Below are 258,812 nucleotides of genomic sequence, written 5' to 3'. Positions count from 1 at the left end.
TCAGGGGCTCTTATGAAGAAAGGCGAGTGATCTGGGAAACTATTGAAACTATATGACCTAAGAAGTTATTGCTAGGAGGAGAAAAGCCTTTTTCAGGGAGTTAATGGTTTACTGAAAACAAGTACTTGATAAGTCATTGAGTTTGTATTGTTTACCACTCCAGGTGTTCAGCAGAACTGGGAGCCAGAACATCAAACATCACATTTTCTGTTGAAAGCTAGCTCACTGATTAGTTTCGCAAACGCAGAAATAATTTCTATACGCTTGCTATATAATTTCCTGTTAGAAAGTTTACATTGGTGCATGAAAAACACCCTTTTATAGAGGAGAAATTAATGGCCACAATTAAGACATTTCTGGTTGAAGATGTTGAGAACATGCATAACAAGGCATAAAATGTTTATGCTCACTATTGGTGTGATATTTCACTTGCTGGCTGTGACAGAGCTTTTGTAGCTAGAAAGAGCATTGGCATTTTAATATTCCAATGTCTTCTTTTTCCTATTTCCCTTTTGTAATACAGTTATGAAGGCACCAAAGATAACACATTTCTCCTGCTTCAAAATAATGTTAATGAAATTTTCAGGGTAATTTTTGCCCAGGTTGATAAGCCAGTATGTCCAGGGAGGGCATCAAATACATTTTTCAGAGTGATTTTTCACGTAAAAAAATGAATTCTTTGGGAAGGTGAGGTGGTGGCAAAAAGAGAAAATCAAATCTCTGTATTGCTAGGATTGCATAAGCGTGTAGAATTTGACCAAGGCTGTCTCCAACAGGGAAGAGGACGTGGCCATTTAAGCAAAAAATGGGGGAAATTAGCCTCAAATCCAGCCATAAAATAGGGCTAAAATTGTACAAATACACCCTCTATTTAATCTAGCAGCCTGGTTGCTCTTTGAACTATATTGAAAGAACAAGGTGCCTTGGTTCCCCAGAAAATTTGTTAGGAAGATGTTACAGAGTGATGCTAAATCGTACCAGCCAAGGACACGACTTTGTGCCACTGTGGGATGTCTCTGCTGTGGCAGTCAGTTCCTTGCTCGTAGTGCCCACCCCAGTCGCTTCCTAACTCAGTTACGTCATGTGTAATCCTAAACAAGTTGTGTTTTATTTATTCATCTTCAGTCAGTCCTTCCTTCGCACGTTGCTGGAGAAGGGTAGGGACTGTAATTCAGTAAAACATTTAAGCACATCCTTAGATGTCTGTGGCAATCCTGAGGCTCTAGCCAGAGATGTTTTAAGATCTGTGTCACTGGTTGATGTTTGGGGAGGAAGATTTCCCAGAAAGATCCTGCTTCAGTTTTGCCAAAGAGGTAATTAAAGTATCCCGGGAAAGGAGTAAGACGTCCTTTTGGTGCTAGTGCCCAGCGTTGCACAGGGAATCCCTTACACCACACAGCCACACACACACACACAGAGTCTTACACATATGTTCTTAATGAGGAGAAAAAGGAGAAAATAGGCCCACAAGCCTTTTGGTTATGTAAGTTTTCCAAGAATTATGCCTTTTTGACCAAAACCAGGAAGAGAATGTTTCTGAGGTTCCTTAATTTCCTCCTCTCCTTGATCTGTCTTCAGCTACTGCTGCCCTTTCCACTGTCATTTCACCTTGAGAAATCCAATGTCTCAGTGGGGTCTTTAAATATAAGCCAGACTATAAAATCGGGTTCCCTGAGAACAGAAAGAGCTCTGTGTGACCAGTTACAAGTCATCGACGCAGCTTTCGGTATCGTGTATTTGCAGTAAACTCTTCATGATCGGAATAAAACAACTCTGTCTCTGCAAACACTTTCCTGAGAAAAAAATAAAGTAGGTCTGGATTCAGCAAATTATTTAACTGTGTACATATATTCAAGCATGTGAATAGTCTCAATGGGACTGCTTGCATGATCAAAGTTATGCATGTGCTTAAGTACTTTGTTGAATTTGGTCCATAGCGAATAAATCTGAACTGATACTCAACAAGCAGAAAAACAAGCTAATTTGGAGTGGGGTTAATTTATGTCCTGCAGTGTATTTGCTTAGCTGTAAAATGAACATTTCAAGAGCCTGGTTTTTGGTTTTTTTTTAAATAGAGCTGCTGTCTGAAATTCAGGGGAAGCAAACAAACATCAGATTAGAATTTAAGTTAAGTGCATTCTTCAGGCTCTTTCTTCTTAGTTCTGTTATTCTCTCCAGTTAATATTTATTTCTTGGAGCCTGAAGAGCAATAATTCCTGGTTGTTTCTCCTCCGAGTTTTCTAGATCTCACCTCATTATTTGCTGTTTATTGAGTATGAGGGACATGCTGTGTTAGAGATATAGAAAAATGCAATCTCTGTCTTAAAACAGTTGAAATCCAAACGACTGATATTCCAAGATGTGAAATATGTTCGATTTTCATTTCTCACAGCGGATTCTGGATGCTCCCAGAGACTTACAGGTTTCAAGACTCAGTTCCATGGAAGAAATACAAATTAGCTCAAACAAACGAATCCCAACCAAATTTCTCCCCATTCTTCCTGACCAGGCCACATATGTTAACTCATTTTAATTGGGGATCTAGCCTGGAATAAGTAACCAGGGCGATCCTATGCTCTTCTCTTTGTTGTCAGCGCCAGAAGTAATAGCTGGTATCTCTCCCAGTTCGTGGTTCCTGCCTAAGCACAGTATGAAAATATTCAGGAATAGTTACAGTTCTGGCAGGCAGGATATTCATCACTCATGACTGAGGCTCTTCTGTTTAACGCACAGGAATGGGAACCGGGTAAGCCTGGTTCTACCTGTTAATCAATAAATGGCTTTTCTTCTGTTTTTGCTTGATTAATAGAAAGTCATCTCCTGCCTTCAGAGAGAGCTCAGTTCACTCAAGTTAGAGGAATACCTTGAAATCTAGGCTGGGGAGTGTTTTCAGAGGAGTGAAGACATTACTAATGGATCTAACCCCTGTGCCTTAGCCATAAGATTATAAGATCTGGATGAATACTTATAAACCAGGTTTTAAGTTTTCACTGGCCTGTTTAAATCAATAGTTATCTGGCATGGTCAGTTGTAAAACATAATTTTTGAAGTGTTTTTCTTAAAAGTTCTGTCTTCTGTAGATCATTGCACTAGAGTCCAGACTTTCATTAGGAAAAAAAGTAAGTTTGTAGTTGCTGTGGTTACAAAGAAACGCGAGAAAGGTGTGAACCTTGACAGTTTCAAAACCGAACAGGTGTACTCTTCGCTGGGTAAAAAACTGGCTGGATGGCCGTGCCCAGAGAGTGGTGGTAAATGGAGTTAAATCCAGTTGGTGTCCAGTCACAAGTGGTGTCCCCCAGGGCTCGGTGCTGGGGCCAGTTCTCTTTAATATCTTTATCAATGATCTGGATGAAGGGATCGAATGCACCCTCAGTAAGTTCGCAGATGACACTAAGCTGGGCGGGCGTGTTGATCTGCTTGAGGGTAGGTTGGCTCTGCAGAGGGATCTGGACAGGCTGGACCAATGGGCTGAGGCCAATGGTATGAGGTTCAACAAGGCCAAGTGCTGGGTCCTGCACTTGGGTCACAACCCCATGCAGCGCTACAGGATTGGGGCGGAGTGGCTTGAAAGCAGCCCGGCAGAAAAGGACCTGGGGGTGTTGGTGGACAGCCGGCTGAATATGAGCCAGCAGTGTGCCCAGGTGGCCAAGAAGGCCAACAGCATCCTAGCCTGTATCAGGAATAGTGTGGTGAGCTGGACTAGGGAAGTGATCATCCCCCTGTACTCGGCACTGGTGAGGCCCCACCTCGAGTACTGCGTTCAGTTTTGGGCCCCTCGCTACAAGAGGGACATTGAGGTGTTGGAGCGTGTCCAGAGAAGGCCTACAAAGCTGGTGAGGTGTCTGGAGGACAAACCTTATGAAGAACGACTGAGGGAGCTGGGGTTGTTTAGCCTGGAGAAGAGGAGGCTGAGGGGAGACCTTATCACCCTCTACAACTACCTGAAAGGAGGTTGTAGAGAGATGGGGGCTGACCTCTTCTCCCTGGTGACAAGTGATAGGACAAGAGGAAATGGGTTCAAGTTACGTCAGGGGAGGTTTAGATTGGATATTAGGAAACATTTTTTCACTGAAAGGGTTATTAAACATTGGAATAGGCTGCCCAGGGAGGTGGTGGATTCACCATCCCTGGAGGTGTTTAAAAAAAGGGTAGATGGGGCACTTAGGGACATGGTTTAGAAGTGGCTCTTGTCAGGGTAGGCTAAAGGTTGGACTCGATGATCTTAAAGGTCCCTTCCAACCTCAGCAATTCTATGATTCTATGAAATGCAAATAAGAGGAAATCTAAATGACATATGATATTGGGGGAGAAGTTACTGATATTAGTCTTTAGACATTTAATTTTAATGTGAATGACAGCAAAATGCTTTGCCTATTAAGTTTTACGCAAATACTTCGCATCATCTTTTTGACAAATCCTGACAAGAGGTATCAGTATAAATCTCAAGCAACTTAGAAGAGAGAAAATTATTTACTATAGCTCTGATAAAAGTATGGGCAAACATCAGCTAAAACAAACAAACATCCCTATAGGAACTTGCATCCGTCTTCCCTAGAGAAGCTAAATGGTGACAGTACCACTACGCTAACCAAGGACTGAGAAACCATCTGAAGATCAAGCTACCTAAAAATGAGTCTTCTGTTGAAGAGTTGGTTTAGTATAGAAAAAATCTCACACCTTAAAAAAAAAATCCAATGACAGGGACAAAAGTAGCTAGCTAGGAGTGAATGACAAGAAAAAGATTTTCATTTGGAAACCTGGAAATGTGCACTTGAAACAGGTGTGATATTTAATATAGGAGTTAATTTGCCTCATACCTGGAAATCTCTGATCAAGGACATTTAGACAACAATATTCTTTTGTAATGCACAGAAAGGCTGTAAAATCTTCATGATTTGAATGTTTGTTTGTTTGTTTTTCCTGTAAAACATAGAGGGATCCTCTCTCTCTCCAGGTGCGATACAAAGCTTTACGATACTAGGATGTCCCTCTATGAAACTCACAAATCAGCAATATTTGAAGGGCCTATCATGGTAATATTGCTTATGACCATGCTTATTACCAATACAATTAGCACAATTATAATTTCCAGTGTAAGATTTGGCTCTATGAGCAATATATTTAAATACATTTAAATAAATTTATAGCTATATTCACTTTCAGTTTATAAATCACGGTTTTGTTATTCTTCCATAAAGCTGGCAAACGTATGCCAAAAGACATGCCTACTTTTTATTATGCACAGATTTCTATCATGCACATAAAAAGAAATACTAAACCCCTTTCATATTTTGCCCTTGTCAATAAATTCTAAACCCCCTATTTTTCCTACTGCACAGTACTTCATCTCCATCGAAAATGATGGGAATTACCTGTCCCCTGAAGCAGCAAAATCAAGTCTAATATACTTTAAAATACAAAGAGTGCAAAATTTCAAAAACACTTCAGTAATTCCCGAGCTTAAGCCCCAGTTTCATAAGTAAGTTAGGGCCAGATTTCCAAGGCTTTTGGAAAATGCAAATAGATGCCTAGAGGGCTTTCAAAAGCACACATCAAAATGGAGAAGGAAAAAAAACAGAACAAAGTATTGCTGCTGAGGTTTCCATATTAAGAAGTTTGCACGGGAAAAAAAAAGAAGAGTTTTTTACTTCTCACGGATTTGTGGAAAAGCTTGGGAATAAACACTAAAATGATCACTGCACAACGGATCTTCAAAGCTTTGTAATAGATGTTTTAGGTCATCCTAGCAAATCTGTTGCAGCAAAAATTGGTGCTTTGCTTTGCAAGGTCTGTATTTAACATGAATTCGGCAGATTAATTTCATTGTTGAGAACAGTTTCCCTGTTGTTTTGTAAAGCCTTTTTCTCAGTCTCATTCCTTGCTTTTGTGGTCCGTCAGTTGGGAAACATGAGAGGGCAAGATACGTGCTTTCAACAAAGAACTAATTTCCTGATCCCTCTGACCTGAGCGTGCCAAGCTTCCCCACAGAGAAACAAATTGGATGAGTATTTTAGGATAATTGGGTAGTTCGATGCCTTACAAGTAAGTTATTGGAAATCAGAGCTGTGAAAAGCTCTTTCCTGGCTTTACCTGTAGTCGCCTCTCATCAAGCACTTTGTTTTTGAGAGGTTTCATTTTGTGTCTACTTCAGACACAACTGAAAAAGAGCAAAGGGAATAGCAAAGGCAGGCTTGTGAGAAGGTTTCAGATACGTACATTATAAAGCGGTTGTTATTGGGATTAAAGTTTCCTTCCTGCGGCTTTTCTTGTCCCTTCTCCTTTTACATGGTGTCTTTTTTGAAGGCAAAAATGTTCAAAAGTCTTTTGTGCCTGTGTGAGTCTCCATCCACAATCACACATGTATTTACAGATCTATGCACATCCTCACAGGATTAGGGCTTTCTGGATTAAATTTTTAAGGACACGTATCTTGGCTTCTTGCATCTATTGGAAGTGCCTAGTGTACTGGTGAATCAACGTGGGAGATTCTCACTACTGGTTCGTGCCTTCTGTTTTTCTCCCAACTCACAGATCTTGCAAATTTGTTGTGCAACATCCTAATTCCTTGTCCTTGGGGTACCCCGTGCTGGGAGCACTGATGGATCTGATCAGTCACTCAGTAGCATATGGAGTCACAACCTGGGAGAGGCTGTGCTGGGACAGGGTGCTGCCCTGCAGGCTCCCCAAGGTGCTCCACAGGGAGGTTTCCAGTGGGACCCTCCCTCCTAATGCCACAGGCAGGCTGGCCAGGTGGCCCGACACAGCTGCCTGGTTGTACCTTCACATAACCCACATCTGGACTGAGGTTTCCTGGCCCAGGAGAGTGTAGAGAGCTCTGTTGATAGGGATCAAATGGGCTGCTGGGCATAACAAAGCGTAAATCCGTTTCAGCAACTGTCACTTGAGCAGACCCCATCATCTTGGAGGCTATAAATGAAATAAAGCCTTCACGCTGCTTTGGGCTTCATGGTAGTTTTACGGATGGGTGGGAACTATACCCAGGAGTTGAGCGGGTCGGTTGTAAGAAGAGGGCACAGGTCTGGGTTTCTCTTGGATTCAGTGTTTGAAAATACCATTGGCGTGGTTAAAAGTCACTCAGCTAGCCAGTAGCAGAGTTTGTCATCTGAGCTTCAGGCTCTGAAATCATGTGCTCTCAGCGCTAGGCAGCACTGGGCTGCTCCATCACCAGAGTAACTCCACAGCCAGAGTTACAGCTCTAGACACGAGCGAAGGCCAATGCCCAACGAAGCTCGACTGCACAGAGATATCTCTGAAGAAGCAGATCGGCACTTCTTCCCACAGGCCGTTTTCTGCACAGCCAACACTCGGTCTCACGGGAGCATAAGAAAGGTGCGTTTTCCAGCATCCCGATATAAGGGAGAATGCCTCACCCAGGCTAGCTGAAGACTGGGATATGGATATGCTCACGGGAGTGACTGAAGCACAGTAGAGAGATATCCAAACCATTAACAGAATAGTTGTAACAGTGGTCTGATAAGGTCAGGTCTGACCTGAGATCACGGCAAGCTAATTTACCCTTCTGGGAAATAAACTGAACACAATGTACCTTTTTCTATACTAAGGAAGTATTTTAGACCAGTTATTTAAAACTGCAGCTCTATTGCTGAATAGCAAGCCCATTCCGGCCCAGCCAGTTCCCTTTTTGCGGCTCCGCAAAGCCACATCATTTTGTAACTGGGAAGGACTGGTGAGCTGCACAGAGCTATCAGAAGGCGTGCTGTTGCTCCTTATATTCTGTCATGGCAGGGGTTATCTAAACACCCACCTAGGGTCCCTTTGCGGTAAGAACCGTACACCTCTGTTGGAAAGAGGTAGAGCTTCATAGACTCTGCAGGTCCTCTGGGGCATTTCCTAGGAGAAGGAAGAGCAGAGTCTTGGCAGGAGGGAACTCAGCCGGTCTGCTGGTGGTTAAAGGCAAGCGGCACCTTCTCCTGACTATAAATCTACCACAGAGCAAGGGAGCTCAGATCTACAATAATTTATTTTTTTTTCCAAGCGAAAAGTATCGTGCTCGCATGTGAAAATATAACTACAAAAAATGTTTCTGCACCTAACTATAATGCCTGGAGGAGGCTTAATTTAATTTTGTGTCTAGGGCCATATTCTCAGCATTGCTTCAAAAAGACCTGTAGTAATTCATATTAAATGAGGATCTGGTCTGTGATTTTCTATACCAAGTGAAAATGAGCACTGGTTTCAATTGTTTTTCCCCACCGCTCCTTATAGCCTGAAGAACAACCCTCCAGTGAACAGAATGATGAATACTCCAATGTCCTGAACATGATGGATTTTAATTTCCTATTAGAGGAAGAAGAGGAAGAGAAAAAGTAATGGCTTTAGAGAGAATGGCTCTGTTTGTTTGTTTTTTTAAGTATCTACATTTGCCTGGTAGTCTGCTATATAAGTGAATTTCCTTGAAATCTGATTATTGATGTACCTTTTTTTTTTATTATATCTTTTATGTCAGACAGCCCACTAGCACAGTTCCTCAGGGGAGAACGGAAGGGGTGTAAACGCAGAAAAAAGACCCGTAATGCTAAACGGCAGGAAAAAAAATAGTACAAAGTGTAGGTGGTCAAACCCCAGCAAAATAGTTTTGTTAAATTCCTGATGTTTTTCTAAAGAACTCAGCTGTAAAAGGAACCTGTTATGTGACACGGCAGAAATTCAGAGTAGAACTTTCTAACATAAAGACATCATTTTATTTGTGCACTAAAACTTCCTATTGAAATGTAAGTGTTTAAGTAGTGCAAGCGCAGCCTTCTGACACTAGCTGGATCAAGACTGGCTGTATTCTTCTCCACTGCTGTAGTAAAATCACAGCTCCAAGCTGCTTTCAAGGGTCCGGTCAGTAAGTAACGGCAAACAATGTGCCAAGCAGGAAAGCAGTAAACACACACTAAATTGATTTAGGCCAGTTTTTATTCTTTCAAGCAATAGCAAGTAACCTCTTAACTCTGTTTTTCTGACCTGTCCATGACTTTTTCTGCTGTTTGTTTGCTTTTTCATGTCACTCAGTTTGTGTCATGCCTAAATAAAAAGATGGAATGATCTTTTGTTCTTGGTCACTTTTAATTTGTTTTGTTTTGTTTTGTTTTGTTTGGGTTTTTTTTTATGAGCTGTACTCACAGACCGCAGAGTTATAAGGATTGTAATATTAAGGAAGGTTGAAAACCAGAAGGTCTTGAATAACATTGACTTTTTTTTTTAGGTAATGTAGCAAAAAAGGGTTTCTCAACTAATTAGCTGGCCTTTCAACCAAAGACAGAAACAAAGGAAGAGTCGAGCTGCTATAAAATAATCATTCTGTTTATCTGTGCTGTACAAACACTGCTTGTAAAGTAATGATAAGCCCTTTGCACTTAGATAAAACAGCTGATGCAGGCATCTCTCTGAGACGCCCTGCAGATCTCCCTATTCAAAAGAGGCTCTTGCCTAGATGCAGGTGGGAAACAGTTTTCCAGGCGGTCCAGTGAGTATTTTAGAAATGTCAACAAATTTCTTCTCCTACAGTCTAGTGAAACGTGTAACCTGTGAATACTGGGGCGAGCATCCCCATTCCTCTGGAAAGGACACGAGGAAGGCAGATTAAAACTCCTTGCTCTTTTTGTTTCAGAGCAGGAATGCCAGCCGGGGTCTTTCTGACCCTGCCTCTCGTCTGTCCGCAGGGATGCAGTTAGTTCCCTCTCACCTACCTACATCTCCCTGCCCAAGCAAGCGGGCTGGCTCTCAGCACTGAGAGGGGCATCAAGAGGCCGATGCCCTATTTTGCTTCTGCGCTTTGAGCGAGGACAGCTCAACCTTGCTCCGAATCCCCACCGTTCGCCTTCTCACTCTCTGGGGGGTTCTCTGACTTTAAGCGTGCCACGCCTGAGGAGCACTGACAGAACTTGTGTTGAAACATACATTTTTAGATTGACTAATAGATATTTTCTGACAAACACCCCCGAAGTCTTCCCCGTTAATCAATACCTTCTTAGCTGCTTCTGTGTATAGGCAGCTGGGGGTCTGCTCCGTCTCAGCTTCCCTTACAAAGGCTGGCGTTGAAATCAGAGGCACTTTGGGCAAGAAAGAATAGTTCCTGTAGGCTGTAAAGTGAGAGAAAGCAATAATAGCAATAATAGGGCCTCGTTACTTGAAACACACAGAGAGAGGCAGGCCGACTGTAAGGAAATTTGGCTTAGACTGAGTTTTGTTTCTTAATAGTGAGAGGGTTATGGAGATGATCCTATTTGTTATTTGCCAGTTATGCCCTGCTGTGAAACTGCTTTTGTCTTCTGAGGGCTTTTTTTTTCTTTTCTTTTTTTTCATCCAAAGGCACTCTTTCTAAAACAATGTTCCCATCCCTGTTTCACACCAAACTTTTGGGGAAAATTTGGCAAAGTCATACACCTATTTAGGCCTAGCACTATGTGAATATTTCATCTTTCACAAGCCGTGCCAAAGAGGCTCAACATGAAAACAAGGTTCTAAATGATTTTGGGACAAATGAGGGGTGTTTTTCTCTCTTCCAGTATTAAGTGTTTGCAAACTTCAAAGGAATAATAACCTTGAAAAAAATTACAAAACCAAATATTGCTTTGAAAAATCAATGCTTTATTTCAGAAATGTTACAATGAAACATCTGGGATGGTTTTGATTTTTTTTGTTCTTTTGGGGTTTATATTAGGTTTTTTCCCCTCTGCACAAGCAATTTGTAGACACCCACAAGACCCAGCATCCTCAGGATTAGCGTGGCACGTCTTCCATGGAAAAGAATGGAGTGTAAAGAGCTCTCAGAAGAGCCTCGTTTTATGGTGTGGCACTGTGGGCCTCCATCGACAAAGAGGGCAGGTTGCATATCTGAGCCCATATTCCTTTTTAATTTGTTTTCTCACAGTCAGTGTTTGCTTTCCAAGTGGGTGAAAGAGTGCTGCTATTGATCATTCCCTGGGAGATGCCTGCACAGATAGACTACAGCCAAGGAGAAGCACGCCTCGGAGCAGGGCTGTTGCCCCTGTGAAGCCTTGGTAGGTGTCCTGCAGTTCATTGCCCCAGGTATTCCCCTGATTCCTGGCCCCTTGGACCAGGTACAGCCTGCCAGGGGATCATACATCAGGACAAACAGCTATGCCTGGCATGGTCCCAAAGAAGAAAAGAGGCCAGGGACCTATGGTGTAAATGCGTGCGAGAGAGAAGCCAAGGGGCTGAGGAATGTGAAGTAGTGGCCTGTTCTGCGAGTCCCATGTTCAACGTGTGACACTTGAGAGACCTTGTTATCTGAGGGCTAAGACAGTGTGTTGTGGTCTTCAGGAAATGAGGGGGCCAATTTCACCTTCTCTGCTCTTTCTTTGAGGTTTGGCAGGAGAAACTCTGAAACAGAGCTCAAACATGCGATGTTATGTTTGGTTACATGGCAGGCTAATAGAAGGCGTCATCTGGGATGTCAAGGAAATGTTTTTCACTCAGCATCACGAAAATTCCTAGAGTGTCAGCAAAAGCCCATGCTTTCTGCTGAGTGGATTTATATGTTTCCATCTTCCTAATTTGTGTAGACACAGAAATCCCCCAGACCAGCATTAGCTTTCAAAGCTGTTCTGAGAAAATACCTGTTTTCCTCTGATACTGGCAAAGTCTGCTGGTACAACCAGGTACCCTTCGTATCTGCCTTGTGCCTTTGTGACCTTACCTCCACGTAACAGAGACTTCCCTCTGTGTAACAGCTATGACACAGGAAACCAGTGCGAGCGTCAGACAGCTCCGGCCAAATGATTTCTGACTAGAGTCCCCAAAGAAAACTCCACACATCTGTAATATATTTATGGTTCTGCTTACTCATGACTTCTCCTCCCTGCGGTCCCTTTTATTGGAGGGTATGGAAAATTAAACTCCTTCATAGACTCCAGCAAACTAAACAGAACTAACAAATGAATGGTATCTTCCTCAAACACCATTATACCAGTTACTGGCTGACAAGTTTACATTGGTACACGGCATGGGATCTGATAGGAGTTTCTTGCAACCCGTAACACACTCAGGGCCAAATGGTACCAGAAGCGGGACTCACATCGTCTCGTGCTGTGGCTGAGGGCACTTTTATGGCCCTTAAATGGGCAGCGCTGTTCGTACAGCAGTAAGAATTGCTAAGTGAATTTACAATGCATAACTCCAAAATCACCTTTTTTAACTATGTAGTAGCAAAATAGCCCAGAGAGGGGATGTAAACCCAGACGCTCCTTACAGTGTATGAAGCAATGAAAGGGGAAGGTTGGAACTGTTGTTCTCTATGCTGTATCTTTAAAAAACTTAAATCTCCTATAAGCTGGAGGCAGACCGTTCAGTCATTTCAAGGTGGCTATAACTATAATACACTGTGCGATTTACATAAGACATATATTTGGTTAAATTCTTTTAAAAGGATATCATCAATTCAAAGATTACATTTTCCTGGGTCATTAAAGTTAGGCACATGCTAATTTATTAAAAGGTAATGTATTATATCTAGGAAGAGATAATATCTGCCAGAAATTCCAGGGAGGCTTTAGAGGTCTTGCTGTGATGAGTCGAGCCGATAACGGCATACGGTGAGACAGCTGCATTAATGGAGCTGCCTGTTCCAAGGAAAAGAGGTGCAGTGCGGCGGCAGTAATCGTTTGGGAAGGTAGCATGGAGAGACACGCAGCAGTGGAGCCTACGCAGAAAAAAGGAAAAGCACCAAACCTCATTTACTGGGTAGCATTGTAGCACATCACAGAAGCGGCCGCTAACTTCACTTAGCATGCACCAAATACTGTCCAGCCATGTGCAAACAAAAAGCTCCTGTACCAAAGAGCTTTCACAATGACAAGGTGCAAAAAGCCAGTGTGGATGCCCCATCAAGTAACTAGCCTGTCAGAAAATCTGAAGGAGGCTTGCAAAGTGAACAACCCTTTGCTAAATTATCTCTTGGTAGATGTTTGCTGTTAAAATGACCCCATGGGAATATGGAGGTGCCCAGATCACGGTGGCTGTGGTGGAGGGAGGGTGGCTGTGTTTCTAGCCCGTGTGACATCAGCAAAGAAAACGTCAGAAGTCAAACCTGAAGGCTACACACAGTCCATCAGTGAGAGGACGAGCCACTGAGGTTAATAACTTGCTTCAGTGTAAGAAGCACTGGAGGAACAACATGCCGGAAAGCAGCAGTGTCAGCAAAAAGGCAAGGTGACAGATGTGAGCTGGAGGAAAGCTGGTCCTTCAGCCTCACTCAGTGCACTGGGATCATCCCTGCAGGTCCACTGCTTTGGCTGAGAAACTCTCAAAGTAGAGCTGTTAAGCAGAAAGGGGAGGGGGGAAAAAAAATCTCTGTTGGAATCAATGCCGAGCTGCAGAGGTTGCTGCAGCAATGTGGGAAAGACCTGGATAGAGGCAACCATGGTGGAAAACCTACGGCTGGGAGTGAGGAGGAAAGAGCAAAGGCTGGTGATATGAGACAGCAGTGTGAGAGGCCCTGGAAGCTGGTCTCGGCTTGAACCTGGCCTCTGTGTCAGCAAGATTGTGTAAGGGGGGAAGCTCCTGCCAGTGTCTTGCTCTGGGGCTGGGGCTGGGAGCCGGAGCCTGGGGGGGAGGGTATCACTGCGAAGGCTGAATCTCTCTTACGTCTGGGTGAGCCGTACAATGATTTCCCATACGTGAATGCCAAATTAGGCTAGAAGGAGAGAGCTGAGATAAAGAATATGAAGAAAACATGCTTTATGCTGAAGTGATTTTGTTAATTATTGCAATTCTAAGTCAGTCCTAAGAATTTAAAAGCAACACCCTCAAAGTTCAGCAGTAAGTGCCCTACCTGATGTCCACTGTTTCTGAGACCACAAATCATTTCCAGATCTTTGGCTCCTAACAGCCACCTTTTCCCCAAACGTTCTCTGTTTTTAACCCCTCCGAGGGCCTGGGAAGCTCCGACGTTACCTGCATTTCCCTAACTCACAGGGCGCCATTGCTGAGAGCTGGAATGCCATGGAGCGGGAAAGGCACATCCCAGACGCCAGAGCAAAGATACTTTGCCGCAAGACGTTACTCTAGGTTCCATCATCCCATACCATGAGTAACACACAGCCTCCTCCTGCCCTGCCCAGGAGCGGGAGGAGCAGGATTCGGGCAGCTAGCCAGCAGCAACCCAGCGACAGACCCTGACTCAGAGCATGAGCAACCTTGCCCTTCCTGTGGATGTTTCCTTGAAAGGAGTGATTTGGCCTCAGGCAGAGGAGATGAAAAAGAACACCAAGAAATCATTTATATTCAGGAATTGCTTGCTTTCCTTTTGCACAGGTTTGTTTTTTAAGGATGAGCCTAATTGTTTCCCATGCTCACCTTCTGGTAGTTAGCAACTTTTAATGTGAGAAAGACACACGGGAAAATTAATACTCATAGTTTCTGAATTGTAAGATAGCTTTCAGAGGAACTGAATGGGTTTTTTTCAGTGTTACTGTCAAGAAATCTTCGGGGCTTTGAAACTAAAATCTCTTCTCCTAATTTCTAAAAAAAAAATTGCCTTCATTGTGAAGTTTTGATCTGAGCAGAGAATCCGAATTGTGTTTTGGGCTCCGACTGGAAATGGATTCGTGGCTTAAAAAAGGAACTTCAACTTCACCTCTTCCCTAGTTTTCCCATCTGTGAATTATTGTTTTTCTTCCAGCAGAGCTTTATAAACATCCAAGCAAAAAAGGCCTTGGAGAAGTATACTGTTATACAACTGCTAATCATTACTATTCTTCTATTGTATTTGGTGACGTAAGAAAGTCCTAGCCAGATGCCTTAAAATCTGAGGAAATGTCTGCAAGGCATCTTTGTGGTAACACATGGGTGCAGATGCCATTCATCATTTTGTTGACAGTTTAACTAACTACTCCCAAGCCAAAAAAGATCACTGAAATCCCTTCCAGAAATATTAGCTGAAGGACAGGAGCAAGTCACTAAAAGCTCAGGCAGTCTGTATAATTGGAAATGCTGAGGCTCGTGAACTATCAGGAAGGGGTCTGCAGAAGGTAATCAAAAAATGCTAGCTTGCTATGCATACGCTTAAATTCCATATGCAGGAATTTACACCTTCCCTGGAACAAAAAAAAAAACAAACCACGTTTAGAAGTTTAGAGCTCTGCACATTGTACGCAGTTGGAACCACTCATCCAGAAACTCTGGTTTGAACTTTCCGAAGTACCTGTGGGATTTAGAACAAATCCTGGTTAACTTCAGTAGAACTGGGGCCCTCACATCACTTAAATAATTGAAAGCTCGAGTTAGAATTGCCAGAAACAAGTTTTTCAACCTTTTATTATTTGCAGCACCTTAAAACTTTCCCTCCCCCCGCAGTGGAAGTGTCAGTTCCTGTATTGTGATTTAATACTGCAGAAAATAGGTTTGCTTTTCTTAGTTACCCTCTGCAGACCCCTTAAATACACTCTTTGAGCACATAGATTGCAGGTTAAAAACTCTAATTTGGATATATCTCAAAATATTTACCATTTTCTCTAGAGCCTTTGGTCCCGGCATCATTCAAACATTACACAAAAGGCAGGATGTAGTCCTTGTGTTCAGAAAAAGATGAAAACCATCAACTTTAACTGTTTAGTATTTAAAATTTTTATTTGAAGGCCAATTTCACAATTTTTGACCTCTAGCTTGCATTTTTTGAATGTTTGATGTTGGTAATGATGTATTCCTGACTTTTTCCTGATATTACATGCCTTATGTTGGTCCTCTATGCATTATAAGCCCAATATTAAAAACATATTTTCATATAGAAATATGGGTGGGGTGGGGTGGTTGGCCCACTCCCCCCACTTGTTTCCTGCTGAGTACCTTAGAAAACCTGGGGAAGCGGTCTGGCCCGGACCATCAAAATGTAACTTTATACAATTATATAGCGACATAGGCAAACTTCAGATCCAGATCCATGCTTGCTTCTGCGACAAACTCTGTTCTAGCAAATTTGAACTCATCTCTACTCCCTGTTAAAGCCTGCAAGAATGACAACCTGAGGAGACCAAGACAGAACCAGGAACAGGCCATCAAACACAGCTTTAAAGGTTGTATTACTCTTGGTACCAGGAAGAACAATGGCCACAAGCGATTTGCTTTGTGTTTATAGCTTTTACCTTTGTATGCTGTTTGTCTTCTAATAAACTTCTCGACTCACTAATCAGCCATTCAGAGGAGCTTTCTGAGCCGTGACTGGGGAAAAGATGAATGCGTCCAGTGTTGAAATTATGCAGTGAAATGCTACTTTGCATATTATAGCTACAGCATGATATATTAGCTAATAAAGCGCAACACAAAAAAGGCTTCGGATGGCGCACTGAGCAGTCAGTGGGCTGCTGCGAAAAATGCGAAGGAAGGATTCAGTGAGCTGTGTGATGAAGGGAGGCAGTCCAGGCGTTAGCCTTGGTGAGGCCTGACAGGTAATGGGAGCCAACAACTGAGGGGCTTTGGAGTGAAAAATCTGTGCTTGGTATGGTTGTAAGAGAAATAGTCTTCATAGAACTGTAAAGATCAGCGTATGAAAGTGATGATGATCTGTTTGATGCAAAGACACAGAACGCCACAAAAATCTCTTCAAAATTGCAATATATCCCAAGTGGATACAACGGGAACTGAAGATCACAGGTCAAGAGTTGTCACTCCATCGTGGACAGCTTGACCACATCAGGGCTACTGTCACCAACCCTACACACAGCAGTTAACACCTGATACTTGGACAGTAACAGGGTTTTAGGGACTTGGAAAAGCAGCAAGGCCCTCTCTGGAACAGAGTGGCACACAGGGGTTGGGAAACAAGTGAGGGGTATTGTTTAGGTGTTTAATTTAACTGCATCCAGCCTGAAGGGAGTGCTCAAAAGTACTCAAGTTCTTCTGCGTATTGGGTCAGCTTTCTCTCTCAGCCCCAAAATCACCAAAGATTGGTAGTGCCTGACCTAAAGAGCCTGACCTGGCTGTCTGTCTAATGGTTTGGGTTGCTCTGTTTTGTTTGGTTCAGTTCCTCTAAATAAAGCCTTAACTGAGGGCATTATTGATTGGAGAGGCTGCAGTGTTCATTGTCTGCTTTGGTGGGCAGAAAGACAAGCCTACATATTGGCATTGGAAAGAAATTGTTACTTGTTGCAGTTTGGAAAAACAGACTTCTCCAAGGCTAAATATCTGAGAACGTTAATAATATGAAGCATAGACTTTCAATTCTGAATTGCAGATTAAAACCAACTTCAAATGAGGAAGAATTCAAAGTTGCTACTTCTTAGAAAATGCTTGGTAGCTTAACTTCCTCAGATGAGGTCTGCCCTTTGATTTGTACCAATTTGGTCAGTTTTTAAAGCGATTGAATTAACCTAGTCTACAGCCAGGCTGAGGTGTTCACAGCTGAAATGTAGCAATGTAAGCAGAACTGCTGGAACGGGTCGTATGAGCACTTACTTCATCTGTTCATTTGTTTCAGTGGTTAGTCCCATGGCTTAGTTCAAATAGCCTTTCATGGCCGGTAAATTAAGGAAAATCTTGAGAACTTGCAGCCAACATGGCAGTTTCGAGGTCAAATTTGCTTTTAAACCTTTGGGAATTGGTTATGTGGCAGTATGGAATAATAGTGTGACTGAGCATAAACATTAAGCAAACCATTAAAAGATCATTTTTACTCTGAGAAGACAATTTCTTAAGTGCTAGGAAAGGCCAAAGCTACACGGTCACTGAAACTTTTATCTGGTCCCTTGTTCACAGCCACCCTGAACACGTCTTTACTTCCATGACCTTGTACTTTTTTTTTTTCTGTAGAAAAGCAATGGCCTCATTAAATAAACCTGACCAAACTGGTCCCTATTGCACACCCATTCTCTGTGTACTAAGGGTCACAAGGACAGAAATAAAAAGCTATTACTCTACCGAACCTTGTGATATGCATAAAGAACATGAAGTAGGATTATATATATTGAGAACTGGAGCTTTCTGAATTTCAAGTACCTGTTTTTACACTGGATTAGCATTTCCCCTGACCCTCCAAGCCTTGTTAACAGAGTGTCATGTGGCTGTCCACAGTGACCAGCAGAAGGAGGGGGACCCTCTCTTCAGCTCAAGCTTTTCTTCTATTTGGGCTTTATGGAATGCCATGAATGGCTATGAACTTGCCACTGGAGAGGCATGACACACTGTGGAGCTAGATTTTTCAGGTATTTGCTGGCAACAGAAAACCAGTGGACTCCTGATGTCCTCTCCAGGCTCCAGACAGGGATATGCTGCAGTGGGCACAGTCTTCTGCCTGTCTCTTTGAAGCATGGTCTTTCCTGCCTCTCCTTTTCATTCTTGGGATGCTACTCAGAAAAGTGCTGCCTATGCATTCACCCACCATCTTGGGTGGGTTTTGCAAACCATGCTGAGTTCCCAGGGGCCACAGCTACAATTAGCAGTTAAATTTAAGGTAGGTTTGGTACGCCTGCAGGAATGGCAATGGAAATAGTGTGTGCAGTACATGCATACACTAGTCCTGTCTCTTCCCCACTGCAGTTCTCGTCACTCAGCTAGCCATCTTTCTCCTCCGCATAGTCAGTGCTGGCACAGCCCCCCCTCCCCAGGACAACAACATTCATCCCTATTGACCTTTTCTTGAGTTCTCATCTGGTCTCAGCATCTTTTTTTCTCCCCAACTCTCGGTCTCTTTGACAGCCAGATGCCGGTCCCATGTCTTGACCGCTGTGTCATGCCCCGGTCCCCTCTTGCTACTCCAGGCACCCAGTCCAACCTCTGTAAACCTCAAGTCTCTGGCCTCAGGTATTGTCTCATAGCCTAATCTCCTTCTCTGGTTGTCCATCTTGCTTCTCACACGTACAGTTCTGGTAGCTTTCTTCTTCATGGCGTATGTTCAGGAGGAGGGAAATTCTGGGAGAGCAGGAGGGAAGGAGTGCCTGCTTTTTGCTTTGGTACCTCAATCCACAGGCTAGAGGAGACAGAACTGCAACTAAAGCAAAAGTTCTGCTTGCCCCTAGGATGCCAAGTGTGTAATGCAGATGGGTTTTACCAAATTTTTAGAAAATCAAGCTGTGAAGCTTTATTGAGGCTCAATTTTACAAGCACAGGTGTGCTGATCTAACAGCTCACTGCCAGCAAGTGTGAGGTCTCCCTGCCTCCTCTTGTGGAGGGCCTGCTGCCACCTTTTATTTTTCACTGGTGCTTGTATCCCTCAGACCTACCTCTGATCACTGGCAGAAAACTAATCCAGCCACTTTCTGTGGGATTAGTGAGCTGAGTTAGGGGAGCCCACAAAGGGGCCTGATAAGAATGAAAACTGACACATGGAGATACAACCTGGCCAGGAGAAGGAGCCGGGCACGGACCTCCGCATTCTTTTAGCCCACAGCCCCTGGACAAGCTCAGTTGGCCAGAGAGATGCGGTCTCTGGATCTGGTCAGCTGGTGCCTGCAGTTTTTCAAAGCCTCGTAATGTGGTTAAATTGGGGCAGGCTTTCACAAAGGCAAATTTCATGTTCCTTTTTCAAAGGGTAAGGGCATTAATGCCTCTCTGAGAAAGATTACCAGAATATTCTGACACTGCAAAATATCCCTAGCCCTGGTTTTAGAGATAAGAGAAACTTCTGGCTAAGAGTTTTCCATGTAATTCAGGTTTAGGTAAATATTCTGTGTGGAAATTTTGGCTAAAATATCTAATGTTTGGTAAACGTACTTAAGCAATCTTAACAATAGAGCTGCCAGCCCCACCTACAAGAAGTGGTTTGCACCCTTTTGGCAGAAAGATCTAAGATTGAATGGGAGTAAAGAAAAGCTGGGAAAATTATATTGTTCACTATTTCCCAATGAGTCATCAACAGGTTTTTTAAAACTTCGTAATAACAGCATTTTTTTAGAACACATGAGATGCTTTTCTTCAAAAAGTAGCATTATAATGAAGGAGGAGTGGAAACGCATGTGCTTTTCATCTCCACGGAATACAAAGAGACTATGTAATGTAAAGCAGACCTTAAAAGAGACAAATAAGCATGTTAAAGAAAAATGCCGGTAGAATAAATCTGGATAAAAATGATTCAAGTGCACATTGAAATCCTTTCATATCATCTGAAGTGTATGAGCTAGACAGAGAAAACTACGCCAAGAGTCACGGAAGGGCTGATAGATAGGCTCACACGCCTAGGACTGATAAACAAGTTTTGTGCAAGTCTCTTTCATACTGTTTTGCTTTTTTTCTGATAAATATTTAAAAAGAGATTTGTCTTACCAGGGTGCCTTTAGTATGAGAAAGTGAGAAGAGCAGGGGTTTAATATTCATGGATTAGAAAGAGCTTTACAAACTTTTGTTTTGTTTTACTTTATTTTGTACAGAGTGCAACCCATATCACACACAAACTCCCTCATAGAGTCTTTGCCACCCTTGTGCTACTGCAGTTACGAGATTAGGGCACATACCTTTATGGTCTTCCAGTTTCCCTCTTTTTCTCCTACTGCCTCTCCCTGCCTGCAGAGCCCTGGAAACATGATAGCCCAGGCCCCACCCTGCTGGTGGAAAGTTCATGGAAACCATCAATCAGAACTAGTTGCCTTTAGCAACCAACAACAAATCTGCCCGAGTTAACCACAGGGATTGAGAGTACGTGGTTATTGCCATGTTGATGTTCAACTGCGAATTCCTGGCATCAGGAAGACTTAACCTGTAGGAGCTTCCAGAAAGCAAGTAAGTATTAAGTAATGTCTGCAGGGTGTGATAGAGTCTCCCCCACCTTGGCTGCACCCCTGTCACTGTTGCTTAGGGCAGAGAGAGACCCTAAACCAGTTTGGAAACAAATGACCAGGGGGTTCCTCATTTGAGGTGCCTGTCTCAGTTGTGGGGGGGGTGAGGCATGCTAAGAATGCCACTGGACAGCCTGTCTTGCAATCCTCAGCAAGGTTTCTTCTGGTTGAAAATCTACAGGAGTGGAAATGTCACAGTCAGCCTACCTAATAGCCTGAATTGTAGCATATTTTAATGTTATTCTTGTTGAGTTGTTCCATAAAACCTTAAACACCTTGACAGAGGAAGAGATATATATCTATCTATAGTATACGTATAGGTGCAATATATATATATATTTGTATTGAGAAACCGTATCTGATTCGCGATACTTGTACCAGGTGGTCCTTGACGTGCGTGCGGTACCATCTCTGGCCTCACTTAGGACCACCTTCTGCCCCTTCACACAGCGGTAAAATGAGACAGCGTGAGCCGCAAGACTACGAAGCACAGGAATGCACACAGAATTGTGTTCATTCACAAGCCTTATCGGCGGACCAGTTGCTGCCTCCCAAAGAGAGGGTCTGAAATAAGTGCGGTAGTCTCTGAGGCTGGGTGGCGGCAGAGGGATTATGGATTCTGACCCTCCCACCCCAAAATGTTTTCCTAGCTCAAGGCAGTATGATTTTCAGCAGCTGCCCCTGTGCTAACACCTATGCCCTTGGGAACAGGAGGTAGAGAGGAAAAGAAGGGAAAACAGGAACATACACTTCAAAATCAGTGCAGGTTTCAATGGGGAAAACGCTGAAGAAGATGATTTCTCTTCGTTCCTTTCCTCCCCTGAGCACCAGATGTGGGGAAGGAGCCTGTTGTGGTGTTGGAGGGAGGCAGAGCTGTTGTTACTCAGATCCCAGCATCTCTGTTCAGTACAACTCATCCCGCCTTTGGGGAAGCTCAGCAATTTCAACACCATCTTGGGATTTTCCAGAGGGCACAATCTACCCGTTAGTCATTCAGCCTATTCTCCTAGTGCTCTTTTAAAAGCATCACGGCATTTTGAAAGAAGTCAGAGGTCATCACTTGCATGGCTTGACATTTACACTTGTATTTTTTATCAGGAGATAAGGGAATGGCATACAGTACTGGTAAACCTGAAAACGGTGGAATCTTTATTATTTTTTTTTCCCCGAAGAATTTTAGAGCTCACTTTCTCACACTTATTCACAATCTAAAAATAATTCTCTCCTTTCATCAATTCATTAGCAAAACCACATTGCAGCACACTGCACCTTGTTATTGACATTCTTATCAATATAAACACTGCTGCAGAATAACTGCCTGACCACTTCTGCCAGACAGAAAATGCCAGAAGATGTATTCATTCCGTTGATAGAGCAATTAATTTTTGACTTCCCTCCCATCTTTTTACACCCGTCTGAAAGACACAGGAATGCCTGAAGCCAGAGAAACTGTATAGGTTCTGCTACCTGAGCATCTGGGCTATCATTTGGTAGGTCTGGGCATCAACATCCTTCCTGAATGTAGCGGGTGCTGCAGAGCTGAAAGTAGAAAAGCCTAAAATGAAATAACCAGTTTTGCATTCTTTGGATTTCCTGGTGATAGGATGGAGAATTTTTATCTTTATTTAGATTCACTAGATACACTATGAAGTATATATGGTAGATTTTCCAGCAGATAAAGGGAGAAATCTTCAACAACATTATTCTTAATTAACGTTAGGTGAACATTTTGAGGTCTCCATCCTGCTGGGCTAGGTGAGAAAGCATTCCTTCCCTTGAAGAGTTTAAAAACCAAAGAGACCAGAGAGGCATCAAAGTCAGGGACAGCCCATTTTTCACAGGCAGAGAAACTAGACCTGCAGAAGCCCCATGTCATTCTTCACAAGATAACCCCTTTTCCCAGAGATTCTTTTAATAATAAAACAAACTTTCCGTATTAGCAGTATTCTACACGTGATCCGTTCTTTGGCAAGTGCGTTCCTTAATGTGCCAATTAAAATAATTCAGTTACCTTTGGCCCTCTTGGTTTATTTGGAGACCTCAAAGTACATCAGCATACACACAGTAATAACCGATAAGGGAATAAAATTATAAACAATCCTAATTTGTATTATGCTGGATACATCAAAAAGCTACTTTTCCGTAATCCGCTTATTGCCTTTGTAATCCTCACACAAGACCTCTGAAAATCTCCCTAGAGCATAAAGATAGAAAAGAATCAAAGAGGGAGGGGAAAGGGGAAGCACATTTAATAATTGAGGAAAATCTCATTTGAGCAAAAGCTAATTTATGAGCATGTGGAGCTTCATATGGTTCCATGTAAAGGCTCCAAATATGGCTGGAATGGGGAAAAACCAGTTGTGCCTAGCACATCTAGACCATACAGCTAGTATCTAGACCTGGACTGATCAGTATCATGAATTTAGGGAAAACCTGAAGTTGGGATGGAGGGACTTTGTTTTAAAGGGTATACAGGGAAGCAGGCAGAGATAAATCAGCTTTAACTCTGCTATCCAATTCACAAAATACCAGTTTCACATTTGGTTGCCCAAGTATTGAGAACTCATCTGTTTCCAGCACAAGTAAACATGGCTTTATTTCGCATGACGGGGGAACTTTGTCCCTACAATATAAGCTATCCATGGGGGTAGTCCTCTGGCCATGCCATGGCAACTAGGTAAATTCAGTTATTTCACCTCCATTTTTACCATAGTTTTGACCTCAAACTGAAGAGGGACCCACAAATCTCTTTAAATTGAAGCTGCCATGTTTTGGAAAGCCCAGTTTCAGTGCTGGTTTCTCCCATATTTCTGCTTGCAGGGCTTGGGAAAGAGGTGGTGGAGGCCCCATCCCTGGAGACATTCTATAGAGACTAGTAGGTAGGTCCTGTTAGCCCTCCGAGTGCCAATATACTAGACGAATACCCAATGTACAAAAAAATGCTAGACTTAAAGGGAAGTATAGATCTATACCTGTGGCTTACATTCAGGTAGGTTTAAATATATTTTGAATTTATTCTCCTTTATTTTGGCGTTCCCGTATTATTTTCTGGTGTTTTCTGAATAAGTATGCATTAATAACCATTTGTGCCAGGCTGCACACATGTGGAGGGTCCAGCATGCCGTAGACATGCTGAAGGCACTGCACATCCATTGCACAGAGGCTTTGTGCACGCACGGTAGTTCTGATGCAATTGAGATGTGTAGAACCCACTGGGAATATGTTATAGAGCGTATCAGTACATGCATAGTGACCAACTATGCAGCATAGTCAAATGTTAAGACTGTCTGGACAGAAATACTGTTCTGACAGAGTTCCTGGAAAAGAGATCCGAGGGATATGTCTGAACTCCTATTTTAACCTACGAGATAAAATTTCTGGCTAGAAAATCTGGCCACACCCAGGAAATGCAGGCGTATGTATGGTAGTCCTACCCAAACCTGAGTTCCCATGGTGGGAAACCGATGCAAATAAAAGGGGATTGGGCTGACATGCATCTTTGTGCACTGACACACACAATGCAATTAAATACTGGGCTACATTCCTTGCTCAGTACTATTGCTCCTAGTAGTAAATCCACACCCAGCAGGGATGGAAGAAGGAAAACCAGCCACAAGAGACAGACAACAGGCAAAGAACTGTCTAGGGAGAAGCAAGTTTTGGGAAGTGTAATGCTCCCGGGAAGGCTCCGGGGGCCCTACAGACCCCACTGATGTAGCAAATCCTGTAGCAGATCCCTGGGAGCACTGCTGGTGTTGCTTTTGCTTCCCCCTCCTTGCAAGAGTTTGCAAGTCAAGGCCATGTGATGAAGGCAGCTTTTTTTTTTGCCTTCTCTTTTTTTTTTTTTTTGTGGTCTCCCTGAAAGCAGAACACAATTTCTCCAGCTTTGTAATTCAAAAGTATTTTAATTCTGTAATGGCATTTATTCTTCAGGCTGTGAATTGACCATAAATAGTTCTGTGCAAGAATTTGCTATTGGGACCGTGGTATTTACTAGAGTGTCGTGGTTTAGCCTCAGATGGCAACAAAGAACCACGTGCCGCTCGCACGTCCCTTCCTAATACAGGAAGGATCGTAAGAAAAGGCAAGACTCTTGGGTTGGGACAAAGGCAGTTTAACAGGACAGTAAAGGGAACAGGCAAACAACAACAACAACACGGACAGGGGAATATACAAACGCGATTACGGAACCGCCGCTCCCCGCCGCTCGCCGACCAGCCGGACCCGGGACGCCCCAGCCCGCTTTTAAGCAGGAACTTCCTGCCCCCTCCCCCGGCAGCTCAGGGTGGGCGTGGCTCACATGGCATGGAATACCAGGAAAAGTTAACCCTATCCCCACCGGAACCAGGACATTATCCACCCCTTATTCCATACCATCTATGCCATGCCCAGCAGGTTCCAATGAATTGCCACCACTTTCCCCTGTTATATATATATATACACACATATATAATGCCCTTAGTTTATGGGTCATCCCTCCAAGGTGTCCGTTGAGTTCTTTTAATCCACGGCTTTGGGCTCCATTTGTTAGAACAGTCTCTCAGGGCAGGTGAGATGCTGGGTGGTGCTGGTCTGTTGCATGCTGTATTTTTCAGAGCTTGTGACTGGTGCACCTGGTGTGGCTCATGCACGCAGTCCGTGGGCTGAAGATGTAGATCTTGAGGAAACTGCTGGGCGCCAGCTGCTGAGATCAGTTCTTATCCCATCATCCCTGTGCCTTACTTGTAGTACAACTGATATCAATTATAGCAATGAGGACATACAGTGACAGTGTTACTTATCAATTAACAGCACACAATCTGATTCATTGGCTATTCTCGCCCAAAATCAGATCCCCATGAGGTACACATCGGACTTCCCCATCCTGCCGCATCACCCACCAAGTGCACCCAGGTCCTTGGGCAAAAGCAATCCCACGGATGGGTTTGCCTTTGCCTGAGGCAAGACTAACCCAGACTGTCTTCCCTAGCATATTCTTCATGTGCACTACGGGGACTTTATCCCCTTCTACAGTACATGGAAGTTTTGATTGGGCAGGGCCAGCCCGATTGTTAGATCCCCTGGTGTTAACTAGCCAGGTAGCTTTTGCTAAATGTGTATCCCAGTGTTTGAAAGTCCCACCACCCATTGCTCTCAGTGTAGTTTTTAACAGTCCATTGTATCGTTCTATCTTCCCAGAGGCTGGTGCATGATAGGGGATGTGATACACCCACTCGATACCATGCTCTTTGGCCCAGGTGTCTATGAGGCTGTTTCGGAAATGAGTCCCGTTGTCCGACTCAATTCTCTCTGGGGTACCATGTCGCCACAGGACTTGCTTTTCAAGGCCCAGGATAGTGTTCCGGGCAGTGGCATGGGGCACAGGGTATGTTTCCAGCCATCCAGTGGTTGCTTCCACCATTGTGAGCACATAGCGCTTGCCTTGACGGGTTTGTGGCAGTGTGATATAATCAATCTGCCAGGCCTCCCCATATTTGTATTTCAGCCATCGCCCTCCATACCAAAGAGGCTTCAAACGCTTGGCTTGCTTGATCGCAGCGCATGTCTCACATTCATGGATGACCTGTGCAATAGTGTCCATGGTCAAGTCCACCCCTCGGTCACGAGCCCATCTATATGTCGCATCTCTCCCTTGATGGCCTGAGGAGTCATGGGCCCACCGAGCTATGAATAGTTCACCCTTACGTTGCCAGTCCAGATCCACCTGAGCCACTTCAATCCTAGCGGCCCGATCCACCTGCTGGTTGTTCTGATGTTCCTCCGTGGCCCGATTCTTCGGTACATGGGCATCTACATGGCGTACTTTCACAACCAGATTCTCTATCCGGGCAGCAATATCTTTCCACAGTTCAGCAGCCCAGATGGGTTTGCCTCTGCGCTGCCAGTTGCCCTGCTTCCACTGCTGTAACCACCCCCACAGAGCATTTGCCACCATCCATGAGTCAGTGTAGAGATAAAGTACTGGCCATTTTTCTCGCTCAGCAATGTCCAAAGCCAGCTGAATAGCCTTCACCTCTGCAAACTGGCTCGATTCACCCTGTCCCTCACTGGCTTCTGCAACCCGTCGTGTAGGACTCCACACAGCAGCCTTCCACTTTCGATGCTTTCCCACAATACGGCAGGACCCATCAGTGAACAGGGCATATTTCTTCTCATTTTCTGGCAGTTTATTATATGGTGGGGCCTCTTCTGCACGCGTCACCTCCTCCTCTGGTGACATTCCGAAATCCTTGCCTTCTGGCCAGTCCGTGATCACTTCCAGAATTCCTGGGCGACTGGGGTTTCCCATTCGAGTTCGCTGCGTGATCAGTGCAATCCACTTACTCCATGTAGCATCGGTTGCATGATGTGTGGTGGGGACCCTTTCTTTGAACATCCAACCCAGCACCGGCAGTCGAGGTGCTAAGAGGAGCTGTGCTTCTGTACCAACTACTTCCGAAGCAGCTCGAACCCCTTCATATGCTGCCAATATCTCTTTTTCTGTTGGAGTGTAGCGGGCTTCGGATCCTCTGTATCCACGACTCCAAAACCCTAGGGGTCGACCTCGAGTCTCCCCTGGTGCTTTCTGCCAGAGGCTCCAGGTAGGGCCGTTCTCCCCGGCTGCGGTATAGAGCACATTTTTAACATCTTGTCCTGCCCGGACTGGCCCCAGGGCCACTGCATGGACTATTTCCTGTTTGATTTGTTCAAAAGCTTGTCGTTGCTCAGGACCCCATTTAAAATCATTCTTCTTCCGGGTTACTTGATACAGAGGGCTTACAATTTGACTGTAATCTGGGATATGCATTCTCCAAAAACCCACAATACCTAAGAAAGCCTGTGTTTCCTTTTTACTAGTTGGTGGAGACATAGCTGCTATTTTGTTGATCACATCCATTGGAATCTGACGGCGTCCATCTTGCCATTTTATTCCTAAAAACTGGATCTCCTGCGCAGGTCCCTTGACCTTACTTCGCTTTATAGCAAAACCAGCGTTCAGAAGGATTTGGACTATTTTACTCCCTTTCTCAAAAACTTCTTCTGCTGTGTTTCCCCATACAATGATGTCATCAATGTACTGCAGATGTTCTGGAGCTTCACCCTGTTCCAGTGCAGTCTGGATCAGTCCATGGCAAATGGTGGGGCTGTGTTTCCACCCCTGGGGCAGTCGATTCCAGGTGTATTGGACGCCCCTCCAAGTGAAAGCAAACTGTGGCCTGCACTCTGCTGCCAAAGGGATTGAGAAGAATGCATTCGCTATATCAATCGTGGCATACCACTTGGCTGCCTTGGACTCCAGTTCGTACTGGAGTTCTAGCATGTCCGGCACGGCAGCACTCAGCGGTGGCGTGACTTCATTCAGACCACGATAGTCTACAGTTAGCCTCCACTCTCCATTAGATTTTCGCACCGGCCATATGGGACTGTTAAAGGGTGAGCGAGTCTTGCTGATCACTCCTTGAACCTCTAGTTGACGAATCAGCTCATGGATGGGAATCAGAGAGTCTCGGTTAGTGCGATACTGCCGCCGATGCACCGTTGTGGTAGCAATCGGCACCTGTTGTTCTTTGACCCTCAACAACCCCACAACAGAAGAATCCTCCGAGAGACCAGGCAAGGCAGACAACTGTTTAACTTCCTCTGTCTCCAAAGCAGCTATGCCAAAGGCCCAGCGGTACCCTTTTGGGTCCTTAAAATACCCTCTCCTGAGGTAATCTATACCAAGGATGCATGGAGCCTCTGGGCCAGTCACAATGGGATGCTTTTGCCACTCATTCCCAGTTAGGCTCACTTCTGCCTCCAGTACAGTCAACTCTTGGGATCCCCCTGTCACCCCAGAAATACAAATGGGTTCTGCCCCTCTATAGCTTGATGGTATTAAAGTACACTGCGCACCCGTGTCCACTAGAGCCTTATACTCCTGTGGGTCTGATGTGCCAGGCCATCGAATCCACACCGTCCAATAAACCCGGTTGTCCCTTTCCTCCACCTGGCTGGAGGCAGGGCCCCCCTAATACTCGTCATAGTATCCATTACTCACTTCTTGCATAAATGACTTGGAAGTTCCTTCAAGAGGATCAGAAGCAAGATCAGGCCTTCTGCTTTGTCTGGGGAACGGCCCACTGGAAACTGGGGCGGCACTTTTCCTGGAGGGATCCCCTTTTGTGGTTGTCCTTCCTTGCAACTCCTGTACCCGTGTCCGCAGGATTGAAGTAGGTCGTCCATCCCACTTCCTCATGTCCTCTCCGTGGTCCCGCAGGTAGAACCACAGGGTGCCTCGTGGTGTGTACCCTCTGTACTCCCTCTCTTGAGTGGGGAAATGCCTGCTTCTAATAGCTGAGACGCTGGCCCGTGCAGGTGGGGAGTAGAACATATTCTCTTCAAGTTGCTGGACCTTCCGCGACAGTTTCTCCACAGCTGAGACAAGGGGGGAAGAGAGACTTTCTTCATATCGCCGGAGCCGGCCAGCTACCTCATCCACCGTTGGTCCCTCTTCACCTTTCCATTCCATTACTGCCAGGGAGTTGGCATATGACGATGGTGCGCTCCGTACAAACTTCCGCCACATGGGCCTTGTGCATCGCACCTCATCAGGGTCTGTGGGTAAGTCGGCATTGTCCAAGTCATAATAAATCATCTCCCGCACGGCTAATTCTCTCAGGTACTGGATACCTCTTTCCATGGTAGTCCACTTGCTTGGCTGACATACAACATCCTCACTGAAGGGGTACCTCTCCCTCACGCCTAACAGGAGTCGTTTCCAGAGGCTGAGGGCTTGGGTCTTTTTCCCAATTGCCTTGTCAATGCCGCCTTCCCTAGACAGGGATCCCAGCTGCCTGGCCTCCCTACCCTCTAATTCCAGGCTACTGGCCCCATTATCCCAGCACCGGAGCAGCCAGGTGACAATGTGCTCGCCTGAAAGTCGGCTGAAATCTTTTCGCATATCCCGCAGCTCACTCAAGGATAGGGATCGAGTAATTATCTCTGGTTCTGCCTCTTCCTCCTGCTCTCGTGATGGCCCTGGTTCATCATCATCTCTTACTAAGCGAACTGATTTCTTTGTGTACTTCTTCTTCTGTATGGGGGCAACTGATACCGGCACGGGTTGGTTCTCTGGTTCAGTGGTAGTGTCTGCCGCAGGGGCTGCAGCAGCCGCAGGGGCCGCCGCAGGGGCTGCAGCAGCCGCAGGGGCCGCCGCAGGGGCCGCCGCAGGGGCTGCCGCAGCCGCAGGGGCCGCCGGTCTGGTTTCCATCTCTTCCCCTTGAGGGTGCTGCATAATTCTGAGCAGTGCCTGGTAGATACTGGCCAGGGCCCAGCACAGCGCGGTGAGTTGTGCCTCTCTAGAATAGCCACAACATTTTCCCTTCAAATATTCTACCACTTTATCAGGGTCCTGTAATTGTTCAGGGGTGAAGTCCCAGACCATTGGAGGCGAGTAGTTCTCTAGGTACCTGCCCATGCTCTCCCACATGCCATGCCACCCCTGACTATCCAGCCTCGGAGGAGATCTCTGGGTGGTAGTCTTAAATAGTCGCTTAACCCTAAACAAGACCTGGAACGTATTCAGGAGACATAGCACTAGGAACACACTAGTTTGAGTATCCCAAGGATATTCAAGATTCTCAAAAGCTGTCATACCTGACCCGAAGGAGAAAAGGGAGGCAAAAGGGCTGGGGAAACTATTAACAAATTCTGAGAGACGGTGTCCAATGTACGGACAGGACAACAAAACCACATAAACACCCCAAAATAACCATCTGAACAGTGATGTTATCATATCATAAACAGATATCGCACAGGACAGCAGAATGATAATCCTCATCCCTCTTCCAGACATGGTAAACAGCATCGCAGGGAGTACATAAGCCATATAGGAATTTATGTAACACAGCCATGAGAACAAACCAAGCAACATGATGACCAGTTATCTCAACCCTTCGAGCCCCACGTTGGGCGCCAAAAAGGACTGTCGTGGTTTAGCCTCAGATGGCAACAAAGAACCACGTGCCGCTCGCACGTCCCTTCCTAATACAGGAAGGATCGTAAGAAAAGGCAAGACTCTTGGGTTGGGACAAAGGCAGTTTAACAGGACAGTAAAGGGAACAGGCAAACAACAACAACAACACGGACAGGGGAATATACAAACGCGATTACGGAACCGCCGCTCCCCGCCGCTCGCCGACCAGCCGGACCCGGGACGCCCCAGCCCGCTTTTAAGCAGGAACTTCCTGCCCCCTCCCCCGGCAGCTCAGGGTGGGCGTGGCTCACATGGCATGGAATACCAGGAAAAGTTAACCCTATCCCCACCGGAACCAGGACATAGAGACAAGTCAGATAAAGCACCTTAGGCTAGACTGCAGCCCTTTTGGTCTCTGTTCATAGCAGAAAGAAGGCTGGGAGGACCTGAGGGGATCTCCCCACCCGAAAGCACGTCACAGGCTTTCCACATTGCTTCTTCACTGCATCAACAGCATGGGAGGGCTGGGAGAAAGAGAGAGAATGACCCGGGCACGCTACAGGCCAGAAACCTGTGCCCCAGAAAACTGACAGCAGCCGGTCCAGCGTGACATAAATCAGAGCAGCTTCTTGTACTTACAGATAGATCTAGAGGAGCACCTCTACTCTGAAAAGTGGAAGAGACATCAATACTGCCCTTGCACTTTCCGAAGCTGTGCCTCCTGTGGTCCCTGTATTGAGGAGCATCGTGTGGAGTATTGCTCACTGCATTGTGTGCTCTCCTTTCCACAGCATCAAAATGCCCCAGCATAGAACTGCCAGGGTAGCGTGGACTGGTGGCACTGCTGCAGTGTCGCTGGGGCAGGAACTGATGGCCCCAGGTTGGGCTGAAATCATAGAATCATAGAATTGCCTAGGTTGGAAGGGACCTTTTAGATCATCTAGTCCAACCAACAACATAACTCTGACAAAAACCATCACTAAACCATATCTCTGTATCTCATATCTCCATGTCTAAACGGTGTGCTGGGCTGTGGGCAGAGTGATGGGAGCCCTGGGGGACGCTGGGCAGGGGCAGTCATGGCTGGCAGTGCTCTCAGGGACCTGACAAAAATTGATTTGGGCAGGCCCTCAGGTTTGCATTCATCATTTATGAATTTATCTACCAAACCAAATATTCTGTGGTAGATATTCATGGATGAGCCTCACTCACTTACTTAGGAGCACGTATGCCAATGGAGCTCAGTATAGCACACAAACCCTGGATAAATGCATAAAGTAATCATGGTCACTGCGTCAAGTAGCCCTTTTTACAGACATCTAAAAATAGCAGTGAGTAAACCAAACTGCCTTGAGTTAACACAATGTCCGGAGTTGTCCTTGCACACACTGTGGTTAAAACAGTTCTCAGCTCTTGGAAGTCAGTGGTCGGACACTTCTTTAAAACATTTTGAAGTTAATAATGTTCTTTATCCTCAAAGAAGGCCTACTTAATTGCAAGTTGACTTTGCTGTACAGTCGTTTTAACACCTACATGTACTATCTCATCTGATCAAATCCTAAGTCACTTTGCAGGCAAGGATTGGCTTAAACACTGATGCAGCAGTCTCCCTGTCTAGAATAATTATTTTGGAGGCAAAGCAGCCCAAGAGTCAACCCATCCACCAATGAGGGTGGGTAACTTTGGGTAATTTTTTGTTACTTGGGGAAAATAGATAATGATTACCAATGTGAGTGTCTGCTGCTTATTAAAAATAAATTCCATTTGTCTTTCTGTCCCATTCAAGAACTGTCTAAAATTCTTGTACTACAAAAGGGTAACTGATGTGGGATGCAGAGTGTTCCTATTTTTAGCTTCGTAGCTATACTTGCCAATCTTTGAAGTGCATTGATACAAACCAGAAACAGCCGGATCTTCAGTCAGCAAAATGGGACAGATAGGTGGCGTGTAGTCATTGAATTAAGAAGCTTCATTGCTGCCCATAATCACTGATTGGGTATTATCTAATGGCAGAAGAAGAGATATTGTTAACATCTGACGGTTTCAATTTCAAGTATTTTTAGGAGATACATCAATTGAAGCAGTGATTAGACAGAAGTGGACCAAAACCATCAGTTGATTGCTTTTAGACATTACAATCTCATTTTAAAATGAATGAAAACAAGTCTATAAATTTATTCAGCTGTAATTTCACTCTGCTCATATGTTACGATCTTGCTCTGTTTTGCAAACATCAAAGGGAATTGGTTTATGATGTCAAATGACCATCATTCTTTTCTCCCCCACATGAATAATTCCTGTAGTTGATTTCTACTGGGAAAGAGAAATACCTTTTATTTCTGTTATGTGCCTAGTCACAGGTCACAGTTTAGAGCAATTAGCTGCATTTAGCATACTTCAGATTATTTTCTATTCTTCTGACAGGTCAAGGGAAGTAGCCCAGCAAGATCGGTTTTGAAAGAGACATTATGAACATGTCCAAAGCGGTGAATACAGCTGGGCTCAAGTGCTTCATTTCCAAGGTCTTTGTTTTGGTAGGAAATGATGATTGAGACTAATGCCCGTACACATTCATCAAGATGGGTATTTTCTTGACTGCCTATTCAAACAATGCCTCTGACACTGTTTCCGGTTAGCATCCCCAAGGCTTACAGCAGATGTTTGTTTGATGGCCTCTCATCTCCACTGTTATTTGGAAAGTCCATTTGGAAGTAATAGCTCTATTACAAACCAGAGTAAGCAGAGGCAACATCATCAGAATCATTTACCCTGGGCAATCCAAATGAAATCCCTGGGGGAAAAGAGCATCTAACCACCACATCCATTAAAACTATTTTGGGAAAGTGCTATGAAATAAATGTGTTCGTGTTCTGAAGATCCCTTTGTCTCTCCTTCCCAACACTACTAATAGGTTTTCAGTGCTGCTGGGTGTCCGAACATGCAAACACTGTATGTTCTTAATGTTGTGTAGTCGTAGCCATTGCTGTGATGTTTCATTCAGTAAGGCTACTTTTCTGTGTTGGAATAGAAAAGCAGTTTAAAACATGATTAGGTTTGTCTGTTTTTACTGGTCTGTTAAGGCAGCCCTGGGTTCCTCACTCTTTTCAGAGCCTCCACTGTGCCTGAAACTGAAGCTAGTAACAACTGTGTTTAAACAAGGATTTAATAAGCAGAGGTCTGGCACGGTTTCCTTGACCAACATGAAAAAGAGATTTTAGGTACCATCAACTCTTCATTTTATTCAATGTCTGAGTCACTGGCTCAAGCAAAATAGTGATTTAACCTTGACATAGCTCAGTTTAATCTTATCTTTGTAAGTGATGGCAAAATGGTTCAGCATGGGACTTTAATGTGCTTTCAACACAACTTGACCTTGTCTCCACCTGTGTGACCAACCTGCCCTGTGAAAGTCAGGATGCTGTCAGCTGGACTACGACTTCAGCGTAACTGTACTACCATGAGAGAGTTGATCTGTAACAGTATTTGGCTCCTATATGCTGCCTTTCAGCCGAAGTGTTTTTCTATGATGAGTAAGAGTCACTAGGGCTAGTCAAAGATTTGCTTTCTTATTGTTACAATTTTTTTCACAGAACTAAAATAAGGTTTTAGGAAGAAACATAGTTTTTATTTTTCCATTGGACTTCATTGAAAAGCTTTAGTTTTCATTGCCAAAAATGAGAAGAAAAAAAATCTGGCTTGTGTGATTTTTTATTGCAAACAGCCAAAACATTTATACAAAAATAGGAATTTTCTTGCAAACAGCATCTGTTCTACCCAAGGCTTCTTTTTGACTTCATAAGCTTTCAGGCAGCTCTAATTTTTATCCCTGCCATATCATTAAGGCATCTGAGGTTCAGACAAATGAGGTGATTTGCCCTGGGTGCCCCAATAGGCTGGTGGCAGAGCCCAGAAGAGTCCTGTTCCCTGACACCCACTCTCATGCCTGAGCCTGTTCTCCATTTCCATCCCTCTGCAGGAACAAAAACATTCATCAGTGCTCCCGAGACAGCTCTAATATTGGGAATAGTCCTTATTCTCAGAATAGAGAACTGGCCTGTTGATATTATATCTGCTGATAAATGCTGACGTTCTTTGGATTTAAGCATCCTCTGGAAAGACTCTGCTGCAGACTGAGGCATTGTGACTGTGAGGAATATTATTTAGGGTCATATGTCTTTCTTCTGCTACTGTCTACTGAACACTTCCTTTAAGAAGGGATACAAAGGAGAGGGAAATGTAAATTGTGTTACTGAAGCCTAAGTATTCCCCTGTCAGATAAATGGCACTTAGCAATCAGAGTCTTTGCTACACTAACAGTCACTGGACATTTTAAACAGTGGTTAGGCTTAATTGGAATACGTCATGCTTCAGTACCTATGTAAACATTAGACCCTATCTGTCTATTGTATAAATTTCTGCTTTGGGAGCACCAGGAAGGGTCTGTTTTCATAAATAGCTGCTGCTTCTTTACCTACTACTCCAGATTTTCCATAGAAGTGTATTTTGTGCTTTGAGATGATTTATTGCTGTGGCTTCCTCGACCTCATTTGAATCAGGATTTAAATAATTGGATTTCCAATCTTTCCTTCTTATTTGTACTGCTGTTATATGCAAGCAGCTTTTGTAGGACATGGGGCTTGTTATAGCCGGAAAAGAACATATTTTGAACGTGATACTCTCCAATTTAGCAAATAGTGTTAATTTACTAGGATTATATTCTTGGATGGTCAGTGATTAGTGAATGCATCTGGGGAAAGGTGAGTGCTTCAGTAAACTGAGACAGTAGTTCTTAACGTGTATGTTTTTAGTGTTACTTGCCAGCAAGCTGTGTCAGCTCCTTCTTGTATATAAACCAATATATACAAGGTAATACATATTTTTAATGCTTTTGCCTCAGGAATATTGACTAAAGACTTTCCTTTCTCTTTGACTGGTAATTTGTATATATATTTTTTCCAGATTACAAGGCTTGTTATTTCCGTCTCTTCTTGGTTTATTGAAGAACTGAGAGAAGCAAAGCTTCAAGTGTCTGTACCATGTTCAAATGTCATGGATTAATTTCATTAACATTTGCAAGGATAACTTTAATCTGATATTGATCAGATCAGTAGGATTCTAGGTACCACAGAAGAAAATGTATTGCAGGGATTAGCATGACTATATGGAAATCATAGAATCATAGAATGGTTAGAGTTGACAGGGACCTTAAACATCATCTAGTTCCAACGCCCCTGCCCTGGGCAGGGACACCAATCACTAGACCAGGTTGCTCAAAGCCTCATCCAGCCTGGCCGTGAACACTTCAAGAAATGGAGCATCCACAGCTTCTCTGGGCAGCCTGTTCCAGTGCCTCACCACCCTCACAGTAAAGAATTTCTTCCTAATATCTAAGATAAACCTACCCTCTTTTAGTTTGAAACCATTACCCCTCATCCTATCACTACACTCCCTAATAAAGAGTCCCTCCCCATCTTTCCTGTAGGCCCCCTTTAGGTACTGGAAGGCTGCTATAATGTCTCCCTGGAGCCTTCTCTTCTCCAGGTCGAACAACCGCAACTCTCGCAGCCCGTTTTCATAGGAGAGGCACTCCAGCCGTCTCATCATCTTTGTGGCCCTCCTCTGGACTCGCTGTGACACGTCCACGTCCTTCTTATGTTGGGGGCTCCGGAGCTGGACACAATATTCCAGGTGGGGTCTCACAAGAGTGGAGTAGAAGAGCAGAATCACCTCCCTCAACCTGCTGGCCATGCTTCTTTTGATGCAGTTGGCTTTCTGGGCTGCAAGTGTCACCAACAGATGTTCTTCTTTGCTCAGATCTGATGCTGTTATTACTTGATGAGGTGGGACCTTAGAAGAAATGTGAGGAACCAGGTTCTACTGCACGTTGTTAGGAACAACAAGGGGGCAAGTGGTCAGCTCCCAGCAAAGGCGGCACAGGTCAATTGTTGCTATCGTCTCCTTTCCGAGAGTGGCTTCTTTAGCTAGCTATAACTTCCTATTTGGTCTAGACTCTTAAAGTTCATGTTTGTTCCCTTTTCTCTTAGGAAATGCCTTTGAAGCTATCCACAAACTCTAAAATTCTTCTGTGCTTTCTCAGCCAATTTAAAGTGATTGGAGAAAGGAAAAAGAAAAGGTAGCAACCTAGTAATCCTGGAGGTGTATTGAGAGACTGTAATCTGGACTGTAGTCATCCATCCTCCCTGCGGTCCCTGACAACATGCTATTGAATTAGCACAATGTATGTACCAAGTGCAATGACAAATAATGAGGTCTCATGCTGAATTCATAAACAATCACAGAGAAGCCTCCAGGTTGTTCCCAGTACCAATATACATTATGCAAGCTAATATTCTGTAGTGTAATTGCACATCATAGACCTTCCCTGTAGACCATATTGCCTAGATCTGCTTGGTTTTTCTTTAAAAATACATACTATGGATTTAGGTTCTTGTAGCATAACAGATACTCCTCCTCAGGCCTTGTAAATGCAAGAGCTGGAAATGAACGCTGGTTTGAGACATACAACCTTCAACAATATTTTTCCTGTCCCCTTGGCTCTCCTCGTCCTAATGGTCGGATCTTAGGCTTTGTTTGGACATCTTTGCAGCATCTTTTCCTGGGGACCCATGAGCCTGCAGTAAGGGAGCACCTGGATAGCACAGAAAATCTCAGGAGCTTGTGTGTCCTCTCAGCCCCGGGACTGATCTTCGCAGCTGGTTCTGGGAGGAGAGGCTGGGCAAGAGCAGGGGATGTGGTCTGTGATCTTCAGGCAAGACCTGCTGTATTCTGAAGCTAAATGCAGTGGTCAATACACTGGTAATTACACCGACACATAGACATGGGATCAAAGTGAAGTTTGAGGAAAATAAAGATACACATGGATTTATACTATCTATCTTGCTAATCAGCTAGCCCGAATAAAGTATAGCTTAAAAAATGCCTTTAGCTCGGTCAGGGCCTAACATGGTGACAAGCTCTTTCAGGTGAGAATAACCAGGAGAACTTGGTAAGAATATGCTATGCTGGACTGGGTTGGGTGAAGTTGTTTTTTTTTTTTCTTTTTTTGCTTTATTTTTAATGATGATAGATTGTCTAGTCAATATCATCACCTCTTTTGGAAGGCATTTATAATGGTCAATGTCAATATTTATGACGAAATAAAGCACTCTAAAATTTATTCATAGTCACTGAGACTATTTTTCACTCAGCATTAATGCACTGAGTGCAGAATACAGTCAGATATGTTAGCCAAGAATAAGCTCAGGCCCCAGTGTAGAGCAAAGGATGTTTAATGTATCTTGACAGTCATTAAGTAGTTGGTAAAGGACTGGCAATGAATCCATTATTCTCCTTATGAATCAATTCCTATTTATAGCAAACTATCAAAAATTCCACATTATAATATGGAGATTGAGATCTTACATAATGGTTCTTTCACCAGAGGCAGCCATGAAAGGACCGGTGAGACTAGAACAAATTACAGTTAATGATAGACTCTTTCTCAGAGAATTAAACACTTTAATTGGTCAATCAGGTTGGGCATTTGAGAAAGAGAGACTTGCAATTATGTGAAAGCCTGCCTACTGTACTTTGGCAGCTTTATGGGCCTCTGGCAATTTTTCATCAGGATTTAGATTTGTCATCATGTTCTAATGCTCATAGCTACACCTAGCCAAGAATAAGAGCTGTTTCTTGACCTCTTGGGTTTTGGGGTTCCTTTGGAGGAATGAAGTTCTTGGATCAAGATTTTCGTACTGATACACTGCTGTGTTGGGGTGCAATTCACACGTGACATCTATGTATCAGCTAAAGTGTCTTTTGCAGGCTTAAGTGAGATGTGATACCCAGACCTTTCCGCTTAAGGGTGAATTTCACCCCCTTAAACATCACAATAACTCCATATAATGCCTGCCTTACATGTTTGGTTTGTAATTTGTTCAGAGAAGAGTTTATCTCTTAATGAGTGTTTTACCAGCCTGCTCACTGCACCGCCTGGTTCCTGGTAGAAGCTTTGAGGTGCTAATGTTTTGTCGCAACTGCTTTTAACAGTCTGTCTTACATCATCTGTAACAAAGCACCATTGTACAGGTTTCTGGGTGTCCCACATGAATCAATGAGTTGGAGCAGCTGTTCTACATCAGCAAAAGCTCTGCTTTCTCTCCTCTGGAGAGTCTCATATTAGAAGTGAGGTAGGATTGTGTTCAAAGTGAAACAAGACCCTACCTTGCAGCAGAGAGCTGTTCTTGCTTGATGGTTGTATGGAACATAATGTGCTTTAGGTATGGCTAGTTACTGCTACAAATGATTTCATTACATTACTGCAAGTTCATATTGCAGGCTTTGTGTTGTGCTTATTCAATGAGCTTAATAAATGAACTTTCGAAGTGCTGGAGACAGCTAGCCTTTCCCCACATGGGAAGGAAGAGCAAGAGTGGATCACTTCAGGGATACCACAGAGGTCTCTGAGCTGAGTTAAGCAGTCTCTCATCCTGAGTGTGGGTGACAGACCAGTCTGCAGTCTTGGATCAGGGGGCATAGGACTGTTTTGGGCCAAGCATGTGAAGGCTGCAGCAAGGTGATGCAAATAGAAGATAAAACTGTATAGTTTGGATAGTTTAGACGTCAGGAGAGAAAGGGGAGCTAGTGAAACACTGGAACAGGTTGCCCAGAGAGGTGGTGGAGGCCCCATCCCTGGAAACATTCAAGGTCAGGTTGGATGGGGCTCTGAGCAACCTGATGTAGTTGAAGATGTCCCTGCACATTGCAGGGGGTTTGGACTAGATGACCTTTAAAGGTCCCTTCCAACCCAACACATTCTATGATTCTATGATCCTATGATCTTCTGCCTCATCAGAGAGACTTGCCATTGCAGGACCAGGTCTGAGGCACTGTGAAAGCAACAGCTGATGGCTTAGTAGCTTAGCTTCGCTAAGTTATCCTCTAGGATTGATGAATGGTCACATAACTTCACTTCCCCCAGGCAGATGAATCTTTCATCCAGTGCTCGCCATTTAGAAGATGAGGTGGTTGCCAGTCCTCACAAAAAGCCATTACCTGTCACAAGCGGCAAGAGGAGAGGAGCGATTAGCAGCAACAACAAAACCCCAGAGGAAATCATGTACTGAACCAGGTTTGTTCTCTGCTGCCTTTTACAGAGGAGCCATTTTTCCTAAGGAAAACCTTTCCACCTCCTAAGGAGAAGTCACTTCTCTTAGCTAATCAGAGCAGTGATGAGGGCAGGCCCTTCCTGAACCCGCAGCCCCTCATGGCGAGAGGACACCCTGGGGTGCAGTGGGCTCAGCCGGGGTCCATCCACGGGGCCAGGGCAGGTCCTGGTCGGTGGGCACAGGGACAGGCAGGGGCCGGCCTGTGATGCAGCTGCAGCATGGCGACGGTCAGGCCTGGGGTGGTAGCCCCCGGTAAACAGCACCTCTCAGGGAGCAGGAGGGGCTTTTTGCTAAATGGTGTCCCTAGGCATGAGAAAAATTTCCAGGCCATTACTAGATAAAGCTGGGGTTTTTTTGCATATACAGAGCGGAGGAGCTCAGCACTGGAGCTCTGGCGAGCCATGAAGAGGTGAGGCACCTGCAACTGCTCTCAGTGCAGGAGGAGGGAAACCTGTGTAGGCCGAGGGCACCAAGGGGACCCTCCATGCTGCTGGGTCTTGCCAGGAAAGAGCTTAAGCAGCGCAACAGGCACATCGTGATGCCTCGAAGAAGGTAAGAAATGAAGCTGGGTTTTCAGAAAAAGGCACATGGGTTTCTTATGTCTGGGGTGTTCACAGAAAGCCGCTAACAGGCAAGGCTCCATCAAGTGTGGGACGCTCAGCTTCCTCTCGTGTGTGCTTGGCACCTCCTGGGCTTGATAATAGCCTTGGACATAAATTACTGCTCGCTGTCATCGGGGCGGTGAGGAGGGGTGTCCCCGGCTCTGTGTGAGGGTGGATCCTACGCACCCCATGGCACAGGGAGACATTTTTCTGCAGCTGGTGCTTACAGGAGGTGGCAGCGCCTGTGTCGGGGGCTGGCCAGGGTTCAGGCATCAGCTCGTCAGCGCCAAAACAGAAGAAACACTGGCTAGCTAAAAAGCCCCCTTTCTGCTCTTGCCCCGGACCCTTTGTCAGCCATGCTGCCATGGCATCCATCCGCTGCCCTTAAATACCAGCTGGCTGGCTGGCTGCCAACAGAGCAACCCGAGCAACCAGAGCCTGGGCCTAATGCACTCCTCACCAAGTGTATAGGCTCCATTTTATTTGCATGGCTGTGCAAACAGCACCTATGCCAGTGTGAGGGCATTTGACCTTTAAAGAGACGTCTTCCTGTTTGGCTGCTCAGGTAGCAGTGAATTCTGCTGCCTGGGACGAGAGGCCACGGTCTGGGAGAGGGGCCGACAAAGCTGCCGTGGGGGACAGAGACAGGGGAGGACGCAAAGAGAAGTCTCTGAAAGGCACATTTACTCTTCCTTCTCACCCTGGGAGCGTGAGAGGGTAGCTACCCCTCCTGAAGAAGGAATCCCTCTCCTCTGACTCATCCCAGACAGCAGCTACAGCTGCCCAATACACGTGGAGCCCTCTCTGGCTGTGGGCAGCAGCAGGCATCAGCCTGGCATGGCAAACAGTGGGCAGTAGGACCATGCCGTTGCCCCCAGCAGTCTGCTGCGTCACGTAAACGTCTGCTTTGCTTGTGCCTTTAACTCGAGTCAGCAGCTCCTTTGGGAGCCCAGGTTTGCTTAGGTATAAAAGAGTTTGTTGAAATTCACTGCAGCTTATTCACTGAATGTATTATAAATATTATTAAATTAAATGTAAATGCCTTTGAAGTGCAAATACGGTCCAGGGTTTTTCTCTCTTTTGCTCTGCTTAGGTGTACAAGATAGGGGAGCTGACTCACGGTAGGGTTCTCAGGACTCTCCAGGCTTTTACTGTTCTGGCATTTACTACCCATAACTACACTTCTCATATTCAGATGACAAATTGACCCTGCACCAGGGGAGCTCATGTTTATTCAAAATATCCTAGCCTTGCTTACCATTGTGACAAATCTATACCTAAGGCTTGCTGCCAGCTTGAAAGTCTGGATCCTGATCAGCAACCTTTGATGAGAATCAGTTCAATATAACTTGCTATATTAGCAGATGAAGTGGGAATGAGCCCCAGGGAGATGAAAAGCCAGCAGAGCTTCTGTTAAGTTAGACAAAACTGCTGCCTTCATGTATGCATTTGCACGAGCAATAGCTTTTTGGTGCACTGGGCCTTCACCTTCTGTCCTTCCTCTATAGAGAGGCGTATGTGACCCAACAACTGACCTTTTGGCTTTGCCTATTAGAAAGACATATTACTACTGTCCCTTAGGATAAGTTTGAGAAGAACTTATTTTTCCCTGTAAAACATGAGTACTTCTGTGGACTTTAAAAAATATTCTTTGTTGAATGGTTCTGTCTTCAGAAAGTACAGGGACACCCACAAAATCGTGCTGGTCTCAGCTTCATACTGTGTTAGAAAATGAAGGGGTGTCCAGGTGAATTGTTTTCAGAGGTCCCACATGTTTTGAACTTGTCCTCCTCACTGTACTTGTCTCTTCTCATCCCTTTTTGCTATTTATTCACTGTTCTTCCTGCCCAGCTGGGAGCCAGTTCCCCACAGATGTCCTGTGCCATGCAATGGCCCTGCTAAAGAAAATGTTTATTGTCTTCTCCTTCCCCACTGTGGCAAGCAGGAAGTTTGGCAGATGACGTTTCCTGTCAGGAAGGCGACGTGGGGCATAAGAATCTCTGCTATCTCAAAAAACTCACCAAGCAATGCAATTCAACATGAAACTACTTTGGTGTGAGCGACTACAATTGTTATTCGTAGCTTAGTCTCACATTTGCGTTGTTATCTAGGAACCAAATAGTCACATATCTGTCCCATGTAAGATATGTGATTGCCTTGCAAGCTGGAAAGTCAATTTAAATTGAAGGCCCCAGTTAATAATGTACAAGATAATCAGTTTCACATAGCTGTTCTCAAAGATATTAAGGAAAGTATCAAAGAAATACAAATACCATGTGACATGATTAGCATCATACAGAAGCATTTAGGATCAACATAGTGTCTTTTGTATCTCCCTGGTAATTATTACCATGTTTCCCTGGTTTAATTACATTTATACCTGTAAGATTACAAGATAATTATGCTTGAATTTATTACAGGAAACTAGAAATTGCATGGTTTGTTAACAACAGACAAGCAGAGTATAATTGGCCAACACGACATGGTTATTTGTGCAACATCTGAACACATGTATTATTACTTCAAAGACCCAAGATTGCTGTGTGAGAGGCAAGCGTGAAGCCTAGCCAGTTTAGCACCTGGTAATAGGAAAGCAAAACACCAAGGAAAACACTGCATTGTAAAGCAAACTGGCAGTTCTCCAGGGCTGGAAGCAAAATCTTAAAAATTAGGTTTTAGCAATGTAGCAATTTACTACACCCTATTTCCCCTTCTGTTTGTGACTTTTTGTCTTTCCTGTGCTGGAACACCAGGAAGCATTTTTACCTATTGCATGTGTTGTAGGAGCAGCTTGACTAAAAATTGTCTTCTGTGATTGTAGCAGACTGGACTTTGATGACCTTAGCAGTTTCTATGTTAAGCAGAGGGAGGAAGAACACCTTGGTTTTTGGTTTCAGTTCAGGGAAGATAAGGCATCCTGATGGATAGAGCTCAGGGCAGAAAGTGAGAGGACTTGCATATTATTCTTTTCCCTGCTCCTACAGGTATTGCTCTTTGACTCCTGGAGACAGATGCTATCTCTTTACTGAGACCCTGCCTAGCACATTGTATCTCCAAACTCAGTTAAGCCTTCTAAGCACTGGCAAAACATGTAAACATTAATAATGATATAGTGGAAATGGTTCCAGTCAGTGATGGAGATGGTATTCTCAATTAATTTGCAGTAACAGCGAACTGTATACTTCAGGGCTGCATCCTTCAGGCATTGATCAGGCAGGTTTTGCTCTGGAGTCAAGGGGCATTTAGTCTGAGTGACATGTGGAGAATTCAGCTTAGTTCCTGTTGAGTCAACAGCGCTGGTGTGACACAAAATGTCACTCATCCAAGACTCCGGCCATCACCTGAGATGGAACAGCAGCAGCCTTGGCTTGGAGTTGCCTTGTAACTATTCTGCATTTCTAGGTAAATATAAAATTATCTCAGCTTGGCTTTTTTGTTCCTTGCATACTTTTTTTAAAAAAAAAAAAAAAGGAACGAAAAGAACAGAGAAAAAGCTTCATGAAGCTCATAAGCCTTCTCCTTGCCAACAAGCCATCAGGAGTTGCCTCCAGGTATCACTGTTTGCTGAATGTCCTGGGACTTCAAGAACATTGAGCAGGGTGTTGAAGTATCCAGTGTCAGCATAACCCCAGGCATTTCTACACATCCTCAACTCTCTACAGACATCAGATGTCAATATACCCTGGTGTTTTGTGTGTAACAACAGCAATTTGAGTGCGTGATGGCACTGCAGCAGTTATAAATAATTATTTTCACACTGACAATGTTTCATTTCATCAAGAAACCTTAAAAGAATGTAAAGTATACTTAAGCTCTGTGACAAGCCAACTAGTAGATAAGCGGTGTTACTCCTACCACGAGACAGTTAAGAGTGAGGTAACATGAAAATGAAGAATTTAGTTTGGTATGAATAGAGTGTAATGAATAACAGAAATCAAGAATTCTGAATTCTTTGCTGTAACCTCTCGAGGTGACCAGCCCTTCTGCTAAGTATTCTGCCTTAATATTACCAGTGAAAAACCTACTGCACAACTGTGTAACATCTCGGCCATACAATAAACAAGCAACAGCATGAAAACTCCTTGACCAAGAAAAGGGCAAAGTAGTGAGCTGAATAGCATCAGGGAGCTGCCCACGGGACCTGCTCCATGCAGGGAGGGCAAGCAGAGGGACAAGGGTGACCCCAGGACCACGCGCTCCCCATGCCACAGGGCACAGACCCACTGAATCTGAGCTTTGTGAGCAGAGCAGGGGCAGTGATAGCAACAGGTCCTGTCCTGTGGGTTCAGTGAACCCCAGGGAAAAGCAAGGTCATGTCTGAGGCCAATTGAAACAGCAATTCAAGAACAGGGCTAGAAACAAGTTCTCCTACAACATAGCTCTGTGGAAGAAAAATTATGATTATATATTACAAAGCAGAGATTTTTTTCCAAATGTGTTTGAAGAAACCAGATGCCTTCTGAGAATAACGTTTCCTTATTTGAAAACACTTTTCCCCCTTCAGAAAAAGAAGCATAATAGGGATTTAAGCAAGCCCGACCTAGTGAACTTTATTTACATTTGTAGTGCCTTCAGTATCTGGATCATTCCTTTAGTTAGATATTCTATATAGTAATGCCCTACAATATATGACACAATTGTCTTTTTGCAGTGTGTATTTAACCATGCGAGTGAAATTTTGAAAGATCTTGGGCCAGATTCTGTGATCCTCAGGCTAATGTTTTACATAGCTTTTTTAAAAAAAGTTTCCACTCATTAAAATTAAAAATAAACAAGCAGCAGTTTTTAATCTTCAGTGACAATGTGTGACTTGCTTATACTCTGTCTCTCTCCTACTCAAAGAAAGAAGAGCTTGAGTCTGGTAAGGGAGGACTCTTTTAAGTTCTTGCTGAATCGGGGTTCGGTGTAATTATATTTCTTATCTACACAAAGTTAACACGGGTATCTACCTGGGGCCACCACCCTGCAGCAAGTAGTTTGCTTGCCAGAAGTTGAGCCAGGAAGTCAAAAGCCTCCTCCACAATCAGTCACTTTAGCAAAATTGGGCCCCAGCAGTAGTTTGAAAGACAGGAGGAAAACAATGGCTCATGATCTATTTAGAGTGAAGAAGCGGTTACTAAGAGGGTCCTAAAACAAATAACTATTTTCCTCGCAGCCAAGTGAGTGCTTCCAACAGTCTTGTTAAGAAACAAAGAAGGGAGGATCTAAGTCTGTTTGCGCCCACTTGGTTTGTCTTTGTCTCTTGGAAAGGTCAACTTGGTGCATTTTGAAAGAACAACAAAAACTGCTGCTTTTCTGTCACATCTGTTCTATAAATAATCAAAACTAACCTACAGGCTAGCAGACATGTATTGGGTATGTAGACCCACTAAAGGTTCATAGAAGTCTATGTTGGAGAGCCTTGCTGAGTGAAATCCTGCTTTCACCGAGATCAGTGGCACATGCTGCAAAAGGCACTAGGAGAAGTAGGGAGGCAGGAGTGTGACCAGAGAACGTGTTTGTGCTGATGAATCTGCCCCCTCGCCACTATGGCTGCTACTCAACAGACACCAACTGAGGTAGCAGAGAGACAAAGCAACACTGGCCACACAAAATTGCAGTACCTTCTCTACCCCCACCTCTCGATGCTAGCAATCAGTGACTTCACAACAGTACTCACTGGAACTGATTCACTGTGAAAAAAAGAAAAAAACAACCACACAAAACCAAACAAAGCCAATATCAGTTTATTTCTTCTTATCACCCCAAACAATAGGCACAAGAAAGAGTTTTCACAGCGACTGAAATTACAGGACCAAGTACTGCAACTCCAACACCAGCTGGAAGTTCAAAGACAAAGTTGTTTACAGGTGAGAAAAATAACCTTATCTTTAAAACACGCATCTTCGGTGCCTCTTCATTATGCTATTATTGCCATGGAGCTGACTTTCCTTCAAAAGCAGATTAGCACAGATTTAATGCAACTGAACTGAATAGCCTCTAATGCAACTGAGCTGCAGCAGTGGTGCAAGTGAGCACTTAAATGGCCACACACTTAAATGCTAAGGTACAAGAAACTCCCTACAGTGCACAATTTTGCACTAGCTCTAGGCTTTCCCACCATTTTTGCCTGCTGGACTTTTGTGTTACTGGGACTCAATAAGCTATCTTTGGTGCTGACTGGCTCAAATTAAGCCTTTGTGCCTCATTGCTGTATCAATCACAGCTGCTGATGCTTCCTGGTAGCAATTTTTTTTCCCTCCCTTGTATTTGGCCAGACAATGTTGTCTTTTAGGTAGAGTGGGAAAGCTGAGATCCTGGGTCTGGTCTGGTAGTCTACTTGTGATGTGAAGCTGGCTTCTTTTGAGGTTTTCTCTGTTTGGCCTTAGGTAACTCTTGTGATTTAAGATACTGAATGATTTTTGCCTGGATGTAAAGTTGCTCTTCCTTTGTACTCCATGCAGTTATCTGCAGAGGTATATTTGTCTAGTGAATAGTGTGAGATTGCATGTGCTAACTCTACTCCATTTCACTTCTTAATTTTGTTTGTTGGTGACTTGTTTCAGGTCCTCTAGAAGAGGAATAAATAGCCTTTTAGTAGGTGTGACTCAAAACTTCTTAGCATTATATGTAGAATTCAAATTTGCTTGGGGTACAGGTGCTCTTATTGCAGGAAGGAGGGAAAACTGTCAGGGCTGGAGGAGGTGTTACTCTGTAGATCTAGGCCCTTTCCTCCAAGGGCATTCCTCTAGCTGGCTCTCTGGAGCTCTCAAAGTGCTAAGAAAGCCATGGCTCCATTGGCTGCTGGCTGCCCTAGGCAACCAGCTCTGCCTCTGTGTGAATTTAAGCAAGCTTTTTTACTCTGCAAATTGCTGTGTGAAAGGAAGAAACTGAAACCTCCACTCCTGATGCTTTGACTTTCCTGCCCTAATAAGATGTGAATTTAAAGAGCCTCAGCATGCGCTTCTTCTCAGGAGTAGGTTGTTTTTGGCTGTATCTCTATTAATAAATTGCGTGTCCCAATAGGAACTGACTTAGAGCACAAAATAGCTGTTGCTTAGGACCTGGTATCTACAGCGCATGCATTTTGGGCTACTCTTAGTTTCATCTATCAGACTGAACGTCCATTAGCAAATGGAGCTGATCATTCTGTTTAGTTTCACTTGAAAGAAGTCTGCCATATGGGCTCTCAGCCTCTCTGTCTTATCAACCAAATCACAGGGGGTGGCGGTGATGGGAAGCCTGCTTTTCTGGAATGTATCTTCTGTTCTAACAACATCTAATATAGATCGACCTCCATAGCCAGCATGCAGTATTACTTCCCTGGAGCCCACCTGCTGATGATGGGGAAAATAATGCTGGACTTTGCAATGACTGAGCTTGTAAAAGGTGAAAATCCCTTTTTAACCCATTGATTCAAAATGTCTGTGTGCCTCTGCATCTATAATGGGTTCAAATGCATTGGTTGCTAAGGGAAGAGTGGGTGTTGCATCTGAGGAGAATGATGAGAAAGCAAATTGTTTGAATAACCTGAAGCACAGGCAGGAAAAGCCAATATGTTATCATGGTCATTTCAGTCACTTGCTTTGGAAGGTGTTGTGACTCTTAATTCATTAGTGTTTGCTAAGTGTTTTTAAAATTCTGTGAACAAGTTACTTGAGAGCTGTAGAGATTACTAATGGTCTTATGGTGTAAGCTTTCAGGGATAGATTATTATTTAACTTGCTATAAACTGAGTGCTAGAGCTGTTTCATTAAAGGGTCTGTCAGCACTTAGATTATTAAAATGTGTTTTAATATTAAATCTTGTTCCTGGTGAGCATCATGGGAACACTTCCACCTGGACTGATGGCTTCCCACCCCACCAGGACTGAGGGATGTTTAAGCTCTTGTTAGTTCTGGAACTGCCTCTATCAGTCATAAATGAGCACAACTTCTTCCCTGCTGAGATGATGAGTTTGGGATGTGGTCATTTAACTTACTACAGCTGAGGCACAGGAGCTGGCAGGGTAGGAAGAATGAAAGGGGATGGAGAAGAGAGCTGAGATCACTTGGGATCGCTTTTCTTTCCTTTTTGAAATAAAATATACCCAAGAATGAAAACCTGAGGTCATAAGGAAGTGGAAGAGAGGTCCTTAAAACTTCAGTAAGTCAAGCTGCAGATACTATACCAAAAATAGTGTTCCTGAAAGTATGTTAATTGTGATTGGTATTGCCAGGTTCAGGTTTTCCACGTTTCCTCCTGAAACCTCAGGGTTAATTTTTCTGTTTAGTCTGCTTTTGTTTCTGATGAAACCACTAAAATAACAATTTGGCAACAGAAATCTTTCCTGTGCATGAATTTAAAAAGAACAAGCAAAGCATGAATTAGCATTTGTATTTGAGAGACAGACACTTGAGAGAATGGAGTTAAAGTCACAAGACAAAAAGCCCTTTGTGTGTTTTGGTAGTCACCTTGCTGATCCATAATGACACTCTCGGCACTGACAATGAAAGCCCATCAAAAGGAAAAGGAGTGGTTCTATGTTTAGGTTCCTGGCTTTGTACTCTAGAGACCTGAGTGAGTATTTCTCTCCATCTCTTTAAGCTTATGCAAGCAAGAACAGCTTTGGAGCACAGCTGGGTGAGGAAAAGCCAACTGTGAGGCCATGAGGTCTCATTAATAGGTGAACATTGGTTGCTTCTGCAAGAAATGAAGCTCACGGAAGGCCATGTAGGCCTGAATCCTCACATGAGGCTTTTGTGAGCTGTTTTCAAACACTATTGACATCTCCAGAACAGCTATTAAACTATGGCTCTGCTCTCCCCTTGTGCCTAGATGTTTAGCACAGACTGACTTACGCTGTCGGGACAGGTAGGTTGTGAATGCTTGTGTCCTCTATTTAGTATATCTGTGTTTTCTGTCTAAAAGTGAGATACTCCTTGCCTTAGATGGTTGCTGCTAAGGTGCTTGAATTCTCTGATAATGGTTGTCACTTAGCCTCTTGTCCATCTACACAAGGAACCTGCTGGAGTTGCGCAGCCTTTTGGAAAGTGGGAAGAAAATGCGAGAGTATTTCTTAGGATCATCTTGCCCCAGGGGAAGCCTTTTGTTTTTAAAATAACTTCACTTGCCTTTTTAGCTTACTCTGTCAGAATCTACACACTCTTTCCTTTTATTTATTTTCATTTTTACAGCCATTCACTTTGAGAAGAGACTCTCTATGGGAACAGTGTAAGAGTCATGCCAGTAAGTGCTCAGGGGTTTTTTTGAGGCTTTTTGTGTGTGGTTTGTTTTGTGTGGGATCACTCTATGCACTACAACACTTAAAAATGCACAAGGGGAGATGAGAGCTAAATTTGTTGATTAGGGAACATGTTGCTTTCTAGCATTGGCCGGAAAGGAATCCCTGTTCTGTATGCACATGGCAAAAGAGCTAATGCACAGTAAGAAGTCTTCAACCTTCCCTCAGAGGCATAGGGTATGTGCTAGTGCCAAAAGCAGGACCATTGACTTTAGGTTAATGATCTGAATGGGAACAGCAAAGGCAATGATTAGCATTTGCTGGTTTTAAACCTTGAACAAACACCAGTGATATTAAAAGTACACAGAATGAAGATATCAACAGAAGACTACTGGAGTCTTCCTTCAGACGCGGGAAAGAAGATGAGTCTCTTCTATTCCTCAGTCTTGACTTGTACGTAACTTTGAATAGCCCTGCGTACCTTCTGGGAAATCACTGCTTGTCTGAATGCAGTATGCCTTCATTCTTCTCTTCCATATGTTCTATGGTAAAACTCAGTGCTCCCCAGTAACTGACTTGAGTCCAGGTACATTCAGGAGTAGAAATGGCAACAAGAACATGACTTCAGCCTGTGTGCGGAGTGAAAAAGAAAAAGCTGATTCTTAACAATCTAGTGTTGCAAGTGGGTAGATAAAATGCGACTAGTCTCTTGCAACGCACTGTGTATGGCTGGCTGCTTCCAGAGGAAAGTGGAACACAGAAAAGCATGGGAGTTCTTGGGTGCAATGTCTTTTGTTTGTGCGTGTGTTTCTTCTCCCCTCCTCCTCCCTTCTCTTGTGGATCTGACTCGTAAGAGCTGGCTACAGCACAGGTATGTAACTACTGGCTATGGTACAGGTAAAAGGTTTCCTGTATCATTAGTATAGACCTTTTCCCATAAAGTGTTCCACCTCTCTGTGCCCCTTTCCCCTCTCTCTGCGTCCCTGTTGGCATTTCTATAATACAACACAAAAGCAGAAGCAAAGCTTTCATCCCTGGAGTCTCTACATCATTCTGTTTGGAGACAGAGGTTTAGCTATGAGCGGACAAAGTCTGCTGCTTTATGACCTGTTCGGATGTTTTAGCCTTTCATGGTGAAAGTATGCAAGGTAGTGAGGCTGGGGACTGCCTGTGGGAGACCTCAAAGCTTGGATGGATGTGAAGTGGTTTGGGTAGTGGGGTCAGCTCAAATGAGTTGATGGCAATTGGGGATTTGCTTTAGCTCAGTCAGAATCAGTTCCTGGGTCTATTTGTAAAGCTGTCACCAGCTGTGGACTACTCGCTACTAGAAAGCTGTTGTGGAAAGTTGTTGCCACCACCCTTGAATGGCTGTCAACATGTAGATGCTATGCAGTTGCCTTGTGACGGTATCTTCTAATGTAGGACACTCCAAATCCATGTGCTTACTCTACATAGAGTATGATGAAGTAGAAAGGAGCAATGAGAAATGGAAGTTTCTCAGTGGCAGAAACAAAATCACTTTAGAGGAACGTTATTTAGGGACAGGCTGTGAGTCGGCTGCACCTTCCATGAGGCTTAGTGCAGCACTTGGATTGCATGCGTGCTCGCAGGCGTGAGGGAGGTATGAGCTTGCTGTTATGTCCTTCTGTGGCTGAGGCAGGACAGCCTGATTGCTGGCAATCACAGCCTTTTTTTTTTTTTGCACTGCATGCTCTGCCTCCTGCTCGTCCCATCACAGCAAGAGCAGCCTTGTGCACTCAGACTGCTTCCTATCTGGCAGTTGTTAGTAGCAAGCCCAGTGGACCACAAGCAAAGCAAATAGCAGGGCATGGCTATTTTAACCACCCATGCTATTCTACTGCCCAAGAGAACTGCCTGCTTTCCCTCTGCCTGGGGGGAGCAAAAACCCCTGGCTGCCTGGATGTCTGCCAGTAGGAAGTTTTGGCACCCTCACCAGGTTGACACAATGTCCTGGCTGGTTTGCAGCTGGAGGTGGGGGGTGAGTAGGGCAGGGTGGGATTTGCTTATTTTCTGTCTTTTCATTAGTTGGTTTTCTTGGCTGTTCCTGCACCTATGTAAGCATTTCCTCCCAGTGTTCCCCTGCCTTTTTTGTTTCCCCTGGTGAATTGATGTTGCTCTTATTGAATGATGATGGTTTTTTTTCCCCCTCTTCTTATTTTCGAGCATGAAGTGAGGTGAATTAATGTGTGTGGGAAAAGTGCCAAAGGCAAGAAGTGTTTCCTCTGGCATGAAGGGGACGGTCTCTGCCTATCCTCCTGAAGCCTTCTGTTGCTGGCTGGACTGTTCTTGTGCCAAGGACAAATGAACACAGATGAAAGCACATTAGGCTTTATGTGTGAGGGAGATAGTCACAGCTGAAGATGCATTATTTTTTTTTTAATTATTATTTATTTATTGCCCCTGTTGGCCCCTCATTCTGTAATGGCAGTAATTGAGGCTCTAGATCTGGATGCTGAGAGGAGGTGTTCTGGATCCAAACCTCACAGACTTGGCTGTGGCATTAATTGAGGTCACTCAGATGAGAAGTTTGCTCACTCTTCTGCCTCCTTTCCCCCACAGCAGCTCTTGATGCATTAAGCAGACTGCTGGAACCAGAACGATGCATATGATGTAACTGCCTAACATGTGTTAAAGAGCTCTGTGAATCTCATCAGCCAGGGAGCTTGAACATGCCCCCTCTCTGACGCTGACTGATATTTCTCCCTTGCACCTTCCTTGCAGAGATGGGATTAGCTTCTGACACTGTACACAGAGCACTTAGGTCATCTGTCTGAATTTCTGCTTGTGTTTACTGTTGCTCTAGAAGAGTCATTCCATCTGAAGCATAAACTATTACCTGCAGTTAGACCCAACTAAAGCTTTGAGACAGCTAGAAAGAGCAATGATTCACATGACCTAGCTACTCAATATAATTCATATCCCATATATTTGTGTGTAATAATAAATAAAATTGCTTTTTACTGGAGTAGAATTTCATCTCTTCATCAACATCATGCACCAAGTGTCGCATAGGGTTTTTCACTGTAAAACAAATAGCTGGAGCTTGTTGTTAAAATATAATTCCCGGAATATTAATATCTGGTATTGTTGCATAAACAAAGATGCCTTTGCATGAATGAAAGGTTATCCAAGAACTCCCAGTTTTTTCCCCTGCTTGTTTGCTGTTCAATTTAATCCCAAATCTCCTTTTTTTTGGTGGTTGTTTTTTTCCTCAGATATATTGTGAGGAAATGTATATATTTTCACAAGTATTGTGAGGAAATGTATATATTTCCACACTGTATTGTGGAAAGGAGACTATGGGCTTGTCCTGTAATTTGCAGCTCTGCACTGAGATGATGGTGTGATATGATCTTCCATTATTTTTAAAAGCATCAAGTTATTAAGGCTAATATGGCCTGGTGCGTGTGGTGACAAGCTATCTCTTACTCTGAAAAGCAAGAGATGCTGCACACAACAGGGCTATGGGGAAGCTTGCCGTGATGATGATAAAAGCATTTTTAAGGCATGCTTTCATTACTTTGGGTTAAAGCCTACCCTTGACTCTTATAGGTGGTAGCTGACAGGTATGGTCTGAACAGTTTTACATTACTTTTAATGTATGTATTTATTCCTTGGGATGCAGTAGGCTGCAACTGAAACATTTTTCTTCTGTTGACTTGAAAAGTATAGTAAATCCTACGTTTGCTGCTGGATTGTTTGTTCGGTTTCTCCTGCTTTATGCCCTTTTGCCCACAGCAGTTTGTAATTGAGTCTGAGGAGCATAGGCATATTATAGGTTACTCTCTTAAAACTGGGGTTAGCAATCAGATAATTGGTTTCTTTCAGCAGATGCATGGCTACAGAACCTGAGTTTCTCTTTCTTTTTCCCTTTTTTTTTTTTTTTTGTGGTAATAAATGCTATGTGGTTATGTTTGACTATTTTTTTACAGCCTGTCTGTAAGACTGTCTCAATTCATCCCTCATCTCGTAAAATACTAGAGATCCCAGCAGATGAGTGGGACTTGTGTGGTCAGAAGCTCTTTCGCTCCACCTAAAAGGAAACCTTCAGAAACTGAGTGATACAAACACAGATTTAATGGCTAAAGTTCAGAAAACTTGAGAAGGCAATGAAGCAGGGGTGAAATGAATTCAAGAGTAGGCTACAGCAGCCTACCATCAAAATTTGAACCTCTAATGTATAACATGTGTTCCTGCTTTCATTTGTCTACTTTACAAGAACTAATACACAGTATTTTCAGGGTTCACAAGGGGACTTTTCTCCCTCTAGGCTATTAGCTACAGTAACAGCTTATTAAGAAAGTTAGACTTTCTCCCAGCTGGGGGAAAAACGGGCCCTAAAAGAGAGGGGGAGGAAGAGGAGAAAACTGAACATTTTGTTTAAACAACTTAACAATACAATGCCAGAGGAAATGAATCAGATGAGAGTGATTTCTGCAAGCATGTATGTTTTGCTCTGGGAAAACAAAGAGGTTTAAATCCTGGCCTCCCAAGAGTCAATAAGGCCCATGTTTAACTTAGAATGGTAATATGGGGTCCTGGTTTGGTTGCTAAGGGTGGAGGAAGGTATTTCAAGAAGAACAAAGGGTAGTTAGGTTTCTATCTAGTGTAACCTCCTCAGGACATTTATTTCCTAGGATTATTTCTGGGTTTTATTTTCTTCCCCCGAAAGTAGCCTTCTTCCTTACCCCAACCCTGGAAAAAAAAACCCCACAGCCCTGTTCTTAATGTCATCTTCTACAGAAAATGAGGTCATCTGCACCTGATACGGTGTGGTGTCATCTTGTCATTGGCACTTGGTACAAATCCCCAGTTCCTTCTTGCTGTAGGGTCAGCCCAGCTCTGGGAAGAATTAAGCTGTGCCACACTAAGGAGGCCCAAAGGACCGTCTGGCAGGCAGGGACGTTAGAAGACTGTAAATAAACATCTGCTTTTCTTGGACTTGCCTTTTGTGATGAAATATGAGGTTTCCTTCCTCTCCATTTCCTACGTTAGTGAGATACTCAGTTGCTCATTTGAAGAAGTCAGAATAGGAGGATATGCCCCCCTGCCCCACAACCAGTGTGGCTTGGAGCAGTCTGCTTGTGAATGTATATTCTCTAGTTATTAACAACTATTTGTGGGCAGATTGTTCATGTGGTTTTGTCTGTATGTATTTCCAAGCCATCTTGGCCCTTCTTAAAGGCATTTTCCAGGAATAAGCCCTCTGGGAGCTTTGAATGACTGGTTCGTGATTGCTATCCTTAGACTAAGACTGCTGGGTGAGAGGGGTATTTAATCTTGGCCTTTCACAATATGACTGACAGCTGTTTCACACCTCTGGTGGTTTTTCGCAGCCCCTTAAGTATGTGCTGATGCTGAACTGGAAATACTGCTATTCGCCCTCTCCATTAGTGCATATGAATAATTGACTATCTTAAGATATTTTGAGACATCAGCTCCTCTTTTTTTCCTCCTCTCTAAAATCCTTCCTGTTCCCTTAGTTCCAAGTACGCTGGTACTTCCCAGTGAGCTTTCTGTGTTATCTCGGGTTGACCAGTTCATTTATCTGTAGTAGCAGTGACAGCAGTCAGTGGGTGAAATTCTGGTCTGAACTTCCATAGCCTGTGTCCTACCTGCCTCTCTGCATGCAGTATTTCCTGTTTCCTGACTGTAAGCCTTTGAAAGCAGCAGTTAAGCATTTTGAAGCAAGTCTTTGATCTCTTCTCTTCTGTACTTGGAATGGGCAGTGTTTGCCTTGCTACAGCACTGTGACTAGCTGTGCTGAGGCAGAATGGGCTGTTCATACGTAGCATGCACGTAGATCAAGGGGAAAGATGTTTCCCTTTGGATTTCCAACATGATCTTGTTATTCAGGTCAGAACACATATTCTCGTGTTTTTGTCTCAACCTAATGTAATGGAGCAGCCCGATAGGGGCTACCCTACACAGAGGTGATGAGCTGTGACCAAGAGTGATGCTGGCACAGGCTATGCAAGACCCTCTTTCCCCAGAGCCCAAGGTTATGCTACCTGGTGACAATGGCAGACTCCATTGACAAACCTAAAGAAGGTGAGATGCTGAATCAGGTCTGGGATATGTCCAGGACAGTCCAGTCAAGGACAGCAGGAGACCAGACTGGAGATGGAGCTGCCTAAGAGTGTCGGTACAAGAACTATCTGGCATAGAGGGTCAGAAACAAGGCTGGAAATAAGTCTGGCTACAGAATAGGTCTGGGGCTTTTTGGGAAGCCCAGTCAGCGAGCTAGGATGGGGCTGGGCATAGGCATGAAGCCCTAGGTCTGAGCTGCAATGGGGCCCATGGGCAGGGCCGTGAGTGTGTGGAGTCCTGGGTGAGGCTGGCCAGGGTCATTAAGGCCCCAGGTGCCCTCAGGGCTCTGAGAGCCAGAACCTTGTTAATACAGTGCGGAGTTGATGGACTTTTTGTTTTGATAAAAAAGCAGTACCTAGTCAACATGCTGTCATAAAGCACAGTTTGTAGTCCCTTTTTCAAGAGAAAGCATAATTACATTTTTCTTCCTAATCAACAGCCTGCTTTCTGAAAAATGACACCAAAAATGTATTAGTCAAAAACCAGTGACAAGAATATGCCAATGAAGTGTGTGTGTGTATGAGAAACAAAACAGAAGGATAATATGAGTAATTGGCTAATCTTTTTATAGGAGGACTGAAAAATATGTTCCTTCTGATAAGTTTTATGGACCAGTAAGAATGAGCCAGTCATACTAACTGAAATGCTGAATGTGTCTTGCTCTTCCCAAATACGCAAATTTGAGGAAGTCTGAGAAGGCCCAAGAAAGGTGTTGTATTATTCTAAGCCATGTGTCTCTTGTCCTATTCTTGGCATGCTCTCGTGGATTTCTCTTCAATTCCCTGTGCTAACAGCTGATTAGTGAAGCATCAATTCTGCTATCAAATAAGTAATACCTCTGAAAGTTAATAGATGCGTCTTCATTTGAAATGTTATTTCTCTTCGAAAGAACCTTAATAAGAAAATCTAAGTGAGAGCATCTGATAAACAAATAGCAATGTTAAGTCTATAGAAAGGTTGCCCCAAAGAATCTGTATCTTCCTCTGGTTTTAGCTTAGCGAAAAAAAAAAAGGAATCAAAGTAGGACTTCCACCTTTTTAAGGAGCAACTCCCATTAGGGCTGCCTGTGTATGAAGGGGCGTGCTACTACATAGAGTTGGGACACAATATGAAGTCTTAAGCCCAGGCTTACCAAACCTTTTTGGGATAGGGAGTAGGGGAAGAGGTTGCTGTAACGTATTCCACAACAAAGCACTAAGAGATGTCTGGGCAAGATATAGGAAAGGGCTTTCATTTAAAATATCTGTTAAATAGTGGTCTTGAGTCTTCTTTGAAAAATCATGCTGGATTTGAATCAAAGCTAAAGTTACTTCCTGCCCTTGGTTTTATTGTTTCGTCCATGATCAGAAATGCTGAAACACTATTAAAGAGGTTGCTTTAGTATTAGGTTGTATCTCTAGTTCATGTCTCTACGTTTCAATCTCAAGCCGTATTTCTAGGTCAACCAGAGTTAGGAAATACTGCAAATCTCCTTGGGTTTTCCTGAAACTTCTAGCCCCAAATTGCGGATACAAAAAGCTTGCATGAGATGAGTTATTTTACAACTTGTGGTACATCAGTCTTGGAGGATCCATGGACTCCTTCTGAGATGCCATGAAAGATAATTATCAACAGGCCTAAGCAGATTTGCACTTCCCCTGGAAAAAGTACAAGGATCCACAAGCGCAAAAAAAGTCTCAAATGAGTGCTTTAAATAACTCTGGGCTTGTCTATAAGGAACCCATCGTGTCTCGAGTTTATCCTCAGACATAACTTACATATGGGAGACAGCAGTAGAACTTACAAAGTCTTTCTTGTCACGCGCCCCTGAGCTGATTTGCTGGTGACTAATAATTGTAGCCTTTCCCTCAGTCAGGCGCTAATTTTTCTTTTTTTCTCTCCTGTTTGGGCACTGAGCTTAATTTCTGCTGCTCTATGAAACCTGTTTGAAATTAGCCAGTAAATTCAAAAGCTATTGGTGGTGAGGGGGACTCTGTGTGTGTGCATACCCATCAACACGTGTGTTAATAAGCTGCTTAAGCTTAATTTCCTTAAGAAACAAACCTAACAACCCAAGAAAATCAGTCTAAAACTTAATTTCTTTTTTTGAACAGCTGTAGAAACAGGTATTGAATGATAAATTAAGCAGCCTGTGATGCCACCCATGCAGTTGCCATGTATTGGCAACCTACATGCCATAAATGCATAATGGTATACGACCTTTTCACAGATGAATGAATCCTTGTGATTTGAAGGATTGTTTATTAGAGGATGGATGGATGGGAGGGAACAGATCAGAACCCTCTTCTGCTAATAGCACTGAAACTCTTATTTGCCACATCAGGTTATGATTTGTGTGCCTGCTCAAAGCTTTCATTCAGTTGTGCTTTGCTTTGAGTTTTTTTGGCTATGTATTGTCCTAACTTACATGCCTCGGTGCAATGTGTGTGCAAGACTAACAACTGCAATAATCATAACTACCCACACATTGCAGCCTTGATTTTAATGACCAAACTTAACATCATGTGGAGTAATGTTGTTTGTAAACAACTTATGTGTGTGTTGCCAACTGATCCATAGAACTGGGATCATTTCAACAAACTTTTTTTTTTGTTTATTTTTTTCATGAATGAATGTGTATATAGATGAAAATAATGTTTGACTCACTTATATAAAGTCTTCTGTTAAAGTAGAAGTAGTTTAATAATTATTCATTTTTTTCCAAGAGGGAGATCAGTGCTTCTGTTTTTAGTAACATGTTACTGATGGGTCAATAGCTTCTATAATGCTTTTTTTTTTTCTACTGAAGATGTAAACCTTTACTGCTTTTATGAAATTTTCAATGGAAAGCTCTTGAGTCCAGAGGATGTGCTGTGGCCTGAACTGCAAAAATCAACCAATCTGTCAATAAATGGCTAGTTCACATATTTTTATGTAACAATTTATCTAAAGCTCTTGTTTTGTTTCCAATATGAAGCTGTAATGGATACCAAAACCTCAAAAGCCATGGTCAATGGGACTCTTACTCTCTATCTAGCTCTACAAGTTGTGTATAATTGAGACATGCATATATTGTCTATTAATTATTGCTTTAGTGCATCTCCAAGCTAGTTATAGATCTATCTTTAGTATAAAACATGGCAAAGGACTGCATTTTACTTTGGGCCACTGCAGCTATGTGAAATTCACAGTGAACTGTCTAGTGACAACTTTAGTTTGTACAAACAAGCTCTAGTCCAGTTTCTTTTCCCACTATAATCTGTTACTATTTGAACAGCAATTTCAAAGGTGTTGCAAGGTGAAATTAATCTGATCTGCTGTCACGTATATTCAGGTGAGATGAACTGCATACTACAGGACTTAATTCTCTCTCTTAACAGTGAAGGGGGAGCCCAGAGTGCGAAGCTCTGGCATGGGTAAAATGAATTTGACCCTGGGTGGATAGTCTGCAAGGCTTATGCTCCCAAGTTGGTTAGCTTTCTCGAATAAAACCCGCTTTGCTATTTGATTCAGGGGAAGCAGCCTTGGTTCTCTTTGCAGGGGCTCTGATGTTGTGCGTCAGTGGGGAAATTTGAGGAGGTAAATGACCACAGTTCATCAACAACTCTTCTTTTACATCATGTTTCTGATCAGCGGGTGTGCTCCTCCTGATGAGCTGCAAATGTGTACTTAACGTTATATTAGCTATTAACTTCCAAAGTCAACAGTTTCCCTGGTAAGATCAGAACACTTCAAATATTACTCTGTATTTAAAAAAAAAAAAGTAATATTTTTTCAGTGTAGAAGAACCCTTATTAAAATATTTACAGATACTTTTATGATGTTATACTGCTTTCCTAAAACACTGATCAACCATGACGAATACGTTTGTATGGGTGTTATCATTCTCTCTCCTCTAGCCCCCAATTCTTCTTCTTCGAGGAGAAAGTGTTTCTACTTTTCTAGGATCCAGAGGAGGTCCAGGCTTTTAATGCTCTGCTATAAGCATGAATTGGAGACCTAAAACGTGTGCAGGCTGGTGGGGCACTGTCATCTCTTTGCAGCGGGGAGAAAGACAGCCTCTTTTGAATGTCCCCTCTCCTGCCTATGGCACACGGAGAGAAGAGACCCCTCGGTGCTCCCTGGAGCTGTCAGTCTGCTCATCTGCTTGGGAGGAGAAAATGAGAACCTCCTTTTGTGTGTCACTCTTTTCCTCAGTCCCTCTTTGACAGCATAGATGATTTACAATAGCAACTCTGGTAGGGCTGTTGACCGTTATTTTTGTAACACCCAAATTCCTGTTTCTCTGGATTTATACTTTTATGGTTATGAAGTTCAGCAGGCTAGATACAGTTTAACTCTCAAGCCTAGTAAATGACACTGGCATCTCTGCGGCAGTAACAAGAGCTTGCTGTGGAAATGACAGCACGTTTACGGGAGGGAGCAAGGGGCCTGATCCAAAGCCCACTTTAACTCACAGAAGCTTCTCTGTTGACCTCACTGAATTAGGCTTCCAAGTAAACAGCAGCTCCCCTGAAGCAGCAGTCAGCTGTTTTAATGCTGCAGGAGAGATTAGTTACGAGCAAATGGTGTTTCACCACATTCCAGGCCAGCAGCAAATTCTTATATTCCTACAGGAACAGAGTGTGTGCTTACCGAATGTGCGTCATGAGCAACTGCAGAGATGACAAGTTGTCAAATGGATGTTTGCTGCCTAAATAGGAGGAAAATGGTGAGCATGAGAAAAATGGGATGTGTATGTATACGTCTTGGGAATGTGCAAGCACTCAGTGAGCGGTCGTGGTGTTTTGAGCATCCCAGAGCACTGCAGTGCACTGTTTGGCTTGATATGGTGTGTAACGTAAGTGGTAGGTTGTGACCCCTCAGGCAGATGTTTGGAGGTCTGTCATAAACTTGTCAGGATCTTGGATGCTTTAATGGCGGGAGGAGAGAGAAAGGACAGCAGCCCTGATAGCACTGTTAAACCGAAGCCACATGTCCCAAATGGCGGGTCTTGACCTCTGCTGGGTTCTGCAACGATTCAACGAGGTCCCAGGGTGTTTGGACACAGGTACAGCAGTAGCTGCAGCGCGTGTGTGGTGTTACTGGCCCTATGTGGCATGTCACTGACATCTTGTTATTTTACAGTGCAACAGTTTGATACGATACTGTAAAAGAGATTTTTGAGGAGTCTTGGGCTTCTTTTTGACCTGGGTTATTTGTCAGTTTTGGAAGCAGTAAGCAGTAAGCGGAGGGGAAAGGATCAGTAGCTGAAACTGTATGTGTTTGTGAGGAGGGAGAAGGGAAAAAGCACATACTACTTCAGCCAGCTTTGTGCCACTGAATCATGTGGCTGATCTTCCACGATCTGCAGTAGTTTATTTCTTTCAGGGTAAAAGGCGTGAGAACAGGCTTTAATTACCGACTGCAAATGTTTAAACTGGCCTGAGAATTGCTAAGTGCGTGGATGGTAGGAGCTCAGCACCTATGGGGTTGGGAGAGGGTCAACTTTTGTATTTGGTGCTTGCAGCTGGTTCTTCTTTCTTCCATCCCAGCCAGAGCCAGGCTGCTGCCCAGGTGGGTCGTGTGAAGGCTGCTGAGCCCGAGGTGGATTGCCATGTCTAAAAGACTGAAATGATGGTCAACGCTACTTGTTCATTTGGCATCGCAGGCAAGAACAGACTCTCGGTTTTTTTTGGAAACAGACCTGTTGAGAAACAGATAGTGTATGGAAAGATCATCTAGCTAGATAAAGTGGGAAATTATAAAGCATATCAAGTAGTGTAAGAAGATAAGAATGCTTCCCAGAACACTTTTGTGTTTGAGTGAAAGGAAATCACAGAATGATTACAACTGTCTCGAAAGAAAAGGGAGATATTTCTAAGAACTTAGTGATCTAATGCACTAATTACATCTGTAAAGTAGCATAGGAATGCTGTGTCTTAAGGTCTTTAAAATATTATGTAATTCAGAGATATTTATAAGGGTTTTACTGATAAACTAGTTTAACTACTGACCCATTAGATTTTCTAATAAATACTCATTAATATTTCTATAAATCAGTTAATCAGTGGTTAAGACTAAGTAAGACACTAGAAAGTATATGTTATTTCTAAATGTAATATAGGTCGAAAGGAAAAAGGATCCTACTCCCGTCTGCAATTACTTTACATTGGAGTTACTCCTCCTCATTACAAATAAAATTACTCTTGACATGTTAATGTGAAGGGAGTCAGGCTGTAGATTTATGCCTGTAGTATCTCTGTGGCTAAGATATTTATAGTAAAGAGTGCAGAATGGCAAATGCTGCTTTGTAATGGAGTGCATGAAGGTGCAGCCCATAACTAACTCTTCACTAAACTGAGAGGGAGAGATATTTAAGCAATAAGTGATGCTTTCTCTCTATGATGACATTCTTTTCTGGCACACTTGTAATGTATTTTGAAACCTACAGGATAGCAAAGTGAGACTTGTCTGTGATCAAATGGTAAATACCATGCAGCTGCTGAGGCCTGCATTGAAAACCTCCTTCCACTTGCGCATTTTAATTCACCTCTGTGAGAGTCTCCCAAAATAGGCCTGAGTAAAAGGAGCAATGGGAGAAGGTGAATCCAAACAAGAATATGCTCGCACTGTTTGCGGGTGTGATAACTTCTGCAGTTTAAAGCAGCACTGAATGGGCTCTTCGTGACAAGGATTTTTCAGATCAGTTTCCAGCCCACCCTAGAAATGCTGTCGGTTGGGGATTGCCCCTAGAGTCCTTACTCACCTTCTTGCTGCATGCTCCCAACTGTTGCACTAAACTAGCATATCTGCGGGTTTAGCGCTGATGAAAGGTGGTCTGCTGACAGCTCTGAAGACATGTGTTAAATCTACAACCCAGCATGAGTACTAAAGGCCTCCTCTCTGCTCCGGCTCAGTGCTGACCTGCAGGGTGGCCTCCCATGGGACCAGACTGCTGCTGATTCTTGTTTGATCCTTGGCCTTGCTGGGGCCGCTAGCAACACCACTAATGGGTACCACTTGTAAAGGCTTATTCTGATATGTATCAACAATTCTGGCTACCGTCTCCTCCGCAGCAGCTCCAGTGCAGCAGCTGCTGGCGGTAAGGACTTGCTGTTGCTACTAGAGTTGAGCTGGGTTTGTGTCTGTGGTTCAGTGTGGAAGCTGGCAGTGCAAATTCCCGGAGCATCCAGGCCCCCCGAGGGACAGTTGGGCCACAGTCACAGAACCAAATAACTAATACAGAAAGGCAAGAAAACACTGAATTCTCTGCAGTTCCCTAAAGAGACTTGCCCAGAGAAGAAGAGAAGCTCTGCTACTACCTGTCTTCTGCTGAGATGACTTTGAGGCAGCCTTCAGGCCATCTCTCTCAGGTCTCAAAAGAAAGATGCTCTGCACGGAGGACAGTAGCACCAGAAAAGGGTTTGTGGGAGGGATATATACGAAGTGTCGCAGCTAGGTGTCTGAAGTAAGGAAAGCATTTGAAGTAGAAGAGGGGTAAGGGTAGGAGAGTAAGAAACTGTGAAACAAATTGAGATTAAAGAAATCCACCCTTAAAATTGTGTTTTAAACAGCCTTGTGTCTCCTTCTTTGATTCAAGGATCATGAAGTAACCATGAGTCCAGCCGCAATTATCTTCTGGGATTTTCCCCAATTTCCCAGGTGGATTTATTTTTTTTTTTTTTTTTTCTATCCTAGCAGTGTCACTGGCAACAAGAAATAATGCACAGGGCTGTTTCCAAAGGTGACGCAGCTCCTGAAGCCCATAGATTTCTGTATCCTGTGCTAGTAGCAATAAGCGCACCAGACTGGTCTTATATATAAAAATGTGGGGATTTGTTTTGTGTTTGTTTGGGGTGGGGTCTTTTTGCACAGGATGTAGTTGCTGTTTTAAAACCTCCACTGTGCTTTGGTATTATGGAGGCAAAATTAGGTTTTCTGCAGTCTGAAGGGGAAAGTACCTGTGTGTCAGATACCCATGGGAGACACAGGGGACGGATAGAAATTTCAAGAAAAATACCCAATTGGGGCTTTGAATGGAGTAAACTTAGAGGGTACAGGGGGAAGAAAATTAAACTTGCATTTGACTTATACTTCCATAATATTATTTTCTGGAGGACTTAAGAGCAAATGAAAAGGCCTTAACACGCAAGCAGTTCTCTTTTCTGTAGTCAATTTGCTCCATTCAACAATATTATTTTTTTGCATCCACCTCCCTTTACAGAGGTCAAGTAAAGAAAGAAGCCCAGAAATAACTGAAAAGCACTCCACTGAGGAATAACAAGTAATTATTTTTTTTTTTTGCCTTATAGTCAAGACAGAGCTAAGTAATTATTTGTTAGAGCTAGGAATCAACATCTAAGCATTAAGGAAAGAAATCACATGTTTTCTTTGAGTCGCCCAACTGCTATGCTTCTACTATCTCTAGGCAATAGCAAAGAGAAGAAAAAGTAGCAAAGTCATATTCTTGTGCTCCACCATCCAAGCACACGGCTGAAGGCTGGATTTTGGCAGCAGCCGACAGCCTTTCTCCTTTGCTTCTACTTTGTACCCGCTAGTCACAAAATGTAAAAATGAAGCTGTTGCTTGTCTTTATTACCCGCTGATTACTATTAGTTCGCCTCTGTTGTAATCGTGATGAGGTACCCACCACCATTTGTTCAGGGGTGACTGAGGTAAGATGAGCTGCAATTTTTTGCTTTCTCTTCCAGAGCAAGTCAGCACACGTTCAGCAGGTTGTCTTGTTGGAAAATACTTGTTTGCTGAAATAACAAATTCTTTGTGTTTAATGGTGTTTTTGTAAGACTTTCTGATCATGGAGAGATGGAGAGAGAGAGTGCGTGGACTATAAATTTCTCTAGAGATGCTAGAGAAATGCTTAATGATTCAGATGAAATTAAATGTCAGAACTCTCTCCTGGTGTTGCCAAGCAGCAGATGCTCAGCAAAGGCTAAAGCAAGAGGGCATGCCAGCCTTTCCCTTGAATACCTTCCTTCTTTCAGGCAAGCTGTTGCTTTTGGCCTTCCTGAGGCAGAAGTTGTTTCTGGGTCATTGTGTTCAAAAACCACTGATGGACTGATTCTTTCTCAACTCGTCCAAATTTTCTTTAAGATCAGCTACAGGAAATATTTTGTATATCTTTTCTGTTTATGAAGCTATAGAAATAGCAGTGCTGGTTTGGAGAGGTGTTGAAGCCCAATGTTATTTAGAGCTAGGGGATAATTTTGTTAAAGTCAGCTGGGATTATCTGCATGCTCAATATTTTGGAAGATAACTAAATAATTTGCTGAGTCAGAAGCACTGTTTTGTTTTTATCCACCCTACTTGAGACAAATGAAGGATATGTTTATAGGAACGCGTTACCCCCAAACACTACTAATAGGGATCTCTTTAAGAAAAGTCTTTAATGCTGTGCATTTGCACTTTTGTATTCCCAAATATAGCATAAGTGGTAGTCTAGGTAAGACTCAGATTACTTGTTCTAAATACTAACATCCAGCACCTGTATCAGTGATTCGTAGCTCTGCTATCCAGAAGACAATGTATTTCAATGCTTTTCTTTACAAGTATTATTCAGGGGAGATTACGGTCATCTTCTTCATCTTGTCCAATTATTCCTTCTGCGATGATACTGTATAAGGAAAAAAGTAATTTTTTCCTGCCTCTCTACTTATCAGCTATGTAGAGCTTTTGACTTCCTCTGGGAATCCGTTTTGCACTCCAATGGTTTTGTTGTTGCAAGTCAGTAATTTCCCTTTTTTTTTCCCTTGTTACCCTCGACTACAGCATCTCATTTTGATTCTGTGTTAGGCTTGCCCAAATGTCAAGCTAGAGGATTTACAATAGTGTTTCCTATACCTGTGTAAGCCAAGAGAGAAAGGAATTTGGCTCATGCTGTCTTAAGTGGGGGGACTTTTCTTGAGGAAATAAATACAACATTTCCATGACCAGCATGTTTCAGTTGTGATAGAGTTTTCTGTAATTGGCTGGAGCAATGGTCTGTGGGCCTTGGACCATTACCAACTGCTGTGGTAATGGCCATGTTAGTGGCCATTACCAACCGCTTCAGTCGGAAATGGCAGAGACACTATGGGTGGCACTGACTGAATAAACAGTCAAAAAGAAATGAGATTTCCATTCTCCTACCATGTCAATATCTTCCTTTGTGAAGTCAAAGGCTAAGATGCAATATCGGCATTACTTTCCAAGCATCTTGTGTATCCCTGCTGTAAAGATCTAGGTACTAAGCTCATCTCCGAGTATTTTAAGTACATTAATAGATGTAAATCCACTTGATGGTCACTGTCCAGACCACAATAAGCCATTAATTGAATTTTCTTTTTCTAAGTAGCATACATATGAGGCGATTTCCTAAAAATCGTGAGAGCTTGCATCATATCCTGTAGGTCATTAAACATTCTCAAACTTAAAATTAATACCTGGAGGGGCAAAAAAAGGAGTTTGCTCTGGAGCTCCTTCTTGGGAAGTGAACAAATCTGTGGCTTTTTTTTAATGCTTACTGGAGAGATCTATGTTCCTATTCCTACAGGAGAGAAGAAATTTCTTAGTTATCCCAAACATTAAAATCTTCGCAAGTTGAAAGTAGCCACCTCTGACTAGGCACCTTCAGTAGGTTTTTCAGAGCCTGGTCATATTGCTCTTCCTTCTCCTGCTCCTCTTTTATGTCATTCTCTCAACTTTTACTGCTTTTCAGTCTGAGCCAAATTCATCATCCTACTACAGTTTGAACCAATTTCCTGTAGGCAAAAGGTACACCAAGACAGTAACAGTAAAATACAGCCATCGCAAGGCATGTCTTTGGGTAGGTGAACTTTTCTCCAGGCTCTTCCCACTTTTTTGGTGGCCCCATGGGCCCTAAGCACATTGGCTCTGTATATATGTGGCATACTTGTATGTAGTTAATAAGTTATTGGGACCCACCTATGTCCAAGGAATATTCTCGTAACTTTAGATATTGTATGTAGGAGAAAAGGCCCTTGATACTGTTTTGATCTGCAAACAGTGACATAAATAAGAACACAGAGTGCCAGCTCTTCACACTGAAGAATTCTTGCCTTAGTTTTTTTTTTGAACTTTTTTTTTTTTAAAACTGCTCCTCTGTCTGTGCACGTGATAGTGTGTGCATAGTTTGTGGTGTGTGGTGGTATTTTTCTTGTTTGTTTCAATATTTATGGAACTTGTTTAAAATTCCTGGTCATAGTTTAAAAAAAAAAGGCAACAAACAAGTGAAAAAAACCAACCCCCCAACTAAACAAAAACCTCACCAAACTCTCCACCGTGCAGCCTCCAAATTTAAGTGTGCCTTGTCTCATGACCGGGAGGTTGTCTGCATTGCATAGTGCAGGACTAGGCAGTTGCGTTCAAGCTAGGGCTAAGTGACCCCACTTGGACACCAGAAGCAAGCAAGTTGTGTCACTGGATGCTCTGGCTGTGCTGATGAAGCACCTGTGCTGTGGTTCGCTCCCTGCTATAACCGCTTTCAGGATTCAAGTAAGATGTTCTGCCTGGTACCACTGTGGGCAGTCAGGTGAAACGGATCTTGTGGAGTGGCTCAGGGCCCTCTGCCTGCTGCTGCGTTATGCAGTGCACACGTGCCTGGAGGGAACCAATTTTCATGGGGAATATGTTTTCTTATCTTCTGTATGCTGGCAAAGGGTCAAAAATGCTGTGCAAGCAGAACTATACATGTATTTGTGGACCTCCTAGAACTGGGAAGAAAATAGAGGTGCTTGTATATGTATGAGAAATAGTTCTTTGTTGGTTTTTAAAAATAGGTATTTTATTTCTTTGATTAATTCTAAGGGAAGCTTGCTGTATTTCTGTCCCTGCTCACCCTGCCCTGAAATATACCCCATATGTAATAGTTTTGTTTAATACCCTTTCTTTAATGAGTGTTTCCCTACTAATCCTGGACCTAAGAAAACCCAAACGTAGAGCTTTATGTGAAACGGATCTAAAGTAAAGGATATAAAGTAACTGTTCAGCAAAAAGTACAGCAATTCAAATTCCTGTAGCGTAACTAACGCACTTAGTGTCAACATGACCGATGCAAATAACATACAGCAAGAAGACAGACACAGCGCTGAGAGATGCTGGTGGTTAAAAGCTGTGCTCCTGATGAGGAACACATGAGCGGCAAGCTGGTTAACTGCTGGTGCCTCTCTGAAGCCTTCCTCTGTTCCTGGCTCTTCCTTTAGAGCTTGTGAGTCACTTCCCCTCTTCCCTGAAGAGAAGCTCTTTAGAAAATGGCATCCCAGGGTGCCGTGTTTATTGACTTTCAGGGACCTTCAGAACAAAATCGTTCCACGTACCTGCAGAGATGTTTTTCCGTAACTGCTGACTCCATAGATTCTCCCTGGGCGTTGAAAGTCAAACTGTTTTTCTTCTGATTTAGGTCTTGTTGAGGTTTCAAACCCTCAGGCCAAACTTTACTGTTGGAGATGCCGTGAATGCCTTTAGAGAGTGGCTCCCCTCTCTGCTGCCGGTGCGCCTGGACTGCACAGCAGCAATATCTCCCCCCAGTGCAGTTGTTGACAGGAGCAAAGGGAGGGTTTGCAGCCACCTCTTGCAACAGGGTGGAGTTTGACTTGACTGCTGGGAGGAGGGGATCAGGCCTGACGATGGGCAAACAGATACGAAGGGTGGTGTCACTCCCTCCCTAGCTTTTCAGCTTGCTTTGCCCATGCCCTGTAAAACAGGGACTTACCCAGGAGGCAGTTTGTGGGGTTGAAAGGCTACACGCCAAGTATTCTCCCGTGACTGGATACTCCTGACGTCAGTTCAAGTCCTCTCACAATTGTGGTAAGTTATTCGTAGGGTTAGATGTGTTTTAGTATTCTTCCCATCCCCCCCCCCCCCCCAGCAGTGGAAAAAAGGGCCCCCAGGGGCATGCTCCCTTCAGTCCATAAACCCTTAGTAAGGATCTCTGTAAAGTGGTTGATGCTCACTGCATACCATCAGTTGTGAAGTTGTGTTGCTTCCATAGCAACCAGTGATGTTATCAACACAAGACTGACTTCACTTTAGGAACAAGCAAGTGTAGAAACTGCTGTGTGGTCTCTCTAACCCAAGACTGGGCCAATAGTTTTGCCATCCCTCACCTAGTTCCCATGCTATAACAGGACTGGATTGAACCTTAGCACTACGCTCTTGGCCAGCTTGTAGCTTATCTGCAGACCTTGCTGATATATAGACTAGCAGTCTGTTAGTTGTTTGTGTTTTATTTCCTTTATACTTGTTTCAAATACTGACAGCGCTCAGGAGGTTTTTGTGTAATAACCACCAAGAGAGTATCCGTCTGTGAGTGGGGAAAATAGAGAATTTGAGAGCATGTTTCCCTGGGAAAAGATAACTTGTGTGTGCTTTCCAGTACTCTCTGCAGTTAAATAGCTTCTCGGTCTGATTCACCAGTATATTAAAGCTGTTCTTTAGCACTCTGAAAGTACAAAATGGCTTTACAGTAGATCAAGTAATCACTGGAGAATATCTCCTGGTGTTTGAGGATCTTATGCCTGGTAAGGTTGCTATGGTAGCTCCCATGCCATTCACTTCTGTAGGCTGTCAGCATCAGGAATGCACCCAATGAAAGATCCAGCATCAGTTTACCACCTCCTTGGGATTTTCAGCACCTTCAGAGTTGTTCTGGACCTGTCAGTTGCTCTGACATTTAGTAGATATAGAACTCAGCTAGACTCTATAAGCTTAAAAGATACAGATCCAGAAGACGTGAATGATTTTTTTTTTTTTTTTTTTTATTGCTGAGTGTTCCTTGACTGAATTGGAGAATTAGGCTAACTTCTTCAAATTAAATCTATAGGTTTCCATTTTAAATTGCAGTAACTAATCATTAAAAGTGAACTATCACCTGAGGTTTGAAAGCAATTTAGTTGTATGTATATTTTCACTTCTCAAAGTGTGTGTGTATTTATATATAGAAGTATTAATCTTCATAATGACTGTACTAAGTCTGAATGCAATTCTGGTGAGGAGGATTAAATTTGATTTGCTGGATTGAGCTCAGTACTGTATGGAAACAGAACCCAGGTGTTCCTCTTCATTTTGCTCTGTTCTAACATCATTGCTGCTTTTAACTATAAATTATTAAACACACGGTATAGTTAATGTGAGTAACAGTCCTCATACACAATGAGCTTACATCATCCAAAGCAACTAAAGGTAACACGTAACAGGTTATGGCATGGCTGGGACCATTATAATATTGGAAGACTAAAGAGTCTTTATGTTAATGGCACTGTGCATTTTGCATACAGTAAAAGGTCCTCCTGCTGTGGGAGGAATCTTTTTTTCTTTTAAGCATCAGTATAAAACAATGCTATTCCTACAACTTAGCATTTTTCCCCCAGACTACAACACCCCCACACTCCACCTTCCACGATATATCCAGGAGACTATCACTTAGAGTGCTGTTTTATTAGTTTCTAGAATCAGTCAGTAACAGCATTCTTCTGCTCATAAAGATCAGTAAATGACTCCTTTTAGACAGGAAGGATCTTAAATTTTGACCAGGATGCATGACTGGAAGAGGCTTTAGTAAATTAAAATTTGTGAGTAGCAGCAATGTTTTATTTTTAACAGAGAGAAAATTGTTCTGTAGATGCTTTTCTTCATGCCTTTAATTTTGGGCTTTGCAATACTTTATTGGATGTGACATTGAAGAATAATCATACCTTTCACTTTCCCCATGTTTTTAAATCAAAGGATGAAGGTGGTGCATAAGCACCATAGGCATTATGGCCAGCTTCTCTGGGAGAGGTAGTGACGAATGGTCCCGTTGTTCAAATTGTTAATCCAAGGCACAGCCTGTTGCATGCTCTGCAGCGATGGCGTGGCACTTCTGGACATGCAGCCAGGAATGGTTTCAACTAGCAGGATTTATATACGCTTTGGGACAACAGGATCAGCAGTTTGAGAGGGCTTTGGGTAAGGATGTTCGTTTGCTGCTGGAACCCCCAGGTCACTTACCTTCCCTTAAACACCCACGGCATTCGATTTGGTGTTTTTCTTTTATGTCTGTTTATTTTTTCTTCTGTGCAAGACTGCAGACAAAAAAGTCTCAATATTTTTGTTCATTGTAATATTAATATGTATAGTTCTTATTTTATCTTAGGCTGGTGGTATTATAGTACCCAGACCAGTAAAATGTCCAGCGAAAATATTTCTAACCTTTAGAAAACAACATTCAAAGAACACACAAGCTTTTCTGTTTCCAGGAAGAAGCTGGCCTTCATGAAGAGTACTGATGTTATTTCTCCCCACACCCCTGCAAAGTAGGTCCTGAGCAAACGCTGTTCTGACTGGATGCTAAATTCCTTACTATATTTTAACTCTCTTAAACGTTCATTTATTGGTTTAATGCAAGTCTAGATCTTAACTCGGACCAACAGTTCCTTGGTATTTGGCAATTTTTAGTGTGCTTGCCACTCATAAAAGGACTGGCCTTTTCTTTCCTTTTGAAGGCCCCCATCTCGGCTGTTCCTCTCCCACACACAGAGCAGGAAGTGAGAGTTGACAGGACAAAAGATGGTCTTCTGGGGTCCCTGTATCTGGGGAAAGCCAGGAGCTTGCATGGCTCATAGTACATCAAAAAGCAATTTCAAAGCTGGTTGCTGTTCTGCTTTCTATGTGCCTGTGAGTGTTTGGAAGCACATAAATCATAGCATAATATATTCAGCCACAGTCCTCTGCTTGTCACCTTGGCGCCCCTTTTCAACATCTTATCTGTTTCCTGGTGGATAGAGAGGAGAAAAGCATTGTGGTGGGACTGTGGGAGAGTTGAGAATAGGGACCAGTGTTTACCTATGTCTCCAAAAGAGCAGCAGAGGGAAGATGGATATAATTTGATCCTGGATTTGTTTCTGGAGCTGCTGGACTGGTGTTCCTCAGACCTTTAATGGTACTCAGCAGCTCCAGCTATGGCTCTAGCTCTGTGATGGACACGTTTGTTGCTTTTCAGGCAGAGAGTTTTTTCCTCCTGGTTGGAGCAAACCCCAAGTTTTTAGAGTTCACAATGGCAGTGTTGGTTGTTTGAAACTTCAGATTTGAGCACTGTTAAATCTGAAGATTTCAACATCTGGGGATTACTGCCTCTTGGTTTTGTCAGCTCATGCTCTGATTTTTTTTTCAAGTGTTTTTGTATGTAGACAAAGCCAAGATTTGTAGTTTTACAGATTATGTTAAAACTTAGTCTACCATGTCTTGGGACAGTATCCAATTACAGTAAGTAGCACAGGGACAAAACTGGCTGATTCAACCAGGCAGATATGTTACCTTAAAATGGGCTAATGGGCTAGCGTTCACCTCATCTGCCTCTTGGTGGTGAAATTATTCCAAAAGTTAACCAAAGCGGGGAATCCTGTAAAATGAACTGAGGAAGGTTAGGGCAGCTAGTGGCTTATCAGAGCATCTCTGTCACAACAAAAAGCTTTTACCATGAAAAAGTTTTATTGCGGGGTAGCTGGAACTGTTCAAACACTCTTTGAACGTGTTCTGTGTTTTCATGTCTCCATTTTGAGTGCCTCTCTTTTTGGGTGCCAACAGGGTGATATCCTGCATATCACTGAGTGAGGAGTGGTTTGCAGGTCCTGCTTGCTTCCAGGTGGGGGTTCAAGACTTCCCATTGCATTGGGTCTGTGTCACCTCAGACTGGTGTCCTGGTTCCAGCAGGGATAGGGTTAATTTTCCACGGGCTCCGGCAGGGACACAGGTATTCCATCCCATGTGAGCCATGCCCACTCTAAACTGACAGGAGAGGGGGCAGGAAGTCAGCTTGGAGCAGGCTGGGGCGCCTGGGATCCATGAGCGGTGGTACCATAATCGCGTTTGTACATTCCTTTTTCCGTGTTATTGCTGTCGTTTTTCTTGTTCCCTTTGCTGTTCTGTTAAACTGCTTTTGTCTCAGCCCACAAGTTTTGCCTTTTTCTTCTGATTCTTTCCCGTATTGGGGAAGCCCGAGAGAGCGGCATGTGGTTCTTTATTGCCATCCGAGGCCAAACCGTGACAACTGGTTACCCAAGAAATGAGACGCTCAGTCTGATGCTTGGATATGCTGGCAGAAATACAAAGAAGGATTTGAAACTTGTGCCAGGACGGAGGCCCAGTGCGATATCTATGTGCTTCTCAGCTGTGTCTTAAACTCAGGTTTTCAAGGTTTGGGTGTTTTATAGGGCTGAAAGTAGCATAAGAACCTGCTCAGACCTAAAGATTTCTGAGGTGTAATCTCTAATCAGTTAGGAGGGATAGTTAAAGGCTGGCTTACTGAGTTCCCTTAATACACTGTTCTTAAGCCCTAAATTGACTTAATTCATCAGCATTGCACAGTTTGAATAATAAATTTCAATTTATTAACTAGCAGCATGTTAATAAGGAAATGATTTATTTGTTTATATAAGAAAGAAAAACTAGCAGTCCTGGGTGGTTTTTTTTGTTTGTTTGTTTTTTTTATTGAATGGCACATGGATGGGATATTATAGTTTTGGTTAGTCCTACTAAAAGTAATTTTCCAGTTATCTATGTATCCATACACATATAGTTGGGGAAAAAGGCCTTAAAACTAATAATTACCATCTCAAATATAGGTAGCAGGCAAACAACCTAGACTATTCCTCCAGCAGTGCTGCTGACTTGAATTGAAAAATGCATTCCTCTTATGTTCCCATTTACCTCCCAAGGATTTGCTTGGGACTGTTCCTCCTTCACTTGTGTTTCCAATCTACCTCCGTGTCCTTTCTTTGGGTGGCTTTTGTACCTATGTAACAAATCCCTTAGCTGATATGAAGCATATCTTGCTTACTTTATTCTTGCCTGCTATATTTGCCTTTATTTCCTTTGATGTTGTCTTTAACCTAGAATAAATCTTAGTTGCTCTTTGTATGCAGAGGAAAATGAAGAAGTTCATCATAATGAATACCCAGGGTGTTGCTTTACTAATAGTACAGCTCACTTAATCTGATCAAATTTTGTGTTGATGGGGAAACATTGGAAGAAAAAGAAATGAAAGTGAAATAAATGTTACATGTATAAAAGCTTCATGTATTTTAAGGGAAACATAGTAATAATATTGTTTAATTAGAAGCGGTATTAGGAGAATTAAATGGCTGAAAGAAAGCATTTCTGATAAAATGAACTGCAGTGCTAAGGGAAGTCCAAACAAACGTCTGCGCACGTGTTAGTCCCTAAATGGCTTATTTTTAACGAGACTTTTGTCTCCCACAGTCACTGCTAATACAGAGAAATTTGGAGCCACTTCTTCCCTCCCATCATGCTGTGTGTTTGAAATTTGCCAGCTGAGGTGTGGCTCATCGTATAGTCAATGTTGGCATTTGATTTCCACTCTGATAATTATACAACTTGCTTTGCTTGGCAAGTCCCTCATGTATGTATGTTTGTTTGTTTATTGCAGTTTCACAAGCTACAAATGAGATTACACGCTGACCAAGTCATGCTGGAACAAGTACAAGAGGAGAACCAGCGCTTGAATCAGCAAGTTGCTAGTCTGACAGCTGCGTTTATGGCACTGCAGAAAATGGTGAGATCAATGTAAGAATAATAGAGGCTGTTTGAATGTTTAAGCCTTGGAAGCAGGTTAAACCACTACTTGATTTTTGTACCATTGAGGTTTTGTATGGGCATGTTTTCTTCTGTGTGCTTGAGAACATAATTCATTGTGTGACTAACATCGTAATACTATTTACCTGAATATATAATGAAAAGATAACCTGGTGTTCTCAGTCATGCATATTTTTGGAAGGCTTCCAAATGCAACATTGCCGTAACTGTCTTGCATTACTGTACTTAGAATAATAGGGGGAGTTGGGCAACTGCTGTGGATCTGGTTTTGTTCTTTTAAAAGGAGTTGAAGTCTGATATACTTTGATTCTTTAAAGGGAGATTATTTAGCAGTTATTTAAAATGGGAGAGGCACTCTCAACTTTTCATGGCTGGAGGAGGGGAAAGGCTTTTGTTGTAGTCAATAAAATATCCTCTGCTCTTTATGAGTATTGCTTCAATAAATTGCATTCTGGTAGATTTCACACAGTAATAGTATAACACATTTGTTTGGTACAATATAAACCTATGCAAACAGTGTAGCTAAATTCTCAGTAATTGCTTACGGATGCTTATAGTTTTTATACCTTTTGACATAAATGTGAGCTACAAAATGCATGAAACCTGGTTGTGTTGCATTAAGTGGCAGTAGTTGTCCCCCATCCTCCAAAAAAAGACTCGTTTTGGTCAGATCAGTGCATGGGTAGGATGTGTTGTGTATGGATTCCTTTATTAATAGAATGGTCAGTAAGGATAAAGTACTGCCAAGTTTACATGTGCTTCAGTTTTCTTGTAGCCCTGTGCTTGAGGAATCATCATTAAGTGCAAGTGAATGATGGGCCTCAGCTCCAAGTGCTGGACCTGGGATCAGGGTGCATGGTGAGAGGCTATGGGCAAGCAGCAGCCCTCAAGCCTTCTGCTCTCTGTGGCTGGCTATTTTGCATGTGCCCACCCTTCGGTGTCCTCCTTGATGGCCTCCGTGCTTCTGGAGGGATTTGTCTGCCTTGGTATCTGATCAAAGCCACAGCACAGCTGTGTGGAGGACTGTAAGGTGGCAGAAGGATGCCTTTCAGTGTGACTCAAAACTAATGATGTCGTCTCCTGTGATCAGTAACACCATTTATCTCTATAGCGGGTTGACACTTAAAAATACCAGACCATAGGATAATTTGCCACAAACTGCAGTTTGGTTGTCCTCAAACTGTTTGTGACTTTGCTCAGTAGCGTCAGCCGGAAAAAGAAATGCAGCTTCAAGGCTATGTTCGTGAAATACTGAGAGGAGGAAAAGGAAGCAGTGCTGTTCCCTCTCTTACCCGTGAGCTCTGCAGTTGCAGCATTCATGTAGCAAGTGTGGATGAAATTCCGCTAATCTCAGTGAGGGGGATTTGAATTCTGCCTCCAAATCCTGAGAGAGTTTTCTAACTGGCAAGCTGCTATTAGGCATTTTGGGATGAGCTGTTCTATGCTTTTTGCTTAAAATGTAGGTGCCCTGATTCTGGATGAGGATATGTAGCGAGAGGTTATGGATTCTGTCTTGCTAAGTGTCTGGAGGCAGAGTACTCTATAGGCAGTTCATGTTAAGTGCTTTAATATTAAGTTTTCCGGGTACAGCAGAAGAGACGAAGGCTGTTCTTCATCTGTTCAGCAATCTAGCCTTTTGATACTCTGGCAGCTTGTTTGGCTTGTGTCAAATATCCATGTAGACTCCAAAACAAATGGCTGTATTTTCAAGATTTTTGGAAAAGCAACACTCGTGTGTTGCAACGGAAGATAGAGGTGCCAGTGGGAAATCTGATTGCATGTGATCAAGTGCAGCCCTTGGTTACTGTGTCTAGCTTACAAAGCTGAGCCCCGAAACTGGAGCGCTGGGTCCCATTCCTACTTCTCCCATCTCCACACTTATCTCTTATCCAAGGTATAGCTTAATGTGTGGAAAGTGCATAGACCAAGCATTGGCAGCAGGAGGGGAGTCAACTTTGGTCAAATAGGTAAGTGCCTGTATTAAAAGGACAGGGCTGGTGTAATCTTCCCTAAATTTACTTGCCCAAAAGTTAAAAATCAAGTGGTTCTTAGGTGGACATCTGTCCTCCCTCTGTAGTCAATGCAGTGGGCTTAATATCTCTTAATTTAAAATTCCTGGAGCTTTCTCTGTCCTATCACTAGTCATTGGAAGGGTAGATGTGGCAAGTCATTTCACAGATACCTGTTGTAATGTAAGAGGAATCATCCTCTGGAGGAGCTTCCCCTTTGACTGTAGAGGGTGCTTAAATGACCAGAGGGTTCAAGTTAAGCAAGGAGATGCTCATCCCCAGTCCAGTGAGGATAGCTTCTGGAGGAGGCAGCTAAGGATGTTGTCCTCTTAATTTATGCGTGTACCTTAAATGCTTAAAGCTAGACTGTGCAACAACTGCCTTTTGTTTAAAAGTGGGCTAAAATACTTTAATGAGTATAATTTAAAGGATACCTTTTATCTTGGTCTGGACAAGATCAAAGACATCCAGAAATTACATTAGTATCTGTGGAACAAATGAAGTGCTGTTTGTCTCTTTGGAAGCAATAATGCAACTGAAAACAGTTTTTGAGCCTACTGGACTAAAGTTTTCTCCCTTTGTTACCAGTAAAGTAATACTCAGGGAGTTGAATCCCACATGAATACTGCTGTGCTGTGTGTACTAGATTTTTGTAGGGCAAGGTAGAAACAAAGAGGCCGATCTTTAAACATCTTTATTTTAAACGAAGATATGTCTGGCAACCCAGAAAAAATGTAGCCATGTAAATGGAAAAAGAACTGTAACAATCTCAAATTTGGTACAAGCTTATTGCATCTGTGTTTGTTAAACAACAAAAAAATCCTCCCTCATTAAAAATGCCTTAAGCACTCCCAGCACCTAAAAATGTTTGTTTGTTGTTTTGTTTTTTTTTTAAAAGACGCTTTTCAGTATAAATACGTTTGCAAAATCAGAGGTTTTTGACTGGATCTGTTTACAAGCATAGTCCAATGGCAGTGTCAGCTGTTGTATCTCCAGGTTGCATTCACAGTTCATTAGAAGTTGAACCCTGGATGCCCATCAAGTCTGATGTAACTATGCTTGTTGCATGGCTAGGAAATGAGACATCTGATACTATGCTTGGCTCTTTACTGATAAAACACTTAAATGTTCCAACTAGAGTAGACCAGAGCGCAGAAGAACAAGCTGAGCTCCTTCCATCCTGTGGACGTGTCCCAGGCATGCATACCTACTTCCTGAGTTTCTACTAGCAATTGCAAGAAATAAAAGGCAAATATTGGGGTCTGGATGGTGTAGTAGCTTTTAAAAAGATTGATTTGTTTATCAAAGGCTGATGCAGAGGCCATTGGAAAAACATCAAGGCAAAATACTAATTTCCACTAGTTTTCTGTGTTGGGCCTTCAACTAAAGGAATGATTATTAAAGGAACTGTGACACCAGTAGCCTTTGCAAATGCGTGTGCATGGTGTCTTCAAAGATAGCTCTTCTCCTCCTTCACTAGAGAATATCTTATTTCCCTGCAGGCAGAGCAGTACTTTGTTTGACTCGGGAGCTGGCCAGTACTTGATGGAGAAGAGCAATCCTATGCTCACTGCATAGTGAAGCACTCCTCGCTTCTGCGAGGTATCGGTCACTAGTTGCTGTTGCAGAACCAGGACCTGCGCAGACAGCCTGAAGCAGGAAGGGAGGGCTGCTCCCAGCACTGAAGATCTCTCGATGCTGCTCATGCAGAAGCATGAGACTCTCCTTCCAGCTTTGGTTGGCTGAAATGCAGCAGGCTGGCTACAGAACCTTCTTCCCTTTCTTGCCAAAGCCCCTGAGAGTAGCACTGTGGTCTGTACACAGCTCTCCTCTGCGATGCTGCAAAGCGAGTCTTTTGTGAGTCTGCGTGGTTTGTACGAAGAATAGATGCAGAAGCAGTTTCATGTGGAAAGAGAGTAAAATATTCCTTTCAAAGATCTCAGATCCTTAAAAATACCTACCCAACAAACATTGCACCACTATTGGAAAAATCCCTCAGACTGAGGGCTTATAGTAAGAAAATGGCACCCCTATCATCATCTTATTTGGAGGAGAGATTACAGGGAGCCCTGTCCTTGCCATGAAAGTCTGCAAATCCCTGCTCCTGGGGGGATCAGCAGCAAGGCAGAGGGACAGGTACTGAGAAATCCATCTCAGCCTTTATTTGGACCCTGTGATTCTGTGATGAGTTTTGGGTTAGGCTCGTGAGAAGCACTTCCTTGGTGTATGTTTGCTAACACTGCAAAACATGAGTGTTGACAAACAGCTGGAAAAAGGACTCATCGGTGCACATGGAGAAGGGCTTTAGGGGCACTGACTCAGGTAATGTCTGTCTAAGGCAAAATAAAGGAGCCTTGTAGGAAGCTTGATAAACTGCATTGACAAGTTTTCTGGTGATTTGAGGGGTTTTAACTAAATGGCATTGTGAAGAGTAAGCTCATAGAAAGATGAAGGCGAGATTTGTCCAGGTACTCTCAAAAGTTAACTTTAAGTCTTTTGGTTGCATCTTAAAATGTGATTCAGTGGATAGTCTAGCCTCGTGGTTCAGATTACCTTAAAATAACGTTTTCAACTCTGAAAAGTAATGGAGATGACTAAATTATTTTAATCTAAAATATATTTGAATTTGTTTTAATGAATATATAATTGAATCTAGGAGAATAGTTTTATGAAGCAGTGTTTAGAGCGGACTTGTCCAAACAGTCCAGTAATGACTTAAAAATCAAGGGGAAGTACATTTTAAGTCAACATATCAAAAGTTAGGTTATTTTTCAGATATAATAAAAACTAATCTCTTACAGGTAGAGGACTGTGCCAGGTTAGGACATTGTAGAGCACGTGGTAAAACAAGCTGTGTTGGCAAAGGTGTTACCATGCCCTGATGTCACAGTGAGTGTGACGTCATGGTATGTGAAATCACTTGGGTCGGTTCTCTGCTAAAAGCATGGTGTAGACATCACAGCAAGTCACTTACTGCATACACCTTGACATACGGCAAGAAAACACATCAGGTCTCCAGAATGGGTTTCTCCCATCCTCAAGGTGGAGTCTCTGGAGAAGTTGATACAGTAAGAGGCAAATCTTATACAATCCTGGCAAAAACACAAGGCTTTCTAAAGCAGTATACAGTTTGTATGGGTTAGTGTAGGTATTGAAATAATAATTTGTGTGTTTGTAGCTGGGAAAAGATTTTTTTTTTTTTTTTAACTGGAGTTTCATCTTTTCACTTGGGGAAGGAGCATGAAATATCAGTAAAACTGATAGGATTCTGATTTGCTGAAGTACATGTAAACAGTCTTTCTCAGGGGATGCTGTTACTCTAATCGGCCGGAAAAGGACTGGCTGTTTCATGAGTAAAAGTGGGTTTTGAGACTTAAAGCTCCAAAACCAGCCTGGGGTGTGTTTCTACTGTAGCTGAGCTAGTTTGCCTTTACTAAATGCTACCCTAATGTAGGTACTGCTAAAACTTCTCTGGATGTATTTGAGACATGTTAAGGTTTATTTGCATTTAAATTTGTATTTTGAAGTCAAACAGTCCTTACAACTGTCATAAACTTTCTTTTGGAATACGGATGCTTGGTAGGTTTTCACTGCACTTGTCTGGTGGGCTTGGTGTGTGCGTGTGTGAGATGCATGCTTCTCTGTATTTGCCAGCTAGGACCAAATCTGGGGTGTGGAAACAGTCACAAATGTGTAATGCACTAACAGTTTTATGTACGTAAGGAACTGATGTTTGATATGAACCTTCAGTAACCGTTCTGTAAATTACCTGTGTATGCTTTCCTTTTACTATTCTTTTGTGCTATGCGTTTGTGAGTGTCTGAGTCCTCTTGTACAGCTCTTGTACGCTCCGTGTGGCAGCAGAGTCACTCTAAAGAGAGCAAAGTTGCTGGCAGCCCCTGGGAGGCTCTGCCTGAGGGCATGTTCAGCCTCCAACTTTGCATTTCAGGTGAATAGACACCCACACCAGGAGAGGGGCTCAGGAGCAAGGCTTGGTCCTTGGCAATGCCGAGGGTCACAGCAGTAGATGGCAAAAGTGTTAGCACCCTTAAAGAAGCTGCTCTTCTAGAGTGCCCAAGACTTTCCCAAGGGGGAGACCTGAATGGCTGAACAAATCCTTTTCTGCTTTGAGGACAATCCTGGAGACATCAGTCGGACTAGCTGCTCCCAGCTGGTTAAGTCAACATGGGGTTGGTTTTTGAGCAGTGGGACTCTGTGAAATGCATAGATGAGCCAGCTGGCACGAATGGGACAGACCATAGTCATTGCTGATGTTTTTGTGATGATAGCCTGGATGGCGGTTAGGTTATTAAGAGGTGATTTGCAAATGTTTTGTTCCATTTAGCACACTGTAACTTAGCTGTCACCACTTTGCACTCCTTTGCTCGGTGCTTCTACCCCATCTTATCTGACTTTTTGTAAATGCTAAACTGTCTCCAAAAATCAACACTAGTATTCCATAAGTACATCTGCTTCTTAATTATTGTTATAAGCAAGATTTACCTGCCCTATCAAACACACTTGCGCGGATGCTATTGCTTTCTTCCTTCCCAAGGATGTGGTATTATATATTCATAATGACAAAGCAGAAGCAAGTCTCAGATGCAGACGCTCTCCTGTACCTTAACGGGACTGCATCCTGTTTCTGCCACACCAAATAGAGCATCATTTAAGACTAGCCTTTAAGAACTAGACATGCACAGCAGTAATGAAACCTGCAACATAAAACTAAGTAGCTGGCAGAGCGAGTGAAATGCAGCGCACACGTCCTATGTGTCATGACATGACAAATGCAGTCATCTTTAGGACTAAACGAGAGGAACCGTGTCATGGAGAAATGCAATGACTGCATTTTGTTGTGGATTTTTTTTTCGCAGCAGCAAAATCTACTAAAATATTCCAGGAATGTAGCGCCATTTCTAAATGAGATAAGGTACAAATATTGTAACAAATGCATACTGGTTACTAAAATTTTTATTTTGTTATTTTCTTCCAAATTGTGGTTAGAAATTGAATTCTTCGGCTGCAATTGCAGTGAGTAGTAGAAACGAGTAGTAGAAATGAGGCTGTGAAATACTACAATGTGCTGTATGATGCAGGATAGATCTCACGCTACCATTTGGGTTGCAGTGAAAGACAATACATCCATCTTATGATATATAAATCCTACTGGTGAGGAACTAAATATTCTAGGGGCCTAACTTTACCCTGTGAAAATTCAACAGCCCACCCTCTCTTCGTGGCTTGTATGCCCTACTGGCAGACTCAAACACTTGGATGCAAAATTGGAGCCTATCATTGGAGCCTGTCTGAACTAACAAAAACCCTTTCAGGGAGAAATTAGACTACAGTCTCAGGAATACTTTTTTTTTTTTTTTGTCCCTCCTCAACAGAGGCTGTAGGTATAGCCTTGACTTCCTTCATCTGCTACAGTACTGAGCTGAGCTAATTTTTTGGAGGTCAAGACCATTAAGTCTCTCTCTTTCTCTGCTCTTCTCTGTTGACAAGAGATGGGAGGACAGCTCAGGGGTAGCTTGGTTACACCCTGCTTCTTGCTCAGGGCATACGGTAAAATTCCCTCTAGCCCTTTAAGAAGGGAAGTAACACTATTTCTTTTGGAGGTGGACGGGGGGGAAAAAGAGGAACAGCAAATCACTTTGATAATGTGTAAGCCACAAGCAAGGCAATGGGGACAAGGTACGAGTTTTCATTTGTCTTTTTGAGCAATGCTACGAATAAACCAAGAAGCCAGTAACTTCCATGATGCTCTGCCCTCCCACCTCGCAATGTGATATCGCCTGTATTTCCCATACTTTTACTTTGAGTGATGTCTTGATGACCTCTTCAACGCTAGAGTGCTTAATTTTCAAATGAAGGACAGCTCCATGGGTGTTCCTCTTGTCTGGCTCTGTTGACAACCAGAATATGTGACAGCTATTGTTGCAGCTGTGGCGTGGGGGTTTTTTGGTGGATTTTTTTGGTTGGTGTTTTTTTTTTTTTGGTTTTTCTTTAGTGGACCAGTGTCATTGTATTCATACTTCTGCCTGACTAACGGTTTTGAATTTCAAAACAATCTCATCAGAGACATCTCAGTTAACCAAACACAGTCAATGAAATGTATTTGGCTATCTGAGACTAGATCTACGGTGACAAATTTGCCACAGAGGTTGCTCTTGGGTAACTGGAGACCATGAGAGAGTGCTGTATGCAGGCTCCCAGTACTTTCTGCTCATTTTGCATATTGGAAGGCTAATTTTAGGGAAGGTGAAAAGAGTGATGAGAGCTGCTAGGAATTTTTTAATAAAGTTTTTTGGCAAAATGCAGGGTTCTGTCAAGAAACATTTTTGTTCACAGCACGTTACTTTCATGTTGCTGACAGCATTTCCACTTCCAGAATTGGATTACTAAAGATGGAGAATGTTCAATTTACTGAAAAAAGCTTCTAACTTCCTCTTTAATTGGAGCGTGTGCATGCATGTACATGCACATACATGCATGTGTGCATGAAAGCTGCGGTTCCTAGCTAGCTGTAATGAATGCAGTGCTTGTCTGTTTTGATGTGTGTAATGCCTCTTAGTTGACTCTTCCTTTTCTATAAAGAAATCTGCAGCCCTGAGGAGGATGTATGAAGAAATACAGGGTTAAGCCTCTAGCATAGTGGTCAAAATGCTCCTTACCACATTTCTCACTTTAATGGCAAGCTGATTCTTGCAGTCTGACTTTTTGTCATCCAGTGGTACTGCTTATTGCTGAGAAAGAGGACTTAAAATAAGAGAGGGGAGATCAACATTAGTTGAAAACTAATATTTGAGATCCTGATGTTTTTTTTTTTCATACCATTTCTGAATGCAGTGGTTGTCAAATGTTTTAAAGTAGCTTTCACTCGTTCATAAAGAAGCACCTTACTCTCTAAAGCACTGACCAAGTAGGATCTAAGGAACTTCAAATCAGAGACATCTGTGTGTAAGGAAAATATTTACCTAGAGTTGGAATGAGGGCGACCGCTACAGTCCTTTCCCTGGGGCTTGGTTTTGTTAACTACACAGTGCTCTAGCCCTTCTGGAACATGCTGTTCTCACCTTTACTCATGCTGAGTAAGGGGAAGGTGTCTCAATCTGAACTAGGTTTGCTACTGCAAGTCTTACATGGTAATTACAGAATGAAACTCTCTCTAGCATGCATATTCTGTTTTGGGGGTGAATAATTGCTCCCTTTAAATGGTATATATGCATTTGTGCATGTGTGTATACATATGCGTGAGGAAGAATAGGGAGGCAAAATATGTAATTATCCAACAGAAGCCTTAGTCTTTCATTATAAATATGGATCTTGACTTAGGAAGCCTGAGGACATAAGATATTCATCTTCTGCTTGAATATCTAGTTTTAATCATAGACTTGCCTGAAAGTCCTTACGATAGATGAGCACTGACATTTAAAGTACTTCTGACGTATACATTGTCTATGTACAGATACAGTGGGCTCTTGCAGCAAAGGGGCTGAGGACAAGAGGATGCTGAATTGAAACAAAGCCAGCCAGTCTTTTCCAAATAGGAAAACTTATCTTCATGCATTAGCAAATGCCTATAGGTAAGGCAAGGATATGTTTTGCATAAATGTCAAATCATTCAATCGAAAGGATAATATTTCTTGAAGCATCAGTGTGGGCACTGGGGAGTAGGCTGGCAGCAAACATGGATTGCGTTTGCAGCACTGGTGCCGGCTTTGGGTGAACTGCTTCATCTCTTCCTGCCCAGCTCCTCTTCTGCTTGTATCTGTTCAGCCTGGTGAGCTTTCCCAAAGAGCGAGCACGCAGTTGTGTAACTGCAAAAGGGAGTCACGAGGCAGTTCTGCCCAGCCTGCTGCCTTCATCTTGGTAGAGAAATGTATGAAGTTTAGCAGCCATGCGCGTTATCCTAAACACAGTCATTGTAATCTTAGCTCTGTTAGCTATGGCAGTGAAATCTGCACGTGAAGTACGTGTAAAGAAAAGATGTTCAAAATGGCATCCCGTCCCCATTGCTGGAGAGGCAGAACCAACACAACACAATATATAATTATCCAGGGCCTACCACACTGAGGACTTGATTATGTTATTAGCCTTTAGGCTGTCCTATAATTAAAGATGAATGCTGGGTAAAATTAATCAACTATTTTGCAGGTTATGCACCTTTCTTTCCATTGACTCCTTTGTGACAGATAGCTACAGGAGTCCTACTGTAGTAAAATACCTCATTTTTTTCCCTTGCAGTTTTTAATTTAACGATCGGTCTAATTTTTTTTTGTAAACAAATCCATTCAGAGAGGGTTCTGTAATATAGTGTCTGTGAAATGACAGATGTAACTTGCTGTGATGTCTTATAGACATCAGGCTACATCTTGTAGGTGATCGAGCAATGTTTTATAGACACTTATTCACATCACTCACCTGAACGTGTGAGTCCTTTTACTATTTAACCCATGGTGTTGCATTGAAGCACAGTACCTGAGTGAGTGGCTATTTGTGGAGTCAGGTGAGTGCTTGTGTCTTCATTGTAAGTACTGAGCCATTGACTGAGAGAAGGCTTTGGCATTCCACTGGCAGAGATATGCAATAACTCCAAATTCTCCCTCTTGAGAGAGAAAGAGGAGATTGTGTGGGGTGTACTGGGTTAAACATCTTTTCTCTTTTGCCTTTGGCTGCAGAAAGCCCTGCAAGAGGCTTGACTCTGTAGAGCAGATGAATGCAGATGCTGATGTGTAAGGGAGAAGATGAACTTATAGGGCAAGAGGCCCAATAAATGACATTGACAATTTTATATCCAGAGTCTTTTCTCTGGAAATTATGGATTTTGTTAGCTAATATATCACCTGTACCTTTCCCTGTACTGTGAGAGTTACATCACGTGCTATAGTAGCATGTCATTGTACATGTGTTGTCTTCACAGTCTGCATCTTATGTGTTCAATAGTAAATGATGCATGTGAAGAGTCTCCTCTTATTTGGGTTAATCTTTGAATTTGTTCAGAGCAAACTAGGGACTCTTTCGTGAAGAAGCTCATAAAAGCTATAGCATAACTGCTCAGTAATGTTACTGAAGGAAAAAGCTGAAATTATTGAGGAACAATTAGAAATTTCCTTGAGGGAACAGGCATATTATTAAGGGACGAAATTTGATGAGACAAATGACCTTTACTTGTTCCCAATAAAAGTCTAAGCTTTTTATTTTTTCCCCTATCACTTATGGCGTCAGGAAATGCAAGTATAAATCTGTGTGTGACATATTTAGTAAATGATTGCTTCAGCACTTCAGCGCTCGAAGAAGCAATAACGTAAGGCTGTGTTTGGATAGACAGACCTACACAACTAGACTCCCAAAGGAACTGTCCTTCTGAGGTGCGCTGTGCCGGGATATCCTGTTGCTGACAAACTGCTCACAAGCCTGGAGTGGCGCAATGAGCGCGTTACCCATATTCAGCATCCTGACAAGCTGCGGGGCAGTATGGAAGTGCAATGCCAGGCCAAGCCCACTGCCTTCTAGCAGTGCCTGTAAGTTGTTCTGTCTGCCAACAGAAACTGGGGTACCAACACACCAGGGCATTTTTGGCTTTATTTCAGTGCTCCCTTTTACATGCTGTGCTGAGTCCTGTGAGCTAAGAGAACTGGCATAGCTGCTGTGGAAACACATGCACACAGTTTTCCTCTCCTATAAAAAGAAATTGCGGTTCCAGCAGGAGGGATTTCATAGGTTACTGTGTGCTTTGTGTGTTTGATTTTATTTAAAAGCTCATCCTTTCTATCTTTTTTTTCTAGTTTAGTATATTTACATAAGGAGTGTTAAGACAGTTGAGCTAAAAGGGAAACGAAAGGCCAATGTTGCAGAAACCAGTGGTACAGATTTTTGTCTCCTTGAGTGTTTTAGCACTACACAAATTTCTCTTCCTGCCCTGTAAGGCAGATGTTGAAGCTGTAACTAAAATTCAGACAACTTTCCTCCCACTGTGGACAGAGCCCTGCTTTCCTAGCACACAGTTTCTTCTACAGCTTACAAGTCTTTCCATGTTGTGTATCTTAATAGTTAAAGACTAGTTTGGAGGCAGTTCCTCTATTAGCTTGCTTTTACTGAGCATCTGCAGATCAGAGGTAAGAAAGTGCCATATATAGGCAAAATACAGAGTCAACAAGAAAGTGCCACTTTTTTTTCTTTTTTTTTTTTTCTTTGGCAGAGCCTCTGTACATACTAATAAATATGTTTCTGAGCCTACTTTCATTAAATTAGAGGTGAAGAGGATGATGATGCCTAGTTGTTGGAGGAGTGGTGGGATATCTGAGGTATAATCTCAGTTCTTCCCCTGGCCCATGCCTCAGTAACCATATCTGGGATAGTTTATGAAATGGGAAGAAAGGGTCTCCCTTTGGTGCACTTTGGGATCTACAGATAAGGAGTGCTTCATAACAGGAAAATGGTATTGTTAAATGTTGCTTGAAGTTTGGGCAGATGCCAGCTGAACGACTAATACAATGACTTCTTTCTCCAGACACATTGACAGCTGGGTGCACGTTTGGTATTACAGGTATGCCTTTAATTAAGGGATAGGAAGCTCCTAGACGGAGTTGGTATTAACTATCGATGTGGTGGTTTCGCACCTTGGATCAAAGGAAGATGAAAGATAGCGCACTGCAGAGTGCAAAAAAGACGTAATGAGTGTTTTGGAGGGTTTCTCTTTCAGCCGATAGAGCTCATTAAGCTAGTCTGACTGGACAGTATGCACTAGGACAGGTCATAAAATGTGTTGTGTTTCCAAAGCTGATTACATGTCTGATCATGCCAGGATTTTCCTGTTGTGGCCAGATGCTAGTCTGTGAGGAAGTAAGTCAGCATTATGCTGAAAGCAGTCATCCGCTGTTGGCTTGTGAAATTAAGAGAGTTACTGTCAGAGATTTTATCCAAAATAGGATCAATAGTTTGATATGAAACTGAGCTTGCTTTTATGCTGTGCTATGTTGCGTTAATCCCAGTAATATTTTTTTTATGCTGCTGCTAGCAGTACTGCTTTCTGTTAGTAACTAGGCTACTTTCTGCACAGTTACGTGTTGTTTGTATAGCACCATGGGGATGTCTTTGATAAGGACTGAGCCCAAAGCAGTTCATGGGCTCTAATGTCATGGGGGATTTTCCATAGATGATTTTCGTGGAGATTGCTTTTAAGCTCTCGGTCACTGTTTCTATACCAGTGCTACAGATCTTGCCAGGAGACGATAAAAGAAAACTGCACTTAAGTGAAAAGAGTGGTTTCAGCTGAACTAGAATACTCATAGTCTCTCTCATCTTCCTGTGATGTGCTGTCGTTTGCAGCTCCTGGTCTTTTGTACCTGAGGTCTTCAGTTTTTTGTAAGTGTTTACCTAGCATTTTGTAGTCCAGTGAAGTACTGGGATGGATATTATATAGGCTTTCTGGACTTCTTAATTTCCATTGTGTTGACTAGAAGGCTAAATATATAAGGCGTAAGAAATTATGAGTGCTTTGATATAAATTGCCGAGTGATCTGCTGCCCTTTTTATCTGCCAGTTACGGATGAGATCCCACAAGCACATTCCAGGCTTCTACCCTAGTTCTCAGGAGGTTCTTGCTGATGGTTGCATCACAGTGTTGCTGTCTTCACCTCAGTCTTGTTGGGCCTCAGCATTTATAAAAGCACCCGAGTAAACCCTACTTTACATCAAAAGCTGTTGTGGGAAGGGATGCCCACAAGAGCATGTGATACACTATGATAATATGGCAATGGGCAAAGTTGTTTGCATACCTAGGGCAGATGATCAGATGTATGGAGCTTCATTCCTTTCTCTGTTAAGACTTGATCCACAGGTCTTTGAAATCCTTCTGGATTTACCTTAATGCAACTCCGTCATAGCATAGTGCTTGGGATGAGGGAAAAAAAACACCTTTGGGGATGGGCAGGAGAGGATGATGGTGAAATATCACCCTTCTAGTTTTCCTATAGCTCCTGTTACCACTTGTTCCACTGCAATGAACAACTGCAACTACTAGGTAGGTGACCCTGCTCCCAGCCAGACAATACTGCCAACACTAGTGGAGAAATGTCTCCGCTGTAATTCTTGCAACTTTTCTGAAGTTTTTTGTATGTTTTGTCATTTCTGGGTATTTTATGTATCATTCTTTGGCTCTGAGAGGAACTAAAAATTAAGTGATGCTATTCCTTTTGTGCGCGCGCATGTATTACATGTATGTGTGTTATAATAGCGTGGCTTCCTTGAGAATATATGGCTTGTAAAACTGCCTGCATATCTGCTCACCTCCCTGGCATGTTAATCAATTTCGGTAAAATACAAGACAGCTAGACATTTCAAAGATAGTTGTGTTGCTTTTCCCTTCCACCTATATTGCAGCCTGCTCATTCCCCTCCTTTATTTTCATTGCTTCTATACTTAGCTTACAGATCTATCCCGGGTCATGCTGATTAAACTGATGTAGGAATTGGGACACTTAGGTGACAGTTATACCTATATTTAGAAAATTCTTCTAATAACTTCGATGCCCTATTGAATACCACTTTCCTTACAGTGATGCTTATTTAAAGAGTAGACTATTAATGAGCACCAAGAATTGACGTCCATACTGCAATTAAAACAATTGATTAATTAAGGGTATAATTTAATGCTTACTAACAACATTTGTAACCATGCAATGCAAAATAAGATTTGTTTGCATCTCATTGATATAGGCCTAGATCCAAGCTCTGGACCTGAATAATGTTAAGTATCAAAATAATTTTTTTTAATAAAAATTATAATCCAATAAAGTAAGGGTCACACAAAGTTTGTGAACCATATACCAACTTTCAAGAGTACTTGACTTGGCCATGGTAGTGTATAGCAACTAAGCAAAATCTTCCAGCCCCTGCTAACTTCATATTCTCATTTAAAATGAAAGGAAATGTAATGATGAATGAGCAGTCATCTTCACTAAGACTTTGGAACTGGATCTGTTGCATACTGCTCTCGAAGAATTTAGCAGTGATGCATTTTTTTCATAAATCAGAAAACTTTTGATGCTTTGGCCATTGTGCCATGGATTTTTTTCAACATATAGTATCTGAAATCTTCTTAGCTGCACATTCTCCTTGATATAAATAAACAGAACAGATTGGAATAGGTGCATAGTATCAAAGCAGCACATTGCTCTTCTAAACAAATCTGGATTTAAAATTTTTTTTTTTTGGCTTCTCTGCAGCAGGCTCTTTTCTCTGTGTCATGATATTTTGTGCTGGTAAGTCATATGCTGTCATTTACTTACTGCCATGTATGTGTAAACTATTGTGAGTGGTTGCATTGTGAAAACTGTGATTTGCTTCCTTGCCTGAAACATAAGAATTGACATACATGAGGTCTTTAGCTTGCCAGTACTGAAGAGTGAACATCCTTTCTCTTTCGCTGAGGAAATGTGAAATTCTCTTTCGCATCACAATGTCATTGTCAGTTCCAGTCATTACCTTGGAGGTGACCCTTCCTTTGGTGTCTGCCACTCCTTTCTTGTTAAGCTACTTTCAGCTAGATATCTTTGAGGAACTGTGTAAACATATTAGGGCTTCCCTTTTTATGTAAAGGGTGCTCATGAGGAGGGGCTGCTATAATTTTTTTGCAAGGTTGTATAATTCTATCCTAAAATCACAAGTCCATCACAGATGAAAGATTTTACTGTTGATTTTTGATAACATACTGATTCAAAAAGAGCCCAGAAAAATGAAGCTATCCTCTATTAAAAATAAGTATGCAAGTGACTGTACGTATGTTGGATATATGGTAATCTTTGGGATTGTTTTCAGTTCTCTTCTGTTCTGAGCATTCCCGTGAAGACTGAACGGGAGAGTGATTAAGGAGACATGGTGAAAATACTGAATTGTTTTTCATCATTCAGTAGGTGGCAGCTTTGCCTGAAGCTGGCACTGAACCAAGACCACAGCATGATAGCATATTTTGGCCAAGTTCTGGCTTTTTGAAATTACTTCTGATTGCTTGGATTGACTTTATAGGGATTCAGATGGGTACAGTATTCTTTTACATGGGCCATTTTTAGCTGACCTTCAAGGAACCCCTTCATCAAGTCAGGCCTTATCACACACTTGATTAGCTACACTTAACTGTGAAACTATACAAGTGAACAATCCCATTTTTAAAAGAGAGGAGGGAGGAAATAAAGGGCAAGGAGGAGAAAGGCAGAACCACAGAACTCCCCAAATCTAGCGTTTTCCCCACAGTGCATTTTGGTCCCTGGAGGAAAAACAAGGATTCAGACCCAGTCTGAGGGACTTAACTTTGCAGTGCCTGAAGCAGAGTAGGAGTTGGTGTGAGAATCCTTCTCAGCTAGGCGCTGCGACTCAAGCAGCAGCTGGAAAGGAGCAGTCTAGTCTAGTGCCTGGAGAGTCCATTGAGAGGAGTAATAAGGATGGATATCTGAGGAAAGCTTCCTGGTTTCAGCTTGCCTGAGGAAGTTATCAAAATACTGGCTTATCCCTTTGCCTTTACCTCGTTCCCACCGTGGCTCCCATGTGTCTATGCCTGTCCTTCTTATTGCCTTCTCGGTGATCCCTTAGCTTTCTTTGTAATTTGAATGTCAGGCCTCGGCAACTTTTTCTCCAGCATTCTAAAAATGCTGAGCCAACATGGGCTGTTTTGATATGATATCCCTGTTCCGTTTCGTAACTCTGTGATTTCCAGCTTCAAAAATAGTTTTCCCTCACTGACTTGAGCTAGTAAAATAAATGCAAGCCATTGAGTCATGCTGAAAGGGTATTGTTGGGGGTTTTGTTGGATGAATAATTTTAATTGGTTTCTTTGAAAATTGCAATTTTTGAGCATTAAAAATTAATTAAGGGGGGGGAACACCCTTATGCGCAGTGTGCCTTTATGAGATTATCTGATATTTGAGAAGTAGAATTAAAAATCACGTGGAGCCATGCAAAATGATGTTTTCTTCATAAAAATGTTCTCAAGTGGAGAGTATAAAGAAAACACAGCTGAAACTTCCATAAATTAAAGAATTTATAACATGACACAAAGCCTCTCTAAGTGTATGACTGTCTTCTGGGGTAGAGAAATATGAAAAGTCTGAATCCTGACAGGTATAAACCATCCCATATCTACCGAAGGTAAGAAGCTGTTTTCCATGCTGGAGGGAAGGATCTGTAACACATAGTCTATATCCCTATTTAGTGTTTCTGAGTTTTTCCAAATATGTCACTGTGAACCACATGTAGACCAACTAATTCTAAAAGCTGAACAGAGTGGATGACCTTGGTCTTCAAATTTCCTCAGTGGCCAGAAGCTCCTTCAGTCAAAGGCATGCTTTAAATTTCATACTTGGAGTTTACAATGTTTTCATTGCCTGCATATTTAGAAGAAGTGGATTAAACTAAAACCCTTCCCAAGCATTTGTTGTTATTTGACAGTCTGCTGAGTATTGCTCTTTGCATGTGTTTTTAGTTTGCGGGGCAGCTTTCCCCCACAGCTTTATACACTTACTTTTTTGGACAGAGATTTAATTGTGAGACAGCTGGTCCGATTATAGATCAATTCTTTTAGTTAGTCTGGAAGAGAAGTAAGTTGCACTTTCAGTTATAGAATTACATATGGTTTAGTTCAGTGGGGGGGGAAAATGTGAAGTTTTATGTAACCCTGGCTGGCTAATATTTAACAACGCTGATTATTGAGTGCCTGGAGGCATAGCTGTTTCTGCATTATGTGCCTTGGAGTTGTTGTTCCCTTTGGTGGGAACTATGAAGTTATGTTCTCTAGCAGGTTACCTCTAAAAGATGAACTATGGTTCAAGCTTGCAAGTGGTGAGATTATGACACTGATATTTGTCTAATTTAGTCCAGATAAGTGAGACAGCTTTCGTTTTCTAGGGTTAAATGGTGTGTGTGTGCTGTTATCCCCCCCAAGAAAAATATTTATGGGGGTTTTTAAATACTTTTTTCATTAGAAGCCAGATGGACCATTCAAAAATCAAGTTTCTTCTTCCCTCCACACCTCTAAGTTGGGTATTTTAATCATTTTTCTCTTCCTTTTTCTGCCACTTCATTTTTTTTGGAAATGGAGGAAAAGAGACAGCCTGTACGTAGAGGTAAAAGAACAAACCCAGGATTTATTTCCTCTTTTAAGATGGTAGTTTTTCAAAACGTTATATGAAATTTTATCAAAGAAAGTCTTCACACAGCACTTTGCTTTGGATTGGTTTTAAATATTATCTATGAATACAAATTGTTCTTTGAAAGGTTGTAACAGAAATCTTGTGGTGGCTCTTGTGAAGCAAGTCTGACATTTCCTTGCCTCTGGGAAACAGATACCAAGCGGTGAACGTTTTTTGCCTAGTTTTTTGAGCTCCACATCTTTCTCTTGTCCACCACCTGTTTATCTTTCTGTCCTGTGACCAAAAATGAAGGACTAATTTCAATATAGGTTAAAAGATCACATTTGTCACTGTCAGATGAACTTGGTATAAAAAATGAGAGGAAGGGAAATAGGATGCAGTTTTTAACGCATCCTTTTATTTTCCTGTTTTTTTTCTGGTTACCCAGGGATGATTTGCTCTTTGTTGGAAACTGGAGCAATTCCCCTTAGAAGTCTCTTGATACACGATGCACTGGTGCACAGGCATCGATGCAGTTCTCTGCTTGGGGCATCTCACCTGCCCTGCAGGTGGAAGATGGGCAACTGTCCTAAATGTAAAAAACTTACGCTACCACAGCTAAGGTGGGAAAGGCTCTTGTGGGAGATGCTTGTCCTTGGAAAGTATCCATTCTCACTTGCAGCCACAAAATGCAGCGTGGTTTTGGGTGCAGAGTGTCTGACCGCTCATCAAACAGCTGCTGCTGTGAAACGCTGAAAGCATTGGCTTGTTTTCACGTTCCTCATAGACAGGGCTTGCTTCTTGCCTGTCCCAGTGGCAGAGCCACTGCTGCTGATTGCAGGGGCAGGAGCTTGTTACCCAGTGATGGTGTACAGCTCAGTTCTGGGGGGCAGGAGGGGAGGTCACAGAGCCCAGCTGTGACTTCCTTTTAGAGTTGAAAAAGTTCTGACTCTTTAAGATGCAACTCGAGAAAGGAGCTTTTCAGGTTGAAGATACAGTATTACAATTGCCTGATTGGAGGGGAAAATTTCTAATTCCTAATCCTTGGGTTTTTTTATTGGCATAGCAGAGTAGAATCTGATTTTTTTTTTTTTTTTAAGCAGTCACTTAGGTATAAATTATGCATTGTTATTAAACAGTAATCAAATGATTCGAATGCAATTTAATTTTTAAATTAAATCATTTAAAAGCACGCTTTTTTTAAGTGCACTGCGTTAATAAAATGCTACTTTCTGCTGCTCTTTTATCAAGAACTTTATTCACAATGTTGAATGTTTTATGGTGCCAGGGGCATCATATTATCTCTTCTGATATTGCCAACCTGATAAAATGAAAAAAAAAAAAATCTCTACTGTAATTTCTTCACACAGTAGGATGGGAAACTATCTGGCAATTTGTTAAATAAGAACATATTGCTTTGAAAATGCAAATGAATAAAATAACATCATTAGAAAATACAGTAACATTGTATCAAATAACAGCCAGGGATTTATCTGATGTATTACATAGATTATTTGCATTTAATTCAATTACTTACGAATCTTCTTTCCTTACTGCTGGATTCTGATACTGATCTGTGCTCTGGTGTCTGGATGAGGGCTGTGCTGCTGGAGTCCAGTGCGGCTGATAGCCCTCTAATTTGCCCTGTAATAGCACTGGGTCTTCACTGAGCGGCTGAACCAGTTGAGTTGTTTCTGCTGATGAATGTTGCCCTCGGTTAACTCCTGTATTGTTCTTCATACGCTGTTCAAATATACGATCAATCTCTGTGCGTGTGTAAATATGGATAGTGGAGGTCTATGTAAGGCTTGCCCATATGGACTATACCAGTAGCAGCCAGCTCGTTAAACCAGCCAGAGGTGTCATTGGTGTTGCTTGAGTGGCACTGCCTGCTGACCGAAGGTACATAATTCTTCCGAATTCAAGAAAATACCAGGGGTGGGTTTTCCTCTGCCTTCTGGGGCACTCCTGGGTGAGGTGGCCGCAAAGGATGGGGGCCGTGGCAGAGTGACAGATTCCCACAGAACACGAGTCATTCTGGTTCAGGTAGCGCCCTGCAGGCTGTGGCATGTGGTGGCCAGGATCGTGACAAGTGCCCAAGCAAGGGTGCTGTGTGCCGCTCAGCCATTCTCATGGCTCCTCTTGGTCTCTTTTAGTCCACTACAGCCGTAAGGTAATAAACCAGCACTTCGCTCCTGGGTGAACAGCTTGAATATAAAGGCGTGAATGAGGTTTAAATAGGCAGAAAATTCTGCTTAGGTTGCAGCAGAAGCTTCATTGCTGCAGTACTTCTGAGGTAGCCTTGGGGAAGGTGGGAAGATGTTTGCTTTCTGTCTTTGTTATCCCCAGTGCTTTTCTTTCAGGGGAAGTGTCTTTTGAAAAATGCAAACAGATGGCACGGTCTGTGATCATCTAGTCCTTTTAAAAATCAAGTCCATGGTTGACATCTTTTACGTGGAGATTGTTGTGAAAGGGTTAAACGTTTGCAATGAGCTGCTGCATTGTAACTCCATAAATACTGCCATTGCAGCCTATTTTAAGTGTTAGGAAATAAGGCTGCTATCTCAGATGCTGTGGCTGCCAATTTCCTGATGCTTGCCGTTTCCAGCCCCTCATGTCTTCATCTTGTCATCTGCTTCTGGTTACTTGGATCTTCTTCTTGTAAAATATTACAAAATAAATAGCTATTGTTGCTGCCAGTAGTGCTGGGAGATTTTTGTATAGGTCTTGCTTTAAAAATTTAAGAAAACATGAAAATTTCCCTTACTGTACTATGATGATAGGTCCTGAATTATACTGGGCATAAGGAAAGGCTGTTAACAGTTGGTCTAATGAAAATTTTTGAGTAATTTTCACTTGGTAGTTTATCTCATCCCTACCAGCTCAGTAGTTAACTATGGCAATGATATTTTTTGTATTTCAGACTTATCCCAGGATACTTCTCTTCTAATGACTTTCTTCCTCGTTGAACAAGTTATACTTTCTAGTGAATTCAAGCTATGCATTTCGAAGCTGTTAAAAATATTTATTCATATGGTTCTACCTGGACAATGAAGTTTTTTATTGTGGGATGGAAGAATTGTTTAAAAAGCAAAAATGTTTCACTTAGAAGGATTTTTTTAAAATGCAACACTTTTGTGTGAAAAGAACATTTTTTTTTTTTAATTGAAATTGTGCAAAAAGTTTTGAAGAACACGAAAATTAAGTGCAACTTTTGGTTTCAGACTGAACAAACTATTTCAGTCAACAATGAAGACTTCCCTCCTGCCTTTGATTCTACTAATGAGCCACTTTCTTTCCCGTCCCATGTTTCCCCCCATAGTCTCTTCTTTCAGTCTTATTGAGGACTTTCCATTGCTCTTTTCACATTCCTCAACATATATGTCAGAAACCTAGGGCACTTGGGTTGATCATATTTGTGATATGATCAAATACTTTAATCTTTTTCGTGTCAGTTCTCTTTGGAAGCTACCAGTTCATCTGATTTACAAGGAAGGGAATGCCCATGAAATTTACACTGTAAGTAGTAGCAGCTCTGACTTTAATTCATCTCCTGGCAGTTCAACTTTAGCCTGTGTTTCAATTGTACTACTTTCATGTAGAATAACTTGTCTCTCTTGTGATTCCTGAGCTGACTGATATGTTGAGGATGATAGTAAAATTATGTTTTAAAGAAAGGGATGGGAAAATACGGCTGCGGATCCCAGAGACTATTTAAAGAAATGAGAGCATCATTCCACTGTTAGAAGTGAAAGAACTTAAAGCTGATAAGTGTAATAATAATTAACACGACCTTCATTAAACAAGTTATTGTGAAGGCAACTGGACTTACTTGATATTAAGCGTAATTTGCTTTAAAGAAGTAGCATTAAGCACTATTTTTGCTGCTTATTAGCAGAAGGGAAACCAACAGTTTCAAGTAGTTAATTTTGGGTAACGATCCAATAGACGTGAAACCATTCCAAATGCCTCTTTGGTCTAGAAATGAGGCTGGATCAGATGTTCATAGCCAGGAATGCAGTCCTCTTCCCCTGGAGGAGAGGACACAAGAATAGAAGCCAAGTGGTTCTGAGCACTGATCTGAGCCCTGGCATGGACTTAATTGAGCTTCTGAATAGATTTCAGTTGAGCGGCTCATTCTGGATGTCGTCTCCAAACACATAGAGGAACAGGAAGTTATTGGAAGTGGTCAGCATGGATTTACCAAGGGCAAATCATGCCTGACCAATCTGATAGCTTTCTATGGTGTTATAACGGATTGGCTGGATGAGGGGAGAGCCGTAGATGTCATCTACCTTGACCTTAGCAAGGCTTTTGACGCTGTCTCCCATAACATCCTCATTAGGAAGCTGAGGAAGTATGGGCTAGACGAGGTGACAGTGAGGTGGATCGAGAGCTGGCTGAGTGACAGAACTCAGAGGGTTGTGATCAGCGGCACAGAGTCCAGTTGGAGGCCTGTAACGAGTGGTGTCCCTCAGGGGTCAATACTTGGACCAATTTTGTTCAATATATTCATTAATGACCTAGATGAGGGGACAGAGTGTATCCTCAGCAAGTTTGCTGATGATACCAAGCTGGGAGGGGTGGCCGACACTCCAGAGGGCCGTGCTGCAGGCTGGAGAGCTGGGCAGAGAAGAACCTAATGAGGTTCAACAAAAGCAAGTGTAAGGTCCTGCACCTGGGAAGGAAGAATGCTAAGCACCAGTATATGTTAGGGGCGGACATACTGGGAAGCAGCTCTGAGGAGAAGGACCTGGGGGTCCTGGTAGACAGCAAATTATCCATGAGCCAGCAGTGTGCCCTTGTCGCCAAGAAGGCCAATGGCATCCTGGGCTGCACAGGGAAGACTGTGGCCGGTAGGTCGAGGGAGGTCATTCTTCCCCTCTACTCTACACTGGTGAGGCCACAACTGGAGTATTGTTTTGGGCTCCCCAGTTCAAGAGGGACAGGGAACTACTGGAGCGAGTCCAGCGAAGGGCAGCCAAGATGATTATGGGACTGGAGCACCTCCCTTATGAGGAAAGGCTGAAAGAGCTGGGACTCTTTAGCCTGGAGAAGAGAAGGTTGAGGGGGGACCTGATTAATGTTTACAAGTATCTAAAGGGTGGGTTTAAGGAGGACGGAGCCAGGCTCTTTTCAATGGTTCCCAGTGACAGGACAAGGGGCGATGGGCACAAGCTAGAACACAGGAAGTTCCGTTCAAATACATGGAAAAACTTCTTTACGGTGAGGGTGACAGAGCACTGGAACAGGCTGCCCAGGGAGGCTGTGGAGTCCCCTTCTCTGGAGATTTTCAAGACCCGCCTGGATGCAGCCCTGAGGGATGTGCTTTAGGCAATCCTGCTCTAGCAGGGGAGTTGGACTAGATGATCTCTAGAGGTCCCTTCCAACTCTGAAGATTCTGTGATTCCGTGATTTCACAACAGGTACAGAGCCATTTGTTTTAAAGATGATATCCTTTTGGACTAATACGTGTGTCTCCATTTCCCCTTCCTCCTTGGGGTGGTTGTGGTTTGTTCTTTTTTTTGCTTTTTGTTTCTCTGTTTTTGTTTGTTTCTTTCTCTTTTTGTTTGTTTGTTTGTTTGTTTGTTTCTCTGGTTTTGTTTGGAAATTCAGAGATAAATTTACAGTGATAAACACTCTTGTGCTCTGGATAGTAATGTAATGTGTATTTTGTTGCTAGTAAAGCCAGAGCAGTAACAACCATGGCAAAATTCAGTATTATGTCTCAGTAAGCTGATGCGTAATAAAAGTTTGCCGGAGTTTGAGAAGTTGGTTGTCCCTTTGCCTACCTTGGAGCTTTGCTACCTGAAGGTATCTCTGCAGAGGACCCCTGGCTAACAAGAAGACCTGATCTTGAATTCAGTGTTGCTCAGCACAGGCCTGGCCTTATGTTTCCCATAACGCTGCTGTTGCTTTTGTGACTAACTTCTGAAAACTGTTCATATATATAATGTTGTCTCCAGAGAAACCTTAATTTTTCCTGGGATGATGCACTCACAAGGAAAAGTTAGTCAGTCTTCAGCTCCTTGCTTCCAAGTTTTAATTAGAAGTGCCCAAAGGAGATGGGGGGAAATCACAGCTGTTGTCACATCTGTGTATTGAAAACTCCTCTTCCCCACAGTGAGTTCTCCTTTGGAGGCCTGTTTAAAGCACTTGTAGCCAAGACAATCCATTCCTTGAGTTGTAAAAATTGTGACACTGTAAGAGATAGAAAGGCTGACAGACTGGTAAAAGATGTATGTTTGGCACAGTCTCATGGATTCCAATGAAGACTATTTCCTTAAATAACACCTAGTTTAAATAGCAGCAACACTGCCATCACCATTGCCAGGCTGTTTTAAATCTGCTCTTTATACAGTGGGTCTCTCCATCTATGAAGTTGATTGTTCCCATGACCGCAGTTACCATATTATCTGAGCCCTGCATTGCCCTGAACAAATATAACCCCATCGTGTCCCTCTTGGGTAGGAAGTACAGTTACTGCTATTTTATAGATGAGGCTGAGACCTGGCTATGCTGCAGAATAAAGACGTGATGTGCTACGGTGTTAATTGTACCATGTTCGTAAGGGTAAGAATAGCTCGTGCTGGCAAGCAACATGCAGACCCTCTGTGGGCCCTGGGTAGATGGTGTATATTAAAGGCCGTGCCAGCTGTTTGTGACAGTCTGTGCCAGCTGCCGTCACTACTACATTTACGCAGGGGAGTGTGAGTAAGCAGGCACTGACCTATGCTGTCATTCTCCTGTTCGGGTATAGCCAAAGTGATGTGCCCAAGGTCACAAAAAGAGCCAGCGCCGGGAAGTGTATTGGGCTGGGGAATTGGGAATAATGCATCTGAACCACTCTCAGAAAAACACATTTTTCTCTCTGGGAGAATTATTAAATGTTGTGTTGGCATCAGAAGCTGAATCTGTAGGAAGCCCTCATAGCCAGGAGTAAGTTGCTGAAGCTTGGTGCCACAGAGTTGTTGTGGTGTGTTTGAGTATGAATTTGTATTGATGGTTGGATTTTTGTTCTTGCTAATGCTGTGTCAAAATGGTGTTGCTTCAATAAAACCACAGTGATTAAACTAAGCAGAGTTTAATCCCAGGTACAGTTCATGTGCAGCCAAACAGTCAGGGGTTGTGCTGCTCAGGTGCACCGTTACTGCCTGGGAGGAGCACTTGCTTGTCTGGATGTGGTGAGGATGGGGTCCTCACGTATTCTGAGGGAAGTGATGGCTGCGGAAACCGATGTGCAATAATTCCAGAATGGTGGTTAGGTAATTTGGAGTGAATGAGCCCTTTAAAATTAAGCACAGACAGCGTAAAAGGTGCTTTACAAAATGCTGCTCTGTTTCCGTCTAAGTGCATGGGCATTAGATCTCCCAGAAATACAGCTGAATTTAGCCATTGGGCTAATTTCCAAGGCTTTCGCTGTGATAGTTGGAGTAAGTGATTATCCCGTCTCCTTTACTGTAGAGCATTTTTATCTAGAGTGCGGGACATGTGATTTTCCTGTTCACAGAGCACAAAGCAGACACCTCGCTTGGAGAAGTGTTTAGTCTGGGTGAGAACTACCCTTTGTGTGCACGCACGTGATTTATTTATAATAGATAATTCCTGCTCTCCAGATGATTTCTCCCAGCTTCCTTTCAGCCAGAGCCAGGGCAGTCTCTGTCAGTTATGTAAGGTCTAGTAAGTGTGGCGCATAAGCAGCAGCCTTTAATTTTCATCCCTGTTGGAAAATGAGATGAGCGATTCCACTTACCCCCATGAAATAATAGGGTTGTGTTTGGAAAGGCTGCTGCCCAGCTGGGAGGACAAAGCACTGCACAACCTGCGAAGGTGGCAGCTTGATGGAAATCACGGTGCTTGAGCAGAGCCATTTACCAAAGGCACATGGCTGGGCAGGTCCCAGAAAAAAGGGAGCTGCACTTTCAAATTAACGTTCCTCCCTTTTGCGTTATTCCGCCTTTGTCCTCATCTTCAAAGGGGAAATGGGCAGGCATTTCAGGAGGTCCCTCGGAAAAGGGGCAGTTCCCAGGCTACGGGAGGTAGTTGTGCAGGGGCATAGTCCCGCATGGGTGTTTGCTGGGTGGGTTTAATTTACAGCTTATTATCTATTATATTTCAAGCAGATGTTTATTAAAATTGTGGATTTCTAAGAACCGAGTAGAACTATAAACCTGACTTTAAAGGCCCTCTGATAATTAAGACTGAAAATGAGATTCTAAATTGAGATTATGAAACCATTTCTGCATTCCCTCAGGGATAATATAACTGCATAATATTGTGGCTTTTTTTTTTTTAAAAAGGGGATGTTAAATTTATCTTTAAATTTTAGCTGAGGACTTTTAGCACCCTAGAGTTTATATAGACGTTTGTACTTCCCTCAAAGCAAATCGAAAAGGTAGCATTTTACTCCCTAGTTTTGTTCATCCTGTCCATAGCAATGTAAGTGATAGACTAAACCTGAGAAACAGTTTGGAGTGGGTCAAATTGGAGGGGAGGGGGTGGGGGTGGAGAACTTGCCTAGTATATTCTTTGTCATGGTGGCCCCAAAGTGCTCCATCAATTGTCCAATTGTCCTTCCCCTCAAGCAGGTAATTTGAGCTGAGAGTAAAGGTCTATGTAGCCCTAAACCTGCTTTGCCTTTGCACAGGCATTATGATTTACGTCTACATGGTTGTATCTCATTTCTCAAGTAACTATAGGACTTGTACATTGTACAGTGTATTCTGGACAATAATAAGGAAGCAAAATAGTAATAATGATTCTTATTTTTCATAGCACTTACCATATGTGGTTTGCAAGGGGCTGTAAAAGAAGGGCCTGCATCCCTTTACTAAGGGAAGGTCAGAGATGAGAAGAAGTTAAAGTGATTTGGACTAAGGCTGTTAGTAGGGCCTTCAACTGGCAACCATGGTTACCCTGTTTTTAAACAGTTTATCATCCTTGCCCAGAAAATGCATACAGAAACAGCCTTGTACTGTAACAAATAATGACATTACATTCCCCTCAAATTTCAATAGGCTATTTGTATATGGGCACAATCTGAAAGAAGGCAGATTTTAGGAGACTGTAAAAAAATCTAGTGTGCGGAGCACATCGTATATCCCTGTACTGTTATGACAAAGCAAAGCAAATGTTCACCAAATGGCTCTGAGGCAAGGCCCTTTCTCTGCTCTCCTGAGCTGCATCAAGCTGTTGTTTAGACTTTACCAGAGAGGAGAATGAGTATGGATGGTACAGCTACACTTTTTAATAAGCCTATTCCATGTAAAATCTTGAACTCCACAGTGTGGTTGCTCAGGTTGAGAAGTCTGTCTCTTCTCTCCACCTCCCCGCCCCCCAAGTCAAGGGGAAAGGTTTTATGCAAGAAGAGAGGAGGAAGAAAAGAAGAATATTTAACTATAGTCTGCCTCTGGCAAGCCATGTTCTATCTAAACCTTCGGAGCACCCAAACAGCCAAGCCTGGCAGGCCGTACAGTCTGACAGCAGAACTGGTTCAGCACGTGCATCCCAGGCTGCTCTCTGCAGCTCCATCAGACCCCAGAACCCGCTGCATCTCTCTCCACCTTCCTCTCTCCCACATCAGATTCTCTAGTCTCCATTGCCTCTCCAGAGGCATATTCCCTGATATACACACGAAGCATGTATGTTTTAATACAGTATGCTGATGCCAGACTCTATGTTGCTGCAGTTTAAACATGGATTTGCTGTTAACACTCTCTCGCTGTTATGTTGTTTGCTGCTATCTTGACTCCTTTCCCCTTCCATTCTTTTCCACTTGTTTCAAGCCAAAGGTGATTGCAAAGGTGTTTGTCCTCTGTCTCCTATAACACCTTCTTAATGCTTTATCTCCCAAAGAAGTCATGAGAAAAAGACCCTGACTGATAAGTATGTGGGTTTTGCACTTGATTTTGCCCTGCCGTTGAAGGAGGAATTAGGCAAGGGATAACTCCTCTGTTCCATGAAAGCTGGTATTGAGACATCCTGTCCTTTTTTCCTTTCTTGAGGAGAAGGTGGGGATAGTGAGGAGCAGGATACTCTTTTCTGTTGCATGCCGTTGCAGTAAATCTTAATGAAGACTGGGAAATTGATCTGACTTCAGTCTTCCAGCCCTGCCCCAGAGTCTTCCCCTGCATTGCCAGCCTGGAGCATCCCTGCTTGGCACGTTGGTGGGAGGCAGCAGCTTCCTGTGGAGTCCTGTCCTGTTCAGCCCAAGGAGAGAAAGCAGTATTCCCCCTTCCCTCAGTCCCAAAATTGATCTTTTTTTTGTGCAGATGGAAAACCAATGACAGTAATGGACTTTCCCAGGGATGTTTGTTTTATTTGCAATTATAATTAGAAGCACTAATATGTCTATTCTGTCTGATAATATATGGAAAGACCTCTTTGATTTTGTTTTTTCCTTTGTAAGTCTCTACACTATTTTTCCTTTGTAAGTCTCTACGCTATCAGAACTGTAAAACTCGCACTCTGTGCTGCCTCTTGTTACACTGTAAAATGCGGGTACCCTTTAAAATGCAACTTAATCTATTTCCATTGTCAATAAATACCATTTATCCCTTTTTTTTTTTTGTCCAAAGCTTGTTGTTCTGTTAGTCTAAGTTGTGTTTTTTTTTTTTTTTTTTCAATTATGAAGGGAAGCCGATGGTCAGGATCTCCTTTGTAGATAAATGGAGGTGGATAAAAAAAAAAACATAAGCTGTCTTTTGCTGAAGCAAACAAGAGCCCGTTTCTGCAAAGACAAACCTGGATTTCCAAAGAAAGTACTGGATAATGTCAGAACTGCTGAGAAGCAATACATCTCAGTTTGTAATCCGTGCCAGACCCCTACTGCCCAGCTGAGCCTCTGTGCTGTCGGGCACCCTGTCTCCAGCAGCCCCGCATTGGCCCTGCAGACCTGTGAGTGAAGGAACGAGCTTCCACTGAGCCCATCCCTCGTTGCAGCCACCACCAGCTGCTTAGTTTTAAGGGCACGCTCGGGTAGCTTTCCACCAGTCCATGCCCATATTCTCAGCTACCCGATGTCTGCTTGAGGCTTGGCTGGGCTGGTCTCAGGGTAGCCCTCGAGGAAGCGTAGCTGGCTGCCTGACTCCCCACCAGCAGCCTGGCAGGAGTGGGTGCTCACCCAACTCAAACGCATTTGAGTTTGTGCTGCAGGGAGAGTAAAGGTGCAGTCTTTGTGCTTTAGGAGAAAGCTTACTGGTGGCTGCTGTACACGGGTTGTGTTCTTCTCCTGCTGTCTTTGTACGTCTGCACTTTCCTGGCCCTGTGCATCACACAGCTTGTGCAGTTTTGCACCTCGGGCTTCTTCTAGGTAAGAACTGACCATAATGTGCATAAGGCATTAGGCTAACAGTAGCCTGTTTTGGCATTGAATTCTTCCTCTGAGTCCCACCTCAGACCTTGAGCCTGCCCGAGCGTGCAGCTGCCTCTCACCTGGGCCAGCACACCCCAGAGCTGTGTGTTTGGCAATAACAGGTCCCTTGTTACTGCCTGTCTCACAGCGATAGGAACTCCCCTCCCTTGTGGATATCTGCTAGATGTCCTGCAGCTCAGAGGCTGTTTTGTTTGTTTGTTGGTTTGTTTTGTTTTTTTAAAAACAATTATAAATCTTTGTTCCACTAATAAGTGCATTTGCTTGGAATATGAAGTCTCTCATGGTCTAATTTTCTTTCATTCTGTATCTCAGGAAAAATAAAGCTTGGTGAAGTAAGTATTATGGCCTGACTTAGAATTCAACGTTTTTCTGCAACTGAGGTTTCCACTATAAATAAGTCCATCAGAATACCCCAATTACCTATTGATATGTATCATCGGGGTTTCACCATTTCTCCTTTGAGAATTTTGATTTGGCAAGAACAAGAAATACCATGTGCCAGAAGTATCTGCAACAGTTACTTTTAACAACCTCCCTCAGCTTTTGGCACCCCAGCCACATCCTGTTTGTGTCTTTAATATGCGTAGATATATGCTCAAGTACCAGAGGTATGACTAGGCATGCAAAGCATCCATTATAAGTAGCTTCTGATTTTCTCTGTTCGTGCTAGTCCCTCAGAGTATGCTGTGCGCTACTTAAGCCATCATAGTTCCTACTGCCAGGAAATTTTTCCTTTTATGCTCTTTACATAAATATAGCAATTGCCCACATCTCTTTTGTCTATGCCTACGTTAAAATAAGCTGTTTCTTTTTTTTTTTTCTCCCCCGCAATATCAGTTCTACTGGGCCTGATCCTGGGATATGTCAGAGAGTCTCTAATCTTACATGTGTCTTACTGCAAATTTAGAGTAATTAACCTCTTGAAAAAGCTATTTAGAATATCGGGAGCAATTGAGCTATTAAAATAGGACTATGGATAGGCCTTTTAGATCCTGGACTGGATCCCTAGCTGAGCCTTGCACTAAATGTCATGCTAAATGAATTCAGTATTGCTTCTTGACTTGGTTTTTCTAAAGAGAGGTTTGCAGTCGGGTGGCACTGTTATTTCTTTCCCAAAATACATGCTCAAACTACACCTTCCATTTGTTTGAAAGGTTGGTCTTCTGAATTGTGTGTAGCCTCACCTCTATTATTTAGGAACCGAAATGCTGTATGCTACATCTAGGCTCTGCTAAAAGAACATCCAAATTATGCATTAAAAATGTAGGAAATGGCAGATTTATGGTTAATTCAGCTGCTTTTATACTTAGGTTGAGATGACCTCTCTAATTACTGGATTGCACAATGATTCTTTAAAGCCTTTTCACTACATATAATTATTTTATGATTTGTCTCCTTTTCTCATACAAGACTGTGCATTTACTTGCTGTGAAGTGATGCAGTAGGCAGGTGAAGTTGTGGGAAAAGATCTCTATTAAGCATGATGGTTGGCTGTGTGCTGAGGCACGCGCTCATGCCCAGCCATTGCAGGGTGAGCATTCCCTACCAAAATACACCCTATCCTCAACGAATGTTTCTTTGGTCATCACAGTTATCTGGTGCACACTAGATCAGTAGTCAGTAAGTGTTAACGCTATTGTTGTACTGTTGTAGGCTTTGAAAGGATTTCAAGCAAGATGGCCTCACTTAGTTCTTCATTTTTCATTTCTATTGGCAATTTTAAGAAATACTTACTATATCTCAAGGAACTATGCTAACTGAATGTTAAAGATTCCCACATCAAGCACTCCAAATGTAGGAAATGGCAGAATGATGCCTGTTCATCCTGGCCTTTCCAGGCTGCATATCTCTTTCCAAAGAGCGAGTCAAACCAGAGGTCTGCTCGTAGCCAGTAATCTGTAACCTGAGTACAGTTTAATAACTCCTTTTCCTCCTCTTTGCCACTCGCTCATCCCCTTTCCCTTCCTGTAGGAAGTGGAAAAAAAGTATTTCTCAGGCCTCAGAGCAATGAACAAAGTTAATCCAATAATTGTGCTAATTTATGAGTTGCTGATTGATAGCAGAAGAGGTAGTTATTCTTTTTCAACCTTGGTTAGCTCACTGATCAAACATGATTATGTGTTAAGTTGGGTTATTGTTAAATGAATCGTATGCTGAGAACAATGCACCAATCTGATGGCACGATGGTCCTCGGTGGCATTGCATTAGGAATTAGATCAGCTCATTATCTTGTTTATAAAAGGCCCTAATCCTACAAACACTTGTGAATGTTTTAAAATTTACTGGCAGGATAAATCCCTGTCTGAGTATTGCAGCAACCTGAGATGAGAGGATTTCGGTAGTCTTCAGTCCCCAGAGATATCTGTCTTTGCTGGTTTCATCCTGGGTTTTGTTTATATTTGTCATCTTTGTACTTCTCTTTGGTTTCAGCCCAACCTTTTTTCAACCTAAGCTGCCTTCAGACAAATGATATAACCTTTGCTTGCCAACACAGTAGAGGTTATAAATTAATTCGTAGGCATATTTTTTACATTAGGCTCTGGTCTTGGTACTTTCATAGGGCGTCCTTAACATCAATAGATAATGGAGTTCAGGTTGTAGGAATCCTGTGTGTTCTTGCACAACGCCCACGTATGATCCAGCCTACACACCACTACTGCTTACCCTCAATCACCTTCTTGATGTCAGACCTACTTACTGATTTATATACAGTGTGTATTGGTATATGTGTGCATATTTACATACCTACATGTTTTAATTTCAGATGGCTTCCCCCATTAATCAATATTTGATTCACACTATCAAAGTGAGCCTAGAAAATGTGGTGCCACAGGGAAATAGTTAGGCAGGGAATTTCACTGGGGGTCTAGTTATCTTTTGATGTAAATACAATAAAAACCACAATAGTAGAAGCAGCTCTAATTTGCCTTCATAAAATCTGTCTGAAGAAAGCTGGTGGGAGGAAACCAAACTAAAAGCTGTCTGGGGCATAGGGCTTAAAAAACCTGAAGAGCATCACTCAGCCCCATAAAAAATGGCAAATGCACAAATCCGCCTGAATCCTCCCCACTGCCCTGAGAACAGAAACCACAGTCCTGTAAGGCAGACTGCCAAGCAGAGATGGTCTAGTTTTTTAGACGGAGGTAGAAGAGCAAGAAGAGTGCTGTGGGGAACTCCAGCCATGGGAGTCACCCCTAGAAAGGGGATGTGGGAGGGGATATGGCCTTGGGTGGGAAGAGAGCTGTGTGAAATGCCTACCGATGGCCTGCACAGGTGAGACCCCTAGGAGGAAGGAAAGGAAGAGAGCAACCTGGGAAGCAGGGAAAAGGTGGGGGGTGGTACCTCAAGGACAACCTGAGGGCCTGGGAGACCGGGATTGAGGCAAGAAGGTAACCCACTTCTCCTGTGATCAGCCAGGCTACAGTTTCTGCTCTCAACCTCAAAGCTAATGGCAGCACCCACAGACTCTTCTCTGAAATACCTGGTAGCAGTGGTGTGTCCTGCACAGCTCAGGCACCTCTGATTCAGTGGGTGGCTGGACTGCAAAACATCTCCTGGAGTGGAATAAATAAATTCATGCTGCCTGCACTCAACTATACGTGTTTCCTTGTAGAAAAATAAGTAGGTGCGTTTTGTCAACCAACTCTGTGTTTGGCCTGATTGGCCTGCTTTCCCTTTACCCCATGGAGAGGTTTTGTGTGCATTTGTGTTTAAAAAAGTCCACACTGTAGGTTTACTGTCGACTGGAGTCCCTACTGTGCTTCTAAAGTGCTATTCTAGATGCTATTTTATTTGCTAATGAATTGCTTTGGTTGTGATACATGTTAGTGTGCAAGTCACTCAGAAAGAAGGAAGGGTCAAGCTGTTGTGTTCAAAGGCATTAATGTAATGTCACATTTTCTCATAATCCCATTAAAAACTAATTGCCCAAAGATTTGTATGTAGATTGCTGCAGTATGGAATTCCCCAGAGCAGCCCAGCAATGATGGAAGCATGAGTCCTCTTTTCAGTCTCAGGCTTGTCTGCTCCCAGCCATGTTGTGGTGCATGTGCTTACAGGTGCTGCTAAACCAGCAGTGTCTCAACCCTGCTCCTGATTCAAAAAGAAGCAGTAAATCCTCACACTTTTCCTTCCAGATACCATGCAAAACAAACCCCAGCATGATAACATTGATGTTGTTGCCACAGTGGCGCACAAACACATTGTATGATGTGCCATCTGGTCTCCAGCCTTCCTGCTGCAGGTTGAGGTGCGAGTAATCTCCTTTCACCACGTGGCAGTTTTGGGAAGAGATCAATGAGAAGCAAGAGCTGGAACAATATCCTCAGAATGAGTCTAGATACAATGGCAGGTGAGTTAACTGGTGTCTGAAGAACGAGTTTGTGAAGGCTGCGTGTGACTCAGGCCACCAGCTTTTCCTCCTAAATAACAGTCTGAACTAGGGTGCTCCAGAAAATATGTCATTCCAGCTCGAATTTTTTAAAGACCTGTTCATGAGTGCATAGTGAGCATCAGGAGATGGTAAGCTCTATAGAGGTGGTAGAGGGTAAGCTCTGTTCCCCAGGATGACACTGGGCATCAACATCTTTCGGTAACTTAGTGCCTTAAGAAGGAAGTAAAAGTCCGTTCTTGTCCAGGCATGACTGTATTGTGTCTGAGTAGTGTGAATGCGTGAAAGATAAGCTTGCGCTTGCCCTTAGCAACCTTCTTCAAAGAGTATAAATGTCTGCAGAGCCAGGCCAAAGTTTTGAATGTGTAAATAGTTTTAGTAACACAGCCAGGGTGTTTCCCAACATCTCAGACCCTTATATAGACAGCTCTCTGTATTTGGGCTTCCTGAAAGCTTCTTAAACGCTGTTACAGCAGAAAAGGGTAAGAGCTTGGAATCAGTAGTTTTATTTTGCTTTATGTACACGCGAGTTGCAGCTATAGCATGCGTGCTTGTGCATTAGGACTAAAATACTGCATTTGTCAGTGTGCTTCTCTAAATCCTCTGGTTCCCTTTGTCTCACACCCTGGGAACAGAAGGTGAGCTTGCAGCTTCAGGGCTGATTTTTACATACTCTGTAGAGCAGCTGTAGAGCTGGTGCTGTGAAGCAAACTTACTCTACTCTGTGATGCAAATGGATCTCATTTTTTGTTTGGAAAGAATACTCCCAAGAGTTTCTCAGTTTATGTAAATATTTTACCCTCTGTGCTGGCAGGGGGACACAGTTTGTGGAGCTGAAGAAGCTTTTGATGTTGGCATCCGTACTATAAAAATGGGTGACCAAACTACCTTCTGCTGTGGCTTTTGAGCTGACTCGATCACTGTAACTAATGATGTCTAAATAAAGAACTTGATTTCCTCTAACAACATGCTTCCATTAAGATAGCAGTTTTTCTCTTCCTATTCTTAGCACTTGATCTGTGATAAAAATTTAGGGATCCCATCTACTATATTCTATATGAGGTAATACAAGAAATAACACTCTCTTAAAATGGAAAAGTAAAAAGATATTTTCATCTGAGAATTCTGCTCTACTGCCTTTTCTTTGAGGCAGCAGGGTATGCTACTGTTGCATATGAACTATCTAAAGAAGAAGAACCATGCTGATTATATTGTCATCTATTAACACAACAGACACTTACAAATAAATCTCCTTCCAATGCAAATTGCAGCATTAGGACCTCAGCCAGGAGTCTGTGGGATGAGCTGCAGCTGAATTTCTGTAGGAACCTGTTGTGAGTGTTTTGTTTTCGTTTTTTATTTTATTTTCACAGGTAGTTAAAAGCTGGAAAACGTCCTTTCCATTTATCATTGTTGTTTTTATTACATTATTGAAATAAAATTAACTGTAGTAAGCGTAATAACTTGTACTGTGCTGGCACCTTGGCTAGGCCAGTTACGGACCAATGTGCTTTCATATCAGAGACTGTACAAGAAGCACACAGGAGGAAGTCTGCAAATCTTTGCTTTTTCAAAAGCCTTAGGTCCATATGTCCTGCGCTTCCATTAAAACTGTTGCATCGGAGACCAAAGTTGGCACAACATTTATTTAACTTAATGTATATATAATACAGGTATTTTTTTAAAACACTACTTTCTTTAATTTGTGAGCCCCATGTTGCAGTTTTAATGCATAATCATCAGAAAGTCAAACGACATCATAACTTTTGAGTCTGCAAATGCCGATGCATGTGTCCAGTTGGGTTTTACCAGATTTGTCATGAGTATGGAATACCTTCCCAATGATTTCTTGATTTTGGGGAGTGTTTCTTCAGCTTCTACTGTCCCTGTTCCAGTTTTCATCTTGAACACATAATTGGGTTTAACTGGCTTTTATTCACCACAGACTTGTGTCAGCCAGCCCTTCCATAAGGAGAAAGGGACAATCTGCTGATACAGATAAGCAAAACTAGCTCAGTCTTTACCACATTATGTAAATAGCAGGTTTGTGGAGTTGCCTGAAGGAAGGTTATTTGTATTTAATTTGCTGATCTCTAATGTCTGTATTCCAGAAAGATCTGATCTCAAACATACTAAAGTCGATGGAGGGACTTCGGGGCATTTTTTAAAGTCTGATCCAGTCTCCAGCGATGCTGAACTCAGATTCCCAGCAGCAAACACTGACAGTTTTATGCTTTCATCCTCCCCTGACCCTTTAATGTTTGGTTCACCAACAAATTTAGCCAGTGTAGGGGATCACAAAAAGCAAATATAAAAGCAGGATTTGTGCAGTTTCCACATGTGCTGGCAAAAATGAATTCTAGGTTTGCTTACACGTTTCTGACCACCACCTTTCCCACTTTCCAAACGTTTTGATGTTCTCCAGTCAAGGAACAAAACTCACCCAGTGACAGCTTAAGCAATCGCAATACAAATAAAACCATCCTAGTTCTGCAAAACAAATTCTCATAGCATACAGTTCACAAATATCCATACTCCTGAGTTGAGAACAATTTGATAAATTAATTCAAACAAATACATTAAAACTTCTGGTTTATGTGATTAAAAAGGAAAAAATGCATTTATTGATAAATTTATTTGTTCTTATTGTTCTGGCAACGTTTACAGTCTGTGTGATAATTTGCTGTTTGTTCTATTTATCCTACTGTGCATAAAAGACAACAGCAGTTTGCATTTGTTTACTGTCCTTTGAAGTGAGATACAATGATTAGAAATGTTGTGTGTGTGTATATGAGTGGCTTTTATATACACGTACATACATACACACATAAAATATTTTGTTTTCCTATAAGCTTTGAGAGGAGATACTGCTGCTGTTTTCTTTTTACCCCAAGGGCAGTAGCACTGATATTTTCCCATACTGCTCTACATTGTAGGAAAAAAATAATGATAAAGGGTAAGAGACTATTTAAAAAAAAAAAATTACTCAGGTGAAAACAATAGAGGCTAACAACTTAATATGCACTGCTTGTTGCACATACCACTTTATCAAAGCTATCAATCAGGCCAGCTCAGTCAAGCTTCTGGAAAAAAATCCCTAATTTTTTGTTGTTTCAACTGGATTGACATTTTCAGTTACCAGGAAAAAGATACTTCTTTAGACTGAGGATGAAAAAAAGTGCATAATTAACAAAAAGAGCTGAATATAAGTGGACTAGCATAGGTTGATGGATGCCCTAGATTAGTGGACTTAATTTATTTTATTTTGTTAGACTTTTTCTGTGGTGTATGCTTGGTTATTAGTAGTTAATGGCATACATAGGCTTAAGACAAATAGGTTTGTATGGACCAGTTGGTCTGATTTTGAAATGTGGGCTTTCTCATGCAATATTCATGTTCAACTTACAGATACTTGCATCAACAAATGCGTAAGTAAAAGGGATGTGTAGGAATATGCAGTGGTTACTGTTTTTGCTGATGGTTGTCAAGACATCCTTTCCCAGTTTGTCACCTGTTTGTTCCTGTTGTGAGTGGTAGAAAAGTAGCTGAGGTATCCACGATAGCAGGAGGAAGAGGAAAGCTATCTTTTGAAATAGTAAGCACTGCTAAGTGGCAATTTCAGCAACAAAATATGGGTTTGTCAGGCTCCTGGGGTATTCCTACTTGGTTATTAGGTTGTGTATTGGTACTGATGTTTTTTTAAAACATTCGTCACAGGCTGAAGGATAACACGGGCACACTCATAAACATGCATCCAGATAGTATCATTGTATGCGACTGTTATTTAACGTATCATAGAATCATAGAATGGTTTGGGTTGGAAGGAACCTTAAAGATCATCTAGTGCCAACTTCCTTGCCTTGCTCTAGGACACCTTCCCACTACACCAGGTTACTGTTACTCAAATATGCATCGTGGCAGTTAATACGGGTTGATCGAGAGGTGCTAACACAGGTAGACCAAAGCTGACAGTCCCAGTACTACAGATTGTTTCTTGTAAAGTAGTCTGATCAGAGATACAAAGCCTGGGTAGTGTGTGGTATCAGGTTTAGTGTAGCGTACATCAGTGCCCCTCACATACCCCTCTAACCCTTCTTTGGTTACACAAGAAAACCCAAACCATTGAACTACCCCCTATTTTTAGTCTGATACAATCACTTGGATAACAAGTGTGAATGGCTGTTTGTTAATAATTGTTTTCTGGAAAGGCTTCTTGCCAAGGTAATGCCGTTTCATTGATGTGTTATGAGTTGTTAGTCAGTGGTGACTCACAGTTTTCTAAGCCTGCTCATGCTGATGTACTGTGAAGCACTTCTGGAAATAAAAGTGACTCATACTCAGTTGAGTAGGTCCCAGTGAGGTTATGAAAGGAGGACGAATTTATCTTTTTTTATTTTTTTTTTTTTTAAGTGCTGTGAGTTTCTGAGGAAAAGACCTGTACCCTGTAACACATCCCACGTTCTTCCTAGAAAAGCTTCTTCAGCTTTTATGCAGTTACTTCTAGGGAGGTAGGAATGTCACATCCCAACCTCTCTGCCACTAGACCATCTCTTCTGCATCATGTCAGTATATCGTAGGAGGGATTTATGAAGAAATCCTGTGTTTTGAAACATGTACTTGAGCTGGGCATATAAACTGCTGGAACAGATTTCACTGAATTAGTAATTTTAAGTATTGAAGGAACTGTTGTAGAAAAGAATTCAGCATGAGCAGTGATAAACACCGCAATACTTGTAGCCTTTCATCCAAGGTCCACAGAGTTCAATGGAGGTTGCATTGGTCGCAGTGTATTTTGGCTCGGACCCAGTGTTCATACTTGGGTTAGAGGTTTGCTTCATAGTCCCGTTGGTGGGAAGGATAGCCGTGTCACTGACTGCGCAGAGCATTAGCTCTGTCCCTGCCGGAGCACCCTGGGCATTCAGAGGAGAAGCAAAAGGTTTGTGGCATTTGTCAACTGCTGCGTTACACCCAACAGGTGTCGGCCTTTCATGTGTAAGGTTTCTTTTTGTACAGATATGTGAATCTACAAATATACAATGTGTGTAAAATGCCTGCATATCCCTAAGGGAAAGTATGCTTGCATTCACATCATAAGTGAGAACTGGCTGAGCACTGAGTCCACCATAACGAAATTGCTCATTTTTTGGGCCACCAGTTGTCCTTCCTTCTGTATTTTTATGTACTCAGTTTAGTGGAAGAATGATTTTGGCTGATTGAAAAAAGGAAGAAAAAGGAGAAAATACTCTGATTCATGTGCTTGTATTGTGAGAGTATCTTGGAGCTTGGCTCATTAGCCAAGATCTCAAGCTGGACAATGCCAAAATAAAGTCTAGTCTGTGCCTCAAGGATCTCCTCACTTTAGCAGTACAAATAATAGTATGGATTGAAAAATTCAAATGCAGTGGGAAATAACTCAGTTTGGTGATATGAAAGGAGAGTGACAGTGTAAAAAAACCCTTCAGTTCCCTATACTCAACCTGAATAAATCCCACAGCTCTTAGAACCACTGATGCTAACTCTGAATTTAGTCCAGCTGCAGCCAGCAAATAATAAAATGTGTGCCCTCAGCAGAGCCATTTCAGATAAATCTTGTGGAAGAAAAAAAAAATATAATCTGGGCCCCCGTTTGCTCTGCTCTCAGGTCAGCCTCCATCAGAGATGTCGCACACAAAACCATTCCCCCACAGCCTGCGTTCAGAAAGCAGCAGTCCCACAGCTTTCCAGGGAGTACAGGATAAACGGGGGATAATCGCTGAAGTGCTAACACTGATAACAGCAGGTATAGCTGATTAAACAGAACTCTATGGCATTTACTGTTAGCAGCTGAAAAGTAGCAAAGTCAAGTGTGCATTGAGCAAGGTGTGAAATCCCCTTTATGTCAGACTTCTGAACATGTGAACCATGTCTTGGTAATGTTAGGGACACACCATTCTTTGTCTCAGATTCGTGTCTTGTTTATGAGATGAAGGTGCTGGGAGGTGGAATAATAGATGCTGATCTCTTTGGTTGGCATAATAAAAGCAATATATTTGCTAAAAGCCTAGATTAGTTTTATTAGTGTATTTAGTAAAGTAAGAAAAGAATATGGGCGGGAGGGAAGGAAGAAGTTAAAGTCGGTCAATATTTAAAACAGAGAGTTGCTATACTGCGCTCCCGAAGAGAATGACTTCTGTTATTTCTGGATATCTTACTGATTTGCTGTCAGTCAGGAAGGGTTGTACATAAGCAATAGAGTAATGTAACAGGTTTATTCATAAAGGTGAAGACATAAAGATGACAATGTGTACATCCAGTACAAATGTGGCTGCACAGGAAATCTGGCAGCACTGGAACACGATGTGATCCTCCAGCATCTCTTTCCAAAACCTAATTCGACCGCCTCTGCCTCGCAGACCTTGTAGATGCATAGAGGAAAAACCTCAAGTCCGTTCCTGCCATTCTACCAAGCACAACGGATTCATGTGTTTTGGTTCACAGAAAGTAATCTGAAAGAGTACCAACAACAGAAAATGCTGTTAGTGGAGGGTATTTTGTAAAAGATACTTAAATCCTCTTTTGTCTTTAGGGTCCACAAGTACATACCATGGGAATAGCGTGTTATGCTTGGGCAAAAAGGAGTTTATTTTCCAAGAAACCCCCTCCCCAAATACTTCTTACAACTTTCTAATATTGTTATTAGCTTTTAAGGAAACACAAAGCTCCCAGTCAAGCATTCCTTGCATAGATGATTCAGGTCCCCAGAGATGAGTGGGCTTCACTTTTGTTCTTTCTGTGTGTTTAGTGCTCATAAAACAGAGAATTTCATGTGACATCCTAGTCCAGGCACCTCTGTGGAGATCTGCCAGTCCTTATTTCATTCCTGACAAGGTCAGTGGTTATTTCAGTGTTGGACTCCCCCCGCATATGGAATCAATAGAATTGTCTAGGTTGGAAGGGACCTTTCAGATCACTGACTCCAACCACCAACCTAACACTGACAAAACCATCACTAAACATGTTGCTACACACCACGTCTACCCATCTTTTAAATACCTCCAGGTACGATGATTCCACCACTTCCCTGGGCACGCTGTTCCAATGTTTGATAACCTTTTTGGTGACGAGATTTTTCCTAATATCCAATCTAAACCTCCCCTGGCGCAACCTGGGGCCATTTCCTCTTGTCTTATCACTTGTTACCTGGGAGAAGAGACAGACCGCCACCACGCCACCTCTTTTCACGTAGTTGTAGAGAGTGATACATTCTCCCCTCAGCCTCCTTTTCTCCAGGCTAAACAATCCCAGTTCCCTCAGCCCTTCCTCATAAGACTTGTTCTCTAGACCAACTATATATAGAACCAGTGTTACCTAGGCGGGTGCTACAGGTCCTGTGCTAGAAGAGAAGGCCAGGTGACCAGAATGGACTTTGGGAATTTTATGAAAACATAAACTAGAATGACCTCAGCCCATTCTGCTGCCTCCCTGATTTAAGAATTGGACACCTGCATTTCAAAGAATAGCACACAATTTATGTTCGTGAAGGCCAGGGCTGTAAGAAATGAAACTTTCATGTTATGTATCCAAGACCAGAGGTTAAATATCTTATTTGTAAAATACTCAAAATGTTGAGCGCTGAGCAGTGCCTATGTCCAAATCAGATTACAATGTTATCCCGTAACAAGCATTGAAGAGAGGGGAAGGCACAGTTAAAGTATGAGCGCAGCCTTAACTTTAGCACTTTCTGATATTGCTGTGCTTAGTCACGCAATCTAATGTTCTGAGCCAGCCTTTGCTGTTTTATTATTATTTTATAAACTCACTGTATATACAAAGATATTATGCATATTAATCTTGTATTTAAAAAAAATAAAGGAAACCAGAAGCTGAAGGTAGTTATCAAACAATGAATATAGAGGAGTATTTTGATTTCAGCAACCTGTGGATTAGACAATTTGAAAACAAAGCCTTGGGTTTGGATTAAATTTTTTTCTTTGAAGGCTAAATTGATTTCTGTTTACATATAATGTTTTTTATAATGAAAAGCTAGTATCGAAGGGAGAAGCCAATAATTTCTTCTTTTCTTTGGCTGCACCTGGAAAATGCTGCAGATGAATATATTTGCAGCTATGAATTTCACAGATAAAGCTGTTTAAGATATAATCAGCTTAAGGGGAACTATTTTCTGAAGTGCAAGGTACGTAATTGATGCAGTTTTATCCAGATAAAAGTGTAATCAAAAAGCTATTTGTTTATCATTTCAAACTTTCCTTAAAAAGTAATTAATCTATGTAATTTAGGATTCAGTTAAGCTCATCAGTGTTTGGTTTTTTTAAGGAAAAACAACAAACAAACCCCACCAACAAAAGCAGAGCCCCCAAGCCTGAGCTGTTATAGTGCCTCTCATACTTGGAAACTGTGGGTCAGGGTAGCTTTAAATGCCACCCCTTTGCCTTCCTCTTTCTCTTACATTTTGATTATTCTCAAAAGATGAATAGCTACAAGATTGTTTTTGCTTTGATATGAGGCATACAATATCCTCCTTGCGTCCTGGAGGTTAGCTTTGAGGCAGAACATAAAGCTGAGGATTTCCTTTTGTGATGGTGGGAATGATCTTTATTTCAGTTAGTTATGCTTACCATAATCTTTAAAGACTTGTAGTTGCACTTAGCCAAGACAACATTCCCTGACGCTGTGCTTTAGTTTAATACCTACCTCTCTACTTCCTCTGCTAAAAGGAGATTTTTCTTCGGGACGTAGCCACAGGAGGTCTTACCATCTACACGCATGGTGGAGATCCTTGCAGCTAGTTCCTCTTTTTCCTGTGTCATCTGGTTTAAGCACGTCAGGTTGGTGGGTGTTACAACAGCATTCATGCTGGCATGCACACCCCGAAAGTTTGCTGGATTTGCAGCAAACTGGATTTGTGAAGGCTGCTACAAAACATCAGCAAGAGCGAAACTGGGGCAGGCAGAGCAAAGATTTTTTTTTTCTCTCCCCCCTGCCTCCAAACTACCAGGATTTTGAGGGATTTTTAAGTATTACAAACATTTCCAGCTGTCTTCAGATCCTCCTAGCTGAGCACAAAGCAGCACAGCTAAAGTCCAAGGTGTGCTGCCCCATTCGGTACTTTTCTTCTTTGTGGGAGCCATGTGAAGTCACAGGAGGCAGTACAAAGCTCATCAGTTGCATAGGCAGGTAGGGCTGTGGGAAACACTTTTGGTTGGAAGCGGGAGTATAGCTGAAGTTGAAATGTTTTGTGAAATTATGTCAGTGATGCAGAAATTCAGTTATAGAGGAAAAATCCTTTATTCATCCTGTGTTGATGTATTCTGCTCACACATTTTGAGGATGAAGTATTCCGCTTTTGAGAAAAAGACTTTGAAAGGACTTCTTTCTATAATCTGCAAGCTTTGGTCCACAAAGTCAAGAAAAGTCACACAGAGAATAACACGTTTTCCCCTTGTCTTTTAATTTGAAACAAATTCTGTTCTTTAATACCTCAAAAACTTTTCCTGTGTGGAATTCCCAGCCCTTTTCATACATCAAATCTCACGCCCAAGATGAGGGCCTTGGGGTTTGAGCTCCAGGTACTACAACCCAAATATAGACAACAATGGTGGAGTATCGTCAGCAAGAACATTGAGAAATTACACAAGCCCCAGCACTAGCAAAACATTTGAGCTTTTACATCTTGGTGCAAAAGAGCGTGAGAAGGTAAAAGCTCTGTGAAAGTTTCTTCTGGGTTGGCAGGGACTGACCAGCCTGTCTTCCATGTACTTCCAAATAGTCTCCAGTATTTACTAAGGAACAGGCTAGTGCAGCTGCTTTTTTTTTCATGGGTGAGAATATTAAGATCTCCGTCCTTTGCCCGGCCACTTATTTTTCGGAAAATTGTGGGAATCTAGTTCACTTTGAGACTCATACTATTCTGTGAGATTTCACTGATTCTGAAGTTACTGGGCAAGGGATACAAGCAAAAATGCATGCAGGCAGAGGGAGTAACTGTACAAATCTTGTTTCTGTGGGTCTTCAGGCTGACAGGAAAACCACAACAAACAAAACACAGTCATGATCTACCTGTGGCCAGGGAGTTATGGTCCTTTTGTGTCACTGGAACTGTGACTAACCCACAGCCTGGACACACGGCAGCAGACAAGGGAGAGGCATTTTGCAGTTTGAGGGCAGCCACCTGGATTTCTGAAGCCTCCGAGAACTACATTCACTTCAGGCTGACACTCTGGCAGTACTGGACTATTCCCAGTTTAAAAGGAAGCAACTTTGGAGCCAGTCCAGGTTTAGACTGTTGTCCTAAGCCAGCTAAATCACATCGGTGGGACTTAAACCAGGAATAGTTTTGGTCCTACTGTAGGTAAAAGCCACAGCATTATTTTTTTTTTGCCATCCATTATTTAGATTAGGTTTTTGCATAAATGAATGCCATGCTGAACAGCTTTTATAGCTGTTTTGTATCAAGGCTGAAGGGGTAAAATATATCTATTAAAAAATAAAAGGAAATAAAAAAGAAAAAGAAAAAATATCTTGAGTGCTTTTGTTATTAGCCGGTCTCCGGGCAACTCCTGGCTGAGGGCAAAGCTAAATTAAATTTTGTAGTAGTAGACTGATATATATATATATATATATACACACACACACACACCCCCCTTAGGAGCTATTTTTAACACGTGTACATCTAGCATACCTCACATCTGACAGCTTTATTTGAATCCAGGCTATTCATTGGGAATAAGCAGCTAATTAATTTATCTCATGAATATCAAATATGCAATTAGTCACAGAGCACTCAGTATTCCAGCCATTACCCACGGATGTAGTCTCCGTACTGCCAACAATGACTCTAGGAAATGAGTCCCATTCAGTACCTGACCTGCCGTAGAAAGAAAGACATAAATGGGTTTACCATATGCTGCTTTATATTGTACTTATAATTCTTTCTTTTTTCTTGTGTGCATGTGTGCATGCGTCTGTGCAGTCGGCTAATGGGTTCTCTTCAATCATAACGATGTGAAGGGAGTAGAGGAGTGTTTAGAAGATTAAATAATATTGTAGTCTCAAAGTCCTGAGATTAATATTTCTGCCCAAAGACAATTCTAAAGAAAACACACACGCATGTACTTCTCTGTGTACACTGTGGGTAAGATAAGAGGTAATAGACTAAAATTGCGGACAGGAAGATGAAAGTTAGATGTTGGATGAAAAGCCTTGAAACAGTAATGACAGTTATGCATTGTTAAACAGATGCGCAAGGGGAGATTGCATAGTCTCCGTCGATGGCGCTTGCTAAGGAGCAACGTGACAGGCACCTGGTGCTGATCGGAGAGGAATGGTGGAGGTTGTAAACTCTCAGGCTCCTGTCTACCATTATGGCTGCATGTCTGTTGTATTACCTTTCTTAATAGCAAGCTCAAGGATCAAACAAGCTTGTAAACTGAACTACTAGACGAAGTTGAGCACATTTATTTACTGTAAAGCAAATGTCATTACCGTTGCCTTGAGATATTTTGTGATTAAATACAGTTTCCCATGCTGGGAAATCTAGTGCCATTTATAGAAATGCTGACTTCCATTATTCCATGGCTAGCTTCTAAGGTTTAACCTTGGAGAAGATTCTGGGTGTTGAGCAATTTTAAAAATCAGTAAATGTTATCGTAAGTGTAGGAAAGCCTTGCAAGGTGGGGTCCAGCTAAATTCATTGTAGCGCTTTGGTAGTACATACAGCGTAGCAATCAGAGATGGTTTCTGCGAGAGTGGAGCATTAGAAGACATCATACTGTTATACAACACCGGTCATAAATCTTGCAATTTGTGGTAGAATCTAAACTAATAAAGCATTAAAAAGAGGGCAAAGAAATTGCAGTACTTTTTCAAACTCTTCATCTTTGTCCGAGGACATGGTTTTACTGGCGTGATGTGAGGTTTAATGATGAGCGGGAAGCTGTCACTGCCTTTGTTTTCATTAAGTTGTACTTCATCTCTTAATGTTGTTTAACCTCTGTGGCTTTTGATGGTTATTTTTATAAGTTGCTAAACGAATAGTTCATAAATAAAGCACAGCAACCATTCTTTGAGTTGCAAAACATAGGCCATTGTGTTCTTGGCATCGAGCTGCTGGTTTAAATGTTAGTGTGGAAATCAGTTCTTCAGATTAATCACCAAATAAAGCAGAGGATGAAGTACTGGGTTTAGGTGGCCTAATCAAAGTCTTTGATGAGGGAAAGAGTTCATTAATAGTCAACATGAAATTCCTGAGCAGTGCAGTTTTTTAAAAATAAATGCCACTCTGCATACGTGGACTACGATTGTAGTGTTCTGAAACTCGAACGAGATTTAACATATTTCAGATTGTTAGTTGTACTGTTTATATTAGCCTTTTTCTTTCTGTGATTTGGGGTAACTTGGAGAGATGTGTTGTAATATCCCTGCAGATACTGGAAGTATCCCCAGAACCTCCCACCAGTTCTGGAGGGCAAGTATGGGAAATGCTTCCTCTGTGCCAGCCTCTGGTATGGATACCATGGAATGAGGGTTATAAAGGGGAGCTCTTGCTTATGTGGAGGGTCACCATCCATTCCACAAGTACATTCCTCTGGGTATCCCTTATCTCCTCCAAGCCCTGTGTTTTGTAGGGAAGGCTTTGCTTGTACTGGTTTTCCACCCATCAATAACTACCAGAATAGGCACTGTGGTTCCCACTTGCTAGTCTGGACAGGCGGGCTGTAACCCACACTTGCACGACTGTGCCATCTCCCACATTTGGGCAGCGCTGGGCTGCCAAGATGAGGGTTATGTGTTGTGTTCTCTCTGCGTGAGTGCAGAAGTGGGAGTCTCCAGTGTGAGCCCCGGCCTCTGTTCTGAAACTGCTCTGGGACCAGCAGATTACAACGTGTTTTGCATTCACACATTGTGGGCCTATCAGTCAGTCTCAACGGTATCATACAGGGAGTTTAACAGCAACTTTTTTGTAGCTGTAATAACTGCTATGAAAGTCAACTTTAATCTCTTAAGGTGTTAAATGTAAACAAATAACATTCTGCATAAAAATGCTTTTCCTGTATTTTTTTTTTTTGGCTAAATATAAAGATTGAAGGAAATGCTTTATAAAAACAATTCTCCTTAAACCCTTAAGGGACGCTAATTACTTTTAATTTCAGTGTGTGATGGTCCTTATCCAGGGGAAGTATGCTGCATGGGCTATAAACCATTTTAATATCATATAGCGTTTAACAGAGCATGCCTGGAGTTAGTTGAGCAGTCTCCCTGGTTCTCTGATCTCTATTATCCTTCACCATGATTAAACATGCAGTGTTTCACTGCCTAATCGTGAAGGGCGTTCAGGAAAGTTAAATGAGCTCTTCTCTCCTACCTGCCTGAGCGCTTGTGTTTCTCTCCCTATTCGCTGTACCACTTTTGTAGCAGAGCACCGTTCTGGCTGGGGGCACTCCGAGGGTAGTCGTGGCTGTGCAGGCACAGTTCATGTCTTGTCGGTGTTCCCACAGCAGAAGGGTCAGCTCCAGTGACAGCATTGTCCTCAGCAGCCAGGAACTGGGGCTCTGGAGCTCGCTTGCAAAGTCACTTATAAAGCTGATGTAAATCATTCTCCCCTCCTCAGAAGCAGCAGAGACTAATATCCTCTCTGTAAAGAGGTGGCAATGATGGTTTTCCTGCTTTCTCTTCTCTCTACTTGTGTGAAGCGCTGGACTGACAGTGCTGCACGCTGACACCCACCCTCCACAGAGCAGCAACCGTAGAACAAAGCTTGGGAATATGCTGGCTCTGCTCAGATTTGGATCTCATTTAATTCAAGGTCAACCAAATCATCTCATCTCTTTCTAGGAGGCCAGCCTGTTTTCTGTGTTTTCATGTGTTTGCGTCCCTGCTCCCTTTGTGCCTGATCCTGCCACTGCCTCATTGAAATCCTGACGATGCATCTCTGCAGGGTCATCTATGTTGGAAATAAGCAGATAAATGTACGCAGTTGTGTGAATATCTGGGAACAGGTTTATTCAAGCTTAAAATAAAATCAACGCTGTAACCATTTTCTGTGTTGACATTAGAGTAGCCACTTGCTATGTCTGCATTACTGGAAAGCTGCTACTGGCAGCTCTTGAACGCTCAAGCATCACATCCTTTAAATCTTCAATCTTTCTGTTGTTTAGGCCACAGGTTCATTCCTCCTTTTCTGTTTGGAAATCTCTGAAGTTATTGTAGATATTATGAGAAATAACCAACCGCATTCTTAAGCTGTTCACTGCACATGTTAGTGAGCGTTGAAGGGCATGCTCCTGTAGATGCTTTCACTCTACTTACAGGAAGCTTTGGAAATCAGCACAGGGTTTAGATGTGAAACACAGGCATAGCATGTGGAAAACCATAGATGATGGCCTGTCATTCCTATCCATGAAAGTGGCCTAGGCATCCTCCCATTCTCAGGCATTCCCTCTTTTGGTGAAGCACCTCTCTGAGGCGTCTCATTCTCTCTGTGGGAAAGATGGGCCTGATGCCTGATCCAGATCGATCATTCATAAAACCATGCGGATAATTTTAAAGCTTCTAATGCAGATAGAAATATGTATCCAAATATTGCAATTGTACGTAGGAAGAGGGTGTTTGTTGATGTCTTTTTACAAATAGATGAAGACTGTAAAGTGATTGTGCATTTATTTTAAACTGCCTGAGGTTCTTAATACCATTGAACCACAACTCCATCCTGAAAACATAACTTCTTTTTTCTTCCAGTCTGATTTTAGTGGCTTAAGTGTCTTTTACTTTCTCCTGTTACAGAACCAACTTGAAACATGTGATTACTTTCATGAAAATACATCAGCAGCACTGATAACACCATCAAAAAATGTATATAGGTCTGAGAAAGAGTAACCAGTTATAGTTATGGTTAAGGATATGAATGCTGTTTTGCTTAATAATGTCTGTGATTAAATGACTGCTATTTAAAAACAAAGATAGATTTATATTTCATCAGTAAAATTACTAAAAAAACCCCACTTCTCCAAAACATGTAGTAAAATTGAGTCTTCGCTATTCTTCTCAGTGAACTCCAACTTTGATCATAACCTCAGCACAGATTATTATGTTAAAATTTGCAGAGACTCAAAAATATCTTTCTCACAGGAATAGCTTCCAGTTGCTCTTCAGCCTAAGTAGGATCTGAAGCAGTGACCGGGAGATGAAAGTCTCTCTATGCCATTTTTAATCCCCTGAGCCATCTAGCCACTTTCTGCATTTATTTTTCAGAAATTAATTTTTAAAAAAAGCAATTGTTTTTGCAAACAGCCCTTTGAATTACATCCCGGTGGCATTTTAGAGCATTATTGCAAATTATTCAATTTATATGCATAGTCAAGCCTACATCATTATTCCAATATTCTACTAAGGCAGGAAGAGAAAAAAAAAAAACCACTCAGAAAAGACAGACAAGAAAAACAAAGGCAAAAACCAGACCACTGTTCTAGAAAAATATTTTTCACCAGGCTGAAAACAAACCTAAACCCTCTACATCAAGGTGATCTCTTTTAGAAAGTCATTGTAAGGAACAATTCAAATGACTTCAGTAAAACTCAAAAGATATACTGTATTGCGAGCACTAATTATTGCAACTATTAATGGTTTTGGCTTCAGATGAGATGATCCAGCATTCTTAAAAATTAATAAAAATGATTACAGAGACTTACACACGTACCTGAACATGTTCCAACTTAGCAGCTCATCATTATTCACAGAATAATTGGCTGTTCATTTACATCCTGTGAATTTCAAGGCCTTTTTAAACTACATACATATTACTTTCTCAGATACATTGCTTTGCAGTCCATGCTTCTGATGGGAAAGATGAGGCATGGTTAGCCCCAGAAAAAAGGTAAGGCAAGGCACTATTCCTCCAGCATATACCAGTTGTTTGATGGGTTCAGTGTTCTTCCCAAATTCTACACCTGATCTTCTGGAGATGTCCAGATGTGAAATTGTGATTCCTTATCCCCTTCGTTTTGATTTGAATGTACAATGGACCCGAGCCCAGCCAATGGACTGCCCCATTGCTGCTGGAAATGTTGGGGTAATTCAGATTCAGAAACATACCGCTGAAAAAAGAAGCGAGAAAGTATGCAGCAGTGGAGCTGAGAATTCCCAACCTGTAAGATGTTATGATACACGCACAAAACCTAGGGCAGATTTATAAGTGTCAACAAACGTGCAACTATTAATGGCATTTTTTTCAAACGCGCTCAGAGAAATTAATGCGTTTTCTCTAGTGCTGTGCCAAACTAATTGTATGGACAACCCCCCTTCATTTCAGCTAAGAAGAAAGGAGAGTTTGATGCTTTTGGCTTGAAGTATTTGAGCTTGCTGAGACCTGTGAAAAGACATAGAATAAAACCACAACAGGAGGGGTTTGAAGGGGAGTAGGATCTTCAGCCATGTCCACAGAGGAGCCGTTTCAGCAAGGTGCTCTGCATCAGCATTCCTGTTTGTTGTGTGTTGAGAAACATGGGTTTCTCAGCAGGAATGGAAACGGAGGAATGGTTCTGTTCCTCTCAGCTGTAAAGGAAAGGCAGAGACCATGGTTTCTGAGGTATCTGCGTTTCTGCTTGTGCCATCTCCACTTGTAGCTAGTGGATAAGGAAGGCCACGCAATATGGACTTCTGGAGATGGAATTGCTGCTAACCATTTGCATCTCCTCAGAGAGGCTCGAGCCATTTCTGTTTGCTCCTGCAGGTTTTGTGACTGCCCTGTGGTCTGTAAAAGCCTAGCAGAAGGAGCATCGCTAGCTGCCTGATGCTTACCCAGAGTCAAAGGGAGTCAGCTATAAAGTGCTTTCTCTACACCATGCCCTGGCTTATAGCTTATGAAGGCTCTTTGCTGGGAGGCAGTTTTGAATTACTTTTTGCTGGCTTTCTGATTTAGTTTACTTAGAGAAGCTATTAATTACAAGTTGATAAGGTCTCAAATGAGGTCTAGACCAGCTGCTCCACAGACACAGATAAGCTTCTGGGTGATAATGGCTCTTGGCTGCTCCTGACCTGGGCTGAATTTGGGCAGTTGCTTTGTTCTGTAATGAGCAATCCCACAAGCCACACAGTCTCCAAAAACAGGCTTTTTAAAAATTAAAGTGCACTTCTAAGACTTAGCTCACACTGTTTATGGAGTTGATTGCCCTCGAGTTCACCTTGGGCCTAATTGGCTTACTGGCTTAATTAGCAAAGTGCTTATTAATGTCTAGTGGCAATTAATTTTCAAGGGATTATTTTCTATTAAGATCAGGAGTACAGCATTAACGTTGTGCAACTGTGATTCTGGAGAACAAACCAGTACAGGGTGTGGGGTGTTTTCTTTTATGTATCCAGCAGAATTTATTCCTTTGGTCATGTTGTGTTTATTTGCCCTGCAGTTCTAATAATTAGCATCTGTATAAACCCAAGAACTGCATACTGAGATTAGGGCCATTTTGGAAACAATGGCATGATAGCTTTTACTGGGCTTGCATAAATCATGATGGGCTGATGAGCAAATAAATTACTTCTGTCAGATAACTCAGTATCATACTAACAAAAGGTACGTTTCTGACTGGTGATAAGCCTACATTTTACAAATTCAAGTGCATTATTTTGGTATTTTAATATTTATATGTGCGTGAAAGTTGGAGTATGGACAATAGAGTCAGACCTAGATACAATCCACAAGATCATTTCATAATGCCACAGCTTTGTGATATTTCATTTATGTGTGTTTTAATGGGACAGACTTTCTCCCAGGTAAATCTGGGTGTGCTGGGAAAGGCCTGGCGCCCTCCAGCCCAGCATCAGTAGTAGCTGCATAGAGAAGCAATGTAAACCCAGAGTATATAAACATACCTTCATGGACACAAATTCCTTGCTTTCACTATCTATGGCTTTTGGGACTTTCTGAAGAAATGGAGACTTTGATAACCAGTAGTCATTGACAGGCTTTTCTTTTGTGAGTTTTTCTTTTTTGAACATGTTTATGCCTTCTATATCTACACATCCTGTGGCAGTGAGCTCCCCAATGTGTGCATGGCTTCAAAAAAATACTGTTTCCTTGCTTCTAAAACATGTGTTATTTCCTTTTAATGTTCCCTCCTTCTTGCATTCTAAGAAAGAGTTACTAATCATCCCTTGTTCACCACCATCCTGCCTATAGACATCTCTGCCAGCAACCCACAGGCCAATTTTTTTTTCTTACTTGAAGAATCCCAGTTACTGAATCCTCACACTTTTCATACTTTTTTTCATCCTTGGTGCTTTCAGTTTGAGAAAAAGCTGACTAGGATATATGAAAAAGGTGTATAAAACAGGGGAGATGCAGATGCGAGCTTTGTTTCAGAAAATCTCTAACCATCAGATTGCCAGAAGGTGGGGAAAAAATGTACTGGTCCTTCTTTTAACCTGCTTTTCATGTTACCAGAAGGTGATCACTGCCAGAGACAGGACCCTCCATTGCATGGACCTTGGCTTCTAGTGTACCAGCTTCATGTTTTTCTCTATTTCTTGACCTTGTACTGGTTCTGTAGATTGCATCTCGCATTCCTTGTTCTTGCTATGTTTGGAAATGTTTATATTCAATTTTTATGCCTTTATTAAGTTGTTCTTTAAGACTCTCTTTTTTTTTCCCCCAACCTTATTATCATTGTATATCCCTTTCTTCAGTTTTCCAATTTGTGCAAGACTTAATGTGTTTTCAAGTATAATATTTTACTTCTGATACTTTCTTCATTCTGCAGTTTACTGTGGCAGCTTTTCTCTGGAGGAGGTTGGAGGGTGTTGCTTTAATGTTGTTTTTTTTTTTTTTTTTTTCCTGTGAGTGATGTATATTTTGGGATGCGTTAGTATGTGGCTTGCCAAAAGGCTTTGAAAGATCTATTTGACCCTCAGCAAAGAACAGGTTCTTCACCCCTGTTTTGCAAGAGTGAAAAAACCCAAATTTTTGTTTTCTCATTCACTGTTTGTGTGGCATTTTGGCAGCTGAGTCAGCTGTGTCTGGAATTGTATCTCAAAGCTTGCAAAATTTGGGAATAGAAATAAGAAGGTGTGAATTCGCCCCTCCTGAGCACCACCACCACAGCTAAGTTGTGTAAGATGCACTCACGTTCTCCTGTAAAGCTGGTGAGAGGTTGACATGCTGCTCGGGCTCTGGGTTGGTCTTCTGCCAACAGAACGGTCTCACCTGTGGTATCTCCTTTAACAAATTCTATGGGCAAATCACAGGGGATACTCGTGGCTGGCTGCCTCACCATAGCATTTGTACCTCCAGCAAAACGAAACTAAGGAACCATATTTCTATGTTTTGGTACTAAAACATATTCCAGAATAACAACAATAATATCATCAGTAGTTACATGTCAGTGATTAAAAAGTGCCACCTGTGAGTTAACATGAAGTATGTTAATCACCTTTCTACAGCAGGCATTCACATTTAATTTCATTTTACAGTTTTGTAATAAAAGCTGTATTTTACTTCTTCCCCCCATACAAAGCATGTGCTATAAAATAACCAAAAGCAATCATCCAAGTGTGAATGCAATAGAAAGCTCCATGCAGATTTATTATGCAAACATGAAAGGGAAATTTTAATGCACAGTATATTGCAAAATAAGGCAAATATATTCAGCTAGCATGTAATTGTTTTTAAATTTTATAACTTGACTGGTACTGCGAGGTACATCCTCACCATGAGTCACTGAATTTTACATATCGTCCTGTTGTTATTAATAACCTCTATTTCTATAATGTCTTGTATGCCAATTGGTCTCAGGCATCCAACCAAATGTTGTATATATGGGGAACGGTTCATCTCTGTAAGGGCACGATGCAGCAGTTGTTTCTCATTGCACAGTAGCTCTTCAGGACAGGCAGCAGAGTATTGCTTTCGTGCCGTACATGAGGCAATACGTTATCATTTGGCCCAGTATCTTGGCAAAATGCTGCTTCAAACAATGTCCTTAGTAATTTTCAAGCAGTATTTGCATGTAACACAGGTGGAAGTTGTTGCAATAATACATCGGCAGCAGCGGATTTGTTGTAGCGGGTACCCAAGGGGATGAAGCTCTATGATACATGTTGCCTTCGGAAAAGGCTGCCTCATCCCTATCGCCTGGCTTGGGAATGGCACAGGTCTGTTCGTCTGAGCTGTGCGCGCGGGCAGCTGATGCCATCGTAGCTAACCATTGGCTTTCCCTCTCCCTGCCGCAACTGGGTCTAGCTGGACAGGACCAGCCCTGATGGCCTAGAGGTGAGCCTTGTCCTTTGGCTCTGGTCTCAGCCTCGCTTCTCCCATGTGGTTCCTGCTCGTCATTAAATGAAGTCAGGCTCAGGGATCTAGTCAGAGTTTAGAGAGGGAGCATGGGTTTGTCAGTCCCCTCATGTGGGTTATGATCCGAAGCATGGCATGTTAATTTTTTTGCTAATTTGCCCTCGCTGCCTTTGCACATAGTTGAAAACCATAGCTCCCATGAGTGTCTGTGAGAAATACAGACATGCATATGGACAGAATAGAAACCTAATGTTCCAGCAGTCCTGCGGGAAAAATGTCTTGCTGCTAGGTAAATCCTTTTAAGTTTTTTTCCTGAGCGGTATAGACACAAAAATGGACAGTCTGTTCCTGTAACGTGCTTTCATTTCAAAGCTGCATAAGCAACACTCGCTGCTTAGTTCCTTGGAAATGAAACACATGAGGTATAATATACAGTACTTTAGCTTCCTTTTATTCAAGTGCCTGCATCCAGAAATGATGGAAGAGGGCAAGGACAAAATGCCATCTTTATCGCTGAATTAAGCTCTCCAGGACACAGACTGTCCCTTATTTCTACCGTGGCAGGACTCAGCACGAAGAAACACTGGCTTCTGTTTCAACAGAAATAAATCAGGCTAACCATATGCTGAGTGCCAGCAGTACTTCAACAAGCATTTTGTATCTGTACATTTGATAAGTGCTAAGGCTGGTTTTCCCTTGGCCTGCGAATGGAGCAGCACATGCGTGCAAGACCCCAAAAGGCACTAGGAGATACCTGCAGTTGTTGGCTGGGACTGTGTAACGTGCTACAGCTAAAAAGGCTTTTGTCTGCCTGTCGTGCACCCACAAGAAGGTTTGGCAGCATGCTGAAGATTGCATAGGAAGAAGCTAATTGCTCCATTTCATCCTCTCTTGTTGGGCGTTTTCCCCTCCCTGTCACGGAGTTGTCTTTTTCCTTGCTCAGCTCCTCTCGACTGAGGCCCGTGACCCCGTGTGCTTTGCAAGGCGTCAGTCAGAGCTGGCATGCCACGGCCTCGCCAGCCAGGCGAGAGGTTAGTCACCCCCGTGTAGGTGCTCTCCCCAGCCTCTGCACAGGCAGCTCCCGGACACAGACAGACACTTCCAATGATTTTTTTTTTTTCTCCTAAGGATGTGAAATAAATAATTTAAAAATATTCAGTTGCTGTAAGTGTAAAGGCAGTCATGTGGACCAGTCACCAGTGTTGAAGGGCTTTGTGAAATCCTCTGAATGTCCCTATTGTTTGAGCGATGTACATTAGGGGCAAGTCAGGCATAGGGATGCAGCACTCCCAGCTGATTCCGTTGTTGTCTGCTATGAAATGCAGGCATCTCCGTCGTTGGAGACCGTGAGGTAATCTTGGTTGTTCCCTGATGGGGTTGTTCTGAAACACTATAACCAAACTCTGCTTTTGTGTATCGTTGCCACAGTAGTCGGTACAGAAAAAGCCTTAACTTGTCTATCCTTGCATACACTGCAATAACTGAGTCGAAATCTGGGGCAAGAAGTCAGGCAGTCCTAGACAGTTCTCCAGTGTGACCAGAAGCTGCAGAAGGTTTTGTTGGGTAAATAGCTGTGTCCTTTGGACCTGATCCCAGCTACTAGAGAAACCAGGGGTACTTTGCAGAAGAGACACAACTGTGCTCTATCCGTGCCTGCAACTCATGCTATAGCCCTTGGCCTAAAAAGCAAGTGGTACATGAAGCAGTACTTTTCAGAAGCAAAGCCATAAAACATTTAGTTTTCCTTTACGTGGCAAAACGAAGTTCTGCTGAGTCAATGCTAGGGAGAACCCTGGTTTCCTGGGTATGGTTGGTTTTTCAGCATGGAAAAGGAGGTCCTTAGTGCTAGACACAAGGCGGGGGCAGGAGGAGGGAATTATAAACTCAAAGTCTGTGTTTGGTATGCCAGGTTCTGTGGACTTCATGGGATTTATATTCTGTAGCTAAAACAATCTGTGGATTCAGTTCCAGTTCCCCTGAGCTGGTAAATGTGATTATAAGAACTTGGATGGCCTTCTTGATGAAAACTGCTTTGAAAGTTGTCTTGGTATGGAGAATACATGAAAATGGGCTGTTTTGTGGTTCAGCTGCCACTCCCTTTGTATTGTCCAGTCAGTAACACTAGAAGCATAGCTGTTTTGCCTAGTATTTCTGTAAATCTACTAGCTGTCACCAGGGAATGCGGGGAAATATGGGAATGCAGGGAAATACTACAGTGTGAAGAGGGGTTTTTCTTTGGTTTTGCCTTTTTTTTTTCTTCTACAAAGACAGTTTTGATCTTTGTGACAAAGTTATATTTGTTTTCCAATTTGAAATAAGTCCCTAGTTTGGTTTTTCATTTTTACTTTATGTGATTACTTTCACTTATCCCAGAGAAATTTAACCACCCTGGCAGTGAGAGCCAACTATTTTGACTGACAGAACAACATGGTACCCAAAGCAGCACTTCTTCCTGCATGAGGACCACAAAGTACTTGACAAACGTTAAAACACTACACTTCACAGTATCCAGGAGAGAAAGCAACTGTTCTCCATCTTTTACAGAGAGCAGGAGCTGAAACTAATGGTAATATGTATATGTCTCCTTAAGACTAATGTATATTTATCTGAGCATCACTGATTTTCAGCAAGTAGCTGCGGTGTGAGGGTCTTTAGACTTTACTTTTAGGTTTTAGTCTTCACTGGAGCTGAGCACATTTGTAAGTATAATAGAGCTTGATCTTGTAGGTATGTGTTCTTCTGGCTTTACTTGCATGGAGCATTACAAATAAGTATCTGAAGACGTGTAGCTGGTGAGCAGAAGATCTCGATATGAAACCCAGTTCTTTTGTCTGAACCTTCATTTGTACACCATTCATTTTATCCTTGCTATGAGCTTATGAGAGTACTGATTTAGACAGGGCTTGCGCCCCCTAATTATTGCACTGATCTGTCAGGTCAGACTAGAAAAGAGGTGGTTTTTACAAGGCTGATGGATCTCTTTACTCTGTTATCACTGTCTTGTTTGTTTGAATGGGGTGTACCCCTCAAAATAATGTCCCTCCCTTCCCAAATGTTAAGGGCTGAGAAATATGTGTGAGAAAATGTGGATATGCTCTAAAATATTCTCTTTTCTTCACCACCACGCCCTACCACATCCCATTTCCTTCTTCTGGGCAAATCTACCTGGCAGGTTTTCAGCTGTCACTGCCAGCTTTGTTAAAGATGCCGCAAGGTGCCAAGAATATCATTCTTAAAAACATCTTTGTTGGCCAGGTCTGGCACTGCTGCCAATGCTGGGGTTCCTATCTCCTTCTGATAAAAGCTACTGGCTTATGAAGTGTTGACTTAGGACATGTCACAATATTGGCGGTTTGGGCATAGTGGGATGGGCTGGCTGTGGCCAACAGGATAGGAGAGGATGGATCAGATAGTGGCTTGTACTGCATATGAAGTAAGCCCTAAGCGGTGGGTAGCAATAGATCAAAAAGGAGAAGCACAAGGGTGAAGAGAGGTAGCGGTGAAATACCCCGCAGCACCCTGGATCATTTTGCATGTCTCCAGAGGATCATATATTCTAAACCAAATGAAACTGGACGTGGTGTCAAATTGAGCTGCCTACATTTCCAGCATCTTAGGAAAAGTACTTCCTCAGTGCGCACTAAGGGCTGTGCTCAGACTTGCAGCATTCTGTGCTCAGCCTCCAAATGTTGAATATTTTATTTGAGATTTGATTTACTTTTTGAGGAAGTAGACTAGAAAAGCTCCCGGTGTGTTGCCTCTAGTTACTAATTTAAATTGAGATTAGAGCAGGAGAGTATCCAACACCATTACTTTGCCTTAAAATTTTCTGCATCTGGCAGTGTCTCCTGGCTGGTGCTAGCACTCTCTTTAAATTGTGAAGAAAGCCTGAGAGACTTTCTACATCTGGCACAGGAGCAAGCTGGCAGTCGGGTGTTCCTGCGTGAACACTGAAATTACGATAGGGGTAACATCTCTAAGGTTATGGGAAGGTATTTGCCTTCCTCTTTTTGTTACAACACATTTTCTTGAAGTCCTTCCTCTCCATAGCCGTTATATATCCTTGTGTACAGAAGAAGCTCCGAAGGACTCCAGGAAGCTGTATCTGTGACTGGGAGATACAGCCTGGACACATTTCTGTCGCTCGCCTCCTTGGAGCATTGCGGGCTCCCATTTAAATCAAGGGCACCTTGGAAGAAGTCGGAAAGGAAGGCAAACAACCTTGAGAGCGGTGGTAGGTTGCTCATGCTGCCATGATGGTCTACCCAGCATTTAGGACTCCCAAGACTTGTCCTGTGGAAAAGGCCACCAAGAGCACAGTACAGGCTGGACTGTCCTTTTAGGCCCAAGGCTCAGAGTCTGAAAGACAATCTGCAGTATAATATCACTTGTCCTAATTGCACAATGGGATACATTATTAAAAAATGTTGCATTTTTATTAGAGGAAAACCACTGAGCAGAGCAAGGCCATGAGGTAGTGAGGCAAAATAGAGCTAAAAAAATACTTCTATTGTGAGAAAGAATTAGAAATCAGACAAAGTTGATTCTTGGAAATTTCAAATTGTCACTGTGCAAAAGACCAAAAGCTTTTAAAAGTTCAGAGAAAGAGCAAGAATACCTGGCTTGAAAGTACAGGCATCTGGCACATGAGTCAAAGAAAGCCATCACGGCTTAGGAATCTGAGCCAAGCTGTTCTGATTCTATCTAGAGGAATGTGCTGGTTCATTAACTCACAAGCCAGCCCATTAAAGTATATTTCATAGTTTTATAGTGTTTATCAGTTAAATAAACCCTGTGGGTGAGCTTGTCAATAGATGAGGGTTTTTAACTATTTCTGCTTTGCTCCTTGGATGACCTTGAGTTTGTCTTCTGTTAAGGTTCCCTGGTCCTGCATTTGTGGCTTTCCACTGCAGATATGAACATCAGCTCAGGCTCACTGACAATTTCTTCATTGATAGGATCAACATAATTTCCTTTCCAAGAACAAATGTTTCTGACACTGGATACATATCCTACATGACAAAACCCCCGTTTGGTAGCTGATTTTTCACTCCCGTTATTAGAATTGCAAGAGTCTAAAAGTTGCTCTCCTCTGGACACCTGACTATTTGCAGTTGGACTAGATGATCGTTGTAGGTCCCTTCCAACTGAAATATTCTCTTCCATTCCATTCCATTCCATTCCATTCTATTCTATTCTATTCTATTCTATTCTATTCTATTCTATTCTATTCTATTCTATTCTATTCTATTCTATTCTATTCTATTCTATCTTGCTTTTTTGTCTTCCTTTGTTGAGAGGTCAGGGTTATATCCAAGAACTTGCAAAGGAGTTAAAAGATTCTGGTAAAGGCCTCCAATTCTTTTTCTACTTACTGCATTTACTTCATAGAGTGTTCTATGTCTTTTCTTTCATAGTACATGTCACTGGATTTTACTTTCCCAATAGCATCTTAATTTCCACGGTCTCTCTCTACCATACAAATACCATGTAATTTGATGAAAGGACAATATAACACATTTTCTTTAACTTTTAAGTAGCTGAATTTTTCTTTGAACATTTTGATGTTAGTTCATGAACTGCTTTTTCCTGTTGGTTCTGGTTTTCAACTTAATTTTTGTTTTCCCCAATATGTCCAAGATTAAATGAATCTTTTCTGCCTGCATTTTACCTTACAAGTAGCCACTTACTGCAGAGCATAAGGTGAATGTGGACTTCTAAAGAAATTCTGCAATCATTTTAAAATACGTAAATATATTTTCAAGCTTCATGTTGTGACCTTGATGGGAAATCAAATAGTAAAACAAAGGAACTGAAATTATATAGTGATTCCAGAGTGGTTAATGGTAAAATTTTTCTCACCTAACCAAGACTTCTTTTCCTTTACAATCTTCTTTTCATCTTCGTTTCCTTTACAATCAATGGGACAATTTAGTGATTGATTTAATCTGAACTTTTAACATTTTAATTTTTTTTCCTAATTTTTCATAAAAAGAAGAATTAGGATTAGGAGCAGGCAAAATTTTTCTCCACTGCCCATGAAGGGAATCTGAACAGCTTCTTTTAGGATAGTTGGCCAAAGTTAGGTGGGATGAATGCTATGTGCTTGGACTCTAACATAGTTACATACATCATTTTTCTTCTAGATATATGAGGTTTACTGGCTGGAGTTGGATGGTTCTGCTGGAATTCTCATAGGGGGAAACAGATGTGTCTTGGATTTGCCTAGAGCACTCAGTGTTTCTCTTCATGCATGCTTACTCCTTTCTCAATAACAAAAAAAGGTGATGCAGCTTTCCCTAAATTTATTCAACACCCTTTTTGCATCAAAATAGGGATCCCACTATGCACTCTTCAACTTTTCACCTATTTTTTTTTCTAGGTTCTTAAAAGCATTAGCAGGTGAAAAAATCTGTGTGTGTTATTGTGCTACCTTCCTTATCAGCAGGGCTGAATCTTCAGATCCACACTACAGACTGGTGCCTGAGCGAGTAAGGAACAGCAGTAGCAGACTGTGGTCTAATATGTGAGCAGGTGCTGGAGAAGGCAGAGGATGGCAATGAGTTTCACAGAGAAGTGTCAATAGCTCATATATTGGGCAGATCTGGGTCCTGGTTTCTATTCCAGAGGAAATAGCCTTTAGGAGAGGCTGTCTCCTCAAACTCAGCTGTATCTGCTTGTACCAGTGCAGTTCTTTGTCCCAGTTCCAATTTTGACCCATCTGAATCTTCACATCCTTGACCACTTGTTCTCAGCCTCTCCTAGGACCTTGCTAGCTCTGGCCTTTGGTGAGTAGGAATATGTGCAGCAGATGCACCTTTTCAAACAACCATGGGGAAGGGGGCAAGGCCATAAGAGCCAGTCCTGTGTTCCCATCTTGATTCCTACCCTTTTACTACACATCAGCCACTGTTTGTATTGTTTGCTCTTCTCTTCTACTGTTTGATCCCGTTTCCAGCCTCCATGCCCAAAGATCTCTTATCCCCATCTGAAGAAGTCATAGCTTTCCTCAGCTCTGTCCTTCCTTTCTCTACTGACACTCCTTCCATCCCAGATTTTGTCTCTTGTCCATCCTGGGGAGCCCAGTTCTTCCAGCCTCCATGCCACACAAGTGGCGTATGGTAGGAGAGGGATGTTCTGGCAGCCAGTGGTTCCAGTGCCCCAGGAGGTCAGCAGCCACGGGAGGGCGAGCCCCACTCGGCCACTGCGCCTGCAAGCTGGGGGGATGCTCAGTGCACAGGGAGCCCAGGGAAGACCTAGCTGCTGGCCTGGAAGTGTCAAACCTTTGTTGAGTGAGGCTTGAATTCAGTAAGAACTGGGTAATGTTTTTTACAGGGGTAGCAGAGGATGTGTCCTGCACCCTTGAACCCAGCCTCTTAAATTTCATCTTCTTACTGCAGAGCATAAAGGCACTCAAATTTTGTGAAGAATGGTTACAAGAGCTCTCTTAAAACAGAAAAACAGCATATGTCTTCATAAACCTGTGCCTAAAGAACTTGTTACTGCTCAAATTTTCAAAAATAGTGTCCTGAAGCACTCTGGTGCTTCAGCACTTTTGGGTGACTGGCAAGGGCACTGAAACAAGGCACTGGAAACACACACCCTTACTGCAGGCACTTTTTGCCAGCTCAGTCAACTTCGGGCTTCTGTTTTTCCGAAATCCTGTGCTTCTGGCTGGGCATGTTCAGCTTTCGTGGCCTCCTGCATTGTGTAATGCCCTGCTGAGGGCACTGATGAAAACAGCAGCCTCTTGGAGCCAGGCAGCTGGAGGTGACCTTTGGAAAGCTGTGAGCATTTGGCCCAGAGTCCTCTCGGGGAATCGGGGGCCTTCAGGCTGCAGGACTTGATCGCAACTTTTATAGCTTCAGAGGTTTTTACTTAACGTTTGCAGAAGAAAAGCTATTGACTGAAACAAAAGATGTTGATAACCTGGCGGAAATTCAGTGGGTTGGGATCTGGAGCCACCTGCCTGTGGCTGATGCCCCCTAGCCCCTCGCCCCTGGTGCACCACCTTGGGGCAGGGGGCGGCCATTAGCCATGGGCGGGCTGGTCATGTACCCGCTTCTGCTTTAAATGGGGCCCGGGCAGCCGGGTGGCTGCTTCCTCCGCCAGGTGTGTGTGTTTTGCGTGTGTTAGGTGTTAATGTGTTAAAACGGCCCGATCTGCAGAGGGTGCGTGTTAAAATACAGGTTAGATCATGGCAACACCGCTGTTGTGCCATCGTTCTAGAGAGGATCCCTGAAGAATCTGCCTGTCCCCATAGTGTTTGTGCAACGCTGTCCTCTGAGGAGAGGCTGAGGGAGCTGGGGGCCTCAGCCTGGTGAGGAAATGGCCTCGTGGGGGGGGGTGGGTCCTGGCGACAGCCTGCCCGGCCCTATGGGGAGATTATGGAGATGGTGGGGACACATGTTTTATGGAAGTGTGTAGCAGGATGACAGGACACAGTGGTCACAAATTGAAGCAGAGAAGGTTCTGACTTGAGATAAGGAGGAAAAAAGTCACTGAAGACAAGAACAGGTTTTCCAGAGAGGCTGTGGATCTCCGTCGTTGGAGATGTACCAGACTTGACTGGAAGACTTGGTCTTAATTTGCTGTTGACCCTTGGGAAGGAGCCTGGTCTCCTGAGATGCCTTCCAGTCTCTTTGATTCTGTGTTTCTGTGAAAATGTAAAAATACCTGGAATTATAAGCCAGCAAAGCTGGAGATGGGTGTTCCACTCCAAGCGCACAAAAAAAATATCTGCTGACAAACCAGGTTTAGATTTTACCCCCAATTTTTACAGAAAGCATCTGAATCTTTCTAATTCTCCTCGTTTTTCAGTCACAAGTAAGACTGAGTTTTGGGTTGGTCATATCCAAAAGAGTTCAGTTGATTACTAAGGGCTGGGCTGGTGGAATGCTGACGATGTTACCAGGTATGTGCGTGCTCTAGTAGAGGATGCTATGTTTTGGTATAATATTAAGAGATTCTCATAACAAGAATGAACGGGTTAAATCTGCACTTTCAATAACAGCTTTCCAGACTTCTCACTTTTCCATTTTTCCTCCTAAAAATTTGAGAAGCCCAAATCAACAGCTGATTTCTTAGATGCTGTCCTTACTACAGTGACGTAAGGTTGCACTTGAATTATACCTTAAAAATAAAAAATGACAGCCTTCTCAGCTTGTTTGATGTGGCATTCAAACTGAAGATACAGCTTCCATTTCAAATGTTGATAGCAAACTGTCGGAGGAGGAGAAATTTCTGCGCTAATAGGAGAAACTCATGTCAGTCATGCCAGAGCGTTAGGAAACATTACGAGATCTGGATGAAATCTGCCAAAAACCGTACACCATCATTTTCTAAATAATCAGCTAGTCTTTAGTGGTGCGGTCTGGAGATTTTTAAATGCTGACTTCATTAGAAAATAAAAACATATAAATAGATGGTTTCAGTGTGGTCACATTTTTAGCAGAAAGGGTTTTTTTAGCAGAAAGTTGTTTTAGCAGGAAAGGTTATTTTCGTTGTCATGAAACATTAATTCCCCTTTTGTGAGTTTTTATATTAAAACACTAATGAATTTGTATTCTAAAACAGGCCCTTCTTAATTATGCACGATAGATATTCATTAGGCCCCAGAGGGAAGGGGGAAGGTCATGTGACCTGCATGTGTCTCATTACCATGCGTGAAATGATAATAAAATTAGCAATGGCTGGACAACAAATTGGAAGCAAGTTTATTGTAACTCGAGGGAGAGAGTTGCTGGAATTTTTTGGTGCCTAATGTTTTTTTGCTGAACTTCACAGCAGAATGACTGCAGTGAGTGCGACAGCCTACACGCCACCCCCAAAGAGGGATGCTATAATAGGAAAGTATCACATCTGTGTGTGTACTGCTCCACAGCTGAGCAGGTGGATTGTTTTAATTATGCAGTGGCTGGGAACAACCCATGGGGGGCTGTGGGAGCTGCTTTTAGTCAATGGGGACTGCCCTCGTACAAATCCCGGAACATTCGGATCATTTCGAAAACATCCAAAAGTGCTAGAGTGCTGCAAGAACCAGAAGCTATAGGATGCTTCTGAAATCAATTGAGGCATTTTTGCAAATGTGTTATTGTTGGTGCTTATTTAATACTTCAGCTGGAGATGCACTGAAATGTTTAGACAGAATATATGGCACAAGACTCTGTGGCTGGAGCTAAATTAGGTTTTAGATTATCTTGTGTGTTGATCAAGTTATTATTTGATGGTAATGCGGCCACGCTTTTATTACATTCTCGTTGCACTAATGTCTTCATCCCAAAACATGGCAGCAAATCTTGACTTGCAAGCATGCATTGGGACCAGTAAGCATAAACGCTGAATGAGACTGGGAGGCTTTCTCCTTTGTTCTTGGAAAAAAAAAGCACACCAAAACCAAGCAAACCCCTAAAAAATACAGATTGAGATACTTCATATGTTAGTCTTGTTGGTACTGCGCAAAAGCAGAAGAAGCATTTGTGTTGGTCAGATGAGATTTAGACTGTCTTTAAGGGGAATACCTTACATTATGGGCTCTTGTACATCCAAAGCAGTGAAGGCAGTTACTCAGTTTTGCAGTACTGAAATTAAGAGTTGCTGCTTTCCTGTCCATCATCTTAGCAGCTGTCAATCTAGGGTGCAGTGAAAGCTTGTTGGGAATTTGCAACTGGGAGAGTCACTTGAGATCATAACAAAGGTCTTGCAGCTGTCAGTCTCCTTTGCAACAAAACACCGTCTGCGAGTGCCGTCTTGCTTTTCTTGCAGGGTTTGGAGTTCAGGGGAATATGGGCAGAACATAATATGTTCTGGGGCGGTTACGTGTGCTGTGAGAGCAACGTGTTTGGCTTCCCTGCCCGGGGTTGGCTAACCTCGCTTAACAAAACTGCCTTCTGGAGGAGCATGGTTCAAATTATGATTATGAACAAGCTTTCTTAATGCACAAAAGGCAAATTGTGTATGTTTTTATTACGGTTAATTTTTCAGTTATGATTAAAGGAGTATTAATCACAGTTATAAAGGGAATATCGTATCACATCTGTGTAATCCTCCCTTTATAATAGCAAATATCTCTCATGAAAATACAGTTAAAATTTTCCCAGTATTTAAAATATTTGATATATTCATGATATTGCAAGTGTTCTTCTCTGACTGTAAAATTATATAGAAACATATTAATCTAACTGGGTTCTTCTCCCCAAGTATTCCATTGTCCTGCATATCTTGGACTCTTTTCTGAAGGGGAGTGATTTTTCCCATCACTTGTGAAGCTAGGAAATATAATAAAGAAATGGTTTTCAACCTTTTTCCTTTACCTAGTGTTATCGGGGGGGGGGGGGGGGGGCAGGGCGGGTGGTGATGTATTTCATATTATTGCTTTTTTTGTTCTGTTTGGTTCTGTATGCATACACATTTTTTTGAATACTTATTGTTCTTTCTGATATAATTTCTTTTCCTACTTCTCCCTGATGAGATGTAGCTATTTCAGCCATGCTGAAAACTACTGGCTAATGGCTGAAGAGCTCTGGTCGTGAACAAGATTCTTTGATTTTTCTTCTAAGCAGGCGTAAGGCAAGGGCTCTTTCGGAAAGCAAGACGTGACTCCGCAGTCATATAAAGGGGTTATGATAAGCTGGATGGTATCGATGGAGTAATATCAACAGTAATGTCATTAGGAGAGAGGGATGTTTATCTTTTAATGAAACCAATTATCTAGTCATCATGTTTTTATGCATTTATTATCCATTCTTTAGGTTTTCTATCTATTTCATGTTAGGATTTCTTTCATTTTCCTTTGAACCTTCTAAATGTATATCCTTGACTTGCTGCGTTCCATGTGTGATCAGGACTTGCATTTGGGAGCTGGGTGTGTGGAGAGCCAGAAAGATTGCTGGGAACACTAATAATACCAGCATTGTGGCCTAGGAAGATTGCTTTTTCTGAGAGCCTGAACTGTCTTAAAATTGTAACTTGGTACAGTTTGCTTTGCATTGAAATATAAGTGTTAGGATACAATGATTTTTAAAGACTGGCATTTTTTTTTTTTTTTTCAAATGTGCTCCAGACATAACAGATCAGTCTGTAATGGTACAAGGTTTCACTGGCTGTTCTAGCACAGTTCAGTGAGACCAAGATGTTCAGGTGCTTTAGAGATCTTGAGAGCATTTGTCATGCTCAATACCTGCCTCTATATAGACATGATTTATTACTGTGCAACATACAATAAGCTAGTGCTTTCTGGAAACTCCCTGTAAACCAGAAGTTTTTACTTTTGATAACCCTCCAGGCTAGTTCTTTTCCTCGGGTCAAACTATCTTTCAGCTGATACCCATCCAAGGTAACTGCCTTTCCCAGGACAAGTGTCTCACTGCTCCATTAAGCTTACAGACATGCCTTTTTCCACATGTGGGAGTTTTTGTGATATGTTGATCTTGCAGCCCTTGTGAAAAACTGTGCTGCACTGAACTGTGTTTATAGTCTTCTCTCCATTTAGATGAATGGTTTTGGAGAACAACGTGGAGCTGGTTTTTGGGGTGGGTGTGCATGAATCTGTCCATGATGTTTTTTCTCAAGGTTTTGTAGCAAAATGCCATAGACATGCCACAAAATGCCATAGACATGCCATAGACATTTTAGGTCCTATTACTTGGGATGTTATCCCATTATTTTCACAGAATCATAGAATGGTTTGGGTTGGAAGGGACCTTAAAGATCATCTAGTTCCAACCCTCCTGCCCTGGGCAGGGACATCTCCCACTAGCCCAGGCAGCTCAAAGCCCCATCCAGCCTGGCCTTGAACACTTCCAGGCATGGGGCATCCACAACCCTCCTGGGCAACCTGTTCCAGTGTCTCACCACCCTCACAGTAAAGAATTTCTCCTAATGTCCAATCTAAATCCACGCTCTTTCAGTTTAAAACCATTACCCCTTGTTCTATCATTACACTCCCTGATAAAGAGTCCCTCCCCATCTTTTCTGTAGGCCCCCTTTAGGTACTGGAAGGCTGCTATAAGGTCTCCCCGGAGCCTTCTCTTCTCCAGGCTGAACAACCCCAACTCTCTCAGCCTGTCTTCATAGGAGAGGTGCTCCAGCCCTCTGATCATCTTTGTGGCCCTCTGCTGGACCTGTTCCAACAGGTCCATGTCCTTCTTGTGCTGCGGACTCCAGAGCTGGATGCAGTACTCCAGGTGGGATCTCACCAGAGTGGAGTAGAGGGGCAGAATCACCTCCCTGGACTTGCTGACCTTCTTTTGATGCAGCCCAGGATGCGGTTGGCTTTCTGAGCTGCAGGTGCGCATTGCCGGCTCATGTTGAGCTTCTTGTCCACCAACACCCCCAAGTCCTTCTCCTCAGGGCTGCTCTCAATCCATTCTCTGCCCACCCTGTATTTGTGCCTGGGATTGCCATGACCCAGGTGCAGGACCTTGCACTTGGCCTGGTTGAACTTCATGAGGTTCACGAGGGCAAAATTTTGATTGTGTTTGCTGCAAAATTCAGCGTAATCCTCCTGCAGCCAGTGAGGGCTCTTTTCTCAGATATAGACTTTATTATCTAAGAAGCTTTAAATTCACTTTAGAGGAGCAGAAATCCCTTCCTGGCCTCTGCAGGTTAGTATCAAGTACTAGGAAATTGGAGCTAATGAAGCCTTTGTCAATATTTTAATTTATTATGGGTAATTTACTAGAGACCAGGCCTGTCTGTCAGTTGGTAAGTCTCTAAAGATGGATCTAACAGGTCCACGTAAACTGTAGATCATGTTGAAACTTGAGATCCAGTAGAGTCATACAGAAATGCATCGTCATGTTCCTGATTTGGGTTCTCCGTTTACAGGAAACGCCATTAGATAGTTCCGCGTTAATCATGTGGGTTCTTTCTACAGACTGGATAGCTAAAGAAAGGCTAAACTAGTGATCAAATTGTAGACATGTAAATTGAAAGTACTGGGGAGAAAATTCACTGCATGCTGAAGTGAAAGCCCTGACACTGTGAAGCAGATTTTCATGGTGAGGCCTGCTATTGGGATTGTGTTTGGATATTATAGAATTAAACCCTACTCCTTCATACGGAGTTCTGGATATACTTCCAACAGCGCTTCTGAGCCATCAGTTTAAAATGTGCTCTCTCATCTAAATTCAGCTATGTTTCTTTTCCGGCAAGTCTTTTCTATGTTTCCAAGGATGATAGCAGAAATTTTTGTCAGTTCTGTCTGCTTTGTCTCATTCCCCCACCACTCAGACAGCACTTCACAGTTCTTTTGCCTTTTAGATAGTGGTAAATTCTGGAAGAAAAAGAAACAGCAACCAAAAGACAAACAAGCAAAGGAGGACAAAAACCCCAACAAAACTAAGTTTCAAACTCAGGTAAAAATATGCTGTCCTGATCTACTACTTTCTTTTGCTGTTATTGTACCTGCAACATCTCCATCTTTTCGGTGGTGTTCAGCATGGCCTTCATCAGCCCTGCCTGCAGTGCTCTTCCTGCCCTTTTTATGGCAGCATTTATGGAGACAGGACACAACCTTCCCAGCACTGGAAATCACCCTCTCCTGGCTCTGCCTCCGGGCAGGCTGGAGACTAGTTTCTTGTGCTCATGATTCCCATATTGCCTGCTCAAATTTTACTCCTATCAATAATCCATTTGACTACCTTAAACAGATCAGCTTAAAACAGGCAGGTGGTCCTATACTAAAAAGTATAAACACTCAGCTTCTTGACGATTCTTTGTCTGGCTTGTCAAATCCTCATTTTGCCAGACAACCTGTAAAGCTGCAGGTGAAAAATTTTTGCAGCTGTTATAAACAAACACCAGGGTTATGTTTTGCCAGCTATCTTCTTGTCTGTTTTTGAGACATCTCCATGGGCAAGTATTTCGTCACACTGAGCTCAAATTTGGTGAAAAATTCAAGAGTACAGCTATAAGTCACAGCTTCTCTTCAGGACAGGGACTGCTGTCTTTGCACAAGCGTGCAGGTGTTTCAGCAAAGGACGTAATTTTACCCACAGTATTTGTGGAGCAGCTGCTGCCTCAGAGGAAAAGGCTGGGAATGAAGGTGCAATGCGAGACCAGGAGCTCCTGTGAACATCCTCATCCTTGGGGCAGCAAATTGCATTGCTTCCTATCATTCCATAAATCCTTGAGCCAGCTTTGCTCCCCCTGTCTGTCCTTAGATTATGAGGTGAAGAGTGGTGGCTCCCCTTTTGTAATCTTTTTCCTTTTCCTTTCTTGTAGGGAGCTCCTATGCAAAATTGCCGTATCAGCCCCACACACTGGTATAGGGCAGGTGCTGAATGGAGGTGGGAGAGGGGCACAGGGGCTGCTGTGGTGGGGAATGGTCTCTCTGCAGAGACGCAGATGGCAATCAGCTCCAGCAGAGGGAAAGGGACGTGGATTAAGAGGTCATTAAGCGAGAGAAGGAGAAACCAAAATGAAAAGCGTACACTTCTGGCATATTGTCACCCGCCTAGGGATTTCTGTAAGAGGGAGGCAATTGCAGTTACCACACGAGAGGGGGAAGACAGATAAAACATTCAGAAATAATCGCAGAGCGTTTCATTAGCTGTTATTTAAATTATGTTATCTTAGCCTTTGTGCACAATTATCTGATGGCTGCCAAACAATACCCAGAGAGCTAGGGGACAAATACAGGCCCAGCTATGGGGAGTAATTTAACGTCTTACATTTAATGGGAGCGCTTTGTGGGCTTGTCCCTGGGAGGATGGGAGGACTGCCCCTTCCCCAGCTATCAGCAGGACCTGCAGGTGACCTGCATCTGGGCCAGACCCATACAGCTTCCTGCATCGTTAGTGCTGTTGCACAGACATGCTTTGGGTGCGAGCCATGGGACTTCCCACTCAAGAGGTGCTTTGAGGTGCAGAATGGAAGGAGAAACAGTGGCAAGTCCTGATGCTCCCTCCTGACTGCAAGGCACGAGGAGATCTGCTGTGGTTGAAAGGCCACCTCTGGCCCCCTGTCTTCCCCAAGTAAGCTCCCAGAGCCTGGCAGCTCTGCATGGTGGCAAGTCTCAACTTGCTGTGGCTCTCCTGAAGGTACAGATCATGCCTATCTCCGCCTCTGGCACTGCAGTAGCTGATCTGGCTTTCAGACGGAGCAGGGGCTGGATGTCCTTTTTGGTCAGTGCTGCCAGGAGTTCCTACAAACAGAGTTACAGCACGCTGCAGTGTAGTCCTTACCAGAGCTCTGTCAGTGAGGATTTGTTTCCATGGCTGTAAGTCTTCCTGACTCTTCCTAGCAGTAGAACTTCTGTCAGTGAGTTTATCTCTCTCTTGCCATTAATATCATTGCTTTGAGAGTGGTGCTTTGTTATTTATTGACCTGGATTGAAGGTTAGCACCATGTCAATATGTAGGAAAAAAATCAAGACCTTAATTAAAAAAACTGTGGTGAAATCCTGACCCTGCTGTAAACAGGAGGTTGAACCCTTGACTTCAAAGCAGCTGGGGTTATACCAGTTGTCCAAAACAACATCAGTTCACCTCTGCTCTTTCTTTGTGCAGACGGCTTCAATCTAAATTCCCTCCTCAGCTGACTGCACTGACTGTACTAACTTAAACCTTGACCAAATGATTTTTCAGCATACAAACTGTGGGTAGTTTATGGCCAAACTGTGATTCAGCCCACATTTCTGTGCAAGCAAGCAAGGCTACAGAAGAACGTGCCTGATGTAGTAATTTGACTCTTGGTGCTCAGTCATGTGGAAATACAGGTATAACCTTGCCCTGCATCACAGGAGTCCCAGGAAAGCGGGGATGGGAGAAGCTTTCACTCCCCTGACCCAGCTGAGCAGCTTGCTCCTTGCAGCGTGGGCAGTGATTTCCCAGTGGCAAAAGCACAGACTGAAACAAATATTCTGCCCCCAGCCCTTTGCTCTAGAGAAAAGGTGGAGGCAAGGGAGGCATGGTGAGTCAGTTGCGGACTGAGTCACAGCGCTTCCCCGGCCTCCTGCTTCCTAAAGACTGTCCTCTGCTTAGTGTTGTGCCTTTGGGCACTTTCTAGCCTCGAGTACACACCTTGCGTTTTAATCAGTGATCTGCTTAGTTTCCCCCGTTTTTGGTGTTTTGGGTTTCTTCAATACATAAGATGAAAATAGTTTTGAAGATTGGAATAAATTCAAAGCACAGAACAAAGGGATGCAATTTAACTACAAGAGTTATATGTGAGAAAGTAGTATGAAACTATGTGATTGCCGTGCAAACAGCTTCTGTCATTTGTTAATACTCTTCAACTGTTACGCTTTTGAGTATTTTTTCTTCTTCTATCTAATGCTTTTCTTCAGTGTTTGCTTTTAGTTCCCTATCTTTTAACACTCCTACTCTACATTTGTTTCCAATATTTTGATGGAAGACCACATGCTTTCCATTTGAGAATCAGACGTCAGGGAAACAAAGCGCCTCTGGTGTTGCAACTACAATGTGTCTTAGCAGCAACCCTCCCCTTTCACTCTTGCGCTGACAGCCACTACATCACCTCAGACCCACCTCAGGAGCCACCCGAACCCAGATCCCTCCTCTTCCTCGGTGAGCAGAAACCAGCTGCGCACGGTCCCAGAGTGTCTCTTCTGGCAGGAGCGCGTGGTCTGCCAGTCCTGCCAGGCCTCCACTTCTGTGGCTAACACCACTGGATGTGCTGCTGACATGTGTAACCCTTTGAACATGTAGGGCCAATGCCTCTCTGTTTAGGCTCCATCCTCCTTGCCTGTGGTCTCTTTGAAGATGCAGACGTCTGCCTCTCCTTTTACTTCCCTCCTGTCCTTCAGTGGCAGTTTTCATGTTTCCTCCCCCTGTTTAAATTGCTCAGATCTATCTGCTTCTTGCTCTTTTTCTCGATCCTCCTCCTCTTCTTCCACACCTCCTTTTGTGGGAAAAAGTCTGCTTGCCTGGATTTAATCACCACATTGAATATATACAACGGTCTAATATGCTCCTCTGCTTGCTGTGTCTTTTTGATTTCTCCTGCAGTACCATCTCAGTCACATGCAGCTAAAAATAAACATATTTTCCTCCCCCTCAGCCTTTTCCACTCGACCTGAACTGTGCCAAGAAGATTACAGAATAGGAAGTTACCTTGGTTTCTGAAAGCACTGAGTCGTATTTCAAGTAGACATAAGATTTTAAAGTTTCATAAACGGGTCTAGAGAGGACAGCAGAATCTTGGTGGAGCCTGGGATCTCCAATTTATCTTTAAGAAGTTCTTGGAAAAAAATTCTGGAGCATCACTACAGCTGGTCACGTCTCTCTTGAGCGTGCAGACCAGTGTTTGAATGGACAGCCATAGTCAGAGAGCAACACTTTGTTGAACAGCTATGAAAAAAACTCTATCGAAATTAAAATAATCACCACAAAAACATCCTCTCAAAACACAGCAACAAAATCCCTGTATCCTGTTTCCTGAGTAAGTCAAAAGCCTCCCTGCTTTTCAGCAGCATGTGAATGGGTATTTGTGTAGGACATGTTAGTAAAGGGGAGGGGGAAGGAAAGGATAAGAAGGGGAAAGAGAACAGAAAAAAGCCTGGATATGCCTGAGTGAGCAGTAGTTTTCAGTTTGGTCAACTGCCTCCATTTTTTCATTTTAAAAAGGCTTGGAACGTATAATTGAAGTTATTTCTTCTGTCATTTTGGAAGTGTAATGTATCTGCACAAGTTGGAGAGCGAAAATAAAGTTTAGTTACTTTGTGTCTTTGGTATCCATCAGTTTTTTGAGCTCCTGTGCCCTTAGAGGCCCTCCGCTGCGGAGTCTTTCTGGCCTTGTCTACATGGACAGATATATAGATCCAAATCCTTCACCCATATCCTGAGGGACCAGACACTAGCCAGTGTTGTCTGGAAACTGCTGCTGCCCTAGAGGCACTTTGCAGTAGTTAAAATGCAGGGCTGTCTCTGTGGCCCTTATTTTTCTTGTTTCAGACATGTCCTATGTTGAAAACCTCCCACCTGAGATACATTCAGTACTTTCCATATTGGTTACAAATTTCTACGGCAATTTGGTTTTAGATTTCCTTCTCACAGGTAGAGCAGAGCACAGGGAGCTAGAGCAGCACTTCACCTGCTCTGTTCCACAGAAGAAACAGATAGAAATGTGGATGCGTTGAGAAAGCTCTGTGATATTTGACATTGATTTGTTTGGTAGCGGCTTGTTTTTCACCTCCCGTCTGTGTAATGCTACTCCTGGGTGAGCGAGGAAGACATGCACTGGATCCTTCTGTCATGCATGAATGTCAGTTCCTTTTCTAGCATGTTACCATGGCATCCTACCTCAGGTGATTTAATAAGGGAGAAGAAGAGGCTATAAAAGGGATGTGTTCATAGTCTTTTAACCCTTTCAGGAGAGTGATGTAAAAGGAATAAGAGAAATTTCTATGGGAGGATGTCACTGTGTTGGATTCTTGGTTGCTCCATTGCTGCTACTTGGAGATTGCAAATGTAGCAACCCATGTCCCTTCCTAGGTACCATCATATCACCATCACCACAGGTAAATGCGTTAGTAGCCTGGCCCTCTCCCCCTTGAATGATGAAAAGTCAAGCCCCGAGAAGACGTCAGGAAATGCAGGGCAACTGGGCTATACATCGTGCTAATGCCTTCATCCTGTAGACCACCTGAGTATTTTATTTTTAAAAGTTCCTTCTTTGCATTATACTTCCCGGAGTGATACCCCCGGCCTTCCTGGAGAATCTGCTTTTGCCTGTGGTTGGTAAAGGCAGTCACATTTCTAGAACAGCCTGGTTTACAGGGGGTTTTAACTTGAACTGCTTCCTAGTCTTACGTAAGGGAGGCAACAATTGAATGTTCATAGTTGAGGCTGCACTAGGAAAGTACTTAAAATAGCAGTAAAATCTCTTAGCGTGCACTTTAATTATTAAATTTTGTCCTGCTGCAGAGCAGAGTAATTTCTTTTTGGGATAATTGCCTTTTCGAAGCAATTTTTGCATTAAAGATTCACTGGCTTTGCAGAAGAAACTAGGTGCTTCTAAATGCTCCTTATTAAAAATTTAGCCTGAGTCTTGTCTTGTCTTTCCTCTTTTTGCTTTTTACTTTTTCTTGCCCACAAAACAATAGCCTTCATTCACTTCTAGCCTCATGCCCTTTCTTGCGCACATTTGCTTTGGGAGTTGCACATTAAAGCAGAAAAATAATGCATATCTGTTCTTCAACTTTTGGTTCTTGTAGATCAAGGTTTGCTGAGGGATAGCTAGTTTGTGTGCCCTGTTGCCTCACAGCCCAAACTCCCACACTGAAAGGCTTCCCTTCTTAATCAAGTACGCTGACCTCAATGCACCCCTTTTTATCTGTGATATTTCATAGCCCGCCCCCCCCCCCCCCAAAAAAAAAAAGTTATGGAAGGATACTGATTAAATTTCCCAGTTTATGGTTGAAAATGCGCAGCAACGCAAGCTTTCCTGAATCTAGGAAGATGGATGTGCTATTTCTTGAAGTCCATGGTCTGTCTTAGCCACCGTTCATCATGTTGCTGTTGATGTCACCAATGAATTTTTGCATGGCCCAAAGGAGGGAGGAGTTATGTGAAGGAAGTTATAGAATTTACTGCCACATTGGAAACAAAGCTGCCATCTGTATTCAGTGAGGAAACTCTTTAAAATAATCTCGGTGATTCCGGTAGGATGAAGTAAGTACTTGCTAAGCAAGGGCTTTCTGATTGCTGGTGTCCTAGCCAGACATTTCAGCAGGGAGAGTTCAATCAGAAGAGCACTTTAGACTAGCTCACATCTGCTAAAAGAGATCAGAATCGCTATTTCTGTGTGCATCTCTAATGCCACATTAGGACCGCTCAAGGTTTCTTCCTATCTCTATATCTGAGTAATTCAGAAATTAATGGAATTTTAATAGCCAGAGCTTGTCTTAAAAGTAAAGATGGCATTGCATTAAGGGCACTTGAATTTAACTTCCATCTGATAACTTTTTTTTTTTGCTGCTTGTCCTGATACTCTTCTATTGATTTAAATGGAGTTAACTCCAGATTTTCAGTATTATAAACCAGATCAAAATCAACTCATTGACAAACCTCAAAGGATTAGAATTTTTTTCCCCATTTCCCTGCCAGCCCTCTGGTTAAGTGGATAGCTGTAGCCTTCAAATAAAGCAAAGCTTTCATGGGTAGCATCCTGGACAAGGAATTTAGACTGGGAGATAATGTTAAAAATTCAGATGCAACATGCAGCTAGGATTAAGATGTGGATTCAGTTTTGATATTGCGGAACCTTCATATTTGTACTGATGCAGTCAGCTAAAATTGGAAAAAATAATGAGACAAACTGATGTTGTGCCGTTCTACCTGCCCTTTCCACACTAAAATAAGATTTTAAAAAAATTAGTCTCCACCTAACTGATCCTGATATGGAGCCCAGGTGCAGACTTGGGTTTTCACTGAAGATCTCCCATCCCCAAGAAGGGAAGCAGGAAGAAAATAGGGTCTTTGAAACTCTCATTTTGGTCTGTCTCTCACTGCAGTGGGCTGTGTTTTGTGTGCTGTACAGTCTGTCTTGCCTAGAACAGTTGTGGCTGTCATCCTCTAGTGTAGTGTTAAAATTAAGACCGATTGTGTTTCCATCCATACAGTTAGCTGCTGTCAGTGTCAAATGTGGCGAGCGATAGGTAAAGAGTTTTGGTCTGGAATTAGCTGGTTTAACCTTGAACAAAGTGAGTAAACATATAGAACAGCAGCTGGAGTTTGGTAACAACCAAATAATGTTATCTGCAAAACTCTGTTTCGGCTTCCAGCTGGCACCTCTCAAGGGGCAGCAACACAATTGAGATTGGCAGTAAGTTGACTTCATGGGCTGAATTCTGGCAAAGCACCCAACTGCCTGCACAGTGTGTGAGTTAGGACTGTTGCCTTTCTCAGCAGCAAAGTGCTTTCTCTTCCTGGTGTCTTTTCACACTTCTCTCTGGTACTTTTCAGTTTTTGAGCTGATTACAGTCTCTTTCTAGAAGGGTACGGCCTTTTATAGTCACAAGCATGCGCTCTATCAACAAGGTAGATAGTCTCTCCTGACTGCCTTTGCTCTGACATCTTCCCCTTCTTTGTATCTTGCTGGGTTTTGCCCCGGACCTCCACGATCAGCTTTCCCCAGCATGTTTTGCAGCTTGCAGCAAAAGAATGGGAAGATGCAGAAGGAAGCTGCTGTTTTGACATTTAAATAGATACAGGAGCAAGCAAACATTAGGTTCAGGTGCTCTCAGACTTGGGAGACATCTGGCTTTCACCTTTTGGCTTTCAGCTCTGTGGTTTGTGATCACCTTTGCAAACTTGGTGTTAGAAAACCTCTTAGTGCTTCTCCATGATGAAAGCTTCAGGCTTGCTGTCGACACAAGCAGTTCTTAGAAGCAAGTTTTCGATCTGTGTTGTTTCTCGTCCTGCCCTTGTCCCAGAACAATTTTGAGAGCCTGGGGCTGCACCGTGTGCTCCCGGTCACTGCGCCAGTCCCCCAGCCTTGCCCAAGACTGCGCTGCTCTCTCAAAGGTCTATTGTCCACCAGCACAACGGAGGCCATAGAAGCAACAGAAAGATCTGAAAAACTGCCTGATGGGGGGTGTGGGAAAGCAAGAGGAACCGAAGGTTATTCCAGTGCCCAGCCAGCCTGTTCATTTAACCAAAAAGGCAACAGACTGAGCCCATGAAGCAGGTTTCGGCCTACTGGTAAAAAAAAAAAGTGGTCTTTGGTATTGTCGTCTCTTAATTATTTGTGTTATGGTACCACCAGGAGGCCCTGTCCTCCTCTGGGACAAGTCCATAGCTGGCAGTTTGCGCTCTGTCACATTCAATGAATACATTGAGGTGACAAGGATCCAACTATACTTTGAGCACTGCTGCTCCTTCTTGCTTCCAGCACACACTGTACCCCTGCGAGTGATTTCCTTTATGACGGGTGCGTAGGCTGATTTAATTGCTAGTGCAGCAGATCGGATAACACAGAGTACACAGCTATGGTTGTGAGCATGTTCCTAAGACATGGGTAAAAGGAGCTAGAAGAAAAGTAAAAATTTACTCTCTTTTCTTAAGAGGTTTCATGATCCAGTGCATCTGGACAGTGTAATTTATAGTGTCTGGACTAAAGATTTATCCATCTTTGTTTTTTGTAATATTCTCCTTGGTATTTTTAGTGGTTTGTACTCTTCCGTTCCTGTCATAATGACATGTGGTCGGACTTTTGGAGCAGTTCGCTGTGCTTCATTTACTGTCTTGCGTTTAAGTTAATTTGCATTCTGAAGATTTTGAAGCACTTTAAAAATGGTCTTTAAGTATATCTTGGTATGTCTTTGGAAAGTATTATTACTTGTATGCTTCGGATTTTAGATGTCCCCATGGAATATCTTCGCCATGCAATGCTAGAGATGAATCCTTTTCTTTCCTTCCCTTTTCCTCGTTCAGATTTACAGATCCGGACTCCTGAAGCCTGTTCTGTTCTAAGCCTAAACAGTTCTCTTTATCCTTAGGATTTTTTAAAGAGATTGACAGGTGATTTATAAGTTAAAATATATGTCTGGCTCTAAAAAGACTTACTAAACCCACCAAACAGAGTATTATTATGCTGTAGGACCACTTCAAGAGCCCCTTTTATTGCCAGAATGAGTAAGCCCTTTCTGGTCTCTGTACAGTGGGATCAGAGGCAGTAGAAATAATAAACCGTTGTCACTGATAAAAATAAAGGAAGATGTGAACCATTTTCTTTTGAACTGCTGAGAAATCTGTATGCAGCAATTTTGTGCTTGAGGCAGGAAGTCAAGAATGAAAATCATTACGTTAGTACCTTTCTCAAGGTACTGTGAAATAAAACAAGCAAAATAGAGGGGGGAAAAATTAAATGGAATTAACAGAAGCTACATTATAATGAGCCAAGGAAGCAACTACATAATGAAGGAAAAATATTCTAGCTGTGTAGTAATATTAGTTCACTTTATTTGATGGCTCTATGTTGAAGAGACAGAAATAAATTTTCCCCCAAATTATTCATAATAAGTGTTTGAACAAAAGATGCAAATTAGCTGAAATCAGCTACTAAGTCAGAGACATGGACATGGTAGTGTATCTTAGATGGCAATGAAAAATACCAACATTCATGGCCATTCGGCTTTGTAGGAGCTCAGAGATGCTGAGCCATGCTGAGCGTAACTAAAAAGTTACAAACAGGAGGCTTACAGCTTGCCTTAGGAGCAAAGGGAAGCAACCTACTGTTTTTGTGAAGGGGCCCAAGTTGAAGGACATTTCTTCCATTTATTTTCCCCCAGCTGAATCCCTGTTTCCTGTCAGTTCTGTGCCAGAGAGCTCATTTAGCTGACTTCAGCAAGATGGTCAAGATTCAGATTTCCATTTTCCAAGTGCAGCCTGCTTTGCAGGAAAACACAGACATAATACATCATTAGTCCTGAGATTCAGCTGGTCCTAATAGCCCCGTATACATGCACTCCGGGAGAGTTGGATCTTACTTTCCAACCCTGGGGGACCCAGGTCTATCCTTCAAATGTTTCTGTTCATACATTTATTTCAATTTATGGTGGAAGAATAGGATGTGAACAGGTTAGCAGGCTACCGTGGCACCTCCTGCACGGTTTGTGGTTCATGAGCTGTATACCAGGGTTCAGTAAAACTGGGCAGGATTCGGCTTTGAAAAAGCACAGGGAAGGGGAGGAAGAAGGGTCCCTAATTCTCCAGCCTAATTTTTCTCACGTCTCTCAAGACAGTAGGGTTTCCGAGCCACAGTAAAAGGATGGAGCACGCTTTCTTCCTTATCACAGATCTTAGTGATGAGCAGTGTTTGGGATGTGTAGTGGGGCCTTTGCTGCTATAACTCATTATTTCCTTACTGCTTTTCAAGGCTGCAGTCCCCGAGCTGTTCCCCACGCTGGGGTCCGTTCCCTGGGCTACGAGGTGATGGGGCAGGCTCTCTCTGGTCTCATCTACCCTGGGGACAGGTTCCTTCAGTGTTTATAAAAGCAAACTATAAAAATGTATGTGGGATTTCAGGAGCTGTGCTGCAGTGTTTAACACCTTTCTCTTGTACCTAGCATGGGGGGCAAGATCCATCCCCCACGCTGGGCCCACTGTGGCTGCAGTTAGCAAATTGTACCCTGAGATTCATGGGAAAGCTTCTCTAAAGTTGCCTAAGGAAGGGAATTGGCACTAAAATGAGGTTTGTGTGTCTTGAATGGTCACAGGGTAAAACTCACTGTCAGGTCATCCCTGAGCTGGGGCAGTTCTTCATCTCTGTAGGTGAGGAATACTGGCACGACCTGCGGGATAGCTAGGGAGCCTTTTGATCTGCAAAGTTTTTCACAACAAGGATATTGAACATGCTTTGCTCTCTGCCACACTGATGGTTAATAGCATTATTTTGGTCTTTACAAGTGGAACTGGTATCAGATGAAGGCCTATTGTCTTCCATTTATCTTTAGACCTTATGCTTTTCACTCAGCCCAGGGAGCTATGAATATATTACATGTGATAATAATAATTTAATTGTACTTAAGAACAATGTAACTGCTTTTGGTTTAGTCCAAAGCTATTTTTTGACTTTGGAGTTTTTCTAAAGAAGTTTTAAATGTTTTAAATGTTATATATTATATTATAAAAAAATTCTTCAATAATGAAAAAACCCTACCTGGGGCAAGATTACTTCTGCCTGGTGCTCAGCAGAACTGCAGTCATCGGAGCTCTGCCACTGAGGTCATCACAGACGTGTCATTTGAAAAAGATGAAGTAGTTGTATGTTCCTGAAAAGCATCTGTGGAGTTGGGGAGCAATACGTTTCCTATCACCTTGTCATTGACTTAGTCTTGCATATGAGGACTGCAATTAGTTTTCCTGGAATGAAATCTGTTTTAATTTCATTTGTCAAAATATTTTCATTCATCATATTTTCATTCATCAAAACAGGCATTTAGCCTATTATGGCTAAGGACAGTGCTGCAGTTTTGGGGAGGATATCACAGCCAGGAAGCAAAGCAGAGAAAGGGTGATTACTGATTCTCTGGGCATTCCCTCCTGCAGTCAGTTGTCAGCGTGTGCTGGGTTTGCCACTGTTATGTCCTGCTCTTAATTCCCCTAGTTGCTGCTTTTGTTTCAGTGCAATGCCTGGGGAGGAGGGATGTGTCCTGTGGTCCATCAGCATCACCCAGGCACTTTTGCTGTACCGCAGGCTGAGGCTGCACGTGAGGGGGGACACTGTGTTACTGTTCAAGAGGCTTGGCAACGACTGAATTTTTCCTAGCTATTAGCCATAGCTCTGATTCTTCCAGTGTGCAAGATGCAGACCATTGTCCTTTGACTGAATCCCACAGAGGTATCCTAAAGCTGGCAGCTAGCTCACAGCATCAGGGAAAAGAAATGAACACCGTGCCTCAGGTATCCAGGGGAGAACGTAAAGTGCCAGCTACCCAGCTGCAGTGCAGTGCCTGCTGATCCCTCTGTCTTGCTGGGAGAGGGGGACCACTGAGCCAGTGACCCCCAGATGCTGAGGGCTAGCACCAAAAGAAAGAGACCAAGCTCAGCGAATTTCTGCTGTACCTGTTAGAGTGTGCTAGACCGCAGATCGGGGCAAGCCTTTAGTCAAATGTATCAACCAGATAAAACATTTGCTTAAAAGCCTCTTTTGCAGAAACCATAGACTGTTTCATCCCTCACACTCAGAAAACTATTCAAATTACTGTTTTCCCCAAGCCATCCCCATTCAGTTTGTTATCATTTTCATTATTAAACATTTATATAAGCACTGTAACATTTTATAGTCTTTGACAGAGATTTCCAAGTCTGTCTAATTAGCACAGCCCCTGCCACATGGAATATACTTTTATTATTACCCATTCACGGCCTTGTTATTCAGAAGAGGCTCTCTTGTGAATGGAAACGTGCATTACTGCACTTCAGGCTAATAAGTGTGACATAAAATATGACACACAAAATTAACTACTGCACTACAGGATCCAGCAATTGGGGGTGATATGCATATGGTCACACTGAGACTCTGTTCGTTTGCATCATTGCTTTTCTGCCTTACTCCCTTATTAAAAGTCCAAGAGAGGAAAATATTGGGAGAAGAAGGAGGGGGAGAAGAAAAGAACAAATCTGTCTTGGCATAAATAGGTTTGGTTCAACAATACAACAGTTGTCAGCAGCCTTTTCCACAAGCCTGTTCCTTCAATGAGGAGAGCACAAAAACAAGTGATTGAAAAGTCAGTTCATGTCCTTACAGCATTCTTGGAAAGAATCTGGAAAAAAAAAAAAAAGAAGTTATGTTTGTAAAATGAAGTGTGCATTATGCTTCTGCATGTCCAGTGCCAAAGCAGAACTGGCCAAGCAGAGATGCAGTCCTGTGTTTGCCCGGATTATCTGGTCCAAAGATTAGATGAAAAAACCACAAGTGGTCCCTCTTCTTTTTTCCCCTCCCTCTGCCCATTCCTGCTCCAATTTGTTTTTCTGAAATCATATCTAACACAAAACTATTAAGAGCATTGGCAACTTTTAGAGCTCTCAAACAATAAATTATGAAGGAGGACTGTAAAACAAGTCGCTACTTGTCTATTAAATATGCATGCACAAATCTCTCCAGCTATCTGCTCTGTCCATGTATCTGTGTTGCCTGGTAAGTAGGCTGGTGTGCCTGATGTTCCTCAGCTCTGTGTCCCGGGAAGATCAGAAGCAGCCTCTAGCAGGGGTCCTGCTCTGCTGCCGCGCTGCGCACCGCAGGGAGATCTTCCCGGCTCCAGGCTCATCCCCAGGCCTTTGGCACCTCCACCTCAGGCCTGGAACAGAACAGAGAAGGCAGCAAAGCGATGCCTTTCCCCAGCAGCATGAAAGGCTCACCTCTTTGATGAGCCAAGTATGGACTGGAAGATATTTGGCTGCCAAATGTTGAGGTGTGAGCAAGTGGAGGTAAAGGTGAAAGGGGTAGGAAGAGGATTTCTGAGACTGAGGGGAGAAACTGAGGCAGCTGGTGTCTGGGTTTTGACACAGATGGAAAGGCCTATGTAACATGCTGCAGTCATTTCACTTGTCTACGCTCAAGATTACAATATGGTAATTATAAAAATGAAAACACTCTGAATATTCTGGATTTCCTTTCTGTGCCTCACCTTACAAGCGGGCTGCTTTCCCTGGCCTGCCCAGCCTGCAGCTCCTGTGCTCAGCCTTGTCTTTACCCGCATTGCTTTCTCTCCCACTACAAATACTGGGGATATTTATCTGTTCCTTAAAAAGAGACCCAAAACTTAAAAATTCCAACTTAGGACCCTAAATGTCTGGATCTTCTAGTAGTGTGGAAAAATTGTGTTGGAGGCAGGCATGGGAAACCAGCACCTGCGAGTAAATGAGCAACTGGCCATGGACTGGGGGTGCTTGGCTTCTTGGCTTCAGCTACTGCCTTTGGACCCCTTTCCCTGGTGCCTTGTGTCTGAGGCAACCGAAGGAGGAAGGAGAATTACTCCATACTCCTGCAGTTCTCAGGCCGTTTTGGAGGGGGGTTCGGTATTCATGGCAAAAGCCTGGCTATCTCAGCAGCTAGAGGGGCCTGATCTCTGCACGGCACCCCGCAAAGCAGAGATGAGGGCTCTCGTGGGAGACATGCACCCAGACCCCTAAACTGGGAGGCTGATCTTGTGTGTCTGCTCAGTGCGTGCTGCCAGCCACTACTCTTCAGTGATATAACTCAGTCCTGTAATTTTGTACTTAATAATGCGTTATAGCTTTGGAAAAGTCTTTTTTCACTGATTCTTGCAATAGCAAACGAAGTTGTCATTCCTGAGGCAGGGCAGCTGGCTTCGGCTGAAGCTGAGCGCTGCAAAGCCTGAACCCTGGTGCTTTCTGGTGCTAAGGTAGCTGGGACGGCTGCTACAGGCCTCAACAGTGATTTGTGAGGACGCTGAGCATTTGTACTGCTAACATCTGGCCTGCCGTGTGCAAGACGCAGTGCTCTGCTGACGTGAAGAAATGCTGTGTGTGCCTTCACACATGGAAGATATTATCTGTACTGTTGCGTCTTCTCTAATGAAGGGGGGGGGGGTGTTGAACTAAACCTTCCTCTTCAAAACGTCCCAAACCAAAATATTTGATGAGAGAATATGTGGAAAGCTCTCGGGGTGCATAAGACAAGTTGAGTCACAACAGCAGATTAAAAAAAAAAAACCTACAGTCAGTCGAAAACAACTTGAAAATGATGCAGGTTGGCCACTGCTGGATTCAAATGTCATCATTTATAGTCAACTCCATTTTTTATAGAAAATTGATGGGCTGCTGGGAAGATACATGGTGTTTTGCACCAAGTTAATTCAGTCCATGTACATGCATATATTAGGCATAATGCAGTTGTGGTGTCCGGATGTATAGATGGTAGCATACATATACGTAAATTTAGATGATTTATGGATCACGATTGTTTTTTTGGGATGGTTTTTGGTTTTTTTTTGTTTTTTTTTTTTTTTTTTTGTGAGTGCAAATGACAAAAGATATCCCCTGGCAAGGAAATAACCTTGCTAATTTAACTGCATCAGCTAGTGTGTGGATCAGCCTTTTCCTCATGGGGCGGTGGCTTTGTGTTGTTCGTGAACATGCATTCCTCAGCAGCCAGAGACATGGCTCTTTTTTTGCTCATGTCTTCCACATGTTCTTGAAGGATATTTAATGACATCTGTGTGATTCTGATACCACTTAAAATGAACCACAATTATTGCAATTTCCCGGGCTTTAAGGAAGGAGTGAGTGGGGAGGAGGACATAGAGAGGCACGAGCAGAGTCAGAGCAGTTGCTTGTCACAGAATGGTGTAGCTCAGTAAAGATTTTCAAAGATACTGTTTAAACAGAAAGAAATAATACAACTGCCCTCGCCCAGGATGCCTCTTGCAGATACATTATCAGTAAGCAGGAACTTAAACAAGACTTCATGGTCACCCGGGGCTGACAGGGGCTGCCTTTCAAAAAGGTTCCCTATAGAATTCTCATGGAAATACTGGCGGCTCATGGCCTGGATGAGCACATGATCTGCTGGATCAAGCACTGGCTGGATGGGCGGTCCCAAAGAGTGGTGGTCAATGGAGTTAAATCCAGCTGGCGGCCGGTCACAAGTGGTGTCCCTCAGGGCTCAGTGTTGGGACCATTTCTGTTTAACATCTTTATTGATGACCTTGATAAGGACATAGAGTGTATCATTGGCAAGTTTGCAGATGACACGAAGCTAAGGCTTGGGGAAGTGTGGCTGGAGAGCTGCCTGGCAGAAAAGGACCTGGGGGTTCTAATTGTCAAGCGGCTGAACATGAGCCAGCAGTGTGCCCAGGTGGCCAAGAAAGCCAATGGCATCCTGGCCTGTATAGTGTGACCAGCAGAAGGAGGGAGGTGATTGTCCCCCTGTACTCAGCACTGGTGAGGCCACACCTTGGGTATTGTGTCCAGTTTTGGGCACCTCAATACGAGAGAGATATCGAGGTGCTGGAGCAAGTGCAGAGGAGGGCAACAAAGCTGGTGAAGGGCCTGGAGAATGAATCTTACGAGGAGCGATTGAAGGAGCTGGGACTGTTTAGTTTGAGGAAGAGGAGGCTGAGGGGAGACCTCATCGCTCTCTACAACTACTTGAAAGGACACTGTAGCAAGGTTGGTGCTGGTCTCTTCTCACAGGTAATTAGCGATAGAACAAGAGGGAATGGGTTCAAGCTGCAGCAGGGTAGGTTTAGGCTGGACATTAGGAAAAAATTCTTCACGGAAAGAGTGGTTAGACACTGGAATAGGCTGCCCAGGGAGGTGGTGGAGTCACCATCCCTGAAGGTGTTTAAGAGTCATTTAGATGTGGTGTTAAGGGATATGGTGTAAGGGAGAACTTTGTAGAGTGGAGTTGATGGTTGGACTCGATGATCCCAAGGGTCTTTTCCAACCTAAATGATTCTATGATTCTATGTCACAAAATGGATTTGATCTGACAGAGGTATTAACCAGCAAGGATCCCCTTTGCCGGCCCAGGCCAGAAAGGGATGCCAAGTGGCTCATCCATGACTGCGGAGGGGCTGCTGCAACCTGTTAGGTTTTAGCATCATGTTATAAGTCTCTTTTCATATATAGACCTATAGATAGCAAACACCGCTGGCACGCCGAGGGTGGATTTGCGTGCATGGGAGCAGGCCGTCGCACACAAGCTGTGCCGGGACCAAAGCCAGCCGGAGGTGAGCTGGCTCTGCTCCACCGGAGATCAGCACGGGCTCAACATGGGCAAGTTGGTTTCGCTGGAGGGGAGCTCTGGTTCTCAGAGACCAGCTTATAGCAGTGGAGCAGGCAGGCTGCCCCCATCCCTCCCCTGAAACTCCAGTGGCCCCAACAGAGACAGTAAGAAGAATTTAGCTGTCTCCATGCTAGTAAAATAAATATTGCTATCTGGCTGTCAAAGTGGCTTCTCCAACCCACCAAACTGTGCATATGGGTTTGTCATGGAGGCTTACAAAATCAAATTACACAGGTGATAAAATAAACTTTATTCTAACCAAAATTGTTTAGCAGAGAACCAAGCGAAAATGAGGTTTATCAAAATTGTTCAACATTCTGACAACATTAGTAAACCTCAGGTTCAGGATGTACAAGGAGTTAATACTGCACAACTGACTTAAGAATTCTTAAGCTTTAGAAATGAGTACCCAAAATGTGCACAATCACTCACCTATAAGATGAGGGCTGTCAACTTTGAGGAGTTCCCTTGGGTGGTGTCCTGGCCCAAGCGGAGAGTCGCCAACTGCGGACCCGCTGCTCCGAGGAGGACCAACTCAATTTTCCCCCTGGCGGGGCTCCGTTTATACCCCAGTCAAAGCTGATCATCTGCGGTCATATATGGTCAGGTCAGCTCCTGCTGCCTGAGGGCCATAACTTCCTTATACCTCGACCAAACTGTATATGTGATCATAGTCACCGAACCAAGGTGTGTATGTGATGATTGGCACTCACCTGGGGGGTGTATGCAATCATACTGTAAAAGCACAAAAATTAAGGGCGCGAAAAGTTAGGACTCAGCAGTCCTAAAGCCCTTGGTCTTTTTATCAGGGTGGGTGCACCTGCCACGGGCTTTCTCTAGGAGAACTGTGCTCACCACCTCGCTGCCCGGGACGGACACCCAGTCTGTCCCCAGGACAGACAGGAGGTGTTGCAGATGCAGAAACTGTGTTTGAGATTTGTCTTGCCTGGACCCTTAGCTAGGGAGGAGATGCCAGCCCCTGCCAGCTTCAGCCTGGTTCAGCACATAAGCTGTTCAGCACCGAGGTGTCTGAACACGGGCATCACCCCTGTGCTTCTCCCTCGGTACTTTTCACCCTTGAATACCATGTCCCCATCCGTGAGTCTTACTAGACCTCGGCTGTGGGCCAGACTACTGAGGATTCTTCTTGTCTGCTGTGTCTCAGAAGGACCATGGAAATCCCAGCCTGAGGAGCGGATTTTTATTTGGAGAGAGAACTTTCCTAGTAGCTAATCTCAGACAACGAAGTTGCTCCTGTGGGATGTTAGCAGTGCGGTCTCACTACCTTTATATAAAAACTTGGGCCTTTTGTCAGAGCTGTCTTCCTCCTCTGGCTGGTGGCATGGTCTGTGTCCATAGGCAAAAACCATGGTGTTACTTTTAGACTTTATTTACAGGCACAGTCAGACAAGTACTTGTAGTACAATTCAGGCTATTTTAGAGGTTTCTACTCTTCCAGTTAAGACAGAGTAACTGACTCATTGAGCAATTCTAGCCCATTTTAATGAGGAAAAAACAAAAGGATTTGCCTTCAGCATTACTACCTTCACAGGCATCCATGAGGACTTGGTAAACCATTTGAGTGGGTGTACTTGAAATGGTTTCTGTTGCAATGATGCTAGAGAAAGAAAAGGAGAATCCTGATGAATGAAGGGAAAAGGTTAAATAGAACAGCTGCAGCCTTGCAAAGGGAGTCGCCTGGCTGTCCAAGTCCATCTCTCTTGTTTCTGTTCCTTTATGCCTTGCAAAGTGTCCCTGTAGAGAAGAATTAGGAATAAAAAAAATCCGAAACTTCCTGAGAAACTGTTGGTGAAATTCATTCCTTGTGTGTAACTGTACATATTCAGAGGGCAACAAAACAGGGAAATTTGTATGTGCGGGTGTGTATACATCCATATTTATATGTGTGTGTGTATGTAATATATGTATCAATGGCTGTGGGAAACGGTTAAGAACATTTGATGCTTTTTGCTATTATTGTGTGGCTGGTAATTTAATAAAATATTATTTACTTCAGGTTTATTCTGATAAAGACTCAAAGTGAGCATCCAACGAACGTGGGTGTGTTTGCGGTTTTGGATATGTAGTTTGAAATGCCTGAAAAGTTTCATTAGATGTACTTATTTTAAAAATGATGGAAAGACTGCTTCCATTTAAATGCAGTGTCCCATAGTTTTTCAGGGTCTCCCACACCGATGTGGCTAGCCACAAGCCTGCCCCAGGCAGTAAAACCATTGAGAGTAATTAAATACTTACAGTGCTGGACTCCAGTGCTCTCCTGAGAGCAGCAAGCTAATTTACAGCCCACATATATTCCTGTGGAAAATAGCCTGTAGTTGCAGAGAACCTGCTGGCGATAGGCTCTCCCAAATGCTAATTAATGTTGCAAGTCTGCATTATGGCTGCTGAAACACCCAGTTTTGAACCCCACCTTGGGAGATGGCCTGAGCACAGTAGCTTCTAGAAAGGCACGATGTGCCACATGGCGCTATTTTATTTTTTAACTCAATGCTATCTAAGCGCTAGTGGAAAACGTACCACCTCTCCTGCCCACAGCCAGCCACTGTCGACTTCTCCTCTCTCTTGCCTCAGGACCCCGTTACCAGCGGGCAGCGTAAGCTGTTAAATCTTCACTTTTAGGGTGACAAGGCAGGGCGTTGTGCTCATGGGGCAGGAAGCCTGGGCTCTCATCGTGCAGGGACTGCTGCAAAGTAGGGGTTTGCACCCCGGTGGGGCCCCACGGATGCTGCTCAAACAGCTCCGTGCAGGCAGGACCCAGGGGGACAGGTGCCTAAAGGAGCAGCAGAAGGGATGGACGCCTGTTCTTTTCTTTTCTGCTGCGTGTGCATGACCACATTTTCACTGGTGCACTGCAGCAGCAGGGGACTGGCAGTATCTGCTGCAGTTTGCTCAGGACGTGGTTTGCAGAGCCTGCGGTGAAACTGGGCTCTGCAGCCCCTGAGGAAGGGTGTTCCCAGAACTGCTTTTTAAAGCAGATACAGTGAGAAATATTAGACAAAGATGTGTGTCCAGCACTTTCTAGAAACACTTGAAGTAATACTTTTCCCTCATCATATGTTGGGTGTTTCCAAACATCTGAGCGTGATCTCTGCTCCCAAATGTATGATTCCAGGAAATTAAAGTAGATGGAAGATTGGGGGGTGCAGTAGATCCGTTACTGCTTCCAGCATGTTGATTCAAGATCACATCATGCACAAGACATTAAGCGTGCAAACACATCATCTTTGCAGTGTTTGTTGTTTGTAGGAAAAGGATAAGAAAGAAAGAATACCCTAAATGAAGTACAGAAATGAGAAAATAAAATCTACTTTCTCTTCCTGAAAATATTCCAGTTCATCTATTTGTTTTCACACCAGTCAGGTATTGCTGGTAAACTAATCTGTCTGCTCCACAGTAAATTTGTGCTACAGAAAATCCAGATCTGCAGATCAGGAAAACGAAGGCTTAAAATAGGTTGAGTGAGTTTTATCTAACAAAATTTGGAAACCTTTTTTTTTGGAAAGGTTTAGGTAGCTTTCAACTCAGATGCATCTGTCTAAGAATGTCTTCTGCTTACTGAGAAATAAAATCTAAATAGAGAGACATAAAAAAAAAAGATGCCTATATAATTTGGAAAAAAGGAAGGCGACATTTTGGAGCATGCAGTGCCTTGCACATCATAAGCATATTTTTATATACCAGGTTGTGGAGATGAAGTGAAATAAAACATCTGCATATAATAAGGTTTTGGGTCTGTTTTGGATCTTCGGCAACTACAATTTGACTATAGCTCCCAGGTATTCCACTCCTTTTCCAATAATATCTCCTTGAGATAAATTTCCCACTGACAGAACTTTATTTTATTAAGTTCTATGAAGGTGGAGGCCTGGCTTTCAGAGACCATTGATATAAAACCTTATTATAGAAGGCTATAGCCAGCAGCAACTCTACAGATGGTATTAGAGGACTGGTTTCTGTCTGCTTGTTTTTCACGTGTTCCCAGTGGGTAGTGGGGTAGCAGTACATGTCATAGAATCATAGAATCATAGAATCATAGAATCATAGGGTTGGAAGGGACCTCTGGAGATCATCTAGTCCAACCCCCCTGCCAGAGCAGGGTCACCTAGAGCAGGTTACACAGGAACATGTCCAGGTGGGTTTGGAATGTCTCCAGAGACAGAGACTCCACCACCTCTCTGGGCAGCCTGTTCCAGTGCTCTGCCACCCTCAGGGTAAAGAAGTTCCTCCTCATGTTTAGGTGGAACTTCCTATGCTCAAGTTTGTGCCCATTGCCTCTTGTCCTGTCCCCGGGCACCACTGAGAAGAGCCTGGCCCCATCCTCCTGACACCCACCCTTTAAGTATTTATAAGTGTTGATAAGGTCACCCCTCAGACGTCTTTTTTCCAGACTGAAGAGACCCAAATCCCTCAGCCTTTCCTCATAAGAGAGGTGTTCCAGTCCCCTAATCATCTTTGTAGCCCTCTGCTGCACCCTTTCCAGCAGTTCCCTGTCCCTCTTGAACTGGGGAGCCCAGAACTGGACACAGTACTCCAGGTGCGGCCTCACCAAGGCAGAGTAGAGGGGGAGGATGACCTCCCTTGACCTGCTGGCCACGCTCTTCTTGATGCACCCCAGGATGCCATTGGCCTTCTTGGCCACAAGGGCACATTGCTGACTCATGGTCATCCTGTTGTCCACCAGGACTCCCAGGTCTCTTTCCACAGAGCTGCTCTCCAGCAGGTCAGCACCCAACCTGTACTGGTGCATGGGGTTGTTCCGCCCCAGGTGCAGCACCCTACACTTGCCCTTGTTGAACTTCATAAGGTTTCTCTCTGCCCAGATCTCCAACCTGTCCAGGTCTCTCTGTATGGCAGCACAGCCTTCCGGTGTGTCAGCCACCCCCCCCAGCTTGGTGTCATCAGCAAACTTGCTGAGGGTGCACTCTATCCCCTCATCCAGGTCATTGATGAATATATTGAACAGGACTGGACCCAGTACTGACCCCTGGGGAACACCACTCGTCACTGACCTCCAACTAGACTCTGTGCCCCTAATCACCACCCTCTGAGCTCTGTCTTTCAACCAGTTTTCTATCCACCCCACTGTCCATTCATCTAACCCACTCTTCCTAAGCTTCCCTATGAGGATGCTGTGGGAGACCGTGTCAAACGCCTTGCTTAAGTCAAGGTAGACCACATCTACCGCCCTCCCCTCATCTATCCGTCTAGTCATGCCATCGTAGAAGGCTATCAGATTAGTCAGACATGATTTCCCCTTGGTGAATCCATGCTGAGTACTTCTGATAGCTTTCCTTTCCTCCACGTGCCTTGAGATGACACCCAGAACAAGCTGTTCCATCATCTTTCCAGGGATGGAGGTGAGGCTGACCGGCCTGTAGTTCCCCGGGTCCTCCTTCTTGCCTTTCTTGAAGACTGGAGTGACATTGGCTTTCCTCCAGTCCCCAGGCACCTCGCCTGTTCTCCAGGACTTTTCAAAGATGATGGAGAGCGGCCCAGCAATGACTTCTGCCAGCTCCCTCAGCACTCTCGGGTGCATCCCATCAGGGCCCATGGACTTGTGAATATCTAGATGATCTAATTGGTCCCTCACTCGCTCCTCAACCCAAGGGAAGTCGTCTTCTTTCCCTGTTACTTTATTCAATGCCTGGGACTCCTGAGGGCTGGGCCGAGCAGAAAAGACCGAAGCAAAGAAGGCATTCAGTAACTCTGCCTTCTCCACATCCTCCATCACCATGACTCCTGCCTCATTCAGCAGTGGGCCTACAACTTCTCTGGTCTTCCTTTTGCTTCCAATATACTTGTAGAAGCTCTTTTTGTTGTGCTTGATGTCCCTAGCCAGGTCTAATTCCAAGGCGGCCTTGGCTTTCCTTGTTTCATCCCTGCATGCTCTGGTGGCATTCTTGTAATCCTCCCAAGGGGTCAGTCCCTTCTTCCACTTTTTATAAACTTCCTTCTTCCACTTGAGCTTTTTCAGAAGCTCCCTGCTCAACCATGCAGGTCTCCTGCGTCCCTTGGCCGATTTCTTTCTCTTAGGGATGCACCGATCCTGAGCTTGGAGGAAGTGGTCTTTGAATATCAACCAGCTTTCTTGAGCCCCTTTGCCTTCCAGAGCCCTAGCCCACGGGATCTCTCCAAGCAGTTTCTTGAAGAGGTCAAAGTTAGCCCTCCTGAAATCCAAGGTTGTAATTTTACTTCTTGTTGTTGTTTTGTGGATAGATGTCATTCTTCTGTAGTAAGATTTCTGAGTCTTATTGCATTTGTCATAGGTTCGGTTCTGTTCTCGCTATACTTGACATCAAGTGCTTCTTGCAGAAGCAGTCTCCAAGGCAGCTGTAGACCTGGCAGGGCCTGCATCCCATCCACCTTCTGCCAGTGGCTCCAAGAGCACCTGTGCAGGCATGCCTAGTGGCGTGCTTATCCCTCAGGCATCTTGGGTGATGCTCTGGCTAGAGCTGACAGTGCATACGTTGCTGCACAGTCTGGGAGATGGGCAATGCGCTTAGGAGAACAGCTCTCACATTGTCCTTCCTACATTGCATAGGCATCGCCACTGCCTTCAGCCTGAAAACGGTCCCCTCCACTAGGGTAAGCTCACCAGCACTGCTCTTAGTGTCAAACATGTGCTTACGTCCTACTCGCACCAGCTGGACCTTATGCTCATCTCTCCATGTGTAGAGGCAGGTAGTCCATCAGCCCAGTGAGTAGGTGTCTTGAGATGTTCATTACAGTCTTGAACCAGATCCAGAGAAGCATAAACACGGCCTACGGTCTGTTCTGATCCTGCTGTCAGTGAGGTGTCTATATTTTTTTATATATGATGTAACTGTGTAGAACCAAAGGTATATTTTATGGAGAAGAAGCTGAAGTAGCTGTTACTGAAACAGCCGAGAAGCACCAAGCATGCTTTGGATCACGGGGATATATAGGGGAGGTGACTAAAGCCAGCTGAGGTTATCACAGTGTGCGCTGCTGTTAGGGAAGAGAAGGGCCCAGGAACAGACTACCAATATGTGCTGCTGTCCTGGAAGGGATTGTTAGTGGACTGGGGATTAGCTAAAAAAGATCTGACGAAACAAGGTCAGAATCTGTGTAATACCTGAAAAACAAGAGCCCGGCACTGGTCATGCACACAAAAACAGGCTAAGGAGTCTTGAAGTCATGAAAACTGGCAGTGTGTTTTTATCGGAGACATATGAGAGATGAGTTGAATTGACAGGATTGCTGTGGGCCAAATTAGAAAGCTGGGGAATAAAAGCAGCTAATTTGGGTTAGCCATGGCGGTTCAAATTGAAAACATATTTGTCCCTGATCCTTTTCCAGAAATGGAAACTGAATCTAAAGCTCTGAGATGCTTCTTGAGGACTGGTATATATATGTGTGTGTGTGTACATTTTGCAGTTTTTAACTGACTGGGCAGAAAAAACATATATTACTATGTTATGTGGGTAGGTGGCATTCTTGTTTGCATTGCAAACTGAATTGTTGTCAGAGCACATACACTCAACTACGGGGAGGGTGCATTTGGTTTGAGTGGTAAGAAGGATGCTCTGCAGGCTTGTTTTGTATAATCAATTGAAATTACTGAATATGAGCTGCACAGCTAAGCCTGTTTCCATTGTTTGGCGTTTTTTGCATGACTTAACTTATTTGAGGTGTGTGCAAATTTCAGAGATGCTGAGCTACTGTGAGAAGGCCTCTTTTTGAAGTGGCTACAGATTTTAAGACCACAAGAAGAGACTGGTTTATAACTGTGGTTCTGAGCCCTGTGACTTCCCCTGATCTATTATGATTGTAGGCTGAATTTGAATCTTTTCTCCTTCTTCATGCCAGGCCCTGGTTCATGTCCCAGCGTTCAGAACCTTGCTTAGAAGAGGGCAAAATTTTACACTGGTAACAAACCCAGGAGTATGCAAGTCTGGAATTTCTAACTCTTAGGTGATTACTTTAACCCATCTGGAAAATCCATTTAACTTTAAAAACAATTACGATGATGTTACCTTAAATTACATATACTATCAAGCAAATGTCAGGAAGTGAAGGCAAAGTTTATGATTTTGGCACTGCCACACTGAAGAAGTAGACAATTCTATAGCAGAACAGCACCCACAAAGATCTGATCTGCTCTTTGTGCCTGGTAAAATTGCTGGATAAGAGGTTCTCTTAGAAAACTTTAGGTTTCTGGAAAGCTTAAGGCAGACGGTGAATGTCTTGTGGTACAGCACTGAAATACTTTTGTGGACTCACAGATGTAGTCCTTAACTTGCCAATACAAATCTCCATGCGTGTCACTGGTATGTTATTCTTAAAAAATAATGCTTATCTTTTAGTAGGATTGAATCTTAAATGTAACTAGTCACTTAAAAATAAGAGCAAGACATGGCTTCTGGAAAGTGTTCAAAGTCCTTTTAAAATATCCTTAGAAATTAAATGGACTATGAAGAGTAAATGTTTGCTAAAATCCTCTGACATCAAGAATCACGGGAGCAAGCAAAAAGACTCCTTTTATTGTTTTGCTTTGAGGCATATCTGTGTCTCTTATGTATTACCATGCCTCAGGCAGGGCCAAACATTTCATGTAACATGATGACCCTGGAAAACATACTACAATTTCGGGATAATTCCTGAGGAGGGTTTATGAATCTGTAAGCGTCTTAAACAAGTAAGTCAACCAGTTCCCCAAGCCACAAAATGCTCCACTGCTCTATATTACCGCAAGGACCACTTAGCGCACAGACTGTTTTGCTCCAGCATAATGAATAGGATCTCTGTTACTCAAAGGTAATAGGAAGGCTGAAGAAACCACAATATGAGAGGAACCGACTTGTTTTGCTGGTTTTGCAGGTTTTTTTGCCAGTTTGAAAGTTCTGTGCTGCCATCTATTAACTTTATCTTACTGTCACTTGGAGTCCAGAGCAGGTCACTTCCCTCCCCTGCCTCTCTGAACAAGAGGAGTATTGTAGTCCTCTGTAATAGTGCCCCAGCAGCTCAGGGCATCTTATTTGCAGTGAAAAAGATGTGTTTGGAGTTATTGTTTCATATAATGTAGTGCTTTTGAATGGGGAGGGAGGTTAAGTGAATGATTGCGTTCGAGTAGCTGCAACTCAGATGGAAACGAACAACTGGAAAAACTGAAGGACAGAGAAAGAGGGGTTTCAAACCTCTGGGGAAAAGGGGAAATGGCAAACTCCCTGTCGTGGTTGTTCCTTAATACCTATGTGTTTCTATTGCATATCAAGGCTTCACTTAGCAAAAGTGTTTTTCAGGCAAAATGAATATTGTCATTCAACCGTTTCCAGATGCTTATAACTTTGGCCTGGGGGTGAAACATCAGATCGTTTCCTTAAGAGGTGACAAAGAAAATCTGGCTGGGATCAAACACCAAAATGAGGTTCTTAGTGGGAAAACACAGGGAATGATAACGTGGCATGGAAATTGTATATGAATCTTTTCAAGACTGACTTAGGCTGGCACGTTAGAGTGTGTTGGCATCATTTGGCAACTAGCTCATGGACGCAATGTGTCTTTCTGCACTAAACATGTATTGCACAGCTGCTGAGACTACAACAGTCATTTCAGTGATGTAGCTAGTCCCCTGCTAGCCTGTGTTTTTTGTTTTAAAGCAAAATGATCACTTTCTCATAGAGTCTAAATACTTTTCTAAAATGTTTTAATTCTAGTCAGTTCCTCTAACTAGCTTTTACTCTTATTCAGATTTTAGTATATGTATTTTTTCGTAGCAAGAGCATCCTGTGTGTATTTAAAGTGAGTATCTACTTGATGCAGTGGTGCTGTGTTAGGTCAGAGCGATGTGATTGAAATATCATTATAGAGCTCTGCGAAGAGTGTCAAAGGGTAATGTCTGATTTCCATAGGCTCTGCTGGCCTGAAGTCCCTCTTTTGTCTCATAACAGAGCTGCACTCTGATTGCAGAACATCAATTATCCATACCTCCCTATTTCTCCTACTCCTTATGTGTCAGCCCACCTAGAAGCTTTCTATTAATTTATCAAATTGTCATTGGGCTCACTTTGTTACTTTGCAACTGTTAGCCTGTCCATTTGCTTAATTGGTCCGTTTCCCATTTGTTAGTTATTCAGTCTGTGAATCATCATTTGAATAATTTTTAGCGATTAATTGAATACCATTTATAACATGATTACATTGTCTACCTTCTTATTTTTGCACGATCAGTAAGAGAAAGGGGGTTTTATTATGATGCATATCAGAGTCTCTGGTTAATTGGTGGTTGGAAAATGGGAAGAAAGTGATGGCTCTGTCCAGTAATTACAGAATGGAGGAGGCCAGGATGGTTTTGCCGGGTTGAACATGGGGAGTCAGTTCAGGTTTCTGCTTCTGTGTGTGGCTGAAGGAGGCCACAGAGACAAAGAGGTGGCTAAGGTGTGTGATTTTACCAAGATTGTCGGGCCTTGATGGATCAGAAACTGTTTTAACACTGCCATTGTGCCTGTTAGGACAGTAACATGATTAAAGTTACAAATGCTGGACCTGGGCCCCGCTGTTGTAACCCTATTTTGTGCCTTCAGGAACGCAAGTAACACTGAACCTGTATGTTGGTTCAGGTTCAGCAAGGACTTTGAACCATTGGGTGCACGGAGCCTTTTTCAGTCAGATACTAGACTCTCTCTAGGGCCATAATCCAGCACCCACTGAAGTCAGCAGACACCCTCCAACTGCAGTGGACGGGCGTCTTGCCAGACCTCTTTGCGCCAGTGCAGGGGTGTGTCCAGATCTTGAATTTGTGGTGAAATTGTGGTAAATGGTAGCCACTCAAGCAGCCTTTAGCCTGGCTGTTAGTTAGGCAACGGTGTGCCAGAGTGTCTGTGTCTCCTAAGCTTTCACAGTTGGCGCAAGTTCCCCACCTGCCTTGTCCTCGCATGTGGTGGCGGGCAAAGGTTGGGGTGGAGGCTGATCGCCTACCTCTACGTTCAGTTTCGGAGAGGAGGGCAGTATGCTGCAGCTGGCATCCCAGCTGCTGCTTCTCCTGGCTCATTTTGGACATAGTGAGCTCAGCATCCAGGGCATGAAGAAGACATGGTTAAGGAGAACAACCTGTTCTTGCTATTCATTCATATCCAGCATCCTGCATGTGTTAAAGTGGAGCCTGTATGACAAGTTGATCCATAAGAGGTGGCTGAACCTCACTGACTCTTTTGTGCCTATCCAATAGTTCAGCCTTTGTAACAGGCTGTGATTTCCTTATAAACTTGGGAGCAAATACAAGTGTACTGTTAGAAATGCTATGATGAGCATAGAAAGTATGATGAGCTTTGTGGGAGAAAATTAAAGCTACAGAGAGCTCAAGGGCTGCACAGTGAGACAGAGAAGCTCCTTCAGGTTTAGCTCAGTAATGTCTCAGATTAGTCTGAGCTCACCTTTGCGAGGCTTGCACTGCCAGAGGATTGGTATGAATGTCGACCCAGACTTCAAGTCCTGGCTTTCTTCAACTCTGTGCCTGGGACTGGGAAGATCTGGCCTATTGATTCAGATGGATTTTGGTGTTTTTAGTCACCAGAGCCAGATTTTAGAGGAGCACTTAAGTTCTCAATCAGGGCACCATTCCCAGAAGCAGTCACCCCCGCCGTGGGGTAAGCAGACAGAGTTTGGACACCGGACATAAAGGGTGCTGGACCTCCTCCTCGGGCTTGGGGGGAACTTCTGAAGAGCTGGCCTGAAGTATCGTCTTTGGCTACAGCAGAAAAAGACCTGTCTAAAATAGGAGAGAGGCATAAAGATGCCTCAGTGCTAACACTGGGCATGGGGGTAGTCTGTCCATCACCCAAGTATTTTTGTGTGCCCAGCTTGCTTCTGGTCACTGTAAACATCCCCAGAAAAACTCACCTGTGCCTGTGGTACTGATACAATAGGCAGCATCTAGGCTAAGTGCTTGGCTAAGTCACTTAAAAAGAAAACTTGCAGGTTTAGCCAAACGTAGAATTATTATTTTGGCAAGCAATAAAACTATAGGGCTAAGTAATCCCCCAGCTGACCAGGAAAATATCATAACCACAAACAAAGGCAACTCTCAGGTTAAAGTAACATACTGACTTACAGCCATTCCAGAATAGTTGTTAATCACAGATGTGTGTTGGTCTTCTCTGAAAAATACATGAGGAAGCAACAGATTTAAAAGTTTCAGTAGTGCGGAGATAATTTTATTTACACTTTCTCTGTGTTAGGTGCTGAGTGGCTTATTCTCCACTATTCAATTTAAACAGGATGATACTGCACCCCTGGCAAAAAGGGAAGGGAGCCAGTTAAACATTGACTGGGAGGAGATGCGTGTCCCTGCCGAGCTGAAAACCACCCAGATTGAATTTTGGGAGGTTCCTTAACCTTTGCTCTCCAGGTCATTGTGCTGCCAGTATTTAAACTCTTTTACCTAAACAATGCTGGTAAGGTTGTGGAGCATACCATTACGCTTGGTTACCTCCAGCTCTGGGAGGGCCCCTTGCTTCAAGTGCTTCCCCCCCCACCCCCGCCAACATCTCCCATGAAACGGGAGTGGGCGAGGTCAGTCCAGCATGCAAACAATGATGTCAGTATTGTAAAAGAAATGAAAAACTCAGTGGGAATCCAGGAGACAGACCCCCAAATTAAGGATCTTTTGGCTAAATACAAGCATTAAGAGAGACTTACAAAGATCAAAATAGTGTTGCGTGCCAGTGTGGCATTTGATGTCAAAGATAAAAGGGGAACTTATTTCAGAAGCGAGATTGTTTTAGCAAGAGGAAGAAATCTTAGTATCTGTGTTGGAATGCATAAAAACACATGTTTCCGATAGTGTTTTCTCATATGCTAAATGAACAGGACATCTGGTTATGTTTTTAAAAATTAAATTAAGTGACACTAAATCAGTGCTTTACAAAGCAAAAGGTAGTAAACCAAGAACATCTAATAAGGTAACAATGAAATATTTGGCAGGACTTCAGAGTATTAGAAACTTGCACAACCAAAAGGAGCTGAAATATCTTATTGTGATATATAGGAGGCCTTAACTTCTCATTTATCTGTGCTATTTCTTACTACACTTCACAGTAATATGTCGTGTTCCCATTGGTATAGATTTCTGTATGTTAGAGCCAAAACTCCAGATGTTTTCTAGGTAAATCTCTGGAGACTATTTTATTGTGTTTCATTTCTTATTTACAATTCACTCATCTTGAACTCCAGCCACTGGTAATAAAAATCCATGCAGTCTGCAGCTGAGCCAAGTGGACACTATTGTCCTGTTTTTTCAAGTTGGGGATGGGTTGATTCAAGCCTTGAACAGAATCCAAACCAGTAGAGTTTCCAAAAAGTTCATCTCTTCTTTTTTTTTTTTTTTAAATTTTTTTAACCCTTCATGCACTGAGATATAAAAAGACAATTGCTTTGTCTTTTTTCCCCCACTGTCTTGTAAAAGGTCCAACCACTCTTCACCGTGGCAGCATTTCCACGACTGCTGCCCTCAGGATTGTCCTTTAACCAAACCCCTCTGCAAAGACCGGCTCCTGCTTGTTGCTTTTCGCTCTGTCCCCATTCAGTCATTTCAAAAGTCACTTTGGAAGAGACTCAGGCATCTCACAAAAGAGCAACATTTGGGCAAGAACTCTTTTTTTTTTTGGTCACTTCAGCACACCCGCAGAGATCAGAGACCCGACGTGTCTGTAGCATTAGTCAAAGAGATGGCTGCCCCAGCCACGGTGTGACCATCGGGCATGGGGCTGTCTGTATTCCGCTGCGAGGCTACCATCACTGCTGATCTACTGCCTCTCTCTGCTTTCCTCTGTACTAAAAGGAAAAGCGGAGGCACAGTCTTTCCTCATCCCTGAGCCACTTTGCGCTTCTTAACCTATTAAGAATTCCTCCTTTTCTGCCTTGCAGGTACTGCACGGTGTTCTAGCCGGGAACTTATAAACCCAAGCTCCACTTCCCCTTCCAGGGAGTTGTTCAAGGCCTTTAGTAGTGAATTAAAATATAATAAAGCCTTAGGTCTCCTCCCTTTCTTGGTTTGCTGTCTATTTAGATTGTAAACACCTTCAGGTTCTCTGATACAGCAGAGAGATTCTGGTGGCTAACTTGCACTGAAATCAGTCTATGATTACTGGGGAATTCAGGTCTTTACACGCTGACAAAACCCCTTCTTAATGACATAGAAAGAATTAGCCAGCCACTTTGCTGCAGTGGGACTTAATTTTAAAGAGCTGAAAAATTTCATTTCAGTGGTGCTGCAATCAATGGTACATTTTATGTTCCATCACGGGCATGTTTGATTAATGGACATCAAACAGATTTTTATATGAATACACCCACCCACCGTACGTATATAAACATAAGTCATTCCACAGCATAACCTGATCATGTTTTCTGAGTGGTTCTGGGCTTGACAGGGCCTTCAGGGGAAAGCAGTGCTGTTTGGAGAAGGCCAAACGGCAGGCAAGACCCGCTCACATCCTTTTAAGTGCTGCTCTGCTGCCTTTTCACTTCAGGTAGGAGGGTGAATGGAAGGAAGTTGCTGCAGCTCCGAAAAGGTGATTTATTTCTCCCCGCATTCCCAGGTAAAGTTGACTGGCTCCGAGTCCAGCCTCCTCCCTGACCTGTGTTGCCTGTGCCGGCATTCAGGGACTGTGCAGTGCTTGAGACCTAGAGCTGCAATGCAGCTAACTGGTAACTCCAGCTCCCTGCAAGGCTTTAGGGAATTCTTTCCTGCTCTAGTAAGCAGCTAGAGTGGTAAGTGCCAGCCTACTAGATTTTTGAACAATTATTTTATTTTTCTCTGATTTCTTGGTACTCGGGCAGCTGAAATACATACAGACAAAGCAGATAACATCATTTTTCTTTGTGTTATTGCTTGTGAATTATTTACTTATTTGTGAAGTAATACAAGTTACCTATATAGTGTGACGTTTATACAGTTTGCTTCATGCGTCGGTAGATCTGACTGTGTTGGCTGGCACCCTAGCTATCTGAAGAGCTGAATATTTATTGTAAGTAAATTTCAAAATGAAACAAGTTAAAACGGATCAAACCCAAAATGCTAGATAGGAGCACTCTCACAGTGGATCTGAAAACAACAGTTAACAATTTCCAGGTTCCAAAATCAAGTTACACAAATTGCATTACCCAATGAAGGTACTATTATCATTAGTTTTACTATTATCATTAATTTTTGTTTCAAACAGAGAAACAGAGGTACAGAAAGATAAAATTATTTTCCGAAGGCACTGCCGTTCAATGGCAGCACTAGCAGTTGATCTTCGGTCCTATATCCTAGCTAGTAGCATTAAAACCTTGGATGCAATGTCTCCTGAACTTCAGAGAAAACCACCTCCAAATGCCATGCCTCAAGCTCATGTCTAGAAATATTTAATGAGCAAAATTTTAATTCAAGTTGCATTAAAATAATTAACAAATAGAGCATCAAAGCACAGTATCTTCCCAAGCTAGCAGTATTATACAAAATCTAAGTCTCTAGCAAACCAGAGAAAATATTATGCTCAATTATGAGCAATTTTCAGTGGGAAGAAATTAACACAAGACAGGCATTTAAGAACAAGGAACGATGGCTGCTATTTAGTTTTATTTTCTTTTCATTTGGAAGCAAGTGCTGTGTCTGTAGCCTATGGCTTTATTTGCTAACAGAGAGGCTTCAGCCTGGACTGAAGCCACATGGGTCACAGATTCCTCATCTGAAAGCCGGTGGATCTTCTGTCATGATGTCCTTTGGGTGCATTACGTAAAGGTCACTGTTCTGGGTATTTTCCCTCTCTCCCTCTGTTTTTTCAACTCGTTCGGGCTCTACTTGTTCACTACTAAGGACTGGCTAAAGAAAGAAAAACATTTTTAATTCTTTGATGTGACGCTGGGTACACATATAGCACTCAATATTTATATAGTATCTGTCCTTAAAACGTCAGTGTTGACCAAAGCAATTCTATGTATTGGCATCTCAGATGACATAAATCGCCCTCTGAAGTCAATTGAAAGACTCAAAGGCTTTCAGTGATTTCAGCGTATTTTTGATTGCGCCATTATTTTCCTGCAGTGAGAAAGGGGAAAAAAAATGTGGTATCTAAAATGCTGTCTGTATCTTTTTGCAAATGCAGTAATCTCACAGTAGCCTGTTTTTTTCCAATGCGATGCTGTCTCAGCCAGTCCTTTGCGTCAGGGAGGAATATCTGTGATACATTCCCAAATTGCAGTAGCCAATTACCTGCTCCCTCTGCCCTCCCGGCTGTCTGTCCCTGAAAAATCAAAGAGTTTGAGAGGTTGTTTTTTTTTTAAACATTCTTTAAAATGAGGAGAATGACTGTCAATGAGGGAACAGAAAAAAAATATACATTTCACTCATCATAATTCTCAACAGTTCTTGAATTTTTAGTATGAAATACTTGTAATAAATTGTATAAGATCCGTCTTGTGAAGGAATAACATTTCAAGAGTGGGAAAGATTTTATGTAATTTCAAAGACAGATTTGAAGATCCTTGCCTGGACACAAAATGAGGATAACTTTTGAGAAGTCATTCCAGAAAAAGGCAAAGAGGCTAAATTCATTGAATAAGTTATTAGTGTTAAATTATTAATTCAGTTCTGAGTCAGCTTTGAGCTACTTATTAGCAACTAATTGATACAGATATTTTATAAAATGTACAAGTAATTTTAACAAATACTTCTGATCACTTTTTTTACTGGATGTTAAATGATCAGCGTTTGGAAATGTATGCTCAATTTTGATCTGCATCATTGTAGTGTATGGGTTAGTCAGATTAACAGTGCTTTCAGAGAAGGGAGACAGGTGCTGGTACACTGGAGAAGGAACAAAGCTTGAGAGGCACTTCTTACGCCGGTTACTGGAGAGGACTAGTAACAAACTCTTTCAGCATGTAAGAAATTGTGTCTTCTCGTGTGTTTTTGGTTATGACCATCTACCAAAGAAAGCGCCTGCCTGAAGGTTCTGGCTGTTCAAGTGTCTGGGGTCTGTACTATGAATTACGCCAAAAGAGATTGCTATAACAGGAGTTATTTTCGCCATGGAGTATGGGGAGAAACAGACCCTGACAAAGCAGAGGAGGACACTAGCTCTTTACAGCATACCTGTCCTATCTTTTCTGGCTCCAAAAAGCAGGGAAGGCCCATGCAGCTAGTGCAAGGAGACACTTCCATGAAGGGAAAGAGTTGAGGAGCAGCAAGTTTTTGCAGCCTGGTCTTCTAGGCTGGAAATCTTCTGCACTGACCCTCACCTCCCTTTCCGTGGCAGCTGCTCCTCGGCACAAGAGCCCGTTGTGGGATTTTATGGTGTACTGCGTGGGACACCATCTGGTCTCACTCAGGTCAGTGCTCAGTGAAAGAGGTGTTGGGCCACCCATGAAATCTTCTGGAAGTCCTGTTCTTTCTGTAATGCACATTTGAGCTTGTTCCCATTCCAGGAGAGCAGGAACTTCACTTATTACTTTTTGGAGGCTCTTTGAAGATAAAGAATGTACTTATTCCGATCTTTTCCACATGCTCCTTTTACTTTCATCACCAAATTTAAAGTCTGATTAATCTTTGAGGAAAAGTATTTTCCTGTTCTGTCACCTTCTCTACCTAACCTACCTTTCCGTTCAGCTGAGCAGTTTCCACAGGGTTAATAATAATACTTATACATGCACTAAGTAAAGAATACATCCTTAAGCCAAGCAAAAATGCCTTGTAAATGACAATTTTTACTGTTCAGTAAGAGGCCAGTTGAAAGTACACTTTGCCACCCATAAAAACGCACCGAGATGGTTGCTGAAACACACATGTCCTTGCAGATGTGCGCAAGCACTCACTAGAGACAGAGAAACAGCTGTTTGAAAACTGCCTCTGATTTTCTGTGTCAAGCTTGCTTTTTGATAATAGTTTCATATATTGTTAGGTGCTTTACAGCAATGTGCATAGCCATTGCTGTCCTTTTACAGATACATGGACACAGGGACATGAGAGTTCCCCAGGAACTTACGTTCCTGTGAATCAGGAACCTGTATCCCATTGGCCTTCAGTAGAGTTTAGGTTCCTCTGAACCTAAATCCCTCCTGAAATTGGATTCTTGCTTTGGTGGATATTGCATTGTTAATATTACCAGAGTGGCTTCCTTCAAATCGTCATCAAGTCTGTTGGTGAGCCTGGGAACATTAAAATTTGCCTACCTCATTTTGGGTTACACTGAGAACATGATTTGCGCCTGGAAAGGGGAATGAACCAGGTAGCATTGAAACGCACAGACTTGCAAATGCCCACAAGACTTTCCTCATGCAGATTTATTTCGTGCACACTGTCTCTCCATCTCCCCTCCAGTGACTGACCTGAAGCCTCTTTGAAAATTTTTGCAACCTCTGATGACTAAATAAGCATGATGTTCCAATGGTACAGATCTGTCCCCTGCATTCTATTTGATTTAACCTAAAAGGACTGATAAATGTTTTCTCAATAAAAGTTATCAAAAGTAATTCAAGGTACAGAGCAGAAGCAGAGATGATTCACAGTTTAGTGAATGAGGACTGTACATGAGTCAGGACTTGTTTTTTTATTCCTACAGGTACCACTCTTGGAGAAGCTGCGTTAGTTTCTGTGCCTCAGTTGTCTCTCAGCCTTTGTTTGCTTCATGTGTTAGGATGGGAAAAATGTCTGTCACTAATCTTATATTGTAGATTTCAAAACCGCCTAGTACAATCTCAGCAGGGCTTCCAGGAATAAATGTAACACAAATAACAATAATGGTTATCTTCAGAGCAATAATGCACTAAAAGTTTTTCATCTTTTAAGACATGCTTGCCGCAGTGTAACCAAACACAGCGCAAAGACATTAACACTGTAATAGCTCTCTACAACAATGTAATGTGAACTTTTATTTCATCAGAGAAGTAACTAATAAAATATAAACAGCAACATCAGATAGAAGAATACATTTTAGGAGAGGGCAGTCCATTTAAATGATTACACATCCAAGGAAACTGTTGTGGGAATTGGGCAGGGAAGGGAGGTAGGGATGTACTTTGATAATGTCAGGCATCTCTTCCTGTTGTGAAAAGTGTATGAGTTCTTGTCATGTGTGTCCATCTACAGGAGACCGGAGAAGTTCCCACTGATCTCGGGAGAAAGTTGGCTTTGTAAATGTTTGTTTGTGAATGCTAGGTTGGGATTTCCAGTCAACAGCTTTGGTCAGGACTTCTTTTCACTTGGTATTTTTTTCGCTTAGTCGTTTTCAAAGAAAAACCAACAAAACATTTTTTTTTCTCTGCACTTTAGTCATTTCTTGACTGGCTTGAGTAACAGGAACAGAGAGTCATGGCACAATCTATAGCTTTCCCATTTATTTATTTGTGTGTATATATATTTCAATGACTGTTTTATGTAATGGCTTTATCTGCATATCATCTTTTAAAAATATTTTTAAAATTTGGTTTTTTGTTCTGAAAAGTAACTTTTCTGTCCTTCCTGAAGTGTGTGCTTAACCACAGAGCAATTTGTGCTGATGTTGCAACAGGAAACTTGAACGATATCGGCTGTCATGTTTTCAGGCCCAGCTCTTAGTCAGCCTGCAAGCCTCGGGTCCTGAGGTCATTCTTGCCTCTCCAAGGCCATAATACACTCAAAACTATGGAGCAACATAAACTTCTGCCCCTGTGACAAAACGGTACATAAAAGATGGTTTGGATCATGATGCAAGCATCACTCAAGACGCCCAGCCAATTTTTACTCCTTGCTTGTGGGAATTGGTGCTGAAGTGAGGGAGTCTGCTTGAGGGAGGCAGAAATGGTCCACAGAAGAGGTTTTAAAGTTAGGACTTAAATAGTACATTTTGCTGTTGTGATGAAAAGCCCCTCTTCCCCCTCTGAGTTTGAAGTATTACCTTTGTGCTCTGGAATACTTAAAAACGGAAACCCAAAATATCTTGGAGTTTCACTCTTGCTTCTGCTCAGATATGCGCACGTGACCACAGGTATCCTGCCAAGCTGAGTACTGAAAATAGCGTTTTCACAACCTGAAAATAATGTCTTCGGTCTGACTTTAAGCTTCAATTTTCAAATCTAAAACTATTGTTTTCATTCTTGAATGCCCGTGGACAACTGAAAGCAAAACGGGTCAGGCAGTGCATGGTGATAGTAAGCCAACTCTAAAACACAGAAGTTAAAAAAAGAGTGTGGGTAGTAGAAAATGCACATGCAACCAGGTGTGCACCTGAGCAGCGTTGTCAGTGATCCTCCTGGTAAATTATTATTGTCTCCCCCGGCATGACATGCTGCATTCAACTCAGAGCTGACTCTTTGTACCGTCTGAAATTGGTACTGGAAGAAAAGTGGACCAAATATTGCAGCTTTTTTCTCCCAAGAGGATCTTAGAGGACTGCAGGTCCCAAATCACAATCTTCCCAAAGAGTGTTTGCAGTTGCTGTTCGGTAATGATTCAGAGCGGGTCTGCCTTGCATTAATTGCACTGACTGCTTCGCACAGACATCTCCTGGGCTGTTTTTTGCATAGAGCGGGCTCAGGTAGTGCTACGGGAGTAGCCATAGCAACACTGCACTCAACAGGACCTGCACATCCACCCAGAGAGCTGGATAAATACAGAGGCTGCATGATAAACACACTCTCAAAGCTGCTGCTACGTCCACTTGTGCTCTGGATCCTGAAGATACTCCTACTGCATTTTGCCGATGAGAAAATGGATCAGAATTAGAAAGAAAGGGGGGAAAAAAAAAAAGTTGTTGAGATATTATTTCAGCCCCAAATGCTTTTCCCCACACAAGCTTGGCTGGTCCCTTTCCTGTGTGCTTAAATCCTCAGATTAGCAAAGCACCTGAGTCTAAAGCATTTCACAGGTCTAAATGAAGTCTGGAAATGGGACAAGGCACATCTGAAAGGTCAGGATGGTACAGCCCCTCTCTGAAGATATCAGCAACAGGGACAAGCTTTAAACACATGTGTTTCTTGACCTAAATTCTGCTCCAGAAGCCCAAGGCTTCATCAGCCTTCAACGGGGCTGATCACCAGTGGGTATCGGGGCTCTCATGCACCTCCTTCAGCTGGGTACCCTGCGTCCTGGGGTGAAGCCCCTGCCTGAGCACAGGACCTTGTGTTGGATGAGACGAGGTGTCACTGAGGGATGTTAGCTGGGTTTTAAATTGTCTCATAATGATGAGGCTTCAAATTAATATATTGCTTTTGATGTCCTGTTGACATACGGTTTTATAAAGCTGGTTTGTCCGTTCAGTTTCTAATGGTACCAGCTCCACCGTTGTTGCGAAGTTATAACTAAGCAGACAAGAATAGCTCTTCTCTCCCAATGCTTCATGTCACAGAAGATGCTAAAGTTTATACTTCTGAAAATTTGCTCTATCAAATAGGTGTTCCTTGGTACTAAGACCACATATGCCCTCTGCTGTCCCTTCAAACTGTGTAGTGAAGACATATTTTCAATATATTATCGTTATTATTATTACTGATATTAATTTAATGATTCTACGAAAACTAAGAAAACAAGAAATATTCTGAACCAAAATAGTATTCTTTGTTAAAAATCAGCCCGAAGCAAATCTCAGTTTTGTATCTAAGTGTTGATTGTGGGATATTAGCGAATGTCACTGAAATCTCATTGCTGTAAAGTTTAATAGCTGAATCAGAATGAAGATATCAGATGCTGCTTTTCCTTGCAAATGTCTCCCAAAAGGGCACACGCAGAATGATACACGCTGGTACAGTATTGCATCTCCCTTCAAACTGGCAGCCCCATCAAGCTCTGCCTCTGCCCTAATGTAAAAATCAACAAGCCCCTGCAGAATTACCATTGCATTTCATGAAAGAGCTATAGAAACAAAGGATCCTTGCTGAGGATTTGAAGTCCCATTTGTCAGGGGGCACAGAGCCCTGTTTATAGCTGCTGAAGGGACCCCACAGACAAGTTGAAGTTTGTACCAGTCTTATCTAGCAAATCCGAGGGCCCAAACCTTTGCGTCTGCAGGAGCACGCACAGCAGCACAGACCCTTTTCAGCCCCCTACTGCGTGTCCCCTGAATTTGCAGAGAGGTGTTGGCTCTTCTTGCGCAGGGCTGGCTGCGTGACTGCCTGGCCCAGGGAAGGCATTGCATTGCAGGGAGGGGTTCAGGTAGCTCCATCTTTCTGTGTGCAGGTGGAGCCTCTGGGCTTACACTAGGTGCAGAATAGTACAAAGCAATCTCTTGGGAAAGCTCTGCAGAAATAACGCTTCTCAGATTTTGAGTTTCCGTGCTTCCTAAACTTACTGTCTGATGTGCTTCAGAGTTCTGGAGAGTCATCTAGAATAAGATCGTGTATGCAAAACTGTATGCCTTCAAAAATAGATCTATAACAAAACCTACATAAATCTCTAAATATAATTTTTCAGCAAGCAAACTGCTTGCTGGTTTTACATGCTGAATTTCCTTGATTTTTCAGAGATGGCTAGTCTTAAACTAATTTATTGGTAGCAAGCAAGCCTCTAACATAATCTCGGGTAAAATTTGTATGCTGCTTAATTTACTCTAGCAGCACATAATAGAAACAAAGTGTTGACTACAATGCACTTTTCCAAATTAATTCCTGTCTTCTGACAACACATACTTTTCTTGACAAAGATAAGTTTCCGAGCACCATTCAAATTGCTCCCTGCTGGTTGTGCAAATTGTACACAGAGTATTATTTTAATATTTAATGGCAGCTGAGCGACTACTTGACACACTACTTTTAAATTATAGCCTAATCCAGATCTCTGTGGCTCCTAATAACTCTCAGTTTGGATGGCACTTCTGAAGAGCACGTGTCCCTGTGTGAATGTCACGCAGCAGTGGTCAGCTGAGGTGCTGGAGTTAACTTCTCTCCACCAGCCATGGGGAACGTGGTGGAGTTCTAACAGAACCTAATTTGGGGAACTGCAAGAGATGACTCAAGATGTCGACAGTTTCCCATGGACGGATACAAGGCTGGCAGCAGACAGCACACAACTGGGTTGATAAGGTGCTGTTTGAGCTACTGTGATTATTTACATGGACTGAATTGCACACCCCGCCCAAACTCTTGGACAGACCCATAAGTTAATTGCTGTGCCTGTCTAGCTAGCTAGTGTGTGATCATGTGACCGCATACGGTGCCTTCATACAGATTACTTCCACTAATACTCTAATTACAATGCCTCCTAAGACCCTTTTCTCACTGCCTATGTTGGAAATATACATTAAGTGCTCAGCCAAAATTATCCGTTAGGGTACAATTAGCTGTGATCAGAGCACTGAAACCTGGAATATTTTTGATCAAGAGGTCAATTAGTGTGATTGGGAGGCAAAGGAAGCAGCCAGCCATAGGATGGTCAGTGGGAGCGATCAAGTGAATTGAGCAGTCAGCTGATTAGGAAGCAACTAGTGAGAGCAAGATGAATTTTCACCCTGGAAGTGATGAATGTAGACCTGTCTGGAGTGTTCAGCCAAACTGAACACTCAATCAGCATTCGATTAACCTAAGCTGCCCCCTAGGTGAAGACATATACATAGGATTTAAATATATATATGATAGTCTTATCATGTATGACATTCCCAAGAGCTGTCCTATATATAATAAAGTATTAGCAAAATTAGTAAATAATAATAATAACTCAAAATACTAAATAAAAGTGAGATAACTGTGTATTCAAGGAAAATATTTTTGTATCAAACAGATGACTCCTTTACCGTGCAACTCATCTGTCCTTAGATTACGTTTGTGTTTCAGATCTAAATATCAGAAATTTTTCTATTGTCTAGTAATACGTCTTAAAGTAAAAAAAAGACTAGGCTCTGAGGTTAATTAAAGTTCACTAGAAATGAACTTTTTAATATCAAGCATATGCCTTTGTAATTAACATTTAGGAGGCAGGGTTAATTATTATTGTCCCCTTTGTTAGTTTGCAGTGTAGAATGAAGAAATTAAAACCTTTGAGTTTGATTTCGAGGGTGCCTTTTATTAATGGGGAAACTATTCTGACCCACGAATATTGCTGTGGAGTCCCCAGTCCAGGTCTGGAGGAGGAAGGGAAAGATAGCTGGGCTTAAGGATTTCCTCACTCCCCACCCCTGCCATCAGCAGCACACCTGCCCTGGAGCCCGAGAACAGTCCTTTCAGGGTGGTGGCACTGGCATGATGCAACAGCCAAAGGTCGCTTTCCCCTCTGTGTAGGAGCAGTTGGCTTGGTGTCTTCATCAGCTTTCTGACTGCTGTGTGCGAGTGGTGTTGGTCGGGGAGCCTGCGGCTTTGCCCACCCTTTGGCTAGGCAGTGGTGGAGGTGTGGGCTGAACTGGAAGTCACCGAGCAGTACCAATCTGGTATCATCTCTCTGTTCTAGCATTCAGCTGCAGGCAGGTAACAGGGACAGCAGTTTCCTTGAAACTGGGAGTTTTCTCTGACCACTCAAGGCTTGGTGGCAGAAGCTGGTGGGCATCTGTGTTTTCAGCTCTGCCATCGCTCCCACAAAATGTGCAGCAGCCACACAGATGGAGTAGAGCCCACTCTTCTAAACAAATTCCTTCACTTCCTCCGTACGGCACTTTTAAACTCAAACGGAAATGTCTCTCACTGGTCAAGCAAATGAGTAAGCACGTGCAAGGAGAAGTCTGGCAGGCAGTGGAGCGGGCTGTCTGGAAACTCCTCCAGGTCCCCGCAGCAGAGACAGCTGTCAACAGGGCTTGCCTGTCTGAACGTGAGTGGTGAGCCAGCTCTGGCCCTGAACCGCTCCTCCTGCGGGGAAAGGAGGTTAGCCCAGCAGCAGCAGCAGTGTTTTGGCCGGGCCTTTGCAGACATGCTGTCATTATTTTGCAGAAGGAGCACCAGGAAAACCTCTGGGGAAGGAAAAGCAGGAGACATGCTCAGGGTTGGCTCTTCTAAAGGCTACCCTAGTTAACTTCGTTTGGTTTATCTCTGTGACTCAGAGACATATGAACAATAGTCTAGGTTTTTTTTTTTTACATGAGGTCATAAATGGCATTATGCCAACCAGAGCAAAGGCAACGCTTGCTTTACATTAGCTAGCTAGATCATCGTTCCTTGAAGTGGAAATCGTGACTCCCTACATTGATTTCTTGAACCTGTTTATATCTGAAGAAGTATTTGTTTAGCATTTGGAATATGTCTTTTAACCCAGACTAGTTCTGTTTGTAAGCGTATTGTGGCACTATTGGATTTTATGTTGCAAAATTACCCTTATTAGTGCCTCATCCCTGACGAAAGTTATATTAATTTAGCATTGAGATGGTTGTTCTGTTTTCAAAATATTTATATTGCAAAGCTTGTGCTCCCAGATTTAGTGTAGTGTAGCAGTCACCAGTTCACTTCTCACGTGCACTGATTTGGCAGCGACGAAACCACATAGATGTCAGTAGACCTACTCATTTATTCTGGAGAAGGACAAGATCTCAAGGGGCTATACAAACAAGTCTGATTTAAGATTTGTTTTCCAGAAATGTTTCAACTGCCATGTACTGTGTGTACATAATTAATATGGAGTCTCTTAATCCTTGCAACCATATTTTATGTTACTGATTGCAAAAATCATTTGGGATGCCACTGTGATAAAATTCTGGAAGTTTTTCTCCCGGTAAAAGAAAAATGATGACACTGGAAGTGTGGTGCTCAGCAACAGGGCACTGACCAGTCCTACTTGAGCTAAGAAGTAGCTCAATTTGCTTGCAGATTATGAGAATATTGTCGTCTGTACAGAGACTAAAGAATGTCAAAACAGTTACTAAGCAAATTGTTCCTGCATGTCAAATGATACTCTGGGATAATGGTTGTTGTGGCTTCCAGAGTCCTGTCCATGGCAAAGCTCCATGGTGTATTTTCAGATTGACACCCATTGCCCACTGTCCCAGTTGACCCTGAGATTTATTGGCCCTGCCTGAGGAGAGGTAGATGGCTTCCCAGCTTGCAGTGTGTCAGGAGGGTTGCGTGCTTATGGTTGGACTCGATGCTCTTAAGGGTCTTTTCCAACCGAAATGATTCTATGATTCTATGTGCTGCGCAGAGACTGCCTCGTGCTGCTCTCCCTGCTTAGTAATGCAGAGCAGTACTTTCCCAGGAGCCCAAGGAACTCCTTTTCCCAATTCAATTGCATGTGCCTGGATTTACTTTGTTACTCACCAAGAGCAGCGGTATTAACCTTCTTCAGAAGTGGTCAGTGCATAACTTGTTGTGAGATGTCTGTACATTTCTGTCGCACGTTTTGTCCAGTCGTTCAGCGCAACACACGGTGCATGTTTGGGTGTGCATTTGAGATGGCTGTCCCTGACTCACACTGTCCTGTGGGGAGCATCTTCTGGCAGAGCGATGGAACGGTTGTGTGTGTGCAGAGATGCCCGCTTTTCCTGTCTGAGAGTCAAGAGGGCAGTCTGTGTTGGTAGGATTTGGGGTTGCTGTTTTTCTGTTTTGCCTTTAAAGTGCACGCCACTTTATGGTTATTTTAGGAACTTCTTTTCTATGTGTATGTACATGCAAGAGAACTTCCAACCCAGTACAATCAAGTTAGATCCAAAACATTGTCTCTATTCATCTTCCTTGCACTGTGTTTAACTACAGTGACTGTTGATTATAAATGATCTTGCCATTAGTTAAATGTCAAACAGACACACACACTTACCTGAGAAACTAATGGAAAATGTCTGAATTTTAAGATTTAATGATTGCAGGACCACTTTTGAAAGACTGCAGTTCACTGGGACACCATCCTGTTTGGCTCATAAAATCAATATTATAGGTAGGCAAACTTATAAAGCATTTGAAGTTCCTTTGGCACAATGATCAAAATATGAAAATATGAAGTTTTTGTTTTTTCAGATCTGAAGTCCATGTTAGGCTAGCTGGTGTGACAATCACAAGCTTCAAAACCATTTTCCCTCTGATTTCATGTGATTGCTTTCTTAGGAGGTGCAAGATCTTCTCGCCAAGGAGGAAGCACTGCAGGAGGTTCAGGAGAATTATGTCTCCCTGGAAAGTGAAATCAAGGAGCCTGGAGGAGGAAACAGGTGGGAGAGTTAACTGAAAAAAAAATCATTCACTGTTTACCCTATTTCCTGTTTTGCTGTACATCTCTTAAAACTACATTTGAATAGTCACATCCCAGATTTTTTGAGTTTTAGAGTAGACAAAGAAAGATCTGTGCTACCATCCCTCACAACTGATTAGTCCTTTACCTCAGGAACAAGGATATAAGGTTTGTAAAGGCATCACTGAAAGAATATGACATAGCATTTCTTTGTCGTGCTGTTCAAAAAGCTACTGACACAACTAAAGACACAGTTTTGCCTCCCAAGTTCCCACCAGTTCTTCCTTTCTGAAAAGCACCGTTATTACCCTGTCTAACCTCCCAGAGCAGAGCACGGTGTTCACATGCTGTCGGCTTTGTGCCCATGTTTATTTCAGAAGTACCTATAAGCCTACGTGGTAGAGCGTGCATCGGATCCCCGGTTTTCTCAGGCTTCCAACGTGACTAAGCCCAACAGTTCTAATTCCAGTACTATGTGTACTCGCTCACTCTTACTCTTTGCCATGCTCTGTTTCCCTTCCCCGCTCAGTTAAACAGGCTCCGCTTTGTGGGACTTTTGTTAATATGCATTCCCTTTGGGGGAAGTAGTTCTGTAAAGCCCAGAAAGGCCCCAGCCGGCCCTCCTAGCTTCTTCCTTGTATTCTTCCAAGCCAACTTCCAGTCCCTTGCATGCTGAATGACCAGAAATCCTTTGTTTGGGAGGCATGGAGACTCGCCTATGTAGACTTGCCAACCCAACCTCATCCCATCTGTCTCTGAGCTACTCCTGACTGAACTCAAGTGGCCCTTTACTTCTCCAGGTGGACTCTAATAGTGGTAACCATTACCTGGTACTGCTGAAGCTCATATCCAGCCTCCTAACCCAGGCCCATATCACATTATTTTGTTCCCTGCACATGCAACGTCAAAGACAATTGCCTCCTTCTCTTAAAGCAAAGCAAGACAGCCACAATCCCCTGCTGGAAGGGCCATGCCTGGAAAAGGCAGAGGAAGAACAGTTGTGAGATAAATTACTGAAATGACCATGCCAATTTTCATTCTGCTTTCTCTGTCCATTTAACAAGAACCGTTTGCTCAGATTCCACCTAGCAGTCTGTGGCTGAACTGTGTTGCAGGTTCCTGGAGTAAGCTTGAGTTTCACTGGTGCAGTTGTCCTCTTGCTACTCCCTGTAATTCGAAACTGCATGTGCTTGAGTTCTGCAAACTAGAGTGGTGGAAAGGGGGTTCACTAACCAGCTGTGGTGCCAAACCCCACAAAATTAAAGGTCCTGTTGAAGGAATGGATAACTTGAAGGAAAAAATAAGGGCCGTGGATACATCAGTTAAGTACAGGCCCTTCTGATCTCTTTTGATTAGCAAGTCTAGAGGAGCAAGGAGCAGATTCTCCAATATAACCCTGCTTCAGTGATCTGATCTCCCTGTCACAAATGGTGTGTTTTACACTGACATAACTTGTTGATTTCATGCAGCAGTGCATGGCCTGCTGAATCTTGATGACCATTCATTTGTTCACATACATATGTCTGTATAGGTATCTGTATGCGTGCACACATTAAACCATAAAATAAAATAGATAATACATCATAGTGTAGCATAACATTATATAATTAACGTAACATATTATAAATATGATTTATGTATTACATAAAGCAAGCCATGTAGCTTATGCTTTTCTGTCTGCTGGAGCCGTTTGCTAGTTGATAAACTAAAGAGCTCCCCAGCCTTTTTAATCAACAAAGGTTCATCTTTTGCCTTTCTGACTGGAAACTGCAGAGATTTACGTGGGAAACAAATTTCAGTGGGTTTGATTGTTTTGTGTCGTCCCCGGTACTACTGCTGTCATCAGCTGACTCCTCTAAAGGAGGGAGACTTGGGTCCACTGCTCTCTTTAATCACAACGTGTATTGCAGGCATTGAGCTTTGTACTCTAAGCAATGGTGGGGTGGGGTGGACATTTTAATATCCTCTCATTCTATCCAGTATGAAGACTCCAACAATATATCCATATTTTAAAATCTGTAATATAGCTTAACGCACAATACTTGTGAATGGCACCCATTGCACAAGGAGGGGTTTTGTTAGGTATTAGAATCAGGTTGCCCGTCTCTTTGGATGTTTTCTATGAGCTGGCGCTTAGAAGAGCCTTGCCCTGGGGTCAGCTGTGCTCTCACTGACACCTGTACAAACCCATAAGTAATTTCACTGAAGTTATAGAAATTGTGCTGGACTTGTATCACCGTAGCTGGAAGCAGGAAGTAATTAAGTTCATTTTGAAATTCTTCAGTGTACAGCAAACACTCAGCCCTGCCCACCGACACAGACAGAGACGCGTAGGTACATACATGCAGGTGGAGTTCATAAAATAAATGGCCTGACCAAGTGTATCCACCCAGATGAAAGCCAGCTGCTTGGGAAGGAAACTCTTTTCCTGCCAATGTGGCCTAAAAGCCACCAGCTTGTAAATGGTCAGCCTCAGCTGTGTTGCTGTGACCAAAAATAGTGTTCTTGGGAATATTTACAAGGATGAATACATAAATAATTTTTCTTCCTTTGAGGTTTTCAACAGATGCTGCTAAGCTTTGAGTTTTCTAATTAAAAAAGAAGTCCTATACATGTCAGTATCACATGAACTGTGGCGCTTTTTCTGCTATCCTGTTTCGTAGTGCAGATCCAGGGAACTCCTGAGAGTGCCGGTTGTTGTATGTGTGCAAGGGGTGCCTCTGCGTTTGCAGGCACATTGTCTTGAATCACATATGTTCCTTAAAAAAGTGTATAAGTTAACTTAATTGCCTCTGAGAGTTAAATGCCATTATGTTTTCAACGGCCACATAGGGCTCATGGAGTTGCAGTGGCATAGCCCATCAGAGAGGTGATGCAAGGGACTGATGCCTTGAGTGGAACAGAGAAATTGTACTTCAGAGAACAGTGCTCTTGCTTGGGCAGCATACTGTCCTCACAAGACACACAGCTCACACCCTTTTTAGGCTGTTGGAAGAGACCCCACATCCTGTCCCATGAGGCAAAGCTGGCTGAGGGACAACACCATGCTTCATCTCCTCCTTTCCCTGAACCTCTCTTGCTGTCCTGACTCTGCAACAGCAACTCTAAGTGCTACAGTAAGGAATTCCGCAAGGTCCCCCGAATGACATAAAATGAACCATGTAATTATTTAACTTCAAGAGAAGGACAAAGACTTTCTTCTGAAGGACTTAACATGGGGAACTCAGGAATTCTTGTAAGATTGAGGTGGAAGATGTTTGCAAACCCCATGTCCCTGTGGGCTACCTGCACTGGAAAATTATCAGGAGCCTCTCAAACCACTGTTTGGTCATCCTTCTAAGGGAGCAGTCCACATAGTTGGCACCTAGAAGCATGTCTAGGTTAAAAAAAAAGTGCAGACAAATCCAAATCCCTCTGTCTGTGCTTCCAGCAGGATGGATATAAGCCAACTCTGGTCTAAAACCTGCATAGCTGTGTTATGATAAGCGAGTATATTAGTTAGGATGTGGTGCTGTGCTGACTTGGCAAGGTGGTTTCCAGATGGGAACGGGCTTAGGTTCATCTGGACCAGGGAGCAGGCACTGCATGCTCAACTCTTGTCTGCTCCTGCCCATGGTGGCATGCAGAAGAGAATTAGAGTTACAGATTTCAGACGAAAGCCACCACAGCCTGGCAGCTTAGATAGCCTACAAGAATGCAAAGGTCTCATCACAGATATGGAGCTGCTCAGATGACAGCATGTGACAAACAGTCAACCCAGCATGCAGACGCATCAGACGGTACAAGTACATTGCTCAGAGCTGCAGATAGGTTTGTTGGCTGCGTTGCGATGCAGTATTGCTCAGCTAGTACTGTGTCCACTTTTAAATGAGGCAGAGATTGGGATATCATTCTCTGGGTTAATGTTGATATGACTCGTCTCCATATAAGATCCTGTTCTCGGTTATTTATTTAGTAGACAGAGAGACCAGTGTATGTTTGTGTCTGGTTTTAAAGATAGTTTTCTTGACGAATTACTAAAGGGTCATTTTTTTCATACAGCACAGAGACAACATCCTCCCGGCTGTTTTCTGAGCTATTGGTCACAGACTCCAACACTTCAAGCTCCACAGCAGATGGGTCAACGTATTCTTCAGACATGTCTTTTGTGGGTTTATCTTATCCTGCCTCTGTCACGCGGACCACAGAGATGCCCAGTCTGGCACGATCTTCTGGCCTAACTCAAACTTTGAAAGCCATAGGTAAGCCTCTGGAGATTTGACTGCTTTGTATTTAGGACCAAAAACTACAGCCCTTTATTTGCATATTTATATATGCACACAGTATGAAAATATAACCCTATAGCTTGAGAGGAGGCTTTGGTTATATTTCAACTAATGGAATGGAGCAGCACACATCCCATTTCACATCCCGCTTTCTGGCTGGGACTCATCATGTCTCCAAACATGAGAGTGGCAGGTGAGGCCTCAGGTGGCAGAGAATACGCTTGTGTTCCCTGGACTAAGTGGTGTTATTCCATTGTGTTTCATAATGGCGATAGCCACAATAAGGACTCTATATGTAAAAAGAACCTTTTATTTTCATGCCTTATGTTATAGTAGGCTTAGCTTTCCCACGTAGAAAAAGCTGCAACTGTGCTCCAAGCAATGCGTAGATGCCTGGAGGAGGTTTGTCTAAAGATGCGTGTAGATGTTCTGGGGGCCATGACTGGCCCAGAATAAGCTGCTGAACAGTGAGCATCCAGCTCTTCCCTATTGCAGGGGTTGTGATTGTTTCCAAATCACAGCCAGGGCTGAGAGCAGCCCCGATGCCATCAGAGGTTCTGTACCCTCTGCTTCCTTCCCCATGTCATTTTCTCCAGTGTTGTGTTGAGAGACAGAGGGCAGTGACACCAGCAGTCTCAGAGCAGGGTGCTGCTGATGGGGCAAAGGCCCAGGCTTTGCACCTGGCCACGGGATCTTTTTGGCTCCCATAGAAAGACATGGCAAGTCCAAGAAGAAACTGGTGCTGGCATGTATGAGAGAGGCTTATGAGAGAAAGAGGACAAATCTCTGTTACATGACTGTGCAGTGAGGCAGAGCATATTTGTCCCCAAAGATTTTAAAATGCTCTTTAGTTACTTTAACACAGACCAGAGCAACAGTGCCAATCATATTAGGCGGTTTGCTCAACATCCTGTGAAAAAGTGAAAGCAACGCAGCTCTTGAAAAACAATTATGACTTGAGTTTCTAGTCAGTGGGCAATTCTGATATTCTGGCGTTTGGTTTAGACCTGCGCAATGATAAAAATGGAAATGCTGACATTTGGGGGAAAGCAATTTTTTATTCTTGTGGTACCTAGCTGCTGCTCTGTGTGCATATGCACCCATTTTTCTAACCTTATTAACTTTGGAGTGTTAACACAGAGCATTTTCTCACTCCCAGGCTGGCATGGGGATAGTGTCCTCAGGGTTGAGGTCCTACAGGTTTTCTGAAAATTGACGGCCAGGCATTAGAGATACTGTTGAAGTATTGAAGTAAAAGGCTGGTGTGTCCTTCCCTCCTTCCCATTTACTAGCCATCGGAGAACCCACATGATGCCAGGGCAGGGGGATGGGGAAGCAGAATGAAGGGAAAAAGACATTAGAAACCAGGCTTCGTTAATTCAGCTGCTTAGGGAACAGCATGTTTGGAAAGGTCGAGATGTTTCATTTGACCTAAACAAAATGCTGGGACATTCTTCAGTTGAAATGTTTCATTCCTGCCTATTGAACCAAATCAAAACACTTGGCTTTGGTGAAATGCTGTAATGAAGAGCTTGGGAGGGAGCAGCTGCAGCTTATTCCAGCGGCACTTGTCTGCCCCAGGGTTGGGAGAAGGTGGTGTTTCTTTTCCAAAGGTGGGATGTTGATTATCTCCAATGTATTGATGAACTAAAATGGATTTCACCCCAGGTATTAGAAAACTATGGAAGACCCCAATCTGTCTACTTCTCCTGCCATAAACAGCTGTCTGAAGGGAAAAAGAAGGTGTGAAAATGTTTTAATGGCCTGGTCTTCTATGGAATAGGGGCCAATATGACCTCCCTCTGTGTGGGAGGGTGCTCACAACTGTCTGTCGGTTGTGTCTTTAGTTAATGTTCCATTTCAAACATATTTGGGCATGTTTATACATGCAATATGGGGAAGATACAGGGAAAGAAGTGGCCCTCTGCTGTACTAGCCTTTGGAGTGTGAGGTAGACACTAGCCTGAAGTCCTTCCCTCCTGTTCTCATATGTGTATTCGTGAACAATGAAGCATGTTAGACAGTGGCACTTATTGACAGACCCCTTCTACCCTCCACACCATTCCCTGGAAGTTAATCCAGACCCCAAAGTGGAAAACTGTGATTAAAATCATTGCCCTGATTTGGATATGGTAAGTTTGAACTCGGAGCCTCCTCTCTCTTAGGAGAGCTTTCTAAGCACTCCGCTATGAATTTTGGGGTATAGATGTCCTTTGCTGTGGCATGACACAGCAAAACGGCACAAAAAAATATGAAGAGAGAGCCTACATGGCAGAGCTGGTGCCCTAGGGTGAGCTACTTAAGGCAGTTTAATGACTGATGGAGATGGGGTTCCCTTGAGTTCAGGGTGCCACAGGAGAGGTGACTTTGCCCACGAGGTGCTCTCCTGGAGGCTTGCCCTACAGCATTTTTCTCTACTGACTGTTTGTGGAACGCTACCACAGTTTAGACAGTAGTTTCCAAAGAAGCATAAGGGAATCAGTCATTTGAGCCCACTGAATTTCAACAGTGTCAGGGCCCCTCCTAGAGGTTCCCCAAAAGCCCCTTTTAAAGATGCTAGATCCTAGCAACAGCAAAAGCAACCATCGGTCTGATCTCAGGAACAGACTGGCTTGTTGACACATCAGTGAAAAGCAGCTTTAACACAGTCTGTTCACCCTGCGGCTGCCAGTTCAGCTGCCACTCTGAGTGTTTGATCTAGCAAAGGCTCCAGCCCAGAAAAACAAAGCCCAGCATTTCTAGTTCCTGGCTTAGGGAGCTTGCTGCCCCTTGTGCTGTTTCTCTGCTACCAAAAGCCCAAAGGCCGTTCTTTAATGTTTCGTAGTTCGGTTCATCCTCAACCAGAGTCACACTCTGTTAAGCTGTACACCAGCTGTAGATTTCTCTTTAGACCGCTTGCACTGTAGCATTTCACCTCCTTATTACCCCAGTGCTATTAGGGTTGCCTGCCGCTAACTGCTAGTTTAACCCCGGCAGTACCACTGTCCCAGGACTGCAGTGGTGCTTCCTTGGGTATCCCAAGGGAGGGGATTGCAAATGACTCTAGAAGCGTGTCTGATGCTGTGCCATCGCCATGCCATGATGAAATGCAGAGGGAGAAGGGACTACAGAATTTTTAACACCCTGGGGTTTTTTTGTAATTAAACAAAAGTCATACAGAAAAAAGTAACACTGTAGACAACGCTCCCAAGGAGCTGGTGAAGCTAATCTGCATTGCGGTGATGCTGTCTGACCCGGACGCTCATCCAAGCAAAGCTGATTTGTGCTCCAGTCATTTCAGAGCCAAAATTTAGGCTACCCCACCAGATCTGGTTAGAGGCAGATTATTGGTGGAGTGAGTGTCGTACAATACTCAACATAAAATATTGAAGGAAATCTCAAACGTAGTCTGAGAAGTAGGCACCGAAAAGGATTTAGTTTGTTGAGGAGACTTTGATGTGAGAAATGAGAGAAGTTTTCCTGGTGAAAGATGGATTCGCTGGGCATGTTCCCTCTCTCCCATTCTCCCTGCCTTTGCCAGGAAGGGGAGACCCACATAGTCTCTCTTGACCACTTACATTTGAAAAGGGGAACAAAAAGGGGATTAGGAGATGTTATCACTTTCATTTTGTAATTGGAAGGGAGGCTTGATATATTCATTATCTGCTCACAGCTGATGCTATGCTGTCTAACTGCACTGAAATTGCAGGATGACAATTATACTACCGATGGCATAATTTATTGGTTTTTTGTTACCCAATGTAATTCCAATGAGGTAATAAATCTACATGTCAGTAAGAAAATACTCAGTTTACCAGCTGTGCTCTATTTTATAGCCATGGATTTAACACTTTGAGAGGAGTATTTGCTAAGCATTGCTTTGCAATTAGAGGCAAAGAAGAAATTAAATGTTCCATTTTTGTTACCAAAAAAAAAAATAGATTTGTTCCTCCTAATTTGTCTTTCTGTTAATATTGCATAACTCAGTGTCTTTGTCTTTTGCTTGCTCATCAGCTCAGCCCAAAGATAGTATTGAGATACCAAACTGGAACTCTGCTCCATCAAGAAACCTTAGCCTTTCAATGATGGTGTCAGGACAACACCAGAACCATTTCAGCCCTTTGTTTACTAACTCAAGGAAGATTGCCCAGAGCCTTGTATGCATGGAGAATCATGGAAGGACACATTCTGCTTATGAGGACTACCAAAAGTCTGCATCCAGGTACAGACACAGCTGGGGCTTTCTTTCAGGTTATTTTTGTAGGGAAGAGATGGTGTTTTCTGCAGTATCTCCTTTAGAGGAGCTACGGAACACAAGCAAACAAACCATTGATAAGAAACTGAGTCATTATCCATGAGGATACTGGAGAACATCAGAGGCTTTGAAATGTAAGGATCACACTTACTGCTTTAGGGACAGCTGCCCCCAGATTGGACTTCACACTCAGAAAGGATAAGTCCCCCTTCATTCACCATATCACTTTCAATGTTTGTTAATACAAATAAAAAAATATACTTCCCTTGTGAAGGTAGCCGATAAAAGGAGCAGAAACACGGTACCTCAATTCCTGGTTGGTTATCATATTTTTCTGGCGATGAGATGTCCTAAAACGAACCCAGTACATTTCTTTTAGGTCCCATGCCAGTTTAAATCCAGAGTTTCTAGCAGACTAGTGCTTAGAACAAAGCATCATGGATGAGGTTGCATGTTTGGTGCCTCAGGCTAAGACGTGAGGAGTGGATGAACTCTGTGTTGCTTATATTAGAAGTGGGAGCACTCTATTTACCTGCATGTACTCCTAGGATGAATTTTCGTATAGTCAGTGAAGTCTGGTCACACCAGGCATTGGTGCATGAGAACATCAGGATCGATATTTCCAGCTTTCACTCTCCACAGCTGCACAAAGGGAGTCTTCCACTCTGTGCTCTGCAAGGACAGTGCCATAAAATTGTGAGAGCCTTTTTTGTTCTGTCAAATTGCAAATGCATCATTGGCTTCTTCCTAGCCTTCTTTCAATGTTATTTTTCTCCATACTTTTCCCTCCAGTGAATGCTATTTCCCCCCTGATAAATGAGTGTACCATTTTCCAAGAGCTGCATCTCACTTATTTCCTGTCCTTATTTCTAAGCTCTCTAGGGCTCTTTGTAATATTTCTTGGGCTCTCATTTGTGTTCCCCTCCCCTCTCCTCTCAACTTAATGTTATTTACATATTTTATTAACCAGCTGTTTTATTCCCCCTTGCACATCACAAGTGGAGATGCTCTGTGAAATGAGAGCTACCAGTTGTCCCTATAGGGAACACATGAGATGCAACCCCCTTGTCTATTATTATTCCTTGTTTGCAGTCCTTCAGACAGTTCCTGTGACAGTATTTATGTCTAAGCCAATGGGAAATAATATTGTGAGAGGCACTTTATCAAATGCTTTCCTGACTCCCAGCTCTTTGATGCCTGCTGGTCTCCCTGCTCTCATTCATTTTGCAATTCTTTTGACTTTATATGCATTTTTCTCATGGACTTAGTCTTTGTAAACCCATCGTACTTCTTGGATATGTTTCCATAAAGAGATCTGTGTAATTCTGGGGACATTATAGGGAGAGCCATGAAAAGATACCTTTGAAAACCAGCCTGAAAGCTCCAGTCGTGTTCAGACCTCTAAAGCTCTTTCCAAATAATGAGATAGGGCATACTGTTTGACTGGGCTTGAGGAGAATAACTCTAGATAAACATTAGGAGATAAAAGAGATCACCTTCCCCTTTGTGCATTTCCTTGTATTGTGTGAACTGTTTCCCAGTGAGGATTGAATCACATCTTGTCTCATACAGAAAGCAAAAGAAGTCATTAGCTCTGTTAATTGTTGAAGATAAAGAGTAAAAGGCGATGTCAGTTTGCTTTGTGTGTGGTTAAACTTGTTAAATGCATAAATTAAGCAATTCTTTTAATTCTCATTTGATTCATTAGTACTATGGTATTCCACCGTGCCAGCACACTAGCAGTTTGGTTTTTTTTACTCCACTCAATTTGAATTTAAACTATACCTTTTCTTGTTATACACATTAAATAAATAAAATGACATTGTAGTACACAGTGCCCAATGTTTTAATTTGGTATTGCATTATATTGCATTATACAGCATCCTTTGAGCATACACAGTGTGAACACATAATTTAGTAATACTTCCGTAGAGAACTGATGAGTAGAATGGCTGTATCTGATTTGTTGTGAAGCCACAACACAAGTATACACAAACTTAGTAGAAATATTTGGGTTTGGCCAACTAGGACATTTTGGTTTTATTGTTTATAATCGACTTTAATTTACATCCATTTGCTTTTGAGAATATGTGAACATGCTTAAATCACCTTGAAGGTTATATATTTAATTAGGTTGTTAACTAATGTCATGCTGAGAAATGGATGGGAGTTGAGCCATCAGGATTTTCGGTGGCATTGGCATTTTCAGCAGCATCAGGATTCACTGCATTAGGATTTTTCAGCTATCAGCGTGATAGTATTGTCGTAGGTGTCCTGACACTGATGCTTAGAGATGATCCAGTTTGTGTCCAGTTTTGGGCTCCCCAGTTCAAGAGGGACAGGGAACTACTGGAGCGAGTCCAGCGAAGGGCAACCAAGATGATTATGGGACTGGAGCATCTCCCTTGTGAGGAAAGGCTGAGAGAGCTGGGACTCTTTAGCCTGGAGAAGAGAAGGTTGAGGGGGGACCTGATTAATGTTTACAAGTATCTAAAGGGTGGGTTTAAGGAGGACGGAGCCAGGCTCTTTTCAGTGGTTCCCAGTGACAGGACAAGGGGCAACGGGCACAAGCTGGAACATAGGAAGTTCCATTCAAATACACGGAAAAACTTTATGGTGAGGGTGACAGAGCACTGGAACAGGCTGCCCAGGGAGGTTGTGGAGTCCCCTTCTCTGGAGATTTTCAAGACCCGCCTGGATGCAGCCCTGAGGGATGTGCTTTAGGCAATCCTGCTCTAGCAGGGGAGTTGGACTAGATGATCTCTAGAGGTCCCTTCCAACTCTGAAGATTCCGTGATTCCGTGATTCCGTGATCATAGTGTCTGTTCAATGTGAATGTTGCCGTAAACCTTTCCCTGATCTTTTTGCACCTGAGCAGTGGTAAATCTGCTGTGTTTTGGGGGTATCTGTTTTGCAGAAAACAAGAAAAACAGAAACTGAAACTTGAAGTTCTGTGCATGGCTATTGAAAATCATCAATATTTGTTTTGTACTAAGTGCATGTGCTATATACTAAGGATAAGTTAAGTTAAAGCCCTGATCTGTAGAACACTCGCGATCTCAGCTGAACCTTGGCATTTCAGGCCTACAGTTGCCCACAGCTACTAGGTATGTAACATTTCACAGCCTTTCACAAAGAGTGAGCTGGAGCCTTCTCTCAGGACTTTTCCTGCCCTGTCCCTCTAGTATAGTTAAATCTGTTTGCATGCAAATAAATATGTTTGTACGTCTGGAGATAAGTCTTTCCCAATGTAATAAAAGTATCGATCTGTGACTTTTTTAAAGACATGGGAGCTTAGAAAGGCTTAGAAAGACTGAATTCTTGGCATGCTTTACAGTTAAGCGCCTTGTTGCTAATACCTCTATCAGCTGGTGGAGGAGCAGTTCAAATGGCATTGCTAATGGCAGGTCATAGGTCCATGGCTGGTGCACTCCACGCTACCATGCCAGGGACATTTTTTCTCCCCTCTGCAGAGTGCAGTGCTATGTACATTATAGAAAACTTTGGATTCTTTTACTCTTTATCACTAACACCCCTTCCCCATTTCACTTCACCCTTAGGCCTGGTTGAGCCAACCTTACTGTTTAACCCTTGCAGCTTTGAATCTGACCTTTTCCTTCAGCCAGCATGGCTGTGAGACAGTGGCCTGCCTGGACACAAACTGGCATCTCTATGTTGCATGCTTCAGCAGTTTCCAACACCAAATTCCCATGTCCTATCATTTGCTCCTTTACCCAGTCCTGTGGCTGAGGGACTTGGATCTTTTCAGTCTGGAAAAAAGACAGCTGAGGGGGGATCTTATCAACGCTTATCAACTTAAAGGGTGGGTGTTGGGAGGATGGGGCCAGGCTCTTTTCAGTGGTGCCCAGCGACAGGACAAAGGGTAACGGGCACAAACTTGAACATAGGAAGTTCCACCTAAACATAAGGAGGAACTTCTTTCCTTTGAGGGTGGCAGAGCACTGGAACAGGCTGCCCAGAGAGGTGGTGGGGTCTCTGTCTCTGGAGACATTCCAAACCCACCTGGATGCGTTCCTGTGCAACCTGCTCTAGGTGACCCTGCTCTGGCAGAGGGGTTGGACTAGGTGATCTCCAGAGGTCCCTTCCAACCCTGCCATTTTGTGTCTGTATCAAAAACTCCTGTAAGCCCTGTTTTATGTTCCCAAGTCTCCCTGGCTTTACTATTTTCAACCCGAGGTCTTGGTTAGGAAAGGTCACACTACCCTAGACCTTCATTATTCACTCCATTATCAAACAGGATTCTGCTGTTTAGAATGTTATATCATAAAAATGACCTTTTAAGACCATTTTAGGAGGTCTCTTTCCCCATCTGCTTTTTCCTGTCCTCCTCCTAGGTATATTTTGGCACCCAAAACTTTTCCTTCATTTTCCTTGCACGGATACAGAAATGGGCGATCAGGAAGATCTTTGCCTTCTGTATGGTTTAAAAGTCTTCTCCCATTGATTTAACTGGCTCTACACCCTTCCAGAGGGTAAAAATGTCAGGGATTTCTCTTTGTCACTGATGTCATTCTATTTTTAGAGCCCAGTGGAGTCCTAGGGCACTGCTGCAGCTTCTGGACTGTAGCAATATATGTAGAAAGCAACTGTGGATTTGAGTCACAGCATTTACATCTTCATGTGTAAATGATGACTTAGAAACCGAGGGATCCCAAAGGATCACTCTCTGAATTAGCAGTTTGCAAAGTTTTGAAGCACAGCAGCTTGTAGAGACTGACAAAAAAAAAGCTCGGGTTAAAATAATGTCCCCCAAAACTTTTTACGCTATGTTATTTCAGCGATCCAGCTTAGAGTTTGGTCCTGTGAGCAGGGAGGAGGGAGAAACGTGCCGAACTCTGGCAGCCAGATAAAAGCAAGCGGCCAGAAGAGGGGCAGAGTCTGAAAGTGAGGACCCCCTCAGCCTGGCTGTGCTGCCAAAGTCCCAGCTAAAGCTGTCCTAGGTCTTCCTTGCTGATGTGAAGCACAAATAGACCAGGACTGAGCGGGAGGAGGGGCACTCTGGAGTTCCCGAAGTTTGCAGGAAGACAGAGGAGAGGCAGCCAAGTGTAACATTCACTATGCATGTCTTCGCTGGCCAGGGAGGGGGCAGTTCCCTGCGGCTCTCCTTCCAAATCTATCAATGCCAGCAGCAGCCTGGAGGCAGCCTAGCTGTCTTGAGCAAGTGTGACTCACTGCTACACCCGCACAGCTGAATTATTGGTGGTGGGTGGGCAGTATTTGTCACACTGTTGAGGAGGATTTGGCTAAGTTAAGCAAGCACATAGGCTGTCTGGGCTGTTGGGTCAACCTTGACCATACACACAGAGGTCTATGAGTTGAACTTACTAGAACAAGACAAATGTGGCAAGGGCAAAAGCATTACACGCACAGAAGACAGACATGACACTGCACCAGTGCTAAATAATGAAATTTATTGCAGTAGATGCTGCATCCAAAGCTGAATGATTCCTAAACTTCATTCACAATCTGCCTAATAAGACCTATGATGAGTATTACAGTCCGGGACTGAGTGTTTAGAAGTGCTCCCTTGACATGTGCGCTACTTAAAGGAACACTCAAGTGATAAATTTGTTTTCCAGTGCTTAAGAGAGATTGAGTGTTCCCCTGCTCACACAAGAAGTCCCCGGTCTTACTGCAAATGCAAAACAGCCTCCGCTTTGCTGGGATTCTGAAACAAGGGAGGGATGAAATCTCAGTCTTCAGCATGGAGTCTCTCTGAGTTAATAATAAAGTGTTAGTAATGAAGATTTTTCTTTATCCAGGAAGGAAAAAACAATGAGTGGCAAGAGGAGAAAGGTATACTGATGGACAGGAGGACTTTTCTGAATTTACAAAGGGAGTCAGCTTACACAACTCCCACTAATCATACTATGCTAAATACCCAAGACAGCCTTAGAGGTTGTAGCCTAAATAGATTTAGACAAAACCAAATTCAAATGGTACACTGATGACTTTCTGCCACACAAATAATCTTACAATTTCTGTAATGGATGCTACCTAAATGTGGAAGAGAAATAGAATATACTAATTTTAATGCAAATGGATTTTTTTTCAGATGAAAGGCACTGCATAAAAAGTGGAATGGCAGTGCTCTAAATATTCTGCCTATGGTACGTTTACTTACCATTAATTACTGACATCTAGGCTAGTTGTTATAAGGAAATACATGTAATTTTCAATTAACCAACGCTTTTACACTTTCAAATCAACATCTGTTCTTTCAGTGCTATTGGAAATTTGAAAATTGCTGAAGTTGATCCAGGTGGTTATTTTGTAAGGATCCTGAACTGTGCCCCTGAAAAAGAGGAAAGCATTGGGGATTATCTCATGAAGCAGGACGTCCAAGGTCAACCAGTGGCTGTATTTCGTTTTCCCTCTGAGACCAGGATGGGGCCCAACTCCACCATGACCGTGAGTGTGGGGGTTTTGAGTGCCTTTTCTCAGCTGGATACACTCTTACTCTGGTGGTATAGAGTCAAATTTAGGTCTCTATTTTTGGAAAGGCTAACACTCACAAATAATGATGACTTTGAAGAAGATGCTAATGTCCACCATCAGTACAAGCCTGGCGTTTGCATGACATGTCCAGCATTTCATGTTGCCCAGCAATGGGAAGCTATCATGGAAAGTCCTTGTTTGATACACTTCTTTTTCCAACCATTGCTCCCATAAAAAGCTCTCCCTACTGTCAGAATATTGGGTTGTGCCAGTGTTTGCTAAAAGAGGGTGTGAACCTTGGATCATAAACCCACAAATAATAGAACTGGAAAGGAAATTAATTTTATGTGTTGCTACTGAAGCAATTGATATGTTTTTGTGTATAATCTGAGGTATCGGTATAGTAGGGTCTCAACTGAAAATAAGAGAAATGATGTTGCTTTCCAGATTGTGCCCACTATCTGAGGACAGCTGTTATCCGGCAGAGAAATCCATAAACCGTTGTTCTGGCAGCGAGGCTCTGTTCCTGGCTTTGCCTTGGATGACTTCAGGCAAAATGATGACACTCTGTGCCTTAGTTTCCAATTTTGTAGAAGGAAGATGTGCCCTCTTTTGAAGTTGTGCCAGAACTATAAGTTAAAAATTCAGTGCATGGGCTGCTGCTCTTCAAAAATTACTGCCCCTCCAGCAAGTTTAGATTTATCTTTTTGCCAGTTTGAGTAAGAGTTAGAAAGGTATGTAGGATCTAAGATGCAAAGAGTCAGATGACTTCATCATACCCCAGAAAAGCTTTAAATAGAAAACAACAAACTTATGCATCTGATATCCATGGTAATGAAAAACGCTTGAACGTGTGAACTAAATGTGACCAAGGCTTAGTCGTAGGTGAGGAATGTCTGCTGGTGTCTGCACGCGGCCTGCAGCAACCTCTGGGATGTACACACACTCAGAGCAGGGACAACCTTTGCTGTACTGGGTAAAGATGCTGGCTGCTTGGCTGGCTGCAAGACACCTTCCAGATCTCTCCAGAAATGGTTTCCTCTTAGTTGGCTTTGACACGCCAACCATTCCCACCCACCCCAAAAGTAGTCCTTTCTGAAGCGCTCTGATCAGTCATTGACAAGGCCGCTGTTCTCGTTATCATTAAAGGGTTCCTGGATGAACAACTAACTGAGGTAGAAGTTCCACCACAGCTTCTATTTCAGTATATGCAAGCAGAAAATTTCTGCTGGTTTATTAATTTCAAAGGGTTGTATTCAGGCTGCCAACCTTTGCATCTAAAATTCGTGGACAATAGAGTCTGTGTCAGACAGCCAGCTAGGCAGCACTTCCAGGTCCCAGCCCCCTGTGAGAGCAACAGATGAACCACGGCAAAATGCTCAAGTTAGATGCCAGTGTAGGTGGTTGGAACATGGCCTGAAGCCTCTTTTACCACCAGTGCTTGTTTCTTTTCCTGAGATGAAAATTGAGGCCTCGCGGAATAAAAGGACACAAAGTCCATTTTCACCACCAAGCTCAATGCAGGTCAGTGCATCCCGGCGTGATCCCTCGTCCAAGAAAGCTGGAAATGCAAGCTGGCGGGGGCCCAGAAGAGCCACAGTCATTCCTGTCTTATGGCGTATGTGTGAAAAAGCCACAAATACACCTTGGCAGAGTGCCGCACGGTGAGCACTTTTGGAAGAGAGCATTTTACTTTTTTCAAGCTACTTCTCTTTTGAAATTGAATGAGAATTGTTTTGACTCCCAGGAAATGGTTGAATCCGTTTTCTCGCAGATGGCAAATGCCAGATCCTGTAGGAACACCATTTGCAAAAGCATGTTGTGGTTGTCTTATGTAAGAAAAATGTTTTCATAACAGGTCCTTTTGCTACTGTGTTAGTGATAAAGGTCACAGGTAATTGCGTTCACTTTATAAAGCACAACATTGTTAAATCTTTTGTATAAGAAGAAAAGTACAAAAAAAATCTAGTCCCCAGCAGAGGCAGCTTCTCCCTGAACAGAGGGAATCCAGAATCAAGCAGAGACTGGAATTTTAAAGCTGATATCACATATCTCTTCCAAGGCTCCTGGTAATGCAGAAAATAAAAGAAACTGCCTACTTTTAATCTCACTCTCAGCAAGCCAGACCAAAAAACCCAGGGTTTACTATCACACCTTGAAAAATGAGCCTTTGCTAATCTCTGTTAATCCACAGGAGAGGTACTTGAAAATAATCACTATAACTAAGCTGTGAGTCTTGAAATACAGTTCTTTCAGCTTTAATTTCACAGATCAAATGGTGAACAGTGTTACAAAAATCAAAAACGCAAAGGAAAACCTGATGTTTTTACTGAGTTCTTATATTGTATAAATATCCAGGAGCCATTTTGTCTTTAATGACTGCTTGATCTTTACAGGTTTGGGCAGCAGATGCTGAAGTGCTTCACAGACCTCCCTCAGATTTTCTTTGGAAGGACCTGGAGAGATTCAGGACAAGCGTTGACTGTGCTACTATTCTCTGTGAACCTAGTGGTCAAGTGAGTGCCATGAGCAAAATTACCACGTTTCTTTACCCAGACAGCTCTATTGCTGGACATCCTTCAAAGTTTTAGGGTCATATTGTTAAACTCCACGTAGAATCAAGCACAAGCCATCCAAACATAGCAAAGCTCTCCATTAACCTTGCTTCAGTGTGGATGTTAATTATTAGGATCTGAAGGACAAAGAAGAAAAACAGTAGATCGATGACACCAGTTGTTGAATGAAAGGCTAACATCCTCACAGTAATTGAAGCAGGAGCTCCACAACTATTTATTAATTGCCACCCCACTGTCCTCTTCCACTGTGTTTCAGCCATGAAAGATCCAGCCATGCCCAGGGCTATTCAGCCAATGCCTGCCCATTAGTAACTGCCATCAGCTTGACAACTATGTTGAATATTTTTAGGCAAACTTCCGTTGACTTGGGGATGAGTAAGAGCCCAAGATAATTTTTTACCCTATGTCCAGTGGCAGCCATGGATTTGGTAATTTTTAGCTGGACAAATTAGACAAACTAGTGACAATGTGGAAAAGACCTGTAATTTCCATAAACAGTGTAAGCTTTCCCAAGGTAGCATAATTTACACCTTACAAACTGTTAAGTGAATGTTGACTTCTGGTCTCACCTTTTCACATTTACTCCTCTTCTAGCTCAGTTTGGCCATACTTGCTATTACATCACTGCCAGGGAATCAGAAGCTGAAAGGGAACTTGAGACGTGATTGCCTCTGCCAGGATTGCTCCTGCTAGTTCTGGAAGACCTTCCGTAATGGAGGCTCCACCACGTCCCCAGGCAGTCTGCTTTAGTGCCTCACTCTCTGCATGCTTAGAAAATTTTTCCTAGTGCCTGAACTGAACTTATTCTGCCTCAGTTTTAGTCCTTTCCTTCTTGTCCTATCCACTGTGGACATGGAGAACAGATTGCTTTTTCGTCCTTCAGCAGCCTTTGACATACTTGCGGAATTGTCATGTCCTCTTTTTTTTCTCCTTCTTTGTTCGGTTTACTTAATTGGAGCAGTGGAATTTCAAGCCTCTTAGATGATGAGTGTACCCTAAGTATGTTTAAAGACTGGAAATGGATTTTAAAGACCAAAGAAAAAAAAGCTGGAATTTGGTCGTTGCTATTAGTATTTATTTTTCAAATGATAAATAACTCAGCAATACATTGGAGCACCTACTCTTTCAGCCCTTCCTGGTTTGTCTACAACAGTTATCGCGATGAAAAAATGTAAAATATAAATAAGCAGTGATATGTTGGTTTTGTGTTTTATTTTGTTTTGTTTTGTTTTTTCAGGCTGTGGCTTGGTACACTCCTCTCTACTGGAACCGAAGGCAAGGATTTGTGGCAAAAGAGGAAAGTGAAAAATATGAGAACATCGTCATACCAACTTTCTTAACAGTAAAGCAAAAAGAGGGATGGGAAAATGAACAGGAATTTACAACAACTGATACAGAGTGGAAGACGTCTGACCCATGGCAAACAAGAAAAAAAAGACAAAGCTTCATTAAAAGGTATCTGACATTCATTGTGTGTACCCAGTAATTGCAGCATTGTGCCAGACTGGCTCTGTAAGTGAATGCTTTTAAATGAGTATCCTGGTAAGCAATTTTTGAGAAGCTTTGGAATTTTTAAGAATTAACCGTAACCTTCGAGCAGGAATCCAGCCCAAAAACTCCTGTTAGGAGTGCATTCATTGTCAGTCAAGACTAAGTGGAAAGTAAAATCCAAGTAAAATTCTTCTTAAAATGTGGCTTTATTATTACATATTATCCTTTTAGCCCCAAGCGTTTGGATGGCACCATTTGGAGACCACAACTTCAAAAGCTTTCAGCCAAAAATGTTGACGTTCGCAAAACTGTTTACCTTCATCTTGAGAAGGGTGGGCCTGAACTCAGTCTTCTCCCAGCCCACTGTGCTTTGAACTGGGCTAGGGACTGATAACCATTGCTTTCTAAATTGCTTCAGAACTGTCTTCTGGCCTTTGTATCAAACTTAAAATTGGCAGCACTATGAAAAACGATGGTTCATTGGTCTAGCTCTGGAGAGTTTAGTTTGGCCGCCCACATCTCAGTCAGGAGCCCCTGAGCTGAGCCATTGACTATTTTGAATATGGAACGCAATATGGATGTTTTTTTTCTAAGTTCCCTTCAGAATATTGGTTCCAGGGGCTTTTGAGCCAGGTTCACAACAGAAAAACATGTATTTCAAAAATAAAGGATTGTGCAATCTGGATACATTTTCACTAAAAAAGTGGGTGACCCTTCTCATGTTTGGGGTAATTGTTCTTCTCTAAATTTCTTCTCCAGCCTGTGGCTGGAGATATTCAGAAGATGAACAGTTTTCAGCATAAGTTAAACTGTCTGTTCTTCGTAAGCTTTTTTCTTAAAAACGGCTAAATCACTTTTGGTCAAACTCTTCAAAGAAACTTAAGTAAGAAGCAGGGAGAAATTATGTAAAAATTCAGTGCAAAGAGGTCAAGTCTGGCAAAATTATAACCCAGGCAAATGGTAAATTACAATGTGATATATCAAACAATACAGAAGTTGCAGTTCTTCCACCTACAACTAAATGCAGAATGTGTCAAATATGTGTGCTGTTTCTAAGGTATGTCGCATAAATTTAATGTATGTGTGTAGTAAACACAGTAAATCGATGCAAAATACAGCAATAAATATGCTAATGCATTACAATAAATAATGCAGTAATAGATAAAATATACATATTTTTTATATCCTGTGCACATACATGCATGTGCAAAATGTGTGAAATACGCACAGTAAACTTCATTGAATTTCTGTTTACAGGGAGAAAAAGGCCTCTGCATCCCTTCTCCCTAACCGAAGCGCCTGGTGCCAAAGCCCAAACTCTCCCGCACACCCTCACTTTTCGCTGGTTAGATCGTTAACCATGGGGAATGATGGCAGCAGCTTGTGCAGGCAGTCTCGGTGTCAATCATCCCGGCCTGACCCCGTGCCAGGTGAGTTCACCAGCGGATGCCGTGTACGCTGGAGCGTGCGCAGTGGCAACAGGGGGGGCTTTCTGACACAAATCGCTTAGGACTTAAGATACATATACGTTACCACCTCTTACTTCTCTACCAGCGAACTTCTTTAACTGTGCACCCCGATGAGTAAAAAGTTTTTGAACGCAGTCTCCCAATATATGTACATTTATTTATTTGCAAATTATATACATTTACTCCTATAAGAATATATTATATACACTATAAAACACACGTGAATCGAAATGTAAAAGGATGAGATAAAGATGAAAAAATACTATTTAAAAAGTATTTTTAAATTTAATTTTATATAGTAATGCAAAAATATTTTTCCCGCACCCCAATGGATTGTCCTGCACTCCCGCTGGAAGACCACTGCTCTAGAACTGCGTGTGTTGTAAGATGGGAGGAGGCCGTTGTTACTAATACTGATGCATTTAGGAAATGAAACAAAATATTAGGAAACATTAAGAGAAAGAGACTCTTATATTGGCTGTGAATTGTTAATTAGGCAGCGGTGAGAAAGTCAGTGTGTAATTCCGGTAAGTCAAAGCCAGAAAGCTGTTGACACACTGGAAAGATGTCAGGGGAGGATGACAGAGTGAAAAAGCATCTGAGGAGATGGAGTCATGAAGATTAAAAAGAGATAAACGTGCGTTGGGCAAGCAAGGTGGTTGTCGTGTGAGGGGGTTCAAGCATCACAGCAAGAGAGGAAACAATCTTACATCCAGGAAAACAGAACTAGAAGCAATAGGACCAAGTGAAACACAGGAAGGCTTAGGTTGAATATGTAAATGAAAAGGAGTTTTAATGATCCATAGTGTAGCCTTCCAGTTGCGCTCGTTGCTCCACTTAATATTTTAAACCTCCGGCAATTTTTAAGTGTTCAGCCTCTCTTAATTTATAGTAACTAGGTATCCAGCTCCTGCAGACAGCTTTGTAATGCTCATTCTTTCTGTAGTGAACATTTAAAACCAGGCTGGTCAAATTATGTGGATATGCTACGGAGGTCACCCTGTGACCGGTGTGGATAGGTGACTGCGCAGTTGCCAGGAGGTTTTCCCCATTTCTAGGAGTGCCAGCCTAGGAAAAACCTTTCGCTTTGAGCCAGGAAAGCATTTATGCATCTGCTTCAAATAGTAATCCTGCAGCCAGGGAGGACTGTCAGGAAGATCATTCTCGACGGATAAATCCAGGCAAAGCAGATTAAAACCTGATGGAGTCAGTTGTAATAGCCCTGATTTCATGGTTTGTTTCCTGCTCTGTCTTAAGCACTGGTAGCATCAGCTACTGGGTGTCTATTTTGTGTAATGACGGTTTATCTAATTTGCTAAAACTTAGTTTGTCTTGTTCTGTGTCACTCTAGTCTTCTGCAGAGCTGGGTCTCCCATATCTGTTCTGCTAGTTTCCTGGACAGGGAAAAGCTGGGGACAGAAAGGGAATCGGCACCTGGGGGTGCTGGTGGCATCAGAGGTTGTGTTCACATGCACAAATGCTGTGGACAAATAGCAGCAGGTCTGTAAAGCAAAACCCTTGGGGCTGCAGACCTGGCATCCACCTTGTACACATTTCAGAGGTGATTTACTTTGTCCCAGCTCTAGGCTGGTACAACAAGCCATGAGGGGGCACCTACCTCTGCATGGTGTAGGTCCTGTTCGGGTATGTAACTTCCCGGGCTGCTGTGTAGCTCACTCATGCTCACCACTGGGCTGCACAAAGTGGTTTCTGTCTGAATACCCACTTGCAGCCAGGGTGCTTGAGGTTTGACTCTGGAGGAGATCTTCTGGCTCAGTTCCATTCAAGAGGAAGCCAGCTTGTGCACTTGATAGTGCTCCGTGATGCGAACCTGAGCACAGCAAGTAGGGGGCATGGCAACTCCACTCCAGGGGTGCGCTCCTCTTTGGATCCAAAGCACTACAGACACACACAGGACATCCCCCAGTACTTCTCCCAAGCCAAAGGGAGTCTGCTGCATGCAGTCATCTTCCCTACATTCCCATCTTTTGTCACATCTCCACAGATGGAGATCAGTGCTGTTGCCACAAGCTACATTTGGTTTTAGTTTTCAAGATTTTTTTCCCTGCAACTGCTAAGACTAAAAACGTTTCCAATAAAACAAGCAATAGGAAACCGAAACAAAACACCTCTGAAACTGTAATGCAATCACGTTGTTCCAAGACCCAGCGCTGCATGCACAGAGAGCCTGCCTGCAAATTTATTTCCTGAGTGTGGGAACTCTGAAGGCAGAACTCAAAGCAAGGTAGGCTGTCACACATTAAATATATCTGATTTTCTGTAGGTTTTCACATGCAGCCTGCATACCCTCAGTCTCTCTTTCTCAGATCTTTGCAAAAGATAATTCAGCTCTATTTACTTATGGTTCATTTGCAGTTCTTTTCACTACTGAATTATGAAATTATTCCTCTTAATACTGCCGGGAAAGTTAATAATACCCACGACTTCAGATTAAAAATTAAATACGGGTATAATCATTATTTTTCTCTGATAAATATTCATGTGTAGTACATATTATGGCTGGATTTTTCCAGAAATTAATATATATAGAAAGATGTTAACATCACTCTTATTTTATTACAACACAAAAATTACAAGTGCTTTAGGCAGATTTATACAAGTATGCTGCTAGACTTTATTACTGATGGTGGTGGAATGATGCTTTTCAAATATATGATGTAATGATGATTTTGAAATGTATGACTACTTTCTTTTTTTCTTTTTTATTTTTCTTTCCTTGCTTAAAATTTCTTACTAACAGGCTTATAACTGACATGAATAACTGGGGTCCAGAGTAATACTCATAAATGCAGTGTCGCTTAGATCTTGGTCCAAGAAAGCCTCCCTATTTAGTAAGGACTCTTCAACTTGTTCATAAATGCTTCATAATATCAGAGACTTACAGAAATCGGTATTGTTACCTTATTTGTTTTCCTCTGCAAACACACTTTTAATCATTATTATCTTTAAATATGGATACTTATTTTCCTAATGCCATAGTACAGCAAAGTTAGGTCAATGCCTTTGAATCGAATGAATGTGTCAAATTATTTTTGCATTTTCCTCTTAGTTTAGCTTTTCAAAATCAGTTTACTATATGCTCATATTGCAGAAGTACAAAGGCCCATTCAAAACTGCAGAGATGTGTCTCACAGATTATACTGTTTGATGGTATTTGCTTATTAGCTAAAGTATTTAGTTTCTCATACATCTGTTGTATCCTTCCTAGTTCCTAGCTCTCCTCTATAATCCTAAACCATTATACTTTCAGTCTCTTTTTGGGGAATGTTAATAGCAGCAATCCACAATAGTCCAGTACAGAACAAAGTGTGTTTAGTGGCATGGTGGGCTTTTGAGAACTGTTTGCCTCTTCTCATGCAGCTCAGCGTTTTACCTTTCTAAATGCTACAGAACAGGATTCTCACTACGTGGTTCCAGTGACTCCTGTGGCTTTACTTTTGAGTTGTTGCAGTTGATAAGACGATGGTAGGGTGTGTGGTGGCTGTTCCCTTCAGCTCATACCCATCCATGTGAAATTTTAACCGGCACCTTACTGTTTGTCCACTTTGCCTTCCGAGTCCTTCCTGAAGCTCTTCCGAGCAGTTTTCTTTGGTGCTGACAACAAACGACCTCACAAATTATCTACAAATGGTTTCACTTCATTTCTCACTGTCTTTATAGTCTTTTTGATTAATTGTTGAACTATCTGTTTGGTTTCCTCTTCACCCAAGTATCCTCATCTTCTTCTTGGACTGAGAGTTGAGGGGAAAAGCTGCTACTGCCATAGGTCACAAAGTCTGATCTGAGCTCCTACCTCCTATTTTCTTCAGAAACGCATCAGTCTGGTGATGGCATTTTTTTGTTGTTGTTGTTGATGGATTTCGCTCTGAATCAAAATGTTCAGCTGTGAATTTTGCAAGTTTAAAAATAACCATGGAGTTTTATCAATCTGAATGTTTCCCTGTTGGTGAGGAATGCTAATTAAGCTTTCAGTGGCAAATTGAACCTGCAGACAAGGAACATATTTAGTGCACATTTTCAGTGAAAAGGAGCCAATTCCTACCACTGTCTTCTCTTGCAAGTGGATCAAGCCTGTTAGCTTTCTGTTATTCTCACCGGTTCTCATGCTTTTTGTCCCAGAATTTGAGAGCTGAATGAGATGAGATGCAGTCATATCATGATGCATTTGCTCCCTTGAGTTGTCCCAAGGACTTCTGTAGTCTGTGGGACTGCCCATGTAATTTCCAATTAGCATTGAGAAATGTTTCCAGATCCATCTCTTTTCTCATAGGGTGCTGACACATTATGGACAAGACTAAGCAATTGCGTTGGCTGTTATAGTATTATGTTATATGAAACCACAGATGCACTTTCTGAGTAGAAGGAGGTCAAACAGTGAGTGATATCCCATAGTAAGGAACTAAGTCAGCTGGTTTTTCCAGTAGATCAACTGGCCAGTGCGGATCAATGAACTGTTCCTATTATTACTAAGACACAAAGCAAAGCCTCTCAGCTTGCTCAACACAGCATCATTCACTCTGCCTGACAGCCAGGTGCTCCAGTAGTCTGTATCTTTACGTGTGTTTCTGTGCCCTCTGACGGTTAAGTTCTGTAGCCTTCAAAACCATAAAATTACTTTTCAGTTCCGTGCTGATGCAGATTATGTATCTGGAATTCCAAGATTCTGTGGTTCTGAGAAAGAGGATGGTCCGGTAAAGGAGACCGCTCTGGTAGCAGAAAGCTATCAAAATATCCTGCCTTTGTTTATTAGGTACCAAATGCTGTACCATCATTTTATGAGAAACACGGTAATTCTGGTTTCTTTATTGCTGCTATCTCAGCCATGATATCTTATGACCTGACACTCTGTTTCCCTACCTACCAGGCAGAATGCCAGTCTGTCAAAATTATTTTCTTATCTATTTGTTGTTTATTGCTTAAAAACCACTGGTGTAATGTGCATTTGTGTATTTTCGGTGTTCCAGGGAAAAACCAAACCAAACCAAACCAAACCAAACCAAACCAAACCGAACCGAACCAGGTTATTCTGACCTAGAATTTTGGAGGAGGGAAAAACTTGTGAAAATCAAGGGAATAAATAATAATTCTCTGTGGCCAAATATGGAAATTGTGAAAGGAATTAAAGATTATTGCCCACCTCTTCAAATAATATTAACAAGCACAGTTCTTTTGACTCGCGTCCTTTTATCATGGTCAGATAAATTACATTACGAATACTTCAGCACCACTGAAAACAAACCAAAGGTTTATCCATGGTTCTGTTGAGACAGAGAGACGAGGTGGCGTTCGATAAGAGGCTTTCTTAAGACTGTAGGAAACCCAAATACCTCTGCCACTTTTGACTTGGGTGACCAGAGGTGACGGTAGGGGGTGTGTAGCAGGGTTTCCTGTGAACTGCCTCAGAAAGTCAGTAGTGCCGACCTGCTCGGTGTTCATTAGCGTCACTTACCAGACAAAACGTCATCACCATGCTGAGATGTGCTAACATATTTGGCACTTGCAAACTCCGGTTGCCACTGAGAGGAAAATCTGGAGAGCTGCAGTGCCTTTGAGATGTGAACACTTCTAAGCACACAAGTCCCCTGGAAATATCAGCAGAGCTGTCGGAATTAAAAGTACATTCATTGCCCTTCGCTTCTCTTGCAAGCTGATTGTGATGGGGAGACTGTGGTTGCAAGTGTCAGGTTGGTCTGTGAAAAAGCAATTCTCTCCTGGATAATTTTGGCAGAACAGCCTGACCTTCAAGAAACCATGACTAAGGATGGCCCTTTATCTTCTTGCCCATTACAGCATACAGGCTGTGACCGAGTCATATAATGGAGTGATAAACTGAAGTCTAGAGATTCACTTCTGAAAATTGCTCTCACGTAATAACAATACCCCGCACTTATGAAATCTTCAAGTGAACTTGCTTAAAGGTGACGTTCATGTCAGTAGAAATATGGAGTCATTTAAAAGATGATTCTATGGTAAAAGTATGTCCAGGGCTGAGATTAGGTTTGAACACAGCTCAAGGAACTGACAGAAATCCAGGGTCAAGGAGTGAAAAAGTTTGTTCCCTGCTTGCCAGGAATTTATGGAGAACTGCAGGCAGTGAAAACAGGGAACCAAAGACATGATGATTTTTTGCAGTGAGACTTGTGGAGATGGTATAAGACAGACAGTTGGAGAGCGTCAGCTAGAGGGAAAGTGACAGTAAGGAGGAAAATGACGTGATCTCCATTCAGAGGCTGCTAAGGGTTTAGAGAAGTACATGTTGTTCATGGACAGCCAGTGCAACTGTGATTTTAGCCAACTGATGCTTGCTGAAATCCAATTCAACCAAAAGTCCGCAAGACAGAGTTTGATCCTTTAAAGTAAAGGTATCTTAGTGACAGCTAGTGACCTTGCATGTGATTGTATATTTATCCCAATGTGGCTTTTATTCAAAATGTTCTTCCATAAGGTCAGAGGAAACAGAGAGGTTTTGTTGTTAGCCTGCTTTTTTCCTAAACTGACTTTCTTTTTAAAGTAGGTATGTGGAAATAATGACTGTTGTCATCAACAGGCACTCTGTATGCAGGAACTAGTCGGAAGAAAAATCCTACAATTCCCAGCTGTGTGAGTGGGGAAGGCAGAAGGCGGCCTACTCGGTCAGCAGGGGTGAGTAGAGTTGCTACAATTCAGTTTTCAAAATAAGCAAAGAAAAAAAAACAAAGAAAAAACCAGTACCGTTTAAAAACCCTCACAATTCAGAATACAAGAATTTCTTTATTTTGTTGGATTCTTTTTGTCTTCTTTCTGTGAGAAAGACCTATGCCAGACCACAAACACAAAGCATCTGGATTCAGGCATTGCAACTAGATCACAGCTACGTGCTGCTAAGTCTAGAGAACTTGATGTTTGCATCTTGGGTTTGCTTAAAGTTGGAATCTTTTTACACTATTCCTTCTAGGAAAAAGAAGGTTTAAGTGCACACCCAGACAAATTTTTTAATCTATTTGAAGTTACTTCTGCTTGCACTACCCTACCTAAACACCTAGAATCCAGGATCAGTAATGAAGCCCTCATATATAAATACGTAGACCCTCAAACTTGAGTTGTTGCACGTTCCTCTTTCAAACTTCATGATTTCTAGACTCATTCCTGGGAGCTGGTTGTTTGATTTTACTTAATATCAGTTGCATGATTCATTCTAATGCAGAATATTTTCTCTATATTTTTATTTGTACTACAAAATATCATTAGATACACAGGTGTTGGAAATGTCTTGTGACACATTAAATATCATTCCAATTTCCTATCTCTGCTTCCTAAGTTTTATTGCAAAAGCTATAAGAATCGATGGATTTTGTCCATCAAAAAACTTATATATACATACAACTTATTATTATTGCCATAATTATTAAATTGTGCAATATGTAGTGGTGTTACTTACAATGGTTAATGTTCTCCAGAGTGCTATATACATTTATATATACGTATAAGTAAGAAGAAGAAAAAGAATCGCCAGTCTGTCTACATCAGGTAGAAATAAAGAAGAAAAGAAACTGCAGGGTTATTGCTTGTGCTTGTCTGCTGACTGTATACATGGAGTGGGGTACAGACTTAAACAAATAAATACATCAGTGCTACAGTTTTGCCTTATGTAAAATGATAGTAATAATGCATATCTCCCAGGGGCAGTGTGAGTCACCAGTGTTTGTAAAAAGGCTTTTCTACCTATCGAAGAGAGGCACTTTAGAAGTGAAATGAATTAGTGTTTTTCTCAGCGACACTAGATTAAATGCTTTTTGATTAAGAATCCCACAGTTACTGAGAAACTTGCTGAATTAAAATGACCTGAACACTCAAGAAAACCATGAGCAAATAACTTGCTTTCTAATCTCTAGGTTTGCTACATGATAGTTGGGGTTTAGTGGAACGATTGCAATAGCCACAGACACCTATGTGACATTTTACAGCTTTGTGGGGAGGAAGCCCTTAGCCCTATGGGCTTGATGCCAGTTCCCGCTGCGAAAATTTCATGGCTCAGAAAACAGCTCGTCCTGTGATGTATAATGTTATCAGCAGCAACTAACCCTGCACACGGTTCTCTCAGAGCAAATGAAAACAAGGGTGTTTGCTTTACTTTCAACAGAAGAGATTTAAAAGAATACTTCAGATTACACTATGGTAAAAGTTTGACTTGACACTAGTGTAGCTGACTTGTAGCAACGCATTAAACCCTGGTGTCACAGTTGTGCTGCCGAGCCCTAAAAATATATTTGTTTCACAGATGAGTCAAGCTTTCATTCAGATACTTCTTGCAAAATCTTTTTACTGGGTAGAGTTATGCTTTCAGTCAAGCCAGATTGTCAAGAGCAGTAACTTAAATCCCAAGCAAAACTCATTTGGGCTGGCGACTTACCCGTTTTGCCATGAAGAGATGTCCAAATGGGCTGAGACGAAGAGATGCAGACCTGTAAGTTCTTGCACAGGGTAAGAAACAACAGTGCAGCTCAGTTTACTGCAGCTTAAAGGACTGTGGGATGCGCTTCCGAAGGTGAGGTGCGTACAGCACCCATGAAGACACAGTAACTCAAGCGTAGCTTTGCAGTGTGGCCTCTCATGCACAAGCAAATCCACATGCTAATTGCCTTATAGAATAAAGATAATTTTATATATTTTACTGCTAGTTATTGTTATAGACAGTTGTTAATGATTTTCCAAAATGCTACACGCATTTAGAGTGCTGCAAAAATAATGATTATCAAGACAACATTTGAGCGTAAGGTCTTTTGACTCGCTGGGGTCTTATGTTCTTATTGAAACAGTCATAATGCTCATGTAGTCTTAACTTCTTAGTCATGAAACCACGTAGGAGACAGGAGATTCTGAGAGATGCCAGACACTGACGACTCAAAAATTTTGTTCCCATATAAACGTAGTTTCAACCTGGCCCACTGGAATAGGTAAAATTAAATCACTGAATGCATACTATATGGATAGTCTTATTCCAAACTAGAACACCCTTTTTCTGGCTTAATTTGTTTTGCTTTTAAAATGACATAAGCTAAACAAGAAAAGACCAAATCCCTCTTATTTTGAATGGAATATTTATAGAGTCAGTTAAATCCCCGTGACCTCAGTGGTATAACTATACTAGTGAGCTTTTCCATATAGATCATCTTAATAAACACTTTTACAAAGTATCCTATGGGCAGCACGTCCTCTACTATCTATTAATTGTAGAGGAATATCTGTGAGTATGAACTGAGCTCAGATAACTTGATAATGACATTAATCTGAGTGGCTATCTGATATTGAGAGGAACTGTGAGCTTCCTTCCAATTCCCAGCGGACAGTATTTGCCAACCCAATAAATTGGTTTCCTCGGTCTGCTATCTTAGCAGACAAACAAAAAATGGAGTGGGGAAGGGACTAGCATCTGGCTGCTCTGGCTCCAGGAGGAGGCATTTCTGAAGCAAGATAGACATATTGTGTTGGGATGGAGTGAGGAAGCTTGCAGTGACCATAGGCTTTAAAAATTCACTTGGAAAAAATGCACGTGTGAGAATCCCATCTGCGTCCCCCGTTCAGCCCATCTCAGAGAGATGTTCATATCTGAATATGTGCTACAATTTTACTTTTCTACAGGAGGAGGAAATGCATATGTAGTGAACAGCAGGATTTTCTGGGGTTTGGTATCCAGTCACCAGCTGTTAGGAGGAAGGAAACACAGCAACTTGTAAGGCATCTGGTTGACCTAAAAAGGAATTACTTGGACCTCAAACTTTCAGCTTCTCAAGACAAGAGAGGAGGCATCAATCTGGTTCAGGTGTTTCCTAAGGACGAAAAAACCCCGAACAAACCATATCACAATAAATCAATCTGCTGCTTGGTACTCATCTCATTCCTATTCCTAAAAAAACATTAATTCCTTTCCCCTTTACCTTGGCTAGTAAGCACTTCCTGAGTGATTTCTGTTGTTCTTGCATTGGGTTCTTCATAGCGTTTAATGTAAGGAAAACCTGATTGCAATAATCAAGAGGATTTACACTTGAAGCTAATTGACCAATAAGTGCCTTTTTTCTAGATGGAAAATGGACCTTTTCCATGCCAAATAAGCATCGGGAAAGCTTAGGATATTTGAGAAGTGACATTTGATTATGAGACAGGGACAGATCAGAAGTGTATCTGTCCATCCCAGTGCAGGTGTCTCCTTTGTGAGTGAGAGAAAGCAGGGTGGAGAGGACAAGGCTGGCTCTTCTGTGGGGCTCAGTGGGAATCAGGTGGGAAGGGGCTGGCTTATCTGCGAGCCTGCATGTGAACTGCAGGAGTCAGGGAAGAAGGAGATGCCACCAGACCTGGCCCTTTCTCCACCATAGTGGTCCCCATAATTCTCATGAGGAGTCCCAGTGAACTGGTGCATATACATTTAAAATCCAGATTTCGAATCAGTAAGGTCCTGTGGTTGATAAGCAGTCCTTTTGCTTTTCAGTTGAGTTCTTCTGCAGCAGCTATTGTTGTGTTCCAAGGTACTATTTTAAACAACGAAATAGAAACAGTCTAAACACGCTGTGTGCAGGCACACAGTCAAATGTCAGAATACCAGTGCAGAATTAATGTTGATATCCTCCTCACTGCATTTCAGGTCATCTGGAGTAGCTCAGGAACAAGTGACACTCTAGATTACTGTTAGACAGAAGACAGAGCAGGTAGTCTCTCCAGGTACCCTTTTGTTTTCTCATTTTCTTCCACTGCACTCTAAGTACCTCTGCAGTCATGCTCAGTGGTGAGACTAAACGGCTCCGGCAGTGGGAATGCTAATGACTGGGTTTTAATTGCAAAGGCTCTCTCACCTGTGTGTCAGCAGTGTGGATTGTTGTGACCCAGGTGTTGTCACAAGCAGATTTCGGCCTGTGTGGGACGCGTTCGTAGGTCTCAGTTTAGCCCGTAGCAGAGAAGCCGCCACTTTCTGTGCTGCTAGTAGCAACTCTGATAGCAAAGACAGAGACTGTATGGGTGTAGAAAAGAAGCAAACCTGTGAAACAGTTTTAAGACAAATTAGATGGGTAGCATAAAAGCACTGTTTCTACTACTTACGCTGTGTAGTGGATTTATGAATTTATGAATTTTAGTCTTCAAGGTTAGCGGTATTGCTTCTTTTACAAGCTAAGTGAGTGGCAAGTACCCCAAAATAGACCCTGGCACTTCTAAAGATCTGTGAAGATAGGCTTGGTGTAATGTTATCCCACTCAGTTCTTCACACCCACCTGAGGCTGCTTTGAACCCTGTAGGATAAACTAGGGTGTTTCAAAACAAGGAAATTGCATCTGTACCTTGTCTCTGATCCTCATATTCCTTAACAGTTTACGGTTTTCATGGCGTGAAAATCTTTGATCCAGATTTATCTAATTTAAATAATGTAGGGCAAGGCCACTCCATTTTCTCTTACCCTTTAATGAAGGAGATGATTGTTTCAGAAAAAGCTTAAGTTATTATTTGAGAAAAAAAGTAGTTCTGACAAACAAGCTGACAGCATGGGCAGGGCTCAATGTCATTCTTAATCCTATGTATATGTGGTACAGCTACAGGCAGCACATCTGACCTGGTTACGATATAGCTGCCCGTTAGCCTCCTTACACAGTGGTTAGAAACAGCAGCATGGAACCGATGGTGTCCCAGGCAATGTTTGTGCACTAATTGCACTCTGACTTCAGGAGAGATCAGACAAGTTGTAAACACGTACCCTGGCCTGTATACAGGACCTGACAGAAAGACGGAACCTCGTCGCTATTTAGTGGTTTTTAAGTCTTACTAAGAGAATACAGTTATTCCCCTTGGAAGTGAATTTCAGGCTCCGTCTAAAGCGTTTTGATGGCAGACAGGAGAAAGCTGGATTTGTTCATTACAGTATTTTAGTAACTTGGAAAATGAGTGTATTAAAAAGCCACTGGCGAATATGCTTGTTGGGTGATGTATTCTTGCATGGAAGGGTGTGTGTGCACACAGTAAGACAGGTGCAGGGGCCTCCCCAGCATCTGGGTACCAGTTCTTACATCCAGTATAATGTCACATGCACCAGCCGTGTTTGCCCCTGGCTTTGGGCCCTAAGCACTTCGTTTTGCAGGAGTGTAAGGTGCAAAGTGCCAAACAACAGAAGCACAGATGTAACTCTGTTCTGGAATAACCGCAGAGTCACAAGAGCGCACAGGCAACACACGGTGGATGGAGAGTGCCCTGTTTTCTTTTAGTCTGCCTCTTTTTCTTTTAAACAAAACACTCGGTGACTCACAATTTTACTGCGTGCTACATCCAGGAGACACTGTAACACCCAGTGAACTCCCCCACGGACTTGATGTGAGTTTTAAAAATTTATTGCCCAATCTGTAGGTTGATATTGCTGTGCGTAATCCCAGAGAGTTGGTACATGTCCATGTGTCACTGCACATTTTCTTTAGGTAGAGCTCTGAAAGCAAAGTAGAATAACATGCTATTTATATCACAGTTATTAGAAAGATAGCAGATGTAACAGAGCTCACAAAAGACAACAGGGGTTCCTGTGAATCTCGGGGCACTGTAGAAGCCTACTTTGTAACCTTGCTGAAAGAAAATGCATTCCCAAAACGTTATGAAAGCGCTGTGCTTTTGACAAATCCCCTTTTCTTCCCCAACACGGCTGAGAGAGACTTTTATAACAAAACTTAAAGCTAAAAAACCCTTGTCGTTAGGTACGTCTTTACAGTTTCAAAGTCGAGCCATAAACACCGAAAGGATGACTACATAGTAGTCCATACATGTATTTTGTGACCAAGTACATGCACGCAGTTGCAGTACCAACTTAATCTATTCAACTCAGGGCCCGTTTTTAATTTCCAGTGGCAGTTTTAAGTGGGATGGGACTAAGGGGGGAAATAAGGATTCAGTTCTGATTATATTGCCAAAATGTCCTGATTCATCCCACCAGGCAAGCCCAGGACTTCCCAGTATTATGATGGAATGTCATCTAGGACAATGAGGTGCAAGTGCATAAAACTGCTTGTAAAAGAACTTTAAATGAAAATATATCCTTTGAGTTCAGTAGGGAGAAATTACATCTTATTCATGACTTTACTGAAAAATTACATTACACAGAAAAAGTTACGTGAAGAGACTGTTCATATTGCAAATCTGTGTAAACAGACACTTAGAAATGCCAGAATTAGGATGTCCTGTGAAACCTCAGTTTAGGTCCCTGAGGAATTACAGGTCCACGCTGTCTTGTTCTACTCTTGATGCATTAAGTAGCTCATGCCTGGCCCAAGCTTTTGCCAGCAAGGCTCGGTATCCTCCAGGTATGTTTACCAGTGTTTCTGACCAGACACTTCCTCTTTCTGCCAGCTGGCTCCTATCCTAGATTCTCTGCTTAGCTCCCCGTCCTTGTTTCTTACCACCTCTTCATTCAACTGCTCCATCCTTCTGCCCTCTTAGGGGCAGTTACTGTCTCCTTCCCAAATGAGTGGATCTCAGTCTCTTCCAACTCTTTGTCATAGTCTCTGCCTTCAAAATATTTTGATTTACATGACATTTCTCACCAGCATTGGCTTTGAAAGCAGTTTTTGCAGAGGTGTGTACAAGGCCAGTGCCTCTGTGCATGTTGGAAATCCTGTGTGGTCCCAGAAAAGTGATGATACAAGTTGCATTGTATTGTCACTGGCACCCACTGAGAAGTCACTGGGATGGCTACTGGTAAAGATATAGGAAGCCTCTGAAATCATGAATCCACTCTTCCTTATGGTGATTTGGTAAATTAATTGCTGAAAGCTTTGTTAGTTTATTTTCCATAGTCCTTTGAAGGGGATAAATATGACTCAAGCAACAGGAAGTGTATTATTTTTCATGCTTCTTTTGACTTTAAAAACATGGGATTTGTGTTCATCTGTTCTTTGTCTCCAGCCTTTTCTAGCTCACTCAAGCAGACATTTACAATAGGATGACATTGGTTTCCTCTTCCATTATTCCATTCATTTTTGGTTTCCGTTTGTCCTAAAGTAGCCTGAACTGCAGCCTGTGAAACAGCTGGCAGGTAAATACACTATGTAAATAGCTTTATTTCATTAGCTCACATTAGTTTTAAGGGTGCTCTGCTGTCATTTGTCTTCCTTGCAGCTGTCATAGCGTGTGCTGGACCATTTCGCAGTTTATACCGAATATAAGTGTATCAAACGGCTGCAAGCTAGAAACTAGGCAGAGAGTAGTTTCTTCCTTTTCTTTAATTACGAATTACATTTTTGAAAGGCAGGTCCAATCTATCTCAGCTTTAGAAACAGTTCTTGCAGAGTTGCACAAGGTCAGTACATGCATGCACGGTCAAAAGGCACTGGGGGCAGGAGGTGCTTTATAAGCCTGTAACGTTGCATCATTGGCCTAGTGACCGTGGGGAGGTGACTCTACTGGCTAATGATGATGAAATAAATTGTGAGCAGCTGTTTCTATAGTCTGCTTAATTGCAACAACAACAGTGAGAGGTGCAGGCAGCAAACCAGAGTGAGCCTGTCACGACACAAGGCAGGAAATGGAAAGGACACGCAGTATGCTCTCTGTACATTCACAGGATCGGAGCCTTAGTTTTGAAGTGAATTGATTTTTTTATTGACAGCACTTAATTTTGTATGCTTTAATTTTTCTCACTTATGGGGTTGGGGTTTTTTGTTGTTTTATTGCTCACACACAGGGTCTTACAATCTAAACAAAGTTCCTCTAGCCACAGTAAAATCGTGATCATTCTCAGTTAGTTCTTTCGCAGACTTGATAATTTCCATCTGGAAAGGCAGTCAGTAGTGAATTTGGAGTGCTGTGGTCAGAGTTTCTGTCATGTCATTGCTTTCACAACACACTGCTATGGAACATTTAATGGCCCTCTATGAAGTGCTATTACAAATACATAAACCTAAAGTTACAATTCAAAAGAAATGAACTAAATTCTGTTGGTGGTGCAGTATCATCAACTGTTTTAATCATGGGGGTTTGCCTTTCTAATTTGCAAAATCTGTTAAGCACCAGTACGTGCGAAACCCTGGGGTCCTCAGAGTTTCCAAGCTGGTCTTCCTTGAGACTTAACTTTTATCCACAAAACAGAGGGAGCCTGGGAAATGGCAGGATGAGTCTCCTCTCATCGTCTTGCCAGTGTGCTGAAAACAGTTCATGATACTTTAGTCTCTGTGCCCTTTCTTCTGTAAGTGCCTCTGCTGAGAATGTCAAAAGAGATAACAAATAATGCCAGCTGTGTAGTAATTTTATTGAGGGTAAATAATGTCTCAGTTATAGTGGGGTTAAAGGCAACTAATCATTCCCACAGGTCACCAAATAAGCACGTTACATCACATTTTCACAGCACTGGGTGAGATATTTGTTGTGAATGAACTATCCAATAAACTTTGGCCTTGTCTGACTTCAGACCAGGCCCTAATTTTCACAAATATGTCAGTCATGCAGATGAGTTTGCAATGTTTGTTATCAAGAGAATATTAGAAATGCCACTGGTACATTACCATGTACGACTTATAGATAGTCTGTGAGCTTGCCCATTTTATTCTTTATCCTCTAGGGAGACAGATTGTTCATGTGAGTTTCAAGCTGTGATCGAACCTTTAATAAAAAGTGGTGAGTGGCGATGAAGCTTTGGGGATCCTAGGCGATACTGCAGTCTATAGGGCAGCCATCAAAATTGTGGTAATTTAGACAGACTCCCTGACCCTGCCTTGGTCAAGTCCCTGGTAAATCGCATCTTGGGCCTCTCCAGTCCCATCTCGGGCCTCTCCAGTCCCCTGAGCAGAGCTGAACTGAGGTGTCACAGACGGCTGGAACTGGCAACGTGAAGTGCTGGGGACTGGACAGAAATAGAGGTGGCAAGTTGGGTGTGATCTAAGCTCTGATCTGGAGGGTGATGGGGAGCTTGAGAAGGTACCCTCAGCTCATCTCCTCCCACTCCTCACTTCTGAGGGCATTAACATGTAGTAAATCCTGCTCTGCGTCTGGCAGTGTGAAGGTGGAGTTGGCAAATTAGGATAAAGAAAAACCCAGAGTAAAGTCACAAACAGTGGGTCAGAAATCATGTAACTTCAGTTTCATTCAGTCTAAGTCTGATTTCTCGTATTTGAAGTCATCTGCCAGCAGGCTGGCTGATCAGCCAGCAGCAGATAAATCACATCGTACGTGAAAACCTGTGTGCTGTACATTCACAATTTCATCACACGTTTTATGAGTTGTGCAGCGTACTATCAGACACAGCAGAAATAACCTTCCTACACGGTGTGCGCCACCACCTCAGCCAGACCTCAGGCTTCTTGATGCCAGTTTATGCTTTTCCTGGGGAAAGAGTAGAATTATGTTTTCTGGGGAAACGCAGCACCATGTAAGCACCCATGCTTAACAGATAGTAAGTTACATTAATAATTTATATAAAGTCATGCAGCCTACAGATAGTTTAAATTCATTCTCAACAGCTAATACTTTGTAGTGGTAAAAAACAAGACATAGTTCCTCTCCCCTCTTCTTTCCTGAAGGAAGCAAAACCCAAGGCTGTGTTTCTCGGCTGAAAATGGACTGACTTCAGAGTATGTTGTGTGCCAGCTGGGACTCTGGCTCTGGGCTCTGAATTCAGGAGCTCTAGCCTATCTCTGAAAAGAGCTGCTTCTTCTGTCATTCAAGATTCTGCCTTATATTCAATATATATCTAAAAAAAGCACCCAGAAACTAACCGAACAATGACCTTGACCATCACTTAAAGGAGACGCAAAGAACTCCCCACGGCATTCAGCATCATTTATCAAGGCACGCTCCTATCAATCCTGTTCCCTCCAAGGAAAATATCTTGATCTCAGGCTTTATTACTGAAACTTTTGGTAAAAGTTTGGGTAAATCTCAGCAGTGGAGGCTTAAAAATTTGCAAGCAGTTAAAAAAATCTGCTACTTTGCAGTCTTTCTCCTCCATAGGCCCAAGCAATTGCCAGGATGGCCACACAGGTACACAACACACTGACCTCCCTTGCCATGTGATGCTTTCCAGTTGCTGCAGTCCCTCCCGTGGGCGGCGTATTTTGGACGGTGACACACTGACTCTGCGCTCTACAGCACCTCTGAATGCTACAAAGCGGCGGTTGTTGTACACGCAGTATAAATTCAAACCCAACATAATGAGATCTTGTTCCCTAGTAAATCTGTGATGTGCTGCTGGCTTCAGAGGAGAGATGCTGTTATACCTCAGTCGAGGAGTAGGCAGCATAGGGACCATTAGAGTGTATTTTGAAGATTTTTAATTAATAGCCTCAGAAATTCAAATAGTAATTGTCAAACTCTTCTTCAAATCTCCTAATAGCATAAAAATACATGCATTTATTGTTATATAAAGATATACATATACTTAGAAATTGGCAGGAGAGAGAGGGAGAAAGAATAATTTTTAATGAATATTCTATTAGATTTTTCTTCTTTTATGGACACTACCTTTTCAGATCTGGAGTGCACCTCATTTACCAATTACTACTTTCTCCTTCCTCTCTGACAGTTTGCTTTTAAAAGGGAAGGGACAACTGAATGATCTTCCACCATTTCCTTACTCTGTTTTTACAGATATTATTTCCCTTTGCTGCCCCTATTCTTTCATTAAAGCTGTGCACAGAATGATCTGTCCCTTCTTACACTCGAGGAATACCTGCACAATATAGAGAACAGGTCCTGATCCAAGCTTTATTTAAGCCAGTGTGAAATTTCAGTAGACTTTGGATCAGGTCCTAAACATGCCTTGCATAAAGATTCTCCCCAGTTGGGAAACTACTTATTTAAAGGTATACCTCTGTGCTCTTAAAATATTGGTTTTCCTTTCCTCAGAGGAACTTCATAAAACTGAAATCTCTGGCCAATGTGCCTGTGTCAAGACCACACTGTGTTTTCTTATAGCGTATTTTGATGACAGCATTGATTTTTCACTCTAGAAAAATGGGTGATGCATGATGCTCGAGGACCAGCGACGCACTAGTTAACACATTGGACTTGCATATTCAGCTCAGCCTCTCACGGAAATTGCTTAGCTGCCCATTTGCCTCAGTTTACCTGTTTGAATCCAGGGCATAATGCCTTTGTGAAGTTTAAATGATGCTTGTTTTTAAAGTACCTGAAACAAAGGGGATTAAGTAATGTGAAAAAAAAAAAAAAGTTATTTGTTTAGGAAAAAAAAAATCTACAGCATTATCATAGGGCTGAGGAACAACAAAAAAGGATTTGCTAAATACAAGCTTAAAGCCAACCTTGAAAATGTCCTTTTACTCTTTGTTTTGGATCTCATAACAAACACACCAGGTTCATCATTTCAAAGAAATTATGTAATGAATGAGAATCTTACCCTTACTCTAATCATGCTTCATGGTACATAAATCAAGCAGATTGCCTATTAGACTCGTGTCTTTCCAAAAGAGCAGATGCAGTCTCACTCTAAATGTGTTGTGAAGACACGTCCTTTTGGGCCAGAACACTGTGTCCTCAGTCAAAGCCTGAGCCTATATAAAAAAAAAACATTGCAAATGAGAAAATAATACGCAGCACTGAGAAACACCTAGTCATATTCATCCTGTAAAGTGAGGTTTTACTGCAGGAACCTGCAGACGCAGAGTTAATTGATCCGGCAGCAGGGCACTGTGCTACAAAGACGCCTGAGCACACAAAAAGAGACATGATTGTTTCAACCATTTCTATTGCATGACGAATATATTTGCCTTATAACTGTGCCACATTTCACTAAATTACATGCTCTGTGGTTTGCTCTGATTGTATGATAGCATCACTCACTGCAACCACAAACCACCGGGAATTGACATCGTCTCCATGATTTCACTGGTTTTGTCACAACCATAGCCTTTGGCATTGCTGCTGGTTTCACCAAAAGGAAATGCTAAACTGGATGCACCATAGAACGTTTCTACAAATGCTTATTCCCAAACTCTTTTAAAGGCACATGTCTGTAGGCAGTGCTTCTGTCTAGTGAAAACCTCCTTGTCAATGCAACTTACGCAGCTCCCTCCTGCCCTTCCAAGTGGTGGCATTGGATTCCAGGTCATCCAGAACTGAAACACTGCATACTTTGGTGGAGGTCATGAGGTCATGGGCCAGCCAGCCCTTCCAGATAGCAGATTTAAATGTGCTTGCTTGTGGTTGATAATGAACGAAGCCTAGTAATTGCTCGGCCTGTTATTTCACCTTGATTACTACAGTTGAAGCATGTGATAAAGATATCACCCTGTGAGATGAGTTGGTAGGTGGAGGCAGAGGCCAGGAAGGATCCTCACAGTTGGCACCATTTAGATGGATGGGACAGAGAAGATCTGGCACTTATTATGGGCTGTCCTGGTTCCGGTGGGGATAGGGTTAACTTTTCCTGGTATTCCATGCCATGTGAGCCACGCCCACCCTGAGCTGCCGGGGGAGGGGGCAGGAGGTTGCTGCTTAAAAGCGGGCTGGGGCGTCCCGGGTCCGGCTGGTCGGCGAGCGGCGGGGAGCGGCGGTTCCGTAATCGCGTTTGTATATTCCCCTATCCGTGTTGTTGTTGTTGTTGTTGTTGTTGTTGTTTGCATGTTCCCTTTGCTGTTCTGTTAAACTGCCTTTGTCCCAACCCAAGAGTCTTGCCTTTTCTTACGATCCTTCCTGTATTAGGAAGGCACGTGCGAGCGGCACGTGGTTCTTTGTTGCCATCTGAGGCTAAACCACGACAGTCCTTTTTGGCACCCAACGTGGGGCTTGAAGGGTTGAGATAACGACAGAATCCAACTAGAACGTGGAAAAAACGGTTTTGGTTTTTTTTTTTTTTTTTTTCTTGTATGCATTTATTTTATTAGGTAAGTAGTCACTGGTCATCATGTTGCTTGGTTTGTTCTCATGGCTGTGTTACATAAATTCCTATATGGCTTATGTACTCCCTGCGATGCTGTTTACCATGTCTGGAAGAGGGATGAGGATTATCATTCTGCTGTCCTGTGCGATATCTGTTTATGATATGATAACATCACTGTTCAGACGGTTATTTTGGGGTGTTTATGTGGTTTTGTTGTCCTGTCCGTACATTGGACACCGTCTCTCAGAATTTGTTAATAGTTTCCCCAGCCCTTTTGCCTCCCTTTTCTCCTTCGGGTCAGGTATGACAGCTTTTGAGAATCTTGAATATCCTTGGGATACTCAAACTAGTGTGTTCCTAGTGCTATGTCTCCTGAATACGTTCCAGGTCTTGTTTAGGGTTAAGCGACTATTTAAGACTACCACCCGGAGATCTGCTCCGAGGCTGGATAGTCAGGGGTGGCATGGCATGTCGGAGAGCATGGGCAGGTACCTAGAGAACTACTCGCCTCCAATGGTCTGGGACTTCACCCCTGAACAATTACAGGACCCTGATAAAGTGGTAGAATATTTGAAGGGAAAATGTTGTGGCTATTCTAGAGAGGCACAACTCACCGCGCTGTGCTGGGCCCTGGCCAGTATCTACCAGGCACTGCTCAGAATTATGCAGCACCCTCAAGGGGAAGAGATGGAAACCAGGCCGGCGGTCCCTGCGGCTGCTGCAGCCCCTGCGGCGGCCCCTGCGGCTGCTGCAGCCCCTGCGGCAGACACTGCGGCTACTGCAGCCCCTGCGGCAGACACTGCGGCTACTGCAGCCCCCGTGGTAGCCACTGCCACTGAACCAGAGAACCAACCCGCGCCGGTATCAGTTGCCCCCATACAGAAGAAGAAGTACACAAAGAAATCAGTTCGCTTAGTAAGAGATGATGATGAACCAGGGCCATCACGAGAGCAGGAGGAAGAGGCAGAACCAGAGATAATTACTCGATCCCTATCCTTGAGTGAGCTGCGGGATATGCGAAAAGATTTCAGCCGACTTTCAGGCGAGCACATTGTCACCTGGCTGCTCCGGTGCTGGGATAATGGGGCCAGTAGCCTGGAATTAGAGGGTAGGGAGGCCAGGCAGCTGGGATCCCTGTCTAGGGAAGGCGGCATTGACAAGGCGATTGGGAAAAAGACCCAAGCCCTCAGCCTCTGGAAACGACTCCTGTTAGGCATGAGGGAGAGGTACCCCTTCAGTGAGGATGTTGTATGTCAGCCAAGCAAGTGGACTACCATGGAAAGAGGTATCCAGTACCTGAGAGAATTAGCCGTGCGGGAGATGATTTATTATGACTTGGACAATGCCGACTTACCCACAGACCCTGATGAGGTGCGATGCACAAGGCCCATGTGGCGGAAGTTTGTACGGAGCGCACCATCGTCATATGCCAACTTCCTGGCAGTAATGGAATGGAAAGGTGAAGAGGGACCAACGGTGGATGAGGTAGCTGGCCGGCTCCGGCGATATGAAGAAAGTCTCTCTTCCCCCCTTGTCTCAGCTGTGGAGAAACTGTCGCGGAAGGTCCAGCAACTTGAAGAGAATATGTTCTACTCCCCACCTGCACAGGCCAGCATCTCAGCTATTAGAAGCAGGCATTTCCCCACTCAAGAGAGAGAGTACAGAGGGTACACACCACGAGGCACCCTGTGGTTCTACCTGCGGGACCACGGAGAGGACATGAGGAAGTGGGATGGACGACCTACTTCGATCCTGCGGACACGGGTACAGGAGTTGCAAGGAAGGACAACCACAAAAGGGGATCCCTCCAGGAAAAGTGCCGCCCCAGTTTCCAGTGGGCCGTTCCCCAGACAAAGCAGAAGGCCTGATCTTGCTTCTGATCCTCTTGAAGGAACTTCCAAGTCATTTATGCAAGAAGTGAGTAATGGATACTATGACGAGTATTAGGGGGGCCCTGCCTCCGGCCAGGTGGAGGAAAGGGACAACCGGGTTTATTGGACGGTGTGGATTCGATGGCCTGGCACATCAGACCCACAGGAGTATAAGGCTCTAGTGGACACGGGTGCGCAGTGTACTTTAATACCATCAAGCTATAGAGGGGCAGAACCCATTTGTATTTCTGGGGTGACAGGGGGATCCCAAGAGTTGACTGTACTGGAGGCAGAAGTGAGCCTAACTGGGAATGAGTGGCAAAAGCATCCCATTGTGACTGGCCCAGAGGCTCCATGCATCCTTGGTATAGATTACCTCAGGAGAGGGTATTTTAAGGACCCAAAAGGGTACCGCTGGGCCTTTGGCATAGCTGCTTTGGAGACAGAGGAAGTTAAACAGTTGTCTGCCTTGCCTGGTCTCTCGGAGGATTCTTCTGTTGTGGGGTTGTTGAGGGTCAAAGAACAACAGGTGCCGATTGCTACCACAACGGTGCATCGGCGGCAGTATCGCACTAACCGAGACTCTCTGATTCCCATCCATGAGCTGATTCGTCAACTAGAGGTTCAAGGAGTGATCAGCAAGACTCGCTCACCCTTTAACAGTCCCATATGGCCGGTGCGAAAATCTAATGGAGAGTGGAGGCTAACTGTAGACTATCGTGGTCTGAATGAAGTCACGCCACCGCTGAGTGCTGCCGTGCCGGACATGCTAGAACTCCAGTACGAACTGGAGTCCAAGGCAGCCAAGTGGTATGCCACGATTGATATAGCGAATGCATTCTTCTCAATCCCTTTGGCAGCAGAGTGCAGGCCACAGTTTGCTTTCACTTGGAGGGGCGTCCAATACACCTGGAATCGACTGCCCCAGGGGTGGAAACACAGCCCCACCATTTGCCATGGACTGATCCAGACTGCACTGGAACAGGGTGAAGCTCCAGAACATCTGCAGTACATTGATGACATCATTGTATGGGGAAACACAGCAGAAGAAGTTTTTGAGAAAGGGAGTAAAATAGTCCAAATCCTTCTGAACGCTGGTTTTGCTATAAAGCGAAGTAAGGTCAAGGGACCTGCGCAGGAGATCCAGTTTTTAGGAATAAAATGGCAAGATGGACGCCGTCAGATTCCAATGGTGGAAGCAACCACTGGATGGCTGGAAAGATACCCTGTGCCCCATGCCACTGCCCGGAACACTATCCTGGGCCTCGAAAAGCAAGTCCTGTGGCGACATGGTACCCCAGAGAGAATTGAGTCGGACAACGGGACTCGTTTCCGAAACAGCCTCATAGACATCTGGGCCAAAGAGCATGGTATCGAGTGGGTGTATCACATCCCCTATCACGCACCAGCCTCTGGGAAGATAGAACGATACAATGGACTGTTAAAAACTACACTGAGAGCAATGGGTGGTGCGACTTTCAAACACTGGGATACACATTTAGCAAAAGCTACCTGGCTAGTTAACACCAGGGGATCTAACAATCGGGCTGGCCCTGCCCAATCAAAACTTCCACGTACTGTAGAAGGGGATAAAGTCCCCGTAGTGCATATGAAGAATATGCTAGGGAAGACAGTCTGGGTTAGTCCTGCCTCAGGCAAAGGCAAACCCATCCGTGGGATTGCTTTTGCCCAAGGACCTGGGTGCACTTGGTGGGTGATGCGGCAGGATGGGGAAGTCCGATGTGTACCTCATGGGGATCTGATTTTGGGCGAGAATAGCCAATGAATCAGATTGTGTGCTGTTAATTGATAAGTAACACTGTCACTGTATGTCCTCATTGCTATAATTGCTATCAGTTGTACTACAAGTAAGGCACAGGGATGATGGGATAAGAACTGATCTCAGCAGCTGGCGCCCAGCAGTTTCCTCAAGATCTACATCTTCAGCCCACGGACTGCGTACATGAGCCACACCAGGTGCACCAGTCACAAGCTCCGAAAAATACAGCATGCAACAGACCAGCACCACCCAGCATCTCACCTGCCCTGAGAGACTGTTCTAACAAATGGAGCCCAAAGCCGTGGATTAAAAGAACTCAACGGACACTTTGGAGGGATGACCCATAAACTAAGGGCATTATATGTGTGTATAAATATATATATATATATATATAACAGGGGAAAGTGGTGGCAATTCATTGGAACCTGCTGGGCATGGCATAGATGGTATGGAATAAGGGGTGGATAATGTCCTGGTTCCGGTGGGGATAGGGTTAACTTTTCCTGGTATTCCATGCCATGTGAGCCACGCCCACCCTGAGCTGCCGGGGGAGGGGGCAGGAGGTTGCTGCTTAAAAGCGGGCTGGGGCGTCCCGGGTCCGGCTGGTCGGCGAGCGGCGGGGAGCGGCGGTTCCGTAATCGCGTTTGTATATTCCCCTATCCGTGTTGTTGTTGTTGTTGTTGTTTGCATGTTCCCTTTGCTGTTCTGTTAAACTGCCTTTGTCCCAACCCAAGAGTCTTGCCTTTTCTTACGATCCTTCCTGTATTAGGAAGGCACGTGCGAGCGGCACGTGGTTCTTTGTTGCCATCTGAGGCTAAACCACGACATGGGCTCCTCTGGAAAAGAAGAAGAATGCCTCTGGGTTACAGCGAGAGTGCCTGATCCTTCATTCCTCCATTCCCTCCCTCCACCTAGAGATAACAGCCTTCACTTGTCCAGTTTTTCAGTTTTGATGTTGCTTTAGGACATTGCATGTGCTCAGGCAGCTGGAAAAGGAGCTTTCAAATCATAATTTCAGTAGGTATGGCCAGAATCTCCTAGCACTTGAAAGCCCTTAAAAAATAATATTGACAATTTGTAGGGCTGCAGTACTTTTTAAAGACAGCTAGTTCTTTGTTATCTGTGATAGTGGAGGTCTAGGAAGATCCAACAGGCTAACTGAAGTTATACACATACAGCAGGTTATGGTGGGGAGCATACTGGAAAGATACCTGAGTGGTGCAGCAGGCAGGCAGCTCAGGTTGTCCAGAGTGATGCTGCACATGAGTGCATGGGCTCTGCTCGTCTCAGGTGGGCTTCTCCCTGAGTCGTTCTAGTACCTGCACCCTGTCCTCTTCAGCCAGGTACATAAGGCAGAGCCATCCACACTAGCACCGAGTGATGCCGGCTCAGGTTTGTTGGGACAAAACTGCTCAGTCTCAGCTCTTGGCGCAGCTATGTTTCTTCTAGAGAAAGCAGCGTAGTTTCAGTTAGTATAGCTTCACTCACGAAGATTGTGCTCTGCAACGAACCAGAAACTGCTTGGATTTCACCGAATCCATGGTATGACCTGTCTGTGCCAGACAGGCTGCCCGTAGAAAAGGGAGAGTTGACTGTAATGCTGTTTCTGTTGGCAGGAATAACACATAGTCTCGTTGCAAGGATGAGACGACATTGCCATTTCTTAGATCTATTCCATGGAAGAACAGAGAACTTCGGTTTCAAGTGCTATTTATCTGGCATGTTTTAATCACGGAATCACAGAATCACGGAATCTTCAGAGTTGGAAGGGACCTCTAGAGATCATCTAGTCCAACTCCCCTGCTAGAGCAGGATTGCCTAAAGCACATCCCTCAGGGCTGCATCCAGGCGGGTCTTGAAAATCTCCAGAGAAGGGGACTCCACAGCCTCCCTGGGCAGCCTGTTCCAGTGCTCTGTCACCCTCACTGTAAAGAAGTTTTTCCATGTATTTGAACGGAACTTCCGATGTTCCAGCTTGTGCCCGTTGCCCCTTGTCCTGTCGCTGGGAACCATTGAAAAGAGCCTGGCTCCGTCCTCCTTAAACCCACCCTTTAGATACTTGTAAACATTAATCAGGTTCCCCCTCAACCTTCTCTTCTCCAGGCTAAAGAGTCCCAGCTCTTTCAGCCTTTCCTCATAAGGGAGGTGCTCCAGTCCCATAATCATCTTGGCTGCCCTTCGCTGGACTCGCTCCAGTAGTTCCCTGTCCCTCTTGAACTGGGGAGCCCAGAACTGGACACAGTACTCCAGGTGCGGCCTCACCAAGGCAGAGTAGAGGGGGAGGATGACCTCCCTTGACCTGCTGGCCACGCTCTTCTTGATGCACCCCAGGATGCCATTGGCCTTCTTGGCCACAAGGGCACACTGCTGGCTCATGGATAATTTGCTGTCTACTAGGACCCCCAGGTCCTTCTCCTCAGAGCTGCTTCCCAGCATGTCCGCCCCTAACATATACTGGTGTTTGGCATTCTTCCTTCCCAGGTGCAGGACCCTACACTTGCTTTTGTTGAACCTCATTAGGTTCTTCTCTGCCCAGCTCTCCAGCCTGTCCAGGTCACGCTGGATGGCAGCACGGCCCTCTGGAGTGTCGGCCACCCCTCCCAGCTTGGTATCATCAGCAAACTTGCTGAGGATACACTCTGTCCCCTCATCTAGGTCATTAATGAATATATTGAACAAAATTGGTCCAAGTATTGACCCCTGAGGGACACCACTCGTTACAGGCCTCCAACTGGACTCTGTGCCGCTGATCACAACCCTCTGAGTTCTGTCACTCAGCCAGCTCTCGATCCACCTCACTGTCACCTCGTCTAGCCCATACTTCCTCAGCTTCCTAATGAGGATGTTATGGGGGACAGTGTCAAAAGCCTTGCTAAGGTCAAGGTAGATGACATCTGCGGCTCTCCCCTCATCCAGCCAATCCGTTATAACACCATAGAAAGCTATCAGATTGGTCAGGCATGATTTGCCCTTGGTAAATCCATGCTGACCACTTCCAATAACTTCCTGTTCCTCTATGTGTTTGGAGACGACATCCAGAATGAGTCGCTCCATTACCTTCCCAGGGACAGAGGTGAGACTAACCGGCCTGTAGTTCCCTGGGTCCTCCTTCTTGCCTTTTTTGAAGATTGGAGTGATGTTAGCCTTCCTCCAGTCCTCAGGCACCTCTCCTGTTCCCCATGACTTTTCAAAGACGATGGAGAGTGGTCTAGCGATAACATCTGCCAGCTCTCTCAGCACTCGCGGGTGCATCCCGTCAGGGCCCATGGATTTATGAATGTCCAGCTTGGCCAAGTGGTCTCTGACCCGGTCCTCCTCAACTAAGGGAAAATCTTCCTCTCTCCAGACCTTCCCCCTTGCCTCCAGGGTATGGGATGTGTGAGGGACGGCTTTATCAGTGAAGACCGAAGAAAAGAAGGCATTCAGTAACTCTGCCTTCTCTGTGTCTTCCACCACTAGGGCACCCGTTTCATTCATCAGTGGACCTATATTTTCCCTAGTTTTCCTTTTTCTGTTGATATACTGGAAAAATCTCTTCTTGTTATCTTTAACTGCAGTGGCCAAGCTGAGTTCTGATTGAGCTTTGGCCCTTCTAATCTTCCCCCTGCATAGCTTTGTTATATCTTGATAATCCTCATAAGTTGCTAAGCCCCTTTTCCAGAGAATGTAAGCCTTAATAGTGCTTAGATTACTTCTAAATGATGGAGGAATAGGCTGAACAGAGGTATAGTGAAACATGGGGGTGATTTGTTCCAGGCAGTCATGGCATCACTAGCTTGATTAGTTTTTGTGTCATGCAACTGCACTATTTCAATAAATTACAGTATTTTTATGGCTAAATTGAGCACTGTGGTGCATAGTCCACTTGTGTCATATAGATAGTTTCATATATATCTCCTGCCAAGCAGGTAGTAAACAAAGGCTATGAATATCTACACCCGACTGGAGTACCTCTGTGTCCTCATTGTAATTTGTGACCAAAATAACAAGATATGTTGTATACTAATGCCATGGTATATATTTGTCTCTTCTGAAAGGGCACCCTCTGAGATTTTGCATCCATACACACACATACACGCACTCTCCCACACTCAGATGCTCTCCCTCTCTGTGGGGTTGTACAAAGAGATGTGAAGCACATAAATCTTCCCATTCCAAGAATCTCTTGCTATAAAGAAGTCCTTGGCTAGAAACAAGCTTGTATATACTGGATTTGTAAAGCAGCAGAGTTTATGTTTCAACTAGATAAATAAACCACAGGCTAGATTCTTATTTGAGCCTTCTCTCTTTGCAAATTTAATTAAAAAGAAGCAGGAGAATTACCGTATAGTCTTTTTACCCTTTTTCTCCTGGAATTTAGCGGACTACTTGAGAATCTGGAGGAAGTAGGTGGACATTGTCTCTTATCTGGTACAAATTTCAGAGTTGCTTTGATTTCAAAGAAAAATCGTAAACTATCAGTCTAACTGATTCTCATCATAAGTATTAATAAACACTGAGTTGTTACCATTGGCACCTATCTTCTGTGAATATATCGGTCCCTATTTTTGTGCAGTTTTTGCTGAATGAACAAGATCTGCTCATTTTTGCTTTAAATCTAATGATTCCCTAGTTACGGAGAAGCTAGTGAGTGTAGAAGGCTCCCCAAGGATCCCCATCTCTGTACCTCCAGTGGGACAGGACTCTGTTGGGAAGGGAAGAAAGTGGGATTGACATCCCTCCCTTCTGCCTCTCTGTCAGGAACGGAAGGCTGCAGCTGTGTGACCTGTTAACCTCATTATTTTTTGGAAGTTGAGCATTCATTTGGTAAACAAAGGCAGGATGAAACCTTCAGCTGGTATTTGAAACCAGCCAGCATACCTCTGTTGTCAGAAATGAACCTTGCCAGATTTCTCCATCAAAGGAATTGACCCGAAGTCATGGGAATTCATTACTGGAATATACGTCAAACACTTTTGGACTGTATTCCTTCTCTTGAAAACTCACTTTAAGTTTGGTGATCCTCCAGAGGCATTTGCAAAGACTATATTTTAATTAGTTTGAGATCAGGTAGACAGGGAAAAAATCGTTGGAGTTGGCTGTAACTCCAGCAAGAAGAGACCTTATTTAGAGGAAAGGAAAACACTGCCGGATTGAAGTTGCCTTTGCTTGGCAGAAAGAGGGGGGAGGAGTCTGTGAAACGAATGATTGTAGCCAAGGTGTTTTGTTTCAGTTCTGTGGGTTTTTTAAATCATTGGCACTACTATTATGGTGAAGCAATACAAAGATTTAAGGCAGCTCATGCAGCCACTTCGGAGGGAAGGTGGAGAGAGTCAGCGGATGCTGCAGACAGAAAACCAGCTTCCATCCACAAGATGAGAGGTGCACAGTGGCTACGTGCAGATGGGCTCCTGCCAAGAAATGTGTAGCAGCCTTGGAAAGCTTCTAAAAGCTGGCGCAAGGCGCGTGGTCTGTGTCTGTTGACACCTACACGTTCCCTAACTAAGCAGTGATTAGCTCCTTAGGCTCTTTCTTTTTCCGTACCCTCTGTGCCCATACGAACAGACAATATCTGTTCTGGATACAATATCCACAGAGCAGAGAGCCTTCTGCCTGGTGATGTGGTCAGTTATAAAAACGACATGCATTGACTTTGCTGTCTACACCTGTTTGGGATGCTTTCAAACTCAGTGTTGACTGTATTGTTTTGCATAAGAAGGCAATTCAGAGGGGAGCCAAAAGCTCCCAGGACTCATTTATTTACTCAGCATACTGAAGGGGCACCAAAAAGTTTTACAAATGCAGCACGTTAAGAACTTTAAATCATGTATTTAAAGATTAGTTTTTGTTTACCATGCTAGGTAAACCAAGCAAGAGGAATAACAAGGAAATGCATGAAGTATACCCAGAGTTTTTATTGGATTTGCGAGGAGAGAGTGAAAGCACAGCCCTAGCAGCTGGCTTTCTTTACTGAGGTTTAAGATTGCCACCTAGTTTTCCTGAGATTGCCCGTCCTATTTTTAAATTGGCATTTCTAGAATAAATAGCGCTTCACATTTTGTTATCAGGATCATTATAATATCTCTCTTTGCTTGTCTTTGTGTGACAAATTGTTGGTTTTACACAACGAAGGTACAACAACAAATGGTTTGGATTGAAACATAACGATATGGCGATTTAGAGTAAGACTTCCTTCATTTAACCTTAGGCATGAAAAGAATTAGATGTCTAGTCTCAGTCTGAGCTCTATCATCAGTAGCCAGTAAAGAGAGAGGTGATTCTAGAAGATGATTCATCCCATCCAAAAATAGGTGTCTAGGACTAACTGCACGATTTGGACACTGGAGGTGTCTTTCTCTCTTCATAAAGCGAGGGAACCTGTGTAACTAACTTGGACAGGATGCTTGCCTTTTAGATGTTACATTTTCATGAGAAAGGTGTGCTGAAAGGTATTTGGTTACAGTCCTCCTTTGTGGCTTCTCTTTTACAGTCAAGGCTTTGGGCCCAACTAGAGCTCTGATAAGATGATAGCAAAATTGACAGAAGTAGATAGTAAAGATAATCTCATTCCCAAGGAAAAAAAAAAACCCAAAGGAATATTATATCTATATACACTGTGGTATGATTTTGCCCTCCCCTGAGAAATGTGGGTGCGTGCAACAAAAAAGGAACTGAGCCGTATGATTTCTGTCAACTGTCACCCCCCCCCCCATATTATAAACTGCAGAACTGAGACTCCATGGGGCCAAACACATTGTGAGTAGTCACATTGGGCAAGCTGGAAAGATAAGGGTAAAATCCAGTCAACCAGAATTCGCAGCCCTGTTTCCTAGTCAGTACAAGTAGATGCAATTTGTGTAATGGGCCTATGCCCCTTCACGTCTTTCTACAATTTGGCATCCAGTTGCGTGCCCCAGCACTCCGGGCTCTCTTATAAAAGGTCCTGTATAAAAGACCTGGCCTTGCAATGGAACGTGCACTGAGTGACGCGTGTGTGGATGAAAGGGAGCAGAAGTGCCTTAATGCAGACAGACTCCAGAGACGCTGACTGTTTTGTGGGATCTGAGCTATCACGCAGCATGTTTTGGGATCTTTTAAGATGTGGTTTCCCACTGGATCTTGCGAGATGACAAATTGTAACTGTAAAATGTTATCTTCTGCATTCAATTTGTTACACTGACTTCTCGACACCTTTTTTTTATTAAAATATTCTAATTTCTCCCTTTTTATCAGTAATTAAAACGAAGTGGAAGAACCCACCTTCTAAATGTGCTACTTAGCAATTACTCCTGTAAAAACCCCTTTGTTGTCATGAATAAATAGAGTGTCTCCTTTACTGGGCCAGCAGAATAATTAAGCTGATCCATATATTAGGCTGATGTTTGCATCTTCTTTCTGATTCATCCCAGATATAGAAGAATAGGCCAAGCGGCTATTTCTGTCTTTTTAATACGGGTGTAAGCCAGGCCACCAGGACCACGCTGTTTCCCTCAGATGACCACCTAATCCCTCTGATGATACCAGGTGCGAGAATGGGGTAAATGTCAGAGAAGTTGATAACGAGGAAATAAATCACAGAAGTTGGAACCCCTTAACATGAAATATGTAGAGTGCCATCCCTCGTGAACGAAGATGCATTTCTGGCTCAGAGAAAGACACTTCATGAAGTTTTACTGCACCTCTTCAGCAGCTCTGCGAGCTCGCCTGCCCGGGGACAATTAGCTGCAGTTGCTGCTGCTGGAGAGAATCACTGCGCAGCAGATACTCTACGTTCAGTAAGTCACATTGGCAGAGCTCAGAGTATTGACTGCCTCTGCTGCATTTTCCAGAGGTGGGATGCAACGTTGTGTCAGAATTTGTACCTTTTCATCTTAATCACTAGCCATATCAGGCTTCCTCCTCAAGAAAATACGATTCTTGGAGAATGGTGACTTTATCCCAGGCTAATCACTCCGGCTTTAGAAATGCAGTCATTATTCCAGAGCAAAAGCATCTCTTGTCCAGTGTGCAGCATCAGCATCGAGAGTTATTTTGGTCAGTATCCCATACAGAAAAGCTTTGCGTCGTGTGGGTCTGTACTAATTACAGAGAACCCTGAGCTGAAATTAACTTGGTCCTGTGGATGAGAATGAGATATCCTTTTGCTGCCCTCTTTCTTCTACTTGCAAACATATCTCCTGCGTGTGTTAGTTGAGTCACTTCCACCTGCATCCAAGGAAGTCAACACTCAGAAATGAGGTGATATACTTAAAATCAGAAAGAGCCCCTTGAATCTATAGCCTTACTAAATCTCAGCGTATAGCAGATTTATTATTTTTTTTGCAGACAGTTTTTAAAGGTGGTTTCGCATATGTATAGAAATGACCTGTTCAGGGTATCGGTCCCAGCAGATTTATTCCTAGAATGGATCTCCTGGTTTAACAGGTAAAAATAATCATATCATCCCTCATCGTACATAATAGAATTTATTTTCCATCAAACCCCACTTATTCTTCCCAGATATGTATTTAAGACTGCTATTTTAATAAAGAAAAAATATCTGAAGAGTTTCGATGACCAAATTGCATTGAAATATGGAGATCAAAAGTATCAGCAGGCTGTCTTTATATTCTCCCATGATACTGCTATTTTAAGGACTAATGCGATTTGACATTAGGAGCATAAGGAGAACAGACAATATCAACATAAGATGAGAATCATCAGAGACAGCTTCTCATGCAGCCATTCTTATTCAAAGCACTTTTTATTTAATCTCACAGTGCCAATATCTGAGAGTCATTTATTGGGTTTCTTGTAAACATCTTAAGCAACAATTAAATTACTACTCAGTATTAGAAATTAGATGAGATAGAGAAGATAATGTCTGAAAGAAATGATACGTTTTCACATGGGCAAAGGATTGGCAGCAGGTGTCTTAATGATCCATACTGTCAGATGTATTCTTTGCTGTTTTTATTAACGGTCTGGAAAACTGAGCAAGCAGCGAGGTAAGAAATTTTGCAGCTGACACAAAATGGCTGAAGGCCACTGAGGGCTAGGGATGGCTGTGAAAACTTTTAGTAGACTCTAGGACAGCAAGGTGAGATAGAAATATGAGAGCAAGCAGAATCTTCTGTTTTGAATAAATACAAAATAATCAGATTTGGGGGAAAAAAGAAACGAAACCGCGTCAGCTACTCTTAAAAGCTGAAAATTACTCAGGAAAAAAAGCGTCATCATTGGTGACAGTGAAATCCCCTACGTAAAATGCAGGGTCATCCAAAAAACAAATTGTGTGAGTACTGCACAGCCCAGGATGGAAAACAGGCTCTGTAAATATTACAATACTGCTTTATAAACCAAGAGGATTGGCATATCTGAAATACTGTATTCATGCTTGGTTATTTTTTTCTTGAAAGTATTTTGCAGAAATAGAAAGGTCTAGAAATGGGACACTGAAATGACTACATAAAAGTGTTCATAGGAAGAAAAATTGAAAAGATTGGAGCTGTCATTCAGAGATGAATAAAAGGAAAAACACTAGAGAGGGGGTAACTTTTTAACTTCAGCTTATTCCTTCTTCTCAAGAAGAATAAAAGGAATTTAATTAAACTGAGCATTTAAAAGAGATCAAAGAGGACTCTCCTGCACAACATACGGTTAAATATGATATCTTCTCGCTACAAGGTATAATTGAGCCCAGGAGCCATCCTGTGGGGAGGCTGCTCCGTAAACTCCCACTTCTGCCTCAGTTTCCTCTTCTCTGGCAACTTTTGGTCCTGTCCACTCTCAGAGGCTGGGTATGGAACTAAGTGAATCACTGCCCAGCAACTAACACTGCACTATTCCCAAATTCAACATCAGCCCCCTAGACCTTACCCTGGGAAATATTTGCGCTCCTTTGATTTATGCTGTGGGTTCATTTACAGCTAAAAATACCGCCACTCCGCGGGGAATTGTAACAGAGGAACTGCAGGGGCGGCACCTGCCAACACATTTTTCTGAAATTACTCAAGGTAGCTGATCCTGAACATTAGCAGCCAGAGGGCCCAAATTATTATCATACTGTTTTTCACCTCCCTTCTGTGGATCTGAGACTTCAAGACCGTGATTAATTAAGCCTCTCCACTACTCTTATGTCCTAGGTATTATTAAACTGATGTCTAATGTAACCTTTTCAAGGTCACAGTGTAAATAGCCAGTTCTGCCGGTGATAAATCTCTGAGTTTGTCTTGAAAAATACACTGCTTCTTTAGCCACTAGCCCAAAGCCTTCCACAGTAACGTCTCTTTCTTACTCCTCTATGAATTTCCAGTCACGGCACTGCAATCGTTATAAGCATCAAAAATCATCTTGCAGTCTCACATCATACTTGGCATACCGGTGACTCTTGGCCAAGATTTTTTGACCTATATGTCATCTCACCTGTGTCTTACACCTCATCTTCTAAGTAAATGGACCATTCCAGCTGGGTTGAACACAGTATAGAGGAGAGATCGGGGACTCACAGTGACTTAACATCATCTTCAACTTTACAGCTGCCTTATGGAAACGGCACTGACTGGGAAAGGGAACACAGCATTTTCATTTTGAAGAAGAAGAACTATATAGTTTAGCGAAGTATTGCTAAGGTGCAAAAGCCCATATAAGCCAGTGCAAGGTCCTGTTGACCTTGATGAACTCCACATTTTGGTTCTTCACTTTGTGAGTGCTTTTAGCAGTAATAGCACTGAAATGATTTCTTATCAGTGGTTCAAGAATTACATTTTTTTGTTTCCATGGTGCTTCTTTATGCAAGCGTCTAAAAATGCCTCTTGTTCTCCTCAGCTGCCTGCATACTGACCAGACCTTAGGAACACAGTTAAAGATTGCAAGGCAATGAAATTATCAATTTCTTGGCATGAGTTCTTGGGTGCGGTGGCTAAAATTGGGACACACTTTTTTCCCAGCTGCAGAGTGGAAAATGTGAGCTTTTGACCTTCAGAATGTTGTCTGAATGTCATTATTTTCAACAGTTCAGGTCCTTCCTGTGTGGAAAGGGACCCGTGATCTGCAGTGCCTTGTATTTAGGTGATCACCTCCAGTAACCATTGATTTTTCCACAAGTGAATATTCATCGCTCAATGGAAACCAGGCCCTGTTAGAATAATACCATCTGCATTCTCCATGGTCAGTAGTACCCTTGGAAAATCTCCATTTATCTTTTTGCTTGATATCTTTGCTCTGATGAAATTCCAGAAAGGAGCTAGGCAGAGCAAAGGGAAAGGCAGGGATGTTTATATTACCAGGGTCCCAACCTGACTTTTTTCCCAATGTGATTTAGTAGTAGTTTACAGCTGGGAACGGGAAGTGTTAAATATAAAATTGTGTGCGGTCCAATTCATAGTGAACAAATTCAAATGGAAATAACGCCGCAATCTTCTCTGATACCACTTAGCCTCTCCACAGGAGTCTCAGGAAAAGGACCCAGACACAGAATGGACGTTTGTTGGACCCTTGGTGTCAGGGCTGAGACAGCAGGAGTGGCACAAAAGATATTTCTGTTGTCACTTGACCTCCTAAATGCTGAATAAATAATCAGAAGCACTCACAAACACTTAGATTACTAAGAGGAAAGAAAAGCTAAACTAAATCAGCAGGGATATCATTAAAAATTATTGATTGAATGCTGTATGCATTGCCAGTGCTGACAAGAGGTCTTGTTTTTTTCTTGCAGCCTAATTTTGGTGGAGTGATGTACGTGGGGTCGCTTCCCCTGGCTGGCACTGCTCTCCAGAAGTACTTTGTCACTCCATCTTACAGCTCCGTGCTACCAACGCATCACTTGCTCTAGCCTCCAGCACCGCTTCCATAAACAGGAAGAGATTACCGGGGCCTTCAAAAAAAAATAAAAATAAAAAAATCCCCCCGACAAATCCTTTGTGTTGTGCAGGTTGTTGCGTCAAGAAATGAGGAGGTTCATTTCCATGGTGACACCAGAGACTGTCAACCTTATCAGTACAGACTGCATGTCCCACAAAGTTTACTTTATCGGTTCTTGTCACTAGCATTTCACAGTAATTCCATATTTGTACTGATGCACACTGAGGTGTGTATAGTTTATCAACTTCATACACGCATGTATGTAATGTTTAAGAGAAAGAAACATTGCTACGTAGGTCAGTGATTTTACCCGGAGAGCTCTTCAGAAGGAAGGTCCATTTTGCCTGCAGAAGCAAGGGATATTGAAAAGGTGTTTTCTTTTCCCAGCTCCCTGTAAACCTGGGAGTGCTGAGATCCCAAAGGCCCTTTTGATTTTACTCATTGTGAGAACATAATGAAATTTGAGTCCTGACTCTAAAGGCCTGGTTGTCCTCCAGACATGGAAAGCTGTGGTTCAGCCTCAGTCCTCCTGTCAGCAAGAAAAACTTGCTCCAGTTTTTTCCGCAGATCTTTACAGATTTTTTTTCGCAGACTTCATTAAACAAGTCCTTTAGCTTTGAACATCTTCTCTAGATCATGAAATCATCCCCGTATGCGAATGACAGAGAACAGCTGCCCCAGAGGAGGTTACAGAGGTGCGACGTTCCTGCCACCAGCCTGTGCTGCTTCTCAGCGGTGAAGGATGAAGACAGTTTGCGCGGTCTTGCAGTCTGCATCCCCAGAGGTGCGTTGTTGACCTCGCTGATTTTTACATTCCAGTGAGTGACTGGACCCGTACAGCAGCAACAAAGCCAAAGAAGCTCAAAGCTTTCAACGGATGACCCCGAAATGTGAGGAAAAGTCAGCTGAAGTCATATAGGAGGATGCAAAACAATTCCCATTTCCTGTCTCTGAAGTCCAGCTTTCTCCTTGGCCATTTGCATTTGAATCTTTCCACAATATTAACCCTTGCGGCACCATCCAGGTGACCTGCTCTGATCCTTTAAGGCATAATGTGGAAAAATATGTGTGCATAGGTGATTCTGGAGTTTTTCCTCCAAAATCTGTGTGTGTGGATTGCAGCAGCGCATCAGGTGAGTTCTCTCCTCCTTCCCAGACAGCCTGTACATCCCAGTTCTGCAGAAGTGATGCATCTTACTGCTAATGTGACAGTGCAGCAGTTTTAAGCCAATGAGCTCACCTTCCAATTGCTGTTTATAAGCAAAAACGAAGTCAACTTTTTTTTTTTGTCTGGATTTTGAGAAGTGCCTTTAAATCCTGGGTCTAACACATGTGTGCAGCTGAGAAAAGGAAAAGACCTGGGAAGAGCAAGGTCTTCCTCCAAACCTATGGAGATATTTAAAATGCAGTTTTGGAAGAAACTTCAACTGAGAAGCCAAAAAAATCTCTGCTACAGTTCAATAGCACAGAGGGAGCTGTACACTTCCCCGTAAGCCAGGAAGAAAAAGAGCATCTCTCCTCACTAAAGCCATGACCGTTTGCTCTGTGCTATGCTTTGCACTGCATTTGCAGCTTCACACTTGTCTGTTTTTCTTCCCTTTTGTTTTGCCAGACTGTTACTGCTGCATACAAGTCAATAAACACAAGTTTCAAGTCCTTTTTGGTTTGTGATTATGATCTAATGTTGCCATTAAATTCTTTTTTCTGTATGCTGGTTCGTCCAGGGGCATCCTTTAGCTTCTGTTAAACTCACTATTTTTACAGTAAGCCGTGTGCTCACTAAGAAGCGCGAGGACCATGAGGCTCCAGTTACCACCGGTGGTGTTACTGTGAGTATTCAATACCTGAAGGGAGCCTGGAACCAGGGAACGGAAAGCAGGGTGGTGGAAGATGATCCAGTTGACTCTTTCAAGACGGCAGCCCCTGATGTCATTTTACACCTCGGGGCTCATTCTTTATCCGAAGGATGACGGATAACACAGTAGCCTGTCTTTTACAACTGCTGTGTTCCCTTAGCTCTAACACTGGCTGCGTTGACGGCTGGCCGCCCCGCTCCTGGCTGCCTTCTCGCGGGCAGAACGGTGACTGGGAGCTTCGCACTGCAGCACCTTCGCCGAGGGCAGTGTGTGGTGAAAGGGAGCTGCACCTCTTTGTGAGGTCTAACAGAGAGCTTTGCTCGGACCTGGGAAGTTCCTGAGGTCCCTTAAGCCCGTTCATTTGAGCAGGCATCACATTGGGTTAGGCACAGCCAACGTAGCAGCAAACACCCCGTCTTTCTCCCCACTCTCCCAGCTGCAGCGTCACGCCAGGATCACTAGAGCAAATTATTCCGCAGGCTAGCCTAAAAAACATGCTTATGTCTTATTTCTGTGTCGGTCACCCCCTCCTTTTCTGATATGCAGAGGGATGGTATCAGCACAAGGAGGGAAAATGAATTGTTTAGGGTGGGACGAAGCGTAACTAGGGGCGATGGGAGGAAACAGAGCAGAGCAATGTCTAGGCTGACTATCAAGAAAAACATCCCAGCATTGAAGCCCGAAGAGGCTGTTTAATGATCTCCCAAAGGAAGTAGTAGGAACCTTTATCAATGAGTCATTTCCAACTGTGAAGGACAAAGCTCTGAGTGTGGGGAATAGTCATGTGTTGGCAGGGCATGAAGGGTCTTTCCCACTCCTCCTTGCTGACTCCTTGCCCTCACCCTTCTGAAAGAAACAGAGCCTGAAAAACACAATGTGAGCAGTGGTTTCCTAACACATACACAAAAAGAAAAACAAGATCCATAAGCGATCCTTTGAGATTGGGAGCCTGGGAAATGCTTTTTAAATTAGCCTCAAAAACATGACAGATGATAACAAGTTTTAGAGTAATTTTCTTTCTTTTTTTTTTTCTTTTTTTTTTTCCTTTTTTTTTTTTCTTCAGCCGTGTTGCCAGAGCGTGCGTCTATCCTGGCAGCAGCTTTCTTGCAAATTAATGAAACATCAAGGCTGCACTACCAGCCAGATTGGAGTGGTGTATTTCCAGGAGAGAGCCTGAACTGGCAGATCATCAGCTGCTACAAATCAATTAAGTTCCCTTGATTCCAGTGCAGAGGGCCACCAACTTGCAGCTGCAGAGGATCTGGCCCGTTTCATGTTGGAATAGAAATATTGCTTTCATTTTACTGAGTGCTGAACTATTTAAAATTTAAATGCTGTTAAAATTTAAAATCCCCATTTAATTTAAAATTCGCTTTGAAGTTTCTGTTAGTGATGGTGTTCCTCATTCCTGCTCCAAAGAGTTGAGATTTTTTACATTTCCCTGGGGCCACCACATCAGGGTTTGCAGGCCGTTGGTGTCCTTCGGCCAGCAGGCACAATATGCCTTGCCCTCAGATTTTTTTTGCTGATCCCAGTTTCTCGCTCCTATTTGTTAAATAACTGTAATGCGAATAAATAACATTACACGTTATGCAACACTCACCATGATGCCCAAATCCCTGGAAAGCAGTAGTATGCCCCAGTGCTGTGAAAGGAGTGGAAGCAGGATTGGAAAAGGACTCTTTGTCTATGGAAAAGCGTTGGTTGCTTTGAGGCTCAGACGAATGGCTCCAAAGACAAAGCTTGCTTCTCACTAGCATGCCCCAGACCCGCGTGTCCTGCGTGCGTATCAGCCGCTTCACTTTTGGGAAGGGGGGCATTCCCTCAGCTCCCTGGACAGATTTTGGGTCCTCAGGACATGTTGCAGGTCTGTTGCAATGTTCACATTTGTAGGGAGTTTGACCGCAGCCCTGCAGAGAAGCCCAGTGTCTGACCACGCCAGACCCTGGCAAGCCACGGTGTGTTTTGCTGTGTCTCAGATCGACGGGTGGGTGTTTTGGCTCATTAAAAGTTATTTCACATCATCTGGTCCCCACTTAGTTGGGTACTGGGGGGCTGGCATCAGCAAAGAAGAAAATCCTCGTCTTCCTCAGCCCGCAGCTGGGAGGTAAGGGGCTGTCCTTGTGAGATGCAGAAAAAGGCAATAGAGAAGAGAGGCAGTGGCGTCCACAGGTAAGGAGTGGGGCAAGGAGACCAGCAGTTAAAGCAACCAAGAGAAATCAGGGTTAAAGGGAGCTTGGAAGGGGCTGGGGAGGTGTTGGGAGACCAGGGAGGCCTCCAGCATTGCTCTAGCACCCACACACGGCCCCGGCGGCTGTGTCCGTGCCCCGGCGGGCAGCACCGCGCTCCAGGTTGGGCCACATCTGTTCAGTTCACCGCTCGCCTTCTCGTAAAGATGGAAGATTTCACGCTTCCAACTTGCAACTGGGTTTATAATTTGGCAAAGGAACTAAAAAAAAAAACAAAACACCAAAACCCAAAACAACCCAAAGCATGTCATTACAAAGCGTTACAGCGCATGCATTAACGCCTCGCTACAAAGCCCAGCTGAGAGCCAACTTTCCAGCGTAATTTTCCTGCGTATCTGCCAAGTAGTGCGTGGAAAGAACCATCTGTGATGTCTTACAGGGGCATTTCCCGGTCACAGCTTCCAAAGGGTAACTAAAAACTGAGTTCTGTAAAACATACGCCATCACCCAAAAGGGCTCGAGTTTGAATAAGAATATAGGTTAAAGTTGAGAGAACAAGTGGTGACTCCCACTCTTCGGTCTGCTCTGTGTCTGGACCTAATCAGCCCACTTGGCAACATTAACATCTCATAAATACTTCATAATCCAATTTATATTTTAAGAATTTTTCTTTATCTTTAAATGAGTAGCATATCTGTCAGGAACTGTTCATTAAACATTTTTGGATTGGGCAATATCCTGGATCGCCAAAATGCTGATTATGCTTACGTTTTAATCTTGAAACGACTGATTACCCGGGGGAATAAACGATCAAGGGAAATGGTGCATTGTCCATCCCTGGGAACCACCGGTCCCGACTGAGCACCTTTCTGGGATGCAGGCTTTCGCCAGCCACATCTTGTGCAGCTCAGAAGAAGAATGTCTGGATGGAAGTCCATACGAGAGGCCAGACTACATGATCTAATGGTCCCTTTTGCCCTTAAAATCTTCAATCGGTGAATTGAAATCTATAAAAAAAGAGTCCCCAGCTGTAGGAAGGAACCGGCACGACTGCAAATAGGTCGACTGAACTCAAACTGACAGCCTCCTGGGTCATCTTTAAAGTTATAAATTGGATTGAAAGGGATGTAAGTATAATTAAACTTCTCCTGTAGTTTCAAGCTAATACAAAATTTCTTACTTCCCATCCGGCACTCCTGCGTAATGCTCCTGCGCTTCCCTAAAAAGCTGACACATTATTTTCCATACCTCTCTACAAAGATAGTCTCTAGTTGGTCTGCAATGTATCAAGCACAAGGCTGGACTGACCAAGCAGAAGTCCCCATCCAGCTCCGGGCAGAAGCCAGACGCAGATGTCCCTTCCAGCTGTTAAACCAGGGGATTCTTGTGGGGAGCAAAGAAGGGAAGCAGGAGGGACTCCCCCCAGCCCAGATTGTGCCACTCCGGCTCAGGCTGAGCTGTGTCCAAAGGTCACGTTCACCTGTTGAGATGGTGGTGGCCGTTTGCAGGGACAGACGTCGCAGGCAAACCTCTCCGCTTCATGCGAACGACCCGTGGAGCAGATCGGTGGCCAGGGGCCTGCTCTGCACCCTGTCCCTGATTTTTGCATGGGGCTACACTCAGATCCTGGTGGGCCAGCTCACCCGGCCCGCGCTGGCGACCACCACGCCACAGCAGAGCAAAACCTCCGTCACCTGCACGACGCTCCTGTGCGAAGGGCTCCAGTTAGTAATGCAGCTCCAGGGTCAGTGTAGAGAGATTGTGGGGCCTAGGAGGAGGAGGCAATTTTTGTATTTTCCATGAGTATCTGTACCTGGACCATTAACTCTCATGTATGGAATACGGATAGAAATTTCTCTCTTTTCTTCAGCGCTACGAATTAATTGGGGAGAAATTTGAGCAAGGCCTGTTTAGCGCTTCCCACCCCAGCTCTGTTCCTTCTTCCCGGGGCCTTGAATCTCTTTGCTCTTTGCCAGCGTGCCGGCTCCTCACCTCCTCTCTTCCATTTCCCACCTCGATTCTCCCACTGCTGACACGTGTCCTACCCCAGCGCTCTCCTCGGCTCCTTTTCTTCTCACAACTTCCCATCCCCTCTTCCCTGCAACCCTCTCCTGTTTCTCCCCGTACCCCATCTCACTTTAAAACCCGCAGCTCTTCCAAAAATACTCGGAATTGGATTTCAGGGGAACCCGGTACTGCCCGAACGGAGTCGGTCTCTGAGCTGCCCTTTTGCCTTGAAGGGTGACAACCAGGTACGGACAAGGCCGCTAACGGGCCTGCCGCCACAGCACGTGAAACCGGCCCCTGCGGAACGAAGCGGGGCTGGGTTTGGCGGGTGCCCGAGGGCAGGGACCCCCCACCCCCGCCCCGAGGAAGGCGCAGCCGGGGGCGGGTTCGGGGGCGGGCGGGCGGCGCGGGCGCCCCTTCCCGCCCCGGCGGCAGCTGAGCGTGGCTGCTATGGTAACAGTGCCATCTTTTGGATAAGGTGGAAAACTGTACTAACTTCCCGGTGCCAGCGAAAAAACTCTCCAGGCAACCGTCCCAGAGGAAAAAAGGGAAAAAACCCTCCCCTCCCCTCTCCTCTCCTCTTCCCCCCCGCCCCTCACGCTCTCGCCAAAATCACTGCCTCCATTCCCCTGGAAGTTTTTATCTAGAAAAGTTATTCTTCCCTTCAAATTCAGAATTGCTCTGGGCTGTCCCTCCACCGGCATCCATCGGCGCTGTCTCGCTCCAGTCACCTGCATGTTAGTCATACGGCACGGAGAAAAAACCTTCGAATGAGATTTTTTTTCGAAGGAGCTTGGGTGCCTGATGAAAGCCGCGGCGGCTTGTGTGTGTACCCGCCGCCGACCGCAAGCCTGACTGGGTGCAGAAGCAGCACGGATGCAAAGGGGCCAGCGGGTCCAGGATTTGTCTGCGCTGCAATGCACTTTTGGGGCTGAATAAAAGGAAAAGGCTAAAAACCAAAAATGCCCTGTATGTCATCCTAGCGCTGCTCCACATAACACACGAGTGATGCTAGCGTAGAGATGAATACTGGATCACCACTGGAAGTGGGCTTTTAAAATTCAGTAAAACATCCCGATTCCTGGAGGGGCCTTAACTGAGAATACGCTCATCCTTGGTAGTCATGCTGATGCTTTTTGCGTCTGAGCCAAGATTTTGTAAATCTAAGTCAGCTCTGTCTCTTGTGCCTAATAATACGAAGGAAGAAATAGCCCAGCCTTATAAAAACTGTGGGGTTTGGCCTCAGCCCATATTGATGATCTAGCTCATAAATGAAGACCAAACTTCTGGTTCTTGTCCAAACAACAGTCATTTTGGAGCTTCATGCCTGCAAATCAGACTGGCAGATATTAGCTGTTCTGAATTTGTTCAGGCTCACACTTCTCAGTTTAAACTGAGCTTCCTTTTGTTTATGTACATTTTTCTTGAGTAGTCTTTTTTTCCAGTTGCGTGCTCTTCACAGAATCAAAATACTCACTGACTTCTATAGACTTTCTCTGGTCAAATCCTACCGCCATGAAATTGCTGGCAAAATGCTGCTGATTTTTGTAATCAAGATTTCCCTGCTGGGAAACTCCAGTCTTCGAGGCAGCTGCTAGAAAGCAGTGCTATAGGAACCCGGGACCGACTAAGCAGAAGATATTCTGCCACCCACCCAAGTAACCCCACCAATGGGAGCTGAACAGAGACATCTGAGCTGCTTCTATCGGCTCAGCTAGGAAAAAAGCACAAGTCTCTGACTAGCCCTGGTCACCCCTGCATGCCAGCCTCTGTCATCCACCTGCAGCAAGTCTCATTTCAGCCCACGGCTCATCTCATTGAAATCAGCAGAAAGAAAGGTGGCAGAACGTAGCTTGGAGTGCTGTTGCCCCGGGTGGAAGGCTAGGGCAGCTTCCCCATGTTTGCATCGCTGAAAATTACAGCCACCAATCACCTGCAACAACTGCACCCAGCTGAGCATTTCCCTCTTCTTAAGCGCCAGCTGCTGTCACACCTGGAACCCGTTTATGCCACTAAAATACCATTTGTAGGTTTAAACGCTGTATATAAAGGCTGTAGTGAAATACCGCTTCCAATTAGGCCACGTTAAGCATGTGCTTTTGCAGAGGTGAATGAGGCCCGCAGTGAGTTTTAATTTGCTGGGTACCGATGGTAGGATTTCAGCCATATAGGTAAGGTGCCCCTGTGAAGTCTGCTTGATACCGGGGCCTCTCTCAGCGCTCCTCTTGCAGGAGGACAGCCCCGTTTGGAGAGCTGGTTCCCCTTCTCATCCCTCTTTCCCTGCCAAGTTGAGCAGGGAACGCCTCCAGAGATGAGGGGTGAAAATGCCTTCATTTGGCACGGTAGCATGGATGGAAAGCTCTTGAGTATGTGTGACTTTCCGTGCAGCCGGAGAGCCCTCGGATGGGGAGATGGCCGCTGCCCAGGCTGAGTTAGCTTTCTCAGGACTGAATGCCAGGGGAGTGACAAAGTGCTCACCAAATGGGGAATGTGGATCAGTTGGCAGTGGAGGGCACTCATGCTTTTAAAAGAAAGAGGGCAAACTCCACCAGCTGAGCAGAGTACTTGTCTCAGGGCACTGAGGGCTTCTGCTCTATCTGGGCAACTGTGACCCCAAGGAAAACCTTGTGGGTGATGGAGGGCACTGAGCTCTTTAGAGGACTTTGAGGAAAGCCCTCAAAATGGTGGAGAGATGCTATGATATATGTGTAACTGTTATCGTTAAGCTTTTTCTCCGTGTATTGGCTGAAGTACTTTTTTTGATTCCTTGGAAAAAACCTATGTATCTCTTCAGCTTTACAGGTCCCTGCAGAGGTGGGCTGTATACCGGGATGCCCTCAGAGATGATGGTCTGAAGCAACATCATGTGAATAGGTGGGAGAGGAAAACCTTCCTGGCGTTCATGAGGGCACTTTGGCTGGGAAATGCCAGGTCCTGCCTGCGGATACTGTTTGTATGCAGCAAACGTGGCAAGGAAAGCCAGGAAGAGCCACCCTGGAGACCTGCTCGGGTGAAGGGAAGCCTTAGAGAAAACCAGTCCAGCAAAAGGAACTCTGCGAGGTCTCCATGACAGATGGATCACATTCAAGTGTAAACTCACACAAGCTTTCCATGTCAGCCGCTATGTGTTCCACTTTCATGAAGACTAAAGTGTTTTGGGCAGTGTCTCTTTAACGTGCTGCTGAAGTCTGCACATGCTGATATGTATTTTGGGCTGCTAAAATAATTCTGTGTAAGAGGGAAACTATGAGCAACTGGGGGAAGAAATAGCACTTCTGAAAAACAAAATCTGCTTCAGAAAGTGATGCATGCTTTGGGGAAAAAAAAAACCAAAACAAAACCAAAATACCCCTCAAAACGTTTTGTCACTCAGGATTTCTGGCTCTTGACCACATGCCAACCTGAATCCAGTTTTGCGATTTCCACTTGGTCGGATCAGCTCTTGCCCCCAGTGGAATTTTTTTCTGAGTGGAAACAGGGGCGTTGGGCCCTTTGACAGCAGAGTTGCTCCTCCACCAGACGGAGCCCGTAAAGTAGGGTACGGCAGCGATTTTTCCGAAGAATGTGACTTTGTGAATGTCCACATCTATTTAGCAAATTGCCTCCCCCTGGCAATGCACCCTGTGCATTTTTGGCTTTCTTCAAGACTCCTGCTTAAGTTTACGCTTACAAGCAGCCTCCTTGAAATGAAGCTTAGCGTGTGCTTGCGTATTTTGCAGCACGAGGGTCAAAATTTTCATAGCCCAGAGCCCAGCTAACAGATTTTTGCTCTGTAAGCCACCCTGCTCTCAAGCTAAATGCTATCAATTCAGCTGATGGAGTTAACAGCAAAAATGTAGAAGGAAACAGAGCTGGCGAAATAGCTTGTGATTATTATCTGAGGGCTGGGTGGAGTACCTATTGGAGAGGCAGCAGCTGGGAGCCGGCGTATCCAGAATAAAGAAGCTGACATTACGGAACTTTTTTCCCCCTGTTAAATGCTTCGGTTTTCTCTGAACTTCCTAACTTCCCAGGAGGGTGTCAGCTACGTGACCTGCAAACCCTGGGGAGACTGGTCCCAGCTTTTAGATCAAGGAGCTCAAAGTGACAATGGGAACAGAGAAAAACAAATGCTTTTTTTTAAGGAATACACTTTGAATTATTCATCTGCGCGTTACTGAAATCTGTTTTGTTCCTCACTCTACTAGCTACGAGGCACTCTAATTACAAGTATTTAAGACACACATAAATTACCTTGCCAGCCATGACGAATGCTGCTTGTTAATCCTAGAAGTATTATTCCTGCAACTGCAGCCAAGAACCCTTAATAGACCACCTGTTAGGTAAGACACGAAATGATTGCTAGCACATTACAAATAATCAGAATTCAGTGACAATAGGTGAGACTTCTGTAGTGTCCTGGAAATCTCTAGACATCCTCTGTCTGTTTGCTACACGCCTAATACCAGTACCTTAGGGGTGCAGCTGGGCTTGTTTGTAACTAGATGCTTGGAGAACCAGCAACATACTGGGAGGACAATGACTTGACTTTGGGTGGTTGTCCAAAGCTTTCCTGTTCAAATGCCACGGGAGCACCGTACCCGGCTTTCCCTGGCCCCCCCCACCCCTTTTCACTTTCTCGTCAGCCTTAAAGAAGGCATTTCGTGACATCCCCACTGATACTCAGTGGTGGTGCTGGGGAAAAAAATGACAACATAAGCATCGACACGCAGCAACGCCATGGGTGGTAGTGACATTGGTGGAAGCAGACTTCTGAAAATACGTGACAGACTTCAAATGTCAGGTTGCTTCTTGAGCCCTAAATAAGCCTGCTTTGTTTTTTACAACTGCAAATTTAACTCCTTGCAAACACAGCTTGTGATCTGTCACTTAGTTCAAAGCCGTGGTAATTGTGTGTTTGCATTTCAGACACGCTGTCCTCCAAAAGCCTTAAAATGGCCTGAGGAGAAGGTCCATGGTGGCTGGGGAAAAAGCACGCTTGCGACGGGATGCAAAAAAATATATCTCACTCGGCTTCCAATCGGACGCAGAATCACGCACCCGGGTTGCGGTCGGGTGCTCTCTGGCGATGAGCAGTTGGGGGCAGTAAACACCGCTCAGATGCAGCCAGAGCCCCAGGTCCTCCCTCTAAAAGTAGCTGTCTGGGGGAAGAACGTTGTCAGCCCACAGAAACTCATGTCCGGGACGCACAAGGTCTGTGAAACTCTCCAGACCTTAAACTAGACTAGACTCACACAGGGCAAGAGTGGAGCCTAGGCTTCGTTTGAGATACAGGAAAGGATTGGACCTGCTTAACCTATGTACGGTGCCAAGGAATGGCTACCTGCTGGCTAACCTGAGACCTCAGTCCCTCGATAGATGGTCCCAAACCTGGGCTGAACGAAGTGCCCACGGCGACATGAGGTGTGTTACTTGACAGCTGTTTGGACTGGGACTGCAGGGACACGGGCAGAGGTGTCCCTCCGCCGGAGGCAAGCGTCGGCCAGCTGGAATTTGCAATGTAAAGCATTAAGCTAAACTTCACAAAAGTTTCTGAGGGCTTTTTCTGGGGCAGACTGTGCTTCCTCAGCAGTTTTGGGAAAACACCGTCGGGGCTGCAGGAGAGCTGACAGTGCTGAGCAGCCAGGGGCACCGCTTGAAAGCCCTTTTGTGATCTGCGTTAGCGCTTCAGTAGGGAAGGGCTGCAGGAGAGGTTTACCTGCTGCAGCTCCTCAGGCCCGGCAGAAGCTCAGTCTCTCTTATCCGGGTATCTGCAGCTCTGTAACTTGCCTTCAGAAGCGACTTCACATGCCAGCTTGGTGCAACGAGGACTTTCTAAGGATGCGGTTATGCTCTGTGGAAGCATCCGCACCAAGCGTTTGCCAAAGCAGAGGTTAAGGCTGCTCTGCTTTCTGCAGGAAGCCTGCAAATTGAGTGACAGCCCCTGAGATCACCTCAGCAGTCAAAATGACGGCATCAGACAATTAGCACTTGCAGCGTGCGGTACAGTCGTGCCTTCCCTAGCGAAACCGTCCAAGAAATCATTCGTGTTGGCAATGTCTGTAGTGGCGAGTGCATCGACCAGGGTCTGTTCTCTGGCACTGAGGTCAAGCAAGCGTACACGCAGCCCAGCTCGTGTCCTCGGGGCTGACCCCTTTTTATTCCCAGGACTGGATAATCTCACCCGTTCTGCCATCAGGACAAGCCCCGGAGCTGCCAACTGGGTGAGCCCAGGGTGTCGCAGGCCAAAACTGTGGCAGGGAACACATTAGTAGTTAAAAAATACAGAGGGCTGCATGCTGCTGCTTGGGGCTGTCCCCTGACCATCTTTGTTTTACTGATGTAGATACCGTCACTGGAGATAAGAGGAGCTGATGGAAGAAACGCTCCACTCATTTGTAAATGAGGCAAAAGCTTAAACTATTATCCCTTCCACCAGCAAACTGCCTGCCTATGCAGGCTGGCTGGGCAGAGCTTTCTTCTGCGCCATGGCGGCGTGGTCTCTTCTCTGCCCCAGCCCCTCTCTGCCTCTCCTCCCTGCCCGCTCGCCAAATAGACGGGAAACGTGGCAGGGGCATTGGGCACAGCAAGGCTCGTCTCTCCAAGCCCAGGAAGGGTGACAATTTTACAGTTCTGTGCTATTTACGGAGGACCTTGCCATGGCCTCCCCGCTGCACCAGGGTTTGTGTTGCATGGTGTGGCTGAATGCAATCCCTCCAGTTGAGCTGCATCTCCGTGTAATCCTGCCAGCTGCGCGGGCAGCCAGAGTTCAGAGCCTGGCCGAGCTGCTTCCCTTGGATGACAAAGGCATGAGTCAGTTATGAGCTTGGTGTAACCTACTTATTTATAAAGACTGTATACAAAGACAATTTTTTCCCTCCTTGGCTACTGCGGACGCTTCTAGCAGGGAGAAGCCTCTTTGCTCTGAACTCACGAGTACCCCCAGCTCTGGTGAGGCCTCGCTTCTCTTTTGCTTTACAGGATCCAGTTGGAGATTTGCAGTCCGTGGAGTTAGCAGTGAGTCATGCACGCTTTTTTGCACTTTCCAATTTGCAGGATGTGCCTGAGGCAAAGCAATGACTGCAGGAGTCGGGCTGTGGGCAAGATCGTATCATGTGTGTAGCTACCTACGGCATGACCGAAAGGGAACCAAAACTCTCAAGTCCAAAGCTGTGACCCCTCCAAAAAACCATGCCCTTTCAGTTTCCACCTAACTCTAGAGGCAGCAACATTCATTCTTGACTTCAGATTTTTCTAAGCGCTGCATCTGTGTAATCTGTGTAGTCCAGCAGACCAAGCCTCCCTCCTGCCATGCGCCAGGTATCGAAATGACATAACAGGGCAGGGTTTCAGACATGCCAAGGCCACATTCATTTGCCTAAATGTAGTCACGTAGTGCTATATTAAGCACATTCATTTACCCTGCCCAGCCTCTAACTGGCTGGTTTATACATCTTACAATACCCAAAACACCCGTATGGGCCTGGCATGTCTGACACGCAACCCATGAAAGTCCCACGCCCTTCTGGACTGCCAGGGAAGGGCTGAGCGGGATATACACATATGCCTAAAATAGCACTAGACACCTCTGCTTCGGCAGCTAAATCCTTCCCACCACCAGCATCAGCGTTTCCCTGGCTGGTCTGCCCAGTCACGTTGGTCCAGCTGCTAAAGTCTTACTTGCAGGGCCTAATTTTCCACTTCAGTGCAATTTTAATTTGCCAGAGTTGCACCCGGTTAGGACTCGTTATTTATTGTTTCAGCAAGAGCAGGACTTGATGAAATATTGAAAGCCGTATATAACAAAGTTCAGGATAACCTGGCACACACAAGAGCATTGAACAGTATGGAAATGCCAAAAGCAATATAGGATTTGATAGGACTTGGCTGGCTGCACGGTGTGACTACTTACAGATCACGGACCTGAATCTTTATGGCTCTGCATTTTGTGTGGTCATTTATTATAGCATAAAATGGGAGTAAGTGTTAGCAGTCAGCCTTAGAAGCACTTCATAGCAGCTTTACAGCGGAATAAATGACTATAAAGCATGCTATCATTTGGTACTTTAAATCTACTAATGCAACAAGATCTTCCCGCCTTAAATGCCTGCGTTTTCTCACTATCAGGTTCCAGTTACATTTGCCTTTTGGAGCAAAACTGGCAATCTGTGCCTGTACACACAGGTAAAGTGATAAACTTGCCAGTTGCATCAGGTAAGTAGGTTTTGATTACAACACACCCCTTGTGCAAAAAGTATTTCATGACACAAACCAACCGTTGTTGTCGTAGAAGTAGTGAACAGACTCTAAGTAGGTTTGAGCCGGCGAGGCAGCGCAGCTCCACGGGTACTGCGGTGCTCGCTCGCTGGTCGAGCTGCTCCAAAAGGTTTCGACTTCTGAAACTTGGACATCGGCAGGAAGGAAAGGGGGAAAAGAGCAGGTATGCAAGGGCAGCTGCCCTTTTCAGCTCACTGTTAAGCCAGACTGACTTTTACTGCTGGGCCTAGTGCTGGGTCCTGCACTTGGGTCACAACAGCCCCATGCAGTGTTACAGGCTTGGCCAAGAGTGGCTGGAGAGCTGCCCTGCGGAAAAGGACCTGGGGGTGTTGGCTGACAACCGGCTGAATATGAGCCAGCAGTGTGCCCAGGTGGCCAAGAAGGCCAATAGTATCCTGGCTTGCATTAGAAATAGCGCGGCCAGCAGGACTAGGGAATTGATCATCCCCCTGTACTCGGCACTGGTGAGGCCCCACCTTGAGTACTGTGTCCAGTGTTAGGCCCCTCACTACAGGAAAGACATTGAGGTGCAGGAGCGAGTCCAGAAAACGGCAACAAAGATGGTGAGGGGTCTGGAGAACAACTGGGATTGTCCACCCTGAAGAAAAGGAGGCTGAGGGGAGACCTTATTGCTCTCTGCAACTACCTGAAAGGAGGCTGTAGGGAGATGGGGAGTCGGTCTCTCCTCTCCAGTCACAAGTGATAGGACAAGAGGAAATGGCCTCAAGTTGCGCCAGGGGAGGTTTAGATTGTATATTAGGAAATATTTCTCCACTGAAAGGGTTATCAAGCATTGGAACAGGCTGCCCAGGGAAGTGGTAGAATCACCATCCCTGGAAGTATTTAAAAGATGTGTAGATGTAGTGCTGAGGGACGTCGGTTTAGTGGTAACTTGGCAGTGTTAGGGTAATGGTTGGACTTGATCTTAATGGTCAAGTCTTCCAACCAAAACGATTCTATGATTCTATGACAGAGGGTCCATGTTCAACACACAGAAACACACTGACACCCCACAGTTACGTATAGTGAGTTTAAGCAGTCGGGCACAGGGATTCAAATCTACCTCCGGCCACAGCACTGCCACCATGAAGTGTGTTGGACATCTCAGAAGTCAAGAAGACTTGAGGGGCCAGCTGAGGCAGCCAGATAGCTGGTTGTGGGCCCTGGCGGGACAGCGGGATGGGAAGGTCCATGCTGGGAGAGGGCTCAGAGCCGTGCCTCCGGCAGCTTTTGCAGGTACCAACCCAATCTTTAGCTCCTGATGAGGTCCCCACCGGTGTTGGTGTTTTGGGAGCTGTCAGACAGGCAGGGTTATGGTGGGGTGTCACGGCTGGGAGCCGGGCAGAGGCCGGTGAGCCCGTGGCAGGAAAGCCTCTGGCGAGCAGAGGGTGCTTGGCCACCGCCATTGCCAGGCTGGGGCCAGCCTGCAGGGTGCTGAGCCTCACACGGGTTATCTCATATTGCCGAAACAGGGCAAGGGCTGACCTACGGCCCTTCACAAAGTCCTGTCTACAGGTATCTCTGTCTGAGCCTCTTGCGAATTGGCGCCGTTTCTTGGGGGTGCACAGACACAAATGGCTCAGTCTCGCAGGCAAAAAAAAAATAAAATAAAGAAATCGAACATTAAAGGTCTGGACTCTTCTCCCTGCCAGCTGAAATGGTGAAACTAGGAGAGGGGAAGAAGTACAAACTGCAGATTTTAACTGTTATCTCCTAATACAAGAACCCGGTTGTACACTGGGTGGTGAACATGTTTTCTGCTTTTCTCTGGCATGCAAATGCAACAGTGCCGAGAAACGTCAGTTAACATGACAACTGAAACCCGCGGCCTGTGGTTCTCAGCTTTTTTTGTTTCCTTTTTCTTTTCACTCTGCATTTCTTTCTCTCGCCCTCATCCTACA

General features: G+C 43.3%; 1 protein-coding gene across 1 annotated transcript; it reads left to right on the top strand.

Moving 5' to 3' along the window:
* Positions 1 to 20,588: 20,588 nt before the first annotated feature.
* LMNTD1 (lamin tail domain containing 1) lies at positions 20,589 to 244,260 on the top strand. Its single transcript, XM_074572755.1, has 12 exons — positions 20,589 to 20,694; positions 46,212 to 46,305; positions 74,170 to 74,295; positions 186,672 to 186,772; positions 190,834 to 191,033; positions 195,051 to 195,258; positions 201,537 to 201,723; positions 204,147 to 204,266; positions 205,564 to 205,781; positions 207,075 to 207,247; positions 213,855 to 213,949; positions 242,458 to 244,260. The coding sequence occupies exons 3-12, from the start codon at positions 74,185 to 74,187 to the stop codon at positions 242,572 to 242,574; spliced, it is 1,530 nt and encodes a 509-aa protein (XP_074428856.1). The 5' UTR covers positions 20,589 to 20,694; positions 46,212 to 46,305; positions 74,170 to 74,184; the 3' UTR covers positions 242,575 to 244,260.
* The last annotated feature ends 14,552 nt before the right edge of the window (positions 244,261 to 258,812 follow it).

This window comes from Larus michahellis, chromosome 1 (genome assembly GCF_964199755.1).
Source record: "Larus michahellis chromosome 1, bLarMic1.1, whole genome shotgun sequence".
In the NCBI taxonomy this organism is placed as follows: domain Eukaryota; kingdom Metazoa; phylum Chordata; class Aves; order Charadriiformes; family Laridae; genus Larus; species Larus michahellis.
This window is presented reverse-complemented; position numbering and strand designations above follow the sequence as displayed.

Coding starts and splice junctions, on each gene's coding strand:
- LMNTD1 (XM_074572755.1), top strand. CDS start 74,185: ATGAGATTACACGCTGACCAAGTCATGCTGGAACAAGTACAAGAGGAG. Junction 201,724..204,146: donor GGCCCAACTCCACCATGACC/GTGAGTGTGGGG, acceptor TGATCTTTACAG/GTTTGGGCAGCAGATGCTGA. Junction 205,782..207,074: donor AGACAAAGCTTCATTAAAAG/GTATCTGACATT, acceptor TTCTGTTTACAG/GGAGAAAAAGGCCTCTGCAT.